General features: G+C 41.2%; 1 protein-coding gene and 3 long non-coding RNA genes across 6 annotated transcripts in view; 2 read left to right on the forward strand and 2 right to left on the reverse strand.

Annotated features, from left to right (window-relative positions):
• Positions 1–7,770: 7,770 nt before the first annotated feature.
• On the forward strand, positions 7,771–194,842 carry grin2aa (glutamate receptor, ionotropic, N-methyl D-aspartate 2A, a). 2 transcript variants are annotated; one of them, XM_074655240.1, is made up of 16 exons: positions 7,771–7,854; positions 9,535–9,669; positions 21,780–22,274; positions 125,625–125,791; positions 131,405–131,833; positions 145,518–145,632; positions 153,863–154,065; positions 159,278–159,449; positions 161,728–161,881; positions 162,862–162,987; positions 163,095–163,324; positions 172,048–172,208; positions 176,994–177,083; positions 179,126–179,223; positions 184,441–184,679; positions 186,585–194,842. In XM_074655240.1, exons 3-16 carry the CDS (start codon positions 21,783–21,785, stop codon positions 188,547–188,549), a joined length of 4,641 nt encoding a protein of 1,546 aa, XP_074511341.1. In that variant the 5' UTR covers positions 7,771–7,854; positions 9,535–9,669; positions 21,780–21,782; the 3' UTR covers positions 188,550–194,842. The 2 variants fall into 2 exon arrangements, with proteins under 2 accessions (XP_074511341.1, XP_074511340.1); XM_074655239.1 differs by lacking the exon at positions 7,771–7,854 and having other exon boundaries at positions 9,024–9,669.
• Positions 194,843–228,337: 33,495 nt separating this feature from the next.
• On the reverse strand, positions 228,338–253,829 carry LOC141780143 (uncharacterized). Of its 2 annotated transcripts, none has more exons than XR_012596565.1 (3): positions 253,645–253,829; positions 229,784–230,029; positions 228,338–228,497 (listed from the first exon to the last, which is right to left on the reverse strand). It is a non-coding gene; the product is annotated as an uncharacterized LOC141780143 (long non-coding RNA). The 2 variants fall into 2 exon arrangements; XR_012596566.1 differs by having other exon boundaries at positions 229,797–230,029; positions 253,645–253,828.
• Positions 244,748–246,223, forward strand: LOC141780144 (uncharacterized). The gene is made up of 3 exons (XR_012596568.1): positions 244,748–245,065; positions 245,360–245,476; positions 246,175–246,223. It is a non-coding gene; the product is annotated as an uncharacterized LOC141780144 (long non-coding RNA).
• Positions 253,830–285,770: 31,941 nt separating the features above from the next.
• Positions 285,771–288,358, reverse strand: part of LOC141781613 (uncharacterized) — a 5,737-nt gene continuing 3,149 nt past the window's right edge. Inside the window, exon 3 of the long non-coding RNA XR_012596902.1 lies at positions 285,771–286,312. This is a non-coding gene — a long non-coding RNA (uncharacterized LOC141781613). The remainder of the gene's footprint in view (positions 286,313–288,358) is intronic.

The following is a 288,358-nucleotide window of genomic DNA, read 5'->3' on the forward strand; positions in this document are numbered from 1 at the left end:
CTAATTTAGCTAGTTTTGCTCGGAGACCTCGCCGTGCCTTCTCGGCTTTCGCTTCAAAATACTGGCACTCCAAATCAGCACCCGGCCACACCTTCCTCACCTTGACGGTGAATTTACTATTGCTTTTCTCCTCTCTTCTAATGTAGATGCTTGGATACTGAACAGTGCCAACGCAGGAGAAGTAGCCACAGATACCTACGATACCAGTGATGTGAGGGGCCTCTACTGGTGGAGGATGAAGTCCCTGCTTTACCACTACTGCTGCGATGGGACCGAGGTGGAGAGGTGGGTGGGTCATCCTTGTGGTGGACATATCCAACTGAGTAAGGTAAGACAAAAATAAATGTTTTCTGTTGGTACAAATCCAGGCCCACATGGCCATTACCACATGAACAAACATTAACTGATTCAGGAAAGACAATACAGAAGGCTGCAGGCTTTCTCACATAATCCTTAAACCACCAGAAAACACCTTATCTAACAAGTAAAACTATTTTGATTTCTAAAAAAATCCTTGGGCTTGGTGGCACAGAGAGGCTTCAGAGTTTAACAAATAAACTATGCCGTGATGCAGGAAAAGGTCAAGATTGGTGGTATTTGGTGATGCAACCAGTGGCGCAGTAACAGTGGAGGATGAAGTCATGCTGCTTAGGGAAGTGGAATAATTTCTGATCTCATCATATTATTCCATCGGTAGCTAATAAGGCTTATAGGTGCTCGGTCTGGAAAATGCTCAGAGAGAAGTGTGGGTGGATGCTGAATAAAAGACATCTTGTACCACTGAATTCAACAACAAATAAGAATAAGAACAGTTGTCTCACTTCGGTGATCACGTTGCAATGAGATTCTGTAAACTGATTGTCTTCAGAGTTCATTTCAGGAGTTAATTTCCAAAGAACTGGATATCAATTTAGGGGGACATTAAGTTCATTTAACATTTTTGAAATGTGGATTTTGTCAACTAAGAGCATCATTTAGCCTTTTTCTCATATTTGTTTTATCAACCATTTACTGTATATAGATGGAAAATGTACAACTTTAAGGGAATTAAAATGCTGCTGCAGGAGACAGAAGGCTACTTTCAGGTCTTATTAGAACAAGAAAAGCTACACTACATGTAATGTTAAGTTTTTCTATCCTTCACTCTGTTTCAGCACTGACAATGCAAACACACATTTACACATATGTGTGTTTTCCCTAACTTCCCAACTCCATTTATCTGCCTCCCTGCAGTATGAACTATGTCCATTTCTGTCACTCCCCCGTCTCTTTCTTTTCCCTCTCGACCCTTCAAAGTAAGAGTGAGTGTCCCCTTAGGATGTGCACTAAGTGTGTATTTTCTCAGTGAAAGCTCTTGATCATGTGTTCTGCACTTGTATAGATTTGTGTGTGTGTGTGTGTGAGGGAGAAATAAATTATGAATTGATTTCTATTATCAGATTACTGTATGTGAAAAAACCACAGGAAGTAGTGAATTACACTCTCAATAAAAAGATCAGGGAACATAAGGGAAATTAATTGATCTCAGTGTGTTAGGTTGCAGTGGTGTGTGTGTGTGTGGATACTGTAGCATCTGTTTCCCTGTCTGTCTGTTTCATATTTGTGGTTGAGTTAGCCTCTCTCCCTCCCTGTGTGTGTGTGTGTTGCACACCCCTTGCGGCCATTCTGTCTCCCAGACAGCTGTTTGGTGACCTGGTAACACCCCTGTCTCCCTCCCCCAGCATGTCACACACACACACACAAACACACTCCCACACACATGGCAGCCCAGCATGTCTGCCACCACTGGTACCCCCAAGCCATCACACACACACATACACACACACACTGACACAATCACATGCAGACACCTTCAGTCCCACCCACGTCCAGCTTTGTCCATTCATAGCATCAGAACAGGGAGGTTTTCTTACACAAACCTTCTTAATTTTTGATTTTTTTGATGATCAACAAAAGGAATAGAACAGATTTTTGGTCCGTGAATGAGCCTTGAATGACGACGCCAGGGCCAACTGCTGTCCTGAGGTCAATCCCATGCAATAACTCAGCCGGGTACAGACCGAATAAAACATACTGAAATGCAGACAGCTCTGGGAGTTTATATGTGCTTTAGGCAAAGGGCAGGGCTTGTGTTTGACACGTCAGCAACATCCAGAACGGCAAACTGCACCCTAAAGGCCGGGTTATACTAGAAAATAACTGGTTCGTACGACAGCATGTTGTCCAGCCAGGGCGGAAAGCAAAAGTGTTTATAGCTGTCAGCTGCCACGGTCGAAGGGAGAGAGAGAGGCAAGATACACAATGTCCCTCAGAGGTAGAGCAGGTTGTCCACCAATCGGAAGGTCGGCGGTTCAATCCCCGCCTCCTCCAGTCACATGTCGAAGTGTCCTTGAGCAAGATACTGAACCCCAAATTGCTCCCGAAGGCTGTGCCATTGGTGTATGAATGCGTATTTAGATTAGAACCTGATGGGCAGGTTGGCACCTTACATGGCAGCCTCTGCCAGCAGTGTATGAATGTGTGTGTGAATGGATGAATGCTGACATGTAATGTAAAGCGCTTTGAGTGGTCGGAGACTAGAAAAACGCTATATAAAATGCAGTCCATTTACCATTTATCATTTAAATAATGGGGATAACGGCAAACATTTTCTCTCCTGGAAGGCCTTCATAGATTTGCACTCTGTTGGTCACTGGCAAAGTGACAGAAATAGTTGTGTAAAGAATGAAAACAAACAAACCTTCTACATAGCTGGCAAATCACAGCATGAAATGGGCGTGATTGACAGTAAAGTTACAGAAATTGTCGGACGCCCCAATTAAGACATCGGAAAAGGTGTAGGGGAAGGGGGTTTGTAAAGTTATTCCAACATCCGACAAGCAGCTCTGATGGTGCAAACTGTCGCTGTTAACACTTCCTGGGAAGTGCTACCCAGGTGGTAACCTCCGGTTCTAAAAAAGTAAAGCCAATGCTGAAGTGTCTTAAGCCTGCATTCTTTCGAACCGCCAGCAGGGGGCGACTCCTCTAGTTGCAAAAAGAAGTCTGATTGTATAGAAGTCTTTAAGAAAATGAGCCTACCTCTCATTTGATTTATTACCTCAGTAAACATTGTAAACATGAGTTTATGGTCTCAATCGCTAGTTTCAAGTCTTCTTCAATACAGCATGATGTTCATTTAGTAAATTATGGTCCCATTTAGAGTCAAATAGACCGTAAAGCAGGGTATGCTTTAAGGCGTGGCTACCTTGTGATTGACAGGTTGTTACCACGGCGTCGTTCGGTCTGGGAGTTGTCCGTGTTTTTCGTTCTAGAACTTTAACCCTTTCACAGTGTGTTTTCAGTTCATAAAATGTATAACTTTTTGGTTACCTAAAAATGTCTTATTTAGCATTTGATTGTACTTAGCTCCACCCACTCATGTCACTTCTGGTTACAAAAAAACAAGATGGTGACGGCCAAAATGCTGAACTCAAGGCTTCAAAGCTGTAGTCCACAAACCAATGGGTGATGTCATGGTGACCACGTCCTCATATACAGTCTACAGCTATGCTGCCGTAGGATCACAGACTTTTTGAGGAACCACAGGAGCTAGACTGAGCTAGACTCCTGTGTTCCTAAAATAGTTAATAATTCAGATAAATAGTTTATCCTTTCGCAGATAATTAGGGTTTCATGGGATTTTGCCAATCCTGTATGTTGGTTTTGTGGATTTGGGCAAAGCCTGTGACAATGTTACCTCTGTAATCCTGAGGGACTCGCTGCAGGAATTAAGTGAGCTGAATGAGCCTCATTAGCATTTAGTCAAATGCTTTCACGGTAAGGATGTGCCATGCTCTTTTTTTCCTGTCTGTGATATTCATGCACAAGAAGTTGTGTCCAATATGAAGACATCGGGATGGCGTCTGACATTGTCCTCCTGGCTTCAGTGGACCGTGATCGCTGATTTGCACAGGAGCAGTTTGCAGCAGAGTCTGACGCAGAGGAAGCACCCTCACATCAGGTACAAACATGCTGATGTTTGTTACCGTCTCCAGTTCCAACTTACAGCGGTTTTATGGGTTGTTCTTTTTGACCTGTTGTCTCTGCAACCATCTGGATAAGCAACTTCAAAACGGATGTATAAATGAAGACGTCGCGGTACACTGATTGTATCAAACCATCTGTGGTTTGGATATTCTATTTCTGACACTTAAACTCACCTTTTGTTCTCTGTAAAACTGTTGCATCTGCTTCTGTCTTTACAGATGAAAATCTGACTCATGACTTTGCCACTGTCACTTTACCTGTTATCTATGAAACAGAAAGGTCATTAACAACATCTTTAAAGAAGATAAAGCTCACTGAATGTGTTTAAACAGCAAAGAAAAAATTGCCTTTAAAGAAATTAATTTTCAAGGCACTGCAAATAACAAAACAACACAAATAAACCACTAAAATGGCAGCACCATGGTTCACTCAAGTCACAAAAAGACATCGCAAAGTGTAAAGTTTGCATGTGCCCCCAGAGGTCACGGTAGACTGGCGATCTATCCATCGAGTTTCCTTATACGTTCCAGCCTCACTGTGACTCTTAAAGGGACTAACGGAGTCTGCATTCAGTGTATACCCTCCAGCTTACTGACTAATAACTGAAAATGACAAACAGGTCACTGGTCAAATGTAGGCTATTGCATCTCCATATATGTGTCAAATCAATACTGAAAGATTTTCTGAGCAGGCAGAGGCAATGCACTGTGGGAAGGTTGCACAAAAGGCTACAAAGACGACGTAGGGTAGAAAATGTCAAGCCATGAGAATATTATTATATTATGGAATATATCTGTGATGCCCAATAGTTTCAGAGTTATAGTGACTTCATGGTACTTCACTGCATTCTTATTTCCCATGGTAGGCTATTTCTCTGTTCGTATTTGAATAGTATTCCAATTTGAATAACTAATGTGGCTTCACTAATAATATAATAATAATGGTAGGGTTTGGAATAGTTTATTAAGTATTGAGATGGAGGGGAGAAACCATGATGTAGGAGGAATGGTTTAGGAAGGAAGATGAGGGATGATGGGATGGGGGTCGAGGGATGAAGGCATGAGGGGATAGGGATGAAGAGTTGCAGGTGGGGGATGAGTGGAAGAGGCGATGTAGAAGGATGGATTGAGGAGTGCGATGATGGATTGAGGAGTGCGATGATGGACCGGTGTCGGCTGGAGGCGCCCAGTGGTTTCTGTAATCAAACGAAAGAAAAAGAAGGGTGAGAGAAAAGAAAAAAATTGGTTTGGGGGGGGGGGGATGTAAAGGCTGAGTCAAGAGGAGGTGAACGGATTGGGTGTGCTTAAATACTTTAGCTGCGGAAATGGGATGTGTATAAATCTTTGTTTCCCAAACTTAGTTATTAAACTTCTTTTGTTGTACTTGACAGAACATTTTAAATCATTGCAGTATTTCTAATCCACCAAGTCTTCCTATATATGCTCTCTAGACTGCTTAGGTAATATTCAGATTATGTGACCTTATGGCACTTCACTGGTATCACAGTAACATCCCCGTAGGGACATGCTATAATGTGTTTGTGATATCCAATAATGAGTTTGCTGTAACCTGACTGAGCCTTACGGCATTTCTAATGTCACAATGGCATTCGGTGACATTTGTAACACGTCCACGCTACTTACAGGTTTTGATGTGGTCTTTGTTGCCCTATGTATAGCCTGTCCTTGTACGATCACTACAGTTCTTTCTTGTACAGTAACGAGGTTGCTGGCACATTGAAACCTGTTTGTTTACTCTCCTCAAATGCAATCGTGGTTGCATGGTGCATCGAAGCATCCATGATGAATTCTAAAAAAGCAATTTAAAAAAAAAAGCTGCAGATGCATGAATAGCGTGGATTTATAGTACATCCACACACTGAAAGAGAGCCAGTGACCAAACATGCACACTCACATGCACCCACACGCTGCCGTCTTTGAGCCTCTCCAATCGTTTGATGGTCGTTTGCTCAGTCAGGTGTGAATTGTGACTACATACCCATTTGTGAAGCCAGTATTACTGCATGTACTGTAACACCCCCTCCCTCCATCTCTCCCTCCCTCTCTCATCTCCTATCACCGCCTCTCAGTGAGGCTCTCCTCTCTCCTCTGAGAGAGAGAGAGATTGTAGGGAGGAGAAATGTGGAAATTCACTTGACAGTTTCCAAGCCATGGAGAGGTAGAGATCCATTGCTGAGCCTGCTAAGATGCTTAATGCAGTAGAGATAGATAGATAGATAGATAGATAGATAGATAGATAGACAGACAGACAGACAGACAGATAGATAGATGTTGGCCGCTCCTCATTTGCATAAAGTTTAGGTCTCGGCTACTTTATCCAAATCCCGGGCATCCGACGCGACTCACAGCCTCTGGAATCTCCCGAGGAACTTTTAAACTAAGCCTTGTCGACCCAAAATAAAGACCGATTCAGCAAACTGCATGGCTTAATTCTCGCATTAAATGTTTTCAGAAACCCATTTTGGTGAACTATTTTCGTGATATACCTGTAAGAGAAGAAAGTTTCCAAACAGGCCGCCATGTTGGTTCCAGTTTGAAAGCTGGGAGCAGCAGCCTACGAGGTCCCTCCAATCAGGTGCCTAGTAGGGATGCACCGATACTGTTACTGGATCGGATATCGGGCTGATACTGACTCAAATAGCTGGATCGGATATCGGTGACAGTGGAGCCGATCTATTCAATTAAATTCTATGTTTCTATACAATATACATTATATACTGGAATTTTAATACCCGTTTAAGTTTTGACCAATTTGTTGCTGCATTAAAAAAGTTTACACTTGAATTGTAATTAATGTTAATAATTCCTGTTAATTTTGAAGATTTGTTTACCAAGTTGCTGGTGTGCGATTTATTATTTTAATAAATAACAATTCAATGAATTTATATCTATGTATTTATTTATTAAATTTTGTCTTACAAAGTTAAGAAAACAATGTTTACTTAGTCAAGCCGGATATTGCCTTATACATAAATGAATGATCCCAGTCACTTCCACAAAGCGAGGCATACAGCTTATTGATTAAACACTGGTATCGGATCGGTATTCGATATCTGCCGATACCCAAAACCCAGGTATCGCTATCGGTATCGCGACTGAAAAAGTGGGATATGTGCACCCCTAGTGCTTAGTGCCTTGTGTCTAGTTGCAGCCCATCAAGCGTCCAATGCTGGGAAGCGAGTCGATCCCTCGTAATAAAAAACGCCCCCGTGGACATGTTCCATTAATGATGTCCCTGTCCATTTATTCCCACTTACTGGGCCTTAAGAGGAACTGGTCAGTTTACTCTTATGGGGGTACAAAGCACATGAAGATAGTTGTATATCTGAATTTGTAAAGTCTGACAACATAAGTAGGTTGGGAGTTTGACATAATGTAGTTTCTCACAGTAGGCTATACGTCTACAGGCTCCAACTAAAACCTGCCTATTGGTTGCATGGGAGGGATCCAGCATTTTTGTAGGGAAGTCAGGTTTTCTTGCTGACTGTTGCATCAGTTTTGACCATTCTTTTTTAAGTCTGTCAAGTCCACCAACTTTCGCTTATACTAAATCACAGTAGTACCCCATAAAGCAGCAGGTTTATCCAGAGCAGATTTATATTAACAGTTCTGTAGCAGTATATGGCGGATTTTTAGGAGTATCCACGGAACATTTCGGCGTAGCAGGAACTAAAGGTTTGTGTCCGCTGTTTCCAGGTCGGAAGCAGTTAACCCGTGACGCAGCCCAATCAACAGTTCATGCTAAACACTTCTTGACTAATGACCGGAAACTTCTAGCTACGTTGGAAACTTCGGTGCAAATTCGCCGGTAAGTTAACACACGTCTTCTACTCTTCCATTTCAACATGTCACGACACAGTGAAACAAAATGAAACCCGTTTGTTTCCAGCAGTTTATTTATTTTTATTTTCAATTAGCTGAATTAGCCTTTGAACTGGTTTTATTGTGCAGGCTGCCTACAGACTTTAGCGTCAGCCTTTCAGCCTCCAGCATTCACACACACACACACCGCATTTTATTCAGAAATTGCTTTTGGTCTGCGGTGCATTCACATTCACAAGTTGTTTCTGTGTTTTCCCACATTTGAACTCAACCTGGGTGAAGGTGGAACAACAACTGACTTTCATCAGCCAGAATGTATTTGCTTTGCACCACTGCTTGGTGGTATGACCAGGAGGACTCCCTTATTACAGAGGAGATATTGCATCTTAAATGGGACATTTCTGGTTAAGTAAAAAATAAATAAAACATACTTTTACTTTGATATACATTAGAAGAAGAAGAAAGGCACTTTATTAATGGAGAGATGTCAGACAGGCGCACTGAGCAGTTGGGGGTTTGGTGCCTTTGCCCAAGAGGCAAACTGGCATCTCTCCAGCTACCAGTTCACACTCAGTACTTGGTCCATGCGGGGACTTGAACCGGCGAGCCTCCGTTTCACAAGTCAAGTCCCTATGGACTGAGCTACTGCCGTCCTCGTTGCATCTTAATGGAACATTTCTAGTTAAATAAAGGATAAATAAAACATACTTTTTATTTATATCCTCATATTATAGCTGCTCTGCTGTGCTGCAAGTTGTCCACATTTTGAAATCCCCCAAAGGCGTACATAATTAGAGGGGAGAGACGGTTGTCGCCAAAAGAGAGTCGGTTTATTCTTGACTAAAATCACAATGGAGATGTATGAAAGAGGAGGGTGAAAATGTGCTGTCTGAATCATTTGCGTTGTAGCCCAACTCTGCCTGTATGTATGTATGTATGTATGTATGTACGGGTCTGTGTTTGACAGAGCTGAGCTGCTCCCTGAAGGAGCTTTAGCGCAGAGAGAGAGAAAGAGAGAGAGAGGAGAGAGAGAGAGAGAGACAGACCGACAGTCCGTCTATCTATCCAGCTGCCTCTGCAGAAGCGCGCAGCACACACACACACACACACACACACACAGACCAAAATCACATGCACGCGTGCACACACACGTGCACGACGAGAGAGAGAGAGAGAGAGAGAGAGACGTTGTGTGAAGCGGGTCCCATGCTCTCTTCTGCAGGCTGCCGGACGGAGAGCCTCTCTACTGTAGTAGTCAATGTGCGTCTCTGTGTGCGTCCGGCGGCTGCTCACCTGCCTCCTCTTCTTCTCGCCTCTCCTCTTCCTCCTCCTCCTCCTCCTCGCCCCGGGATGGGAATAACGGGATAGCTTTACCGGGAGCTGCGATCACACCGGAGGCAGGTTGAGCCCCCCCACAACAATGCGCGGTGTGGACATCATCATCAGCAGCAGCACCAGTAGAGATTGCAGTGGAGAATCAGCGCGCACACACACACGATGATGAAGATTGGATTACAACAGCAACAGTGATTTTTGCTCGCAGCTGCGCGCCCGTGAAGTGAGGGGGGATTTCATTCATTTTTTTTTTTTTTTGTGGGACACGGTGGAAATAATTAATCGCCAGTGATATTTTTTTCTCCTTCTTCTTCTTCTCCTCTTGTGCCAGTGGTGTTTTTTGAGAGTGTGATCATCATCATCAGAGAGGCTGCTGCATGGTTTCTCATCAGAGGAGGAGAGAGAAGGGGACTGTTGCAATGTCATCTCACACCACTGTTTTGGAGCTCTGTGGAAGGGAGATGCTGTAAGTACTTTTTTAGTCTGTGTCTGTGCTATTTCTCATCTGAATTTGGGTTGTGATGATCATGTCTCTCTTCACCCCCCACCCCCTCCTCCCTCTCTGGTGTCTCTGGCGTCCCCCTTATCCAAAGTGCGGCACCCACACTACACCGTGGAGATCACAGCTGTCCCTAAAGATTTAAAACGATGCGAGGCGCGCATTATTCTATGAGATGCAAAACAAAATGATCTTCTCTCAGCTCTTACGTCAAGTGTTCTAATTTCCTCATAATTCATCATAACGCATGGCGCAGTGAGCGGAGCGCATGCAGGGTGCATGCTTCAAAGCGCATAATGCATACAGTATATATCTCAACCCAACGCCAAAATAAGATAAATATACCTTTACACCCATAAACCCGACTGTTAAATTCAAAGAAACGTGCATCATTTTGGTAGTTTGGGCACATGCACCCAACACCCTCTCCAATTCTAGCCAACAGACGCTGTGGTTTTACCATAAAGAAGATGAGTTTAACGCAGAGCGCGCGTCACACCAAATAAAGACTGTGGCTGTGTGCGTTCTGGTGATTGTATCCAGTGGTTGGATATATAGCCTATTGCGGGGTTTTGGGTACAACTTTCAGCTCTTCACCGTCATCATCATCATCATCATCATCCCATACCAGGACGACTGGTCAGCGTTATATTATAGGGGACATCTCTAAGAACGCATTTTATTTGAAGTTACAACGACATTTTAGGGCATAAATCTTTGCGCATGTGCCCTCCCAAAAACGTGACAGAAAGTGGCTTTGCCCTAAAAAAAAAATATATAAAAAAAAAATCATTCACTATGTAAAGGAACGTCTTGGCCCAGAGTGGAAGAAGGCAGGCCGACGTTGCACCAGTAGGGGTCGCACTTGTATTGTGTTGGTCCCATTGAGCATAATGTGGGGGGATCCAAATGAATTTCCATCTCCTCTCTCTTCTACCCCTCTCTCCTCTCTCTCTCTCTCCTGTTCTCTGGATTCGGTCACGTTGTTGAAGCGCAGTTCTCCTATCACAGAGAGGCTCTCTCTCTCTCTCTCTCTCTCTCTCTCTCTATGTAAAGGCGCCAGCTGCAGCCCAATGGAAGGGCAATCCATATTTTTATGACAGCAAAAGGAAATAATGTGTTAACCCAGTACCTCCCCACATGTAGATTGAGGGACCCATACTGTAGACTATAACCATGCTGCCTTAAGGGTTGACTGCTTTTACTATTCAGCAAGAGGGTGCACTGTATGCTCGTGTGCATTCAAGAAGTATTGTTGCGTCAATTGTTGCCCGTTATACAATAGCACAGGGAGAAGGGTGGAGAAAGAAAGATTTTAACATATTTACATATAGAAGAAGACACTATTAACTCTGAAGTTACAGTAGTCAGTCACAGGAAAATGTAAAGGGTTAAAATCAAGTCGCCCATCAAGCACCGAGCAGATTGCTCCTGCAAAGGCAGCGGCCGCTGTGTTTCAAATTCATCAGCGTTGTTCATGGCTGAGTAAAGTCCGAAATCACCCTCTGACTCCGGCCTTCAGAGAAAAGAGTCCTCTCCTTGTTGGCCAAAGACAGAAACGCTGCAGGACTAGAAGCCACAAAGCGACACAGACGGATAACAAAATAACCTTTCAAACTACATCTAACCACCCTGAATGACAATACATCCATGATTTAGGGCTGTCGGAGTTAACGTGACGTTTTAACGGCGCTAATTTCTTTAACGCATTAACGCAACTTGCGATTTAGCCCGGGCCGCTGTTCGATCTTTCAGAGGCCGTAGCGGGCTCAATTTTAAAGCTAGAGTGAAGATACTGGCATCATATGGAACTAGAAAACCTCAGGGATGTCATACTAGCTTATTGTGAAGGAGGCTAAATAACGCTCCAAAGTAGTGCTAAATTTTGACGAGGATAAACTGGCACGGTTAATTTCAAAGGGGTCTTTAGACCACTGACCTCAAGATATGTAAATGAAAATGGGTTCTATGGGTACCCACGAGTCTCCCCTTTACAGACATGCCCACTTTATGATAATCACATGCACTTTGGGGCAAGTCATAGTCAAGTCAGCACACTGACACACTGACAGCTGTTGTTGCCTGTTGGGCTGCAGTTTGCCATGTAATGATTTGAGCATATTTTTTATGCTAAATGCAGTACCTGTGAGGGTTTCTGGACAAAATGTATCTTTGTTTGTGTTGTTAATGGATTTCCAATAATAAATATATGCCTACATTTGCATAAAGCAAGCATATTTGCCCAGTCCCATGTTGATAAGACTATTAAGTACTTGACATATCTCCCTTTAAGGTACATTTCGAACAGATAAAAAAAATGTGTGATTAATTTGCGATTAACTATGGACAATCATGCGATTTATCGCAATTCTATATTTTTATTGTCGATTGACAGCCCTAACATGATTCGTTTGTATTATAATAATCCTTACTTTTTCTTTATCAACTATTTTCTTTTAAATAACATACATGTCATGCTAATAAAGCAAATTGAAATTCACAAAGAGAGACAATGTCCTGATACGGGCCTCCTGCATGCTAATGGAGCAGAAACTGACTGATGCAATTATCACTAACAGAACTGCAAATAAAGGAGCGAGTAGCATAGAGTGTAATAATCCAATGGAGAAGGGAGGCATAGGTGTGTATCGGGCATCAGGTGCAGAGAGAGAGAGAGAGAGAGAGAGAAACACTGTTCACACACATTATATAAGAGAACACTAGCGGTGTCACTTCTTTCTTTGTTGGTCTCCCTCTTTCTCTCTCTCTCTCTCTCCCTCACACACACCAACAGTGGGTTTGCAGGGAGCTAAAGAGGTATGTGCAGTGGGCAGACAACATGTTGGAGCCTGAGTGGTAGCAGACGATTACTTCCACTGGGTTTCTCATGGGTGCTCATGCACACGCCAGGGCACACGGAGCAGATGGCTGGGCCGTGGGAGAGAGAGAGGGAGAAAGAGACGATGAGGGAATGGCTGGTAGAAAATGGGTAGAGGAATGATGAGCTGACGAAGGAGACGAACGTCAGAAGAGATGGGGGCATAGTTTGGGTTACTTCAAGGGGACACTCCAGCAAAGTTTGGAGAAGTCACGATTGAAAGGAAGCCGCAGAGGTTGAGATTATCCTGACTTTTAGTTCCTAGCATTGTGATCCGTTACTTCCCATAATGAGTCTGGAGTCTCTCCGCCCGAGCCGAATAATCCTCATGACATCACTTGGTTTACTTTTGCAGACTAGAAATCTCCTCCAGAGCTGCCAAAGACATTATACAACTGTTTTCTCAGGCTGCGCCGAATCAGTGGAGTCACCCTTTAATTTTGGCAAAAATAATTGGAGCTTCATCCTCTTTGCTTTAGAACTGCACATCTCATAGGCCAACTGTCGGTCCAGTCAGTGTCGGTGGCACTGTGATGTCATGGTTTATGATGCAGGTTTTCTGTGGTGTCCCTTAGTTTTGGTCACTCATCCGTTCAGCCAAGGCGTCCATAACTGCTCGTGCTAAATATCAAGTTCTGTGTTTATTTTGAAAATCAAATAACATAATACTGGGAATTTAAAAAATGCATCACTTTCTGTGCAGCAGAGGATTGTCCCTGAAAAGAAAGATGTGACACAGGTGTTGAGAACAGGGCATGCAGAAGCGTTCAATTGAGTAGTAAAAAAAGAGAAAGGGAACAAACAATATATTATTTAATCAAAGTATTTCTTAAAATGTATCCACTTAAAAGACAATAACAACTCAAAACATATATAATCCCTCTAAACGTTGTTGTCACTTTGTATGCAAAGGCCTGTAACTTCAGCAGCACATTTGCATTCATACAATCTCCTTTCCTTGGTGTCTGCTTTCTTCATATGGCAGAATCTCATTTTAGAATGAAACTCTTGAAATAGAAAGGGATGGAAGGACACAGAACCTGGGGAATGAGAGAAATAGGAATAATTGCGGGAGAAACAAAGTAGAGTTATTTTAGAATTAGTCTTTGTGTATCTTTGCAGACATGCATTGCAGCAATGAGACAGTAGAGTAGGGGAAGAGGAAGAGACTGATGAACCGAAACCAGAGGGAGAACATCCCTGCTTCCCTGATCCCAGACACAGCTGGTTCAAATTTATAAAGGTCAAAAGTCAATAAACAGGCTCACAATAAGCAATAGTCAAATAAAGCAAACCTTAAATTAAGGGAAGACCCCACATAATTATCAAAGTGGTCGGCACAATAGTTCCTCCTCTGAATAGGAACCGAGGAGCAGCCATTAGAGAGCTAGGGAGGTCTTGCCACTGATGACGCAGCTTGGCCCCTAAAGGCTCCCATACTAAAACATAAATAAAAACAATTTCTTTATGGCCGGCAACATGACAATGCACAGGAACATTGCACTCTGTTGTTTAATATAATTGTACTCCGGAGCATTAAGATTTACCTTCTCTGGAACCAAGGAGCCAAGCCCATATACTTTTGGCCATGTAGCGTAGCTGCTTATGGTTGCTGCCAGATTCTATTGATCCCTTTTCCTCATTACACAACTTAACCCCATTTTGCCCCCTTTTTTTAGAGGGGTAGGGGTGGGGGATGAAGAATTTCATTTTTCGGCAATTGTATGGCTCTTCTGTTCTGGAAACTGCTCGGAAACCCCCTTATTGTCAATCTACCTAGGAAAGCCATCCATCCTGTGAATGCTGTAGGTCTCTAGTTTGTGGTTGTAAAGTTTCATGAGGCTGAGCATTCAAAAAATGGTCTCACTATATGAAATGGCTACTATGGGGACTTACATCATCACACATGAATACAGGTGGGCTCATTGGATCCAGAGGAGTCTCAGCTTTCAAAGTGAAATCCAATTTATGTAATTCAAAACTGTTTAGGGACCCCAGTATGCAGAAATATTCAAATACCCCATTTTAGAATGGGCGAAAAATAACACATTTATACTGCATTCAGAAAACTGCATGGTTTTTGTCCCAGACTGCGTGAGCTTATCATAAAGTGGGCATGTCTGTAAAGGGGAGACTCGTGGGTCCCCATAGAACCCATTTTCAATCACATATCTTGAGGTCAGAGGTTAAAGGACCCCTGTGAAAATGGCCATGCCAATTTTTCCTTGCCAAAATTGAGCATAAATTCTGAGTGTTATTTAGCCTCCTTCATGATAAGCTAGCATGACGTTTTTAAGAGGTTAAGACAGCAAAGATAGCCTAAAAAGCCACGTCAAACAAGCTTACAAAATACAGAATAAATTATTATATTTTCCATTATGAGCTCTAACTTATTTGTAGTTGATGATTAGATGATGATTAGATGTAGTTGATGATGATGATGATGATTTTACTGCCTGCGCAGGTCTGCCTTTATTGGTGACTTTCCATCCACTCTTTTGATGATGTATTCTCAGTATATTCACAGAGAAGTAGTGGATTCAAATGTATTTTGCTACATTTTTTAAAATGCAGTTCTTGCTTAAGCCAATACAGTGATGGAGAAAGTGGTTGAAGGTGGAGGAACTATAGAAGGATGAAAGCAGTATGACAAATGAAGGGAAGGATGGACGATAAGTGAATAGATGAATGGGCGATGACTGATTGTAGAGTAATGGAGGAGCCAATGTGGGATGGAAAACAAACATACAATATTAAGTGTAGTCTTCTTCTACAAACCAGAAAGTATGTACACACACATGCGTCCTCTGGGCCGCTGCATCGTAAAACACACACTTATCATCCTCTGCATCAACCAGCCCAGCCCCGACTCTGTAAATAAATCATATCAATGGAGTGTGTGTACAGTATGTTAATCTAATTTTAATGCCATTTAGGAAGATAGAAGGGAGAACGAATGTGACCGCCGCAGTAAATGCAATCGTATTAATCATCATGTAAAGATAATGCGGCTGAATTATTGATGCGCGTGAAACCTAGTTGTGTGTGCGCACCAGAAACGTGCAGCTTTGTGGCGGCGAAGCCATGTGGGAATTGTGGTAAGAGAGATTTCAGCGCTAGTGTGTGTGTGTGTGTGCGTGTGTGTGCGTGTGTAGTGTGTTTCTGATTATCTGAAAGGGAATAGGATAGAGAAGAAAAAACACCTTTATCGTATTTCATTTTCTTATTCACTGATCACTGAGAAAGTGAAAGATTTGGTATGAATACGTAGATACACTTTTGTAAGATAGGAAATGTATATGAGTCTCTGTGTGTGTGTGTGTGTGTGTGTGTGTGCATGATAGCCAGTAGTATGGATGTGCCTGCCAAACATCATTTACTGTTGTGGTGCCAAGAAAGCCTTTGTGTGACGACAAACTGCCCCAATCCGATTTGGCTGGCGATGCTCTCCCTCTCTGTTTCTTCCTCTTTCCTTTTGTACGTGACGTCTGTGTCTCTTTCTCAATATAAATTTTCTCTGCAATGCCTTTACTCCCTCTGCCTGTTTGTCTCCTCTTCTGCCCATCTTTCCCGCTATCCTTCTCGCCCTAAAATCCCCCCTGTGGTGCTGCAGAGTTGAGACACGGAACGATAAACACTCTTCTCTTTTGTTAGTCAGATTTCTACACCACCCGTCGGTACTGGAAGATAATCTTGTCAACAATGAACTCGCCTGTTACTATAAATATCATAATGTGCCAAATTGGTGCCAGTTTGACCTTTTTTTTTTATAATTCTGGTTTTGCCATGCACCATAGCTGTTGAGGAGGATACATATCCTGAAATGGCCTAGTAGCTTTTTCATCATCCTCCGTCCTTACATAGTATTCATGAAAACAGAGGCAACATGTTCCCCAAATCCTTATACTGTATATGTGCAGTACATATGAAAGCATTTATGTATATTGATGCAGTGTGGAGCATGTCAGATTGTCCAGACCTGTGTGTGCTCCATAATGCTCCTGTAGCCTCCAGAAACTGCTGATGAAAAGCATTTTTAACAGTTCGATGGTCCGACTGATACTGTGATATTAATAGTGAAATGTAATATTTAAAATGATAATAGCAGCAACAGCTGCAGCAGCAAGATGGTCTAGTTATCATGAAGACAATCCTTCAACCGAAAGGCTTAAGTTTAATGCCTGTTGACCATAGACAGTATATAAGAAGTGAGCGTAGTCACCGTGATGTCACCATTGGTTTGTGGACTGTCGTTTTGAAGCCTCGAGTTTGGCATTTTGGCCGTCGCCATCTTGGTTTCTTGGAACCAGAAGTGACACAAAAGGGTGGCGCTAAGCACAGCCGAACGCTGAATAAGACATTTTTAGGCGACCAAATGTTAGAAATTAACTTTCATGAACTGAAAACACACTGTGAAAGGGGTTAAAGTTGTAAGATGATGATAACACGGACCTGTCAATCACAAGGTAGCCACGCCCTAAAGCATCCCCAGCTTTATGGTCTAATTGACTCTAAATTGGACCATAATCTATTAATTGAACATCATGCTGTATTGAAGAAGACTTGAAACTAGCGATTGAGACCATAAACTTGTGTTAACAATGTTTACTGAGGTAATAAATCAAGTGAGAAGTAGGATCATTTTCTCATAGACTTCTATACAATCAGACTTCTTTTTGCAACCAGAGGAGTCGACCCCTGCTGGCTATTAGAAAGAATGCAAGTTTAAGGCACTTGAGTTTCACTTTTCAGACCCGGAGTTTCCCGCCTGCTCTTGACAGAAAGAGACCCCCATGCTCAAGTGCTCTTGAGCAAGATCTGAAAGGGGAGCCGCCAACATGGCTACTCTTCTGTAGCTTGGAAAATGTAAAAGATAGGAAAAGTGTGAAGTGAATGTGTGTGAATATAGGAAAGTGAAGCAGGCTTTAAAGAAAGTGTTCCATTGTTCCACTGAGAAATAAATACCAGTCCTACAGCGTTAAGTGATTTCGAAAACTGTAAGGGCAAGCCTTCACGTAATCCTACAGCTTTTAGATGACGGAAGATGACAACCCTTTGAAAGAGACCTATTAGGCATCGGTGCTCTCTGCGATCTCTGAATGGACCTAGATTTGGATGATTCATCCTCAGGTCTGCTCAAACAGTGTTTATGCTCAGTTGGGCAGGGAGGGACAAGCAGTCCTCGTCTTATTTTAAAAACACACAGGATGACACAGTGAGCCCACATGCATTATTCAACTCACAACGGAGCCTTTCCGCTGGAGTCTCGATTTCATTACAGAATCAAAAAGTATGACAAATCCTAGCTCACAGAAAATGATATAAAACCATCATCATACTTACAAATAGACAATGCAGCTGCAGTTTTCTCTCTTTCTTGGGGGCAAGCAGGGTTGGACAGTAATGGGAAACTTTACAAAATAAAGAAATGTGTTTTTACTAGAAAGGTTTTTCTGATAAGGATGGAAAAGGAGGAAAGGAGGCCAGTTAAACAGGAGCAGGCAGGCACCGTGACTACAGTATCTGTATACTTTAAAAATGGGTAATAGGTGAATACAGAGTGCATATTCTCATTGAAATGTATTATTATAGTAGTGCAAAAGACTCTCAAAAGTTTGCATCAGTAGATCCAGATCTGCATACACATATAATAGTAATATACAATCATTGGATACTTATGTCATGATATTGTCATTCAAGTAAGTGCAAAATTTCATGGGGAAAAAAGCGAAAAAAAAAGTCTTATCGTGCATTTAAAAAAAAGCATTTAATATCTTTTTTGTAGTGATCTGCCCCCAAAACCAACTAATGCTTGCTCTATTGCCCTTGGCATAACTTTCCACTTTTTTTTTTTCCTGTTTTCTATCCTGTTAACTACGAGACAAATAGACAAAGAAGCTGCATTGAAAACATCATGTCCTTGGTAGCTATTAAATCTGCATGAGTCACTCCATTTTACTGGTTGCTTATGAGAAGACATTGGTAACATGTTTTTTTTCACAGTGCTGTTAGTGGGAAGGAAGGCTTTTGTAAATGAGACTAGTTTCTCATGATCTCGGTGCTTAAACCTGCACTGTTTTTTGATACACTGCTGGCTCCTGTGAATCAATCATGCGCCAACAGGCTCTGCACTGACGCAACGCCACGCGGTCCTGTCAGTGAATCCATAAATCGTCAGCAGTGCACATGGACACATTATGTGGCCATATGTTTCATGCCCTTCTGATTTTGCTCACGCTCTACTGTTCAGCACACCTGCTCATATGTCTTACACATCATGATAAACCAACACACACACACACGCTCAATGTTTTATGCTCTCTGAGCATCGGAGGTCCAAGGAGGTCCAGTGAGTGTTATCACTGTAGGGAGAGGGGTTTGTGATCTGTGTGTGATGATGATACACTGTTCGAAGCTATACCTACAAAAAGTAATGCATTGGAATTTTAATATATCGCACAAAATCAATTCGTATTTAATCCATGTAATCGTGAATTAGAAAGTATAAAGAGCGACAAAGTCCGCGTAGGGAGGAGGTTGGGGTGGATGGGTGGGTCTAAAATCTCCGGACTCTCATCCAGGAGACACGTTGCTCGTGAAACCAGCAGTCAGCGTCGATTTAGATTTAATTTCAGTTGTTATTGTAATCCAAACCATGATCTTTTCCTAAACCTAACTAAGTTGTTTTCTGTGAAGACGGAAGTTTATTTTGGAAAGACTGTATGCATGTAACGAGCGGAAACTGACACGTGGTGCTGGATGTTCATAAAAAATGAGGAATAACCTTTCATAATATCATACAAACCGTTGCATGAGGATGCGTTTCACTGCACTCTCGCACTCTGGTTGGTGCAGAGTGACACATCCACACTCATCAACATTTGTCTCAACTGAGGGAACCCCCCTCCAACCCTCTGTCCCCCTGTCCAAGGCCCGCAGTGGCATCCCAAGCTATTTATAGTCGGTCTGTTCTTTCCCTCTCAGCCTTTATGTAATTTGTCTCTTACTTAACGCTCCGATACAAAAATGATCTCTATGTACGTGTGTCTGACAGCTGTGACACAACGCTGTATGTTGAATCATTTATATAAGAAAGTAATAAATACAAGTGGAGAAATGCTCAAACCAGCATCAGCACCATGGGGCAGATGTAACTGATTTTATTTATTTTTTTTATTTTTTTTTCATTCTCTATTCACATCAGAGTTTCTTGTTGGCTGAGAAGAGATGTATTTGTACTTACCATACCGTACAACTCCAATACTGTTGTGCTTGCACTGTGATGTCCCTTTTATAAGGCACTTAATTAAAAATATCAGTATGACAACTGCATACACCAATTTTATGGTTTTACATAAGCTTTTTACAGGTTTATTTCCTGTCAACCCACTACTAAGTTCATGACAGTGGGGTTAATGCAGTGAGAACATAACGTTTGACTTTTTTGACTCTTTTTGAGCCCTGATAGGAAGCTGTGAATGGTTTGACCAAATTTGAAATATTAGTTGTATATGAACAAGAGTCTATTGCCATGTTAACAGCATTGTGAGGCACAGCAGTGCTTTGAGCTAAATACTAACTTCAGCATGCCAATATGCTGATGATAAACAGATATAATGCTCACCATGTTCACCATCTTCGTTTAGTGTGTTAGCAAGCTAACATTTGCTTAGTAGCACTAAACACAAAGTACAGCTGAGGTTGATGGGAATAGTTTTGCAGGTATTTGGTTATTGGACAAATTGGAAATTTGACCTCTTGGTGGTGCTAGAGGAAAAATCAGGGGATTACCAAAATCATTAGGATTCATCCTCTGGGCACCATGAATGTCATCACAAAACGTCATGGCAATCCTTCCAATAGTTGTTGACAGTGATGGAAGAAGTACTCAATACTTTTGCTTAAGTAAAAGTAGTAATACCACAGTGTAGAAATACTCAGTTACAAGTCGTGCATTCAAAATCTTACTTAAGTAAAATTAAAAGATATTAGCATCAGTATATACTTAAAGTACCAAAAGTGAAATATTGTTCAGAATGGCCCATTTTAGAATAATATGCAGTATATCACTGGATTATAATTATTGATTCATGTGTTCATCACTTTAATGTGGCAGCTGGTGTTATTATTATTATTAGTAGTAGTAGTATTATTATTATTAATGATACAAATAAGAATAATACTAAGAATATTATATAATCTAAATCTGCAAAGTAACTAAAGCTATCCAGTAATTGTAGTGTAGTGCAGTAAAAAGTACAATATTTGCCTCTGAGATGTAGTGGAGTAGAAGTATAAAGTAGCATCAATTGGATTTACTCAAAGTACAAGTACTTCAAGATTGTACTTAAGTACAATACTTGAGTAAATGTACTTAGTTACATTCCACCACTGGTTGTTAAGGATATTTCAGTCTGGACCAAAGTGATGGACCGACCAACAGACTGAAAGATCAACATTTCTATCCCTAAAGCCATGCTGCTAGCATGACTAAAAATGATAACATAGTACTTTGACTTATAATGTATTGCTAGAACCCTATGCCTCATGCTGTATATGATATAGACTTGAACTCTATAGTATGAAAACCAAATTATCCACCATTATATCACTCTCTTACACAATCATAAATATACATAATATCATTGTCCTGCACAACATTGCAAATAATGGAATAACTAAATCAACCAACTGGCAGGAAGTGTAATAGAACCAATCGTATATGAATGTTCAGAACAGTTTGTCTGTTACTGTCACTCATAGCGTCCTCCTCATAAGTTGTTCATTCATCTATGCTGAAGGTTGACTTTTAAGATATAACACTTGTGAACTGTATAACTGTCGGCCTGCCTCTTCCGACCGGCACAGCTTGCTCCTGAATCATCTGATCCCAGCGTCGTGACCATAAAGAATAGGCTATACTTGTTAGTCCTCTTCTCTTTCTCTCACCCCTCCGCAACTTCCTCTCAAGGCCACCTCCCTCCCCACAAGGTTTATGTGTTTAATAACGTTACTGAGAAGAAGTGGAATAAAGGAGAAAGATGCAACCTGAATGTGTGGGCTAAAAAGAGCGGTGCATTAACAATTTATCTCCCCTGTCTTTTTCTCTCTGCCATCATCTTTCCTCACTTCTCTCCGCCACCTCCTTCTCTCTTTTTGATCCGTCTTCATCTGTTCCCTCACCCGTTTACCCATGCAGGGGATGAAGTGGTTCGGCAGTATGTCCCTCAGCAGCAAAAGGAGTAAGAGGAGGAGTAGAAGGAGCAGCAGTAACAGTGGTAGTAATAGTGTGCTGCTGTCCTTGGCTCTCCTGGTGGTGGTGACCATGATTGCGGACCCAGTGGCGTCCCAAAAGCAGCGAACCGGCAGCGCCTCAGATAAAGTGCCGGTCCTGAACATTGCGGTGATCCTGGGCAACACGCGCTTCATCTCCGAACGGGACATCCGAGCGCTGTGGAGCAAGGAGGACCCTATCGACGTCAACGTGGTCACACTGCTGGTCAACGAGACCGACCCGAAGAGCATCATCACCCACATGTGCGACTTGATGTCCGGGACAAAGATCCACGGCGTGGTGTACGGGGATGGCACCGACCAGGAGGCCATCGCCCAGATTTTGGATTTTATTTCCTCGCAGACGCTCATACCCATCCTGGGCATCCACGGAGGGTCGTCCATGATCATGGCTGATAAGGTATGGAGGATTATGGTTGGGGCGGATGATTGCTGGATGACTGTATGGATGTTGTTGATGAATGGATGAAGTTGTGCAAAGTCAGATGGTGTATGGAGTAGACTGAATGGGTGAATTGATTTTGGTTTGGAGTGATTTGCCAAAAAGTTCTGGCTTTGAGTCTTTGCTGAACCGAGAAAATCAAGCACACACTCACCTGTCACCTTTTACATATTTGGCTGTCGGGGCTGTTGAGAGCCTGTGAAATGATAATTATATGTTCTCATGTTAACAGACCAGAGTGAAGCCTTGCCACATTATACATACACCAAATATTCCAGTTTTTGCCCTTATTCCAAAAAAGACAATATTCTTACTAAGCTGTTTACATAGCTAATGAACATTGTTTACAACAATGAATATTCCACTAATATTCCCGTTTATGTAAAACATCCCCATGATGTACATCATGCTGATCTACAAACAACCCATTTAGCTAAAGAAGTCAGCTGGCTGCCTTGTCTTTTTCCCTATTCCTACCAGCATCATCTGGTCCATTTGAGGAGCTCAGGGCATCCTCATCACCGAAGCCGGTGAATCCCACGCTGACGCCATTCTCGGCTGTGTGTGACAGGGGTCAATGCCCTAACATGTCGTTTATCACATGTCAAAATATAGAAAAGTGTAACGGCAGGAGTCGCTTGTGCCATTGTGCTTCTTTAGGTCAAAGTTGTCCACTGGTGGCGGACTTGTTGGACCGTGCGAACACAGCCTCCCTCTTTCATACCTGTCTTTCATAATGTTTAAATGTAGGTGTGTTTCTCCTTCTGATTGATTTTCTTTTGGGCATGCATCTCTGCAAACTGTCGGCTAGTTGGTTTGTGTTCAACGCACAGAGCTGGCAGTAAACAAGCAAGAGGCCGTGTGTCGCAAATTGCCGCAAAAACCCCAATTGAGACACATATTCCGAATGTGCTGTATACATGCCCAAAGAATGCTCCTAAAACCCGATTAATATCAGCATATCCCACGTCTTAGTCGGAAAATGCTCCATTCGGAACAAGGCCTAATTCAGAATATCCAAACGAAATATGCTGTTTACATGACCCGTATTTAATTCACATTATTTTCATATTCAGAATAATAGTGGAATATTAGTGTGCATGTAAACGCAGTCAGTGTAGCTGGTGACTAAAGAAAGAAAACACAGATAGGAACCAGGTTAGCAGTGGTGGAAAGAGATGATGTGGAGGAAATAACGGGGGGTAGGAGGATGAGGTAAGTGTTGGATGAATGGGTAGAAGAAGAGAGTATTTGAAAAAGCAAGTAGAGAACAGAAGGAAAGGAAGAAGAATGGATGGCTGAAGAGGACAGGGTGAGGAAATATGGAAGGAGTGGGCGTTTTTTGTAAGTTTGGCTAACGGCAACTGCGTGCGTGGTGCAGTGAGCTGTAATCTTGGAAGTCTCCATTCATGGTGAAGGATTCCTTCAGACAAAGTGCTCGAGTCCTGATTGGTTCTCGCATTTGAATAGGTGAGGCCCCTCGCCTGCCAATCACCCTGAACCGTGAATAGGAATGGATGAACAGCACATGATACTGGCAGTGCTTAGCTCCTGGGATTCATCAGATTCACAATGAGGATATTCTTATCTGTGTTCTTTGCCCAGAAGATCAAAGAAGGCTTATCAGACGGTGTGTTAGCCAGACTTAAAGATGCTATATATAGCATTTTTGAAACATCAGTGTGACCAATGTCAAATTATTGACATATACCTTGGTGTAATTATTGTAAACAAATGAAACCGGAGTCTTAATTGTTATTTTTTTCAAAACCACACCTTTGATAAATCCTCGCTTCTTTCCCACAACCTCGTGTGTCTTCTTTCACTTCCCCTAAAGAGGATGAATTGTTTTTCTATAAACCTTCTCTTTTTCTTTAAGGTCCGCCAGTGCGAGAAAATCTTAAGATCCTGAAAGAAAAAACACTGTTCTTCCTATTTCACGCCATAGAGCAATCCCTCTCTTCCGGAAGATTTCCCACCAAATGCGACCCCGTGGCCCACAATCAAACATGCAGCACAGAGGTCGGGAGACCGTAGAACCTCTCAGCGACTATCTCGTTTGTTTACAGTAAATATACAAATGTCTTAAAGTTACTGCGGTAATGGTTTATTGATCCCGTAATGCTACACGCGTGGCACTTTTAAGCGGATGGAAGGAGAGAAGGGGCTCAGTGGAGGATAGGAGGGAAGGGGGAGGGTTGAAACAGAGGATGTGGAGAGGGGAAATGAAGGGGTGAGGGATAATCTCTCAGTTTGACCAGAGGCGAGGCTGAGTGGAGGGGAATTACAGAATGTCCTGATTGGCACCTGCCACACACCACCTACTCCAGCAGCGCGCGCACACACACACACACACACACACACACACACACCTTGTGTCGCCTGTCAGCGAGTGTCATTGAAACAGCAGCAATTCAGCTCCTTGACAGCAGGAGTATTTCCTCTGCAGGAGCAGCTGAGGAGAAAATAATCCACTTTAAAGTGCTCGACCCACCACTTTGTCTTCCCTTTGTTTTCTTTCTCACATTTCCCGTCTTTCCTCCCAACTCATCTGTCTCCCTGTGCTAGCTTCAAATGCACTTCACAATGTGTGAAGTTCATTGTCATTGTCAATACTTTGTTTCTTCTGGACGTTTTGGGGATACAGCGTTTTTCACCCCGAGAACAGTTTGTACCGTGTATCTGAGGACACATTAGAGGATTATGATGATTGGTTTCCACCAGATTTCCTAAGTATATATTGAACGGAATCTAATGCATTTAATAGGAAATCCAAGCTAGGGGTTTGTTTAAAGGCCAAAGATGTAAAAGTGTGAATGTAAAGGTCAGCACCATAGACTGTGTATATATAGATGGACGACACGTTTCCACTTTCTCCCACTGTACAAAAGTGAAGCCAAAATATCTGTCATTTTGAGATTTTTACGTTATTTGGAGCCAGAGTCTGCGCAGTATTGATCGGTTGGTGAATCTGCAGTATGGAGGTCCCGCCCACACACTAACCGCCGAGCCGAGCACGGCCTCAGCTTGTTAGCGTGAGAACCACCTAGCTGCTACGTCAGCACCATGGTAGCTGTTTGGCTTGAAAATTCAACCATAATATCTCCACAACTACATTCATGATCAAATTGACACATGTTCTGTTACATAGACTCGTAACGTTTTGTGAATGAACCTGAGGTGAATGCATCGGTCGGCCTTAAATGCATCGCCCCTGTCTCACATGTTAGACTGAACGATGCATAATATGATTAGCAGGTGAATAATGGCCGTGATACAGCAGTTAAATCTGATGTGGATGTTTAGCGAGCGCTGCAGTGTGTTTCCCATCCCAAACACGGATTCTTCTCTGCCGTATCCTCTCCTTGTAAGGTTTACACAGTCTTTTACCCTCCTTTTAAAGTTTATATAACTCCTCACCCTCTGTAGGTTAAGGGTTTATACGGTTACCCTCTGAAGTGTAAGTAGCGGAGTCTTTCTGCTGCCTTGTTCCGTGCAGATTTTCGCTAATCCTTATGTGAAATATGAGGAGAAGCTCGCCTCCGATGATTACGCCTTGTAAGACCCTCAGTGTGTTTGTCTATTCGCGATTACGCCTTCGTACTTGTGTGTGCATAGACGTGCGTGAAATTTCTCTGCGTATATATGCTTTAATGCCTCACCGTGCACTGAACATACTGTGTGTGTGTTTGCTTCCTTTGCCCGTCATTTGGAGGCTAAATCTCTTGGTGCTGAGGACTTCCAGTCAAAGCCGTTTCCACGTCAACCTCTAGAGAATACTATCTGAGAGCTTCCCTATTTTTCAAAAAAAAGGGCACTATTTACGCCTCATCTCCTCTCCGCCTTTTCCTTTCCTTTCTTTTTCTCCTTGTGTTGTCCCCTCAGCCCTTCTCTCTATCCTCCTCTCCGTCTTTCATTCTTGCTTGTTAATTAGATAAATGTTGCAGTATCTCCCTGCGTTGGTCCCTTCCATACATCTCTCAGCCTTTTGTTGAATAATGCATCCCTCGCCTGTATTGAAAAGAATCAATTATTGATTAAGGAAAAGAAATGTCTTCCCTTGCTGCGTTCTCAGCAATCCCCCGTGAAGGCGCCACCCTGGCAGCTCCTTTTAAAAAACTGGGCGGGTAGAAAAAAATAAGAACAAAATCATAGTTTGTATTATTTTGCTCGTTGCTGACATTCCTTACCTTCACACTTTCCTTCTTGTGTGATTTTGTCGCTCTCTCCTTCCTCTCTTGCATCAGCTTTTGAAGTCTTTCTTATTCTCTCACCCGGTGTAATTGTGTGGGTGGATGTCTGGCCCGGCTTGTAGATTGGCTTCATGTAATTCTCACACTAAATGATTATCGACTTGCCTCGAGGTCAATAATGGCAACCGGATCATGTTGGTCACGAACACTCAATATTTTCTCCTATCGACACTTGCAGTTTGATTCGTCTGATGTCTTCTGCCGCAGCTGTTTTCTTTTTCTCTCCGTTGTTCTTTGAGCGTGCCTTGTGAATTTAATCACGGTCCGCATGCACCAGATGTGTTAACAGCAGCGATGGGAGATGTCCCTCTTCTGTTTGGCTTCTTGAAGAAAAACAAACACAATGCTTCTGAATAAAACAGAGTGTGTTCAAAGAGTTGGAAAATATTGAGATGCTCTTTAATGTTTCTCACACTGCAGGTATGAATGTGTGTGTGTGTTCTGTATTTTGCTACATCAGTCCTGCATTTGCTCCTGCACAGCGATGTCACCTTAACTAACACATGGAGACACATGCACACACACACATGTATTTCTATACTTGTTAGGCCATTCATTGACCCCAAACAGCCCTTTGAAGGTTTGTCCCAAAGTAGGGATTCAAATTTAGATTTTTAGCCGACCCTCGTTAACCGATCATTAACTGATAACCGACAAGATTAGTGCCTTGCATGCAGGGGTGCTGTACGGTTGAAATGCCTAACAAGGTGCCCAGCTGCAAAGATAAGCCGATGCACAAACAGGTTAAATCCATCATTTATCGCAGGCTGCAGTGTATGTGCAAAGCAGACAACCCCAGAGTCCCCAGTTCACCCGACCAGGAGAGTTTACTGTAGCAGCCACGATGTTGCGTGCAACACATGCAGCCACTTTCCCAGTAAGTCTCCTGGTGTTGTCAGCTGTGTGTCTCCCTCTGTCAGGGTTTCCACCTCTGTATTGCAAGCCCGGCAGCCCCGCCATGTGTGCGACAGTGAGTATGAAGTTAGCAGTAATGTTATAGCGGTGAACGTAGCAGTGCAGTGTGCGTACAGTTTAGGCTATTTGTCGGTGAATAAATGCTACAACTCCTCAAGACCCAAGCCAAGTTCCTGTGTCTTGCTTGCCACCTGCTGATTAAAGTGAAGGGGGTTAACCCCAAAGTTAGCAACAACTTTGGCTCAGGCTCACTTAAGGTGTGCTAACCTTTAAGGTGGACCAGCTATTTTCATTTTAGTGACAAGCCGCCCCTCTGAGTTTTACTCAGTTTATTTCTTTTTATTTTTTGATATCTTTTTGACAAATAGCGTTAATCGATAAAATTTCTTATTGGCGGTTAACGGTTAAATGGTTAATTATTAAAGTCGAGACAAAAGGAACAATGTTTTTTTAACCCTTTTAGATCAAATCCCCGGTCATATTGTGCACCCATTTAATAATATCTGCAAAAAGAAATTAGAAAAAATCTATTTCTTCATATTTTTATATCAAAATCCAATCATGTGTCCTTCCTGTAAAACAAAATATGATGTTTGCTTATGTAAGTGAGTACCAACCAAATTCCACCAGTAATATCCTGACATCCATCCTTCAGTCAATTTACAACTTCTCACAAGGGAGGTGTGTGTGTGGAGCCACAGTCTTCTGTAGCTCTATATCGTACATTCTAAACCCGCACACTTTTGTGTATATTTTGTGTGAATATTGTGTGGAGCGCATCAGGCTTCTCACATGCTTTGGTATTAAAAGCAAAGCCAGAGACTCGCAGATTAGTCCACTGAAACCTCCACTAAAATACAAAAACATTTTTAGTTTGTCACTTGTCATTTGTTATCCAACAAAAAAGATTGTTTCCTTGAAAACAGACATTGGTCCCTTACTGGGAATAAGTCACTTTAAGTGTACACCCAGGAAAATAATCTTGCTTGTGCTGACTAGTGGTGACTACATTTTATTAATAAACTTCTATTTTAGATACCAAACATATGCTTTACATGACAAATAAAGTAAGTAAAGATGAAAAAAATATATATACATTTTCTGACACCCTAATAAATGAAGGGTGGCGTTTGTGATGTATAGCGTTTCACTAGTGCGGTGCTACATCACAGCTCGGTGCAGTCACAAATACAACAGACCTCACCCGACCACACCGGTGTTGGGAGGTTCGACAGATTTATGCCTTTCAACCCAGAAAGGTCGTGCAGTAATGCTTTGCATGCACCATTCAGTCTGCAGTAACTCTCTAAATATTGACTTTTCTTTTCACCGGTTTAAACTTTGTCGATAGATCCCAGGATGAACCGGGTTTCTCTGATCATATTGATAAACTCTAGTGCTCTGGTACTCCTTGTGTTTGTGCCTATATGTGTGCACGTGTTTCATGGCAGCTGTCATGGCGGCTGGAGGCATGTGGCTGCAAAAAAAAAGTTTATTATACCAACTAACCACACACACCCGATGTAACTGCCAGCATTAATGTAGTAGATGCAAACGTGTGTGTTTGTTTGTGTGTGTGGTGTTATTGTGATCAAAGGACATTATTCATCCATCCCTGTTGTTGTCTCCCCTCGGGCGGTAGAATTACACACACACACACACACACACACACACACACATACAAGCACTCTGATGTTTGTTGCTTCCTGCTCGTGTCAAATAGCAAATCAGAGCGGAAGGGAGAGAAGGAGAGAGAGACAGAGAGAGAGTGGATAGAAACAACATTTTCTGTTATCACTCATGAGTTTGTCCAATTACCGTGCAGGGACGTTTGTTTTTGTTTGACTTAAATCACACTGTCATTTAACTGGAGCATCTTCAGCCTGATAAACCACAGGGCGCGCCGCACTGTCACGCACCTCTGTGCAGAAAATATTGGGCTAGTGTGTACACTCTGTACTGTATATGTGTGTGTGTGTGTGTGTGTGTGTGTCTGTGTGCATGCACTTTATCAATATCTTGCCAACAAAGGCAATTTGTATATGTGTGTCCATAATTGGCTGTGTGTGTGTGTGTGTGTGTGTGTCCAGACTGCGATAATGACATCACTGGGCGGTAAGACTGTCCTAAGTGACATTCCCATGGCAACACTTTACTTGTTAGCTCTCCTTATTCTGTATTCCTGGTGTGTGTGAGTGTCTGTATGTTACTGTAAATATGAAAACACTTATGTGTGTGCATGTGTGCGTGCGTGTGTGTAGCTACTGTGTGCATTATTCCAATAGCTAGATGCAGCTGTCGCGCAGATGAGAAATGGCCTCTCACTTCTCAAAGGGAATCGATTTGAATGAATATGTGGGACTAGAGGAAATGGAGCTGTTAGCTCTTTCTATGAGTATATTCCCCTCTTTTTTTTCTCCTTCTTTTTCATCTCTTTTTTTTCTTTCCCTGATGGCATCGGTTCCAAAGTATAGAAAGTTTGTATTTGTGCTGCATAGTTTGAGATTTACTGGGCCCCCTCGTCCCTCTAACTCTTCATCTTCTTCCTCTTCAACTCTCATTTCCTTTCTTTCCATTCCTCCTCCTGTCTCTGTGTCCTCGTCTCTCTCTCTTCCTTCTCTTTCTCGCAACGTCTGTCGATCCTTCCTTAAAACTTCAGTGGGCAGAAGGTTTTTGGCATCATTGGGCAAAAAATCCACAATAACCTTTTAACATATTGTAATTCTAGTGCTCTGAGAGAAAGACTCTGTTTTCAGGCTTTAAAATATCTAGCCCGTGACGGGAGACTTTGGCCAATCACAGGTCATTTCAGAGAGTGTTCCTATTGGCTGTGCTCCGGCTGGTGGGCGGTGCTTGGTATTTCTTCAACAAACGTTCTCATTTTACAGCTAAACAGTACACTACAAGATGTTTCTGAAAACATTTGAGGAGAGAAATAGGCATTACAGTAACAGAATATTGATTCATATTTGATCAGCGCTGCCTAGTTTGATCGTTTAATTGGAGTTTCGCGAGTGATTGACAGCTGCTCAGAGACGGCAAGGCTCCAGCTCGGCTCTGATTGGTTGTTTTCTTCTGGTCTGTTAAATCTTGCAGATGCCATTAGGAGCACCGGAGGACACAGAGGCACACGATTTTTTTCAGGTTACCTGCCTCGTACACTACTGTCAGGATATAGTGACCGTTTTATAAAAATAACTTTTTTTTTTTTCACATTTGCTCCATTTCTACCCACTGCATCTGTAAGTCTCTCAGGAGGGCTTCGGCTTCACACTCTGGGACAGCTGCAGCAGAGATTGCAGCAACATGAACGCTCACAGACCAACACACACACACACACACACACACACACACACACACACAAAGTTCCATATCACACAAGCAGCACACAGATGCTTGCAAAAGAAGAGTCCATTTTAACAGTGACAGCTTGTAGCCAGGTAGACAAGTCAGGTCATGAGCTGTAAATGCCCTTATCTGTAATAAAATCAACTGAATGGGTAGCCGTGGCACTGTTAAAATAAAAGTTACGACCCATACTACCCAATGCACCTTTTCCACTCTTAAATTAATTGTCAAAGGCTGGGGATGGAAGGCCTAACTGCGTTACGTGATAAACGGGAATAGGAATTGATTTTGATGTTGTACTGGTGTAGGCATTTACTTTAGTCTTTAATCTCCTTACGGACTCCGTCTTCGCCGTTTTAACCTTTCGCTGCTACTTAGCGCCGTTATCTTCTTCCACTGAACCAACCACACTCCTTTTTGCAGAAGCGGGCGGCGACATTGATCAGCTGCTACATTAACATCTATTCAAACTATTTGTTTGCCATTATTACTGTACAAGTGTTTTCGTGTGTACCAGATAGGGCGTATTGTCAGTCCGCGGAGTCGTTACAAGGATAAACAAACAGCAGACTAATCCTCTTGTCTGTTTGTCTTGTGTGCATTTGTGGTGACTGTCAGACTAATGTGTGTGTGTGTGTGTGTGTTTTTTGGTGGGTCCGTCTATCCATCTTTTTTTGTGTGTTTCGTGTTGATTAACCCAAGTGTCTCAGCAGTAAATTGAATTCCTGATCTGCTTGACTCGACTCTTGTCAGCCGCCATAAGCCGACAGAAATACCCTACAATAAATATAACATAAGCTCGGCGACCGAGAGACTGAAGAGGCGCGCGGAGAATAACGCAGCTATCACGGCTTTGGAGGAGAGAATTTTGTCATCTCAGCTTAAGCCTGACTAATATACAGATAACACATGCACGCAGTTTGCCGGCTGTGAAAGTCTTTTCATGCCTCATCGTTGTGTCACGAGGCAATTGCATCAATGCGAGTATGATATTTAAAAAAAAGCTCCCGTCCCTGAAGCCCTTCAAAGAAACGTTTCCTCATTTTGTGAATGTTGAAATTGTCTGATTAAATTGTCTACACTGCGTCTTTAAGCCGCACAACCTCAGTGGATCTTAATTCTTGGTACAGTACATACTGCAAACTGCTTCATTATGAGCGACAGCTACTTATTAACTAGAAGCATCTTTCAGGAGGACGTGTCAATCACAGTTATAGTGGAGGGAGAGAGAGACAGAGATGTGAGTGAGAGGTTGGTTTTTCAGACTTTATTATTACCACCTAACTGTCACTCATGCTCCGGAGATACACACAGATAAACATCCACTAACTGTGCCCTTAGGGATGTTGACCTGATGGCTTATTTATGTTGACATGAATATGTATGTGCAACACTAAACAGATTGTCTAGATTGACAGCTTGTTCAAGATGGATAGGGGTTATAAAGTTAGCGCCCTCATAGACCTGCAGCTGCAGGCACCTTGATATACTGTATATGACTCCATGTACGGGCTGATCCCCAACAATGACAGAAGGCAATAAAGAAACCAAGGACTATGGAAAAAACAAGTTTGACTATAAAAGAGTAAGGCTACCTACTGTATCAGGAATCTAGTTTATCAAGTACATGTTATAGGTGAATATATAAACATTAAAGGGGAACTATGCCCATTTTCAAAATTCATACATGTTATTTCGATGGTCTAAGACAGTCCAAAAATATTAGCAGATATGCAGTATCTCCTCCCAAAGCCAGAGACTAGAGCATTAAAACTCAAATTTGATGTCATAGGGTATAAAGTGTGAAACTGCTCCACAGACAATGAATAGGAGAGATGTTCCAGATGACACCAAGAGCACCCAGGGGACTGTTCTGAGTATATGAGAATTTTTTCTGACAACACTACAATAGAATAAAGCTCATTTGGGTATAAAAAAGAAAACAAACATTCTGTGGGTCCAAAAATCGTCCATATATTGTCTATGGATCAGCTCCAGACGTTATACCCTATGACATCACAAGTTTGAGACTTACTTCTCTGGTTTCTGGCTTTGAGAGAGAGCAGCTCATGTCCACAAATATTAATTAATCACATACTGTATTTCTTAATTTAGCTGGTGTTCCCCTTTAAATGTGAGCATATTCACAGCTGTTACAGAAAATAATCTTTGCAGTTCATCAGTAAGGGTGTGATTAAGTAGTTTTTCTACAGTCAATCCTAAATGTTATTCACAAGTAGAATAATGGACCCTCTTGTCCAACCCAATGCTAAATGTAATTACTTAATTTCGATTTTTAAATTAGTTTGGAATATCATTAAAATCTACACATTAAATGAAAATTATATTGTGAAAAACATTAAATAAGAAATTGGATGTGAGGCGCAACAAACCTAGCACGGATGGCAGAGAGAACATCTCAAAATGTCTGTTTAGCTCTATTTTGCAGCTGCCATTCAACTGTTCTAACTTATATACGGTGGGGTCCACATGTATTCGAGTAGGCACGTCCTGATTGGCCGTTTATGTTTCTGCAAAATTCAGCGGGCAAATGTGTGCTTGTGATTGAAGGAGAGTATTACCCATAGAGGAAAGGAGTCCAGTAGAGGGCTCCGCCTGTGCTTATAGAATTAAGGTTACAATATCGTAACATGCGTTACACACAAACAATGAAAAGTGTTAAATTGATGTTAACTTTATCAAAAGGGACTAATGACGAGTCAGTCAGAGTTTAAAGGGGACATATCATGATAAACTCACTTTTTCAGGGCTTGTCCACATACATTTCGGGATCCCACAAACTGTGAAATAACACAAGCCAGTCAGTTTTTTGTGGGCTGTCTAGATCAGAAAACACGTGATCTATATATAGAATATACCGCCCACAACTTGAGAACTACCTTTGCAAAGGTGCACCATATTTTTCTTGCAAGCCAATCAGAGCAGAGAGGGGGTCTTAAAGAGACAGACACTAAAACAGAGCGTTTCAGACAGAGGGTGAATACAGGTATATTCAGACAGAGAGAATCAGAAAAATATGTTTTTTGAACATTAAAGCATGTAAACATGTTCTAGTAGAACAATAAAAAATACAAGTATGACCCTGGAAATCAGCAAGATATGTCCCCTTTAAAGTTTAAAGACAGAAATAATACATTGTCTTGTCGACTCTACCTCTTCTCAGCTTTGATCTTTTACTCTTCCTCAATTGTCTCTTGTTCCTCACCTTATTTGCCACTTTCAAATTCGTACTCAAATTCAGAGAACGGTTAAGAAAATACATTTATTAGAATATATTTGCCCCATTGCAACTAAAGGTATTTAGGTAGTTTGTGCAGCCTATGTAAGGGATAATGTACAGCGAGCGGGTCATTGTTGAGAAATAAACCCCAACATGGTGATGCGGTTTTTCATCGCCCTGAAGGGGTTTATTTCATAACAATGACCCGCTAGCTGTACATTATCCTGCTTATTACACCGCTACTTATTTAAGAAATCAATAATTTTAAACAAAAACGGTACACCAGAGTCCGACATCAGAACAGCGCCCGTAGCAACGGTCTGTTATACATAGCAACGGTCTGCTATAAAGAAATAACAGACTGCAGAACGCCGTGACTGCCCAATCGGAATCAAATATTCAACAAAGTAAGCTAGCTGATTAATTTCCTATGTTAGTATGAGACTGTTTAAAAGTTATATAATCTCTTTGATAGTTTCCCAAGCTGAGAGCAATGCAAATTTAAAATGGTGGCCGTGGAAACGAGGTCAGCTCGCCTGTTTAGGGGTTTAGACGTCAACATCAGTAATAAGGAGGGGAACCTGGGAGCCTTTAATAAAGGTGCTTAGTTATTAGAAACCTGTTATGAGGCTTGATTATGCTGAGTGGTGCAACACACAAACACACACACACACACACACACACACACAAACAGGTATCTTCATCTCATTCAGTATGTGCACTCACATTTCAGTGCGTGTCTCTTTCTCTGGTGCAGTGTAGCGCCTTTGTTCTGTGATTTTCGGTGCAGTCCGTTCTCTAGGCTTGTTTCTGCAGTTATTAAAAAAAACATACTACGACGTCTTCCCTTTGAGCTGCGTTGGGATTTGAATAAAAATCCACCGTGCTGGGAGGTCAGACAACAGTCACTTGCTTTAAGTTTGATCTAATTAGATGAGGCGCGGAAAAATGGACCTCCCACTCCTCAAACTTCATCTCGTAAAAAGAGGGTCGGTGGATGGGGGGGAGAGACTAATGATAGATAGTAGATAGGACGGGAGACGTTTTGTTGAGGTTTTTTTAGAGAACATTTTTAAATAGGTCATTGAAAAATAATACAAAAAATAAAGTGACAAAGGCAGTGTTTCTGTGTTTCATCCTACCAAACCAGGTCTTCATGCATTCCTGTATAGCTCTCTTTCTGTATCATCATCTCCTCCTCTCATCTGCATTTCTCATCTAATCTTGAAAGTCCATCGGTCCCCCCCTTCTCTCTTTCTTTTTCCCTATCGCGGTCTCGTTAAGTGTTTGAAGATCGTAGTGAGAGATTTCTCCGCATATCTATCGAAGCCATGTCGAAAGGAGTTGGCAACAGCTGCACCCCACACTCCCTCTTCCTTCTATGTACGCATCCACACACACACACACATTAACACACACACACTGCACTTAACAAAGCTACGTCCTTTGCCTTTCTTTAAGTTTCAGGAACAAAGTGTTTTTTGATTCAGCTCTCTTCTTTAATGGCCCCACTTTTTCCATCTTTTTCCTCCATTTCTTTCCCTTCGACTGCGTCTATTTCTGACTTAAAAGAGCACACACAAGTATGCATGCAACACACACACACACAGTCATGCAGAAATGCCGTTGCCACATTACTCCGCAGTGTCTGCAGTGAAGGAGCACAATCACGTTAGAATAGGGCTGGCTCGCTTCTCTCGCCCGATCACTGCGTCCTGTGTAGAGCTTTTCTAGCGTAGCAGCACAATTCCATTAAAACGGACCACGGTCTCTCCTGTTAGTGTTAGCGTAGCCTAGCCCAGCACTGCACCATGTTGGGGGCAGTGAGCTGTGCTAAAAGACAGGGAACGGAGAGATGCGGGCAGTGAGAGTGACATGAATTAAATATCCCTCCGACGAGCCTCTTCCTTGTTTCACTCGTCTCTCCATTATGATGGAAAGCCCCGTGGAGCATGAAGTCAACCTTAATTGTTCTGAAGTAGCGTGAGCTAGATGGGGGCAAGGATGGATGGATGGATGGGTGGAGGAAAAAAAAGGGGATGACTCGTAAGAACGTCTCCGTGTGACAAGCAAGTGAACAAGCTGTGAGCACCGTGGGGGGGCTCTCAGGAAAATGGCATTATTCATGTTTTATTGGCACACTCGGTTTATTTGTCTCTCCCTGCCACTCTCCTTCACTTCCCCAGTCTGCGTAATGTACAGGCAGCACTTTGCTCTTAAAACTTCAGCTTAAAAAAAAAGAAAAGAAAGGATGCTGCATCACATCCATTAGCATGAAAGACAACTTAAGAGGTCTTGTCGAGCCTGACAAGAAACTGGAGTGCCCTTGTGTGTGACTGACTCCTGGAAGCCGTACACGTGCTTCACATCCGCAAACTTTTAGCCCCCTTAAGAGCTAAAAAACAGAATATTAAAGGGATAGTTTTTTTTTTTTTTAAGTGGGGTTGTATGAGGTACTTATTCATAGTCGGTGTATTACCTACAGTAGATGATGGTCGGCACGCCCTCAGTTTGGAGAACCAGACAGGAGTTACCGCGCGGAACCAAAGTAATGTACTGCTGTGGACGGGGCAGCAAAACATACTTCAGCCACCTAAAAGAAAGACCCTTAAAAATCGATATCAGTTTAAGTGTACGCTATATTTAGAATATTTTCACCACTTTAGCTTGCCATCGGTCAGCCCTTTGTGATGGGGAACTGAAGCCGTTGTATCCATCCATGCTCTCGCTAAAGCAACCAGACTCCATTGAAAAAAACTGTAACTTTACCTCACAGAAAACGGGGATTTCTGGTCTACGCTGCCTTGACCGGTTAGTTAGTTTGTGCTATTGGGTGACTTTGGTGAATCCGAACTAACCAAAGTCACACAACAACACAAACAAACTAACCGATCGAGGCAGCAGTAGATCAGCAACTCCTGTGTTCTGCGAGGTAAAACTACTGTTTTTTTCAATGGAGTCTGGTTGCTTTGGCGAGAGCATAGATAACGGCTTCAGTTCCCCGTCGGAAACAAAGACTGTATAGCTGTCTGACGGCAAGGTAAACCAACGGAAAGGGGCGCCCTGTCATCTACTGTCACCTCCTACAACCCCACTTCAAAAAACACCCGAACTATCCCTTTAATAGCCTCAGCTCCTGCTTGTATCCATCCTTCGGTTAGTTGTGTGTTGTTGCACCTAATGTGTGAGAGATTTACTTTGGCATTTTATGTGCTAAGTTAAGGTACGAAGCACGTACTTGAAAATGTGGCGGAAGTAGCTCGCAATAAGTCAGTGTGACAGCTACACGCAAGTTTTCTCCAAGACACTGTTATGCAGTAGCACATAATGGAGTAATGGAGGCTTCATTGAATACGAACGTGTCCCTCTACATTTTTGTCTTCCCGGTTTAAATGCTGCATTGAACGACTTTTCGGAGGGAACTATTTTTAGTTTTCAGGTCATTTGCAACTTGTCTCAGCACTCTCGGTTCTTTTAACTCCAGAGTCCTTAATATGTAGTCCTTAAAGTGTCGTGTCACATCATGTAACTGACGTGGTGCAGTGAGAGCTCTTCGCTTTCTTAGTTTGTAGTGTTTTGGAATTCGGCTGACTTCAAAAGATAGAGGGAAGAGAATGGGGACAACGAAAGAGTGACTCAACAGCTTTCTCCTTTTGGAAAAAAAAAGCAACAGAGAGAGAGAAAGAAAGATGGAATGAGCACAAATGAGAGAGTTAAAGATAGAATAAGAAGTGCAGAGAAAAGCGGAGAGAGGCTGAGGGGCTTTTAAAGAGGCCGTCTTTAATTAAGTTGATAGTGTGTGGTTATTAGCGATAAGGTTTTTACTGAGAAAAGTCAGTGCGCATCCTATTAACCCCCCCTCCCCCTGCATACTGTAATTACTGTATGCAACCTCTGCTAATGCCAACACTGTGTGACCCTCTAATCCGTCCTCCTGGAACTCAAGGTGACAACAGGGCTATACAGCTTAAGAAAAATGTAAATACATAATAAGATTCATACATTGAAAATGTTTTAGCCTGCATGTTTTCCCTGATGAGTTGTCTCTTTGACTTCAATTAATAACAGAAATCAATCTGTTTTCTGCTTGATGTTGGGTCAACACCTTATTTAGTAATGTGATGAACCCTCTTCATCACATATTTTTGTGAATGCCAAGTTATTGAATATTATGCACTTCCCAACACATGCATTTTATGATTTTAGATTTTTTTTTTCTCAAAAGGTTTTTTAGTTTTAAGTATATTTTAAGTTCATCTCTACATTGCAACTGAATGCCTCTTTGAGATCTAGTCTTCTGCAGGGTAACTGTGGAGAAGCTAAGGTTAAAATGGAGAGAAAAAAAACTAGCAGACATATACAAATGTATTCACTCGCTGAGGACGATTTAACCCTCATCCTACCAACATATTCAACATATAAGGACTACCGACTGGCCCCAAGAATAAACTACTGTGAGAAACAGCCATCGTAGCAAAATGTTAAATTATTTCTTCTCAAAACATCATTAGTTATGAAATTAATGTAATCTGAAGAAAAAAAGACAGATTAATATTATTTTAGGAACGTTACAGCTAATTTGCATATTATGTGAAATGAACATAGACAGATCACATGAGGAAATCTGTGTATACTGCATCTGTCTCCTTCAAAATGACTGAGAGAGTGCTACCCTACCCCTCTGATAGTGGGGGACACTTTAAATTAGGACCCATGGCAAACATGATCTCAATAAATAGTTCCATCTGTTAAAACTAGGCTGACCCGAAAGCTTTGACCGTTGCCATGGTAATCAACCTCCAAATCAGTATTTGAATGCTTATTTTTTTGTTTATTTTATTTTATATATAAGTATGTAATAATAATGTATAAATGACCCATGAAATAAAGAATAATCCCACGACCAATTCAACATAAATTATGATTAGTTATTCGCAGACAGATATTGCTGTTTGTTATGTGTAGCGATGTGTGTGTGTACAATGTTCAGAAGAACATGTCAGCCTGCTACGCCACTCCGCGAAGCTTCAAATACCTTTGAATATTTCTCAACTATAAGCTTCGAAGCCCAAAAAATGGTATTCGAGACGGCCCTAATTAAAGCTGCAATAATTAAATAAACAGAAAACATTGATATGAAGTCATTAGGAACAAATAGACAAAGCCATGAAAAATTGGAATGATATAATAAAGCACAACATCAGATATAACAAAATGTCTACCTCTGGGGTCTGCGGGGACCCCGGTTGGTAGGATTAAGGTTAAAGCAGTATTTATTGATAGTTTGGCCACTTGGTCGCAGCAGAACAATCTGTTAATACAACTTTCACATATTATCACCTTGTTATGGCTAAGGTGTTGGCAAACAGTTGCCTATACACATCCTGAAGCCACGGAGCAACATAAGCATTCATTTGGAGTTGTGTTTCTGGCCACCTGATTAATGTAAGTCCAATATTTTTTTTTCTCTTTTAGCTCTGTTTTTGGCCTCCACCAACTCCTGAGGGAAATATCTGGCCTTTTTAGCAGCTAAATGCTCCATTAGTCAGTTGGTTCATTAGAGCTTTTTAGTTGAATACATCTGACGTTGATGATAATGGTGAGACTAAACGGAAACAAGTTGTGGGCCGTAAAACCGAAATAATGAACCGAAATAATCCAAAATGCTTTGTAGAGCTGAGGGGAACTGCAGGGTCAGGAGATAATTCTCTGTGGATTCTTTACTACGAGCAATGCCTTTCACATTACATGTCATTGTTCATATAAAATATTAGTTAGTGCAGCTTTAAGATTTTCTAATAACACAATATACAGTGCACAATATGGCCATGTGTGGGCTTGTGGACCCTTCCAAACATTTTGGAATATGCAGTTCATTATTTTTGCACCTATTCCTATATGTTCTAGTTTGGTGTTCCACTTCCCTCCAGCTTCAGCATCACCCTTCTTCGTCTATCTCTTCCTCCCCCTCTTTCTCCCTTTCTGTCCTTATCCTCCTCCTTTCTGTCCATCTTATCCAGCCCTTGGTGCTTTTATAGTCTGTTTGGGAGGACGGCTGTACAGCGAGACATATGGGGAGGATTTAAAAATAGCAGAAGTACCAGAGGAAGAGAGAATAGGAAGGGAGGGAAGACGAATGGAGGGGGTGGGGGGAGAGAGAGTGGAAAGGGGGAGTGTTTCAGGGTCAACATTGACAAATGGGTCTGCGGTGTTAGCCGGGGCTCCGGGGAGCACCGACAGTTAGGTCAGCGCTCCCCAAGGGGAACAGGGAAATGGGGTTTTTACCTGCAGAAACACCTGAAAGAGAAAGAGAGGGAGAGAAACGGAGAGAGGGATTAGAGATAGATAGAGAGTGAGTCCGTAGTGTTTGTGCCGAGAGAGAGAGGTATTTTTGCACAGCAGCTAGCAGCAGTATAACCTTTACACGGGGCTGTATAGTAGTGGGATTTATGCAAGTATCCTGCATGTTTGTAAGGGAAACTTGCACCCATTTTCCCAAGAAGGACATCCATATTTGACCATGGTGTAGTACACAATTTTTGTCCAGTGCCAACGTTTACTGCCATGCAGGAAGTAGTGTGAAGTACCATTACCAAAAAAATAATGCCCACGGTGTCTTGACATCATTTGGTGGTGGTTGGAGACCTATGGTTTGGCGTCTTGCCTCATATCAGCATTCAGTAATGGCCTTCTATTAATAATTATGCTAATATTTCTCTAACTGTAATCTTCTTGAGTAGTTGTATTTGCATAAACTTAACCAGATATTACGCTGTGTTCACACCAAATGCAAAGCACATTTTTCACGCGGCGCAATTACATACAAAGTCAATGCAAATATGCAAATTACGCAATGCGAATGACGCCAGTATGAGAAATTTGCGTGATGCTGTGTTGCGAAAGCCCATCAGAGTAGAGATTCTCCTGACGTTGTTGAATCAGAAAAGGAGGAAAATATTTATTGTAGCCATCTCTGGGTACCCAGAGCTCTACGATAATAACCTCATATTTTATTTATATAATTTAAAAATGTCACAGTATGCAGATATTTATGTGTATAAACAATAACGTCACTGCCGTATTTATAACTAATTTAGGTGACGGTTTTTTTTGTGTTGAACGAGCAGCTAAAGTGTTAACATACAGCATTGATTGACTCAAACTCCATTCAGAAAACAAGCATTTTAAAAGTTGTTTGCTTGTCGTCTTGCGGACAGACCTGACAAAGCATGAATTCAAACTTTTTACAAATCGGTATCATGATGTAGTTATTTCGGCATCTTTTTGATATGTTTATTGCAATTAATTCACAGAAAAAATTGTTTATTTTAGGGTTAATACTGCTGTAGTAAACCAGATAAATTCAGCCGATGTGTGAATATTTCATGATTTTTACACACCAGTTATGAAACTGACACTCACTGGAGACAAATGGACAGGTGCTCCGCAACTGAGGCTGATATATATATATATATATATATATATATATTGGTGATTGGTTGCATTATACCTCTTTCATGAAGATCTTTATAAAATCTTGATTATCATAATTAACTTTACAGAGTTCTTGTTTTTTGCATAGATTTTTCATAGATTAGATTCTTTATATGATATTGGAAATCATCGAAACAACAGTTGTTTATAAATAATTTGGGTAATGAAATAAGACGACTGACATGGATTTGTTTGATCATTAATTGGTCGAAGTTAAAAATTTGCTTATTTCAGAACTTTTGCACATAAGCACAAATGATACTCAACTGATCTGTGAAAAGTGTACCACTAGTGCCAATTCTTTAATTCTGAGATAGCGTACATCCCTTTACATAGCTAGATATGACACATGTATGCCCTTAAAATACACTTTTTTACACAACTTCCGAACAAACAACTCCTTGTCCTTACCGTGAACTTCGTCCCAACACCGTCTCCAGGTAAACCACCACTTTGTGATGGCTTAGGTAAGCTGTCCTTGAGAGAAGTGATCCTTTATTCTCTTCACTGCAGCAAACCCACGCTCTGCCTGGCCGACCCTGGCTTTCTGAGCTCGAAATTCTGAAGCTCCTGAATGAATAGAGACTGTGGTTTGTTATTAAGGGGTTTGAATTAATCGGAATTGCTGAATTTCAAAAGCTCATTTAGAATGGTTCATGAGGAGTCATGATGAGCTGGTTTTTTTTCGTGTGTGTTTGCATTGGCTTGAGCGTGTGGGTGCAACGTGATCAAGCTTTTTTGTACGTCCGAGTGTGTTTGAGATGTTAGTTTAGTCCAAGGAGGAGGACAAGGCATTGTTAGTGCAATTCCACGGAGAAATATGCCTTGACAGAGAAAGAAAGAGAGAGTGGGAGAGAAAGAGAGAGAGAGGGAGGAAGAGAGCGCACACAAACATAAAGAACATAAACTCCTAAACTACGTCAAAGTGAAATTATTTTACCGGCCACAGTCTACCTCTTAACACACATGCAAACACACAAAATGAGTGCAGACTTGACAGACATCATTTACATCTATATACTACTTAAACAGTGAAGGTTACAGTGTGTGTGTGTTTGGTAGATCTATGCCTGTGTATGTCAAGAAAGCAAAGCACAGGTATTGAGGCCACACAACACAAGCACACACACACACACACACACACACACACACACACACACACACACACACACACACACACACACACACACACACACACACAAAATGTTAAGCACAGTTAGGTATTGATGAAGACTAAAAGCTCCCTCATTTAACAGTCTCCCTGCAGTACACACACACACATAAATGATGGCTTTGCAGTGCTGTCGCTGCATACCAAGGCCAACTGAAGCTATTCATTTAGCATTCTACTCAATGCATGTGTGTGTGTTTAGCAGCATCTTACAGCCCAACAGTAATAACAGCCACTTTATTTGATACAGTAGTCCATTTGTGTGCTTGACTATCCTCCCTCCATTTCTCCAACAGCAAGATTTACCTCCAATAATCAATCCTCCTTTACTGGTGGAGAAAACTAAGGTTACTAAAGTAGATAAGGGAGAACACTGACACTTTTTAAATGTTGTATTTTAAACTAATAGATATTTAAAATGAAAGTGACAGTATTACAGTCTGAAAAAAGTCTTAACATATCAAATACATCACTTACGTTGAATAACAAAAATGACTCTTATGATTGTTTTTTGCTCTTCTACTGTAATGATTATGGTCTGGTTCAGCCCGTTGTTCTCATTCCCGGGGCATCAAAAACACATTTTCAGGCCCCTTAGCGTCTGTATGAGTGGGGCTTTTAAGTAACTATAACGTAAACCCATCTGTGTCAATATTAAACGCTCCGAGAAAGTGGTCTCGGAGTGTGGTGACGTAGGTTTATGAGTGAAAAAACACACATAGGGCGGACGTAAGGGGTGGAGGATGGGTCCAACAAACACAGGGCTTTCATCCAGGAGGAAGCTGGTCGTGTCCCGTGAGAAATCAACAGCATCTTGTCTGTCTTTGTGTTCACAACAACAAATTTCACTTTTAAGAACATTTTTGTTTTAAGCCAATTATTTTGTTGCCTAAACCTAAGCAAGTGTTTTTGTTTGAATTCACAACCTCAACCAAGTGTTTACTGCGACCATAGTGGAGCGTCATAGTTTGACGCGCTGGACTACCCAGCACGTTTGAAAGTGACACTAAGGGGTCCTGACAAAGCGTCAGTATGTGATGAGTTGGGACGAGAACGTGTTGTCTGGTAAAGTTTAGGCAATTAAAACTAATTGAGTAAGGTTAGGGAAACCACCATCGTGGTACATGAGGATGCAAAATGTAGTCTCCCATGTCATATGCTTTTTGGACCCGTACCATCCAAATCGTCCATATAGGTCGTCTGTGCAAGCAGCTTATTATTATCCATATTTGCATTTATTGTTAGGTGGAGACCTCTAGTGGCCGTAGTAATTATGACGGGAGCAAAGGAGGAAGTCAGGTGACGTAGTATAAAGAGCGACAAAGTCCGTGTAGGGAGAACGTCGGGGTGGATGAATGGGTCAAACAAACACAGGACCGGAGGCCGCTGTTCATGTCCTGTGTGAAACCAAAAGTCAACTTTGACGTATTTTAACCTACGTAACGCAACCCAAGTTGCGTAACAGACATACTTATTTTAACCTGATACATAACATGATGTGTTAAGTACATATCATGTTATGTAATCTGATCTTTTCCGAAACCTAACCAAGTTTTTTTTTTTCAGTTTCAATTCACAAAACTGCAGCCGTTTCACAACGTGCGCCTGTCGCTGGAACTCTCCAATGGTCATATACTGTATGTCGTTTTCGGAGTCATTGGCAAAAAAGCTATTCTGTCGTTTAGATATAAGGACGTGTTGCACCATCCGCATCAATCACCCCAAAGATGTTTTGCGCCTTTGCTACTGAAAAATGAATATACTGTAAGTATTTGCATAAATGCAAGAGGTGAGGACAGTTTCGATCGTGCACGTGTGTTCATGTGTGAGTTAGTGAGTGCCTGGGTATTCTGTTTGATATTGTGACAGCCAAAAGAAAGCAATATCTGCCAAATTATTCAAATATTCTTTTATACTTTATTCTATTCTCCCTTGAAGTGCTCAGTATATGTGCTATATCTTTTTTTAGAGCTGAACTGAGTTATGTTTCCAGTCTTGACTGTCATTTATGTTTTTCTGGAGCCTTTTACAGTCTGTGTTTTACGCAGGAAATGAAGACAAAGGAGATAGGAGCCCAAGGTTGAGACAACACAGTCATCACACTGAAGAAATTGGTCATTTTTTACACAAAATAATTCCAGGCATGACTTTACAAAATGCAAACACACACCCATTCCAGCTGGAGACTTTCTCAGCATTTAATTAGCAAATTTGTACCTGTCACTAACACTGACAAATAATCAGAGAGAGCTCTCCGGCGCGATCACAACAGATGCAGAAATTGTTTTCTCTGTTACCACTTTATCTCATAAACAAGGAAATGTTGCAAATGAGAATTTAATGATTTAACAGTTAGCGTGAGAGTTCTCCTCCCACGATACTGGTGATGATAGGTATCTTCCGAATGCAGTTAAAAGAGTCGGGGTAACTTTTTCAGCACCCAAAGCAAACTACCCTACTTTACACAAAAGTAGAGAAGACGATGACTAAGGGATATCGGATGATGGTATCAAAGGGCTGAGAGATAACATTTTGTTACCTGTCACAATGTCTGAACATTGCTAATGTAGCTGCGGTTTGTCCAAACATGATTTATTAGCTTGAATATTTCCATACCGATATCAGTGTGCGCCCCAAAGGGACAGATTTTAGGCGAACCGACAAGAAAGAAATGAGAGAATTCAGAAGACATATACATCATAATAACATGTGTTAATTAATTAAAATATTTAATTGTGATTAATCACATCCATTGTTAATCATGATTATTCTCAAATTAATTAATTGAGTTTTTTATCTTTTCAAAATGTACCTTAAAGGGAGATTTGTTAAGTATTTAATACTCATATCAACATGGGAGTGGGCAAATATGCCTGTTTTATGCAAATGTATGTATATATTTATTATTGGAAATCAATTAACACAAAACAATGACAAATATTGCCCAGAAACCCTCCCAGGTACTGCATTTAGCATAAAAAAAATATGCTGAAATCATAACATGCCAAACTCAAGCCCAACATAGCAACAGCTGCCAGTGTTTCAGTGTGCTGACTTGAGTATGACTTGTCCCAAACTGTATGTGATTATCATAAAGTGGGCATGTCCGTAACAGAACCCACTTTCATTCACACATTTTGAGGTCAGAGGTCAAGGTACCCCTTTAAAAATGGCCATGCCAGTTTTTCCTTGCGTAAATTTTGCGTAAGTTTGGAGCGTTATTTAGCGATGAGCTAGTATGACATGGTTGGAATCAATGTATTCTTTAGTTTTTCTTGTTTCATATGATGCCAGTATCTTCACTCTAGCTTTAAAATTGAGCCCGCTACAACCTAAAAATCACAAGTTGCGTCAATGCGTTAAAGAAATTAGTGGCGTTAAAGCTAGTTTGCGCTAAAGCGTTATTATCGCGTTAACTTTGGCAGCCCTACTATTTTCCGAACTCATATGCACAATGTAAACATGTATATGCAGACAGACACACACAGAGTGCAGGATTATTCAGCCAGTTTTGTGATGGCAAAATGACTGCAGGGGGTGTGGTGATAAACCGGCCTAATGGGATCAGTCTCTCCTCTCTATACCTTCCCTTGTCTCTCCTCTCCTCTCCACTCCTCCTACTCTCTTCTCCCCAACGAGCCCATAATACTTGAATAAATTCAAAAAAGGGCAGCGCATTCACCATGGGATGACATCTCTCTCCTCATTCGCCCCCCTGCTTTGTGCTTTCTTTCCCTATTTCTGCCTGCCACAGCACTTTACAGTCACTTTCTCTGCATGTGTCACACACAGAGAAAGGGTTTGTGTGTGTGTAAATAGTTTTCAAGGTTCCCACTCAGCTTGCAGTCACATAGTCTTTTAGATGCATTGTATGTGTGTGTGTGTGTGCGTGCTGTCAAGTGTTCCTGTCCCTGTGGCGAATCATCTGTCTGCTCCTTAGGGGTCGTGGGCAGGAGCTTTCTAAACAGGCCTCCCCCCGGACACCTCTGTCCTTGTCTCCGTCTCAAAGTACCCATATCTTTCCCTTTTAACTCTCTCTCACACCTATTCTACTTTGTGTGTGTGTGTGTGTGTGTGCGTGTGCATACATGAGTGTTTTTTTTTTTAAAGCGTGCCATCTCCAAATTTCCAATTGGAAAGCCAGGCTGCAGTTGGCAGCCTGCGTGTACTGCCTGCAACAATGAACCACTTCTCTACTGTTGTTCCACCACACAAAGGGATTGTTTGCAACATGAAACCTCAGCAGTGTGAATTCATTTGGATTAGATAGATATTTGTGTCAGTTGAAAGTATCTTATTTAAAAATATGCTGCACTATTTTATTGGACTATAAATGTAGTAAAAGGTTGTAAAGATGGCGTGTAAAAATAAATATTAAGTTACATCTTGTTCCTTTACCACCCAACAGTTGATAAAATACTTTAATTTAAAACTCAATATATTTTACTCTTTTATTTATGCCCTGTTCAGACCTGGCATTAACATGCGCCCTGAGTGATCCGATGACAAGTGGACAGCTTTAGATACGTCTGTTCACACCTGGCATTAGAATGCGTCTCCAATGACCACTTGTGATCGGATGTCACTTCCCCGCTCTATATGCAAATAAACACGTTGTAAAGATAAGATAAGATGAACTTTTATTAATCCCCGGAGGGAAATTCAGGTGTCAAAGCAGCAACATCAGCAAACAGAGTGAAACACAGGAGAGGTAAAGGTAAACAAAAAAAAACACACGGCTAATACAGCACAGACGTTATGACGCAATATCACATGAATGTTAGTAGTAATATCCTACATATTTGTGAATTCGGGTACATTTTATTAACATCAAACTAAAAGGTTATTGTACCGGCGGTCCCCGGGGACCTCTGCACACCACCGGCACCGACGCCTTTGCCAGACAACAGCGGGTACATAGCTTCAGAGAGCCAGGGAGGAGAGAGCGAGCGGGCGGGCGGACGGGCGGGTGTCAGCTCCGTGCAAAGAAGTGGAACAAATATATAATATGATAATAATGCACTTTGCATGCCTAGCCTGATAGTCTGTAGATATGTAGCCTATAGATAAGATATATTTTAATAAAATACAGTTGTACCGACAGAATACCGGAAAGCACATAAGCTGTTTCCGTGCTGCGAGAGAGAAAAATGCTTGCGTCTGTCTATTCACATGAGGAGCGCAGAGCCCCGCGGATCCCAGCAGGACGTCAGTTGAGTAGGCGGTCCTTAATGTGGCCCAGGACACATTCGCGTACACACTGCTAAAAGAATGTGGCCATATGTGTCCCAGACAACCTCTGAATGTGGTCTGAAAGATCCGATCTCAATGTTTTCGTTAGCTTAGAATGAGCCTTTCATATCTACATAGGGAGCGGGTCCTCTCCACGGAGTCCGCCGAGTCCGCCATGTTTCTACAGTAGCCCAGAACGGACAAACCGAACACTAGCTCTTTAGAGAGCCTTTTGAGTGTTTATGTTACCTGAAGGCCACGAAAGTTCTCCGACAGGCTTGTGAAACTGCGGTAACGTGCCCCGCTGGCAGGATGGCCTCTGAGCAAGGCGAACGCTGTTACCACAGTTTTGCACTCGGCATCTCACGTTACCACAGTCTTGGAAGGGAGGATAGAGAGGAGGGGGTTCAGTTGGTTGCAATCTGCAGCCACACCACTAGATGACCACCACATCCTACACACTGTACCTTTAATTACTCACTTGATATTATTAATTGATGTATTCAGGTATATTTTTGATTGGTCTGTCAACCTTTTCATACATTTTGTCAGTTTTCCGGGATCCGTACCTTGTGGCATGTATTTCTTTTTTTCCTTTACAAAAATAACATACCCTAAACCCCAAATACCAAACCAAATAGTTACAGCAACTCTACCGATAAAATAAATAATATGTAGGTGTAATTTTTCAACTACTTATAGTACAATTCTGTATGTCTTATAATAAAGGAAAGATGTAACACTCATGTATTCAAAGGACAAACGTATGATGTTTGACACCATCTGTCAACCAGGAGGGAATTGGCTGTTACAAAGAAACTGGTGTATTGTACAAAGAAAATCTCACCTGTTGATGCTTCAAAAAGCAGACCCGTTAAGTGGATGGTCCGCAGTATGACATTTCATGTGCAATTACGTCTCTTTCTCTACAAAGACCTTGACTGGCTTGTACGGTACATGCCATCTCATCAGCCTGCGTTTGATATCCTGTATCCGCTAACACCGGTCCTTCTGACCAAAGCTTTTAGATTCTGCATTGTACCACGGGGACAGAGATCAATTCCACAGCATTGCAGGCAGTGGGGATAATGAGGCTTTTCCATTGATTAGAATTTAATTGAGAGGCAGCGATGGGCCGAGGGGAGGGAAGAGAGGCCATTGAAGTCACTCGGCGCTGTGAGGCTCCCCCTCCGTTCTTCATCAGAGAGCTCCTTTCATTCCTCCACTCTTTCCCACTGCGTCTCTTGCTCCCTTGCTCCCTCGACCACTTCTCTCTCACCCCGCTCCTCCTCTGTCTTTCTCTCTCTCTCTCTCTAGTATTGACGGCATAAAGTCACAATAGAATTAGACCCTTCATTGTTCCTCGCCGTATCTCTGCCCGAGCTGCGAGGCTGCTGGAGATGATGCAGCTGAATGATAACCGAATCTCACAGGCAGCGCTGGACGCAATCACACCCTTCCAATTTACAACTTAATTCAGCTCAGTTCGCTCTCAGACTCTCAAAATCTCCCGTGTGACACGCACACACACACACGCAGCCAGACAGACAAAGCAAAAGACTCCTCTTACACACTGAGGCAAATTGGTAAACTACCCTCAAACTTCATCCGTCTCTTACTTCTCCCATCTTTCTCTCTCTGTTTCCGCTCCCTCTCTACATTCATCTTTCTTTCTCTCGGTTTTTTATCTCCTTCCCTCTCTCTCTCTTTCTGCTCTCTGTCTGTATTGCAGTACTTCGGGCAACGCTTTATCATTCTGATATGAAAACATCTCTCCGGTCTTGTACACCGAGTAATTGATCCTCTTCTCTGAGGTTTTTATTTTCTTCAATTACATTCTGTCAGACTGCTGACAATAAGAGGGATGCACAGACACTGTTTAACTTCAGTGTGTGTGTGTTGCATTTACTGCTGAATCTCCATCAGACTCTAATACTTTGTTCTTATTTTACATCTAAGACTTTGCAAGGTAGCTGCAAAACACGTTTTTGCATATGTGGTTGTTTTCGTGTCTTTGAGACTTTCAAGTGAGTTCTGCATTGTGTGTAGTGTTTTGTGTGTGTGTGTGTAGATGCCATTCTCATTAGTAACTTCTATGTCCTACACCTTTTGTCTACGTTATAATGTTTAGATTAAATTGTTGTTGCAGTTCTGCTCATCTTTCGTAGCATATGTGTGATACTGCTGAATAGGTAATTTGCTTAAAGCGGACATGGAGCGATTGAAATGTTCCCAAGGACAGATGTAATTACATTTCATGTCCTGTAGTGGTGAACATACACACACACACACACACACACACACATACACACACACACATACACATACACATACACATACACACACACACACACACACACACACACACACACACACACACACACGCATTCTATCTCCCATCTTGTGTCTGTGTGTGTGTATGTATATATACTGTTAAATGTGTGACAACACTTCTGGGCACAAAAAGGTCACTTTCATTTTAAATTAGGAGGAGGTAAAGTGAGGAGATGGAGGTGTGGAGTAAGGGGAGGAGGAGCAGTGAGTGGTAGAAGAGGTGATTTGGGGAAAGTAAGAGGAGTAATTGTGTCAGGGTAAAAGAGAGGAGAAAAGATTGAGAGTAGAATAGATGACACAGGCAGAGCAACAAGAAGAGATCCGAGTGAATTAACTGCATTTAAATTTTTGCGTAAAGGTCTTTACACAGCAGGGGGTGTCTTTTGGAACAAGGTTGATTTTTCTGAGCTTTCACACCACGAATAAAAGCATCGACAAATCACGTTTTGCGGAACGGACATATTCAATATCTACACTATAGTGTACAACAACATGGCGGCTCCGTAGTTCAAACGGAGACGGCAAGGACCAGACCAGATCCACTCCTTCCGTCCTTACCCTTCACAATAAAAGCCCTAGACATACAGTATACACTGTGTAACTGTGTAGCAGAGGGAAATTCACTCAGATCATTTCACTAAAAGGAAACTAAAATAGCTTACAGTAGTTTAGGTTATACAACAATTTACCTCAGACAGACTGCCAGACGCTGCCTGGGGTCAATAGGTTTTGGCCTCTGCCTGCGCGAATCTATTTGAAACGTTTATTAAAAAAAACAAATATGCATCGTAGTTTTGATGTGAAATATTCGCATCGAGTGTTGAGCATTTTCCTGTTGTTTATTCGTCACACCCCTGGTATGTAAAGGCTTTGATACTGAAAAAAATCGTGATAAAACAATGAGTGAGATCGGCTCAAAGAGAGAAGGTGAGAGAAAGGTGGAAGGGGGAGACATGGAGGGAGGAGATGTGAGAAAGAGGGAGAGAGAGAAAGTGGCAGATTACATCAGCGAGTAAAAACTCTGGTAATAAAATAGAGATTACACAGTGTCGTCGCCTGTCCTTCAGCTCTTGGCAGTGCTCCTCATACCATAATCTAGATTGTCCTCTGCGTGAATGTGTGCGTGTGCACTTGTGTGAGATTGACCCTCAGGGGTCACCCACCCTTAGGTAATGGCTCCATTAGGAAGACGAATAGCTGCCCTCCTGGCGCAAACATGATCACTCTCTCTCTATTTCTATGTCCCTCTCTCCCATCTTTTCTTCTTCCTCTCACCTGCATCTCCTTTCTTTCCTCTTTCTGTCGCTTCATCTCTCGCTCTCTCTCTCTCTCACACACAGAAGGTGTATGACATAGAGAGGCAAAGCAGGATGACAAGATGTGTAGCGTCAGTTGGCTCGTCAATTTATCATGTGCAATTTCATCAGGCTGACTTGTGTGTGTGTGCGTGCGTGTGTGTGTGTGTGTGTTAGTGTGTTTGCACATGCATAAACAAGAGCAATCTTGCTGGCCTTGTGTTGGAGACAGTCATTAACCCTCTTACCCTCTTCTCGTTATCTCTCCCACCCCTCATCTCTTCTCTGACTCATTGTTTGCGTGAGTTGGTGTGTGTGTGTGTCTGTCTGTGTGTGTGTGTGTGTGTGTGTGTGTGTGTGTCCATTTGTGGCTGGCATTCATCTTAATAAATCAACAGTCTGTCTCAATTTTAAAGAGATTGGTTTGGGATTTGAACCCACATCAAGTGGTGATTAGTCCAGACCTTTAACCAGCTCCAGTGGCATACATCTCTTTGCACTGTGCTGTTCAAACAGATACGGGTTGTTGGAAGATTTAAAAAGAAAAAAGTTATCTACCTGGTCGGAGCCATTGGTTGCTTTGCCCACTCTCTTTTCTATTAGACTGTGGTTCAGGATAAGGAGTGGTTCTTGACTCATTAAACAGAAGGACATTTATTGAATACAAATTAGAGATTTCTCTTTTTTAAACTGGAAGTTGTGGCAGGTTATAAATAGTTTGTTGATGCGGTGGTCTTTTTTACTTCAAACTTTGAACCACATCAACAATGTTGTGATGTTTACCTGCTGGTCATGTGACAGATGGGCTTTGACAATACTGCCACAAAGGAGCGTGTTTGTAGTCCAGTATCATCAGCAGAATGGGACAGATGGAGTATCTGCACATGCAGACATAGAGGAAGCAAAGCTGCAGGCCTAATTTACACATTCAGCACCAGTTGCGCGATTGGGTAGTGGTTTTCTGCTGCATATTCATTTTCCATAGGAATCAACAAAAGCAGTATTGTTTTATCAGCCCAGTCGCCAGGAAAACATGTTGGCATCGTACGTTTCTACACACCACGGATACGCTGAATGTCGTCATTTTTGCATTTGGTCAGATCAAGTGACGTAGTATATCGAGTGACCGTTATTGAAAGTTAGGTAGGGTAATGGGATAGTTTGGGTGTTTTGAAGTGGTGCTGGCTGTATGAGGTACTTATCCATAGTCAGTGTATTACCTACAATAGATGACAGTTTGGAGAAACGGACAGGAGTTACCACATGGAAAGCAATGTGCAGCTGTGGACGGGGCCGGCAGCAAAATGTATTTTAGCCACTTAAAGAAAGGCTCAACTAAAAAAATCAATATTAGTTTAAAGTGTACGCTATATTTAGAGTATTTTCAGTGCTTTATCTTGCTGTCAGACAGCCCTTTCCGACGTGGAACTGAAGCCATTGTATCCATCTAGGGTCTCGCCAAAGCCACCAGACTCCATTGGAAAAAAAACTGTAATTTAACCTCGCAGAACACGGGGGTTGCTGGTCTACTGCTGCGTCAATCAGTTCGTTTGTTTGCACTTCTGATTGTAGTGCCTCCTCGTGAAGCAAATTTCCATTCAGATTAAGTACCATCCATTTGCTTCTAGTCCTTTTGTGACTGTATGTCTGAGTACTTAGTAAAAAGCAGAGCAGTTGAATCAAATGTATCCTACTTACTGTAGTTTAGTTAGCCATGTTTTATTTGCATGTTGTGTAATGCAATAAAACAGCAACATCAGTCACCAAATCACCTCTGTGCAGAGATTTCACACTGTTGCAGATATATAGCTAAAGGAAAACCAAGTTTTAATTGCAACCGGGTTAACTGGTCCGATTGTTTTCCATGTGCCATGTGGCTTCCTTTTGTTGTTGTTAAGGTTGGCCCAGTTCTGCTGCAAATTCAGTGCCGGCAGACTGAGATCGTGCTTTCAAGAAGGCACACTGTAATACAAGCTACAGTCTCCACCCAGCTTGTACAATCCCACCCATGAACAAGTGGAACTGTTTTGTGCTGGAAAAATACCTCTTCTAGGGTGGGAAGGAGGGATGAATGGGACGGGGAAAGATGGCATGAAAGGTAGGGGAGGAAGAGCACGTCGTCAATTACAGCATTTAAACAGGCAAATATGATAAACAGCTACAAAGATAAAACGACTCCCTTTTCTTTCTTCACTTTGATTAGAACTGGGTCACCCTCCCTCCCTCCCTCCCTCCCTCCCTCCCTCCACCACCATCATCTCTCTCTTTTAAAAGGAACTGTGGTCCCGCCTTACAATTAGACGGCTCTTTGTTCTTTCCTCAAGGTACAAGTGAGAGAGGACGGAGGGATGACCGCACCTCTCTCTCTCTCTCTCTCTCTTTCTCTCTGTCTGCCTGCGCTCAGTGTGAGAGGGCATACAGTTAGAGTTAGTCAGAGAAAGTGAGTAAGATGGCAGAAGAAGCCGCAGTGCTGGCCTGTGAGTGCGTATGTGCGTCAGCCTCCACATAACCCCGCATGCCAGCTTAGACTATTCTGCTGACTCGTCGTTCTGAATACAATTACTTGAAGGAGTGCAAAGTGTGTGTGTGTGTGTGTCAGTGAGTGTGTGAATGAAAGAAAAAATACCCCTCTTTTGAATACGTCTCCACTGTGTGTATGTTTGGGAAGATTTAGGTTGTTGCTTTCTCTGACTAAGCCTGTGTGAGGGCGTGCGTGACGTCACGCAGCGTTTCCCCTGGTTACTGGGCGGCCCTTTTTGTCACTGCAGGGAGAGAGAGAGAGAGAGAGGGACAGAGATGAATCTAGTTAGAGAAGTTGGGAGGAAAAAAAAACGAGAGTAGCCATAAAAGGTAGCACACAGAAGGGGGGAGACTTGAAAGCACAACAGAGGGAGGAATGGTATTCAGTTTTTCGTTGGAGGAAGATTAAAGTAGCCTCCTGCATAGCAAGCAGCTACGTTTGTCAGCTTCTGCCACAATACCAGAAAAACTAAGCGCATACATGTATTTTAAGTTGTGTATTTTCAATGCTGCACTATGGGACTGAATTTTACTGAAAGAAAAAAAAAACGCCTACTGCAGCCTGAATCAGAGATTTTTTTTTGCTGCAGCAGGAAGGAGTATCACATCCGCTACCGGCTGTCGAGGATGTATCCCCGTTCGCCCTACTGGGATTCTGGCTGTAGTCATATCATAGTCACAGAATTATTGAAATTGAAGTGCAAAATGTGTGAAAGACGGCAAGTAAACACTCACTTAATTTGATTACTTACACTTTGATTTGACTTACATCACGCTCACTTAATGTTACATTTGGATTTAATTGATAGGAACGGTGTGTAACATTTAAGGGGATCTATTGGCAGAAACGGAATGTCATATTAATAATTATGTTTTCTTTAGTATATAATCACCTGAAAATTAAAATTGTTGTGTTATCGTTACCTTAGAATGAAACGTTTATATCTACATACGGAGCGGGTCCTCTTCACGGAACAGGCAGCCAGGTTTCTACAGTAGCCCAGAATGGACAAACCAAACTCTGGCTCTAGATAGGGCCATTGTATATGGTCCATGGTCAGCTCCATTTGGTCCATGGTCAGCTCCATTTGGTCCATGGTCAGCTCCATTTGGTCCATGGTCAGCTCCATTTAACTGTATTTACCATAAATGTCAGTATATGGGTGCTCTACAGTTGTAGCGATTTGCCCACGGAAATGCGAATGACGGCCGGCTTGACTGCAAGTTACCGCAATTTGACAACGTTTCCTGTCCATGACAGAGTTATCATGCAGCTTAAGCCGTAATGTCTAGCTCTGATATTCCTGACAATGTGTGAAACCCAAAGTGTTTCCATACTTTACTGTATGTGTAGTGTTTACCACTTTGGATTTAACATATGAGGGTGCAGGTTGTATCCACGCAGACCCTCCACTGTTTTGTACTTCCTCGTTGCGGCCAGTTGACGGATACGGAACGGATACGGAACGGATACGGAACGGATACGACGTCACGTTACTCAGACTACAACAATAAAAGCAGTAACTTCCTTCTACCTCCGCACAGACTCAAATGAAGCAAACATATCGATTCTAGCATTAAAAAAACTATTTCAAAATCGTAAACATTTTTTTTTAATTTTTTTCCACCAGCCCTACTACTCAGCTTGTGAAAACAGTTGTATAATCTCTTATGTGGCTCTGGAAGGAGCTTTCCAAAGTTTCAATGTTCTGCCGACTTGATTTGGACCATTTTGTCACAAGTCCCCCTAACGTTTGTAAAAGAGCTCAAGATGAATTTAAAGCAAGAAAGTAAACCCCAAAGCAATTCAACAAAGCCATGATGAACTATATCAGCTGAGTTTTATGGCCAATGTGGTAGAGAATCCCTTCCTAACATTACTTAAACATCGACCACAAACAGAACAGCACAAGCCTCTGATTGGAATTATCTTTATCAACACCTGGCAAATGTAAAACAATATTTTATCCCTGGTTTGTTCCACCAAACCCTGAGAGAAATATCTGACAGTTATTGCTTTTGTGTGGGTAAAGGGGAGGGCCTCCTCTATACCACACCAACAGACTAAAACACAAAGCTGCAGATATTGGCATTGATCCTTAGCAGTATATACCAATATAAATATTAAAAGAATATAATCCTGAGACACGGTTATTTAGTCAGCTAACACAACAGGTCAGTGGCAGCCTGTGGACTCACCTCAGGACACACACACACACACTTATACACACACACACGTACAGTACATCCGTTTGAGTCATCGCGATGACACATCGAATAGTATCTCTTGGAGGCTGTAAAACAGACACGTACACACCAATATAGACACACATAGGAAGGAAATGTAGGTTGTATTACATCATCACACACACACACACACACACACGCGCACACGGAGGCACACAGTGGTGCGCAGAGACAGAGGGAGTTTTTTTACCATCAATCAGACAGCAGAGGAGAAATCGGTTTTGTCATCACATGCAAACACATACATGCACACGGTCTTCGACTTCTTCTTGAGTCATTTTCAGACATCACACACACATGCATTAACAATGACTGCGTGATAATTAGGTTGTTTTTTTTCACGGTAGCAAATCAAATGGTTTGTTTCTCCGTGACAAACACACATGTACACAGGGTGTGTTTGTGTCTGTACCCAGATGTGTAATTCATGCAAACAGCACAGCATGAAGTCAGAGCAGCAGCTCACACTGTCACTGTCTGACACAGATGAGGCAGAGAAAAGATGAGCAGGGGAGGAAGGGGATAAAGACATCTTGTGGGAGACTGACTGAGAATGATAATGTGTGTGTTGCACTTAACGTAGAAATATGCATGGTTCATCCTACAAGGTTTATCTTGAATCTCCTTTGTCTGGAGCCAGGTACTCAGTTCACACCATCTCCTCTTTGTCTTTTTATGTCTCTTTTTTTCTTTTCCACTCGCCCCGACGGCTACTGTGAAACTCAGACAGTTTTCGGTGCCATTTTGGAGGTGGTGTATATTTATAGGGCCGTATTTAGGCTCATTGTGTTGTGATGAAAAGTGAGCTAAACGCTCCGAATGGGGTGATTCACACGACTGCAATCTCCGCCGTTGCAAAACACAGCAATCGCACCAGGGAGAGGCGGCACTGTCCATTTTAGGTGCTGGGCCACTGCGTTTTCGGGCCAACAAACAAACCACTCTGTCAGAAAAGTCCCAGGGGAGCGGAGGTGACAGATGACATTTTCAAAGGTGTTATCTTCCAAAGCTTCCCCTTTCACATTCAGGTCAGAGGTCGAAGCTTTAAACATCTGCCAGACAGTTCTGCAGAGCATTTTCAAGAGCTGCCGAGGTGAGTTCAACGGCTGTGTTCACATGAAATCCTGACTCCATTTCAAAGGTCCTCCTCCTGTTCGCACCCGTTTTGATGTGCCAGTCATTTATCATATTGAAAACCTAATATTTCTCCCTGGGGCCAAGAAAAGGAATGCATCGGAAGCTTTGTGAATGTGGCCGCTAAAGTAAAATTAACACAACACCCTCCAACCTTAGAGCCTCAAATAAGAACGAGGAAAAAAAACTGAAACACGTTAAGTCATCACTCAACGAGCCTTCAACCTGTGTGTAAATAGCTCATGTATATTATTTCAAACTGTGTCATGTCAGGACTGCATGCTGCGGAGCTCTCCGTGGTCCTGATCCTGTGGATGGCAGCAGGCATTGTGGACAGCTCCCCTGCCTCTGATAGCCTCAGCAGGAGGGGAGCTGTCCGTGGTGCTCACTGTCCACACAGGCTGCTGCTGTGGAAGTTCCAGCCAACGACTATACCCGGTCCAACCACTGATTTCGCTTGTTGTTTTTTTATATATTTGATGAAGACTAATGAAAAAAAGACAAGAATAATGCTTTGGATAATTACTTAAAGGCCAATTACTGTATTAAAGGGGCACACCTCCGATTTTACACATCAAGATCAGTTTACTTGCCATTTTGAGTACTTCTCTATAGAGATGTTCCGACACCATTTTTTCCTCCCCGTTATCGATTCTGATACCTGAACTTGCTGTATCGGCCTATACTGAATACCGATCCGATACCAGCGTGATAAAAGAAATATATAGTTATTATTATTATTATCTTTTAATAAACAGAGGTTTACTACTGACCATGTATGGATGTGATATCATTACTATCTTTGTTGTATGACCTGGCTCTGGTTAAACCCTTTGTAAAACATTAACCGATTTTTCACTCTGAAATTTTGCCAAATGGCTAACATTTTCCTCGCTCTGACTACCATTACCATTACTCGCTCTTCACTAGCGACGCAATGTTGTTTGCTATCGTCACGTGACAAAATACCTTCAATCAGTTCTTCTCCGCTGCTCTAAAACAGTAGTTGCCAGTGACAGCCATGATACGTCCAGAGAGACAGCACAGTGAAGGCTACTGTTTTGGAGCGGTGAAGAAGAATTGATATCCGGTTAAACAAGTTGATTTTTTTTTTTTAATCTGTGCATAGATTGGTGTACTCGACAATACCTGATCACGAATTTTGACCAGTATCGGACGCATTGCCGATACTGGTTTTGGTATTGGAACAACTCTACTTCTCAGCCTGTGGAATCAGTTGTATATTGTCTTCTGTGGCTCTGGAGGGAGCTTGTTCAAGTTTCAAAAAGAAAATAACCCTGGTAATGTAAAATGTAATGTAAACCCTGGATTTTCTCAAGTTGGCCTTGAAAACTACATATTTATAACAGAAAGCCTGCAGTACAAACTGAGCCCGTGGAGTTTGAAAGACATGCTGATTTACCAAACAGGGAGGAGGTCTAACTAAATATGCTATTGAGTTGCATTATGGGAGGTGTAGGATCCAGCAGTTTTGGAGCTTGGGAAGAAAATATGTTGGCATCTACTCCATCAATTTTGAACATTTCACCTTTGATTTGATTTCACCTTTTGTTTTTGCCACAGCTATCGCCGACGCGGAGGCATTATGTTTTCGGGTTGTCCGTCCGTCCATCCGTTCGTCCGACGAATGACCCATTCTCATGATATCTCTTCAAATTTGGCACAAACATGCACTTGGACTCAAGTATGAACTGATGAGAATTTGGTGGTCAAAGGTCACTGTGACCTTACAAAACATGTTGTTGGCCATGAGTCAAGAAGTCATATTATGCTAATCATGACTATTTCACACAAATGTCTAACAGGATAAATCAATGAAGTGATGGCTATTTGGACGGACATGGATGTAAACTGTAGCTTGACTGTTTTGCGGAGGCATACAATTGCGAGGTGTTAATTCAAGGTTAAATCTGTTTGTTGAGAGTCCCCCAACATCATAATGCAATACTAAAAAGCTGGAATACTCCTTTCAATGATTCCTCTGTTGTCAATACTTGGCCTGTATAGCATATTGGCTAACAAGTCAAATTTGGAGATATTTCCATAATGCAAATGTTGCACATTTACCATTTTTTAAAGCATGTGCAGGCATTAATCAGAAGTTGGCTGGAAAAAAGGATAGATGTTTGTGTGTAGGTGTGTGTATGCATATGTCCTCTCGTGTCCAAGGCTAATTGCCTTAAAGATGCTATCACAGCTGCCATGCCTCTATTGAGCCCTTCTAACCTGACAATCGATGTATGGAAAAAGTGGCCTGGACAGAGAGGACGCCCCTGCAAGCGCACTTCCACGTACAATAGACACACACACACACGCACCTGAAGAACTCAGCATTCCCAATAGAAACACATCCAACCCCCCACATTTACAGTCAGCTCCTGCTCGCGCTTCACTGCCCTCCACTACACACATCGGCGCGCACACACACTGCAGGTTCATTTAGATCGATGTAGAGATGAGGGCTGCTTAATTTATTCGTCGGAGCGTCCCAGCTAGAGGTCCAGGTGTCATCCTACCTATTGGCATGTGGTGGATTTAAAGTGTATTGGAGTCAGCACTCCTCCCCTCCTGGCCTCCCGCATTAACACACATAATGCTAAATCAACAGCTCTCTGAAAGCCCGCTAAGTCCTCTAACCCCGTAGAGACAGGGAGGGAGAGGAAGAAAGAGAGAAAGGGAACGAAACCGGCATGGGCTATGTATACACACACACACGCACACACACACACACACACACACACACACACACACACACACACACACACACTTGAACATTTTGAAGTGTGAGATATTAAGGAAGGGCACACGGGAGGATAAAATGCTTTATGTTTGGACAAGTGTTAGTCGGGGACCTGAGAGAGAGGGGGAGGGAAAGTGCTCCCTCTCCTCGCTAATCCCTCTTCTTTTCTTCCTCTTCTTCACATCTCTCTCTCTCTCCCTTTTCATCCCTCGTTTGAATTAGAGCAGGGCGAGCCGGGCCTCGACGGCATGTCAGAGCGCAGGAGCCTAATGGCTAATCATCACAGGCTGGAACAATGATGGCCAAAGACCGTCTCGGGACCTGAGTCAGCTCTGGGCTTCGAAAGGCCATGAAGCCATGGGAATCTTTTCAGGCAATGAGGACAGGCAGTTCTGAATAAGGAACAGAGACGACAAAAGCTATTTTTATAATTTAGTCTTGTCAAAGTTTCGATTTTCATTTATGTAAGCCAGTCTGGGTGAGTGTATATGAACCTACAGAGTAATACTAGGTTATCTACATTTCTTCTTTTATAGTTGCCAGGCTGTCCTCATACACCATTTGTAGCTATACCTACGAAAAAGTAATGCACCGTAATTCGTATATATATCCCTCGAACTTGACTGAGTTTCCACACAATATCAGATGTAAACAAAAAATAATTGATCTCATACATTTGAATAATTGATCTCTAGAGAAGAAATAGGTTTTTAACTACAACGCTGCAACTGGCAGACATCTATTGTGGTATGGAAAGACACCATGTTGCCTAAAATTCAGCCTTCAACCGGAATTCTGGTCTACATTAATGGGAAAATATAAAATAGATAAACATGTGTCGGCCTATGGTCCGCATTGTGCTAGCTCAGTGCCGCTTGCTTCACTAGCACCGTGTTGCTGTCGCTATGCTAAATTAGTTTTAGCTTGTTCGTTTACATGCGAGACTGAAAGGTCAGCACTAGCCGCGGGCGAGTGTTAGAAGGCGCTGTTTGGACTCTGGCTGTGAAATGTTGTTGCCTTCTGTGCTCGAGTTTTTGTGTGTGTGTGTTTAAATGTCTGGCTGTGTGGTCTGCGTTTATTGTGTATGTGTGTGTGTGTGTGCATGTGTGTGCGATTGGTGGTGCTGCTGTTGGTGCTAATGGATTCACTGAGAGAAACACTGCTGGCCATGATGTCAGCAGGGGTGTGAAGGCAACGGTAGGACGACGTGTATGTGTGTGTGTGTGTTAGGGTGTGAATGTAGTCGAGTCCAGGGAATAACAATGTGAACACTTTCATCAATTTGGACCAGCAGAAGTGAGATGGAGACAAGGGAGCGATTAAAAGGAGAGGAGAAGGGATGGGGTGGAGGGGGGGCGCACGATAGCCAGATAACTAAAAAGCAAAGAGAGAGGAGAAGGAGAAATAAAATAGATAGCGGGCGAGACAATGGAGGACGCAGACTTCTCTGTCAGAGTGATAGAGACAGAGATGCAGGGTGATTAGATGTAAAAAAAAGAAGTGCGAGACAGAATGAAATGAGAGCAGCAGACAGAAAAAAGAGAAACAGGTTAACAATATAAAGAGAGGAGGGAGGCACATGGGTGGAAAAGTAATGTGAGAACGACAGATATGGAGATATAGAGGGCTGTTACTGCATGCAAACAGGCGGCGGGGATGGAAGAACAAAGGAAGAGAAGGTTTTTATGAGGAAGATTGAAGAATGAGATAAAAGGAGGCAGTAAAATGAAGGTGGAGAATGATGATCAAATGATACTGCAGGGGTTTTGATTTTTGTGTTGCTTAAATGTGCTCTATACGACATTCAGAGCATTAAAGTAATAAACAACTATTTGTAATGTAAAGATACAGAGGAGTAATGTCTACCTGAGCAGAGAATGGAGTCACTCTCCCTCTGTGTGTGTTGTAATCCCAGTTTCTCCTTGCTTTGTTGACATCGCTGGGCCGGCGCCGCGTGCCTTTTTAAGCCGTGTTTTCACTGCATGGCTTGGCTCGACTCGACTCGACTCATTTTTGGTACGAAGTCCTTTTCTCTAGCCGTGTTTCCACTGCGGATAGTACCCGATAGTACCCAATCAGTGTAGACGGGACTCTCAGCTGATCGCTGTAGCGTTGGTGCATGAAACTGCCGTGACATCATCGTCAACGGGTTGCTGTATCATTTCAAAGGCAACCAAACAGGGAAACGTCTGCACTGCAACGTCAATTGTACGGCGTAGGGTACAGTGTAGTTTTGCGAGCTGCAATTTTCTAAATTCCTGGTCGAGTGAATAAAAACGACGGCAGCTTGGCTATTTTAAAATCACGGGTTTGTGCAGGATGTCCCATGTCGCGTTAGTGACGATTCTCTCTGACCAATCAGTGGTCTGCAGTGTATTACCTCGGCTCAGCTCACTTGGAACCTCGACCAAATAAGTACCAAAATGGATTGGTTGTATTGGTACCATCCACAACCGTCCCGACTGACAGCGTTGTCTGTTAGCACCGTTAGCTGCTAGCCGCCGGTTCAGCCGTCGCCACGTTGAGAGCCGCGTGGAGGCAATAGAAATGCTCTGAATTTCGAATTTAGCACCTTTAACCTGTTCAACAGCACCTTTAGGTGAAAAGGAAGCGGAGACGTGATGTCAGGTCACAGTGGGAGGAAGAAGTCAAGCAGGGAAAGGTGCAATAAGTGCTTAGATTAGATAACATTAGATAAGAGGTTTATTAATTTCTAAATTAAAATCCAGGAGGTAACTTGACGTTGAAGTCTTTATAAACTATAGTTGGTGACGTGCTGGACTTAATATGTATTAATTTGTGTATTTAGCAGACACTTTATTTGCAGTGGTTGAGTTAGAGGCACTTCAGATATTACCTTTTCTGATTTTGGCAGCCTGTCCAGTGTTGATTGATAATGAACTACATAGGCCAGACAAATATCTGCTTTTAGCGTAATGAAAGCTAGAAAATACAAAATAGATTCCAGTCCTAAGGCTATCAGTATAGAAGCTTTGCCAAAACATACAATAGACAAGAAAAACAACACATTTTGCTCGATTTTTATCATGTACATACAGAAATCTCAGATAGTGAGAAAAAGACAGAGCTGTAGGAGAGATATTGTTGCTGTGAGCCTGAAACAATCTCACCGGAGAATTTAGCAGTCTCTCCAACACCACAACAAGTGTTTATGCAACTTTAACTGAGAGACTATTGTCTTTTCTCTCTTTCTTTGTGCTTCCTTGCATTGCATGTCAGTGTTTACCACGCATTTGCCATTTCGACGTGCGTTCGTGTACGTGTGTGACACATAATATACCTTGTGTAATAATTAAATTATAGACATAGATATTTAATTAGTTCTTCTTTGATATCACACTGAATAAATAATATGAGTGAGATATACTGTATCCTGTGCATATGGAGCGAAAAAAAGAGACCAGCCTAGCAGCTTATGATACATGACCAGCTGGTGATGTATTACATTACAACACTGGGGTAATTCACTGTAAGCTATTTATTAAAACATTGTAGTCACAGTAAGAGTTTTTACAATAAAAGCTTTCACTTTGTCTTGTTCACACAGAGTGGCCAAAAAAAACCCAGAATTTAGATGTTCTTATGATTAGCTTTTTCTCACAAAATCCGCTTGCCCTCAGTATTTCTTGTTATTGGGTTATGAGAGCATTTGGCTGTCATGCTGAGCTGACTAAGTACAGTGTACAGCTCTTTTCCCTCCGAATGTAATCAGTCTGATCGACAATCCCCGTGAAGGGATTTACATGAGCGCTGAATCAAATGATGGGGATACCAGTCCAGTGTAAATGCTCCAACAGTCTGAAAGAACTGGTCTAACAAGTGCAATTCACTGAAACTGACCCTCTATGACACACAGGCAAAGTAAAAAATACAGGCCTGCATCGTCAGCTTGGCCGTATTACAGGCTTTCTGCTGTGCTTTTACTGAAGGAGCAGTTTTATTTAAAGTTACCTCTGTAGACTAAAGCGGTAGAGTTTCACCAGAGTCCTTTTAGAAAACTTACCATTTTACTGCAGCAGGTTTCCGACAGTTTCCGCTCAGTCACTGGTTCGGTTTCTCCCGTGCCTTCCTTCCCTCCAGCGGGCCCAGCAATACGGCCTGGGCCTCCAGCAGCGTAGTGTCGGTGTTGGCTCCCAGCGGGGACCAGTCGAGGGGCTGGTCGCTGTTGGAGGCCCTTCTGGAGTACTGAGCTAAAGGAGTTTCTGGTGAACCTGCAAGAGTTTGTCTGATTTTTGCTGGAATTGGACCCAGTGACACTGTATGACAAACATTAAGAATAAATATAGAAATAGCCAATATTTTCGCTGATGATCTCTTTGCTAGGTCATGTAGAGTCATCAGCATTAAATTGAGTGTTTCATAACCAGTTAAAAGTAAATTTGAATACACCATAACCAAAATTATTGAACAGAAAGCAAACCTTCTGTTTACCTTCCATAGTAGTACTAGTATGCCAGTGCTGTTAGTTGATGGGTTGACAGCAGTCCAGTACTGCTATAGTGACCTAGGAATGAGCCATATGGTCTTAAAGAGCCTGGAGGGGCTGTTTAAAAGTCAGGATGATATCAAAAAATTGGATCAAAATGTGAAACTAAGTTTGTAGTGATTTATCAAGCAAAGGTCAAACCTCCTCCCCCCACCACCCCGTCTCTTCTTCCCCCTCTGTCTCCCTTCTCTATTCATCATGTTTACAGCGTTGACATGTCCGCCCTCACCGCTATCAATTAAATATACTGTCAACCAGCAGATCCCCTCTTTCTGCCTCCCTTTCTTCCTGTTACTCTCCATTTCTCTCCTGCTCCTATAGTCGTTCATATTTCCAACAAGTTTTGGGCCAAATTATTCTACTTATTCTACTTAGTACAAATTATTATACTTTTTTTCCAGCTGTGTTCTTTTTCAGAGTGTGCTTTTTATAATGACAGTAGTGCGTCTGAACGCATTCAATAAGTAGTGTACCTCTCCGCTGCTCGCTCTGTGACGCACAGGCCTGGATCTCGAAAAGACGGATATAACCGGTCGTCATCATGTCGCACAAAAATGGGACCAACCTGAGCTGAACCGGACAAAACTGGGACATTTACAGCTGGGATGCACAGCTGTTTAGAGAGGTAGAATATGGGTCTACTGCAATGAGAAGTGCCAAACCAGGACACGGCGGGCTGTGCTTTGCTGAAATGATAAAGAAAGCACGCCACAGTGGTAATATACCCAAAGGGACGCCTATGATGATGGTGATACGCATAAAAGAAACATCTGCAAAACATCTTTGTTTTTGCTTTTATGCACTAATTGAGTAGTTTCAAAAATGATTTGCATACATAAAAATGACAATCAAGAGAAAACAAAACAAAAGGTTGCAAACTAGCTGCACTTACCAGGAGAGTTGTCATAGCAACCAGTGAAAGGAAATACATCTAGTATTATGGGAGTAGTCATTCAGCGCACTTGGAATGTCTCTTTGACCAATGGGATTGCGCGGCTGAAACTACCTGCTGTATAATTTACTATCATATCTTTTACTCCATACAGCTGCGCCGGTGTCTGGTTTACTTGGCGGAGTTGGGCTGAGATGGTGTGCTACATTACAACTGCAGCCAATTGGAAGGAGAGGAGTGGGGGGTGGGGGGGATGAGCCCTCCTCTTTTATTTATTCAGCTTTTAATGTTGAAGCAGGAGTTGGCTGCACCCATTTTGTCTGCATGAGAGAGTTTGCCTGCCAGCCAATCGGCGGAAAAAATGCCATCTTTTTGCTGTGAAGGAAGATTGTAGTTAGAGAAGCTCTGCAGCACACTGCAGGAAGGTAGATTTTTTCATGTACTTCTAAAAGAGAATGAAAAGAAAATGGAAATCTGTTCAGGCAGGTTTCTTCTCGGCATGTTGCACCACCTCTCAGCACAGTTCGAGCCACAGGGAAATGCTTTAACCGGTTGCAGTCGTTGCAAAAGCACCCCCCCCCCCCTCCACCGCGTATCGCAATGCATCAAGGATGGAGCTAACATACAACCTGCACTTTAGTGCGGCTGGAATCATTTCTTGCATAGAATTTATAGCGATAACACCGTACAGGGTGTAATCCAGGATAGTTACCTTTTTATCATTTGACACATGCTGTGCCACACTGCGTCGTGTTGTTGTTGATCTATCCAGTGCAACGGCGCGCCGGCCTTTTCCCTAACATGTGCCGCGCTTTGCTCCGCCGCTCCGGTGTGTGTGATGTGTGTGCAGCGTGAGGCTGCGAGTCTATAATTCATAAACATATGCACTCTTCCCTTTGAAATCTATCCATAATTGATTCTGCCAGTCCCACTGTAGAGATGGTTACGGGGCTATCCATCTCTGTGACTCGCTACTGAGTGTGTGTGTGTGTGAGTGCGAGCATCTGGGTGTGTGTGTGTATGCATCATGTGAAAAAGAGACTTGAAAGAGGTTGGAGAAGGACTCCTAATGTGAGAGAGGAGCATGGCGCAGTGCAGTGTAAAGTGCAGTCTCTCTCTCCGTCTCCGTCTCTCTTTTTCAAATACCTCCCCTCATGGGTTTCTGAGGGAAACAAAGGAGCTTTACTCACCTCGCTCACTTGCTCCCCTCCCTCCCTCCTTCCCTCCTCCTTCATTTCTCTGGCTGTATTTCTGTCATTTTCCATTCTTTTACTCTGCCTCCCTCTTTTCCCTCAACCCCCCTGGCTGTTTTGCTCTATAGCTAAAATGGGTCCTCAGTCAGTGGCTTTGGAGCCATTAAACGGCTCTAAATGGCCTCGCCAATATGCTCATTTGATTTATCTTTTTTTTGTTTTTTTTTCATACAGTGTACCAGGCAATGAACAAAGCAGTATGTGCTACTGTAATGCTGTGGTGCATTTGGTGACTATACCACTACCGCAGGCCCATCTCACTAATGCCACCCAGGCTATGATGCAACTTGTGGAGGTTGGTCATGCGATGAGTGTAGTGCGGTAATGCTAGTGAGTAATAGGAGTTTGGGGAATATGATTTTCAGACTTTGGGTCACTGACCTGCTTCTTGGTGGATTCCCACAAGAGCATTCACATATTTAGGGAAGGAAACATTGACATAGAGCTAAAGTAGAGGGATTGAAATGGCTGTTAGGATGGTGTTTGTTGCTGCCTGAGCTGATGATTAGTATGGTGAAAGATCGCTTAATTTGAAATTGTTTAGGATATACAGTAGTCATATAAGTTAATGCATTATATTACATATATATATGTATATATATATAGTTCATTATTGTTTAATGGCAGTAGTGGAGTGTAACTACGTACATCTACTTAACACAGTCTTTATAGTTGCAAAAATTCGAAATTTAGAGCATATCTATTGCCTCCACATGGCTCTCAACATGGCGCAACTGAACTAATGGTGCTAACTGCGATAATAGCTCAAACAATGGCAACAGTGCTGACAGAGCTAATAGTGTTAAACTGGGGGGGGGGGGGGGGGGGGGGGGGGGGGGGGGAAACGGAGGGTCGGTGTTACGCTTCAGACGGCGTTATCAGCTGTAATCACCATATGAGATCAGTGCAGAGCCAGTGGGGCACGCTCAAATGCACTAATATGCACATGTGGCCGGCTCAGATGTGTCTTACTTATCTGTCTGTCTATGGTAACAGTATGTCTATTGTATATGTACTTTTTCTCAAACTGAGCTGCCTATGGATGCAAAATGAATTTCAGTGCAAACTGACAATAACGTTGTATCGTATCATATCGTATCAACAAAACATAGAGAAGCTCGGATAACAACACACACACAGAGGGAGAGTGACTTCATTCTCTGCTCAGGTAGACATTACTCCTCTATATCTTTGCATAGCAAATAGATGTTTGCTGCTATATTAATGCTCTGGATATCATATAGAGCACCTTTTAAGTACAATTTTGAGGTACTTGTACTTACTTCAGTTGTTCCACTTTATGCTAATTAGTACTTTTACTACACTACATTTCATGGCTCCAAATCGTCCGCCAGTGGACGTGCCTCACAGTGTGATTTTGGAACAGATTGATGACCAAAGATTTCCCACGGTTTTCTCAACTTTCGTCTAAGACAGCTGCAAATCGCACAGTGTACAGTAAAGGGGCCTTTCGAGGAGGAGAAATACAATTGCTCCACAATGGTTAGTTTCAATAGTCCATATTATAAAAGAAGGTACAAGTTATGCTATGAATAATAACTATCTAATTTTTCATTCTAACACATCTCTTATGTTGTTTTATCCTCAGTTTGGAGTGTACCTAAATGTAGTTGGCCTACAGTAATTTACCAAGGAAAAAGACAGTACCTCTTGTGACTTCTATACATCATTGGCGGCTAACAGCTCAACAGAAACATGTATACAGACAGAGAGGGAAGGTGTGGTGGGCCACCCATCACATCACACCCAATTCTCGGACAAACTTTCTCTGAGTGCATTTTTCCTATAAGCAATAAAGTCTACCAACCATAAGGTCTGATGACGTCCTGTCTGCGTAGAGATGCAGTATGCATGTTTTGTTACAAAGAAGAAAGGTAAGATTTTGGCAACGTGGATTATGGTCACATCAGCAAACAGACATTACAGTAAGCTAAGTAACGCTGAGTTGTATGTTTCGGCGAAGTTAACGTAGGTGAGTTTGGGTGTGCGTCAGCTATGATGTATGGCTGAGAGAGAGAGACTGGGCTGATGGCCCAGGGAGATAACGACTCCATCTGCTCCGCTCACACACACCATTAAAACCACAGCTGGAGACACACCTCTGCCTGTCTGTGGGTCCCTGTCGCTCTTGTATTCCTGGGTTCCATTTTCAAAGTAAAAGTGCTTTATTAGCACGAATCACAAAAGAAAAAAAATCAGCACACAACAAACACCCAGTAGTAGAGGAAAAAAAAGTTCAATAATGATATTTAATTTAACCAAATTACACAGTACCTGTTATGCATCTATTGGTTTTAATTGTTAATGTCCCTTCTGTCTGGTGTTGGAACAGCTTGATGGATATTTTCAGCTTCATTTGTATCCAGTATCTATTTTCTCTATCAGCCCTGTTCTCCTCCTCTTTGTCTGTATGTTTACTGTCTCTGTTTACCTTCTATTTTTTTAGACTTTTCTTTTTATATCTCCTTCCTCTCTCTCTCTCTCTCTGCCCTAATTTCTCAGTTTTCCTTTGTGCACTTCCATCTACACTCACAAACACACACACACGGCTGTTGCACAATTATCATATTGCCCTACCTGCTTGCAGAGCAGCTGCTGCAGTGTTTCTGCACCCATTTTTGCAATAACTGCAAAGACAGGAATGCTCAGGTTGATGTTTGGAAGATTATCGTATTGTCGGTATGTTTTACTTTACTACATTTTATGTAACAATATGTATTATATGATATATCTATTCAGCAGGTGTCTCCAAGAAAAAAAACGATGAAAGGAATTTGATGTGGGTTTTAATGTTATACATCCCAAGTGACTTCACATATCGAATGCAACTTGTCTTGCAAATGTATTGCGTTACAGCTGCTTCTTACACATATTCCTGCAAGTTGGCGAACTACTGAACAGCACCAAAATTCAATTCAAGATAAAAAAATTCAATAAAGATATGCACATATATATGAGGTTCCAGGTGTTTTTCTCCACGTTAAGCCTAAATATTTTGGAAACTATTGCTTGCCTGAGCTGTAACACAACTTTAAGTAACACAAAAATATTGAATTCGAGGAACATTGAGGTTATGGAAGCACTGTTTTTGTTATGGAAGGTCAAAGAAGTTAGCTGCCCTATCTAACCTTACCTGTGGCCTCTGCATCCCACTCTACCTGTTTCTCATTTTTCATACCTCTTCCCCTCCCCCATTACTTCTTCCTCCAGGCCTGTTGGTACCCCCATCTCCCTGTATCCCTCTCCACACACACACACACACATGAAAAACTAACAGCTCCTGGCAGACAGAGGCCCTTGCGGTTTTTCTGCTGACTCTGCCATTATTGCAATATCTCTACTGTTGAATAATTCACTGCAGACGTTGCTATCTGAACACACACACACACACATACACAGTAGATTTCCATTCATTGGCACATGCGTTACACATGCCCGCACTCGGTCTCTCTGTCAGACACCACGCACACGTACGGACGGGCGTGCAGACGCCCACACACACCCAGAGAGAAGACACGCGTGCTTTAATATATGTACACACATGAATGGAAGTGCGCCGCTTACCATTTCCCTTAGTAAAATGGGACAATGGGGAGATTTCATTACCCGTGTGTAAAACGCATGACAGTTTAACAGTCTCTCAGTACATCAATCCTTCCATCCCCTCTCTCTCTCTCTCTCTCTCTCGCCCCCCCCCAATACCTCCTGCATCCCTCGTTTATCTTCATTGTAAGTTAATTACCCCACGGGACCGCCCGTTTCTGTGCGTGGAGCTCTATGTGTTTGCTGTGGGCTTCTGTGGGTTTGGGTGTGTGTGTATGTGTGTATGGTGTGTGAATTCCAAGTCTGAGACACAGTTTTTAGATTAATTTGGTTCCATGCATATTCTGATTTGTTTGGTATATTGACTTGGGTATCATACTGCACTCTGCTAACTCCCTGTAAATGTTTCCTGCAAGAACGTCAGAATCATTTCACAGATGTTAGAATAACATCATATTTCTACATGGGGTGAAGAAATGTTTTGACACTTTGGGAAATATGCTTATTGGCTTTCTTGCCGAGGGTTAGATGAGAAGATTGATACTCTGAGGGCTGCTCAATCATGGCAAAAATAATAATATTGAGATCACAATTTTTAACATGATTACTCATTGACTTTAGAAACATGCATTTAGAAAGAACATTTTCTATCATATATCTTAAAGTTAAATACATCAATCTGGTGAACTTTGAGAGTCAAATTGAGGCTAGATCTATAAAGAACTTTGTGGTCTCGTAAACATTATTTAGTTGTAGAGATGTTAATTGTGATAAAACGGTAAAAAAAAGTCACACCCATAAAGAATGGTTAACGAGAAGTTTTTCGGGTTGCCGACATCACCGCACTGAGGACAGTCTATCCCGGTTGACAGTCACGTTGGGAGCAGGGAACCCTATCCCTCCTCGCAGGGAGAGAGGGCACAGTGAGCACTAAGCGGTGAAGTCGAAAGTTGCTGTAATAAGCCACCCTCATCTCGGGCCTTTCCAACCCGACCTAGAGCCCGTCGCGGCGCACCACTACAGAGGAAATTCACCCAACGAGGGCCAGCCAGCGCCAGACAGAGTTCCCACATAGGGATCCTCCCACTCCGAGCGGCCGTCCCTGACCCGCCGAGCGGTTCGGAAGCGCTTACAACACTTACAAGACAAAATGAGAGCGTCATTGCGAAACGGAATGCCGAACAATAATCGGTTAGTGTCGATTATCTTGTTTCCATAATCGTTGGAAGCCAAAATCGTCATTGAAGTTGAAATTCGATGAATTTCACATCCCTAGATACTCTCATGTCTGTATATGGTAAATATGAATCTTAGCTTAGCATAAAGACTGGAAACAGTGGGAATCAGCTAGCCTGTCTCTGTCCTGTGGTAACAAACATCCTTAAAGCTCACTAATTAAAGCAGCAGTAGGCGAGATTGGAGAAAATATGATTAAAAACAGTTATTGCTATAAAACGTCACTATATCCTGACAGTCGTGCATGAGATAGGTAATCTTAAAAAATCTTGTTCCTCTCTGTCCTCCAGTGCTCCTAATGGCATCTGCAAGATTTCACAGAATTTTCTAAAGCTTGAAAACAGAGCCATGAGGAGGTGCAGAAGTCTAGTTATCTCTCAGAGCACTTGGATTACAATATGCTGAAAGGTTATGGAGGAATTTTTGCCCAATGATGCCAAGACTCTTCTGCCGACTGCAGGTTTAACACGTTATAACTTTTGTTTGTTTAAATGTAAAATCATCAACATGTGGCTTTCCGGCGGGGGAATAGATGTCGGAGTACTTCTTGGCCGGACGCAACGACTTCCTGGAGTCTTGTCCTCACGGAGGCTCAAGGAAGTGTAGCAGCTGATTGCTAATTAATGAATAGTTAACAAGTACAGCAGTTTGCGAATGACTCAGGATAATAGATTGTGGAGATAATTTGAGATCAGAATGCTAGATAGTACGTTATGGAGCCAATACCTCATGATTAGTCATTGACTTTTACAGATCCTGCATATCGACTATTTTCTTAATGAATTCTTAACTCAATCAGCCGTTAAATGGCGAGAACTAATCGTTGCTTCCATCCAAACATATTAGTCACCATTTTCATGCCAGGAAAGGGGTTTGTTATATTTGGCAGTTGCAAGGAATGTTTTAACTTCATTATTACCTTATCACACATTGTTAACATGTTTGTCTTCTCAGATAAAGTAGAGCATCAAACATTGATCCATCAATGACATCCATATGTCATATTATTAACTAACAAAGCCACCAGTTTTGCCTTGTTCTTGTGTCTGTCTGACCACCTTTCGTTTTACCCATCAGTAGCTGCCTGTCACTCTTTCTTTCTTCTTCACTCTCTCTCGCTTACACCCCCACCCGCTGTAACTGTTGTTAAAGCCTCTGCAAGCCTCTGAATGTGTTCCAAATGAAATTGCCGAAGCCGCAGCATAAGATATCTATCAAGGTTCACCGGCATCGCAGGAGCAAAGAGAGCTTCTTATTAAATCACATTAGCTCCATCGATTTCCGCGTTGGCTCGCTCGACTTTTTGTCTCTTTCATCAAATGAGCTTTTAACTCCTGGCTGGCCGCAGCATTACTTAATGTATTACTGTAGACGGACAGTAATGGCACTGTGCTGTAAAGCAGGAAGAGGCAGGAAAAGCTTAGCACAGTACAGCCTGGGTGCTTCATCTTTGTGTTTTTGAATTGATTTGTGTTTTTCAAAAAGATTAGATTTTCTTCTTTTACTCTGTTTGGAGTTGCAGGTACTGTATGTGTGTGTAACTGCAGGGATTCTTATTGTTTTACTCAAATTAAAGTTTGAGTGTTTGATTAAGTTTAGGGACTCTTCAAGAGGACCCGTCACATAACAGCCTGTTTATAGCCACAGCCTACAACACACAGACACACACAGAGGCTGCCTCTAGGGGTCAGGGCTTTACTCACTGTTTGATGGTTGAGTGGATTATAGATGGTGTAATGTTGATATTTGGGTGAAAAATGAGGCTTTGAGGATTTGGTACAATTTGTGTGCTGAGTAGGGTGGTTACACATTGGCTGTCTTTATCCATTTTTTGTCTCTTACCTCGCATCATCTCCCTGCGTGAGTCATTTTCTATGCATACTAATACATGCATTTGTCTTCACGCGTGGCTCCATGAATTTGCATGTATCCATCCAGTGTAGGGAGATTCTGGCAGTTCAGGCGGGAGGGGGTTGAGTTACAGATTAGAGAATGACAGATGTTCACGTAGTGCTGTATTGTCAGGCACATCGCTGAACAACCCTTCTCCGCTATTCCCAATGATGGAGAAATCGATGGGAGTGTAAGCGATAGGTGTTCTCTATTGACGAACCAGGCAGGCCGGCAGTCCCCAGCTGACGCTGTGAACCAATACGAGCGGGGCGAAGCAACGCTGTTGACACATGGAGGAAATATGTCACTTAAGAATTGATACTTTTTTTTTTTTTCAGCTCAAACATCACAAAAGTGGAAAATAAAAGTTCAGGATGTCTTTGTTCATGTGCTCCAGCTCTGGAAGCACATTGTTCTTTAGGCACACATCAGCTTTTGGATCAAGACCACGGACATGGACACTTCGAACAATGGCCGTTATCGGCGGTTATCAGCCTCCTAAATATGGGTTAGAAGGGGCCTACTACACCTACTAGTAGGTTCAGAAGGCCGTTATCATTTATTCATCTTGTTGCTCACCAATACAAATTCAAGAAGACAACACCAACCTCTAGCGGTCGTATTAATTATGACGGGAGCAAAGGAGGAAGTCAGGTGACGTAGTATAAAGAGCGACAAAGTCTGCGTAGGGAGGAGGTCATGGTGGATGACTGGGTGAAGCCAACACAGGACGTTCACCTTCGAGGCCACTGTTCGTGTCCTGAGTGAAACCAAAAGTCAAAGTTGACTTATTTTACCCTACTTTTGCTACGTAACTTACATACTTACCTAACGCCACGTGTCCTACGTAAGTTATCTAACAAAGAAAGGCTACCTATTTTAAACCCAAACAACAATCTTTTCCTAACCAAGTAGTTTCGTTGGCTAAAGTCGTTTGGTTTCAATTCACAACGGTAAGTTTCACTTTCATAAACATGGTAGGTGCAGTTTGGTCCGTCTGTAGCATTAGAATGGTAGCAATAATAACCACTGATAACGCCCATTCAATTGGCTGATTACGTTCGAAATGGGTGCAGTGGATCAAAATGTATTAATATGAAATATAATGTATTTCAAAAATATATTTAATTAGCCATCATAAATACAGGTGTTGATTTGTTCAAACATCACCCTGAACAGAGAAAGAGAGACCTGGTAATTCATGATAAGCATCATGTTCTTCCATTGTTCATCTGTGTCAGTCTAGTGAGTTTCTGACACTCTCAGAGCTCGTGTAAGCCTTGGTGTAATCAGACGGAAGTGACTGCCATCTTATTAGGAGATTAATACCGTAGGAAACAGTTGGAAAGGACCTGTGCTTCATCGTGTCTTTAGAATTAGTATGTGATTTTTACATTTTTATAAATGTAGCTTCTCTGAATTCTATTTTTTACTTGAAATTCTTAAGTGTGAGCAACTTAAATACAGTTTAAAGAACAAAATGGAGGAAAGCATTTTTTGGCTGGCAAGCAAAACAATAACATTGTATTAAACACAAGAAATAACAATGATATTAAGTAGCATTTTCTGCAACGCGAAAACTTTCTGATTCAACAGGACATAGATGATCCAAAAACCTCATGAAAACTTGATAAATCAAGATAAAAAAACAAACTAAAAGTAAGCTTAGTAAAGATTACCGTTACAGAGGAAAGACATAAAATACAGACATAAAGTGGAAATAACTTGCAGTACGCTGCACATGTGCATGTAGGTGCATTCAGGCCATACATTGTCATATTAAGTCTCGTCTGAAAATCATTTGCGTTGATAAGTGTTGAGAGTGTGTGTGTGTGTGTGTGTGTGGGGACATGTGTTTGAGCATTTGCACGAGAAGGCATGGCGTTCACATGTCGGTGAATGCGTAAGTAGGCTGACGGTCATGTGCACATGCATGAGTAGGTTCAGCCTGTGTCTTTACCGTATTATGTGTCCATGTGTGTGTGCAGATAGATGGGGAAAGATGGAGAGGTGTGTGTTCACATGCACTGGGATGTATGTGTCTCACACAGAGCATAATGCATGTAATTCCCATAATGCAACATATCAAACAGTTGCTCTGCACGCCCCAGTTCTTACTTCACATCGCCATACGTATAGCTCCTCTCTTGCACTGACCTCCCCTCCCCCTTTCCTGCTGCTCCTCCTTCCAGCTCCCTGCCATCACCCCCCCCCCCCAATCATTTGATCGTCTTCTGTCCCGCTCAAGCTCCCCTTTCTCCTCCATCGTCCCTTCTCCATCAATCATCCCCCCCCCAACATTTGTGACCCCCTTTCCTCACCTGGTCCCCTATCCTCACACCCCTCCCCTCGTCTTCACCGCCTCACCTTATTTTACCTGACTCGCCATCTGCCTCCCCATCTCGAGGGGCTGGAGGATGGCGGATGATAGCAGGAAAAAATGAACTGTGGAGGGGGGGCAGTTGGGATGGGTGAGAATCACTAAGGAGGAAGATGTAGGTCTCAGCGTATGTCTTCATTAATTATGCTCTCGTTGTACAACATGCCAGGGGAGTGAACCACAATCCTTCTGCTGATGTTTTTGTCTATGTAGGTTTTTTACTCACCCAACAAAATGCTTTGCTTTTTGAGTCAAGTCAATACAATACAATACACACATTCATTCATATTGGTTGTAGTGAAATACACAGGAATAATGAATCAAGTGTCTGGCAGAATGGGGTCAAATAGTCTTGCAAAAAATGTCAGGCAAGAATGGGGTTTGAAGCTTCAGCACAATGCAGATGTCCAGTTAGACTATAGGCAAAACCTTAACCATCTGGCACTCATGTAAATGCAGAAATAAAATGAACATAAAAATGCTCTACTGCACCGACAAAGAAGGAAGAAAAGAAAACCAAATAAGAAATGAAATTCACACAAGAAAAGAAGCACAAAATAATGAAAACATGATAAAATACCGAGCCACAGATCATGCCATAATATTTTTTATTCATCTCTCAGGTGTAAAAACAACATGAAGAAACATGTCACGTTCTCTAATCAAAACGGATGTGACTAGTAGAAATATTCTGGGTTGTATTGCAGTCATCGAACGTGCTCGCCTGTCATCGAGCTGATACTGCTGACTTAGTTTTCAAGTCGAGTGATCAAGCTTGTGCAACGTTTCACATCATCTCCTGTCAGGGAGGTAGGGTGAGAGCCCCACGTCGTGTAGTAATTCTGCAACAGCTTGTGTCGACAAAAGTCATACAGTCAAAAAAAATGTTTGCTGATTCAGAATATCAAACTTTCTGAGCGATTACTCCTAATACTTATTGATAATTAAAGTGGGAGGATGTATTTTTCTGTCTCTGTGCCGGCAACAGCTGTGGCTGGAGGCATTATGTTTTCTGTTTGTCCGTCTGTCCGTCCGACCCGTTCTCGTGAACGTGATATCTCAGGCGCTCCTGGAGGGAAATTCTTCAAATTAAGCACAAATGTCTACTTGAACTCAAGGATGAACTGATTAGATTTTGGTGGTCAAAGGTCAAGGTCAGAGAAACGTGATGTCTTATAGGATAAAATGATGACATTTTGGACAGACATGGATGTAAACTGCAAACTTAACTTGTTGGCGGATGCCATACAACCGCGAGGCGGTAATTGTCTCTCCGTCTTAGTGATTGGAAGCTAGTTAAAGACGTAGGTGACGAGGTCAGGGTGGTAGCCAGTTGTCCTGTTGATGAAGCCCATGCCCAGCTCAGAAACCACACACTTAGATATGCAGTAGATGCCGTGTTTTATTACTTGAAGGCCAAGTCAGTTTCACACATTCTTGTAACTAACGTGGTGCCGGCGTGTGTCATAGCAACCGGATGAAGCTTTCCACCTTGATCTGGGCTCACGTTTGGTCATTCACAATTCTCGTGGCAGTCCGTTTGACAAGTCGGTCTCATAGCTGTCTTGCCTCTTTGAAGTCTCAGGTGTTTTACCAGAAGACTGCGCCATGTGAATGCTATGCAATGCATTTGCATAGATACATAGTCCCAGAGTTAATACTTTTTCATATCTCTACTGTATTTTCAGGTGTCAAGTAATTATGTGCTGTTGTGTTTGTGAGTGTGAGAGAGACAGAAAGAGAGAGAGAGAGAAGGAGAGAGAGAATGTGTTATTGTTAATAAAGTCTAAATTGAGGCAGAAGTGCTGTGGGTGTTACAGTTCTAAGGAGAACACAACTAACTAGGTCATCTTCTTTCTCTCTCTCTCTATACACACACACACACACACACACACACACACACTCACAGTGCACCTTTAATACTGCAGGATAAAGTAGATTTAGACTCCCTCAGCCTTCTCCTTTATGCAGCCCTCTCTGGGCGCTCCTCTTCCCCTCTTTTTTGTGGATGGAAGAGCAACTAGAATGAAGCCTCTGCATCTCCTCCAAGCTCATTGAAAGAACCCTCCTCCCGTGGGTGGCAGTGGCACCAAAGTCGGCAAAATGGCCCAGTGCCGGGAAGGTCGCCAGTTGGCGACCACCGCGGACTGACTGGGAGAATCGTCACAGTGAACACTAACGTCTGTCACTGTCCAATTACCTCTGCAGTGACTGTTTAAGTTTCTGCTGAGAGACTGGCTGGGAAGCTGCCCACCCCCCCCCTGTGAATGTGTGAAACTACGTGAAATGAGAAATCACGCATGCTCACCAAAAAAGCTTTCCCTGAAAATTTGGTAATGACATTTTGGAGAAAATGCCAGGTTTTGCAGTGCCAGATAGAAAACCGAAACACTGAGTTAGAGGATTCCAGCCTCGTACGTGCATGGACAAACGCCCGAGCCCTCGTACGTCGCTCCTCAGTGACCGAGGCCAGAACGGAGAGCGCTAAATGTTACTAATGCTGCCCTTACAAGCTTCTCCTTTCTAGGTCATAGTCATAGATGTATTTCTTTGTCCAACAACCACTCTGAACACGAACACGACTCGATCTGGAGCAGTTCCAAACCTGCCCTGATGTATATGAATGAAGCTATTTTTAGGGGACGTTTTTTTTTTTGCCTCTTCATTTGGTTTATAGGGGAAAGTTTGGTCCTTTTCACGAGCTATTCTATTGAACTATGACGTAAAACATTACCGGGCACGTAAGTGCCCAATTTACCCTGTTGAGATAATGTGTTATTTTTAAACAGACTAACAATGAGCGCCTACCGCTTCAGACTGCTATTGTTTTCTGATCAAAGGTTGCTCCATTTTCCTCGACCTAATTACAATTGTAAGACTCCCTCCGTTTTATGTGGTAGAAACCCTGTTTATATCATCAAAAAAACACATAAATAGGGTGAAATGGAAGAGGTACTCTTACTTATCAGGGAGCATTTTACTGCCATTTATTTAGATCTGCATTTTTGCTCACAAACGGAATCATTTCTAATCATTATTTCTCTAAAACCTGAAGATTCACGTTTCATCTTTACTTTAATTGTCCCCTCGTCAGAGAGGTCGGAGGTCAGAGGGTCATGCACAGGGCAGTGCAGTGGTCCTGCAGGTGGTAGGGATTAACTGCAGGACACTTCAACAGGAGCGATGCTTCACACGCACGCACGCGCGCACGCACGCACGCACGCACGCACGCACGCACGCACGCACGCACGCACGCACGCACGCACACACACACACACACACACCTGCCTGTCTGATTTAATGTTAGTATTGAATCTACAGGGGAGAATAGTGCTATCCTGTAGCTCTCTGTGCGTGCAGTGTGTACATATATACTTGCTTACATGAGTGTGTGTGCACATATTTGCAGGATGAAAAATGGTTCATGGTAAAAGGGAGATTTGCATTGAAGGATATAACTGTTTTTAGCAGGTTAGAGCCATCTAACATTAAAAAAATCAGATGTATATGGGTCTATGATGAGGGTGTAGTTACCAATGTTGACCACTAGAGGCTCTCTATCACTCACATATACAGTACAGTGCTGTTCAGCCCACTCCTCTGTGGAACACTGCTGATGCAGAGTTTAAACATAGTTCATTATCATATTTAAAGTGCAGGCCTCTCAAATAGTGCAAATGGAACACACACATCTACATGTATGTGTATGAAGTATGATATTTCATATGGAATCTGAATGGTGCACAGAAATCTGATCTGATCTTTAGCAGCTGAGGAAAAGAGATAGCTCATATTTTTATGAAAAGCAGGGCCAGGCAAATATCCCCAAAATACAAAGACACATTTTTATAAAGATTAAAACACCTTTTCAAATCTAATCTTTCACACCTCACAAATCTGCGCCCTTTTCCTTGATCATTCATAAGCTTTGTGCCAAAAGATAGAACAGCCCCTTTGAACCTCTCTGGAGTAAAATGTCCTTACTTCTTCAGTACTGCAGTTTCACACGTTATTGTGCTATAGCTACCGAGGCAGGGACGAAATTACTTTCAGTTAAATCATATTGAAATGGAAATGAAGAATGACACTCATTCGCTAATGATAGAACGCTCATTCCCAATTATTTAGTCATAGGTCTATGAAAACCCTCTCTCATGCCAAGCGTTGGTAGTCAATATGTGAGGTTTACATTCACTCCCTTAAGTGACTGAAAGTGAATTACAGGCAGACTCCGCCGTCTGCCAAACAGTTTTCACTTAAGTACTAAAGTGCAGTACGGACACTAGCTCCCACTGATCCGTCAGTATTTGGAGTCAAAACATGGGCAGGCCCTTCTTTGATTCACCACATCGTTTAACTTAATCCGCGTCTTTGAAACTTGGCTCTTTTCTTATAGGCGGTTTGAGGTTTTTGTCAGTAAATGGAGCTGTGAAGTGAATGTGTATTGACCTCTACTCCGCCCGTCTGGCTCTCAGATGTGGTTACTACCTGCACTGACCCAGTCATCTGAATTACAAGTTTCAGTTTTTGCTTGTTGAACCATTATACCTCTGGCCCCTTCATGGACATTGTTAAGATTTCCTCCAGTTGTGCATTCGTTTCAAGGTTCGGTCTGGATATCTGTAAAAGAAGCCTGCATTTGTTGAATCGTATGCGTCGATAAGATCTTTCAGGCTTATGTGTCGCTTTCACCATATTTATCTCGGTGTCCCTGGGTCGGATCCATGAAGGTGATGGGTGTATTGACGTGCATTGCTTTCTGCCGCGGTGTCTTTTTGATATTGGGACTCGATAAAAAAATCCTACACAAAGAGGCTTTAAGCACAGTGTCTACTGAAAGCAGCGAAATCACTGCAGTATAACCGCTATCGATTCCTATCTCTCTTCAACATAGTCAGAATATTGTTTAATATTTTATAAATAGTCACAGTAAACAGTCACAGGTGGCATGTTCATTGCACATATATCTTATTCTGTCATCCTTTGAGCTCCAATGAGTTTTTTGGCAGCTGGAGGGGTTAAAACAAATCCGATTCCAGTCGTTGTAAATTTAGCTAAGCATGATGGACGTCTGTGCTTTTTGCTATAATATACCGTCTCTGGAGTTCATACCAGCTTTCTTCCCAGTGGTTTAAAGGGCCAGTGTGTAGTATTTTGGGGGATCTATTAGCAGAAATGGAATATAATATTCATAACTATGTTATATGTATAATCATCTGAAACTAAGAATCGTTGCGTTTTCGTTAGCTTAGAATGAGCCCTTCATATCTACATATAGGGAGCGGGTCCTCTTCACGGAGTCCGTGGTACCGTTAGCCGCCGTCTGACTTCTGTTACACCTAAAGTAGTGTTTTTATGGTAAGGGATGGCATCTGAGCGTGGCGAAAGGCGTTACCACAGTTTTGCACTCGGCGGCTCACGTTACCGCAGTCTTGAAAAGGAATTTGATTGATTTTTTGAGTAAAAGGCTAAAAAGTAAGCAGCTAGTGATGTCATAAGTTTTCTCCACGATGAGCTCAATAAAAAAAAAACACACCTGCTGTTTTACCTGTTAATTTACTCAGCAGAAGCACCTTGGCATTTTGTTATGACATATGGTCTTTAGACAGTTTCTGTAGATTGTTTGGATTTCACTGTCACTCCTAATAAATACCATGCTTTTTTGATTGTATAATTGTCACTGAAACATCACATTCAATCCAAGACGCATTACAAAATACAAACACGGCATACAGGGGGAAAAAAAAGTCATCTGACAATGGGTTCCCACCACAGTCTATGCAGATGTGATTTCTTATTTTTTCATCTAAGCAAAGAAAATAAAATGCTTTATACAGTATGAGCATTTTGATTCCAATCAATCGACCTTTGATTCAGCCAGCCAGCCAATCAATGTCAATCAAGTGTGCAGATAATGAATCCTGAACGGCACATTTTTCAGAGTGGAATAAGCTTCCCGGTGCAACAAGAGGGGGGCTGCTTTAGTCACGTCAGCATCCCCTCGGTGTAGTCGGAGATGCTGCTAGATTTCAGGGAACACCCAGGATCTGTAGCGCTGCAGTGCTCCCTGCTAAGGCACATCCAAAATGGGTATCAGTTGTCATCTATGTATTGTCTATGTTCAGAGCCGCGTTTTAGTCTGTCTGCGCGTGTGTTCGAGCGAGATTCTGCGACCCAGCGATTTGTACTTTTTTATTTTTTTTTATCGGGAACGCTCGGAGCTTGGTGTGTGTTTTGTGAGATAACGTGTTTGATGATGCACACTCTCCCTGGCTGTGCTGTGCATGTTTGAAGCGTGTGTGTGTGTTTTATGCATGTCTGTGTCTTGTGTGAAAAAGAGAAAGACAGAGAGAGAGAGATTGTGGGTGCAACTGCGTTCGTTGCGCTGCTCTCTGCCGCTGTGCTTAGAATGCTGATGTGTCACGCTGCAGCACTGCCCCACTTATCCAGCTAACCTCCCTCCTTCCCCCCCTGCTCTCTCCTTTATTCCCTTCCTTTTCCCATCATCCCGTCTTTCCTCCCCTGCGTCCCTCGCCATCCTCTCCCTCCTTATCCTCCCGTCTTTCTCCTCTTTATTCTTCTGTTCTCCCTCTTGAGCCGTGCAGTCACACCACCTCCTTTTTATTTCTACTTCCAACCGCCTCTCAACATCCTTCTTTTCTCTCATTTTTCATCGCCGCTTTGAGTCTATGCTTGTGTGTTCGCATGTTCTTATGAGTGAGACAGGGAATGTGTGTGTGTTTGAAGCCACCGTTTGTTTCCAGATGTGGACGATGCAGCAAATAAAAAAAGCACACCGGCCCTCGACCAAACCGCTCTTCCTCTCTCTCTCTCTCTCTCTCTCCCTCACACACACACGCACGAAACAGCTCTGTTCTTATCAGCCAATCACATCGACCCCATCCGCTCGCATCAGCTAGCTCCGAGAAGAGCTACAGCCTGTGACAGCCGCAGCCCCCGGCAACCCACATTATGTCCATGCCAGAAAGCGGAGGCTAGCGCTGCAAAGCTGTCTCTGCGTTGGCAGCATCTGTCCCTCCGTCGAGCAGAGCCGGGTCCCCGATTAATGAAATCCGACCACTGTATCTCTCATGATGTAAATAACAGAAAATAAGGCGCTAATGAAGATTTTTTTGTGATTTGTGCTGAAATGTTGTCAGTGAGCATCTGCATCTGGTCACACGGAGTCATGGCTATGTGATAATGAATTTATTAGATAGGATAATGAGCCCTGATCGATGAGAAGATATTCTTTGTGATATCCTCAGCATTGCGCAGAGAGCGCGCAAAGTGTGACTGGTTGGTGGGGATATAAAAGGATCAACCAAGAGATGAATAAGACTGTTACAAGATTAAGATCTGACACTACTTTAGCAGGCATTATACACACGGTTACTGGAATTTGGATTTTCCCATGGATTTCCATTTATCAGTGCTGTACCAGAGAGTTTTCAAGTATTAGTTTATATTTCCAGATAGGTGGATTAAATGGATCCAAATCCCAACTACAATCTGTAGCAAATAGAAGAACGACTATACTATAAACAATAAAATCAGTGGAATCTGTGGTTTTGATTAAATAAGAGCCTCCCCCCTCGAGACACATTCATCTCCCAACGCATTTGCATTTCTTAATGAGCACATTGCTGCCGTGGCCTTGCAGCAGTTTTGGTTCAGTGTCTTGCTCAAGGGCTCCTCAGCTGACAGATCCAGCACCGGTCACTCTCCAGTGGATAGCCAAAGTAACAGAGGGATCAGACTAGCAACTGGCCAGCAAGATAAGACCAATTCATCTGTATGGAGCTTCTATCTTGGAGGAAAAATCATAAAGAATAGCACATGATAGTCTGTTAGAAGTATCCATCCATTCAGTGTTTTCTGCTAATTATCCAACTCTTGGTTGAGATGGCGGTGAAAGAAGCAAAGTAGCCCAAACGTCCTTCTTCCCAGCCATGTCCTCCAGCTCCTCCTGAGGGATCTTAAAGAGGACATATGAAAAACACACTTTCCCCTTCTTATGTCACATGCAGGCTCATTAGAATATACCGCCCACAGCTTGAGAACTACCTTTGCAAAGGTGCACCATATTTTTCTCTCAAGCTAATCAGTGCAGACTGGGCTTTTTCAGGAAGGGGTCTTAAAGAGACAGGCGTTAAAACGGAGTGTTTCAGACAGAGGGTGAATACAGGTATATTCAGACAGTATGAGAAAACATTTGAACATTAAAGTATATAAACATGATCTAATAGAAACCCAAAAGCATGAACCTGGAAATGAGCATGATATGTCCCCTTTAAGGTGTTTCCCGGCCAGATGGGTTAGTAATCCCTCCAGTGTGTTCTGGGTATACCGTGGGGTCTCCTCTCAGTAGGATGTGCCCTTAAAGGGGAACCTCGACCATTTTCACAATCCATACATGTTATTCTTATGGTCTAAGACACTCCAAAAAATATTAGTAAACATGAACAACTCTCCCAAATCCAAAAACTAGAGTGCTAAAACTCAAACTTGTGATGTCATCAGGTATAACTGTGGAAATGCTCCATAGGCAATGAATGGGAAGAGATGTTCTAGGTGACACTGAGAGCACCAAGAGGGATGTTCTGAGTATATGGGAACATTTCCTGTTTCACAACTGACAACACTACAATAGAATAAAGTGAAAACTAAATCAGTCTCCCATTCATTGTCTATGGAGCAGCTTCAGACTTTATACCTTGTGACATCACAAGTTTGAGACTTACTTCTCTGGTTTCTGGCTTTGAGAGAGAGTCGCTCAAGTTCACTTTCCTCAGCCATGGAAAAAAACTATTTGAATTCTTAATTTAGGTGGTGTTCCCCTTTAACACCTCCACGGGGGAGGCATCTTGAGCGGATGCTGCTCCTGTTCTTTTTGAAACTCACACACAAATTCACTGTCCTCGTAGCAGCAGAGTTCCCTTTTTGTCATCTTCATCCACTCAGATTCAAGAGACCTCAGTCATGGTGTCAGGTTGGAAGGATTCATGTGGTCCAGACTAACATTTACCAATGATTTCTCTCAGTTCAGTTCAGTACATCTGACTGGTTTCTGTCTTTCTGAGCTAGTTGGACTCTTTCACTTGAGGCAGGAAGTAGCAACCAACTTGAAGAGAGAGGAAACTGTTGATGTCCAGGCAATTTAATTATCCTTTCAAACACACAAACATGCTAGAGCTGCAACGATTAGTCTATCAACAAAAAAATATATTTGCCAACTATTTTGAGAATAGATTAATCGCTAAAAGTAATTTTTCATGCAAAAATGACGGAAAATGCTGTATTCAGCCTCTCAAATATGGAGATTTCCTGCTTTTTCTCTGTTTTGTATCACATTAAACTCAATGTCTTTGGGTTTTGGACTGAGAATACAACACATTTAAAGACATAAAGTTGGACTTTAAGAAAATGGGATGGGCATTTTTCACTATTTTTTTGACATTTTACAGTCCAAACGATTAATCTAATAATAATCGTCAGATTAATCGAAAATGAAAATAGTTGTTAGTTGCAGTCCTACTGCACACCCATGAGACTTACCCGATCACGCAGAAACCGATTGCTTTTTCTGTCTACCTGACAAAATGGCCAAACATGTGTGCACAAGATGCTTATCGCAAAACAAAAGGAAATTGTGTTTTATTTTGGGCAGCATCGCGCCGAACATTCCACCATGGAGACGGAGTCGCCTGCACGCCGCAAGGCTGAATTACTGGGGATCACAGTCTGCTAGATAAGTGTGTTAGATACGCCTGTGAGTGTGTGTGCTGCGTGTGTGTCAGAGCTGTACTTGAACATGGGGTGAATGTAGGAACATCACAAGTTGAAAGCATGAGGATAAAACACACACACACACACACACACACACACACACACACAGACGGAGATCCTTGCTTCTCCATCGTGTTGCTTCCTGGTGGCAAAAGCAGCATGACAGTGTTTGGTATCGACCCGGGAGAGATGTGTAATCCACTCTACGGGTGTGTGTTCAAGAGTGTGTTGTGGTTGCTTCCCGAGCGAGTGTGGCATGTAAAGTAATTATTCAGACAATAAAGCCTGCCTCTTTTGTCTTCCGCACTCAGCAGAAGATGTTGTGTGTGTGTGTGTGTGTGTGTGTGCGTGCGCCTGTGTTTGTGTGACTTTGTTTGCACACGCACAAGTGTTTTCCATTTTGAGGCTGAAACTCGAGCGCTACTGATGGGCGCCTTGAAAAAATATAAGTATTGATACTGCGATACCGCTGCCTTTTTATGCAAAGTATTGATTTTCAGACGAGAAGGATCAATATTAAATATAAACAATGTATTCTCCCTCTTCGGTGTTTTGCACAAACAATCCAACATTTTCTCCTTCCATTTACTGCTACCACACCATGGCATTATTGCCACTTACTGTCATGAAAGGGATTAGCTGTCTCAGTGCATTTTATGCCTTCCCCTTCCCCGCTTAACCTACACGGCGCTCACTCAATAACTTCTGCAAGAATATGGACTTTTGAGGATGAATGCGACAAACAGCGAGTAGAAGTGTTAACGGTGCCCCTTATTGCCAATGTGAGATGCACTGCAATTAAATGTATTACTCAACTACGCTGTCATAGCAGGAAATGCACAGGTGTTACTAAGAACATAAATTACCTATATGTCATGTAGATGGGCCCTGATGTTGAACATCACTGGTGTATCTTACAGAGACACATGAATGCACACATGAGTCATCATTAATGTCCTTATTAAAAAGGCCTATTTGTTCTGCCACATGGCAACCCGTTCTCACTTCCAACACGTCAAATAATAGGGCTGTGTATTGACAAGAATCTGCCGATACGATACGTATCGTGATACAGGAGTTACAATTCAATACATTGCAACATATTGCGATACTGTAAGCAAAGAGATATTGTGCATTTTTAAATCTAATTTTGGGAAAACTGTCATAATATAAACAACACACCACCATATGCATAAAGTTTACTTTTTTATGCAATTTGACTGTCAGAGCAACGGACAGTAGTAGTATAAAGAGCAAGAGAATCCACGTAGGTTCAAACAAACAGGATTTTCACACAGGTGACATGTCCCGTGTGAAATCAAGTCAACATTTGTTAGGCCTACGTAACTTACTTAGCCTACTTTATTATTAGGGATGTCAGTAAATTTTCCCACCAGTTAATAAAAATGTGACAAAACTGGTGTTACCGATTACAGCGGACATTTTACAAGAAAAGATGGCGCTCGATATCTGTAGAGCGCTTACTTTGATCTTTAACGTTGCTGTGTGTCTGGCCTCTTCGGTCGAGCTTTCACTGCGGGGCAGCAGGTTTCCACCCGGCGCTGTGCACACCGGCTGTGACCGCTCCGTCCTCCGTACGGTGATTGCCTAATGTTAATGTTATGATTCCCTTAAAGTATTGGGTTTAAATCCGAAGTATTGCCATATAGGCACTTTTGCTTTTCACTTTAAACACCAAATCCTCTGCCATCGCGTCGTCTGTCAACTCTCTCTCGTCCCGCGTGTGTGAAATATGACACCTGCTACTCTGTGCTGAGACTCGATGCGGAGCAGACACTTTCACTTTCAGTTTGTAGTTACCGTTGTCCGACTCTGTATTGATAACACGCAGCTGACACGCGAAATTAACTAAACAGGTTTTATTTTTTAATCAAGAAGCAAAACGGCAAGTAATGTAATCGGTGTGTCCCCGACCACCGACTACCGCGGCAAGCCTATACTGTTTATAATAAGTATTGGAATCATTGTTTGCGATACCTTCCTTGGTATTACTTGGTGTTGAATCAAAACCAAAAGTTGTGGTATGAGCTATGTACACATCTTTGCACATGTGAAAGAAGCTTTTAAAGAATGAGGAATACAAAGTCTTGTCATTTATTTTATTTCATTGTTTCCCATTGAGACAGTAATATTTAGCCACGACCACAAGGGAATTGATTGTTCATAATGTGTGCTTTTATTCTTTCTCTTATTTCCATGGTGTTATTTAAAACTGAAGTCTGGTTTGATGTTACCTTATTGCAATGTGATAAGGACTGTAAATCTAAGTTTCAGACTGTGTTAAGCCTCTACATACAGTTATATATGATTTATTTGCAGGCCATGCTATAGACTACTTCACTCTGCAATTATTTAAACACAGAAACTCTAATGGATGTAATGCAATTAATGTATTACTTAACCTTGATTGCATTAGGTTAAAGTTACAAAAGTCAACACTATTTATTTGGGTTTGTTATGGTTGTTAAGCTCTTAAATGGAAAAGATCGTTTGAAGTAAAAGTTCCAGGTTGTTCCACTTTAATGCTTCCAGTGGATGCAGCACAAAGCTTAGTGAATCTGAAGTATTTGTGAGGAAGCAGTGTCTGATAATGGAGCGTCTCTCTGCCTTCGACCTGGTTATTGAGGTGAGAGAGTGGAGTTATGGAGACGGATGGAGAAACAGGGAGACAGAGTGTGGAACCTGAAGTAGAAAGCTCTTGATGAGATAGGAGGGGAGAGAGAAATGCATCTTTTTGTCACAAACACAGATTTATTGCTATTCAGAGATTACTGCTTTCATAGTTTTTTTTTTTCCCACAGTGGAAAGAGAAGAGAGAGTGAGAAGGGGACAAAGATAAAGAAAATGGGATTTAAATCTGAGACGGGAGAAAAAGGGAAGGAAACAAAAGGGCAGAAGGAGAAGAGCAGTGGAGGGAGGAGAGAAAGGAGAGTTCCTGTGCTACTGTCTTTAGTTAGGCCAACTGGGATGAACTGCCTCCAGGCAACCTGACCTTGGTTATGAGACACTGACACACACACATTTAACCCATGGCACACTCACATACGCACAAATATATTACACCCTTATTGTCTGGCATCATCTCTCCTCCTCTCTCTCAGTGCTTTCTGTCTTTTTGCTCCTCTCCATCTGTCTTTCCTTCCTCCCTCTCTCCATCTCTGTATCAGTACAATCTCTGTGTCTTTCACCGGGCAGGGCAGGAGGATGTAGCAGGGCATCAGGAGTCGATAACACTAACCTTTATCTCCTCCGTCCACAGTGTTCATAATGACAGCCTCTTCTTCCTCCTCACCTCCTCACCCTCTCCCTTCTCTCCCTCTCCTGCCCCAGGCTTCCCTCTGCCTAAGCCCAATTAGCCTGTTGCAACTAATGGAAAGATGACTCTGGGTGTGTGTGTGTGTGTGTGTGTGTGCCTGTGTGTGTAACAAGCATGAAATAAGATTTGGCCATCCAGCCGATCAGCTCCAGTCGAGTCTTTGCCTCCCTCAAACAGGAAAAACGGGACAGAGATACACAAAAGGAGAAATGGTTAGAAAGCCTTAGATGATCATCTGTGTATCGTGATTGTTTGGGCCAGTAGGATGATGAGTAACTATTGATATTAAGAGTCAAAAGTAAACAATACTAGGTCTCTAAGATATTAGAGTAATTCTCAGTGTCTTGTCTTTAGGTTCATATATGGCTCCATTTTCAGTACGATATTCACAATTCTTAAAATGTTAAATGCTCCGTAGTAAGTTTGCTTATCATGGAGCAAAGTCTGCGAGCCGGTTCAGGCAGAACACAACATACATACAGTATATCCAGTCAATGTGTAATGTGCACCCTGTGCAAGATGGTAAAAGGGTGGTGAAATTGCAAAGTGTGCAGTAAGGCAAACATTTTTACTGTATATTGATATTATAATCGTGGTTGATAGCAATGGATTTCTGAACTTCATATATTCCCCCAAACTGCTCATTCCTGTCATTTTTCATGTTAAATAAGACTTAATTCCTGTTATTTTATCATATTAAATAAGACTAAATTCCTGATATTTTTCATATTAAATTCCTGTTATTTTTTATATTAAATAAGATTAATGGTGTCTTCAAATGAAACTTGTGAGCTTGTGTTTACAACATGGGAAGTCGTGTACACAATATGCTTGGCATTCCAGTGGTTAAGTTGTGAGAACACCGATGCTAAGCAACGGCAATATTAATGTCAGTGTCGGCGTCTTGAAGCCACAGAGGCTAACAATTCAGCATACTAGCAATCGGGTAACATAATGCAGTAAATGCAAAGGCATAATGAATATCATAATTTTCCTCAGACATATTATAAAATTACAAAGAGTAACAATTTGCGACTAAAATTACAATATATTCACTTATTATGCACCAAAAAAATCAACTTCCATGGTCTCCTCCATTTCTGACAACATCAACAAACACGTCACAAGTCGTAAACTCTGAGCTTTCAGAAACTTTCCTCTTACGAGGTCGTGAATACCACAAGAGGGGGGAATTTGTATGGACTCTGCTTGTGAACACGATAAACACGACCCCATTTGACGGCACAATAAATGTCTGTTATTTTTCATATTAATTAAGACTAAATTCCTGTTATTTTTCATATTAAATAGGACTAAATTCCTATTATTTTAATTACAAAATTAAACAGTAAAAGGCTGATTGGAATATAAATGCAGATGGATTTTTTGCCACAGAATATTTGGCTTGTGGAGAATCTCAAGGCAAGCCTGAGTACAAATCACTGTACAGCCGACATGTACAGTTACTGTTACACAATTCCCCAATCCTGCATATTGTATATTATCCTAGATTGACATTTCTGCAGCTGCCTCGCAGATTCTTTCTGAGTATTGGAGCAAAGTAGGTGTTTTATGACAGCTTTGTGACAACTGACAGATATAGTTATTTCTCAGTAGTATACTGTACAATGCAGTAAGTAAGGCTTGAGTACGGGCGGGTTAGAGAAAGGGAAGGCACAGCAGTACAATAAAATGTATCACATCTCCCATTACTGGTCTGCAGCCATTGCAACCTCCATGTACTTTGCGTGGCACTGCTATGAGCATGCTCTCTGCTGGCCAACTGTCAGAGAGGGAGTTTGTTGTATAGCCATTAGCCTTGCCACACACATACACAGATACACAAACAGAAACACACACAGACTGCTGCAGGGTCACCAGCCTCCTCTCAGCTGCAGCGGCCGAGTGACGGAGAGAGAAATGGAGAGAAGGATGTAGAAAAAGAGAGCGGAGAGGAATGGAAGGAAGCGATGTGCTCCACTGGATTCAATATGACTCCAACACTAACCTGCTCCTTTCTGGTCTCCGCTCTGTTCAAGTGGATGTAAAACTCTTATCGCACCTCCCCTCAAATCCTTCCTTTGCTAAGTCAACACCGTTTTCGACTATCTATTCACAATAAAAGAATCTATGACATGGTTTTGTAGACTTTCATGACTCCATGTGGATGTGTCAGTTTGCCAGAGGATCTCTGGAACTCAGGACGGAAACCACGGGATTTTCTATTCTTGACATTTTGGTCAGGAAGGTTTCTTTTTCAAATAAAGGCAGCTCACTTTTGGGGTTTATCTTTGACCTGTTGACAGACACAGCACTTCTCTGTAGTTTCCTTTGCATTCCACATCGCCCTGGCAGTCAGGTTTTCATCCCACAGCAAGGAGCATCAATTTAAGCTGTGAAAGCTGGAAAAACACAGATATTTCAGATAGATGCTCATACCACAAAATTCCATAACTTTAGATCACCATGGGACCCTAAACTCATTTTAAATCTCAGGGTAATTAGATGCATTAGAATGATTTCAAATAGAGGATTTAAAGAGTAAATACAATATGTAAAGAAGCTTGACGACACTCACTATTTTGTAATAAAATCACCGTTAGTCCCCATGGATCCGCAACTCAGACCTCATTACACTCCCACACACAATAACTGAGTACATACAAGCTCGTCATGTGTGCACTGAGCATATTTACACACACATTTCCACTCCCACACAAACACAGATAGATCCACACAAGCAAAGATCCATATCAGTCCCTGAGTCATCAATATAACCAGTCAAATTAGTCTTTCTCTGATTACCAACACCTATCTAACAGAGTGTTTCAGTGTGAGTACATATTTGTGTGTGTTTTTGTATATTTGGTTAATAACTGGCTCCTGGTTTCAGTCAACATCACTGGTGACTGGTCCAAGTATTTGACAAACTGTCATTTTTGCATCTGCATGTGTCTGTATTTGGGTCTTTTAGTTAAATTTGTTTTCTGTTATTGCTAGTAGGTAGTAAGCTACCGCCACAACCGCTATGTTCACGCCGCAGTAGTCTGGCGACCTGTACAGGGTGTACCCCGCCTTCGCCTAATGTCAGCTGGGAACGGCTCCAGCCCCCCTGCGACTCTGAATAGGATAGTGGTTACAGATAATGGATGGATGGATGGGAGTGCTGCATTTTTACACTTTGCTACAAACGGCAGCAGCTTGAAAGAGTCGCTGAGCGTCTATTCTGCGCTGAGCGCTGCATGTATGATGTTTTTTTCTGGCCAGTAAGAGTTGACAAATGTTCAATTTTGGGTAAAACTCCACACAGACCAACTGTCACATCCTACATGTAGGCTACAAGTGCTCGACAACAACAACAATGGAGGAGAAATGAATACACATATACCAGCGGGTTCCCTTCATCCAGAGCAAGTTCTCTATCTTGTGCCGATATTTTGATTTTCCGTATCATAGCAACCAACGCAACCAAAGCGCAGCTGGAAAAAAAATGATGCTCCTCATTCTTTGTTCTGCATTTAACAATAAAGAAGTATTTAATTTCTTTTAAAAGTGTTTGTCATTTGAAAAAGCAACAATATACCTAATCACAGCCTAACAGTAAAGCTTATTTATGTAGCACTAAAATCAGGATAAATTAAAGTAATTTGCAAAAAATAAAGTTGCAACAATACCGCATATCGCACTGTTGAGCCAATCGTTATCACCACAGGGGGAATTCCTTCACCGCGACTGCCCTACCGTTAATTCTGTTTGTGTTCCTATATGTGTGTTTGAGTGTGTATCACACTGTATTTCGAAAGATCCCACCTAATTAGTATCTGTTATTCCAAAGGGAAAGGAGCCTTTCCTGCTTTCCTGCTTTCCTGCTCCGCGCTCTGCTGACCTTTCCCCAGAAAGTCAAACATTCAGTCATGGGACTGCAGTCGGCAAGCGCTCCCTTTTCCACCTCCGTGATGTTTACATTGTCTTTACAGGAGAAGACAGAAAAGGCGAAGATGGTGAGGGGAGGGGGGGGGAGGAGGAAGAAGGGGCGAGGAGGAGGAGGAGGAGGAACTCATTAGTGAAAGAGTTTAAGTGGAATGATGAGAAGAAGCTGGAGGGAAGGACAGGATGAGATAAGACAGGATTTAGAGTGGGAGAGAGACCGAGAGAGAGAAGGGAAGGAGGGGAGAGAAGTGTCACTTTAAACATTCTTCACTGGGGAGAGATAGGGAATATCATCCAAACCTTAATCCTGGTTTATATTTAGTAGTGAGATTCATGCAGATGAAAACTGTGTCCGTCGCAGCTGTAAAATATGACTCTTTTAATCATTTACACAGTTAGGTTATCAGATTAAAAAAACTAATGCAAGTGAACTCATTTTGTAGTAGCAACTGGAATACAGACACACTTCTATTTTACCAGTAAAAAATAAATGTATTTATGAATTGCATTGACATTTAAAAAGAGCTAATACTCTTTTCCTGTGACTTCTGAGATGCCCTATAGCCACTCAGTGATTTTGATTTAATACAGTGTGCAAAAACAATTCAACCCAATTTTGCTCATTATCTCTGTTTGGTGTCTTTTCACGCAGAATGTATTTCCACTATCCTCCATATCCTGTTAATTGTCTCCCAGTCATTAGGTCTGTTATCGCCCTTCTTTTACAGCATTTATACCTGACACTTTAAAGGAGTTCAAACATGACTGTTATTGCTTGGGATTATTATATTTTCTTTAAAACGACATCTTGGTTGTCAACCAAACAACCATGCATATTTTAATAAGAAGCCCCGATGTAGCAGCTTTGTGCCGGCGCGAGGAAAGTTCACCCGAGCTTATTTAAGCGGTGAAAAAGTCGGCCATTTTGTTATCTTCCCAGGCCACTTGACTTTCCAGTAAACTTTTGAATGTCGTGCTCTGGGTGCAAATACAGCCGGGAAAGTGACTGAGTCCAAAGATGTCCTGAGCCTGTGTACCTGCTTTTCAGATAACTCCCTCTCTCCCTCTTACCCATACACACACATAGGCTACACATATACACACACACCTGAGTCCCTAGCGAGTCTGCTTCTCAAAGACTTCCTGAAATACGCTGTGATTGTCGTCCCACGGGGCTTTGCAAGCAGAGTGATGTGATTTTCTCAGCTTCCTCCTTGTGCCACTTTAACACGCACGCACGCACATTCTCACACACACAAGCAAACACACGGATGGACGAATAGGATGAAAGCAGCTTCATCATCCTTCTTGCTGTCGAGCGTGTGTGTGTGTGTGTGTGTGTGTACTGCGCCCTGAGACTCAGAGCTGCAGGCCGTCTCAGTACTGTGGGAATCAATCATGATTCTCATATGTAATTTTGTTTCTGGCATGTTAACTGTGCGCGTGTGTGCGTCTGTGTGTGCGCGTACGTACATATATCTCTATCTCTATTCGTCCCACTTGCCTCTCCGCTTAGAGTAATATGCATGTAAACACTTTGCCAGTCTACCTATACAAAGACCCTCTTTACCCGTCAGCCATAAGCCAGACACTTGACTTTAATGTTCCATCTGAAACACTCCCACGACCTCAGAAAACATCATCACGTCTGTGATTTACAGCGATCATATCGCTGCTGCTCTACGCCTGGCAGGCTTGTTTGTCAAATGCAGATGTTACTGTCATCAAAATCCCACTTTCTTACACGCACGCTGCCCTGCTGCTGCTGCAGCTGCAGCTGCCGCTGTGTGTGTCAGATTTATGCAGGGCGGTGAGCTTTAATGCAGTGATTACTACTCTGTGGGTATACTACCTTATTTTCTCTCTCTCTGTGTGATTGAAAGGTTCGCACCTATTACCGTAATTATGACAACTCAGAATTAATACTTGCGTGTCTATAGTCTTTTAAGTGCAGTGGCTGGTGGGGTTGATTTTAAAAATTAAAAAATACATATTTTTCCTCTTACCTGTAGTGCTATTTATCCATCTGGATGGTTTTGTTGTGAATTACAGAATGTTGGAGATCTCGGCCATAGAGATGAAAAAAAAATACATTTGGAAAACAGCAATGTCTCATCACACACAATCATGACCTGGTTATTCAAAAATAATCCATAGACCTTGTTGTGAGATGTTTCACGTTGGAACTATTTTCTTCTACCAAACTACACCCGCCAACTATATCGCCGCGCAGAAGGAAGCATCCATTTACTCATGGACGAGAGGCTGGTGCTCTTGACAACGCAAGATGTAAACATTAACAGCATCCTCCTCGGCCGGCCTGTAACGATAGCTAGCTCAGTGGTGCTAGGTGGTGGGTGAAGTTCGGTAGAAAGTAAATAGTTCCTATATTAAACTGCTCACAAAAAAAGTTGGAAATATTTTTTTTTTCTACCGAGTGGTGCTAGGTGACCTAGTAGTATCGATTAGTTATAAAATATATACACATGAGCCTCTTGTCCACGAGTAGATGCCCGCTTCCTTCTGCGTGGTGATACGGATGGCGGGTGTAGTTCGATGGAAAGAAAATAGTTCCCACTTAAAACTGCTCACAACAAGGTCTGTGAGTAATGATGTCATGAGTTTTCTAAATTTACTTTTTGGCGCTTTGAGCTTGAGTAGTTCCATTATATTGGAGAGAAGGCGGGCATCTCTACGACCGATATCTACAATACTCGCAACTTGCACCAAACAATCTAGCTTGATATATAGTGCTACAGGTAAGAGGAAAAATACACATTTTTTATTTTGGGATGAGCTGTCGCTTTAAGCATTTTATTGCAGTATAAGGTTTGTCACAACCAGCTTTCTCAGGCCATCATCAGTGATTACTTTGTCTTTATTATTTTTTTATTTAAGCACATTTGTAAAGTCTTTAAAAAGGGAATAGGAGGAGAAATATAAGGACACTCATGCAGCATGGTTGAAATGAAAATAAACACTTCCTGTATGAGGCTCCAGTCCCATGGTGATGTGTTGTATCAGAAACATAAGGGTTTAGACCTGCAGACAGGGAATTGTGGCCACAAGCAGGACTGCTACTTATCCGTAGTAATTTATTATCAACCAACACTGCAATGGAGAGAGAGAGAGAAGTTTGGAGGGCTGGTGGCTGCAGGGGAAAGAGAGCCAGAGAGAGTGACCATTGGCAGGTAGTAGCTACTCACACACACACACATATAGACACACACAGTGTCCAGCCAGGGTGATTCTCAGTATCCCTCCATAATTATGTTGAGCCGCTGCCCAAATACTTATCGATTGCCACTGAGCCTCTAGTGAACCTGACAACACACACACACACACACACACACACACACACACACACACACACACACATACACACACACACACACACTCCTGTGCGCAGACTTCACTGCAGTAGAGAAGGGTTGGAAAGACCGGGGTATGGTGGGAGATGGTGATGAAGGAGACAAAAAGAGAGCAATGGAGAGAAAGGGATATAAGAGTGGAGGGGGGGAAGAGAGGAAAAGGGAGGGATGCAGAAGTGAAAGAGACGAAAGGAGAGAAAGAGGAGAGGAGGGAGAGATCGATGAGGTTTTAAGAGAAGAGAAATTAAGAGATGTTGTGACACCGACAAGCGGAGTTATCTGAAGACACTTCACAGAGATTCATGTGACTTTTAGTTTCAAATGGATGATTGTTGACAAATTAGCAACAGTATTTACATTAAATATTCGTGTCTAGAAATATGTGAGCGCCAATAAAAAACACCAACGATCTTGTACTCATTTTAAGACCGACAGCTGTAAGAAAGTTGTAACTGGTCGGTTGTGTTCTAAAAAGCAGGAGAACTAATGGTATAATAAAAGCAGCCCTGCATGTGACTCCACACAATAAACCGAGGCTGAAATGCCCATTTTTCATTCTGAAAATAAATAGCATTTGGCAGTGTAAATGCTTTATTGTGCAATTGCCTAGAAAGGGGCTCATTGTTCTGTTGTATTCACCTTATTGTTTTATTGTTATTAAAAGTTCAGGGCTGGGTCGCCCTGAACAGATTACGGCGACGAAAAACAGAGGGAGGGGTTACGGGGAGGTGAATGGAGGGGTAACGTACTGCAGATATTGGAGAGAGATGAGGGCATTTTTTGTGGCGATATGACTCCCTTACTCCCACCTGCCTCCTGTCTCTTGCACACGCAAACACACATACTGAAATGCACATTCCCACAGTCATATGTACTGATGCAAAGCTGCTTAATAGCAGAATAATGAGGGTGAATTGGCTTATATTGAGTGGAGGGCAGGGGAGTAGACATAATGGTGTCAATCTGGCCGCTATACAAACACACACACACACACACACACACACACACACACACACACACACACTGATAGATAGATTGATACAGACCAACACCTCCTCTTCCTCTTTCTAACTTCCCCTACTATAAAACACAGATATACAAAGTTGAATGAATGAACAAGACGGCTACAAGGTTCCTGGTATACATCAGTAAAACCGCAGTGGACCTGCAAACAACCCGTGTGTCTTATCTGCTATACTTAATAGAATACAAAGATCCATGACTGCCTCTGCAAGTTTGGCTCCCGTATGGGTGGTTTGCTCTATATGTCTGTGTGTGTGTGTGTGTGTGTGTGTGTGTGTGTGTGTGTGCGTGTGGTTTGCAGCTGGTTGTACCAGCGGGGTTGTTCTACAGTCATCGGTCTATCCCTTATCGATTCTTGGCTGGCAGCTCTGTGCATCGGCAACTCTTCTGTCACGCTCTCCCCTCTCACTCTCTCTCTCTCTCTCTCTCTCTCTCTCTCTCTCTCTCTCTCTGCCGCTGTGTTTTGGGTATCAGTTGTTTGTTGAGGTCTGCGTGGTGCTTCAGAAATTGGACCCAGTGCTGCCTCAGCAGTTCTCTGGCCAGCAGCTGCTACTTTTGGGGGAAAAAAAGAAAAAGAAATGAGGGAGTGACAGAGTGTGGAGCAGCGAGAGTGACAGAAGAGACCTTTTGTGGCCATGTGAATTATTTCAGGTGTCCCTCAGGAGCTAAGAAGTATCGTAGTGTTAACACGGCAAAAGCTCCTGGGGAGAAGGTCAAGGTGGCGTGTAACGTGGACACTAAGGACTGCTGTTTGCTTCCTCTTTCCTACTGGCAGTCAATGTTGTTGTTGGCTGGACCGCAGAGTGCCAGCCGTACAAACGCAAAAGTCTGACTGACTGACTGACTCACTGAGTGAGTGACTGAGTGATGAAATTACACGATTGGTCTGCCGTGTGTTGGCGTTTCCTCATTGGCTGTTGCTCTTTCAAAATGAAAAGGCTGAAACCGCGCGCGTCCGGCTCACGAAACTCGGACCAAGCTGTCAAACTAGGCGATCTAGTTCTAAAAGGAAACAAGATTCAGCAGAAGCATAGCCTATTTCTCGCTTCAAATATTTTCAGAAGTACATTTTGATGAATTGTTTAGACGGAATAACAAAGTTTACGAGCAGGCCGCCATGTTGTTTCTTGTTTGAAACGGCGAGCAGAAAACCAGGGACCAATCAGGTGCATTCTATGATAGGGTACATCACCACTTGAACAGTGCGTCCCCTAGCGTCCTTGCTGAACCTGGTGGACATGTACCTCTGGATTTACCATTATAGACATGACCACTGACTATTTGTATAACAAATTGGCCACAAATTCACAGACTGACACGGTCCAGCCATATACTCGGTTTTGACCGAGTCTTGTTTTTTTAGCCATGACGGTGATCTTTCTCTAATCTTAACCTAAGTATGCCTAAATATTACATTATTTTTGAATGCTTTTTTTGTGTAACAGGGCACTAGAGAAGAACAGGCAATGACCGACAACCTATTTTGTCATTAAGAGGACATGTTGGGCATGCGAAAACGAGAGAAAAGAGTGAAAATGTGTGGTAATGATTGAGGGGTTGAGGAGAGAAGAGAGATGGGAGGGAGGGAGGGAGGAGGAGAGAGGCAGTTAGCAAAGGTAAAGAGAGGGCGTGAGGGAGAGTGCAGCTTAGCAAAAGCTGCTCTCATCCTTTGAATGAAGGGTGTGATGGAAGGTGATACTCTAATAGGATACAGGACGGACAGATAAAGAGATCAGCTCTCTCTCCCTGGGAGCATTCCAGTCGGCCATCAGGTCCCCATGCAGGGCTCGTCAAATAAAACCTCTGCTTTATTCAGAGCCCTTTCCGTCAGCAGGGACTGCTCTGGTTCCCTGCCAAGCTACCTGGCGCACCTAGACGGAGGGATAGAGAGAATATGACCAGGTAACACAGAGGCTGTGTGCATTAATCTGCAGCTCTAGTGTGCATGTCTATCTAACCTATATAAGAGGGTATCATCAGCAAAAAGAAACATATGACCCATCTTTATTTCTACTGATAAAACCATGACTAGACTAATGCATTTTTGAAGCAGAAGAAACAAATACTTGTAGAACTCCCAAAAGCAGATCCCTTTGGCTGATAGTCATTACTGTGTCAAAACTGACCTTTTGAATGTTTTAAATGACCGAAACACACCCGAGTCTGGTTTACCAACTAAACATGCCAATTGAACAATTAGATGGATGAAGAAAATAAAATATAAGTAAAATCAATTTAATTGCAGGTCATACAGACAATGCAGTTGATAAATTGTGATATTGTGATTGATAAATGTGACATAAATTGATATTTCTCTTTTAATGTGCTTCTTTATTTATTTACCATTGTATTAATTCCCTTATTTATCTACTCTTTTATTAAATTTCCCCATTTATTTATTTTGTAGTAACATTTAAATGTATTTATTTATGTATTTTTGCATTCAAAATGTATTTAAATGCATTTTTAAATGTATTTATACAGTATTAAATGTATTTATTTATGTAACTATTTCCGCATTATTTTCCTTTTTTACATTTCCCCCCTATTTATTTCCCCAAACTTATTTATTTCTCCAAACGAAGCAAATTAAAACAGAAATATGGATTTTTGCCAGATTTTATCAATTAATTTATTCCTACATTTATTTTTCAATACTATTTTTAGTACACTTAATGGCATATTGATTTATTTATTGAGCCATTTGTTTATTTATTTTGGCATGTTCTGTCCTCCATACTAAACACATTAATCCTTTTAAGCTTGTATATCTTCTTAATGGAAGATTTGTTCTCAAAATCTTCACAAAAAGCCGACTTTAGCTATAAAGAAGTTCTTTTTGACTTTTTGAAAATTTGACTTTGATTTAAGCGCTTCAGTGCACTCAGTTTTCTTGGAGTCTGCATCTAGCAGACATTACAAGAACGCTAATCCAGCGAATACTCTGCTCAGTGGTTGCTGATTGCTACCAATACAATGCATACAGCCTGTGACCCTATTCAAGTCACTCAAATGTTAAGCGCTTAAGAGGTGACCTCTGGCCACTTTTATTCATTCAGAAGGGATTCACTGTGCACACATCAATATCTTCGCCTACTCCGGCTTGAAAGAGTGCAAAACATTTCTAATGTTTCTAATGGGAGCTCCTCAGAACAACCACAATATCTGACTATTCACTAATGAACATGGTGCTTTCCATGCCCAAATAATTTCCCTTACCCAACATGAATCCCTTCTGCAAAAATACAAGTAGGTAATAAGCGTTTCTCTGGATGTCTGTGAGGAAGGTAGAATGATGAAAACACACTGTTGAGATTGTTCTTAAGCATTAGCTTTGGCAACAACAACATCATAAAAGCAGTACAGAGTGGATGAGATCAGCAGACAGCTAGGTCAAGAGACAGATAAATAGTTAGGATTAATCAGTCACTGGCAGACAGGTGCACGCTGCAGAACAAAAAGGAAGTGAAAACTAACCAAGTAAGGAAAAACTGGAGCAAGACAAAGCGAGAGAAACTCAAAGGAGTGACAAAAACATAGTATGATGAAAAAATGCATTCATTGTTGAAAGTGAGAGTGAAGAAAGGGGGAGGTAGGGAGGGCGAAGCAGAGAGGGTGGGAGGAGTGCGGTGCTAAGTAATGTATCCTGCCACTTTTCATTGTGTCTACAACTGAAACTGCTCCACAGAAGCAAGGAAGCCGTAATAGGATAAAGACTGTACTGCAGAGGGAGAGCGAGAAGGAGGGGAGAGGGAGGGGGCAATGTAGGAATGGGAAAAAGAGAAGGAGAAGGAGAAAAAGAAAAGGGACAAAGAGAGGGACACATGAACACAAACAGTCAGGAATCAATTATTGGTTGTGTAACCAGGTTTTAACACTCCATTGAGCCTCGATGTCTGGTTTGCCACTTCAGTAGCTCGTTGTGACTTCAGAAAGGTTAGGGTGTTGCTCTCTCCACTCCTTATTATGGCCTGTTTTCATGGTGCACTTTCCAGTTTCATTTACATCGGAGGGGACTTTCCAGGTATTTTGTTTGTGGAGAGGATGTCAGTGTTAATTTTGGCAGCTAATTTAGATTAGTCCAAAATGAAACCAAAATGCTTATTAGTTTTTAGTCACATTTGAGTCTTTTTTATCCTTCATAGTTTTAGTCGACGACAACTCAAAACATTTTAGTAGCATTATAGTAGCACAATTGTCAGGACTGAGGTGTGAGACAAGAAGGAAAGAGACACAAAGTGAGCGCCACCATCGCAGCACTTTGTGTGTGTTTGAGACGGAGAGAGAGACAGAGAGACAGAGAAGGTAGAAGATGACAAAAATAAAGAGAGATTTTGGTAAAGTTTTATGTTTTTAAACTAGGGATGCACCGATACCGGATCGGATATCAGGCCCATACTGACTCAAATAGCTGGATCGGGTATCGGTGACAATGGGGCCGATCTATTGAGTTCAATTCTATGTTTATATTCTATATACAGTTTTGACCAATTTGTTGCTACATTAAAAAGGTTTACACTTGAATTGTAAGTCCTGTTAAGTTATGTTACGTTTTTAAGTTGCGGGTGTACGGTTTATTATTTTAATAATAGCTAAATAACATTTCGGTAAATATATATCTATGTATTTATTTGTTACATTTTGTTTTACAAAGTTAGGAAAGCCTGTTGTCTTACATATAAATGAATGATCCCAGTCACTTCCACACAGTGAGGCATACAGCTTATTAGTTTTTTTTGAAGGGGAGTGGACATACGTAGTATTGTTTGAAATTGGAGGTGGACAGTGTTCTGCGTTTTGAAAATGGAGACCACTGTTTGGAAAATGGAGGAGAGGGTATTTTTAAGTGTTTTCAAAAGGGAACAGGGAGGTCACAGTTGGTGGCCACCCTGCTGTCAGCGCCCGGCTTGGTGACGTCCACAAACATGATGTGGTTTATACTCGCGGTGACACATCTAATCAGACATGCTGTAAACAACAAACCACTGGGCTGCATGCTACAGAAGCTACAAAAAAAGCTTTGCACAAACCTCAATGTGCTGCAACCTCAATTTCCAGCACACGGCTGGTCTCATTTTGCAGTTTCTACTAATTCCCAGTGTTACCTGCCTAACCCAAGTGTATCAGCGTCTGAAGCTCCACCAGAATACATATATAGCTTGCAGTATGTGTCCATCTAAGCAGCTAGATTATGTATACACCGAGGCTAACTGCTCTCCCTCTGGGGCACTTTAGAGCTTTCTAGAGCTGTCAGTCTGTCACTGCAGGATGAAATACCAACCTTTCATCCTGCCAACCTAATGTCCCTTCAACAGCTCTATTTTTAGGATAGCTGGCTGGGACTGAGGAGACAATCATATTCTGAATTGCAGTTTTACACACATGTATACAGCTCAAAGTGTGTAGGTGTCTGACAGAGACGCTGTCTGCCACATTCATCAGACATTTTTTAGACCCTATCATTTTATGGACTGCAGCATAGCCAAAGACAGGTGTGATATCATTACATATCCTGCAGCCAGACTCTCTTAAAGTAATGAATGACCTCCTTGTAAAAACGGATGACAATGCTCAATCATAATCCTGTCACGTATGCTGTTAACAGAGTTGATCGTGCAGTTTTAATTGAATGCCCGAAGCACTGGGTGGGTACCTCTGACTCAGAACGGAGCTTCTAGTTTATCTTTATAGGGAATCCATCTTCATCACAGTGGGGCTCCACGTCTGGGGCTCGTCTTTTTCTGGCTCTGTGTGAGCACATATGGAGTGATTGCTGACGGCAAATAAAATAGGAAGAACAAGAAAAATAGCTGTTTCAAACTGAGAGAGACACAAAACAACAACAGAAATAGTTTGCTAGGGCTGGGACAATTCACCCATCTCCCGATTTTATACTATCACGGTACTTCGGTGCCGATTCAATATATATTGCTATTGGGAAAATGTTGGGAAAAAGACTTTTACTTTGGAAAATATCGAAACTAATACAGTAAAAATTTTTGATTTTTTAGTATGTATGTAGTCAGAGATGTCCTGAAGTCAAATATATCAGTCATTATCAGGTATTGTTTATTACATTTTTTCCAGCAACCCAAAAATCAAAGAATAAAGACATTTCCCTCACAAATTAGTGATATTTTCTTTTTAATTTATAAGGGACATGTGATGTTTTATACTTCTGTTGAATATAATCCAATCAATCTTATTTCCATGTATGTATTTTGTACATACAGTATAGTTCCCTTCGTTCACACCATATTTTGAAAACCGGACGTAGTCACACATGTAAACTTCCACTAACTAACTAATATGTTATGTTTCCATACTTTACTGTATGTGAAGTGTTTACTGCTTTGGATTTAAAATGTGAGGGTGCAGGTCGTATCCACGCAGACCCTTTGTCGTTTTGTACTTTATCGTTTCGGCTCGCTGCGCCCAGCTGCTGCTTGTTTTGGTTGTCGGATACGGAACGGATATGACGTCACGTTACTCAGACTACAACAAGGAAAGCTGTAACTTTCTTTACCTCTGCATAGACTCAAATTAGGTGAATATCGATTCTGGTATTTCAAAATCAATCTCAAAATCTCAAAAAAATTGCGATACATAAGTGAATCAATTTTTTCCCACCCCTATTGTTTGCACAGTGTCCTGTGAAAAGTGCATTATTCTATTATTGTGCAGCCTTCCCTAGCATGTGAGCCTTCTTCCTCATTGCATGCTGAGACATGATTGCATGTGTAGCGCGTTCAGCCTCCAGACATTGGAGGGGGAGAATAGATGCTGTGCACACATGCACACACATCCACACAAACACGAGTGCAGTTATGCTAAAAATGAAGAATTAGCCTTTAGTTTTATAATTGGCTCGAAATGTGCACAATATAATGAATGTGTGTGTCTGTGCGTCACTGTTTGTGCCCTATAATGGCAATACCCCAGAAGGAAAATGCAAGCAGTCTGTTTCTGTTTTTTTCCATTTCACCTGCCTTTTACCCCGTTTTTTTTTCCTCTCTCACACACTCAAACCTACACACACACACACACACACACACACACACACACACACCTGCACACACTCTCATACACACAGTTTGAGGGTTTCAGGTAAAGACTTCACATTACTGCTGCTGATAATGATGACAATAACCTTCTAAGTCTCCCTCCACAACAATATGGCAATTATAATATTGGAAATAATTACCCCATACAGTGTATGAGGTAGAGCCCTGGCTGGATGCAGGGCACAATATAACCAGTATCCTTCCAAATGTAGCATATAATAGTGTACTCTCGTAGGAGCCCGTTACTTATAGCAGTGGTTCTGAACCTTTTTTCATTTCAAGGACCCCTAAATTGATACACATTAGGTCACTTACCCCCATTTATTCAGATTTTGCTTCAGGGACCTCCATCTGAAAAGATTTTGGTTGTTAGATATGATTAAGACCAGAATTCTAACTGCCGTTGAGGGGATGAAACCTATGATCAGAATAGTCACTGTTATAACTCTTACTCACATCGGGCTCAATTCTATAGTGAATTAAATAGTGAAAATAAACTATTCCCTATTTGGGGACCCCCTGGAACTCCCTCATGGTTGGCTTATAGTAGAAACGAAACCAGAAATTTAGCATCACATCTTGCTATTTTTTTTTTTTTAGCAAGAAGCCTGTTTATCACTACAGATTAAGTTTTTTCCTTTTTACATTACCAGTGAATATGTAAAGCGTGTTTTCTTATATAGTATATAACATTCATATACAAGAAATAGGGCTGTCAAAGTTAACGCGGTAATAGCTGTAATTTAACTTTAACTGTAATTTGTTTTAACACCACTAATTTCTTTAACGCATTAACGCAACCTGCGATTCTAAGGTTTTAGCGGGCACAGTATTAAAGCTAGAGTGAAGATACTGGCATCATATGAAACTATCAAACCTAAGGAATCCATTGGTACCGGCCATGTCATACTAGCTTGTCGGGAGGCTAATAACGCTCCAAACTTGCGTTAATTTTGGCAAGGAAAAACTGGTATGGCCATTTTCAAAAAGGTCCCTTGACCTCTGACCTCAAGATATGTGAATGAAAATGGGTTCTATGGGTACCCACGAGTCTCCCCTTTACAGACATGCCCACTTTATGATAATCACATGCAGTTTGGGGCAAGTCATAGTCAAGTCAGCACACTGACACACTGACAGCTGTTGTTGCCTGTTGGGCTGCAGTTTGCCATGTTTTGATTTGAGCATATTTTTTATGCTGAATGCAGTACCTGTGAGGGTTTCTGGACAATATTTGTCATTATTCTGTCTTTTAAGTTGATTCCCAATAATAAATATATACATACATTTGAATAAAGCAAGCCTATAAGCCCACTCCCATGTTGAGAAGAGTATTAAATACTTGACAAATCTCCCTTTAAGGTACATTTTGAACAGATACAAAATGTGTGATTAATTTGCGATCACGATTAACTATGGACAGTTAATCACAATTAAATATTTTAATCCATTGACAGCCCTAATAAGAAATACAGACAGAAGAAGATTCACATGTGTTGACATATTCATGATTAAAGTGCACTTTTGCAACCTCATTATAGGTTTTCATACAAGAATGGAGTCATAGGATGAAATTAATGGATGTTAAAGGGTAGCAACTACACTTCATTTTAAGAACAACATTATACAGACGAGCACGAGGCAGGCATGAAATGGGGGAAATGAAAGTGAAGTGAAAAGGAGAGAGGGAATGAGAGAGAAACATTTCCCCTTTGGCTGATTTAGCAGTAAATATGTGAGTCATAACGTCTTTGATTTGCAAATTAGGCCGACTGTTTTTCTCACCACTGTACCCCATGTAGCTCTCTTTTCTTCTGTCTTTCTCCCTTCTCTTATGCTCTGCTTTTCAATCTCCCTTCCTGTTTTTCCCCGATGCAGAGTGCATGTGCATGTGTATGCATGTTCATTAACATCACTGCAGTCCGCAGGGATGTGATGAGAAGAGAAAAGCTCCATAAACAAATCACAGTCTTATCTCTTATCTGGCCCAGCCAATCACATGCTGCTCTTACCGCCGACATCAACAAAATGCTCAGAGAGAGAGGGAGATAGAGTAGAATGAGTGAGAGATGGAGAGAGAAAGAGATATACCAACAGAGGTATGAGAGGAGAGAGAGAGAGGAGAGGCAGACAAAATGAAGAAAAAGAAAAGCAAAGATAAAAGAGAGAGACAAAGGAAGGAGGATCAGAGAGAAGAGGAATGAGAAAGAGGGTTTTGCAGGACTAAAATAGACCAAGTCAAATGAGAAAACTAACAAACCGTATCGAGCACCACCAGAAGTGTGTGTGTGTGCGAGTGTGTGTTAGTGTGGTTCAGTGCTGCCATTATTAGGTGATGTAAAGAGCTAATGCGGTGTTAAATAAAAGCACCACTTGCTTCATTATTCATAGTGTCTGGGGTCACAGGCCCAGTGATTGTGTATGTGTCTGCACACGTTTGTGTGTGCATGCATGTACTGTATGTTTGAGTGTGTGTGTTGCCAAATTCGTGTCTACAACTCCGTCTCCCTTTAAAGAGGATTTGAAACTTTAAGAGCTACAAAGTAGGTCAGCAACTTTGTCTCCTCTCTTAATTCACCCAAGCACAATTTCCTCACTTTGACTTTCAGTGGGAATCCTAGAAGCACCTGTGATGGTCAACATGCTGTTTAAAGACCACACAGTTAAGAATACATGTGTGGGAGGAACGCCAAATCCTTGTAATTGAGCTTCATTCCCAAAAAATTTTAGCGTCTCCCTTCAAAAAGCCGTGTGGCTCAAACCGTGCCGTACGAATGTGTTTGTGACCCAGTTGAGTCTCTCCCCCTCTGTTGTGTGAGCAGTGATCCACAGATGCTCCTCTCCACTCACGACTCAAGTCAGATGGTATTACCGTCCTTTCGTCCTCGTACGAGAGACCTCAGCAGGGCCGCGCCAGGACGACCCCGATCCTCCACGATGTTCGTCAGCCTCTAACCAGCGTCACGGATGACTCGTTTTTTGTTTTCCGTCACACTCGGCTGTTAACGACGAGTCGGCTTTGCACTTTCAGTATGTTCCCTATAATTAAGTGAGTGCTTGTTGTGGTTGATGTTTTCTTTTTATTCTTTATTTATCCAGAAAAGATTGTGATATGTGCTGGTTTTCAACACTTCTCTTCTTCACAGTCATACCTTAGCACACACCGTCTCTTATGAATTGCTCAAAGAAACTACATTTTCGGATTATGGCGACTATGTCCAATGACAGATTTATATCATACATTTGTCTCTTGAAAGCATGGAACCGTCTAGCACAAACCAAGACCAAACAAAAGCCTCAAATTGCCCTGACTCACCAAGCCGACCATATAAGGCTGATCAATTAAGCGCTTTGCGTCACCACATGTCCTCTGTTGAATTACACCAGAATATGTTGTCAAGGCTACAGCTGACTGCGAGCTGACCACCAGTATGCGTGTATGCTCTGCCCTGGCATTGGACAACTAACAATTATTTTCATGAGTAATCATGGTGTGTTTTGTTTGTCAGATGTCACAAATTAGAGATTAAATGCCTTTACAATTTCCCAGAGCCAAAAGGGACCTATTCAGATTGCTTTTTTAACAGTTCAGACCCCCAAAATATAATTTTTGCTGTCACATAACACAACTAAAAGCTGTGATTCTTCTCATTTCAGAAGCTCCAACTTGCAAATGTGGTATTTTTGCTCAACTCATATGTTAAAGCTAGGGTTGGTAATCTTCTTCAAAAACATTTCTTTTGTTATATTAGTTGAAATTCTCATTACATCCCAACAGCAATCAATAAATCAAATGCTCTGACAAAAAAAAGAAAAAAATCCGGTATCCTTTGCTGTGGCAGGACTGTAATAAACATGTCCTGGGCTACGTACCTGTTTACCTATACCTGCCTGCCTGCGTGCACTCATTACTTGTCTTCCACAAGCTGCCAGCTTCACAGCTGTGAGTATTAACAATAGCCATGTTTGTTGTTTACATTTATAAAGATAATTTTGGGGCAGTGGCTTTGGAGGAAGGCCTGAACGGACTGTCAGTGTTGCCGATTTGGTCACTTTCTCGCTAGATTTAGGGACCTTTGGTGCTAGATTTAGAGCTAATTTGGAGCTAATAGCTACTTTCATTGGAAAAGAGTTGTCAACACTGGGCTGGGTTTTTCGGTTGGATAATTTTTTTAAATCTAGCGTGCTAGTTTCTTAACCAACCCTAGCTTTAATTGACTAATTATTGCAACTCTAACCTCTAAGAGGTAAAGAAAGATAAACTGAACAAATTACTGTGAGTCTCATCCTGCTCTTTTCTTGTAATTCAAATTGAGATTTGATGGAATACTGCGACTGGCTGGCACTGTGACGTTTTCCTCTTTTGCTTGTGGAAGAAAAAAAGAAAAGGTGGAGGCAAAAAACAAGGATTTAATAAATGTGTGAAATTACTGTTTCAATAGGTTGATCACACAGCTCACCCTCACCTACTTCCACTTATGCTTACTCAACATGCTGAATCAGAATAAGAGGCGCTGATAAGGGCCGACTGAAGCCGCAAAAACAAGGAGCTCAACGGTAGCCCAGTGGCGATGATCGAGACATGTATTTGTGTTCACAAAATCCTCCTTCCTCTCCTCCCCTCCTGCACCCTTCCCTTGTTTCATCCAATCCTCTGCACCTTTCCTTCCGTCCCCTCTCCTCCAATCTTTTCCACTCCACTGTTTTTTCCTCCATCTCTATCACTTCATCACTCTTTTGCCCAGAAATGTAAGTGACCCATCTGTGATAGCAAAAGGTACATTAGGCATTAGGGAGTTCCCCTCCAGCCCTGTGAGTGTGTGTGTGTGTGTGTGTGTGTGTGTGTGTGTGTGAAACTCTGTGCGTCTGTGCGCGTTGTTAACAGATATCGCCTGATGGATTCCTCCCAGGGGTGCTGTCCGTCTGCTTGGCCAATGAAATGCAGCCAATTACTCTGCAGGCCTCGCTGGCAGCCAATCAAATGGAAATGGGAAAGCTTAAGAGATGACGATGGGGTTTTGGGGCAGAGCACTTATATTGCACTTTGTTAATGTCCAGGAAAGTCCGAGCGTGTGCATGAGCGCACGTATTCATACACTCACTGTAGTGAGAGTAGCGCTCTATTTCAATCCTCCTCTCTCCTGCTTGCTTGTTATTGTAATATTAATGATGAATGTGCGAGTGTGGATGTGAGCAGATTTGAGTAGAGCAGAGTGCTGCAGTGAGTTGCAGCAGCAGGGAGAAAGATCCCCCATTTGTGTAACTTGCTGGGCAATGCAGGTTTAAAGGAATAGTTCAACATTTTGAGAAATTTGCGTATGTTTTTTTTTTTTTTTCCCCTGAGAGTTAGATTAGAAGATGAATATCAATGCAATGTCTGTACGTGAAAATATGGAGCTGACAGAACATGGTTAGCCTAGCTTAGCATTAAGACTGGTGGCAGGAGGAAAACTAGCCTGGCTCGGTCTGAAGTGAAATGAACACACACAAAACCTGTTCATCAACCAATAGTTCCAGTATGTAGCCAAAGAACGTATGTCGCTAAGAAGTGAAAGTCAATTGATCGTTCCATAACAAAACGTCTGCCTAAAAAGTGCCGGCCGCTTCCCAGAGGAGCATAAAGTGAGCGATGGACATAAATGGATGTTAGAAAAATCCAGCACACAGATTTTGAGAGCAATCTCAAACTTTTTCATGTCAATGACCTCCAAAATTGATGTCCAACAGACCACAGACCATGGATGAATAAGAGGTTGTGTCCTGTGCTTTTGTCCTGCCTGTTAGTCAATAGCCTACAACTCCATTAAATTCTGTTTATGTCATGCTACTAGCACTACTAGCTACTGGCCGATAGCCGGTTGTTTGGGAACAGAAACGTTAATACATCCACCACGGTACAGGCTTACTGCATACAGCCCATGGGTGTCTTATAAGAAAATAAAAATGATGAATTACAGCCAATATATCCATTATTACAGCTAGCAGGAAGCTGGCAGAACCGGATATGTCATATGAGCATGCAGGGCGGCGCAGTCCCGTGGGTCTGATGCACGTTCATTATGCCGAAGAAAATAACTTTCAGCTGATAGTGAATTTTACAACTTTTAGGACACAATGATTTAAATGAGGGCTATTTAAGTGTTCGTACTGGGAAGCTGATTTGCATCGTATAAAATTATCCTCTGATTTACAGACGTCTCTTTATACATTAATGGCTATGGTCCGAAATGGCGGCAGCGCTTCCACAGCGCCATCTAGCGGCTGTTATCAAAAAACACACAGGCATGAAATTGGATCTTCTCATCTCACTTGGAAAAAAAGCAAATAAGCACATTTAAGCACAGCATTTCCCAACATGTTGAATTCTTCCTTTCCATTCCATGTCCGTAATGTCTCTCTGTTTTCAGTCCGCCCTCACCTCTTTATCTTCCTCCCTTCGGTTCTCTTTCCCCCCCACTTTGCCCCCTGACACCACTCCTCTCCTCTTCCTCATCTATCTCCCTGCCACTCGTTCCATCCGTCCCTCCTGCCCCCCCACCCCGCTCCGTTTCGTCCTCGTCAAAGTAGGTCTCTCGGTGTCAGTGTCTCTGTGATGATGAATCACTGCCTGCTGTATTTAGTGATGACCATAACAGCTGACTGATGCATCTCCGTGGAGGAAACTATCGGCACATTATGCAGTATTGATTTGCCCCCACATAGATGTATGTCAGGGTAGAAGCAGGGGCTAATGCGATGGGAGATGGCATGTACTCTAATGTGTCTTACCTTTGCTACATTTAGTGAATAACATGAGGGAGAAAGCTTTTTACCTTGCCATAAAAATGTATAAAAATTATATAAGACGAGAGTATTTTTTTTAATTTATACGTTCTGAATATTTAATGTGAATGTTAACCTTAGTCAATATAGCATTTATTAATTCTGCTAGATCAATTATGAGCCATTGATGAGAACAACTTGAAGTGGAGCCAGACACATTTTTTTCCAACTTGGCAAATATTCTTAATGATTTACTTCTAAAGTATCACTAAATGATTTATTAACATTAATAAAGTCATTAGATTGAACATACTGTGTGGGCCTTTTAAGAATACCTTAAATGAATAGTGACAAAGCGTAATCACTTTTTTCCACCCAGAGTTAGGTGAGAATATTTAATACCACCCTCATATAAGACTACAGCAAACAGGTGCTTAGCTTAGCATACAGACTGGACTTCCTGTCCCTGTAACATCAAAACCTGTCCTTTTTACTAGGGCTGTCAATCAATTAAAATATTTAATCTCGATTAATCGCGTGATTGGCCATGATTAATCACATTAAATCTCAAATTAATTGCACATTTTTTATCTGTTCAAAATGTACCTTAAAGGGACTGTTTGTAAGAATCAGAAATGCTTGTTAACAGCGACACCTGTGGCCGTTAAGTCAACGAAAGTCAGCGTCGGGCTCGTGCTTGTGCTCGCTCTAAGTAGACACGAACGAGCATCGCTCAAAACAGTGAGGCGACACACGTCAGCTAAAACCACAATATCACTCTATATTTCACCTGCTTGGCAGTAATGTTAGCTGACCGGACAGAGGTCTCTCCATGAATCAATGCTGATCCTAGTATTGGAGAGAGACACCGGCACCCGGTTGGTTTCTCGCTGCGGAGCCCCGTCACTTCACAAGACGCGGAAAACCTCTGTTGGTCTGGAGGAGCTGCAGCATTTATTTCTGCACAAACGTCCACTGTACATTCACTAGATATCCTCAGAGCTAAACTAAGTCTTCTGCAGTGTGTAGTGTGTAGTGTGCGCACATGCACGTGTGGTGGAGCGAGCTGAGTGAAGCCAAGTAGGCAGAGGAGCAGAGTACAGCAGAGACTAAGTCCCTGGAGACCAAAGCTACGGTCTCCCCTGCATCCTACGACTGTGGCCAACACTGTTTTGCAAGACGGTCTTCACTAGATAGAACTTGACGGTTTTGGTGCTTCCGTGTAGTTTGTGTTGGAGTCTTGTCTGAAGAGCGTAGCCACACGCGAGTGCGCATATGCGAGCGCGCATGGGACACCGACCCGGGTGATTTATACGTGTAAGAAGTTACAAACAGTCCCTTTTAACATAGAAATATGCTCAAATCATAACGTGGTAAACTCAAGCCCAACAGGTAACAACAGCTGTCAGTGTGCTGATTTGACTATGACTTGCCCCAAACTGCATAAAGTCACTGTCATAAAGTTAAAGAAATTAGTGCTGTTAAAACAAATTTGCATTAATGCGATATTATCACGTTAACTTTGACAGCCGTAGTGCTCCAGTGCTGGTAGGCAGACTTTCTTTGGACAGAGCCAGGCTAGTTTTCCTTCTCTTTCCAGTCTTTATGCTAAGCTAAGCTTATCGTCTCCTGACTGCAGGCTCATATTGAATGGACAGATCTGAGAAGGTATCGATATAGAGTAAATAATATACTCATAATATAATATAATAATATATGTTTTCTCAAATATTGAACTATTCTTTTAACAGAACATGGTTTTGAGTTTTCTTAATTATAGTTTGGGTTGTCGTTGAAAACCAGAGCGCTCGGGGCCTTTCTGACTGGACAACCCTGTCAACCTGCTTTCTAAGCAGCGGAAACTGCTGGATGATTTCAAATTATTAACCACCCAGTTAGCAATCCCCTCTCACCCCTCTGAGGAAGGAGGGCTGGTTGAGCAAAACTCAGCGAAGTGAGTCACACTATGCACAATTTGTTCAGTTTCTGCAAACATCTGACAGAGCCATCTAGTGACGTGCCAAAGGTTCTCCCAAATTAGCACAAAACGTTCACAATATGCCACGATGACACAGTAATAGCTCACATTAAAGCCGAGTTAAGAGCTTAAGTGTCATCGGAAAGATAATGAGATTCAGCCTCCCGTGAACTCCGGGTGAACAAAATTGTCATCTCAAGTTGAAGTTGGGAACATCTGGTCCGGGCAATCTGCTCAACATCAAAATATTTGTTGACCTGGCAAAGCTAATTTGCACTGAACTGAAGTCACATCTTCCCTCATTTAAATTTCTTTTTACTCCTCTTATTGGCACTGCTCCCTTTTCCTCTTTTTTCCCACATGTACGCCAGCTGAAAGATCAAACTCAGTCCCTCATTGCTGTGCTGTGCAGGTGCTTCAGCTAAGCTACTCTGATGTTGTTCCCGAAAACGTGACATTAACATGAAAATGATTTCACACCAGTACTCGAGCTCCCTCGCGTCACCTCAGAATTTTCTTTTTTTTCCTGGGCTGCATTACGACTCCATAAATGCAGGTCTAGGTGTTTTGTTCCTGTGCAAATCTGCCCTTTGAGCCCTTTGATTTTCTTGTTTTTCCTGGGCAGTGGGTGTTCTTCAATTCTGTTTGAGCTGAGCTTTATATTATGTTGTTTGTGTCTTTGGAATGAACTCAGCATGATACACAGCCCTCTGGCACAGACACACACACACACATACAAGACTTCAGCATCACAGCGTGACCACAAATACAAGCATTTATTTGTGCGTGTGGGTTATTTCTGACTTTATGTTTGAGTTAATGCACGTGAACCGTATACGTGTCTTTCGTGTGCATTATCTCTCCTAATAAACAAGCTCCTGAGATTAGGTTCACGATTTCATCTCTCTACATCCCGTCACCGTGCGCTGAACTCTCATCTTAAACGCTTCAATTCTTTAAAACCCCTTTAAGGCGGCTGCACACTGAGTGCCTCCATACAGGATTACTATATTCAATACTTTAAAAAAGAAAACATGTTTCAACAAGTAATCCCGACAAAGAGGTTTCTTGTCGAAATATTATGTATTCAATAAAGCACCGCCGCGGTGAGGATTGGGCTGTGCTGCGACTCTTAATTCAAAGCCCTATTTTATTGTGATTAGCACCCTCTGCTCATCCAGTTGGATTTTTATTTTTTCTCTCTCTTTTGTGTTCATGCAAAAGCCTGCCAACGTGTGAGGTGGGACAGATGGAGAGAGATGCACTAAGGAAGTAGGAAAAGATAATTGAAGGGTACGAAAAAAGGAAGGAGGGTAGGAAAGGAAAGCCAAATAAGGAGGAAAAAATGGAAGAAGAGCTGCAGGGAGGAATGAAATTAGGATAGTTAGGACAGCTAAAATGAAGAGAATAATTATGATGGTTATGGCTGTTGATGGTGGCAATATTGACAGTGATGACAATTTTCCCTAATGATGACTCTGTTATGACTGTGGAAGCTGTAATGATAATACCAACAAGTTGTGCGCATGTGACAGGCGTGAAATGTACAGTATGTCAAAGTCTGGCGAAGGCAGGCATAATAATGCACAGATGGATAACAAGCGGGGATGTGGAGGAAGAGAGTACAGTAATCAGATTACCAAGAATGGAGAAAGTACAGCAGTATCCCTCACCTTTGTATGACCCCTATGTGTGTAAGCACTTATCAACAGTTCCATAAAGAATTGGATGTAGTCACTGTGATGTCACCCATTGGTTTGTGGACTGCCGTCTTGAAGCCTCGAGTTTAGCATTTTGGCCGTCGCCATCTTGGTTTTTTGCAACCAGAAGTGACACCAGAGGGTGGAGCTAAGTACAATACAACGCTGGAGACGTTTTTAGGCGACCAAAAAGGTTCTAATTAACTTTCATGACCTGAAAATACACTATGAAAGGATTAAAGTTCTAAGACAAAGCCCAGACCCGGAAACGGCGTGGTAGCGAACTGTCAATCACAAAGTAGCCACGTCTATTTTACTCGAAATGGGACCATAATTTACTAACTGAACATCTTGTATTGAAGAAGACTTGAAACTAGCGATTGAGATCATAAACTCATGTTTACAATGTTTACTGAGGTAATAAATCAAGTGAGAAGTAAGCAAATTTTCTCATAGAATTCTATACAATCAGACTTCTTTTTGCAACCAGAGGAGTCGCCCCCTGCAGGCTATTAGAAAGAATGCAAGCTTAAGGCACTTCCGAATTGGATATCCTTTTTGAGTTGCAAAAAAAGATATTATAATCTAGCACTCCTCAAGAAAAAAACAAAGTAAAGATAAGCAAAATAAGCATGATATGTGTAGCAGAAATATATGTATGTTTCTGCTTTCCTTTCCTGTTAATCATCTGTCGACCCCTCATAATTATCTTGTGACCCCTTGTGGGGGTCCCGACCCTTAGGTTGGGAGCTGCTGTGTTACATCTAAATACAATCCGACAGCCCACATCTCTAGATAATAATCAGTCATACTTGGTTGTTTGTTTTTCATTAACATGATCTTTGGGTAAATTGTGCAGTTACATGTACACTCCCAGCTCTGATAACAGCTATTGCGGCTTATAGTTGTAAGGTTAGGTCCCAGAGGAGTGTAGCAGAATATCGGCCTTATTAGTAGAGATAGGGAGTGGGTGGGAGAGGGCAAGATGGAAGGAGAAAGGCGAGAAAAGACAGAGCCCCTGGACAGAGAGTTAACGGAAAGGAAGAAAGACACAGAGAGGGAAGGATATTGGACTTATTAGAGAAGAGAGTGAGTGGGAGAAGAGGGCAAACACAGAGAGACAAAGATAGAGACAGAGAGAGAGGGATGATGTTATTTTGTCAGTGTTTCCCCCCGTGGGGGCTCGACTGCTTGTTAAAAAGTCCTGACAGAGGAACCACAGCAACAACACACGCACACGCACACGCACACGCACACACATGCACGAACAGACACTGCTCCTTTGTGATAAACTTTGAATAGGTCTCTTTCTCCCTCTATGTGTGCTATCTTCTAAAATGGACTGCATTCATGCCAAAAATATTCTTCTGACGTCAAATGCAGCCTCGTTTGATAATCTGTGTGTGCGTGTGTGTGTGTGTGTGTGTGTGTATAGCTTCTATTGCAGTTGAAGGCTGCTGTTTCCCCGTAATTATTCTCTAAAACAAACACAGGATATCTGCTCCCCCTCTGTTCGCACCAAGTAGTTTATTAACACCCCTCCGCTACACACAAACACACTTAAAGAGAACACACTCATATTCACAGTGCCTTCATGAGATCTGCTTATTGTTCTAAAAACACTGTAATCTAGTAAAGACTGAATAAACCTCCACAGTGTCATAAGAGTATGTCAGAACCATTTACAGAGGAATGCAGTAAACTCGCATAATGAGTAAGTAAAAGACACTATCAAAGCAATGTTGTTAGCGCAATGATATTTCTCTCTAGTCGTAATGAGATGGAAAGAAAAACAAGGAGACTTTTTTTTTTTGTGCAGTTCTACATAGTGCAGTGCCTGTTTGGGGCGTGCCCGTTTGGAGTGCGATGGCAATTTCGGAGCGGGTCGATTGCTCGGCCCCGGAAGTGCTGCTCGTTGACGCCAGTAAAGTGAAGAAGAGTTTGGTTGTAACGTTAGTGTGTCCAAGATCCAGCAACAAAAGTGAACGTAAAGGCCTGTAAAGGGCCGCTGTGTGTGAACGACATGCTCGACTCAGTCCGCAGAGCCCTGAAGCTGTTTGGTAGCGTATCTATGTTCCCATGGTTCTATGTTTCCAAGGTCCAATGTTACCAGGGTCCTATCTTCCCGAGCTCAATATTCTGTTAACACACATTTTAGTATATTTTTCAAAAGGTTTTATGTATTCAGGGACTCATTTTCACTGGTCCCTATGTTCATCTCCATGCTATGTTCCCTTTGACGAGTTAGCCCAGGTCACATTAAGCACAGAGAGCTTGGGAACATCATTTTCAGGTTCCCATTATGTGCTATATAGAGCTGGGGAACCAGCCCATTCTCATTCCCAGGTTGTCAAAAACATACTTATTTTAACCCAAACTATGATCTTTTCCTAAACCTAACCAAGTAGTTTTGTTGTCTAAAGTGACGCCAAGGGGTTCTGACCAAGCATCCATATGTGATGAGTTGGGAATGAGAATGGGTTGGAGGAATATACTGTGTAGGACCTTGGGAACATAGGACCCTGGGAGAGCATATAGAACTGGGGAAGATAGGACCCTTTGTTCCCATTATGTGCCACATAAATCTGGGGAACATAGGAATAACCCCAGCTGTAAGGCTATTAATATCGAACGTGTCCAAATTGCGCCAACTTCGACACTGCACGTCATTGGGTGCCCTGCAATACACCCGTCAAGTGTGAAGTAGATTGGATGAACGGTTCTCGAGATATGTGAAGGACGTACACACACAAGAGAATCCTTGCTTTAGAGTTGGATTTGGTGTTCTAAATACATGCCGAACATGTCTGGTACGCACGTTTCTTGTTCACTTTTTGCACTTTTGCAAATACTATACTGCTACAAAAATGGGCAATATGTGTGTACATCCATCACATTACTGTGGCTTGGATTCCACATGTGACAGCTGTTTGTCTCTATCAAGCCAGTTTGTCTGAATTTAGCAAGTCCTCGTCCATGTGATGCTTAGGCCCTAATTATATTGTTTTGGCTTCATGTTTACATAATGAAATTGATTTTAAAGAATGATCATAGACCAATGAGTTCAGAAGGTTTTCTCAACCCACATAGAAGTATGAACATGCTTACATTTTGTGTTTTGATTGTTTTTGTATGCACTGCTCTCTAAACTGTGTATTTCTACAATCAGATATTAGCCAGTATGTACATTTCTGAATTTATACCGTCTTCTACACATACGTATGTTGCCCATATCGTTGCATGGTCTATGGTATTTGACAGAGGATATTAAAAAAAGGTTCATTACTTGTTGGATATTACGTGGCCTCGGCACCATTGGTTGGCCGTTTTCGCTTTCTCTTAATAAAGGTGATGATATCACTTCCTCGTGCCGAAAATTGTCAGTTTAATGATGTCTTGCTCATTTGGCAAACATACAGAATATACCTTGGAAAACAAATAAATATGGCTTGAATCCTGATTCCTTTAATTTGGGATTCATCCAACCCACCAAGCAGCACTTGTTTCAGCAAAGTTTCAACTTTCCTAATTGGCCTGCATGTAATTGGTCTATTTTTTTCCCATCTAAAATATGCTGTGGGAGGCAGAAGTGAGTGGTGCCAGCCTATAAATTGTCACTTTTTGTAGATTACAGTATACATTTTCTACACTCTGTGGATCAGTTTGGCATCAGTGTATCCGATATTGTATAAGCGCCAATCCAGCCCCGCAGATACAGAGATACTGTAGACCTGTCTTTTGGCCAAACTGCAAAATTAAAAGTACCATATATTGGATAGTTTTAAACATCGCAGCTTGGCCAAGCTGCAAAGCCGGTTTCAATATATGTATGACTCTAATGTAATATCAGAGACTCTAATGTGTAGATGTTTTTTCATTTTCATATCAGATCAACGCCTGCCATATTTTTTAGCACTAAAGACCCGACGATACAGTGGGCAACTTTACACTTTGGTGACCACAAATGGCAGAAAATAGCTTTTAGAATTTCATATTATGGAGGACGGAACCTGCCAAAAGTCATTTAATCGATGAATAAATTAATATGCCATTAATTTTACCAAATATAAATGTAGCCATTAGTTAATTGATAAAATGTGACATAAATTGATATTTCTGTTTTAATTTGCTTGTCGGCCTGGAGAGATAAGGGGAAATAAATAGGGGGGAGAACAATGCAAAAATAATAAGATAAATAAATACATACATACATACATACATAAATACATCAATTTGATAATGTATAAATAAATGTGAAAATAAATTAAAAATTAAAAATGCAAAAATATACACAAAATAGAAAAATAAATGCAAACATTAATAAATTAATAAAACAATAAATGCAAAAATAAATAAATAATAAATGTAAAAGTTAATAAATAGAAGAGTAGTTAAATTAATACACATACAAATGAATAAAGATTGTAATGGAAATTCAATTAAAACAAATTAAAAACAAATATTAATTAATGTCACATTTAATCAATTAATTGATGCCTACCTTTATTTTAACAGTACTTTTGGTAAATTTAATGGCATATTAATTTATGTGTCGAGTAATTTATTTATTTAGTTATAATGTTGGCAGGTTCTTTCCTCCATATTATAAGCCCTTTCTGTCTACAGCCATAGAATGAGTGCTGCTACTTGCAATATTTTTTACTTTTCTTCTATTTCCTGTCAGAACATAATAATGGCAAACCTCCGTCTGCTAAAAGCAGTACATTTACTGTGTGCAGTAATCACTTATTTTATCGTTCTGTTTCTGAGAGAATTATGTGATTGTTTGTGGTTTTGGCTCTAGTGATTCTGTCTGTCTCGGTGGTTTATATGGTGAGTGCTGTCTGCATGGCATTTCAGTTTGTTTCCGCAGACATTTCGAGCTCTTTTGTTTTGCTGCAGCTATTTTTTATGCCTGTCTGTTTATATTTAGTAACTGTGGCCACCGAGGAATTTTTGTCATATCAGTGTGTTTCTCCTCCAGTGGACGCTGCAGAGCACTGCACAGACAGCAGGGCATCTGTGGCAGATATAAGTGAAACGTGGAAATGTATGCCATCCCTTATGTGGCAAATATATGCAGGTTTTGCCGTGCGGTCCGTGTGTACTATCAGGCCTTTATCTTGGTGAGTGTGTACTTAAACTCACAATTCACTACACACTCATGTGTTTGTATGTGTGTGTGTGTGACTTTTTTTTTTTTTTTTTGTACATGTGTGCGTGTCATCAGACCAGACAGTGCATGATGCTATCAGCAGCAGAGGATATGAGGACTACTATTTATAACTCCCCTCTATCTCAACTTAGACACACTGTCCTGCCCCGCGGGGCAGGTGCTTGTTTGTGTGTGCGTGTTTGTGCGTCATTGTGGTCGTGTGTGTGTGTGTGTGCGCCTGTTTGTGTGTATGCAACAGAGTGGGAAATTTGAGAGCGGGAGACTGAACGTGATAGACGGAGCACGGGGGAAAGAGCTGCGAATGACAGACTACTGTGTGTTTGTGTGTGTTTGTTTGCGTGGGCGCCGCTAGCTGAAGGTGTGAGTTTGGAAAGAAGAGACATGTCACACTTGACAAGGGTGAAATGAGAGGATATGATTGGCTGTTTTCTGATGTCACGGATTGTGAGCTGTCCCAATTAGAAACAATCATACGCTGCTTAGTCACTCCATCAGTCTCTCCTCCACCGCTCTATACCCGTCTCTCTTTTGTCTCTTTCTACCCTGCATTGAAATTTCCTCCCTCTTTGTTTCTATAATTTTATGTGTTTATGGAACCTTTTCAGCCTGCCACTCTCCGGCTCATTCGCTTTCTTTCAGTGTTTTTTGTTGCTAATTCTTTATCATGGCCTTCCTTTTCACTCTGCATTTCTTTTAGGTTCCAATCTCTTGTTTTATTTACCATATCTGTTCTTCCTTTGTGTCACATTAGCCCTGTTTCCCTTTCACATATTTATGCACATCTTGAAGTATCGCATTAGAAAAGCGGTATAGAAATGGCAAAAAATTTATAAAACTTCTTATATATTTACGCTTATTTGAGGTGTTTTTTGTCTGTTAAAAAAGAGTTGATGCGCTAAATGGATTATGGAAACGCCTTTGCCGAATACGTTTTCACGTAGTGAACATTTAACTCTCAACTTATCAGGTGTTTCCACTGTCGGCGTCAATAGCCGTGGACACATGTCTTCCTCTATCTCTCTCTCTCACTCAACCACATTCCAAAAAACCTCTAAGAAAAAAATAAATGTAATGCGTAATAACAAAACAGACAATATAAGAAGAAGCACATGCATGTATCATAATACATGCTACATGAAATCTAGTGATTCCACTTCTTCTTTGTTTTTGTTTCTCCTGGAAAGAGACGTTTAAACAGAGAGACATCAGACGACAGAAACAGGATTGAAGTCGCGGTTGTCTTCTCTCTCTCAGCAGGAGAGTGAGAATAAAGACAGGGAGGTGTGGATTTATTCAGCTCTTTGTTGTCAGTGTCCTTAAGAGTCTGCTTCACTCAAGTGTTCAATAGAGGTGCCTCTGGTCTCAGAATTATAGGGTGGGCCAACCTTAACTGTCCATTTTTGAGACAGAGAATTGAAGCCTGGCTCACCATTTTCTCATTTGCGAGCTGATGTTTCTGATCACGCATCGTGTAAAACGAGAATATTCAGCTAAAACCAAATCTCCGCAGTCCAGTCGGGCTCTGTTGGGCTCGAACGTGATGAGATCCTGTGGAAATAAAGAGACATTATTTGGCCTGAACAAATGAGCGCAGGCACGAGCCCAGTCTCGTTTGAGACCAGAAAGGAGCAATTATTTTGGTAAAAGGAAGATCTCCGTTTAGTGGTAGAATTTGGCTTGCTCTTCTGGGGTTCCTGGAGCTTAAATCCTTTCAAACAGGCACAAGCAGGCACACACACACAGATATACGAAACATTGCCAAAATAATATTGAAACAAAATTCTTCAGAGATTATTCACAACCAGTGTTAGCTTTTGCTGAATTAATTTTGCATAAATGTTGCCTTTGGCATCAATATTTTGTCTCCGTCTAATGAAAACAGTGTATCTTGAAATTTGGTGATTTTTCAGGTAAACTGAAGAATGAAATGCTCTTTTATGGGTTGTAAGAATTCCCCTATGTCTTATTAATATAATTAAAATCATTCCTATAAACCTATTGGATTATGTGAATATACAAAGTCTGGAGTAAACAGAGGAAAAGCTGCATATTTAGCATGAACTAAACAGAAAAAAAACTTTATTAATAAAATCAAAGGAGACTTTGACGGCTTTGTCGACAGGTGGAAGGTGTAGGTGGTAAATATCTGAAGACTAAAAGGAAAAAAAAAACATTATTGCATAATAATTCCATATAAAGCCACATATAAATCTGCCACCTTATTCAATGTATAATACGATTGGCCCTTTGCTGCTCACAGTCCTCTGTATATTGCAGCAAAGAGTGGGAGTATCGGCCACTGCCGTGATGAAGACAGGAAGTGACACGTCTTATAGCATGACCTCCCTCCTGTCCCACCATGCTCAAGCATTGCTTCAGATTCTACCCCATTAGAAGACACACACACATCCACATACTCACACAGGGCTACACTGAGAGCCTCTGAAGAGCACTTGAGTATCGAGTGAGCCGACCTCACACACAGATACAATACCATTACAGAGCACTCAAGAGTCTTGATATAGGGGGAAAGAGACGCACGCCCACGCTCACACAAATAATGCAAACAGTGAATATATTCGGAGGCTATCAACACAGTGGAAAATGAAAAGCTAGGTCATGCATATAGCGATTAAATTACATACAGCGCACTGATATGGTTGCAAATACAATCCACAACACGCAGTCCCTGCTTTCTGCTTGTGTATATTCTCATCCCCTCAATGCCCTCTTCACTCTTCACTTGTGCACTTGTGTTAGACTTACTCTGTGTCTTACAAGGGCAACTCTGTCTACGGGAAAAGAGCTGGTACTGGTATGTAACTGACTGAAGAAGAGAAAGTATTGACATATTATAATTTAATAGGAATAATTTAGTTTGAAAGTGTCATATACTCATAAAACACTTTTTTTTTTGTTTTGTTCAAATTGTATTAAGAGATTAGACACACCTGTGGAAATGGAGATGAGCAGGATTTTCCCCAAAACATGCCTTTCCTTTCCTCGATAATGGTCTTTGCAAAACGATGATGGTGTTTAATGTTTTTGAATATAGAAACAACACCTGGATCTGGTGCAGCATACGTTGACATTTCCTTTTCTTCTATTTCCTTATAGACTCATTATGTGTCAGCACTCAGTGATGCAGTTTTCTCTCTGGATCAATGTACTGTAGGATGTGTGTCTCATTAGCATAACAGCGGAAACATATCGTTGACATTTCCACAGATTCCTCAATGAAGTCAACTTCAGTTCAGTTCAGTATGCTGTAAGTTGTCCACTTGAAGTGGCTTGCATACTTTTTAAAGGAACAGGGTGTGACATTTAGAGGGATCTATTGGCAGAAATGGAATATAATAGTATGTTTTCTCTAGTTTATAATCACATGCAAATAAGAATTGTTGTGTTTTTGCAATCTTAGAGTGATCCATTTATATCTACATACGGAGCCGGCCGCCATGTTTCTACAGTAGCCCAGAACGGACAAACCAAACACTGGCTCTGGATAGGGCCATGCACGTTTTTGTATCGGTCACCGTAGTTCTCCTACACACAGGAGAAGTTTCAGTTGGTTGCAATCTGCAACCTCACCGCTAGATGTCGCTAAATTCACTGCCGCACCTTTTAACGTATCGACTGATATAACCCAGTATAGTAGTATTGAAACATCTCCAGTCAAACAACACCTGCATTCGATCCTTTTTGTACCCAGATCTAGAAAAAAAATACTTTTTTGGTATGCTTTTGCTCGCAGCCAATCACCACAGGCATTTTTTTTAAGCGATTTAATGCAACATGTGATTAGCTACAGCTACAACCCAAACCCTCTGTGGTGTGGTGAAGTCGAGCGCGGTGTATTTGACAGAGTTGGCAGTTCAGCGAGCCGAGATGCCACCAAAACAGTCGAAAATATGGCTATACGACATGCCTGTGGCGTCTGATAAAAATAAATGCGGTGGTGATGGCATTTTACGCAACTGGGTATCGAATGGAGTACTCCATTGGTATCGGCATCACTTTGAGGGTACTGGTGATGTCATTTTTTTAACGATACCCAGCTCTATTTGCTCTTTATATCTTGCTTTGGAGAAGCACACAGTACACATTAAGCATTTGAAGTCGTTGTGTCTCCGGAGATGCAGATAACCATCACTCAATATACAATGCACAACTTGGGAATGTGTGCTTTTTGAGAAATATGTTCCACAAACAAAGCCACAATTACAGCTGGAGATTAATGAAACTATCTCATATAGTAACTGATCAATTTCATCTCTTCTTCTACAGTGATTTATTTGAGTCATTAGGCCTCTTCAAGATGTGTTTTAAGCGTTGCAGCATATAGGATTGAGGATAATGCCAGGTGGTGTTACACTACCCAGTACTGTAGCTCCTAGCATTACAGTAGCTGCTTCCTCACACACACCAACTCTCTTTTTTTGTTGCAAGTTTAGTCACACTGGATGAAGTCCTGTAGGCTGCAGGCAGTGTGTACATGTAGTGCGCTCCTTTTATGTGTGTCAGTGTGTGTAAGCGCATTTGTTCATTTTAAGAGCAGGTGTGATCTTACAAAGTGACACCGGGCAGAATCTCTTTTTCTTCATTTGTCTCATGTCTCTCGCTCAACCTTTTGTTCCGTGTCTCTCAGCCATCGTTCTTTTTTTCTCTCTAGCAACACACACGTACACACACGTACACACACACACACACACACACACACACACACACACACACATACACACACGGAAGACCTGCACACACACTGACCTGCAAGTCCATCATAATTAGAGTGCCAAAGACAAGTGGTGTCAAGATAAGCCATGTGTGAACTCTCTGACATTTCAAGGTAACAGAAATTCACACACACGACAAATCATGCAACAAATAACCAAAGACGCGGTAACGCTCCGCCAATCGGCACATTTGTTATGCTTCACTCTTTTTTTCTCCCTCACTGTTCATCACTATTTATTGTGCGTTTCCCCTCATTTAATAGCCTGCACTATAATGAGTCATTTAATACCAAACCTTCAATATAAATGAATGGAGTTAATTTGTCCACCTGTAATAGTGCTTGTCTGCTCTGCCCAAGCCTGTGTCTCAGTTTGGCTAAATTAAGTGGCAAATGATTCTGAGTCGGGTTTAATGGAGTGGATACGAGTGACTCAGAGTGAATGTAACCCTCGTTCCCCAGAACCAGGCCCACAGAGTTCTGCAGCCCGCCTGTACCGCACCAATCCAATTTAGGCTTAATTGAATTGTTCTGAGCCCCTCATCCATATATTTCCTCCTCGAGAAGCTTATTACTCTCGATCTGTGTGTGTGTGTATGTGTGTGAAAGAGTGTCTGTGCACTGCCAAATTTAAATGTTCTGTTGTTGATTGATATTTCTGAGGTGCTGTTTGAATTATACTGTAGCTATAAGAGAAGTGAGACAAAAATCCAGATATGTCTTCAACTAAATGTCTTCTTCCCTCTCTCCTTATCCCCGGATCCATCTTTTCTCAGGATGTGAAGTCAACATTCTTCCAGTTCGGTGCCTCCATCCAGCAGGAGGCTCTGCTGATGCTGAACATCATGGAGGAGTACGACTGGCACATCTTCTCCATTGTCACGTCAAAGTTCCCCGGCTACCAGGAGTTCATCAACATCCTAAAAACTACCGTGGACAACAGGTAGGATCAACTACACACCAGCCTTGCACGGTTCCCCAGTTTTATTTGCATCTTTATTTATCTTCTTAGATTGTATATCTGATTATTATTACATTGGATAACTGTAGCCAACAAGATGATGCAGCGAAATGAAGAATTAATGAAATCCCATTGGTGCTGTACTTAACTGGTCCTGATGTGGATGCATTTGCTGTTAAAGTTGGTCTGCTAGCAGTGACAACCAAGTGGCAAACTTCCCTTTTATCTGGAGTAGCGTTTCAACTAATGATTATTTTCATTGTTGATTAATCTGTTGATTATTTCCTTGATTAATTGATTAGTTGTTTGGTCTATAAAATGTCAGAAAATGGTGATAAATGTCAATCGGTGTTTCTCAAAGCCCAAGATGACGTACTCAAATGTCTTATTTTGTCCACAACTCAAAGATATTCAGTTTACTGTCATACAGGAGTAAAGAAACCAGAAAATATTCACATTTAAGAAGCTGGAATCAGACAGTTTAACAAATTACTCTAACCGATTAATTGATTATCAAAATAGTTGCAGATTAATTTAATGTTGACAACTAATCGATTAATCGTTGCAGCTCTAATTTGGAGAACTTCTGGATAAAGAGCACAAACAGAGTTGGTCAGGTAAACTTAAATAAAAGTCAGAAGGAGAGACAACTGTAACAAGACAAACAGTCTACAGCCATGCTAGCGGCTCTGTGAGGCTACGTTTACGCACAGCAGCGCTTTGAACTAAATGCTAATTACGTCATGCTAACATGCTCACAGTGACGATGCTAACATGTTGATGCTAAGCAAATATAACGTTTACCATGTTCACCATTTTAATTTAGTTTATTACACGGCTTTATTGAATACTCGATTCTGATTGGTCCATCACAGCGTTATTTCTTTATAGCAGACCGTTGCTATGTATAACAGACCGTTACTATGGGCGCAGCTCTGATGTCAGACTCTGGAGGACCGTTTTTGTGTCAAAATATTGATTTCTTAAGTAAGTAGTCGTGTAATAAGTCGGCGTGCCGCATCGCCCTGTCAGGGTTTATTTCACAACAATGACCGGCTCGCTGTACATTATCCCTTACTTGTTAGTATGCTAATTAAGACTAAACACAAAGTACAGCAAAAGCGGATAGGAATGCTATTAGTTTTGCAAGTTATTTTGTAATAACCAAAGTATTGGTCGAGACATTTCAGTCAAAACCACGAACATCAACCTCATGGTGGCAGTAGAGGAAATATCAGTCAGTAGGAGACATCTCCTGGGAATCTGGAATGTCTTGTGCCAATCCATAAAGTAGATGTTGAGATATTTCACTGGATAAGTAAAGACTTTGACCTGCTGGTGGTGTAAGAAAAAAAAGTCAGGGCATCACCAGAGTCATTAGAATTCATCCTCTGGGCAACATTGATCTCTGTACCAAATTTCATGGCAATCCATCTAAGTGTTCTGGACATATTCCAGTCTGGACCAAATTGGTGGTCCAACCGACCAACTGTCACACCACTAGCTAAAAGGACTAAGGCTGTTGACTTTGACTTTATGTTGCAGGATTATTACGCTTACTGAACCTTGCAGGAAAAACACATTAACTTACAGTGCAGATAAACAACTTCAACATGATACTATATGGAACATAACCTTAATAGAGGATCTATGAAGTACATGAGCAATGGGCCGTTTTTCTCCACCTCATCTACCCTTTTGTGTCATCGTTCCCAAAATCACCTCTCAATGCCAACAGCTTGCACTAAGAAAAACTGAAGATAACAAGCTGCTGTAGTTATGTTTCCTAAAGAGTTGATACACTCCTAGCACAGGCATTTCTCCAAACCCATTTCCCCATTTTGTGTGTAATCTTCTCCATTATCACTGCACATTTCCCCAGAGAATGAGAAAGATTACTTTCTAGAAGAGTCACCGCACACAATGCGTTGGCCTTGTATTTTTTCATCTCCTCCACTCACACTGTACGGTATGTACCTCAAAGAAAGTCAGCTCTTAAAGGATTTCATCAGCATTCTTAAAATGAATGTAGACGACTGGTAGGTTTACTACACATGCCGTTTGGCTGTTTGCCGCACCTTTAGGTCATTTTGACTGATGCTGTAGCTCTCTGCAGGGAGAGAGAAAAAAACTGCTGAAGAGAACGGCAAGCCATCATTTTTTTGGGGGTAGAAAAAAGTCAAATTAATGATCCATGTTCAGCAGTGTTGAGATGTTGGCAAGGGCGGGCGCCTGAGCCCGTGATATATTAAAACCCAGCTGAGGAGACTCTTTTTCATTAGCAGTTACTCTTTATGTCAAACCAAACAGCGATTCAAAAAACTCTCTGCCTGTGTCTGTATTTGGTAACACTGGTGGATACAATTGTTTTAATTACAAGTAGAGTGGCGACAGATGGTTAAGTGGCTGATTGACTGAGATTATGAATTTGTCCCTCAAACAGGTGTTGCTATCAGGAAACTGGGAAGCCTTCGCTACTGAAAATGTGTCACTATAATCTGCCCAAATAGGAATCAGATCCTGTACACGTTTTCCCTTCCAGCAAGTCCAAGCGCCTTATTTATGCTTCTACTGCCAATCAATATCCACTCCATATAAATGTATTTACAATACATTAGTGAAAGATAGCTCCGCAGTGTTACAGATTTGTAATAAAGAAAAGTAACTTAACATCCCCAATGTCAATATCCGTACCACCTCCAGAAGTGATGTTGACCTCAGTGTTGAAATAATGGCCATCAGTTATGAAACAGGAAATCGACAACGGGGTAATTGCAGGTAATTGGGCTTATTATTTCTTGTGTCAGCATTCAGCTGGTTCGCAGTGACTTAGTCATGGGCAGACAGTTTTAATACCAATGAACTTCCATCATGCACAACAGAAAATTGGACTAGTCAACTCAGTGAGTCAAGGCCGACCTTATCATGGAAACAGTAGCTTAGATGAAATACATGCCCAGATATATAACGTGAGAGTGAGGGAATATATTTTGTGGATAGCTAAGTAAATTATATAGGCTGTCTGGTGCAGGAATGCAGAAAGGTACTGTAGGTCGGTGGTGTGCCCGTCAGTATAATCTGCAGATTAAAAGGGACAGAGCTGTTTTTATGGACAGGAATGGTTGTTCAGGCATTGGACACATTTTCACTTACCTTCATGATCTGGATCGAATGATTTTACATAGTTAATCATGACTAATCGCCAATTAATCACACTTTTTTTTTCAATTTTTCAAGTCTTTAAAACTGTTATCAACATGGGAGTGGGCAAATATGCTTGCTTTATGCAAATGTATGTATATATTTATTATTGGAAATCAATTAACTACACAAAACAATGACAAATATTGTCCAGAAACCCTCACAGGTACTGCATTTAGCATAAAACAATATGCTCAAATCATAACTCAAGCCTAACAGCTGTCAGTTTGTCATTCTGCTGACTTGACTTTGACTGCCCAAAACTGCATGTGATTATCATAGAGTCGGCATGTCTGTAAAGGGGAGACTCGTGGGTACCCATAGAACCCATTTGCATTCACATATCTTGAGGTCAGAAGGTCAAGGGCCCCCTTTAAAAATTGGTCATGACAGTTTTTCCTCACCAAAATTTTGTGTAAGTTTGGAGCGTTATTTAACCTCCTTTCACGATAAGCTAGTATGACATGATTGTACCAATAGATTCCTTAGGTGTTCTAGTTTCATATGTTGCCAGTATCTTCACATTAATACGTTGAAGAAATTAGACATCCGACTTTGACAGCCCTAGTTTCAACCAAGGTGATTAATCTGCAAGTAAAGAGTTTGCTGAGGGGTAAAAATTATTATAAATCCACAACTATATAATGATTTATTTAATGAAGAGGATGAGTGTTCACTCGGTAGGTGGTCGGCTTGGTTCAAAGCAAACATTTGTAACTAGGTGTTCTCAGATTTCTGCGCAGAATACATGAAACGTATTTCCTGAACCCTTTTTTATTTATTTTTTTTACATTGAGGTATTACATTCTCCCATACTTGTTTTTACCCCTGAATGTGTCTCTTTGTATCATTGTCTCTCTTTACTAGTTTTGTCATCAGGGACCAGTAGACCATTATCAGTCTGGACAGCAAGAAGTGGACAGCAAGTCCCAAACCACTCTCATGTTACACTACCTGTCTGTTGTTGGATTCTTGCACGCTTGTTAACTGCTTCCCTCTTTTCCCTATCGTGTGTCACACTTTTTAACACTCCAGTGTGTGTGCATACTGTACATCCGTCTTTGTCCCTCCCTATGCCAGCTCTGCCATCAAGGGCCTGTACTTCCGATACCACTGCATGCTACCAGTTTATGATATATTATTTTCTACAAACATAACCACCATTTCCTCTGTTTCTGCTGCTCTTTAGCCTTGCGCACTGGGACCTGCTGAATGTTATCGCTCTGGACGTTGTGAAAAAGAGCAGCCTGCCCCCCTGGATGAAAAAAGATACTCTACAAATACATCATCATTTTATTAAGCGCTTGTAACCCTGGCTACAGAACTAGATACAAAACATTTGCTTTGGAAATATACAGATCTGTTTTCCTTCACAGTTGCTTTAAGCATTTAAGTTTCAGCTCTCCATAGAGGAAAATCTCTACGTAAAAGCATACTCAGCCACATGGTTGTGCAGGAGTAAATAAATATTAAAGAGGACCTACAGTATTATGCTTAATTTCAGGTGCATACTTGTATTTTGGGTTTCTTCTAGAACATGTTTACATGCTTTAATGTTCAAAAACTGCTTTATTTTTCCCATACCGGCTGTGCTGCAGCACCTCTTTTCACCCTCTGTCTGAAACGCTCTGTTTGAGCTCCGCCTCCCAGCCCAGTCTGCTCTGATTGGTCAGTTGGCCCACTCTGTTGTGATTGGTCAACCGAACTAAACTCTTCAGACTCTGCTTCAGCTCCACTCTAACTAGCTCTGTTTGGGGGAGTGCCAAACTAGCCGCTAGGCAGGTATTACGCAAATATGTTCCTCAGTGACATCACCACGTTACAGAAGAATAGGTAGGACTTCAGGCAGTTCAGGAGCAGTGTTTCTGTGTGGGAGAGTAACTCCCTTTTCTGTGGACTTTGGGCTTTGTAACTTTGCAGACCTTTTACAGTCACAAAAAAACGATATAACACACTAAAGGAAAGAGGAAAAAGAACAAAAGCATAAAGGGTCCTCTTTAATATTTTTTTTGTCCAAGAGGCATGACAGAAGTTGCACTCCACGTTGATAACAGCATTATTTTCTGGTAACTGTTGTTGCCAATTAGCACATTGACCACAGGCCCTTTCACATCAGAGGCCAGTGTTTGTTCTCCTTGTCCTTTAGCTGTGTGGGCTGGAACCTGCTGAGCATCATTATACGGGACCAGCTTTAGCATTTGCATTCTCCATTTAGCCTTAATGTGTTCCCCCTGACAACAAGCACTTTACACCTATTAGCATTCAGATCGCACTTAACAATGATATTAATTATAATGGATAATTATAACTGCCCTTGCCGGCACCTGAGCAAAGTTAATAGGCTATTAGTTAAATATTAACATTTCACTCCTGTCCTCGTTATCCCCGCTTTAGTTTCGTGGGCTGGGACCTGCAGAACATCATCATCCTGGACGCGGTGGAGGAGGACAGCCGCTCCCAGATCATGCTCAAGAAGGTCCAGTCCCCCGTGGTCCTGCTCTACTGCTCCAAGGACGAGGCGGTCTACATCCTGGAGGAGGCTCGCTCCCTGGGCCTCACCGGATTTGGATACATCTGGATTGTGCCGTCGCTCACCACTGGGAACCCGGAGTTAACGCCCGAAGCGTTCCCACCGGGGATGATTTCGGTGTCGTACGACGACTGGGACTACCCGTTGGAGGCGCGTGTTCGGGATGGTCTGGGGATCATAACGTCGGCAGCGGCGGCCATGTTGGAGGAGTATGGCGACATCCCCGAGGCCAAGACGTCCTGTTATGGCCAGTTGGAGAAGACGTCCAAACTGCCACCCAGTGCGTTACACAAGTAAGTAAAGAAGGAGTGTGTGGATGTGTTTGTTTTGGCATTCATGCCTATTATATGATGATTAGAAACACAGTGTAGTCTTTTTTAAGGGGGCAGAAAAATAGAAACAGCAGAATTCTAAAAGATTTCATGAGGTATTTTTATAGCTTAAAGAGAGTGGCTTTGTAAATACACATGAAATGTGTGTGTGTGGATGTTTATTTGAATGCATGGCTTCCTGCCACAGAGTTTGTTTTCACCCCTAGTGATTAGAGACTTCCACCAAGTTTCCACCAAAGATTGAGATTGAGGAAAGATGCAATTACTGGATAAAAAAAACAACAAGGGATCGAGAGTTAGAGCTAAGAGGAAGTGTAGGAGTGAGAGAATGAAAGAGGTGAATGGGAGTTGAGAGGAGGGAGTTTGTTATTTAGGCAGTGAGGAAAGAGGGTAGGGAAGAAATTGAGACTGGGGTACAACAGCGGGAAGCCGCTACAAATGAGTGCTCTCCAAAATTGAAGAGCTCCTTGATGAGTCCTTCTGCTCCTCTTCTCATTTAGTCCTCCGTCTCCCATTCACTCTCTTCTGCTCTCCTTCTCATCATGCGCTTGCTCCCCAGCAGCCAGTGGGAGATGTTGCAGGTCTTGCCAGCTTTGTCTGGCTTTCCATCTGGCAGAGGAGGGAGAGACGCACACACAACCTGTGTTTACATCCCAATGTTGTTGTTTTTTTTAATAATAATGAAGTGTGAAATTAGGAATCTCAAGTCTAAATGACAAAATTGAATTTCAAAATGTATTACCAAAAACAACAATCAGAAAAGCTGTCTGTCTCTACTGTGCAACAACAAGGTGCGGAAATGAGGAAATGATTGAGAAGAAGAACAAATTTAGCTGAACTTAAGGGGAGACACTACAGGTGAATAGGGTTTAGCTAATAGATATCACCATGAAACTTCCCCAGTTGATTATTTACATTGAGACAATTATTTTTGTATCACAAGTTTTCTGAAATTTTATGTTTAAATATACTAATAAGGCATTAACTTATGCTAACTTTTGGTGAATTTACGAGAAATCTACAGACGCAAATAGACAACGTAGTAAAATAAACACCTAAATGTGTATTTTGGATGTTTTCTTTCCACTAGTCTGAAAGCAGACATGTTATGGAAGCAAAATAGCCCAAAATCTCAAAATTGACCAGTGCCTGAAAAACAATGTTTTTTCCTGTAGTGTCTCACCTTAAAGATTAATAGTCATCATTTTGTCAAACACTGTGCATCAATATAATAATGGATATTGATCCAGTGTGTAAGTCTTAATCATGTCACCATTCATGAGTTTGCTTTTGTCTCAGATGAAGGCTAGAAATACGGCTGAAATAACTTTATTTACATGCACTTTTAATGAACATCAGTATAAAAGTACAAGATGTAAACACGCCGGAGTTAGCAAGAATGCTAATTTACATCTGTAGTCCCTAAGCAGGTAACAAAAACAGAAGTATTACAAGGGACAATATACGGATACAAATATACAATACACAATTAGAAAAGATAAAATGCATTTTGCTACATGTCAAGTTAAAAGTGATCACAGTTCTGGTTTGCCTTAGTGGAATCTAGTGGTGAGGTTGCAGATTGCAACAAACTGAATGCCCCTTCGCTCACTCCTCCCTCTTCAAGAGTGTCGGAGAACTACGGTGGCCTTCAGGTAACAAATAAAACGTGAAAGTCTCTCTCTAGAGTCAGTGTTTGGTTTGTCCGTTCTGTAGAAACATGGCGGAGCAACATGCTGGACTCAGGGAAGAGGACCCGCTCCCTATGTAGATATGAAGGACTCATTCTAAGCCAACGAAAACTCAACGATTCTTAGTTTGAGTTGATTATACATTAATGAAAATATAGTTATGAATATTATGTTCCATTTCTGCCAATAGATCCCCTGAAATCCCACACACTGGACCTTTAAGCCATCGTTTGAGATGGATTTTAAAAGTGGAATATATAGGGCCCTCCCTTATTGCAGGTAGTGAGCCATTTCAATATTTACTTCCCTTTACTGACAGCCCTGTTTGACCAAATGTTGCGCACGTATGTGGCGCCTCGCAATCCCCTCTAGTGGTGGCCCTGCTGCCAATGCCACTGTGAAATAATTTAGAGGAGATGGTGCAAGCCCATGCAAAGCCTTATACATAAAACAAGCATATTTGATTTTTTTTTTTTCAGCAACGTGTCCTATATGAATCAGAAAGATACATTTAATGATATGTTTTTCTGATGCCTATCATTACCCATCATCATCTCAAAAGTTTGCATGATATTCCTTTCAGAGTTAGATAACAGTTTTTCAGAAAAGGATGAGAGGCTGAGAGCAAAACAAAGAGGAAAAAAGAGAGGGAGAGAAAAGAGATGAACAAGGAAACAGGTACATTTCCTCTGCTAAACTTATAAATCAAGATTGAAGTCGAACATTTTCCTCTGACGTCAGCGTACAGCGACTGTCTGTGCATTTTTACCAGCCTGAAGCATTTTCATGTAATTGGTCAATAAATCAACCGGGAACTCTTTTGGCTTTTGTGGCTAACGTTACATCACTGGTTGCTTATTTGTCCAACTGATGTCCTGCCAAATTCGCATCAGTATTTTGGATCAATTCTCATTTGAGTTCTGCGAACCAAGTGGATTGTGCACCGTGGGTAGTTAAAGGGAGCTGGGAGATTAGAACACTCACTGTAAAAATAGGGCTGGGCTAACTCTGCCTGTTTAAAGAGCTTGAAACTCAAGTTGTCACTGAGGTAACAGAGGAGTGACTGCCATTGCTCGGCAAAATTTATGAGCCCCCACTCATAAATTATGGTCATTTTGTGCAAAGAGACCGTAAAGTATGACTGATTAACCTCGATAGGGCTTTAAACACCAATTCCGCACCAATATCGCTCCCCTTTTGTCAGGAAACACAGAAAGAGAATTTCCAAATATCCAGAGCCAGCTGATTTTGTTCCCAGCATGCTCTGCTGCCTCAGGTTGTTACCCAGGTGATGAGTGGCCGCAGATGGCTCTGTTGTGGGTGAGAGAGCTCAGCCAATAGGGCTTCAGGGCCAGGACACGGGAAACATGATTGGTCAAGGCTAGGTCGGGGCGACGGGCCAGTGTGGGTTGTTAGACCATCAGCGGCTGTCAGGGGATATAAGAGGACACGGCCGGCACACACACACACAGAGGCAGGCAGATGGGCTGTATGTAGAAATGTACAGCACCAGTGTGACATATTGCAGTACTTAGAGCGGGGCACAGTATAAGGGCTGCACAATTAATTGAATATTAATCGCAATCACGATTTTGGCTTCCCACAATAAAATTAATCAAACTGCGATACTGACGTTCAAAATGCTCCGCCATAGAAAACTCTGCTGCATGAATCAAGCACTTCCTAAACTAACTGCTAGAGATGCACCGTCAATCAGCAGCCGATTGAAGCCGGCCGGTTTTCAGCAGTTTCATATATCAGATTCTTTTGCCGGACACACACACACACACACACACACACACACACACACGTGCAGCTGCCACATGATGGTTTTACGTCGGCACACAGCGGCACAGTCAGTAACGTCATACACACACACACACACACACACACATAACATGTCGGTGGTTTGGAAGTTCTTCTGCTGAGTGAAAAAGACATAAAGCTGCAATTTGTCACAACTGCAAGTTCAAAATAAGCCGTGGAGGAACAACCTTAAAACATTTGGAACAACTAACTTAATCGGACACTTTTTTCACAATTATATTGTAATTCATTCCCATAATGCTGCTCTGAGTAACTGTGACCGGCTCGTCTGCCGTTAACAGAGGTTCCATTGAATTACATTATGATGCGTTAAGCTCTGCTCAGTAAATATGAGTGTTGGGCGATGGTAATTTATAACGCTATCATGATGTGCTCAAATGTAATCTTGTAAAATGTGTTTTTTTGGTGAGAAACTTGAATAAATCCCATTTGTTTTGCAGGAGTAATAGATGGAGAGAGAATTATGACCCTTTTAACTTCCTAACACTAGCTCTAAGAAGCTTCTAATATATATGCGATGATTTACTTCCTAATCATTTGAATTGTGTGTTTTTATGCAATTAATCATTATTAGATGACAATAACAAAGTATAACATATAACATTTTCTGATGGTTGGATTGTAGCACAACATGGAAGTGAAAGTGGAAGTGAGCGCTCTGTCTATTTAAATGTGAAATTGCAATAAAGATAATATGTCCCTAATCTATGAATAATCAGGATAAATAATCGTGATATCAATATTGATCAAAATAATTATTTTTTTATCATTTTGGCCATAATCGTTCAGCCCTACACAGTATGATATCCTCCCCTTTAGTTCTTCAGTGCCTTGTTGTAAGCAAGATGTCAATGACAGCATTATCTTAGAAGCATTCAGTTTGAGACGCCTCTCGTTTCTAAGCTGTGATTTGTGACAACAATTTGATTTACAGTGGATGTGAGCCAGGACGTGTCGCAAGAGAACAAAACGTGTTTTGAAGAGGATGAAATGAATAGGTGGTCCTGAAAATCACAGAAAAGCCTGTATAGTTCTGGCGACTCGGGCTTCTAGTGAAGTTTTACCTCACTCACTTCGCCTCTGATGGCCGTGATGATAAATCCACTGTGACGCATCCAAGATGAATATGTTTTGCGGAGTAATCGAAAAATAAAATAAAATAAAAAACAGGAGACAAATGACCTACTAAGAGCAGTGGCCAGTGCAGCAATCAAACCAAAGTGACAACCTGCGCTGCATTTCAAATACGCCGTGTGCATGTGTGGCTTTATGTGTGTGTGTGTGTGTGTGTGTGTGTGTGTGTGTGAGTGTGCTCGGGTGTGTGCGTGTTCTCGGGTGTGTGCGTGTTAGAGAACAAGAGAAATATCCCCCCCTTAAGAGAATGTCCTGTCATGGCAGATTTACGGTGCACCGCTCACCTTGCTGTGGTGAACAGTGTGCCTTAAAAGACTTTAGCACTTATATATCAGTGTGTGTCTGTGTGTGTGTGTGTGTGTGTGTGTGTGTGTGTGTGTGTGTGTGTGTGTGTGTGAGAGTGTGTGTGTGTGGGCAAGGCGTGGTGGTAGTAGTAGAGTCCTGACAGGTAATTTCAGTCTCCAGCTCTGATATATGAGGGTCAGAGCTCAGGGAAACACACATGTACGCACATACGCCTTACACACACATACTGAGGCCTGGGGCGGTCGTCATGTGAGCTGTGCAGAGATTCGTACTCATACGCTCAACGCACTGCAACCGAGAATTTAAAAGACGCATGCCATATGCTGACACATTTTAGATCCGTTAATAAGATGCAATTTTGCTTGTAGAGTAGTATGTTAAAGCCAAACACTTAAACAAGTTGTGTGTATATATTGTACAAAACAGCTTTGTGCATTTGTCATTTTTCACCGAGAGTCAGAGACATAACCGGTGAATATCGGTTTTACAGAGAGGGAACAATGATTCAACATGCCAGTCACTCCGCTGCTCATGAATATTACATAACTGCATGATCATTACTGCATTTTATTCTTTTCATATTAATACAGTAGGCTATATGTATTATTCTATGTTCCTATTTGCAATTCTCCTGCGACTTGTGACAATTGTGATCTCACAAAGAGTATATTTGAGTAGATGGGGAAATGTTCTTTATACTGTCCCCTATGGAGGGGCGTTCACATGAAATGAGCCGCTGTGTGTGAAGTAGTTTGCATGTTAAAGCTGCAGTGGATAGAAATGAAGCAAATCTGATTAAAGAAAAGTTATTTTTATAAAACGGTCACTATATCCTGACAGTATTGCATGAGACAGGTAAACTGCAAGATTTCCCAGACCGGAGGGAAACAACCAATCAGAGCCGAGCTGGAGCCTGCCGTCTCTGAGCAGCTGTCAATCACTCGCAAACTCCGATCAAAAGGTCAAACTAGGCAGCGCTGATCAAATATGAATCAATATTCTGTTACTGTAATGCCTATTTCTCGCCTCAAATGTTTTCAGAAACATCTTGTAGTGTACTGTTTATCTGTAAAATGAGAAAGTTTGTGACCCGGCAGCCATGTTGAGAACAGTCGAGCCAAAACCAAGCACCGCCCACCAGCCGGAGCACAGCCAATAGGAATGCTCTCTCTGAAATGACCTGTGATTGGCCAAAGATTTTTTAAAGTCTGAAAACAGAGCCATGAGGAGGTGCAGAAGTCTAGTTTCCACTCAGAACACTTGAATCACAGTATGCTGAAAGGTTATTATGGGATTTTGGATGATGCCAATGATGCCAAAAACATTCTGCCTACTGCAGTATGTAGTTGTCACTGTGTTGAAACTGCTGTTGTGTTGGAACCTAATTAGCAAGCGAGCAAAAATATATTATAATCCAATAAGAAACAGGTTTTCCTTAGCTGCTCGAAAGCTGAAATTCGGAGACACAATGTTATCATTCCAAATAAAGACCGAAAGTGAGAGGAAGAAAAAGATCCATACATACAGAGTGAGTTGGATAGACAGAGTTGCTAATACATACTGTAACACTGTGGGTAAGAATATCTACAATCATGAAATAATCAGTCATTTTATCCCTCAAATCTCTCTTGTCAGCTTAAGTATTGCCTTGCGGGTAACCGTCTGCATGAGAGAGGGGCTGAATCCTTTAATAAATCATGAGCAGATGTGTCTCTGTGTGAGTATGCAAAAGCTTTCATTTTAATATTGTTGACATGAGAAAGTGATTGCAAAGCAAAAGCAGATGCCTCCGTTTTCAATCTAAAACAATGAGCTAATTGTAGTTCAAGTTCCCGATGCTTAGCCCGAGGTGTCCTTTGGGCAGCGGTGGGTGTGCATTTTATACAAGACTGCAGGAGCAGTGTTGTCCGGTGGGTTGAAGGTGGAGCTCCCCCAACTTATGCTGATTACATCCAAGGCTGCCTGGTTATTTGCAACATCTTTTTTGGAGAATTATAAGTGTGTATTGAGAATTCCGACGGCAGACAGCGGTAAGCACAGAAACGCTAAAAAAAAAAGGGGGTTGACAAAAAAAAGAAAAAACAAAGTAGCCTACTTTTTCACAATCTATTTTTGGCAGGGGGGTGACCACCTCTCTTGGTGCCCCCATGTTTGAAAAACAAACAACAAAAAGTGCTCTCTTGGATGCCCCTAAAGTAGATATAACATGATAAAGTGCCCTCTAGGGTGCCCTTCCACTAGGTTGCCCTCCCAGTGTAGAAAATGTGATAATGTGCCCTCTAGGGTGCCCTTCCAGTGGAGAAAATGTGATAAAGTGCCCTCTAGGGTGCCCTTTGAGTGGAGAAAATGTGATAATGTGCCCTCTAGGGTGCCCTTCCAGTGGAGAAAATGTGATAAAGTGCCCTCTAGGGTGCCCTTTGAGTGGAGAAAATGTGATAAAGTGCCCTCTTGGGTGACCTTGCAGTGGAGAAAATGTGATAAAGTGTCCTCTAGGGTGCCCTGCCATTAGAGAAAAATGTGATAAAGGGCCATCTATAGTGAGCATATTGAGATACTGTAAACAAAGCGATATATTGCAATTTTTTAAATCTAATTTTAGAAAATCTGTAATAGTATAAAGAACACACTGCCATATGCATAAAATCTGAGTAAAACAAGTTTACTTTTTTTATGCAATCAGAACAGTGAGATCTGCATTTACGTTATCACAGTCCCTGCAACATCCAACATCATAGCACTATAAGAGGGTGCATACACAAGTATTGACGGTGTTAATCTTTGCATGTTAACAATATCGCAATATTTTTACACCCCTAATTTTTATATGGTAAATCAGATGTGAAAAAGATTCTGGTCCTAACTCCATTTTGACCAGTTATCGACAGATGCAGCCTCCTAGAATTCCCCCTCCCAGCCGAAGGCCTTCAGGCTCCCAGCCGGCTTCTTTACTGGCTTTGTCAGGCAGAACAGTTCACTATATTGTGTTCATTACCCAGGACTAGCATATGACTGACAGCTAGTGTGTTACATCTCCGAGATAAATGAACCATCAAGTTGCTTTTGGTTTGGCTGCTCAGAGAGTGGAGAGACGGGGAGATGTGGGACTGCAGAGCCGAGGATATGAAGGGAGTTTAGTCAGTCGCAGCTGCCAATCCCACTGCACGGGAAGTTTATTAATTTTTCATCAGAGGTATCTAAGAAAGGTGCTCCAGTGTTGTGCAGGGATCCCTGAACTAAAACTTTATTAGCATATTGGAGAAAACCCCCATGATATTCAAACTCAGCTACACTATACAGAATCCCCAAGCCAGTACACACACACACACACACACACACACACACACACATAAATCCTATTTTGTGCAACAAAAGGAAATCCTGCTGAAGTAGCCGTGTGGACATGTGTTGCATTTTATTGTGCAACTGCAAGCTCGGGGAAAAAAAGAAAATGTAATTGTTAGCATTAATCTTGTGCTGCCCGAACTCGCGCTGAAAAATAACTGCACAAACATAATGCACACACACGGACACCGGGGACAACAGGAGGGGCAGAGACTCTGCTAAGCTAGCATCTACTTCACCGTGTACGGTCATCATTCATGCCACACTTAACACGTGCCACCTGAGGCATGAGTGTGTTTACAAGTGACCATTGGGTCATCTTAAAAGACCTAAATCAGCACTGGTAGCACGTCCCATCTTTTTTTCCAGACTTCCCAGTCTTTGTCTCTCACTAGCACAGTGTGTGTGCTGTTCATAGATCATATGCTGACAGTATACATCATTGGTTTTGACTGGTCCTTGTCTTTATGAAGGATAAATAGCTCTATCTTTAACGCACACGCGGTATTAAACGGTTTATCTTAACATCTTTGCGGATACTCCCTGCAGTAAAGCCTCTTTAGAAACCAGAAAAGATGTCACTGTTTCTTATATTAACATTATTAATCTTCATTGCTCAGTGAGTGCAGGATTAAGAGAACAGCATGAATGAAGAGTGTTTTGGGTTTGGCCCTTTCTGCTGTAATGCAGTGTATATGTGTGCTCTTATTTGCCTGCTGCAGTGTACATTTAGTGCTGGGTGCAGCGCCCCCCTCCCATCCCATCCCATCCCCTTTTACTCCAAAATAAGAGTTGAAAAAAATAACACTTAAGATATTTTTATCCTAACGCTGTCGAGGCTTAGTCCTCTTCCTCTCCCGTCACACTTCTCCTCTTTCCATCTCAATCTCTCTTATCTTTATACTTTTTTTTTTGGGTGCTCCTTCTCCGCCATCTCCCCACCTCTGCTACACCCTCTCCTCGCCGCCCCCCCCTAATGAATAGAGAGATTACTGATATAATGGAGGCTGGAAAGTGAGAGAAATTGGATCGCTTTACTAGGATCTCAGTGCTACAGGGGAGAGGAAACATTAGGTGGAGAAATGTTGAGGTGGGCAATGTAATTGTGTTTCTGTGTGTGTGCAGGGATGTTCATTGGGGGTTGTTTGGGGTCATTTTACAGCATACACACTCCAGCCTGTATCCGTATCCTAGCAACGCCGTATCAGGTCCACCTGTCTGATGGGCGTCGGCCCAAACTTGCAGACACACACAATCTGCCCATCCTTTCTGTTATTTTTGTTGTGTAATATCAGGATGCTCCACTTTGATTTCCACATGAACAGCTAGTGACACAAAGATTTACAGCAGTCATGACAAATATAATAATTTTCTCAGTGATGCCTATTTTTTTTTCATTGAGCCTGTTTGGAAAAGCTGAGGCTTCAACTGAATCTCAGATTATTTTTTTTAAAGCTGCAATACACAGGATTTTTATGAAAAACCTCACTGCTGTTAATCACAAAGAATAGTTTCAACTGAGATATTAATCCAAACTGCAGATTCACGTTGTTTGCATGAATTAAACCTGCAGTAGGCAGAATGTTTTTGGCATCATTGGGCAAAAATTCCATAATAACCTTTCAGCATATTGTAATTCAAGTGTTCTGAGAGAAAACTAGACTTCTGCACCTCCTCTTGGCTCTGTTTTCAGGCTTTAAAAAATCTAGAGATTTTGGCCAATCACAGGTCATTTCAGAGAGAGTGTTCCTATTGGCTGTGCTCCGTGCTTGGTTTTGGCTCGACTGTTCTTAACGTGGCTACCGGGTCACAAAATTTCTCATTTTACAGCTAAACAGTACACTGCAAGATGTTTCTGAAAACATTTGAGGAGAGAAATAGTCATTACAGTAACAGAATAATGTTTCATATTTGATCAGCGCTGCCTAGTTTGACCGTTTCATCGGAGTTTGCGAGTGATAGAGGCGCATGATTGTTTTTCAGATCACCTGTCTCATGCACTACTGTCAAGATATAGTGACCGTTTTCTAAAAATAACTTCTCCCTAATTCTACCCACTGCCGCTTTATAGTTTATCCTGCACAATGGTCATTGCCTAGGAATTTTTCCACAGGAAATGAATCCGGTTGTCTGAACATCTCCCTACCAGCTCTGCCAGGGAATCATTTTGTTTACTGATTCACCTTACACGATGTGCTACTCAAATAGTCATATGTTTCTAACACCCAGCACAAGTTTTGACATTGTTACATCAGCGTTACATCAGATGCCTCTGCAATAATGCTGTCAAGAATTTTTTGTTTCTTGCTGGTTTGTGTCAAAAGAAATAAGAGCATGATAGAGAGTTAAAATAATCCAAATAAGCAACAAAGGAGAGCAAAATGTACAATAAACAAATGGAAAGAAGAGTAAAATCTCCCACTATGTATGTGTGTAAGGTGTGTGTGTGTGTGTGTGTGTGTGTGTGTGTGTGTGTGTGTGTGTGTGTGCGTGTGCGTGTGCGTGTGCGTGCATCTCTTCCAGATAGATGGTTGCAGAGCGCAGAATGGTCTGTTGTCTAAAAGAGCAGCCTGGGCTCTGGTATCGATTCCAGCACCTCTTCCTCTGCTGTAGTCGCACATAATTGGGTTCAGCGCTGCGTCCAGCGTCCAATCAAACGGCTTAATGCTACGCACCTGGTTGCTTGCAGGCCAATCAGATTATTTTAATCACAAAAACCCACTCAATCCCCTTATCGCTGGCTGATTTCATCTGAGCATTGAGCGGCTGTGTGTGTGTGTGTGTGTGTGTGCATGTGTGTTACCAGCAGCAATTTAATGGGACATGTAGGTATTGCAAAATGTCACACGCACAGACACACACACACACACACACACACACACACACACACACATACAAAAACACAATCAGTCTTTTTCTCTATTATCTCTGTCACCAACCTTTTGGCTTGGTCTTGTAATTGTCTAGACTTCTGGTCTGTGTAACACGCAAGTGTGGGAGTCTGTACATAATATCTTAAATATATAAAATTAATAATTAACTTACTGTAAATTGAAAATCCACTTTCTTCCGAAAGATCATGTGTTGGTTAATATTATGCATGGCATTAATGCTGCAGTCGGTAACTTTAAGCAAAAATGATAAAAAAAAAAGTCACTATATCCTGACAGCATGAGAAAGATAATCTGTGAAAAAAATCATGTTCCTTTGTGTCCTCCTAGTGCTCCTTATTTGCATGCATTTGCAAGATTTTTCTCCATCTGGTCTGCCGTGCTTGGTTTTGGCTCAACTGTTTCCAATGTGGTGGCCGGCTCACAAACTTTCTCATTTTACAGCTAAACCGTACACTACAAGATGTTTCTGAAAACATTTGAGGCGAGAAATGGGCATTACAGTAACAGAATATTGATTCATATTTGATCAGCGCTGCCTAGTTTGACCGTTTGATTGGACTTTGTGAGTTTTGCAAGCAGTGATGGTTGGCTGCTGTGGAGACTTCTCGGCTCTGATTGGTTGTCTTCGCCTGGGCGCGTTGAAATCTTGTGAATGACATTAGGAGGACACAGAAGAACATGATTTTGTTTTTACAGATTATCTGGCTCATGCATTACTGTCAGGAGTAGTGACAGTTTTATAAAAATAACTCATCATATTTGCTCAAAGTTACCAACTGCAGCATTAAAGCAATTCATCTAAATTGAAGGCCAATTGCTTACCAATCAAAGATTTTATATTAGATACTGTTTTGCAGTGATAAACATGCAGAGAATCAGAGAGGTAAAGAGATATTCTTTACTGAAACTGAATTGCTGCACCCAATTTGACTGTTATCAGGCCATAATATAGGCTTTATCACTCGCTATAAGCACCGTAGATGTGGGTCAATAGGGGCCTACTACACCTACTATAACAAAAAACGACACGTTGTAATACGAGAAACTGAATGAAACGTTATATTTTAACACAAACAAAATTGCTTCTTTAGGTTTACGCAACAAAACCACTTAGGTTTAGGGAAAAATATCATGTTTTGGCATAAAATAACTACCTTTCAAACTGAAACTTGTGAAAACAAAAACAACTACACGTTGTTCACACAGGATGCGAACCCCGATGTCCTGGGTGAAAACCCTGTTTGTGTCCCATCCATCACCCCCAACCTCCACTCTATATGAAGTTTCACGCAGTCCATACTACAGTGCCTGACATCCACTTCTGCTCCTGTCATAATCACTACAGTCGCTAGAGGTCACTGTCGTCTTCTTTTATACCTTCTTTCGGTGATCAACCATGTAAATAGATGATAAAACATACTAGTGGGTGTAGCAGGCCCCTATTGACCCACATCTATGGGGCTTATAGCGACCGATAATGCCTATTTAATGACCTGATAACAGTCTAATCGGCTGGAATTAAGAGGATTTGGGCAGTGTTGTCACCAAAATGAATTTCTTTATTATACATAAGCACTCAGTGTGTCAAATCTAAAATCACAATGTGTGCCCCATCAATAGTACCGCCTTCATACACAGCAGCGTGTGCATTCACAATCTCGTTCACTGCATGAACCGCCTCACCTGCAGCGCTCCGCTGTGGCTTTTCAAAGACACGTCAGGTGGTTCCGTGTTCCATTTAGAAGTCGCCCCGGCCCCAGAATGGAGCCAAAGAGGAAGAAAAGAGGAGCTGTCTCTCTGCCCCCCTTGTTGTACATGACCGCTGACAGAAGGAGCGAGGGAGACAGAGTGGGGAAGGACAGCCATGATTAATGTGGAGGCTATGTGGACCCAAGAATATCTTCCCACTGCCCTCCATCTTAGCTAATGTGACCTGCCATATGGGTCACTCATTACAGTGTGTGGGTGGTGAGTGTTAGTATGGACAGACTATGGCTCTAGTACTATCCATTGTCACTTTTTTTATTTCTCTTTCTGGGATTCTTTTTCTGTCTGGAGCCGACTGATCCTTTCTAATTTCTAATATGCACACCGTGCACTACCACACTGACTGAACTGTAATTCTGTAGTAACACTTACAGGTTATACCAGGCACACATACACACATTTTTGTAGGATTTGAATAGATTTTTCTTTTTTATCCCTCAGCATTACGCTTTGACTCTCAATACAAAAGAGCCTGTGTGAATATTTTCAGGATAGTAATATACTAGTAGGTTGTAAATTGACTTTTTCTCATGCTAATTTAATCCAATTTCCCTTTTCCTCTATTTCTCCTTGCCTTCATTCATTTCTTTCCTTTTCTTATTCTCTGATTCTTCTCTTTCTTTGTCCTCATCCCTCTTACTTCTTCACCCACTTCTCCTCCTCCTCTACTCCTCGCACTCTCAGGTACATGATGAATGTGACATGGGATGGCAGAGACTTGTCATTCACAGAAGACGGATACCAGGAATACCCAAAGCTGGTGGTCATTGTTCTCAACAAGCTCAGAGAGTGGGAGAAGGTAGGACCTACATCTGTGTATCTGTGCATATGTGCGTGCAACGATGTGCACATATTCTTTCCGACCGTGTAGCCATTGTACCACTAAGCACGCCTAGGGTCATGTCTGCCATAATATTTGTGGGAATTTGGGGTTTTACTCTCCAATTACACACATATGACACATGTTGGGTTTTTTTGTAACCTTATCCTTACCCCGTACTTTATTATACTGTTCTATATTATGTTTATATGTTACACATTATATACTATATTCTATTTCCATATTAATACAGATATAACTTTAGATATTATTCTGGTGTATATTGCTTACATATAATATACCTTGCTGATTTTGCTGCTACTAATCACACCACAATGTCACTCTTGCGTTGCCTTGTGATTTTGACTTTGGTATAGTTTCTATTTTTATTTCTATTCTTATTTTTTATTTTATATACTTTTGAATATTTTTTTCCTGTAGTTATTTCTGTCCTTGTGCTGCTGAAACACCTGAATTTCCCCTCCGTGGATCAATACAGGCTCATCTTATCTTATCTTAAATAGATAAAACACAATTTCTTTAAATGCTCAGAAAATCGCATAGAGTTTGGTTGGTGCCTCATCAAAAAATTCCGCGGGGAATTTGGCCTCAGTATTTCTAAAATCCTGGCTACAGCCCTGGTGTTCCTGTTTGGGTTTATGCTGCTTTTGCTTATTGTATGTTTCTCTGAAAAATATACTATCATATTACTATTATTGTATATTATCCTGCAATTTTTTTTTTTTCTGGCAAACATATGTGCCAATACCAAAATATCTTTGATAACCGCATATTGCCTGATGATATCGACCTACTCAATGTATTCCTCGAGCTCTATTACAAATATATTTCCTTTTATCTTTTTCGATTACTGACCGACGCATCTGATACAACCAAACTGTGGTTTGATAAGGATCTGGGTAGTCAGCAGTAAACTGCAAAAAACAAAACCAGCAATAAGCGCTGAACACCGGCGTTGAAAATGCTATCTCCAAGTTGATCAATGAGCTCATTTACCAACAAGCCCATGGATTTCTTTTCTTAATGTGAGGAAGCTTCTACAAAGAAAATGGCTGAGCATTCTCGCCATTGTAATGGACTTTAAATGGCAGCCATGTATCTTTATGCCCACATCTGGCTGCTTTGTGCAGGCTTAGAGTGGGTGAGGCTGAGAGGAAAAGTTTTTAATAGAGAGAAGAATGGGAAAAAGAGGGAGGTGTGGCTAGAGGAAGGATTTGGAAAGGGAGATAGATGGTTATGTATTTTTGTCTTTTTCATTCCTGTCCCTCTCTCCTGCCATCGCCCCCACTTTTTGCCTCCTTCTTCCCACTGCCTCCTTTTCTTATAACATCTTGTATCTTTCCTCACATTTTTCCTCTTCCCCCACCTTCTTTCCCTTCCTTTTTTACTTCTGCTTCCATCTTTCCATCATTCCCCTTCATCCCGTCCCCTTCCCGTCTTCTTCCCCAGCCCCCAGATAATCTGTGTGCTCTGTCTGTCTTTAGCTGTGATTGCTTGTTGTGGTCTCTGATAGCACCTCAAACCACAGTTAATCAAAACCTGAGACCTCCGTTATTGGGGTGGCAAGGGGTCACTGCTCTTGCATGTGTGTGCGTGTGTGTGTGCGTGTGCGTGTGTAGCCTGTGTTTACCCTTCCGCACTGGTTATCGACAGAAACACTTTTCAAGAGACTTGTGCTTCGACCAATATGTTTTTTTTATTCAGGTCACATCCGTGCGTGTGTGTGTGTACGTGTTACAGTATTCGGTTTAGTTTGCCGCAATCCGCACAGTCTCCACCCAATCTTTGAGACTGTCTTTTTTCATATTTCATACTGACACACACACACACACACACACACACACACACGCACACAAAATACCCTTTGTCGGTGTGCTGAGGGGAGGTAGAGTGTGTTGTTGTAAACAGAGAGCCTGTGAAATTGATCAGTACCACTTGACTGTGGTGCAGAGAAAGAGACTGAAAGCAAGAGAGACACGGAGACCCAAAGTGGAAACATAATTGGGAGCTGCTCTCCCTTTCCCTCCCTCCCTCCCTCTGGTGCAGCTGTCCCACCCATGCGCCAGAAATCAGCAGCACACACACACATAGAGAGAGAGAGAGAGAGAGAGAGACTTCCATGATGATCAAGAGATAGAAATTCAGTAACTGCACTAAAATATGGATATGCACTAAAAATATAAAATGTGTCCCCTTGAGGCACGGGAGGAAGAGACAGGGAGAGGGGAGAAATATGGTGAGATACCGAGACGAGCGAGCGATGGAGACAGATGGGCCGAGATAGCGAGAGCAAAATGAGCATGAGAAAAAGAGACACAAAGAGATAGAGAGAGAGAGAGAGAGAGAGAGAGAGAGAGGAAGGGCGAGGTGGAACTGAGCCACCAGCAATTGTGTGTGTGTGTTTCCTCTTTTTTTCCCACCCACTACAGGTGTGTAGGACTCACAAAGCATCCACACCTGCTGTTCTCTGCAACACACCGAGTTGGTTAGATGAGTTTTTATGAAGAGCCGCTTTTAAAATTGTTATGGTTGGATGTGCATGGTGTTTGGAATTTATTTATTTTTTTGAGGATTATATAATCGGCAGTGAATTACTGTTTTATTCTAAAGAGGCGCAGACTGCAGTAAATCATGCGGGTGTATTTGACTGCATCAGTAGGCTGGATCCAGTGTGGCATTATGGGGGCTTTATGCAAAATTAGGCTTTTATCTGGGGAAAAAAAAATGTGACGTAACAACTGAACAGATGTAGCAGCAAGAAGGAATGACAATTCAGATGGATGCGGTCCTGCGGGAGTGGCATACTTAAGCACTCACCATGCATGAATGTGTAGAAACAATGAATTCATTTTAAAGGACAGCTTAAAGGAGCTTACTTCACTTCCAGGATAAAGGCTACTCACACACATATACGTTCACAAACATAACATATTTTCATATCCACCTTATTAAGATGTAAATTGAACTTTATGCTTTGCTAAATATTATAGCTCCATCACCATGAAACTCATTAAAAACGGTTTGAATTATGTTTTTGGAAGACTTAAGAGTTTACAGCCACACTATAGCAAAGCTACTTCGGCATGGCGGTGCTTTGAGCTAGATGCTACCGTCGGCATGTTCATAAACCAAAAAGAAAATGTACTGATGATGGTACTAGAGGGAAAAAAAAGCGACCGCCAAAGTCATTAGAATTCCTCCTTGTGGGGACATGAATGTCTGTACCAGATTTCGTCAATCCATCCAGCAGTTGTGCAGGCATTTCTCGCAAAATCACAAATTTGAACTTCATGGTGGCGCTATAGGAAAAGTCAAATGGTCACCAAAGTCATTAGGATTTATTGTCTGGTAACCATGAATGTCTGCACCTAATTTGGTGCCAATCTATTTCATGGTAATCCATCTAATAGTTGTTGATAGGGATGTCAAGATACCAGAAATTTAGTAGTCGATACCAATACCAGTGAAATTTCCCGATTCTTGATACCAATTCGATACCACGGTAAAAAACAAAAGTAAAACTATAAATCCCATGTACTTCAGCATCCACTCCTTTATTACCGTTTGCATACTAGTTTTTGTTATGAAGGTCATAATTCCCTCTCTATTATCTATTTTATATTGCTGTGAAAACATCTCCTTCAAACGACTGGATTAATTTAAGTATCTCACCAAAAACTGCATTTTACACATCATAGCGTTACAATTTACCTTTGCCCAATACTTTTTATATACATTTTTACTGAGTAGAGCCTGAGCGCATAATGTAAATCAATGACACCTCCTGTGTTAAAATCAAAAGGATGAGAGGTAGGTAACGTCAGCCGGTAGCAGCCAGTAAGCAGCACGGTCCTGCATGGAGGTAACGGCTGACGTAAATTAGCTCTCGTCCTGCCAGTTTCAGAGTTTCAACACAGATTTGGGTGTTTTTAATGTAGCATTATCAGGGGGAAAATAGGTAGGGTCCCACGGACATGTTGATAGTGAGTTTACTGCATCCCAAACACATTTTCTATCGTCTCTGAGATGACGGATATCCGCCCTTGAGGCCTAATGGTATCTACAATACTGTAGAAAAACAAGTACCGTCACGTTTTCCGAATTTTGGCATCGACTTGGTACTAAAATATTGGTTCTTGTGACATCCCTTCTTGTTGAGATATTTGATATTTGTTTCAAGTAAAAAAAAAAGCAGCATCATGTCGGTTGGTGCAGCTTTGAGGAAATACACGGCGGATAGAATCAATGATGCGGCAGAACTGATGACGTATCTTCTCATTGCGATCAGAGTTGCAGCATCACCTCGCCGACTGAATGAGTGGAGTGTATTTACCGATCAGAACCAGGATGTTATGTTTTATTCCTGCTGAGTAGATGGAGTGTGTAAATTGCTTCAGGAACTGCTGCAGTGTTAGCAGCCAGTTCACAAAATAATTATTACAGACAGCATGGGATTTGTGCTTGGAGAATCACAATATGGAGAGCAGACGCACACACAAACACCCATGTGCATGTGCATCCACACACACTTCCAAATCTACACACACAATGCATATTATCCAGGCCTCGCTATTCACTTTATAGAAGCACTCCACTTTGAGGAAAGATGTCTAAATCCATGGATGCGTTTTTTTTCTCGCTCTTCCACTCCGTTATCCACATTCTCTCTCTGCCCTTGTTTTTCTCACACACACACACACACACACACTCACACAAACACACACACACACACACACACAAACAGAGCGGGCGTAGGAGAGGGAGAGCAGAATCCATTTTCCCGACATAATTTTGTCTGACAGCAGTGACAGATACTGTTTTATGACTGAATGGGTTTCTCCACGCTATTAGGAACTCATTCTCCCATAATGCAACTTGCCACAGCGATAACTCTCCCGGTGAGACTGGCACGGAGAAGGTGCTCAGTAGTAAGAGCGCTGACCCTTGTTTTTCTTTATTCCTTTATCATTCTCTCCCACTTGTTCGGCCGGGTTCTGGTTGATTGTAGCCCTCGAGAGTGTGTGAGTCTGTCTGTGAGTGTGTCTGTGTGTGTGTGTGTGCGTGTGTATAGGTCATACACACAGAATGAGAGAAAGGGAAAAAGAGCAGTGTGAAATAGATGAAATAGAGAGCAGGACATGCAGGTACAAAGAGCAAAAGGCCTTTCAAAATACAGATAAATAAGCTGAAGAGGAAAATAGAGAGGACATAAAAAAGGAGGGCAGGTTTGAAGTGATAAAAGAATGAGTAGTATAAAAAGAACAAGGGATTTCCAGAGAGAAAAAAGAGAAAAGATCATGAGATGAAACACAGTTGTCATCTCGTTGCCAAGTGGCTCTGAATTCGCAAAGGGTTGATGGCGCGATAGGATTGCTGCCATGGGATGTTATAATGCGGTAATCCCACAGGCCCTATCATCGCAACCTCCCACTGGCCTCGCTGTCACATTACACACATACACACTCTTTCCTATGTGTGTGTGTGTGTGTGATATCTGCTATTTCATACAGGGAGATTCAGCATTCTGCTGCCTGGCCGGTCGATAAAGAGAATCCTCTCTCCTCTCTGGGCATTAATTTATAACCCCTCTTTCTTTAATTAGAGAGAAGGAGAGACAGAAGAAGAAGAAGAAGAGGAGAGCAGGAGGACAGGATATCAGGATAGCTGCTGGAGTCAGCTTATTTTCCTCCTACTCCTCCTCCTTCTCTTTTCCCCTCTTTTCTCCAACCATCTTCTGAGTGGAACTTCTATCTCTCCTTCGAGTTTATTGATTCATCCAACCAAATCAGGGGCCAATCCTCAAAAGCTTGTATTAATGATTGGATGCGTCAATCAGACTGGAGTTTGATGTCTGTTTTCAAGTTTTTTCTGATACTTAAGGGTGCAACAAGAAGAAAAACCAAACATATTAGATCATTATAGGATCAGCAGTCAGTATGGAATGTGCATTTTGCATCATATTAAATCATTAAGTTCATAAAAAGAAAGCTTTCATAGCCTTTCTTTTAGGTGGCTAAAATATGTTTTGCTGCTGGCCCCGTCCACAGCAGTACATTGCACTACATTATACTGTAGGTAATACACTGACTATGGATAAGTACCTCATATAACTCCACTTCAAAACAACCAAACCATCCCTTTAAAACACCCCTGGAGTATGTACAGTATATCAGCATAGCACACGGCTGGGACTGCTGCTGTAGGGTCTTACTAAGACAGGAAAATGACTCCAAACTGCATATACAAGCTTTTGAACCCACACTCTTTCTATTCTTTTTCTCTCTGACTCTTATTTGTTTTTGTTTATTTTTTCCCCCCAGAATCCTCATTTCTGTGACACAAGTCCTATCTCACTGATTATGCACAAATTCCCCCTTACTTATACATTACCAATCCCATTTCCTACTATACCTCCCCACCCCTTTAATACACACAAACACACACACACACACACACACACATTTACGTGTGTGTAGCTACAGGCACACACTCATTCGCTTGTGAAATGCAAAACAGCTGGGGTAAGACAGATAGACAAATGTGGCCGTTCCCTGGAGAGTGAAGGTGACACACAAGAAAAGCCGCGCATGCCACCTCAGCACAACGTCCTGCCCCACACAAACACCCATACACACAGACACACTCCTAGAGATGTAGCCGACAGCAGAGTGAGCTGTTGACAGTGGTGCCGACTAAGAGCGGAGGAAAGACTCTAATCCCTGTCAGAGGATAGAAAACCACTCAAAGCAAAACAATTAAAATGCTAATTTCACTTCCTCCTCTCTGCTCGCCTGTTAATGACTTAGCCAGGCATGCAGGCTGAGCAACAACACATGTGTGCATATGTGTGTGTGTGACTCGAGGGTTAAAGGGTTGACAGATTAGCATGGCTATATTATGAGTATTACGTGTGTGTGCAAAGTGTTTTTTTCTATTTTGTCCACACACACACACACACACACACACACACACAAAACAAACATTTTCAGCATCTTAGCCCGTCTCCATTTGTTACCGCCTCACACATCCACGCATTTACGCCCTTGTGTGTGTTAATGAGAATGCGATACACAGAAAACTTTGGGCTGTAAAGTCAGATATTCCACTCCACACCTCAGCGGTTGTTGCTGCACGAGCCTGGGAGAGAGAGGCAAGAAGAAAGAAAGACTTTTGAAATGGAGGGAAAGAGCGAGAGCGAGGTTTTTGCCATTTTCTGGCTCCTGTAACATTAATAATTGAGAGTGGAGCAAAGCCTCGCTGCCTGCTGCTGTCTCTTTCCCTCTGCCTCCCCTGGTCTGACACAAACATACGTAAACGCCGCACATACACACACACGCACGCACGCACACACACACACACACACACACACACACACACACACACACACACACACACACACACACACACACACACACACACACACACACACACACACACACAGGTGTAGGTGGGCAAAGAGCATCCATAGGGGAATCTGTGACATCACAGCTCGGACAACTTTCTGAATTATTTACAGCGCTGTCATACTGCCACTACTCTCTTTCACATACAGTATATGTTTACATTCAAAGCCATACTGTACTGTATATCCCCCTGTGTGCATTTTGTCATGCCTCCCTGCACACCATGCTTTTAATCTGTGATGTTGTACCCACTGTCATACCAGTAGTCACACATTTATTATGGTCTGTGAACATGTGTACTGATTTTGAATGTTTTTGTGCCAAAAAAAAAAAGCAACATTTAAAGGAAATGTTAACATGTGTCTACATTTGTAATCCTCTCCACTTCCTGTCTGCTTTGAGTTATTGGGCAACAGATTACAGCAGTTAGGAAACTACCAGGTAAAGAAAGGTAACACACTGCATTCTTCCTGCCATGTTATGATCACTGACCGGTGGACATCATTTTCCCACCACTTCCACTTCCTGTCTGCTTGTAACCATTAGATCTGAGGGCAACAGACTTTGCCGAGTAGTTAAGCGACACTGTCATGGGTCTAAACCCAACAGGTGCTGATTCCCAACTTGCTCACTAATTATAAAGTATTCTAAGAGATCCTCACCCTCTGTAAATGCCTAAAATGTAAGTTCAACTATTCTATTTTCTCAAGTGACTTTAACAATCTCGTTGAGCTCAACTCATTTTGTTGTTTCGTCTGTGTTATCCTCCTCTCCTTCCCCTCCAGATGGGGAAACTGGACAACCGCAGCCTGACACTGAAGTACCCGGTGTGGCCGCGCTTCAACTCCTTCGGTGACGCCGAGATGGACGACAACCACTTGTCCATCGTCACGTTGGAGGAGAAACCTTTTGTTATCGTGGAGGACGTGGAGAGGCTCACTGGTACCTGCATGAGGAACTCCGTGCCCTGCAGGAAGCACATTAAAGAGTAAGTCTATGATCCATCTATCTATCTAGCACTGTTGCTCTCATTGTAAATCACCTGATATTTCCAGGTCCAGTACAAATTCTAATAAAAAAACTGTCTAAATTTCACTGGTTTAAATGTGACTCCGTGCACAGAATCAGATCAGAGAGGATTCTCACGTCAATGGACGGTTTTAAAGAGTGAAAATATGAATTAACAGGCAAAGTCAAAGGGATGTTTCATCACTTTTGAAATGATAACCTACTGCATATATCATTATCCAGTGTATAATCAGTTCCATTATGGCTCACTGCCCTTAAGCATAAAGCTTAACCTTAGCTAAACATAGTCAACAATTATCCATTTAAATTGCTTAGCACGCATGAGCAAGACATTTAAATGCAATGTGGTGAAATAAGTCAATTACCGTTTCTCTTCCACAAATATTAAAAAGCGGTAGTATTAAGGGGTCAAGACTCTAACAGTTAAAGTGGAACACCACCTAAATTAAGAATTCCAGTATGTTATTATTACCATGGCCTAGTTTAATTCAATCAATATTTGTGAACAGGAACTACGCTCTCTCAAAGCCAGAAACCAGAAAGGTAAGTCTCAAACTTGCAGTGGTGGAAGAAGACCTTTTCCTAGTAGCAAAACTACAGTGTAAAAATACGTTGTTACAAGTAAAAGTCCTACGTTCAAAGTCGTACATTAGTAAAAGTACAAAAGTGTTATCATCAAAATATATTTAAAGTATCATAAAGTAAAAGTACTCATTATGCAGAATGGCAAATTTCACAATAATATATATTATATTATTGAATTATAATTAGTGATTCATGTGTACATCACTTTAATGTTGCAGCTGATAAAGGTGGAGCCGATTTTAAGTACTTTTTGTAATGCTGGGTAACTTAACCCGTGATAATATGTCATAATGTATTGGTTGATTTATTATTTTGATTTTATATTAATAATCTGAATATGCAAAGTAACTAGTAACAAAGCTGTTAAATAAATGTAGTAAAGTAAAAAGTAATTGCTTTCAAAATGGAGCGGTGTAGAAGTATGAAGTAACAAATAAATAAAGTAAATAAAAAAATGAAGTAACATAAAATAGCAAAGTACAAGTTCCTCATAATTGTACTAAAGTACAGTACTTGAGTAAATGTACTTAGTTACATTCCACCATTGCAAACTTGTGATGTCATAGGGTATAAAGTATGGAGCTGCTCCATAGACAATGAATGGGAGACTGGTTTTGCTTTCTTTTTTATACCAAAATGAGCTTGCACCATTGCAGTGTTGTCAGTTGTGAAGCAGAAAATGTTCCCATATACTCAGAAGATTCCCCTGGGTGCTCTCAGTGTCATTTTTTTGCATTGTCCTAAACCATAGAAATGACATGTATGGATTTTTGAAAATGGGCGTAGTTTCCCTTTAATGTACAACACAATGACACTGACTTAAATAGACTGTAGTCTCCATGTGATGCAGTCTACCACTAACTCATACTTTTATAGGCCTGTGTATGAAAAATGGGACTAAGCATTACAGAAAATTAAGTTCCATTTTTGGGTAATCAAAAGGTGGCAAAAATTACATTATCCATTTTCCATTTCCTCCAGCACAGTCGCTGTGTTGCTTCTCTCTCTTCTCCCGTGAGCATGGGAAGAGGTGCAGTGTGTGTGCGATCTATGCAGCAGCTTCTTTTCCTCCCCCTGAAAATGGAGGCGACTGCTGAACTCAGCAAATTCACTTTCCTCCCTTACCAATTTTCTCTCTAACGCCCAAATACTGCTAGCCCCTTGCTATATTATGTTCCTGAAGTATCCGCACACAGTGAGAGAGGCTTAGGGCGAGTGTGTGTGTGTGTGTGTGTGTGTGTGTGTGTGTGTGTGTGTGTGTGTGTGTGTGTGTGTGTGTGTCACTGAGTGGCTTGAGTGCTGCTGAATCAAAGCATGTAATTGGTTTGGAGATAATTTAATATTATTTCTCTCCACTGGAACACACACACACACACTCGCAGACACACTTACAGTAAGACTGGCATGTATAGTATACACTTTGGGTCAGTCACATGCATGCATACAAAGTTACTGGCTAACTACGCAAGCACAGACACACACGGCTGCACACAAACACACACAAACAGAGCTGTAATAGGGTCCCAGGGAAGAGGCCAACAGAGATTTTCATCTAGAATGACTGTGAAGTAGGGCGGAGGATAAAGCATCTCCAAGGAGGAACACAAACACACACACACACACACACACACACACACACAAGTTCATATACACTTTCTGCTGCCACATGTCCACTCACTCACAGGCCAATGCATCCGGAGCGCTTTCCTCCCTCCCACAGCGCAATTCCCTCTCAAGCATTCGCGGCGTCCATTTGGAGAAAGAGGGAGAGAGATGGAGGGAAGGAAGGAAAAGAGGCAGAGTGAGAGGAGTTGTGGCGGGGTTGGATCGGGGGATGGAGGACTATCCATGCATGCAGAACCACAAATTCACTCATCCAGGCTAGGCCTAAGAACAAGCCATACTCGCACTGAACACACATACCCGAACCGGCCCTCTCTAGAGACCCCTCGGGCCCTGTAGTGTTTCTATATCAAGTTGGCCCGGGCAACTTCGCAAACAGCCTCCATAACATCACATGCTCTCGCTGCCTGGACTGTACTATGGCCAACCTAAATGGGTACGCTGTGTTCATGGATGCAGCTATTACAGTTCTGGCCTATATGCTATGCTCAGTCACGGCCCCCACCAGCTGAACCTGCCACACAACTTGACTCAGTTGTCCTTGTTTCTGTTATTATTATCACAGATCCCGAGTCACCCCGTCCTACTTTATCATGTAGTTCCATTACAGTAGCATGACTATACATTCCTATTTCAACATCATAAAAAGTATATACAATATATGACACAGCCAAACATTTTCAAACATTTTTCTCCCCTGATTTACTGTCTTTGCCGACTTTGAACTTGCCTCATGCATATTACAAATTAGGGATGTTTCCTTTTTCTGTGATTTAATTAGGCTTAATAATTGCTTTTAAAGTCATTCATGTCAAGTCTATCCTATTTGTAGAGCCCAATATCACAAATTTGCCCCCCTGAGGCAATTTACAATATGTACAGGACACGACAACCTCTGTCCTTTTGAGCATAACCTTCTCATCGGATAAGGAAAAACTTAACCCCAAAAAACTTTTAGCAAGGAAAGAAAATGGAACAAACTTCAGGAAGAGCAACAGAGGAGGGATCCCTCTTCCAGAACGGACAGATATACAATAGATGTTGTGTGTAACAACATAATGAAAATACAACATAGACAATCCATAGGACAAAATAAAAATGATACATATACACGCATATGGCATGCAGGCAGAACCACAAGCCACTATCTCTTTTACTCTCTCAACGACTACCTTTACATGCACAAAATGTTCAGTTTTTTGACCTTATTCCGAAAAAGACAATATTCCTACTAAGCTGTTTACATGGCTAATGATAATGAATATTCCACTAATATCTCCGTTTACATGCAGCCGCGCATATTCCAATTAACGTAACCGTTGATGAACACAGCCTACCTCTTTCATTCCTTCAACCACTTTCTTGAAAAGGCCGGCGTTTTGATATTTTCACATATCCAAAAACCTGTTGATATCCACGTCTTTCATAATGTTTAAAAGAAGGTGTGGTTCTCCTTCCAAACAGACGTGGGCGTTTCTTTTTGGGCATGCATCTCTGCAAACTGTTAGGAAGTTGGTTTGTACAACGCACAGAGCTGGCTGTAAACAGGCAAGAGGCCGGTTGTCGCAAACTGCCGTAAAAAACCCAATTGAGACACATATTTTGAATGGGCTGTATACATGTCCAAAGAATTCTCTTAAAACCTGAATAATATCGGCATATCCCACATGTCTTAATCAGAAAATGCTCCATTTGGAATAAGGCCTAACTCAGAATATCCAAATGGAATATGCTGTTAACATTACCCGTATCAAATTCGGAATATTGTCATAATCGGAATAATAGTGGAATATTAGTGAGCATGTAAATGTAGTTGTTGTCCCTCTCTGCAAGTCTCTTTGTCCATCCACCCAGCTAGAAGGGTTAGACTAATAGATGTTGCGTTACAGAAGGAGCGTCTTTCAAAAGTCTTTATTTGAGATTGATGAGGGAAACAAAACCCATATTGCTTTTCTGGCAGTGAGTTTAGTTGACACATGGTATGTTCGAAAGGGCTTAGATGTAAATTAGCCTCTTAATTTCGTTTTAGCCCTAACAGCTGCTATAGATAATATGCAGTTATATCAGAAAATCACCCTGGGTGATTGCGCAACATTTCACAAAAAGTCATTCAAAACTGCTGACGGATCAGCGCCTGGCTTTTTCAAATGAACATTTTCTCTCTTGTGTGAAACTGTTAGACCATAACAAGTGGAATCCTTTCCAGTCTGAAAACAGGGAAGGATTCCACTTGGGGTGACATTCGTTTGACAGATCGATGGCGACTAGCGAGGGTAACACCGGAGTTTGCACTTGGGGCAAGAATCGGCTAATGTTTTTCCGACGCTACAGAATTCCTCCAAAGTGACAGAGTTTCAGCTCTGAAGGGGAACTGCAGAGTCACGACCGGATGCATTTTTTTTCTCTCTCTCTTTCCGTCAAGTTTGTGTCCAGGTTGTTGTTAAACTAAAGGACGAGGTTATCTGCTAATTAGCACACATCTAAAAGTTAAATGAGAGTCCCATGTGGCTGAAAGTTGATGTCTTGAGACTCCTGTGTGTGTGCGTGCGTGAACAGTGTCTGAACTCTCCTGCTCTCAAATTCATACACACAGATGGTACAAGGCTTGCAGATGCAGTGCCGTCATAAACCTCCTTCTCTAGAGAGGCAGAGAGGTAGAAGGAGAGAGGGAGCATATTTTTCGTGTCTTCTGATGTCATTCCTGAATAGGACGACCTGAACTTAAAGGTGAAAAAGTCCCAGGGTGACGTATTTGTTCACTGGTGCATTCACATAAATTCAAGTAGAGTGGAAAGAGAAGCAAACCATGTTTTGTCCTCAGTCATACATGGTTTATAAAGGTGGAAATCAATAAGAAAAAAACATCCACCTGGATCCTGTGCCATTTCTCTCTTTTTAAACCCCAGTTCAAACCCAGTTCAAAATCGCTGGCTAACAATGTGTGCCTTTTTTTTTGTCTTTAGCAACACAACAGAGGCTGGCGGGACATACATAAAGAAGTGCTGCAAAGGCTTCTGCATCGATATTCTGAAAAAGATTGCCACGTATGTAAAGTTCACCTATGACCTGTACCTGGTAACCAATGGCAAGCATGGCAAGAAAATCAACAATGTCTGGAATGGGATGGTGGGAGAGGTAAGAGAAACACTTTTGACTACTGCCGCACCCGATTACACTGTTATCAGGCCATTAAATAGGCATTGTTAGTCGCTATAAGCACCATAGATGTGGGTCAGTAGGGGCCTACTGTGTCTACTATGTTGTGAAAGTGAAAGTTAAAAGCAACACATTTTAACACGCTGCAAAACTGAATGAACTGTTACATTTTGAACACAAACAAAATGGCTTCTTTAGGTTTAGGCAACAACTTAAATCTCACGATTTGAACGCATATGACTTCATGTTGTAAACACAAGCTCACAAGTTTCATTTGAAGGCACCATTAGGCAACAAAACACTTAGTTAAGTTGAGGAAAAACATTGTTTTTTGGCTAAAAATAACTGTGTTTCAAAAGTGAACACAAAGACAGCTACACGTTGTTGGTTTCACATGGGATGCGAACCCCAGTCCCCTGGCTGAAAATGTGCTCATGTGTTTTATGTCCCATCCATCGTCCCTGACATCCAACCCTTATGGGATTTCACACTGTCTATACTACAGCACCTGACTTCCTCTTCTGCTCCTGTCATAGTTACTAGAGGTTGCTGTCGTGTTTTTTTATACCTTCTCTCGGTGATCTACAATGTGAATAGATGATAAAACCTACTAGTGGGTGGACTATGCCCCCTTTGACCCACATCTATGCTGCTTGCTACCTATTTAATGGCCTGATGTTTTTCCCGCTAGTCTTGAAGGTGGCACTATAAGAACTTGTACTGTAGGTGCATGTCATGAATGATGTATAAGAGTATTGATCAGTCTTCACTTTTAGTTTGTAGCCTATAGGCTGAGAGATGTCTGTACGACAGAATATTCCCGTTCCTTATGTCCCAAAAAAGCTTTAGTTGTTGACTTTGCAAAACTCTCACAGGGTGGAAAAAACAACATTTTCAGGCAGCTATGAGGCTTTGGCACCAACTGCAAATTCTCAGACAGTAAACAAATCTTAGCTACTCCTGCAGAAAAGTCTTTTGCATATCTTTAATTACCAGCTTCAACTTGAAGGTAAAGTCCCAGAGTTTATTTTAAGACTGTAAACTGTATTGCTGCCTGTATTTTTTGTCATGGCAGACTTTATTCACTGATTTGAAGTTCCTCCGGCATGCATCTTATTTAGCAGTGACCCAGGTTTACTTATTGATTATTCTGATTAAGATTCAGCCTGAGATTAAAAACTGTATTGATGTGCAGTCAATAAGATTCATACTCTGGTGTAGATTTGGCAGATCTATTGGTTTATAGCTTTTTGAGTATTATCATGAAAGATAATGTTAAAGAGGACCTATTAGGCTTATACAATGTGCATACTTGTATTTGAGGTTTCTACTAGAACATATTTACATCCTTTAATGTAAAAAAAAAAATTCGTCCTCTGTCCGAAACACTCCGTTTGAGCTCCTGCGCCCCTTCCTAAAAACCCAGTCTGCTCTGATTGGTCAGCTTGCTCTCTGTTGTGATTGGTCAACCGAGCCAAACTTTTCAGACTCTACTCCACTCCAGCTCCACTTCAACTAGCTTTGTTTGAGGGCGTGCCAAACTAGCCGCTAGGCAGGTATTATGCAAATGTGTTGCTTGGTGACATCACCACGTTACAGAAGAAAAGGTGGGACTTAAATCAAGGCGTTTCAGGCAGTTCAGCATCAGTGTTTCTGTGGGAGAGATTAACTCTCTTTTTGCGATAACTTTGCAGACCTTTTACATGCACAAAAAACTACATAGCACACTAAAGGAAGAGGAAAAAGCACAAAAGCATACTGTAATAGGTCCTCTTTAATACATGTAGTTAGTAGATTACTGAAGAAATGAACAAAACATGGGAGTTTTTTATTTGTATTTTTATCGTCATTATCATCACAGTTTCTTCTGTAGTTTTTAGGATGTAAAGCAAATCTGTAAGGATCAGTGCCAGTCAATGTCAAGACTGAACTGGGATATGAACATGAGTGTACTGTAGTTTCAGGAGCCTGTTTTGAATGCCACAATGATTAAACATTTTTCTTTTTCTGTTTCCCTCTCTTGACCATTTTCCCTCTTACCTGTGATTTACCCATAATCCTCCCTACTTCCTGCCATTTCACCCACTCACCCACTTACCTTCCCCTCCATATCTTTTTCCTCTACCTTAACATCCATCTCTCCCTGTCCTGACACATCTCTCTTCCTTCATCCCTCATCACTCACCCTCCTCACCCATCCGTGCATTCCTCCCTCCCTCTAAACCCTGCGTCCCTCCCTCTCCCCCGCCCTCCAAAGGTGGTCTATAAGAAAGCCGTCATGGCCGTCGGATCTCTGACGATCAATGAGGAGCGTTCTGAGGTCATCGATTTCTCCGTCCCGTTCGTGGAAACCGGGATCAGCGTCATGGTCTCCCGTAGTAACGGAACGGTGTCCCCGTCAGCCTTTCTCGGTAACTGTCACCGAAACCACTGTTGCTTTGTTGTTGGACTCAGGAGAGAAAGAGAGAGAGAGGGAGAGGAAGATCTGTCTTGTTTGCTTTTTCGGTGTGTGCGAGTGTATTTGTTTTGGGCGTGTGTGTGTGTTCCCCGAGATACAGAGCTGACAACACAATTCAGCTCCGTTACACAGCTGTCAATACTTGCTCTTTCATCAGAGGGATTTAGCGCCAACCCCTGCTTCCTGCTACAATGACTCTCACTTTACCTGAGAGGGACTTAAGCGCAGGATTTTAACTTGAGTGACCACGGATATCCCTGTTATGGCTGCTCAGTCACGTTCATCTGATGCGTCGGCGTCGACGTCCAAGTTCCTGCACACGCATACACGAAGCCACTCATACAAAGTGCACACGCAAACACAGAGAGCCAGCAAGTATGAATAAAGTGAAGACAAAAACACACAGGTACACACACTTAACCTGTATGCAGCATACAGTTACTGCTGTGAAAGTGGCAATTATAAGAGCTTAGCAGGAATACCCTGTAATGGCTGCTTGCCAGCACACACACACACACACACACACACACACACACACACACAGTGCACGGCCTTGTGCCAGCAGTGCTCTCCCATACATTAGAGCAGGGTTTAATCTCTGCAGTAGTGTTGTGAGCTCAGAGGGAGGACAGGAGTGCTGACACCAGGGCTTCCTATACTGCACGCCTCCTCACACTGTCAAATAGGAGGTGCGCCTGTGTATATGCAAGTGTGTGTGTAGGGGCTCTGCGAACATGCAGGAGTCAGCTTGTTAGCCATGCGCTTTTTTCATCAATGTGTGTGTGTGCGATTGATTTATTCATTCAGTTCATGGACAGCAAGGGAGTGAGTGAGCACGAATCAGAAAAAGTGATGTGTGAGACGTAAAAATGTCCTCCAACACGTGTTAATACTTAATCTCTGTCCTCTTATTTCTTTCGTCCTCTCTCACAGAGCCATTCAGTGCATCAGTGTGGGTTATGATGTTTGTGATGCTCCTACTGGTCACTGCAATGGCTGTCTTCATGTTTGAGTACATCAGTCCTCTTGGTTTTAACCGAAACCTGGCGCAGGGAAGAGGTAAGCAAGCACACACATATGGAAATATTCTTATCTATACATTATGTATGTGCTCATCGTCCTCTAAACCACCTGTCTCTCTCTCTCTCCTCTGTCCTCTCTTTCAGACCCCCATGGCCCTTCCTTCACCATGGGCAAGGCCGTGTGGCTGCTGTGGGGTCTGGTCTTCAACAACTCTGTGCCAGTGCAGAACCCGAAGGGTACCACCAGTAAGTTCATAGTGTCCGTGTGGGCCTTCTTCGCTGTCATCTTCCTGGCTTCCTACACTGCCAACCTGGCCGCCTTCATGATCCAGGAGGAGTTTGTCGACCAAGTCACCGGGCTTTCCGACAACAAGGTAAAGAACAACATGTGGTAGAGGCAGTTTGTGGATTTGACCGGTTGGATTGGGGTTTGACTGTCAGTAAAGAAGTTAGTTTTGTAAGTTGTGGTGGAATAGAATATAAAACATAAATTGGCATCTTTCATTCAGAGTTTTATTGCAATAAATAAGGTTCACATTTGCAAATGCGGATCTCCCACCTCGCTGGGGCTTGGGAAGAGCGAGAGACAGAGAAAAGTAGTTCAGAAACCAATACTTGTACAGGCAGGCGTGTGTCACAAACATCCTGTTCCTGCCCTGAGCAGGTGTCTTTGAATACACACAGTATTTCGTCCTCCCATTCATTCCTTTGTCTAGGCTGTGTATGTTTACTGGGAACCATGAGTAGAAGGTTGAAACCCCACAACTCTGTTTTACTAACATTTTGCTGTGACACGGCTTTACCCTTTCACACAGACACAGAGACATGCAGCTTCCTGAGTGGGTAAGGCCAAAGGTTTCGAATCTGCCAATACATAAGTAATAGCCCACCCACACTTTTACGCTGGAAATGTTATAAATTTATGTTGGCATAATATTTTTTAGTGCTGGTGTTTTCAAAATCCAGAGGGTGGAAAAGGTTCATGAGATAAACTTATGCTGCTTAATACACATTTATGTCACAAAATTTAGTCCACCTTTATGCACTCCTTAAAGGCTCAAACATGCGTGTTTTGTAGTAATAGATGCAACTTGTTGTGCATACTTTTTCAGAAGTAACAAAGTGGACACTAAAATGAGACTAGCTTTTCGAAACCAAGCAGTACAGAGATGCATTTGCTGCAACACTAGTGAGAACTAAATGTGTCGTGTATAGAATAAATGATGCAGTATATGCATGACATTTCATATAGTTATTCAAATTGACCACCAACTACAATCTTGCTGGTAACAGCCATTGTACAGGCAGTGCAAGTGCAGACAATCCATTGAAAGCCATTAAAAATAAGGAATTCATCTCATCTCATCTCAGAATTTGGATCCTCAATGCAAGTATTTGGAATAGTGCTTGGATTTAAATGCTCAAACTATTCACAGTGGGCATGTTTACTGTGGATAACAAGACATTTTTCACTTGAGGTGAAATATTACACACTCATCCACACGGACATTTTTACATAACTGGTGTTAAATGCTCGCAAAATGTGGTTGTCCTACTAAAATGAACCTTATTTCATAGCATGTCTAGAAATAGTGTTCTGCTACTTATGCATGGATTCTTGTTAATAAAAGATTTTGATTAAAAATTCCATAAATATAGGCTTGTCATGCCACTGTTGTGCCACTATATAATTCTAAATGACTACACAGGCACAACTATGATAATATGCGCTGAAATGATGGCCATTCGGGAGCAGGAAGACAGGCTGAAAGAGGGAAAAGGTCAATTCAAATGTAGAGAAATGGAACAGAAGAGCAAAGACAAAAGGGTAGAGTTCCTGAGGAGAGAGCATTTGAGACTGATGTAGAGGGTTTTGACAACATACAGAAGGAGAGAGGGGGGGAGGGATGGAACAAGGGGTACAGCAACTGGCAGGAGGGTGACTGAGGAATAGCGAGAGCCCGAGAGGCCAATACACACAAGATGGTACAAGACAACAGGCGGACAGATATGGGCCAAGTTGACGACTGAGGGAGGGAGAAAGGAATGGCGTGAGAAAGTAAAAGAGATATGGGAAGACAGAGAGGGACAGGGAAGAAAAGGAACCAGACAAAAAGGGTAAATGGCCATTCAGACAGATATGCTGAGCGAGGCTGGACATTGAGCCATCTGTGACCGGCAAAATGATGAAGGACATCCCCCATCGAGATGCCTGTCGGTGAATTATACTTGAAACTGCCTTATTTTGGACCACTAGGGGGCAGTGAAACTAACAAAGCAAAGAAGCCCTTGGACTATATCACCTTATCGATGTCTTAAGGCTGACATGTTAGGAAACAGTACCCTACTTCCACATCCAGCAGGCACAGAGCAACATGGCCATCCCACTGCGGCATGTTTCTTATCACCTGAATGTAAGTCCCGTACTTTCAGTGTGACTTTAGTCTCACCAAAAAGGCTTTGATTGGCACGGTCGTTCCTCCAACATTACATTCCACAGATAATTTTGTCCAAAGCAACTTACATTTTTCACATGTGCAGGCATTGAAGCAAAGTGGGGTTCAGCATCTTGCTTAAAGGGATAGTTTGGGTGTTTTGAAGTGTGATGTTTGTATGTATGTATGAGGTACTCATCCATAGTCAGTGTATAATCTACAGTAGATGATGGTCGGCATGCCCCCAATGTGGAGAAATAGACAGGAGTTACTGCATGGATCCAAAGCAATGTACTTCTGTGGACGGGGCCGGCAGCAAAACGTATTTTAGCCACCTAAAAGAAAGGCTAACCTAACAAAATCAATGTCCTATTAAGTGTATGCTATATTCAGAATATTTTCACTGATTTACCTTGCCGTGAGACAGCTATACAGTTTATGTTTCCCATGGGGAACTCAAGCCGTTATCTACCGTATGCTCTCGCCAAAGCCACCAGACTCCATTGAGAAAAACAGTAATTTTACCTTGCAGAACACGGGAGTTGCTGGTTTACCGCTTCCTCAATCGGTTAGTTGCTGTTATTGTGTGACTTTGGTTAGTTTGGAATCATCAAAGTCACACAATAGCACAAACAAAACAAACTGACCAGCAACCCCCATGTTCTGTGAGGTAAAGTTAGTTATTTTGAATGGAGTCTGGTGGGGCGAGAGCAAAGATGGATATATAGTTAATGGATATATATATATATATATATAACGACTTTAGTTCCTCATTGGAAAGGGTTTTCTGACGGCAAGGTAAAGCGCAGAACATTATCTAAATATAGTGTTCACTTAAACTGATATTGATTTTCTTACGTGAGTCTTTCTTTTAGGTGGCTAAAATATGTGTTGCTGCCGGCCCCGTCCACAGCAGTACATTACTTTGCTTCCGTGCGGTAACCGCTGTCTGTTTCTCCAGGCTGGGATTGTGCTGACCATCATCTACGTTAGGTAATACTCTGACTATGGAAAAGTACCTCATACAACCCCACTTCAAAACACCCAAACTCTCCTTTTAAGGACACTTCCATATGTGGGTTAGAGGAACTTGAAGGAACCACCAACTTTGCGATTAATGGCCGTCCAGATCTACAAGCTGAGCTACAGACACGGCAACATCACATATTTTGAACTGCCGAAAAAATCTGTGATGTGGGTGGAGATTCAGAAGTGTGAATCAGGCAACCTTTTCATATCGCATAAAGTCATTGTATTCAGCGACATACAAAGTTTGCTTAATGTAGGCCAAATGTTGTGGAAACTAGGAATTGGGATCCCAACAATTTGTAAAATGAAAATAGATTGTATCAATCAATGACTTACGAGTGAAATACTGTATAACAGCTTTGTGTGCCACATGTGGAGCTGCACGATGAAACAAAATGCCGGTTCTCTTAAAATGATACACCAACTGCATGGGCCAATTGGAGACAAATGCTCTATGTTACAGAAGTTTTAGCTGTGAGTCTTGAGTCTGTAAATAGAAGAACACATTCACCCTTCTTAGGCACTGTCGTCTGAAATCACAAGAGGTTTGATAACCTTTGTGTTACTTCACCGATAAAATAATCTATTTAAGCCAGTGACGGCAGGAAGAGCTGTTGTTAATTTTGTATCTTTTATGAAGAGGGAGTAATGAATGCGTACTGAGCTGTTGGCAACTGTCTCCCGAGGGCAGTCAGTTAGCAAGTCTGGGACGTTTTAGGCTGTACAACCACCAGGGGTTTGTCTTTACAGCGCTGGCTTATTTGTCTCTGCTTGCTGATGAGGACATGATGTTCTGGTTTCTCAACGGCTGATAGTAGAGCAGGTTTTTAGCGCACAGACTTTAACAATTCAAGTTTCAGCAAACAAGTTCTGTGCTGTGGTTGTAGCAGTTTGTCATAGAGACATACTGTAGTAACAGCAGTAACCAGGTTTTGGAACTTGTCACATGCATCAGTTTAGAAGAGATCTGAAAACCTTTTTGAGGGCTGATTTAGACAGTACATCAATAAAACTTGTAATTTTTTTTCACAACAATGTGCAAAGATTCCTCCTCTGAAAAAAAAGCCAATAGACCATATGTTATAACCACTAATGAAATGCTTTAAACCACTTGCTTATAGGTGCCACTATCACCTTGTTATACTAGTTGAGCCATCTATCTGCAGGACGGTTTCTTTTATTTCTCTCTGTTAAAGTGACATGATGGAGGTGAGCCTAAAGTGGTAAATGCATCTTCTATCTGCAGTGTGATTGATGCGCCAAAATGACACAATATCAATGACGCTTTTGGATACAGCTGCCCTTGAGAGAAGACGCGCCTGTCGGGACACAATACAAACATGTTGCCACAACACTTGGACTGATATTAGGACTGATTTTAAAGGGCCGCTCTTGAATCCGAACTGCTTTCGGATTCAGAGAGCCAGCTTCAATGTTTGAGAAGAAAAGTATAACTTAAGCAACAGAAAGTAGTGGGGGGGAAAAGTCTACAGGCTGATTGGCAACTCAACACTTTGCAGTGACACCACAACAATACTGCTTTGCACCAAAAGAATAACACATACACAAGGACCTTGAGAAGCCCTGTGAGATACAGCAGACATGTAACAGAGAAACAGGAGCATTGAATCTAAAACACAGGCATATACACGTACACATAACATAGACAAAGGCACAGTTAGACACATACAAAGGGAGTCCTTTGCTTATATAACAGCAGAACTTGCATAATAACGGGAGAGAGAGAGAGAGGGTAGTGCAGAACAAAGGAGGAAGAGGAACAACAAAAGACGAGAGGAGAGATGCATAGACAGTCTGAATGAGCTGGATGCATGTCTCTAATATAGAAATTTAACCTTTAAGTACGAAACAGTCTCATAAAAAAGGTAGAAAATGCCGGGAGCTGATTTCAATCACTTGTTAACAAAATCTCAATATCTAGAGTGCATTGCTGTCGGTTCATGGTAATGATGTAGCAGGGCAGCTAGTGCTCTTATCTCCACCTGTCTGAAACACAGATCCTCTGCCCTTTCATTTTCTCATCATCTCTGCATCAAGCTTTCATTAGCAGCAGCTGGTGCAATTCTCAAAAGCACTTTTTAATTGCAGACATTTTGGCATGGGATAGAAGGAAATGTACAGGGGTATTTAACCCTCATCCTACCGACTGGGGTCCCGCGGACCCCGCAGAGGTATACTTTTTGTCATATCTCACTGGTACAATGGCATATTACGGCCATTGTAGGTAAAAAAAAAAAAAAAAAAATGATTGAGCCAGGGGAGGGGGGTAGTATTCAGAGAAAAAACTTCTGATTTCCCAAGATTAAAGTCGTAAATTTACAAGAAAAAAAACTCAGATATTCTTTGAGATTAAAGTGTCAAATTTCCAATAAAAACTCACAAATTTGCAAGATTATATAGATACATTTATGAGAAAAATAACTCAGAAAAATGGTGGAGTGCAAAACCGTGGTAAGGAAAAATAGTGGGGAATCACATCACTTCCTTTCGCAAGGTTGGATTAACCTCATCACACGCAAAATATATTAGATTGTATTAGACTCAAAGGACATCCATGCCCTCTCATCCACTTATCAAATTTTTTATGACTTTATCAATCAATTTGTTCCTAATGATTTCATATCATTATTTTCTGTTTGTTTTAATTAGTGCTTTTTAAAAGGCCAATATATTGGGGTCCATGGGGACCCCAGTCAAAAGCACCCAAATGCAGCCTATACAGTTGAAACAGATAAAATAGAATAGATGGATAACATGTTTGCCATGGGTCCTAATTTAAAGTATCACACACTATTAGGGCTGTAGGGGCACTCTGTCAGTCATTTTGAAGGAGATTTCCTCATGTTCTCTGTCTTTTTTCCTTTAACAGAATATGCAAATTAACTGTTATGATGTTTTTTTCTTACAGTAGATTATTCTTGTGGTCGTGGTGGACTCCAGTCCATAGTCCTTGTTTGTTAAATCTGCCCGTTCTCATTCCCAGGGCGTCAAATACCAAAGCTTTGTCCCGGGCGACAGCGCGTGATACCACCGCACAAGGCACCCTTCAGCACCTGTATGAGACAAACCAGGCGTTCCATTTACAACAATGTAAACCACGGCAATAGTAAACGCCCAGTGAAAGTGAGCCAGAAGTGTGGTGGTGTAGCTTTAAGAGCAACAACAGACACAAACATAAGGCTTTCATCCAGGACGCTGCTGTTTTATTTCACTTTCACGTTGCAATCAGCTGTTTGTTTGTGTCCCGTGTTCACAATGTTCAGTTTCATTTTCACTGTACAAACACTGTACTTTTAAGCCCAGCCTTGTAGTTTTTTCTTAAACCTAACTGGTTTTGTTGCCTAAACCTAAAGTGACACCAAGTGGCGTGACAAAGTGGCACTCAGTAATGAGCTGGGATGACAACATGTTAGTTAAATAGATTAGTAGGATGGGGGGGAGGTCCTGGTATAGTGCATGCTGGCTAACTGGAATGATTTACTGGGACACTTTAATGGAACTAAGCCACCGTTAATGTTACCAATTTCACCTGTGCCTTTTACAAGTCAAAATGTCCACCGTAAAAAAGGTCTTTTATCCAGCAATATTTTTCATATGTGCCCTCTACTGACCTTAAAGCTTCTGCTCCACCTTAAAAGAGCAGTAGGAAGAACAATAGGAAGGGCTGCGTGAGGAGGGAGAATCTCCTGAGGGCTATCGCTTGTGATGCTGAGACACACACACTGTGACATCACCACTAACGCACACATACATGCACAGCGGACTTATGAACACGCCCTCACCCTGACCTGATTATACAATGGAGATGTGTGCAGGCAGATACAGTATACATAAATATTTACATATCTATAATGTAGATACATTCATAATGTAACTAGTTCAACTCAACAATAGAACACACTTTTTTTCTTTTTTCTTTTTTTACAGATGTTGACCAATTCTACATGCTAATAACATGCAAATAAAATCCCTCATGCACTGCCTATGGGTTGAGTCACTACTGTGTTGTATGACTATGTGAAAGTGACACAAAACAGACATTTAGATGTATGAGAATGTCATAGAATATTATTTTTTATAATATGTAGTGAAACCAGTCCTCAGTACTATACGTGAACACACTCTCACACACACACTATGTGGTTAAAGTGGAGCTCGTAATACACACTTCTAATTGATAGGGTTTGTCTGTTTCTGGCAATGAGGGCAGATCGTTACCGCAGTGCTGGAGGGTAGGTTGTTACCGGAGCGACAAGCACACTACTACGAAACCCTTGACCTGTACACGGACTAGATTATACCTAAGAGAGACACAGAGGGAGACAGAGAGAAATGATGGGAGAGTTTTAAAAAAGGAAAAGAAATTCAGTTAGAGGAAGGGAGAAAAGAAAGGAAGTGGCCTCTCAGCTGAGGATCTAGTAAAGCCAATGTTTATGCTTGATATTGTACATGGTCTCTTACAAATAAATCAGATAAATTAAATAAATAGATTGTATAACTGGGCAAAGAGGGTCCTACACAGGAAGGGAAGTTAGAAAGACCTGTGAAGAGCAGAGGAAATATGACAATAGTGGACTATATGTATGATTAATCCACATTAAAAAGGACAAATTGCAGAGGGGAGGGATGAAAGGAAGAGATTAAGTGTGAAGGTTCCAATAAAGGTAACAAGAAAAAGCTGTGATACTTCTCAGTGCCCTACAACACGGCATTTACAAGTATTCTATGTAAGTGAAATCTGATAAAATATAATGAAAGTGCAGTGGAATCAGTTGTGTTTATAGGATATATCAGACAGAGACAAACTACTGTACAGGCACTGACATTTTAGGTGCTCATAGACGCTAATAGATAACATAATGGAGGATCAGATCACACGGATATGGAGCACAAACATCACCACGCTTATTATGACATTAAAATTGATAAAAATATATTTCCTACAGTGATCTCAGTAGACGATATGTTAATTATTAACTGGGGGGACGGTTTGTTTTGTTCACCTGCGACTAAGAAACTGCCCCATAAACGAGTCTTTTGGTTTTGTATTTTTTAATACCACCCCCCTAAGCTATATAGAACCTGACAGAAGAGCAATATTCAGAGAAAAAGTTGCAATTACAAATCTGTCTCCTACTTCAGCAGCACAGACAGTGCCATGGATTTATCAATACACAGCACAGTTAGGCTACTGATATTTCAGAGCCATGGTCAGGGCCATAGATTCTAAATTGCTCAAACCTCAGTCAGATAACAGATCAATGAGTCAGGCAGACTAGACTAACATATTCAACTAAACAACCCCCTCTGTCCCTGAACTCTCTGCTGCTAGGGGATGGAGAGGGCGGATGGCAGGTTAACAAGGGGCATGCCTTTGGGTCATTTTGCAAACAAAGGGGGATGGTAGTTGGGGAAAAGTTAGTCCATCGCTTCACTGTGACTAGTATCTCCTCAACTGGCATAACCTGCCCATCTCGTGCTTGCACCCATGGGTGGGTACCCATGATATACACAGTTTGAAACACAGAAGCACACAGACTCTCACTGCTTCTCTCTGTGTTTATGTTTTGTTTCCCCCTCTATTTTTCCTCTCCACCTTCCCTCCACCACAGTTTCAGAACCCGTACGCGTACTCGCCTCCGTTCCGCTTCGGGACGGTTCCAAACGGATCCACAGAGAGGAACATCAGGAAGAACTACCCCGCTATGCACCAGTACATGATAAAATATCATCAAACTGGAGTCGTGGACGCACTTGTCACCCTCAAAACGGGGTAAGGGAACACTGTGTGTGCATGATTGCGAGTAAGCGCATTCCATCACTGATCCGTGATCAAATACTATTTCACTGATGCAAAATATTCACCTGTCAACCTCATAAAATGCTCTAGAGAGTGTGTGTGTGTGTAATTGCATGTCTGTGAGCGTGCTTGCCATCACGTGTGTATGTGTGTGCGCGCATTTGTGTCCGTGTGTGACAGCTCCTCTGAGACTCGGGATGAATGGGTTTCCTCATTGGGAACAGCAAGAGCTATTTTTAGCACTGGTCTGGTCTCTACGATGGGACTGGTGGTGGTGGTGTGCTGTGTTATGGAAGCATACTGACGACAAAAAAATTTGAGAGAGCACAAAACAAAATTGAGCGCTACTCATTCTGCAAGTCAACCTTTGCGAGTGCACAGGGACGGATTTGTAAGAGCAGAATTAGATTTATGTATGCATTATCTTAAGAATCAAAATGCACACTAAATGATTAAAATTGCATTCAATTTGTTGGCATGTGACCTAGTTTCCATTATGGCAGCTACTTTAAAGGTCAAATCAATTCAAAAGTAGCTAGCTAGCTACTACTAGCTGGCATCATGTTAACTTCTATTTATAGCATTATTCTCTCTGAACCAGACGAAGGGTTTTCTTATATCTTCTTTTTCCGCTTTTCTTAATAATTGATTTCAGCCATTATGAGAAAAACATTTAAGAATGAGGGACTTTGTCACCTCTGAGTGAAATGCCCATCATTTCATAATAGGGGCGGTGTAAATCTGACGTATCGGTACGAATAAACTAGGCAGCGATAAAGGGTTTGCCAGAATCTGGTCCCATTTAGAGTCAAATAGACCATAAAGCAGTGTATGCTTTAGGGCGTGGCTACCTTGTGATTGACAGTTCGTTACCACGGCGTTGTCCGATTTTTAACCCTTTCACAGTGTGTTTTCAGACAATGAAAGTGAATTGCCTAAAAATGTCTTATTCAGCATTCGGTTGTACTTAGCTCCACCCTCTCGTGTGACTTTTGGTTGCAAAAAAACAAGATGGTGACGGTCAAAACGCTGAACTTGATGGTTCAAAAAGACCACAAAACCAATGGGTGACCTCACGGTGACTATGTTCACTTCTTATATACAGTCTATGATCCACATGCCCTCAATAATTGGAATTGTATGCTAAACGATAAGGCGTATTAGCATAAAATGTGTAACTCAGATCTTGTCCCTGAGTAATCATATAGTCGCCAATCAGTCTTTATAGAGGAGCAATATATTCAAAAGCATTTTTATTTTTTTTTATTCGCAGGCTTTTTTTCTTTGTGCAGACTTTAACCTTGAAAAAGACATGACCCTGACATCCGGATGTCCTTGCCAGTCAAAATTGGTTGATAAGCGACCTCTTGTGATCTAAAGTGCTCATAAAGCAGCCAAAACAGCTGGAGAAAATTGAGACTGTGCATGATGAGGATTGCTCTCCCAGATCTGATTCTGTTCTTCTAAATCTGTGTCAGTGCTCTCTCAAATGTCGACTTGCAGACTGAGTAGCGCAAAGAATTTGTTGTGTGCTCTCTTAGGTCTTTTGTCGTCAACATACTTCCATATTATGTGTGTGTGTGTGTGTGTGTGAGAGAGAGGGAGGGGCAGCTTATCGCCAAGGACAGACTGAAAGAGTGGAATCATTTGGGGTTGGATGGATAGAAAAGTGGAGGGAAAGGCAGTGAAAGGGAAAGGGAGGAGAAGAGGCAGAGGGGTGACTCTCATCACAGCACCACATGGGAATAAGAGGGAAAAGGGGCGGGGTAGGAGGCCAAGGACAAAATGCCTGATTGGAGGAAATGAAGCAAGTGTGGAGGACGGGAGGAAAGGGCCAAGAGACGAGAGAAGAAGAAAGCGGTAATGGAATGAAAAAGGAAGGGCAACGGAAAAGGAAAGAAGGGGAAATTGAGGGAAAGAGTAGAGGAGGGAAGGGGAAGGGAGACGAAGGTATAGGGGACGGGAAAGGAGGGGGAGGAAGAGACATTAAGGAATGGAGAGATGGCAGGGAAGGATGGTGGAAAGTGCCTGATAAAGGACAAAAGGTTGATGAGGTGATACCACAAGAAGTTTTTTTCTGATTGGTTAATAACTATGGGGTGGGATCCAATCAGAGTTCTCAGCTTTGAAGGACGGTCTGCCTCGCAGAGAGAGAGAGAGGAGAGAGGGGAAAAAACTGAAGAATACAAATGCAACAAATATGAGGATGTAATTCATGATCCATGATTTTTATGCAGATATGTCTTTCTCATCCATAAGTCATAAGTAAACTGAATGTAAACACGTAAAGACAGGTTAAACAACTCCTGCATCTGTAATACTCTCTGTCGCACTCGCCTGTGTTGTTGTATTAACATACAGCACAGAGGTAAACACACACACACACACAAATATGCATACCTGGGTGAACTAATATGACTTTCACACAAGAAAAATGCTTAGAATTAAAAACACAACTGCTCATGTGCATCTGTACACACACACAGTGAGCTGCAGGTGTGTGCAGCCTGTAATACCCTCATTGATAATTCTATTCTGTGGTATTAGCAGATGAGCAACACTGCTGCGTTCAGCTGTTGGAGGCTCGATGGCTGGATTAGCTGTGATCACACATAATGCTGACAGGCTTTACACGCCAAATCTGTTACAGCCACAAGAACCAAAACTATACGCACCGGGGGAGTTGAATTGATTTGATTTGAATACATTTCGGGGGACCTAAATTACTCACAGCACCAGCAAAGTTTAGAATATTTTATAAAAGTAAATTAATGACAAATATGTATTAATATTGATGCATTCATACCTGTTCCAAAAACATTGCATAATGCCAACAGGGTGTATAGTGCCCAAACTGACACGCCAGCTGCAAGGGAAACACAGCATCTTCATTCATTTTCAATGAGACCACTGTGTCGGCACAGCGGGGAACACAATACAAAGGCCACTGGCAGAAAAGTGCAGGGTTGTCTGGCAAAAAAAAAAAGCAACACCCTCCATTGACAAGTCACACACATGCCAAAGCGCACTGCATGATAGAATACCTTGTACCTTGTGTCGCATGCTGTACAGATTCAAATTTTTGAATATGCAAATACAGAAGGGCAGAGAAGTTATTGTTGGTACCTTTCCAGTGTTTCCATTATATTCAATGTGAAGAGTCTTGGCATCTCATTCAACCTGAACTGTTTGTATTTCATTATCTCTCTCACCAACCCAGCCCCTTGACTTTCTGTGACGCAGCGCTGTTTGTCATTCTGAAAACAGGCTTGCATGTTTTAAAGGGATGGCAAGCTAAAACGGTGAAAATATTATAAATATAGTGTACACTTAAATATTGATTGTTTTAGTTGGGCCTTTCTTTTAGGTGGCTAAAATATGTTTTGCTGCCGTCCCCGTCCACAGCAGCACATTGCTTTGGTTCTGCGCGGTAACTCCTGTCTGCTTCTCCAAACTGGGAGCGTGCTGACCGTCATCTATTGATGTACCTAATGACCTCATACAACCCCACTTCAAAACACCTGAACCATCCCTTTAAGTGAAACCGAATTTTAGACATAAAATAGTCTTTCCCTTTTTGTATGTGGGCAAAATGTCACGCCATGAAAACATTTCACAATTTTTGAAGTAATTTCTGATTTAGGTTTTCTAACACAGCTCTGTAAAAATGTTTTCTTTGGGGTCCAGATGCTATTTGTGTAGGAGTTCAACTCACAGGTTGTTGGATGTACTGCGCCGCAGAGTTTCCCCCTGGAAAATAAGATTCAGAGTCACACTCAATGGTCATTTTGCCATGTTAAAGATGACACTCAAAGGTATAGATGGAAAAGTGGCGAGAAAATCTGTGCTGCAACATTTTTATTCACCCAAATAACGGTGTGACAGATTGTGATGGCTGAATCCCTCTCCAAGCCATTAGAGCCACAGTATGTCTGGCTCGCGTCTACAAACATACGCGCACAAATCCAAGCTCACCAGTGCGCAGCCACGTGTGCACAATCACACTCATACTGAAGTGTACTCACACACACACACATACACGCCTGGTTTCCCGACATGTTTGGACACACAGCCTGCGTGTGGATGGAGCCAGTGCTGGGTTAAGCTAATTACACAGCTGAACTATCGGCTGTGAGCCTCCGTTAGAGGGCTGGATCTGACATTCAGTAAATGCCAGCCAGTCACTGCACTATTAGCAGGGCTCTCTGTGTGTATATGTAATGTGTGTATGTGTGTGTGTGAGCGGGCACAGAGAGAGCGAGAGTGCAGCGGTTAGTGATGGCATCAGTTACATTGAAAATGTCAGTCCGAGTCTGGGATCTTTTAGTTTGTACGTTCCGCTTCGCAACCTGCTTATTTATGTTTGTGTGTGGACGAAGGCAGAGAGAGAGAGAGACAGTGTAAATGTTTGTGTCTGTCTAAAGTTTGTTTAGGTCGTCCATGTGCCTCCAAGGTCCTATCATCAGTGAAGCGTGCTGTATTGAACCGCAGCCACTCCCCGCTGTGTCCTCTGTGTGTTTGGTTACGCTTGGATTGCCGCCCTATTGGAGATGATTTAACACTTTAGAATTGATCCACAAACAACACATTCTGAAAAATAAGCCCCTCTTCTGCTCTCTGTCTCCTCCTGTGCACTTCTCACTCACTCTCTTTAAAAAAAAAAAAAAAAAATTTAAACCCCCTCATGCATCTTCATCCCCTCCTTCTGTCTGTTTTCTTCTGTCTCTTTCCTCTGTTCTTTTTTCTCCTCCTTTGCAGGAAACTGGACGCATTCATATACGATGCTGCAGTGTTGAACTACATGGCCGGCAGAGATGAGGGATGTAAGCTGGTGACCATTGGCAGCGGGTAACCAAAGCTTTAATTCTTTTAAAAAAGACACTTTTTAAGTGTGGATTGTCTTCACGTCATGGTCTGCTCCTGCCATTCTTTGGTCCAACCCATTGTGTAAAGTTGCCTAAAGGGTTTGTTTATGCTTGTAATGCACATATATATATGTAAATACAAGCCGCATGGATTCTGAAATTGCTTATTTATTAAGTTCTGTGCTCTCACACATAAAAAAAGTGAAAAGTAAAAGTTGGAGATTTTGGGGAATACGCTTAATCGCTTTCTTGCTGAGAGTCAGATGAGAAGATCAACCACCTTCATGTCTGTACAGTAAGTATGAAGCTACCACCGGCAGCTGGCTAACTTAGCTTAGCACAAAGACTGAAAACAAGGGGAAACGGCTAGCCTGCCTCTGTCAGAAGGTAACAAAATAATCAAAAATCACTAATTCACAAGTTGTATCTCGTTTGTTTAAAGGAACAGCTGTAACATTTAGGTGCATCTACTGGGAAAAAAATAGAATATCACTGCATGAAAAAACAGATTTTCAGCCCCGTGAACGCCCACAAACTTCAATAATTCCCGAAAGTTAACGGCAGTTTACAGGCTGTGAACTCCGCATTTGCCTGTGCCATAAATTGGGAGGGGTTGCGGAGGCCAGATCTTCCCTGACTGTAATTAGCATCTGAAAAGCAGTGAAATTACCTGGCTAGAACCTCCCTCGCTCCGGCATTGGATGAAACAACAATCAAGAAAAATCACCTGTGATTGGTTGGTAGATCTGTTGCTGTTGGTCCCCTGGGCCATTATAATATAGGCTTGGGTCAACCCCTCTCTTACAATAATAATAAGAAGTATTTTCATTTTAACTCATTTGTATTAATAAGTATGATTTCTTTAGTGTATAATCATCTGAAAATAAGAATTGTTTTGTAACCTTAAAATGAGCCATTTATATCTACATAGGGAGCGGGTCCTCTTCACGGAGACGACCGCCATGTTTCTACAGTAGCCCAGAACGGACAAACCACTGTGTTAACTTGTCCTGCTTGGACCGGAGTCGATAACGTTACTCCCTCCGGAGTTAACACCCTTCACTCAGCCGGCGGGAAACAAAACGCGTAAAACCTCTGTTGGTCTTGAGGAGCTGCAGCATTAATTTATGTACAAACGAGGTTTCAATCTACAACCTCACCGCTAGATGCCGCCAGATGTTACACACTGCACCTTTAAAAACGAAGAGTAAAAACAACAAACCAGCGTTTTTTACGGAGGGTAATGTGCCAAACTATTCCTTGGTCTGGACCTGTTGCCCAGAAACCAGCGGAGACTCCAGGTCCGCTGGTCTCAAGACCACTGTTTTCAGGTGCCAGAGAGCATTTATGTGACCACATCAGTTTGATTGACATTCAAATTAACTAAATACTGTATGTTTTAATGAGTATAACATTTGTTTTAGAAAGAATAGGCAGCATTCATGCAACAGTAAAAGTGGATAAATATGAGACACATGGATTGTTATTGCATGAAAAAAAGAAACATTATTCAATGGATGGGTAGGTATTTATTTTTTTAAGTCGGTCTTAAAACAACACCCACGTGCCCATATGCACATTGTAAGTATAATTGGTCATTGTCAATTGTTCCTCTTCTCCACACTGGCTGCCAAGAGATCCATTTATAAAGCAACTGAACACTAAAGTGCTTTAAGAAGGGACCTCTTCAAGGCCAGTATGAAGCGGAGGGATGATTAAGCGGCCAACAGTGTTTCAATGTACATATGGGGCAGTATTGTTATAGTACAGACTTAAGAAAATGCAAACCTACCCTTTGGGGGCACACTTTGGGCCCCAACCAAACATTTTTTGTTTTAGTGATATTAATTGTGACCTAAATTTCCCCTTCATGACATTTATATGAATCACTATGCATGAGGTATCTCCCTAAAGATATTTTTTAATCACAGTGACACCATCTGGAGGAATAAAGGTGAGAATGTTTGTTTAAAGGTTAAAATATGTGTTTTCTGTGTGCGTGTGTGTGCGTTTGGATGCGTTCAGGTACATCTTCGCTACCACGGGCTACGGCATCGCTCTACAGAAGGGCTCCTACTGGAAACGACAGGTGGATCTGGCTATCCTGGCCATCATCGGAGATGGTGAGAAACACACTCGCGCGGCGTTCTCATACACAAATTCAAAGTGCATGACACCATACATGCTGGCAAAAGGTTACATTGTTCCTTCGCCAGAATTGTAATTCATGCACACACATATACACATACACACTCATCTCTACTGGCTTGTCTGCTGACAGCACAAAGGGAAACCAGTGAAGTATAAATAGTCCTTTGATGTTATTCTGGACACAAAAGGCTGCTCTAAACAGAGGGCAGAGTGTGTAAGTTATTCTAATATATTCCTCTCTGCAGCACCAGATCTCTGTGTTGTGTGTGTGTGTATGTGTGTATGTAAGCATTACTCTATCTGAATCACCACATTCCTTTATTACAGTAGCTTCAGAAGTTCTTACATAAACAATTTCCAACTGCAAAACAGAGCGAAAGTGAGACGGCTCGAGCTTTTAGTGACAGATTCATTTACATTTTACATCGAAAGCATTTTGCTGATGCAAGTGTTCACAGCCACTCACATTAAGTGCACTGAAGTTGATTAAATGAACATTGGTGTCACAATAATCCTCTCTAACCAAATCTTATCAGGGCCGCAGAGCACACAGGCCACACTCCATCATATTTCACGGCTGGATGATTTTTGAAAAACATCTGGTTCAGTGTTTTTTAGTTTTGCTTAGTTTTCTTCTCCCCATTAATAATCCCATCCAATTTTTTTTTTACGCTTTTCAGCAGAGTCATTCGATGCAAGTATGCACCGAAGGTGTTTGAAATCTGTATCGTCTTTGCACCATGCTCATACCTTCAGCATTGTTGTAAAAAAAAAGAGAGAGATAAAGTCATAAAGGGAAAAAAGAGGTAAGTGACTGGGCGATAAGGAGAAAAAAGAACTGCAAAGAAATTGTGTGACAGAGGAAGAGAGGGAGGAAACGGATGGATGGACAAACTACGTGATGAGAGAGACAGACAAACGGAGACAGTGCACTTGTGTGATGGCCAGAGAGAGGTCAAAGAGAGGACGGGGCAGGGAGCACGGGACGAGAGGAAGACAAGGAAAGACTGGAGGTAGGGAGCACGGGACGAGAGGAAGACGAGGAAAGACTGGAGGCAGGGAGCACGGGACGAGAGGAAGACAAGGAAAGACTGGAGGCAGGGAGCACTGGACAAGAGGAAGATAAGGAAAGACTGGAGGCAGGGAGCACTGGACAAGAGGAAGATAAGGAAAGACTGGAGGCAGGGAGCACTGGACAAGAGGAAGATAAGGAAAGACTGGAGGCAGAGTCACGGGACGAGAGGAAGACAAGGAAAGACTGTGTGTCAGGTAGAGAGAGAGAGAGAGATGGGGAGTGAGAGGAGGGCAGTTCCTTGATAGATGACAGTGAGTCTGTGTCTTGGCATATGCCACTTGATCAGATAGACACAATGTGGGTGGAGAGCATATGGCTTTTCACAGACAGAGAGAAGATGTGTTCAGGGTAGAGTGGAAGAAGGTGAAGAACAAACAGACAGACAAAGACAAAACAGTCTGTCTGGAAACAAACAGTCTGGCACAGTCTAAGGCACAGTCTAAGGCAACTGCAGGTCATACCTCTTCTTTAAAGAGGACATATAATGCTCATTTCCAGGTTCATACTTGTATTTTGTCTTTCTACTAGAACATCTTTACATACTTTAATGTTCAAAAAACATATGCATTTTCTCAAACTGTCTGTCTGAGTATAACTGTATTCACCTTCTGTCTGAAACGCTCCATTTTAAGGCCCTGATGCACTAAGCCAACGGTGAGCATCTGTCGGCCTAGTTTTTGCGGCTCTAGTTTGCCCGTTTTGGAGTTTTTTTTGACGATTCAGAATGTTGATCAACGGTTGAGCTCATCGGTGAGAGAAATCCCTCTGATTGGCTGATCAGCTTAAGAGAATCAGTGCACGAGGAGAGATACAGAAGTGAGGAAAGCAGGCCAATGAGTAAAGTCAAGAGGGCACACACAGAAGGCTCCTCTAATTTTTCATCTTCATCTCATCTGATCACTCCAATACACGGATATTTTCACAGCGACATGGCCATCTGGAATGAAGCTAAGTTGTGAGTGAGAGGGGTGTGAAAATGGTCGTCCTCGGTCTTCCGGTTTCCCTTCTTGAATGACGAATACAGACTACCGCGACCTGCTGGTATTGAGAGTTATTACATCTCGCACAGGTGCAAAACGTACGGTACGTGCTAACTGGCCATCGGCTGTAGTCTTTGCACTGTGTTGAAGTGCAACTTGTTGGCCAAGACATAGGCAACGTGAAGCGGCACAGCAGTCGGCCTTCATCGCCGCTAGTTCGTTAATGTCGGTTTGGTGTGTCTTGGCCTTTAGAGCCTGTCTCTTTAAGCCTCCCTCCCGAAAAAGCCCAGTCTGCTCTGATTTGCCTGTGAGACAAATATGGCTCACCTTTGCAAAGGCAGTTCCCAAGCTGTGGGGGGTATACTGTATTCAAATGAGCCGGCATGTGACATAGGATGGGAGCCAAATCTGAATGTGTTGTTGCATCACATGTTTTCTGAGCTAGATGTAACTGGGTTGTCTTATTTCACAGCTTGTGGGTTGGTAGCTACTCCAGATACCCAAATGTTTGCACAAGCACTGAAAAAGTGAGTTTTTCATGATATGTGCCCTTTAAGGGTTAAAAGAAATTACAAAATATTACAAAATAAACATATAATTAGAATACAGTTGTCTTACAGAATACCTGTCTGACAATAGTGTGGGAATGTACCATATTTATGCTTTTACTACTAGTTTAATATTATTTTCAGACAGCACAATCCTGATCAAATGTTCCCATCTTGGAGCGGCAGCAATAGTCCAAATTCATACGCTTTGACAGTGTAGAAAGATTGTCATCTGTTAGACCTAAATATCATCCAGTCAGGGTCTGGAACTATTTGTGCTCGACCATTCATGAGGTAGAGTTATTTCAAACTGCAGATAAGCACTCTGAAGGAACTTTCACATTAAGCGAATGTCCTGAACTGGAATGGATTTCGTGTTTGTGGTTCATAATAATGTAATGGAGAAGACAGAATTGCAAAAAGTTGTGTTACTGCACTTGAACTAAATGCTTTTTTTCCCTTCCTAGTCCTAGATACTTCAAGTTCAAACATTTGTAAAAGCCCTGAAAGTGTACATGAAACGTGTAGAGACTTGTGTTCCTGTGTTCCAACCGACTGGTCACCAGACTATTTCTTGAGCCGTCTGACTGCTGGAAAGAGAACAAATTTGAATTTCAGCAATACTTAGCCCCGGAGTCAGAGCAACAGTGCAGACACTCCCCAAAGCTTTCCCCTTGAATGCAGTCGATTTTAAAAAAAAAAAAAAAAATTAACCTGTTGATACCTAAATACCTCATTTATCTTCATTCTCTTTGGCTGCTAATTCCAAACATGTCATACTGTCATATTAAAAAATATGCACCGTGGCTACATCTATTATTGTATTTACGAATCTAACAGGAGACAAATTCTCTTCAATTGTCCAAAAGGTTTAATGATGTCTTAGTGAGTCTGCACCCTCAAGACATCTAGCTGAACACCACCATGATATTTGTCTTTCCCCACTAGCAGCCTTAGTTATCCAGCCCTGAATGACACAGATTGGATTAGCCACGCGCCAAATGTCACAGAGGAAGCCAGAGAGGGAGGGAAGAGGTGGGGGGGATGCTGAGGGAAGGGAACACAGAGTGAGGGATGAGAAAAGATAAGGTCTTTGTTGCTTTCTGCCTTTCTTTCATTAACACTAAAGAAACAATCTCTTTGCCCTATCAGGCAACATTGTCCAGTGGCTGGTGATGCCCAAAGATATTTATTTTAAACAACAACCTGAAAAACCAAACAATTCAAGAAATATATTAGCATTCAACCTTTATAGCCTGACACAGATATTTCAAAACTGAATTCACCCAAAAGTAGACAAAATATTTGCCACAGTCAAGTATCTTTAGATCTCACTATTATGAGATTTTAGTGCAAATAAATGAAAAATCTCAACAGACATTATTCTTTTTTGGGGTTCAAAAACTACACTGAAATACAATTTAGAATACCATATAGTACCTTGCATCTGCTTTTAAAATAATACTAATTATGACTCTCTTTGCAGATGATATCACCATTTACCATTAATTTATTTAAAATTACTAGAAGGTACTTTTAACTGGTTATGAAACAGTCTAAATTGAATACTGATGCCTATGACTTACATAAGTAAACAAGACCATCAGTGAGAAGATTGGCTATTTCTTTCTATAAAGGATCTCTGGTGCTTGGAAACACTACCGCTTCTGTCCACAGGGACCGCCAAAATCAACACAAAAGGAAAGTTCCTCATAGTAACTTTAAAACAAATACAAATTTAAAATGCAAGTACACATCCGCTTTTACAGGATGTTTTTTATGTACAAACACAGTAACTAAGTTATTCTAAATGTAAATCTATGTCTCATATAATGTAGTATCAGAGTATGGACATACTGTATGTCTACCATTAAAATTTAATTGGCTCTTTAATAGACTGTATATAAGAAGTGGATTTAGTCACTGTGATGTCACCCATTAGTTTGTGGACTGCCATTTTGAAGCCCTTCTAGTTTGGCATTTTGGCCGTCACCATCTTGGTATTTTAGAATTAGAAGTGACATGAGAGGGTGGAGCTACGTACAACCAAACTCTGAATAAGACATTTTCAGGCGACCAAAAAGGTTATAATTAACTTTCATGTACTGAAATCCCGATCTGAAAGAGCCACAGTTGTAAGAAGAAAACACGGACAACTCCCAGACCGGACAACGCCGTGGTAGCGACCTGTCAATCACAAGGTAGCCACGCCCTAAGGCATCCCCAGCTTTATGGTCTATTTTACTCTAAATGGGACCATAATTTACTAAATGAACATCAGGCTGTATTGAAGAAGACTTGAAACTAGCGATTGAGACCATAAACTCATGTTTACAATGTTTACTGAGGTAATAAATCAATTTAGAAATAGGCTCATTTTCTCATAGACTTCTTTACAATCAGACTTCTTTTTGCAACCAGAGGAGTCGCCCCCTGCTGGCTATTAGAAAGAATGCAAGTTTAAGGCACTTCCGCATTGGCTTCACTTCTCAGACCCAAAGGTTGCCCACCAGTTGAGGCTTTCTCGAACCCCAATGAGCTGTTCAGTAAAGGATTTGAGCCTCTCTCTGTTCTTTTGCTTTTCAGGTGAGATGGAGGAACTGGAAGCCCAGTGGCTGACAGGAATTTGCCACAATGAGAAGAACGAGGTGATGTCCAGTCAGCTAGATGTGGACAACATGGCTGGGGTCTTCTACATGCTGGCCACGGCCATGGGGCTCTCCCTCATCACCTTTGTCTCTGAGCATCTCTTCTACTGGAGGCTTCGGTACTGCTTCACTGGGGTCTGCACCGGCACACCCGGACTTCTTTTCTCCATCAGTCGGGTAAGGACCGGCTTGTTTATAGAAGGTGTATGTTTGCATGTACAGGCACATTCTACAAGCATTCTTTAGCCTTTGTAGGGCTTGGGAGAACAAGAAACCTGCTACAGCTTTACACAGAATTTAGTTTTTAATCAAAACAACGGTCTTAAATTTGGCCCAATAGTCAACTCACAGAAACAGGCCATTGAGTGTGTACTTATGCGAGTTTGTGGCTGTGTGAATATCTGGGCCTGAGGTGGTCTGACTGGGTTAACAGTGGTCGTGTTCAACGCTATAAGGTGGAACGAAGCTCTGCAACTATACTGGGGGTTAATGCTGCATTATTGGGGTCAGGCAGGCCTATCGTGGTCCTATTTTCTATCAGCGTTACAAGAGAGCAGAGCAAGTATGAACACGAGCACACAGAAATTCAGAGGAAGAGAGCTACTATTAAACTAAGAAACTGAGCGAAGCAAGGGGGGGAGGGCTGCACAAAGGAGGACAGGGATGTAGACGGGAGGGGGGATCACGAGGCAGCCCTGCATATCGACAAAAATAGATCCTAATTGCAGCATGTTTTTGGGTGAAATCACGGCAGCCCACGCTAAATCAATCTATTCTCTCTCATTCTGTTCTGAAAGGTCAGCATTCTCCCTTGTTGTGTGTGAGAACAGAAGACATGGACGTGCATCCCTAAAAGCACTGCAGTGTCTCTGCACTATTTTCGAGGCTGACTCTGTTTTCAAAGTTAACAGAGGGGGGTAGTGAGGAGACAAAAACTTTTAGAGAAGATAAAGTGAAGTACTTGATTTCAGAGCCATTCTCAAGAGTGATTTAGGGCTAAAGACATCCTTAATGGCCTACATTGTGTTGATAAGCTTCACAAAATGTGTGCTGAACCAAAAAGCACTTTGAATTTGTTACCGTGATGAACGCTTTTTAAGGATGTATTTGTGAGCTGGGGAAATGGTTAGGGGAAAAAATTGCCTTTGTTCTTTGAACCGTCAAATGAGAGCTCTGTGTTATTACTGTTAGGTGTTACTTATGTTGGCAGCTCTTGTTTGGCTGTTAGTCCAAATAAAAAGACTGTCTTTATTAGCCTCCCTCACAGTTGTAGTAATGCTAATTTATCTTGTTTCCTCTCAAAAAATGTCACGCCTGGAGTGCGTCTGAGGGAGGCTCGGGGCATAGAGCTGAGAGATACTGTATTGCAATCAGTTTGTCATGTTTTCAGGTCATTGTTGATTCAGGTTATTTTGTTTGGATGAGTTCTACTAACTGTAAGAAACTGGTACACCTTTGCAAACAGTTTTACTGCTAAATCGATGGAGCATTGCATCCTATTTGGTCTATGTGTCCCTTTTAGAATACTGGTGGGGCTAGAGACTGCATATAGCCTGGTTGGGTTCATTTTTGAGCAACATTCTGTGGGTGTTTTTTGTCGTCCTGGTGTTTATGATTAATTTTGAATCCTTTTTACTTAAGAATGAATTATGTGTTTTTTACTGCACCATCCTCTTATATCAATCATACATGGTTGTTCAGAAGATTCATATCTTAAACACAGCAAATTCACATCTTTACTGAGTTGCGCAGTTTGATTTTCTTTATAAACTGAACAATGTTTCAGAGGAAATGAAAGGAAGCCTAATTTAATAATGTTTCAAGTTTGTGTTCATGGTGATAAAAGACCAATTTCATAAATTCAATAAAACATACAGACCACAAATATGTTTGGCCAGAGTAGATAAGTAATAATTATTTTGTTTGTCTCTCTCCATTTCTCTCTCAATCCCTCTTTACATTCGATTCTCCCTCTCCTCCATTTTATGCCTTTCCATCATTTTTTGTCCGGCTACCCTTCCTCATTTTGTATATGACTTCCCCTCCTCCATTCCACTTGGCCATCCATATGTCACCATGCAGGGAATCTGGAGTTGCATCCATGGAGTCCACATTGACATGAAGAAAAAGTCAGATCTGGACTTTAGCCCCCAGGACAAAATGCTTAAGCTCATTAAATCAGCCAAACATATGACCAACATGTCTAACCTGGGTGGCTCCCACATGAACTCGCCCAAACGGGAGTTCATGCACTCAGCTGGTCCCATGATCATGGACATGATGGCAGAGAAGGGCAACTTCATCTATGCTGACAACCGAAGCTACGCTCCCAAAGATATGATCTATGGGGACACTGGTGACCTGCAGTCTTATCTTGCTAACCGCCACAAAGACCACCTGAACAACTACATCTTCCAGGGAGGCCAGCATCCTCTGACCCTGAACGATGCCAATCCCAACACCGTTGAGGTTGCAGTGACTGCCGACTCAGTCCAGTCCAACGCCAAGCCGCCCCGGACCCTGTGGAAGAAGTCAGTGGACACGCTTCGTTCGGTGCCTCCCGGACCCCCTCCGATGCCTGACATGCTGATGCCAGACCCACGAATGTCGATGAAGACGCAGCGCTACCTCCCCGAGGACGCAGCCCACTCTGACATCTCCGACTGTTCCAGCAGGGCAGCCTCCTACAAGGACCCAGAAAACAACAAGCACCTGAAGCCCAAGGACAACTTAAAAAAAAGATCTGTTCCGTCGAAATACCCAAGGGACTGCAGTGAGGTGGAGCTGTCCTACTTAAAAACTAAGCAGGTCACCGGTGTACCCAACCAAACCGGGAGAGGAGTAGGAGGAGAGAAAATTTACACTATCGACTCAGACCGAGAGCTAAGCTTGCACTCAGACCCCATTCACTACCGTGAGAGTCGCGGCCTCGCTGCAGACGATTTGGATTATCCCGAGATTTACTCCGACCACAGTGACAACTATCGGAAGTGTGAGCAGCCCATCATTCATCTGAACTCCTCGCCTTTGCATCACACCGACTCCGATCTTCTACCAGACCCAGCTTACTCTAAACACTACAGCATGAAAGAGAAAAACATTGTCATGTCCCCACATGAAACCATTGATCGCTACAAACAGACACACTGCCGTTCCTGCTTGTCCAAAGTGCCCACTGGCTACCCACCAGTAGGGCCGTACACACCTGCTGTACCTGTTGCAGCTTCTGCCACACGCTCACCCTATAATCGGTGTGAAGCATGCCTCCACACAGCCAACCTGTATGACATTAGTGAGGACCAGCTCCTTGCAGACCCCTTGGTCAGTCCCACCTTGCACCACCAACAGCAGCAGGAGCCAGACGAAATGTTTGGTCTGTATTGGCCACAGACAGATGGGCCGCATGTTCAAAAGAGAAACCGCTTGAGGCTGAGTCGGCAGCACTCCTTTGACAACATCATGCTAGAAAAGCCCAAGGATGTAGACCTGGGTCGACCGGCGCGCAGCGTCAGCCTCAAGGAGAAGGATCGCTTCTTGGACTCCGCATCTGACTCGCACTACGCGAACCTCTTCGGCATGCGTCCCTACTCCGGCAGACTGTTTGGCACTGGATCCAAATCGATGATGTTTAACCACAACCTGGAGGAGAGCAAGAGGAGCAAGTCCCTGTACCCGGCCCATGGCTCGGATAACCCTTTCCTCAGCCACTCGCTGAGGGATGACACCAGCAGCAGACTGGTCCATGGGCGTAGCTCCTCTGATATTTACAAACAGCTGGCGGTGGCCTCGCCTGCAGCGGTCGTCGGAGCGCCCCCCATCAAAACACGCAACGATGCGAACAATCTCCGCTCTTCCGTTAAGTCCACCACTTCATACTGCTCACGGGACGGGCGGATAGCCAATGACATGTACAATAAAGAGCATGTGATGCCTTACTCAGCCAATAAGACTAGTGCATACCCGGCCCCACGTGGCGTCCTAAACTCAGCCCAGTTCAGCAATAGACGGGTGTATAAAAAAATCCCCAGTCTGGAGTCAGATGTTTAGTTGACATAAGAAATAATGTGTTCTCTCCTCCTTACTGCTCTCTGGGTTTGTATTATAATTTATCAACTATGTTATCCACCAAGGGATGCCATAGCCACATTTTTCTTCTTCTCTTCGACATTGTAATCCAAAAGAACTCGTGCCCACTTGGGTATGACGGTACTACTACTACTACTACTCTCTTTGCAGATGATATCACCATTTTTGTCCATCCTCTGCCATGTACCAATGAGTTGGCTGCATGGCCAGCACGCTGCCATAAGGTATCCTGGTGTAAAGGAGAGGGGAATCATTTACCCCGTAGGTTTTAAAAAGGTTTAGGAAATGGCATAGTCCCATTAGTGGGACGGAGAAGGCCTTAGTTACAGTAAAGGAGGACTCCTACAGGCGTTGTTGGGAAGGAGGCAGTTGATTTGTGATGGAAATGTGTGAGGAAGTGGAGAGGTGGATGGGAGAAATTATATGAGAGGGGAATTAGAGGGAGAGAGAGAGAGAGGAGAAAACCCCTCCTCCTTCCCCCCCTTTTCCTTTCCACCTCCACTGTCAAGCTTGCGGCTCGCTAGTTGAGGAGAACAGGCCTGACAGAGAGACCAGATGGGCACGTTTGATGTCGCGGCCAGACATGGAGGCGTCCCAGGAGGGCAGAGGCGTCACAGTGAGCTAGTCCAACGGTCTGCTGCTTGTTACTCTGACAAATATGGCCACCGAGACACCTGGCAGTGCAAGAGGAGAGAGAGGGAGAAAGGAGATGGGCGGCTTAATGGCACAGAGAGGAGCCTCCAGTAGTTTTTGGCAGTAAGCTATCGGTGTGCTTGGTCAGAATTTGGTTTTGTATGTTAAGCCCATGCTAAGGGACATGATAGTGACGAGAAGCTGAGAGTAATGTAGGTGCTATCAATGAATAATGTTTACAGACTGACAGATAAAAAAGACAAACTGACGAAATGACTGATAGAAGGACACACGAGCAGGGAAACCTGAGGCAATTGATGGGCATTTCATTTATGGCTCTGCACATAGAAAAATAATTGCAAAGTATTGCTTTTTTATTCTATTAAACTATAAGATTTATTAGGGATTCTGGCATCCGGATCCCCCTATGTAGGATTTTAGTGTTTGCTTATTTGGTAGCACAATAGCCATTAGTTTTAAAACCTCTCTCCCACATTTGCTTTTGAAAAAAGCATAGCTTTCTGAAAAATGCCATCAAGAGTAGTAGATTATTTTGCATGTGTTGATTTGTTTCTGTGTCGGAGAAGACAAAATACACACAAAATACACTCTCAGACACGTATTTTACATGTTTTTTGAAAAAGGGACTGTGTCTCGCGAGATATGGTGGATGGATACTTGTACAATCGAAACCTTTATCCTTGAACTTTGTGCTTAGTAAGTCAGTGTAAATCAGCGTCATCCTGCTGCAAAAGAGCGAGAAAATGGCGGAAGGGAAGAGAGCAAAGAGGATATAAACAAGGGTGAGAAAAAGATGAAATGACAACTGTGTCCACCACCACCACCTTGTCTGAGTCGGGGATGGGGTGGGCGCTGATGTGTTTTTGTCTTTTGACCTCCCTGCCACTGAGAAACAGGGTATTAGCTATAAAAAAAACACTGACGATTCCTTCCTTCTTTCTTCCTTCCTACTTCCCTTCCTCGATCAACATGACACATCACTTGAGTGTTGGATGACTATAGAAATACTTCACTTTATTTCTTTTGTTTTTTTGTAAAATGGAACCTTGGTTGGTTGATAGGTACAGCAGTAGCAGTGCTATCTAATCACTGGGGATTGTGTTAACAACTATTGATCATCAATTACTGTTGATCCACTGTCAACCAGGGCTCTTGAGGATCTGAAGACTACTTGAGATGGATCCCTTGTTTACCTACATAGTGTTGTTTGGGTGGGGTGTGGGATGGGGTGGGCGAAGCAAGATGGAGAGGGATGGAGCCGGCGAGGCTCCACTGTTATGTGCTCATCAATCATGTATCCATCTTAGTGTGGAGTAAGTTGTGTAAGGTGTGTGCATGGCAGAACTCGGGGTAAGCTTGAAGTCTTAACCAGAACTTTTGGTTCCTAAACTGATTGTTTATGCATTTCTTTGTTCTTTTTTGATAACACTTTGCAGAAAAAGACTTGCACATGCACATTCTTCCATGTCCACGCGTGCCCACGAAAACACTTTTTTTTTGTAGCATTATGTTGTACAAGTTGTACAGTTAAAAGAAAAAAAAAAAAAAATCATGTAACCATCTTAACTGATTTGCTTGATTGATTGGATTCACAAAGCCAAATTGTATCAAATAAAATACCTCAGGATGATTCTGTGCGTTTTGGGGGAGCTTCAACAGTAGCAACAGAACAGGATGCGGCGCAGATTTTTTTTTTTTTTGTAGAAAAAAACCTTTATAAAGAAAAAAAAAAGAAAGAAAAACAACAAGATTTATAGCGGCCGCAAAGCAGAATCAAACTTTTCTCCTTTTGATGTTTACCAGTCCTAGGTCTTCCAGTTCGGCACTTTGCCCGAACTCATGCAACCCAAGTAAAGAGAGAAGAAGAGGAAGAGAAGGAGGGATGACGGTTAGAGGGCTTAGATCGCTCAGTGAGGGGTGTGTTGCGTGCACCCTTGACACAATGAAGGATGTTACTTGAACGTCCAAATTTTTAAAAGCTACCCTCAAACAGGAATCTCTCTCTTTTCTCTCCATGCTTTTTAATGGCAGCCGACTGCATTAGCCAGTGTTTCGAATTGAAGCTCCATCTCTAACAACCACGGTCATATCGCCCTTTTCTACTCTTGGAATACTGCAGTGAACCTCTCCTTGCTTCCCAAATCAGCTTACCCAATGTTGACTGACGAGCAACATTTGTCTTTTTTTGCATCTTATCTGCATATTTATTATTATTATCATATTTATCTCCACATGCTGCTTGCGTGAGCTGACAAGTGAACAATATGCACATGTAAAAAAAATATCAAACGGCACCCTCGCGTTTTATGAACTCATGACGATTTGTTCTATTTGTTCTACTTTTACAGAACTGTCATGTAAACTGATGCTGTTTTATGTTCAAACACACACACACACACCACACAAACACACACACACACACACACACACACACACACACACTCAGACACACCCTTGTGATGACAACCCTGCTCTTTTTAATGACAAAAATGTATTTTAATTACATTTAATGATAAATAATGAGGTGATGGCATGCAACCCCAGATGTAACAATTTTAATGTTTTATGTTTCTTTATTTTTTTTGTTTGTTATTTTTGTTATGATGTTATGATCACTAATGCGTTGTAACCAGGTGTGAGTATATACATATTTGAGAGAAAAAAAATTATCTATGTTTAAAACAATGAAGATGCTGCTGCTGTTTTGGGGGAGAAGGCGAGGACCTGACTCTAGTGCAACTTCCTCATTGGCCGACGGGTCATTATCAGGCCACGTTCTGCCCAATGGGGTCGTGGGTCAGGGGTCAGGGCTTGGTTCGGTATGGCGGGACATCCTTGCTCTTCCTCCAATGGCAGGTGAGAATTACTGTATCACCAGCTCTGCTTCTCTCTTCCCTCTCCTTCATGTGTAGTCAGGACTTCAACTGTAAAGAAGATAAAAGAAAAAAAGCAACCCTCTACTTTGAGTCTGCTATCCCTCCAAAGATACGAGACCTCTTTCTTTATGGTTTGCTGTAAGAATAGAGCTTTTTTTTAAACTAATACTTCCTCAAAGACTTTTAAGGAACTATTTTGAATATATTTAGAAATGACACCTGTATACATCGCTTGTAAATTCATACTGGAATACATCATCATGGAGAATTATAAATGATAAAGAGTAAAAACAATATTTTTTGTGTGAATTTCACAGGAGCTCTTCTGTACAGTGGCACTGTTTCTCTATCTCTCTCTCTTTCTATCTCTCTCTTTCTCTCCCTCTCTCTGTAGAGCGACTAGAATAAAACTTCACCATTCACAAGGTTTGCTGTCCTGTCAAAATTCACAATATACACACCAGGCTCCGTGTCTGCCTCGCCTTATAAGACAGTAATCGCTTTTGTCAGTTGATGCTGACGGATTATTTCACAGGTAATGAGAAAAAAGTGCTGGCTGACTTTCCATTGACTCCATTTATTTTTTGCAGCTGAAGATATTGCTTTTACCCTCAGTACACCAGTACACATTCAGTAGGAAATACAATTATTTATTTTTTTTTTATCATGAAGATCATAAGCTCTGAAGAAGCCCTGCTGCCTAAATCTCATGAAATCCTACCTCTATACACCGATCTAAAAGTGCACCTATTCCGACTATTTTTTAATGCATTTTAATAATGGAATTTTTGATCCCTTTTTGTTAAGTGGATTGTACCTAATCTGCCTTTCAGGTAAGATATACATGTCCACAATTACCGCAAAGCAGGAGAAGCCAGAACATAGATGAATAAAGCTATTTTTTATATTATATACAGCTTTTAATTTCCAACTATACAAATTAATATACGTTAAAATATTAATTTACTTCAAACCTATTATCAGATATAAAGTTGCTATTGGTCAATTCTGCAAAACCCTGAATTACATCCGGTGACAACATTTTTGAATGCTCAATGCCAGTGTTTTTATGCCTCAATGCCAGCGTTAGCCATGGGTGGAGGAATTATGATTTTAGGTTGTCTGTTCGTCTGTCAGTCCGTAAGTATGTACGAACCATTTTCATGAACGTGATATCTCATGAACACCCGGAGGGAATTCCTCGAATTTGGCACAAACGTCCACTTGAACTCAAGTATGACCTGAATTTTGGTGTTCAATGGTCGTTTGTGCCAAATTTAACGTTTGATGGCGGTCAAAGGTCTTTGTGACTTCACAAAACACATTTTTGGCCATAACTGAAGAATTCATATGCTAATTATGGCAATTTCACACAAATGTCTAATAGGTTAAAATGATCAAGTGATGACATACAAACGCAAGACAGTAATTCTGTTTTTTATTATTATTCAGTTCTATGACATCCATGCATGGGAACTATGATTTGGTTATGTTACGGTTAGGGAAAGATTATGGTTATGTTTTGTTTTTAAAAACCATGTAACAAAATGTGACGGGATTCAGTTGGACACATTGCATGCCCACCGGCTACCTGCACCTCCACAGGACATACTACTTGCTGGTACTGAAAAATGGCATTAGATGTAATTAGTGTGTGCAGAATAATCCAATAAGAACACTGTATATTTCCTTGTAATACTGAACTGTTAATGGACACTTCACCATGATGGAGGATGGTACTTGCTCAGTCAGTAATGTCAATCTACCAGCCGCAGGTTAAAAGTGCATTTGAGTGTTTGATCTTTCAGTCACTTCTATTCCTTTTGTCTCATCAGAACTACACTTTCTTTACAAGACCTAAACCAAACCAAAGCTTCTTTAACTCCTCAGTTTTATCAACCATAGCTGAGACATTAGATTTTTAAACATGCAGCTCTGGCATCTATATAACTCAAAAGACTTTTGTTTCTTTCCTTTATAATTCAAAGTGGACTGATGATGTTACCATAGATAAATGTGATGGGTTTTGTATATCTTGTTGGCTCTGCTGAATTGCTCCGCCTGCATGAAGCAGGCTACTGCAAATATTTTCTCTGATACCAAAGAAACAATTGTTATGGGAATGACCAATAACAGTGGGAACATTAACTTATAGTGTATTTCAATGTTTCTGTGGAAATGCAAAATGTACAAAAAGTTTCATTCTCCTGTTTGTACTGTATGTTGTTAGTTTCATGTGCACAGGAGATGGTACAGGTGTAAGTGATGCCAGAGAAACCTTTTGGCTGTGACCGAATACTGACCTGCCACACTTTGTGAGCGTGTGTGCGCGCGTGTTCCTGTGTGTGTGTGTGTGTGTGTGTGTGTGTGTGTGTGTGTGTGTGTGTGTGTGTGTGTGTGTGTGTGTGTGTGTGTGTGTGTGTGTGTGTGTGTGTGTGTGTGTGTGTGTGTGTGTGTGTGTGTGTGTAACGGAGCATCAAGAGGCCATTTGGGCTACAGCTACATTTACCATCTGCCACATTCCTTCTTTCCTTTCCTCATGCCTTGCACCTCTATCTCTACAGTATCTCTCCTTCTACATATCCATTATATTCCATCTGTTTTCCTCCTTGCATGCACCATTTTGCTTTCTTATGAACACCTTTCGCTTCCTCCGTAATCATCCTAAGTGCCACTCTGTTTTTCTTATTACTTCTATTTCCCATCTCCGCCGCTCTTTTTACCCATTTCTCTTCAACTTTCTCTTCCAGTAAATAAATATGAAGAAAAAAAAAACACTAGTGGTTTGATCACTTCTCTTCTTCTCTGTGGGGCAGCTAAGCTGAAATATTCATAACAATTGTGCATTTTGCGCTTAAAGCAACATATTTGGCAGAGATATAGGTTTATATGTCATGAAAAGATAAAGATATCGGGGCGCTGTAAATTTGGCCCCTTTAAAATCGCTGCCAAATAGGCGCTAAATGTTTCAGAAAACTGATTTTATGAGTCTTAATGATTTCCAAGATGTGTTCAAGATGATTAGATTAGATGTCAGAAGATTACAGACATGTTTTTTTTCCTCTTTATTTTTTAAGGGTGCTTTTTAAAAACTTTTAACCTGAGAAAAATGTGAAAACCAAATAAAAGGAGCATGGTCAATTCAGGGTCAAAGTTCACCCCATTACCTTTATGATAAAATGACAACCAATACACCTATAGAACAGCAGGATCTTCAGCTTTCCATGACTATATTTCTCTTTTCGCACAACTACACATAGCTTAAATAAAAACACATAACAACACATAGCTTCGTAACAACATATGCGGCAGTAACGACAACGTTCATAACTGACGTTGAAGGACAGCTCTGTTACATCAATAATGCTTCAATTTAACTGTAAGTATAATATTTCACTTTGCTGGACGTAATTTATATTTTTAATTAATTCAGACTTTGATTCTCACAAACCGTTGTTTTGGTTACATGAGGTTGGCACGGGTTACCATGGTTACACATGTCCAACCGGCAAGGAGGCTCTCAGGAAGTGATGACGTAAATTACTACTCAGTGTGTCTGAAAAGATACATACTACTGTTTATTCACACAAAATGATAGTACACCTATTGAGTATGTAGTGCAAAGTATGCAATTTCGGACAAAGCCATAGCTTCATAAAAACACATAACACATAGCTCCATATCAACACATAGCTTAAATAAAAACACATAAAACATAGCTTCATATTAACACATAGCTTAAATAGAAGCATAACATATAGCTTCATAGCAACACATAGCTTAAATAAAAACACACAATAACACATAGCTTCATAGCAACACATAGGTTCATAACAACACATAGCTTAACCCCTTGCCATTCCGAACTCTTTTTTTAGGGGGAAATGGATGGGGAACAGGGGACTTGTAGAAGTGTAGATAAAAAGTTAACAATTTACTATATGTCACATCGAAGTGGTGTACATCATCTGAAATCTGGGAAGATTAATGTAGAGTGTGTGTCAAGTTGTTCTAGTCACTAGTAAGAAAATAAAAATAAATAAACTAATTAATTCAATTAAATTGTGAAAGTGTATCAGGGCTTAAAACATGATGATACTGTATGGGTTTGTGATGGCAATTCCCATGCTCTATTATGTCAGTTTTTATTTCTGTTTAAAAGCTTTTAAAAAGCACCCTTACAAAATAAAGAGGGAACAAAAATATGTCTGTGATCTTCTGACATCTGATATCTGATCTAATCAGCCTGAACACACCTTGAAAATCACCAAGAGTCATAAAATCAGTTTTCTGCAACACTTTGGAATATTAAGCGTTTATTTGGGCTTATATTTTGAAAAATGTCTGCCAAGGCCCTCAGGCCCTGAATTAGTAGTGCCCCGCTATCGATATCTTTTCACAACATATAAACCTACATCTGTGCCAAATGTGTTGCTTTTATCGCAAAATGCGCAGTTGTTGTGCTTAACTGCCACGCTATTACTGGTAGTTGCTGAAAGGTAATTTCAGAACAGCACTCACATTATATATTGCTGCAAATTTTCAGAGTGTATTCACTTGCTGATGTTGACTTCTAGTGGTGTGAAACATGCAGGTAGCACACTATTTGTGGACTGCTTGATGTCTCTTGAAATTCTTCAGGAGATGCATTCATGTGGCTGCAAAATGATTTTCCTTTTTATATTTCATTATTTTGAAGATCACCATACTCATGACCAAAAAGATTACACAAATAGAGTATAGATCAGACCTAAAAGAGGACTCTCTTTGGTCAGTCAGTAGAACTATGGTGAAAGTCTCCAGACTGAAAGCTTGGCTTTTATAGTAATATTAAATGATTGCATTCGTGAAGTGTGAAGAGCCTTTGTTTTCTCCAGTATTTATGTTTCATAAAATGTATTGATTTTAGGGAAGGTCCGCAAGATATGAGGTTGTTTTTTTCAGTTGAGATAAAGTGTGCTCAAGTAAAGTCAGAGCAGAAGAGCTCCCAGCAAACTATCTCAGAAAATGACTAAATGACATGACACATGATGCTCTCGTGGACTACCTCCCTTCAGCTATAGCTCTTTGTGTTAAGAAGAAAACGTATTAAACCAGTAGTAGTATGCGATTCTGAATGTGTTATCTGATTGGTAAAAAGCCAAAATGGCCACATTTCAGAGATCTTAAAGCTTGGTCTTCATCCCATTTAATCACTTCTACCCCAGTCAATCGTTGGCCTTCATTTCGGAGAGGGATAACGGGGCTTACTCATCATCATTTTTCGCTGATGTTCCAGTTCAGATGCGGAGCCACCCCGTGACGAGTGTGGACACCTCGCTTAGATGGTGGTTGGAAGGTGTGTCTATGTGTGAGAGACAGCCCGAGAGATAGCCAGAGGCACAGAGGAGGGGCAATAATTGAAATGGGGGGGTGTCATTCATCAGATCACACAGAGGCAACAACAGTGTGGTTTAAGTGGAGTGGTGCAGAGGATTCTGTGTGTGTGTGTGTGTGTGTGTGAGAGCGTGTTTGCGTGAGCGGTTGTGTCAGCCAGCTCGACAGAAAGACTGTGGCAGATCATTCTTCTTCTGCGGAGGGGCAGATGAAAGAAAGAGAAGAGGGAGAAAAGAGCACTCGTTTATTTTGTCATTTTCCATTCTCCTCTTTGGTCGTCAGAAAATCACCTCCCATTTGATACCCACTTGGTTGGACTAAATCAGACAGATGAAGCCTCAGATAAACTTTGGAATGCATTTCTGAAAAGAGTGAAGACTTGTGGATTTTGTCTTGGAACCGCATCAGGAAGAGATCTCTTAGGGCAGCAATACGCCATTGCAGCGTCGGGTCTGCCAAATCCAGAGAAGAAGAAAGATGAGATCTCTTCACAGCCAGTACGGACAGAAGAAACATTTCACAATCACCAATTACTCTTTCAATGCACTGTACATATAGAGAAGTTATTATTGTATTGAGATATTGTATTGAGAACCTTTTTTTTTTTTAAAAAACACTCAACCTTAGACCATCAGACTTCTAGGATGGTGTTGGAATATTCAAGGTGGTAGTTTCTGAGTGTTTGTCATTGCAATTTTTTGGCCAGAATTTACAACTCCCTGCAAAAATGTTTTATAGTAATGTTTATTGTAAATACTACATAGGTGCATGGTATTCAGTTGAGAAAAACAAAACCTAATGTAAGCTTTAATTCTTATCTCATGATTAGGACTTAACCTATGGAAAATAACTATTATTACAGGTATTGAACAAAACACAAACAAATTTAATTAAATGATAAATTGCATAATTATAAGAAATGTATACTATATATTGCACATACCACTGTATCTGATAATTATGACAATGATCTTATGATTATCAACGTAAGTGAATAATGCAACAACAAATACATTTTGATTATAACCCCCTAAATAATGTTTATATACGGTATGTAATTGTGACTTTTAGAGCAACCTAAAAACTAAAAACACCTAACTGTGTTTTGTGTGCCATCTAAATTACACATTAACATCAACGGCTCCCAGACGCTCAAACCAAGAACCAAATAAAGGCAATTAAATCAGTCGTGTTTTCTCAGCTGGCAGCGATTCTTAACCATGGTTTTAATGAGAAGTTTGGGAGAAATAATCCCAAACCAGTATACCAGTAGATATAACTACTGTTGTAATAAATGGAGTAAGCTCCTGCAGTTCCTAAAACACTGTTTAAATGTTTGGTCTCTGTGCAGCAAGGTTAAAATGTTTTCCAGAGGGCATCTCATCCTGCTAATCTGATCTAAAATGTACAATAGGGGTATTTTGCTTTCTTTTTCTGAGGCCGTTTTAATTAATTATTTAACTATAAAACACAGAATTATGTTGACACTGCATATTGTATATGTATAATTTGTCAATTTAAAACTTTTATATAATATTCCACATGCCACACATTTTATTCTGCAGACCTCTCCCTCTAAAAGCTAAAGAAGTGTGTTTGTGCGTGGTTTAAGCTTTAACACACCGGCTGTTTTATGTAGGGGTTGACATTTTCTTTTACTTGGTACTTATAATTTCTGTATCTTAAAGCTACACTAACGACTACAAATTATGACGACATACAAGCAATATTCACACAGACTTTATAAAATGTAATTGAAAAGGGGATTTAAACGCTCTCCCCTAAAGTGTCAGAGTTATTTCTTGACTGGTCATTTTAATTTCACAGGAATTGAATGAGCCTGTAGGGGTCTTGGCCCTTGTTAATATTGACCCGCGCTCACAGCCACTCTACTGAGGCTTTTTATTGCCACACTGATAGCAGTTTGTATTATCACCATAGTTAATTCCGGCTCAACTGTCTAAGTCAATTTATTGCAAGGTTGTGAACGGCTTGCAGAATTATTTTGCTTTGTATGTATTACAGCTAAGTTTAAGAATGACCATCGCCTAGGCGAAACCCATAAAAGAGTAATCATTTGACTTTGAAATACTTTGCTGGCACTGTGTGTGTCTTGGATGGCTCGCCAAACATTGGCTGCCCATTAAAAAATCACTCCGAGGCACTCTCTCTTAAACAATTAAAATGCCTTTATTGTAATGGCATAGTCATGTTAGACCTAAAAACAAACTCCACTTGGCTGCCCATTGTTTGGGTATAAGGACGACAATGGATTCTGATGTGTGACTCAGTAAAGAGTGCTGATGACGGGAGATGAAAGACAGATGGAGGAGAGAAATGGATGAATGAATGGATGCAGGGATCAAATGTTTTTGCCTTGTTAATGGATTTGGGATGCCACTCAGTGAGGATTGATGGCAGCTTGTTGATATCTGCTAACGGACGATGGAAGGCAGAAAGGAGGGACATACAGGGGTCGAAGACAGGTGGGAGGGGAGTGGAGGATGGAAAGAGGTAAAACATGGGATGTAAAGAAGACAATTTAAAGGACCAGTATCAATTAGAGGGAAGAAGAAACAAAACTCTACAGTTCTACCAATGAGCACTAGATGCTGACACCAAAAAACACCCAAAAACAACCAACGAAGGCAATCATTTTATCCAAACATATGAGGCTTCTTTTTGTGGTGAAAAAAAACATTGATTAAAAACACCAAACATATTGAAAATATGTCAAACAAATATCAATTTACCAGTGTTACAAGTTTCACACTGCCAAGTGTAGGGTTCAGACCTAAAGTTTATAGATTCTCTATATGATATCCAGAGCACTAATATAGCAGCACACAACTATTTGCAATGTAAAGATAAAGTGGAGTATAATGTCTACTTGAATGAAGTCACTCTCCCTCTGTGTGTGTTGTAATCCGAGCTTCTCTGTGCTTTGTTGATATCGGCGGGCTGGCCACGCGTGATTTCGGTGCATGTGAGTGTGTCCCACTGACTAGCTCACAGCTGCCGCTCTGCACTGCTCTCATATGGTGGTTACAGCTGATAACGTCGTCCCGACTAACGTTATCATCGCGGAAGCATAGCACCCGCCCTCCGGTTCCCTGTTAGCTCTGTCAGCGCTGTTGCCGTTGTTGATTAAATGCAAGCTGCCGGCTCAGCTGTCGCCATGTTGAGAACCGTAAGGAGAAAATGGATATGCTCCCAATTTTGCATTTAGCACCTTTAAGAAGTTAGGTTAGGGGGCATGTATATCAGGGTCTAATATCAGGGCTAATGGAGGTCATGAACTGAGACAGTTTGCATCCCAGATCTCGCATCTATGTTCGACTATAAACCAAAGTCAACACGTTAACTTCACATTTTAGAAAGCAACACTTTAAATGTTTCACGTTGCGTGTTTCTGTGTGTGGTGGGTTTACTGTAGCTGTCAGTTAATATTAATGAACTCTTAATCTCTGTGTTCTTTTGTGTGAACCCATGCATTATATATGTTTCATATTTGTAATAATGGGTGTGTGCGTGCGTGTGTGGAGCAGGTGGGCCATAAAATGTAAAATGCTGTTGCAATGCTATCTAACTCCATGATAACTTTTGTGTGATGACTGTGTGTGTGTGTGTGTGTGGGGCGGGTGTGCATGCGTGCGTGCGTGTGTGTGTGTGTGTGTGTGTGTGTGTGTGTGTGTATGTACGCGTGCATGTGTTATGTAATCTGTCTTCCCACTGTCTCCAGCTGTAATGTCAGTAATAAAGTTAATTGGGTCTTTGGTCCCCATGGCAAAACATTTCGATGGTGTGGGTGCGCGCGTTTGTGTGTGTGTGTATGTGTAGGTATGTGTGTTGTGTGTGGTGTTGGCTGGTTTGTCTGGTTTCAAATAATGCTGAGACTCTAATTCACCACAGGGGAAATCTTGATCGAGAAAGAAACAAAAAGCTTAGCTTGTGATTTGTGTCTTTATGAGGAAGGTGTGTGTGTGTGTGTGTGTGTGTGTGTGCGGATTCAGGAAACCTCCCTCTCTCAGTGTTAAGTCTTTATGACGTCTTTCAACATGTTGGATTTGCAAAAGTATTGAGTAACGCTAAATACTCTAAATCGTGTGTGTAATGAAACCATTCTCATTTTCTCTCACATAAATGAAGAACACATAGGTTACACACTCTTATGCTGTACAGGATGCAGTCGACTGAATTATTGGGGTTTATTTTACCAGTAACAGTTTATGACAGAAATGATGGAAGCTGCTGGCCTGCTGCAACAAGCAGGCTAAAGGCACTCCAAAGTAATAAAACTATTTGATGGAAAACTGCAAATCTACTATCTATTATTACCATCTACTGAAGCTATGGTAATAATGGAACTCCTTACCAGGCATACTAGTGCAGTACCTGTTCAAAACATGCCTGTTCAGAATGGCCCGAACGCTTGGCCTGTGGCACTGTATTGCTGCTTGCATCTTTCTCGAGAACCGCTCACAGAAACAACTTCACACTCGACACTGCGCTTCCGTGGGTTCGGAGCAATACACCCGCCACGACATAGTTGCATCACACACCAAAGTCATGGCAACTCAGAAACACCAGTGGAATACACTCTGGTTCATGGGTAGAAACACACCCAAATCACTGCTACTTATGGTCAGAAAAAAACAGTGAAATACACTGTGGTTCACGGGAAAAAACACCAGGGACAAACTTTGCTGTTAGTCAAGGTAGGCAACTTCCCCGAACTAACAGGGCCCCAAACAGCTATAGATTTATTATGATGTATAGATATGAGAAAATATTGAATCATGTTACTATTCTAACTTATTGTACCCCAAAATGTCTTACAAAAGCACTTAAATAATATGTAACTCAACTGTATAGCCTACTACTTACCTACTGTGTACTTCTGCTGTGCAGTATTAATTGTTTTGCTATTAATGGTTAGTAGTTTTCCTTCAGAAAAAGTTTTGAGTACTTCTACCACTGGCAATAACTACATTCCCAGTTAGAGAAAGGGTGAAAAGTAAAGCAAGAAGATGCTTGCCTGGGACCCCCAAATCACTAAATCCACCCTTGAAAAACACACCCAGGTTGTGGCTAATCATGGTCAGAAACATTGGGGGGAATACACTTAGTGGAGGTAATTTCCAAATCGGCATGTTAGTTTTAACATTACCACCGCGGTTTCAAAGAAGAGCATGGATTTAAGGCCCACTGCAGACAACATGCTTGACTTAGTCTACATAGCCCTGAAGCCCCGGCCCCCACACTACTGCACAGAGCGCTATCGCTTGTTTATTCAACATTTATTGTTATTGAATGTGTCACGTGTCCAAATTTGCACCAATTCAATTCAACACTGCATGTCCTTGAATCCCCAGCAATATTCCGGGCGAGTGTGAAGTAGATCGGATGAACGGTTTTCGAGATATGTGAAGGACACACACACATACATACATACATACATACATACATACATACATACATACAGCGTTTCCTTGCTTTAGAGTTAGATGAATACTGAGACAGCAGCACTTTAATGTACAGCTCCATATTAAACACAGCATTAAATGACACATTATGAGAATCAATAGTGTTAGTTAATAGTGTTAGTAGTGTAGTGATACACAGAATGAAACCAATAATTGGACTGTGTTTTACAATAAGATGGTAACACTTACACAGGCCGTATCTGGAGAATTTACTTATACTTAATGATATATGCCAGCCGAGGATATTGAGCTTCTATTATCCTCACACTGCGATTCAAAAGTGGAGGCTCATTGTGTTCCTTCAGTAATTAATAAAAGTAATTACCACTGAATGAGGCCATGTGCCTTCAGTCTATGAATCTCTAGTGCCACTGTTGTTTGAAGTATGACTGCGCTTCAGTTCTCATGCAATGATTAAGTAATTACAGAGAAATGAAATATAGGAAGCTAATTGCCACGAGCCAGGGATTGTCTTTCGGCTCGGTATGAGTCTGCAGTTTGTGAAACGCTGTAGCTTTGTGAGCGTGTCTTTGACCTGGAAACACCACGATTCCACTGCTTCACAACAATCCAAATTGCATCCCTGGGAAATGAAAAAAACAAAAAACAGATTACAAACTTTAATTTTATTGTCCTTTTATGATAAATCTCAACCATTTGATGAGATAAGAGAGGATGAGATTCAACTTTATGGAGGTGAAATGTGTTACAGTACATGTTTCAGCAGCACAGAGACAGCCTGAGAGGCTAGAAAACTAATAAGAACTATTTGAATGCATTTAAAATCAATTAAAATTAAATAGAAAATGAAAGAAATTGGAGAGGTGACATTACAACGCTATATACAACATTATAATAACTTAGACTATACAAGTGAATTGTGCAATTACTACAAAAGAAGTCCAGTAGTGCAACTTCGGCAGCCATGATTCGCAAACTATATACGTATATAGCTGTACATATATAGGAATACACCTATACTTATATATAGTTACAGTATATGTATGAAACAATACATATAGTAATATAATAAAGTATATAATGTCATATATGTAATATACACACACTATACAGTAATAATGCATTCTATGAAATATGTAAATCATAGAGAATTCCATGATGTAGGATAAAATATAATAATATAAAAGAACAATAATAACAATATAGTTGTAATGTATTATCATACGTATATTGATATAATGATTTAATACAATGTAAAATAAAGTAGTGTTAGATATGTAACTACTTCTTATACTACTACTCCTATAATTATAATAATAATACTGAAATCAGTTTGTTATAATTTGCAACATTAAGCAAATTGAATGAGATGGGGTGTGTTTATGTGTGTTTGTGTGGGACGGTGGGAGGGGATTATGTTGTTACTGCTGGTTTGGGCTGTTTCCACAGTTCCTGTTGTCTGCGTGAAGCCCTGTCTCGCACTTAGTCTGAGACTGAATGAGCTGCACATCTGCCACAGAAAGTTTGTCTAAAGACGATTAAAACATAACATTAAATACTGGCTTTCAGTTACGTTTTCAAAGAATGAGAAGAATATTCATACTTTTCATTTTTAACCTTAAATCGTGGAACCATGTGTTTACGATATGATGTTACAATTTGCATTCACTGTTCAGGACAAGGGCTGCACGGTGGTGCGGTGGTTAGCACTGCCGCCTCACAGAGGGTCGCAGGTTCAAACCTGGGTCTCTGTGTGGAGTTTGTATGTTCTCCCCATGTTAGCGTGGGTTTACTCCGGTTCTCCGGCTTCCTCCCACAGTCCAAAGACATGCAGATTAGGTTAATTGTTGACTGTAAATTGCCCGTATAGGTGTGAATGTGAGCGTGAATGGTTGTCTGTCTCTATGTGTCAGCCCTGTGATAGTCTGTGTCTGTCTATAGTCTTCACCCAATGTCACCTTGGATTGGCTCCCCACCCCCCCAACACATCCTACACCTCCAGGCTCGCGACCCTGAATAGGATAAGCGGTTATAGATAATGGATGGATGGATGGATGTTCAGGACCAGAGGGTGTCAGGGTGTCAGGGGTCAGAGACAATGTTGTTGGCCAGACTTAACATGTTATTATAATAGGCTGATTCATAGAGTTTCTCAAGTGGATGACCTACAATCTGTGAGAAGATTTTCATTTGTTGTTTGTACGGTTTATTCAAAACTGATCATTTTCAAAGCAACTGGTGTGATAAAAAGCTTTATTAAACCAGTGTTCCCATCCATCCATCCATCCATCCATTTTCTTCCTCTTATCCGGAAATGGGTCGCGGTAGCAGCAGGCTTAGCAGGGATTTCCAGATGTCCCTCTCCCCAGCAACGCTTTCCTGCTCTTCCTGGGGGACCCTGAGGCGATCCCAGGCCAGACGAGAGATAATCTCTCAAGCGTATTCCGGGTCTACCCCAGGGCCTCTTACCAGTTGCTTCCAGGAGGCCTCCCCCATCCATTTCATTTCATATAAAGATTGAGATTGTATTCAACAGCATTTTTATAGTCAAGTAATAGTTATGAAGAATGGAGCCATAATAGATCTACATGTCCTCGTTGTCTGAGAACAAAGACTTTGGTTGAAATATTCCCAACAAAAAATATATAACCTTGCTCCTTGTGTGTAAAACAAGTGTCATTAAGTGCCGCCTTGTGCACTTTCTGGACGTGATGTGGTGTGATTGTCTAAATCTGTTCTGGTTGTGTGATTACAACCCTTTGGGTGTAATATCACTAAGAGCTTTAAAGCCATACAGATTAACATTAACCTTCTCAGCGTCACCTCCAACACAGTCACAGACCTTTTCATTTGTCATACTATGCTACAGTCACACATCTGGGATTTCATTAGCCTGTAATAGACCAATCTAAAATATGACTTTTTTTCCCCTCTTCATTCATTTAACCTTTAATCAAACAGTTTAACCTTGTTGAAATGTAAAATCAATTTTTTTTCCACCCCCTCCATGGATAATGAGCTAAGAATGTAGCATCTATGTTTCTGTTTTATTCACTTGGGATTTCAAGTTTCTGTCCTTCATTATCCTCCTTATAAGGAATGAAATGGAATATAAAACATTGAATTCAAGATTGTCTGGTTATATAAGTCTATCACTTACATAAGCCTAGAACAGATAGCCCATGGCTGAGAATCCAACTGTTTGTTTAACAAAGTGATATCCGACTCAGAAAGTTGCCTTGGAGAAGATATTCCCTGACTCGAACTGCAATATGGACCACACACATCTTTCCTTTCCCCCACCCCCCCATGTAGTCCATTAAAAACTCCCTCGAACATCATCCTTCTGGCAGGGTGATATTAGCCTGGGGAAGCATGTCCTGGCTGACAGGAACAGGCTTGTTCCCCACAGCAGCCACTGTTTCCACCAACAGCTGTGTGTCCTGCTTTATGTGTCCTTGAGCAACACAGAAGCAGAGCTACCTGCTCCAGTTTCTGTGGGTGAGACAGCCTCAGCTAAATCACTAAACTTGTAAAAGCTAAGGCGAGGATGTGTTCCTTTTTTTTCTTTTTGCATTTTGCATTTTTCTTCATGTATTGTCTAGCAGACAAAATCTCTCACGCAGGCATAATGGATACAGTGAAGTTCTGCTCAACATAAAAAATAATGAAGAGGAGTTTTTTTTCTTTCCCGTTGTCTCTGTTGGGGATGAAGAGAACAGAGGGAGAAAAGAGCCCATGGGCACGAGTAACAAAACACGCGACAACAGCCCTATATAGGCGAGCATCTGTGTTTGTGTGTGTGTGTGTGCAGATTTTGAGCGAGGCGGACTACAGCTGTGCCTAATGCACATTAAGTGAAATGAAAGTTTTCTTGGGTATTGGGGGATTTCGTTCTTTAAATTCATCTGTCTTTTGTGTTGGAGCACGATTTAGCTTCCATTTCTTTCGCATCCCCAACTTGACCTATCAGTGTTGTGCATCTCAATAAAGGGCCCCATAAATCATCGCAGGTGTCCGTAATGTGCCTGCAGGTAATTAATTGCTGTGGTCTTTGAGCCAAGCTGAGCTGAGTGCACGGGGATGAGACTGGAGTAAAATACACTGGCTTTTTGTTCTTTGTCTTTCTGTGCCACCATTCCTTTTCCATCCTCTATTTTCTGTCCATTTTACTGTTTCTTTTATTGCTCTTATTTCATTTTGTAAATTTCTTTCTTCTTATTGTATAGACGCAATCAAAATGATAGAATTTCTTTCGGGCTAGCTAGTTGTTACACAAAGCGTTAATTTTTTTTCTGAGCAGGAAGAGAGGCAGCGTCTTGCTCGATGACATTTCAGCAGGGTGAATGGCTGCTTTCACCGACACAGTCTGGCAGCTCACTATACACTCTGACCATTTCCCACTTAGAGGCTTGATTTAGGGTATCTAAAAGAAACATTTGCTGCAGGTTAGCAGCCATTAGCAGAACAGACGGATGTGTGGGTTGAGTTTTCTGGCATCTCCAGCATGTTTAGACTGGAAGCTGATATTATTGGAAGCTTCCATTTAAATGCAACTTGTTCCAGAGTTCAAGCTTGAAACAGAAAGAGATCTGAGGTGAACCTGGAACGTCTGTTGCAGAAGTAAGAAAACCTCATTCAAAATCTCTTTCACATTTGTTATAACGCCAATAACTGGCTAGATTACCTACCGCCTTGCATTTGTACGCCTCCACCAACCAGTCAAGTTGCAGTTTACATCCATGTCTGTCCAAAATGTCATCCCTTCATCATTTCTTCCTATTAGACATTTGTTTAAAATTGTCATTATTGGCATATGAATTTTTAAATTAAGGCCAAAAAACGTGTTTTGTGAGGTCACAGTGACCTTAACCTTGTCAACCAAAATCAAATCAGTTCATCCTTGGGTCCAATTGGATGTTTCTGCCAAATTTGAAGAACTTCACTCAAAGTGTTCCTGAGATATCACAAGAATCACATCTTGATCTGGCTTGCGTTTGCTTTTGTTCTGGAAGCGAGTGACAGAAAGATACAAATTATTTTTTGAATACTGTTTTCAATTTCAACAGCTGTTTGTTCACTTCAGTGGCCTAGCCTCTTACTGTTGATTGCCTGGTGCACGTTCGTCATCATGCTCATAATCACAGAAAGCTGTGCGGTGCTTGCTTTGCTTTCGTTGCATGACAAATGCAGTGTCAGCTACATTCAACTAACCTATTTCAGATGTAAAGTAGACATATTACATACCAATTTCAAAGGAAGATGGCCAATTCAGGATCGGTTTTGAATCCTTTCAAATCCCGCAATTCTCTCCGTCTGTTGAATGACCAACCGAGATTGATCGTTTTCGCTTGCTGCTCTATTACTGTCCCTTTTAGCTTTTTTTTCTTTTTTTCGGTCAATTCTTTTCTTTTTTCTTTGCTGATCCTGCCCCAGTATCAGCCATAACCACAAAATATAACGTACAAAATAGAAATCTAAAAAGAAAATCTTGTGATTCACTTTACCTGCTAATGTGCTCACTGCAAAACTTTACATCTTTGCAATCGTTTTTGTCTGATTTCACTGGGAATTGGACCCGGTGACAGGCATTAAGAATATCTATATAGAAATGCTTATGTAGGTCATATAGAGGCATCAGTATTAAATTAAGACTGTAAAAACTCCTTGTAGTACCTTTTACATCATGAAGGTTTCATTTTCGAATAGCAAGTGCTGTAGTGGATTGCCTATTTGTCTCAGAATATGGAAAGTAAACCACAGGAATGCAGTTTAATTCTTTCAGAAAGACCAATGACAGAAATGTTGGATTGGATTTGAGAATTGGATTGAGGTACAGAAGCTATAGTGGAACAGCACCTATAGCCAGGACGTGACGTCAGGACTTTGGCTCTCTGTTGACGTTGAAATTCACATGGTGTTACTGGTGTATTTGAGAGCTAAGCACATCTTTCAGCTTCTTATTTGACTGACTCAGCGGGGAGCTACAACAAAAAGCAGGTGGCATCATGTGGATCGCCTCATAATAACTGTGCTTACAGAACCTTAGTGTTCCCATCCCAACACATTGCCCTTGCAAATGGTGATAAACGAGCATGCTAGGGCTAGAGGCTAATCGTGCATCAGGCTAATCACTAACACAGCCTAATTACTTGTTGCTAAACTTGTAGCTCATATGATTTCACTGAATGTGTGTGTGTGTGTGTGTGGTGGATGAGAATGGGTGCAGTGCAGGTGTGCGGCTATGTGAGCACTCATGTTTGATTAAAAATATCTAGCTTGATTGCGGCATACCACAGGGAGACTGAGGTGTTAATTGGCTGCGTTTGTGTCTGTGTGTGTGTGTGTGTGTGTGTGTAAAATGCACACGGAGAATCACAGCGCTTAAATAACACAATCAAAGGTCGCCCGCTGTGGATCAGTCTGCCTCGACAGGATGCCACATGCACACACACACACATGCACACGCAAACAGCACAAATATAGTGCAATAGCAGACAATGTAAATCATAAGTGTTCTGGGAGCCATATGGTAGAGGCCTATCATGATCTTTCACTTCATAACGTGTAGATGGGTTGAGATAGATTTTAGTATCTGTGTGTGTGTGTGTGTGTTGGTTTGACCGTGGAATTCAGTCTCACCTAACCACGTTATAGCGCAGTGATACAGAGGCAGATGAGCCAGGCAAGATGAGAGTGGCAGATAATGAAGCCGAGGTGATCATGTGCACAAGGCTGTGTGTGTGTGTGTGTGTGTGTCTGTCTCATCCCTGCTGACTTAAGCAATTGCGATGTAGAATTATGTGAGCAGACTTATTTGGGTATCTGGGACAGCCATTCAGATCTTTTGCCTGCTGGCTAACACACACACACATGCACACACACACTTCCACCACAAGATAACTCAACTTTCCTTTCATCTCCCCTCCCTTCTCTTCCTTTAGTCCTTATCTCTCTGTGTCTCTTGCTGTCCTCTCTTACCTCTGTGATGTTATAGATAAGCATGGGCCATCTGGGTACAGCTAACTCTCCAGTGATGCCACCAGTCTCTCTTTCTGCCTGTTATAGCATTAAAAATTCATTTAGTCTCACAATTTCAGCGGAGACAGTCAAATTGACATGACTAATATTCTGACAAGCTAACAAAAACGCAAATATGTTCCAAAAATATGTGCATTGGATGGGAATTTGTTAGTATGAGCCGGTGGGCAGGTGCTATCCTGTTTCTAAGATTTTATTTTCTGTTTCCTCGGACACTTCGACACGTTTGTATTTGGATGTTTCGAAGATGCGTTATAGCCGACAGACTCGGAGGACAAACTTTTTTGTCAATCGCTCTCAAACGACACATCGCAAATCTAGAATAATTTCCTTTAATAATGAAAAACATATAAACCGATATGCATACACAAATAAATACACACCTGCAAACAAAAGAACGCACATTGAATAAGGTTCAAAAAAAGGCTCACAATAAAAAAAAAATTCAAAGGAAAATAAAAAAAGAGGAAAATAGACTTAAAAGAGATGATAAAGAAGCATTTTGATGTAAAAAATGTGTTTCCCGAAGGGGTTTTATATTGATTTTGCAAGTGTGAGTTAATTGGGAAGGCCGTTTCAGAGTTGAGGTGCCCTATAGCAAAACCTCGGCTCCCTTCAATCTTACACCTCAACATGGCAACCAAATATGTTTTTAGACTTTCCAGGTAGTCACTGCTTTCCAACTTTGATTCACGTCGGTAAACAAAGTAACATCATCTTTGTGTGGCAATACAGTTGTGAGCAGAGACTCTTTTGAAATGTCTTGCTGCTAGAGTTCAAAGAGGCTACAACATGAGCTTTCAGTGATGGCGGCAAAACATCAAGAACTTTAAAGTTCAGATGATATTTTCACATCAGGGTTTGCACACTCCGAGTTTGGTATGCAGACATCTGTTGCAAATGTTGCAATACTTTTGTCAGTCTATATTGTCTACTATCTTAGACGCTGTGGTGTCCCTGAATGCACCATCAAAAACGTCACCGCTACTGCCATAACCTTATAGAGTGGTGCAGGGATGACATATTTTTTTAGGCCAACGAGGAAGTTAGCATCGCCCTGGGTTCCTTCGACAAAAAGCCAATGGGATTCTTTCCATTGGATTCTGGATTATTGCTGAAAATAAGCTCTGTGGCAAACACACGTTTATGATACTTACACATTTTGTTCCACAAGATAATCTTCACAAATGAACACCACCTGTGTGAATGCAAATGGCAGAAGTAAAAAGCTAACGTTAGGCTATAAACAAACTACACCACGGCTGCATGAGCGTGAGTGTACACAACGAGGCTGTAACGGAGGACGAGTCGCCGTGAAGACATTTAGTCGTTTCATTTAGCCACTTGTTAGCAACCGCCTTTTTTAGTGTTAGTGGGATATTTACAGATGTATTTTATATTGTGGAACAACACTTTAAAATCTCTTAAGCTTGTGTTAACCACAGACCTTATTTCAGGTATCTAACTAAAAACCCATTGACTTCAGACGAGGGAACTGGAAGTGCTAAAATGCTAAATCATTTCAGGGTTTTAGGACTCATTCCTGCACCACTCTATGACGGTAATGATCATTTGGAACAGTCGGTGTACCTCCATTCATTTCTAGTTAGCTAGTTCCTGTTTCTTAATTTATTTAGTTGATTTAATGAGATGTTTTCTTTTAATTTTTTTGTGAAATATTGGAAATATTGATCCACTCTTCAGAAAAAATAAAGTAGGCAAAATACGTTAATTTAATTATTTGTTGACATTTTTAGGCACCATTCACAGATCAAGACAGACAGGTGTTTAGGTACAGATGAATCTGCATCATCAGCATATCCACAAGTGAGCTGCTTATCAAGCAATGAACAAATCCACATCATTCAGACGGATGCAACTATAGGTGACCTCTAGTTTCCAAAGTTGTGTACTAGTGATTAATATCTGCTAGCCTTGTGCTGAGAAATTGGCAGACACATGGTCCCATCTCCAATTTCGTTTCAAGTCACACGGGACTTGAATTACTGACCTGAAACTTGTCCTAGACTTGCCCTGAAACAGCTCGACAAGCAGTTTGCTTGCACTTAACTAAATCTTTTAATTCTGTGTCACTGTCAGTCTGTTTTTATACCTATTACTCTGCCTGCCTCATTTTCTTCGCCGCGCTCTTATGTTACGCACACATTTTGTCTTATTCCCTTGTAGCTGATTTCATAACTCCCTCCTTCCTCTGTCTCCACACACACACACGTCTGTGTGCTCCATGTAGAGTTGTTGTTAGCCCAGATAAAAATGCTTAGCCGTGCTTGGCCAGCCCCGTTATATAACACCATCACACTGCCCTAACTCCAGCTTGCCTCACCGTGATGGCACCCCTGGATGTGGATTTGTGTTTGTCTGTGTGTATGTACAAGCAAGCCTCTGGGTGTGCGTGTGTGCAGCCACGCAGTGATACCACCATTGTGTTGCTTTTCTCTCCATGTTTTCTGCAAGTGTGTCATTGCCAGTTTCTGTGTGACCATTATTGTGGCAGTTGTGTCTGTGCTTTGGCATCATCCTTGGTGTGTGTGTCTATGTATATGTCAGTGAAAATTGCACGCTGATATGTGTGCTTGTACGAAGATATTAACATATTTGCAAACCTTAGGATGCACTGAATTTATCCTCTAACATTTAAAGTGGAGTTGGGCTACATATTCAAAGCCCAAGAATCTAATCAAATGTAATATTAATTAGAAAATACCACCCTAGAAACCAGCATCCACCCCGTTGAAGTGGCCTTGATCAAAACACTGAATCTCTTATCACATCCAGAGGCAATGTTCTGTAACTGATGCTAACCTTTCTGACCTCCTTGTGGAAAGAGGGAAATAAATATACAAATTCTTTCCGAGCAGCAACAGAACGTCCCCCGATCATCAAGCCGAGCAAATGTTATGTCGCCAAAATTCATAAAAGCCACGCCGAAGCCGCTACAACGTATCAAAAATGTATGATGTTATGATGTTTCACAATATGAAAACAAGGCGTTTTTTTTTACTTAATTCCAAAAATGCTTTTCTTTTCTTTTTTTTCTGGATTAGAGAATGTAGAATGAGGAGGATGAACCAGTTATGCCACACACAATATCAACAAAAGTCTTGAAAAATGTGCAAGTGCACAAACTTCCATGTGTATGTGTGTATGGGGGTGCTTGCCAGCTACATGTGTGTGTGTATCTGTTTTTTTTTTTTAAATAGGGTCCCCGCCTGCAGGATGTGTCTCAGTGCCTTAGTCTCCACCGTTGCCCACTCTCCTAAATAGATCAGGTACATGAATTCCATCTGACACAGGGAGAGAGAGAGAGAAAGGGATACAGAGGGAGAGAGAGAGAGAGAGAGAGAGAGAGAGAGAGAGCAAAACAAGTCGTGAAAGTGAAATGAGTATCATGCAGCATCTCTGTGTCTTCTTTTTGTCTCTTCTTCCTTTCTGTGCAGCTTTAGAAAATGATTAAAGAGCGCCAGAAGAGTGATGGAAGGACATCAGCAGCTTTTATGAGTGTATGGAGAGCTAATGCAGAATAAATGGGGATCCTCCGTAATGACTACCGATGTAGGCAGGGATGAATCTTCGCTACCTGTTAAAAATCTAATTTGCTGCCTCGTCGTCCTTACAGGGGGATTAAAATGGAACAGAATCAGATTTTTCACTGTTTAGATAGCAATGAAGAGACAAGGTCTGTGTCACACGAGTGTAGGAAATCTGATGTGAGAAGACACTGCAAATCCTGCCAGTGTAGAGATGAGTTTCATTACAGATTCCCTCTGGGGTTTTTACCATTGAACGAGTCCAAAACACTCCCCTCCATGGGAGATGTAAAAAACAAATTGTGGGGGAGACAGAACATGGATAAATAAATGACCTGAATGTCACATGTTATGTGCCAGGGAAAGTGTCAGGACGTGTTTGTGTATGAGAGTTCCTTTTTGTTTGTGTGCCCAAGAAAGTCGTGTCGGCGTGTGAGTGATTGATAAAAATGTCACCATTGCAGACGTTTTCTCTACGGACTGGTGTTAACCGAGCCATCACCCCCATTATATAACACACACTTCATTCTTCCCCTCTGTGTCTTTTCGGACCTCAGTATGTGTCCACTAGGAAGCAGTGTCATCATGTTTGGCCGACCACAATTTCAAGAAAACCTAGAATAAATCAGGAAACGGACGTTAATTTCTCTGTGATGACGGCGTAAACAAACTACGACATCTGTGAAACAAATGATTTCGATTTATCATCCTACACGGACGGAACAATGACAAGATGGGCAACAGTATGTTGTCTTGAGTGTCATTGAAGAGGAATTTAGTTTCGGACGTTGGATCAACCAGTCAGCTTTTTTTATGTGAAGGTAAACATTATGTGTTGCTGAGATTTGAGAGATTTTTATCTGAAAAGTTTTTAGGCCCGGTGGCAAGTATCCTTTGACGGGGGCAGGAATGTTTTTAAACATTTTAAAAAGCTATAGCACAGGGCTGTGTCCAAAATTGCATACTATGCACTACATACCCAGTATGTGTTCTACTGTTCGACATACTTTTTTGAGAATAAACAGTAGCATCTTTGTATCTTTTTAGATGCACTGACAAGTACCACTTCCTGAGAGCGTCCTTGCCGGTTGGAGACGTGTAACCGTGGTTACCCATACCAACCTCATGTGATCAAACAGTGATTTGTGAGACTCAAAGTTTGAACTCATTTAAAAAATATATTACTATTACTATATATTATCATTGAAGCATTATTGATGTTACAGAGCTTTCCGTCAACATCTGTTATGAACGTTTTTGTCACGCATGTCATGCATTGCATTGTGGGATATTTATGCCGCAGTTGTGTCCAGTGTTTGCATACTGTAATATTTCACCGGAAATGGTATGCAGTTCGCATACTATTGGTTTCATACTAAGATTTTGGACATACTAAAAAATCTCACATACTATTTTAGCGTACTAGATAACATGTTAGTGTTGCATTTCGGACGCAACCATGCTGTTTTCCTATAGTATGATGCTTTTGAGGAATTTATCCTTAGCTTACAGACATTAATGTCTTCCTGTGACTGACAGGTGATTAAGAAAAACTTCAGTTTAATATAAAATACTGAGTTGAAACCACTTAACTGAAGCACAATGGAAATAAAATGAAACCGTACAAATCTGGCTGCCCCTTAGAAGTTGTTTTTCATAATGTACAGGAATGAATGAGAGTAAATTGCTTCTTCTGAGGGGAGGAAAAATGAATCCTTTAATCTGCAGCTACTATTACTTTTTATCATCTTTTACTGTATCTCCAAATTGTCTATTAGTAGGAACAGCCTAAAGGACTGTTGGCGCAAACTCATAAAACCACTTGTATTATTATCCCTTTAAACCTTTAAATTAAATGCAAGTTGTGAAAAACTATTCTCGCATTAAAAAAACAGGAGTCTCACCGCAGAAGTGGAGATCAGGGGAAAATGTTCTTCTGGGGGGGGGGGGGGGGGGGGGAGCTCTTATAATGAAAATAGACGTGCCCAAAGAGAAAAGACACAGGCAAAGAAGAAGTGATGAACTACTTCAGCTCTTAGACCCAAGTGTCCTCACCTGCCTTTCCCACCTCTCTCCTAATATTGAGGGGAAGTGAGCTTCGCCGTCTCCGCACAAACCTAACCCTACGGACATGTTAGTGATATTGGAAGGAAGATAAAAGGTAGAAAGCAAGAACAGTGGCATGTATGAGAGACTCCTGTGAAAGGGGGAAGTACTAAAATATTGAAAAATTGAAATATATATAAGATGTTTCCCCCTAACCTGATTTAGCACTCCAACTTTATATTTAGCAGTTCCCTCTTTCTGCTCGCTGTTTCCTTTTTCTTTTTCATTTTCACACTCTGATAAGAAATTGAGGTTTCATCATAGTCAGATGACGACCTGCGCTACCATATTTCAGACTATTTAACACTCCTACGTTAAGCTTGTGAGCAGGAACTAGTGTAAGAGAAAGGTCTAAAACATCTCCCTCATTACAGCTTTATGACCCAGGACCTCTGTCCCATCTGCCAGTTACTAAATCAATGTGAAAATTCAGCATCTATTATTCATTTAGATCTGGGAGGCTGTGATTAGGCCGAGGTCAAACGTCCATACTTCAGCTGCTTATAGATTGGAGCAGCAGAAAGAAATTAGACCGCAAAATTCACGGAGTTGTGCCAGGAGCTACTGTGCTAAATCATTATAAAACATTTTGTCTTTCCTTTGACCGAGCCATGGCTCACTCTTTAGGCTAAATTTAAGAGGGTGAGCCTCTTTGAATGTGCTTTTTTAGGCTGTTCTCGTACATCGTTCGTAGCTATACCTATGAAAAAGTAATGCACTGTAATTCGTATATATCCCACAAAATATATTCCTATGTAATCAACGTAATTGTAAACCAGGAAGTATAAAGAGCGACAAACGCTGCATGGGGAGGATGTCGGGGTGGATGGGTTGGTCAAAAACACACTGGACTTTTGCCCAGGAGACCGCTGTTCGTTCCTCGTGTGAAGTCATCGTTGATTTATTTGTCATGTAACTTCCGTACGTAAGTTATGCCACTTCTGGAGTTATTTTAACCCAAACCACGATCTTTTCCTAAACCCAACTAAGTAGTTTCTGTAACGTAACTTTTGTACTTAAGTTATGCCACTTCCAGTGTTATTTTAACCCAAACCGCAATATTTTCCTAAACCTAAATTTTGTTGCCCTAACCTAACCAGGTCGATCTTTTCGTAAACCTAACAAAGTACTTTTGTTGCCTAAACCTAAGTAGTTTTATTTTGAAAACACTGGAGCGGAAATTGACGTGTGTCATGTGTTGCTGGACATTCGAAGGAAAACACACAAAAAATGAGGAATAACTTTTTGTAAGAAATCATAGGAACTGTTGTACGAGGATACGTTGCTTTTATAAATTGAAACACTGTCGTATTGTAAACCAGTGTGTACTGTATGTCTGACTACAATAAGGTGTTTGGAATGTGCATTACCCAATCCAACCATGCATGAAAATGAAATGAAATTCTCACCGGGTATATCTTTAATATCGCTATAAAAAGTCCATGTCGAAAAATGGAAGATGGGATGAAGGCCTTGGTTTTGGTGCAGCTTGTCTCATTTTAGTTATAAAAAGTATGATTTTCAGGGTCTGCCGAGAGATTTTTCGACTGACTGAACAAGCCGAACCACATGGGACTACCTTTCATGAAGTCGCAGCTTTCTCAGCTGGATTCTGTTCCACTTTAGCACATCCTTCCTTCCGTTCCTCTCTCACCATAAGTGAGCTCTCTGGTGAAGACTCTCAGACGTACAGAAAAAAGGGCCCCTCTGCTCCTCTGTGTGAGAGCAATTCGTTGAAGGAAGGGAACAAGGTAATTAGAAGAGGATTGGCTCCCTCAGCTGGGACAGTCCTGCCAACTTCTTCTCCTCTTGTCATTACAACCGAGTAGCAAAAGTTTTGAGCAGCGTAAGCAGCATGGAGACCATCAATACTAACTCTTATATTACTTTTAACATTTTGTAAGACTATGATGCTCTGTTATTGTTTCCATTCACTTAGATGCAGCCTGTAATATTGTGCAAAGACAAAAGCCCAGGTGAAAAGAATAACTTTTTCTGTTAAATGCAGAACAATAGGTAGTGTTGACATGGAGTACAGAGTTGCAGTACGTGCACCTCATGGCTCTGTTTTCAGGCTTTAGAAAATCTAGCTCGTTCCTTCAACAGATTTTACAATGGCTGCCGTGTCACAAACCGTCTCATTTTACAGCTTAACCGTGCACTACAAGATGATTCTGAAAACATTTGAGGCGAGAAATAGGCATTAACGTAACATAATATTGATTCATATTTGATCAGCGCTGCCTAGTTTGACCGTTTGATCGGAGTTTGCGAGTGATTGACAGCCGGCTCTCATATACAGCAGATGGACAGCAGACCTCAGGTCAGCTCTGACTGCTTGTTTTCCTCCAATCTTGCAGCTGCTGTTAGGAGCACCGGAGGACACAGAGGCACATGAATGTTTTTCACGTTACCCATTTCATGTACTACTGTCACGATATAGTGACCGTATATTTTTTAATCATATTTGCTCCAATCTCGCCTACTTCAGCTTTAAAGGTGTGCAACCTTTTGCATTTTAAAATAATTTTTAAAAAGTCTGTGGCTTTTTATGTTACTTTGCATTGCAGAAAAGTAGTGTCATTTCAACGAGGCAAATCTCAATGAATTCTGAATTTATAATTGCAGACTATGATGAAAAAAACTTACCTTGCACGGCAGCTGGATTCTTGTGATAGCACGAGATCATGCGAAAATCTATCATGTCAGGGGTCGTGCCTATAAGGTGAGCCACAAGTTGCGAAACTCTCACGAGATAGTTAAGATTATTCATTGACCTCAAATGGTTAATGTTAGGCATTGACCTTAAATCGTCAAGGTTAGGATAGGTCATCAGACGACGAGTCTCACAAGAGGTTTTGCAAGTTTTTGCAATTTGTGGGTTACCTTAGACACCACCATTGTCAGGCTTCAAGTAATGCGTTTGTGTTCAGACCAATCAGCGTCCTGTGAGGAGCTACTGGCAGCTACGGGCATGATTTATGTGTGTGTGACGTGGAGATGCGACTGTTTGTTCTGACCAACAATGGTGGCTCTAAAGAGGTTAGCGTGGATGCTGCAGTAGCATCAGTTAGTTCAGAACTACTTATTCATTGAACAAGGACAAAGAACGACACTGAAGGCTTTTCACAATGGAAAAGATATTTTTGCTCTTCTCCCGACTGGCTTTGGCAAGAGTTTGATTGACAGATGGTTCATCCAATCGCCTGCTAAATATTTTTTTTGAAAGTGCCTGCCCTTTTCCAAACACTTTCCAATGACGGCTTCTTTGATGGTTCTGTGTAACAAACCACCCGGCAGGTCAGGTTAGGTTCAAGCACCAAAAAATAATAATGGACACAACACTCAGAGTAGAAGTTTTACTGCTTGGAATGTCATTGAAATGAATTAATAGATCTATGAAAAGAGTATACAAGGCTCCATGAAGGCACCGCCGCAGCTGAACAAAGAGGCTTTCCTATATGGGCTCAGCACCCAAAGCCTACGCAGGTGCCTGCCAATCTGCCATGGATGGGAAATACAAAATAAACAAAATAAAAACAGGACATAATATATTGCAAACCAGTAAAGTTGCACAGTTGTTTCTTGGCCCCATTTTTATGAGCTACTGACTTGATGCACTCCGTCTTGATTGTATTACTCCAGACATTGAATTGGCTGCAAGAAAATGGCTGCATGTGTTCGCTATGACAGAGAGTCAAAGCCAGATATGTGTATAATTGACGACACAGAGATGTGACATAAATCTCATCATTTGGTATATCCTACTAAGAAATTAAACTTCAGTCATATCAATTTGAAAGAAAATAAAGTGAGATTTTCTTTCATGTCTTTAAGTTGTCAGAGGCAAACAGAGTAGCCCTAAGATATTTTCTTTATTTACATATTTACACAGCTCAAAATAGCCACTTAGACTCATGCAAACAGAGTATCTAACATACTGTTTATTGTATGGAACAGGCAATCTGCACACACACAAACACACTCATGTGCTCGACAGCCAAAGGCTAAACTAAAGCAGGCAGGCTGCTGTACATATTCACAGTAAACACCATTAGGATGTGAACAAATCCTCTATCCGATGACATTTTGCCTGTAACCTCGCTCTCGGGACAGATATGTTTAATGTTGGTTATATATGCGTGTGTTTGTTAGCGGTGTCTGTGATCTGCCTCAACTTAAGAGCTGGAAAGAGGACAGGGTAAGCACACAGCCCGTAGCTACAGTATGTCAGCATTGATAACACCACAAAAGAAGAGAGAGAGCGTAACATACATACACAGACGCACACTCTGCAGGGCCCTGTGTGTGTGTGTGTGTGTGTGTGTGTGTGTGTGTGTGTGTGTGTGTGTGTGTGTGTGTGTGTGTGTGTGTGTGTGTGTGTGTGTGTGTTAGGGCTGGAGATAATCAACCCTCATAAGGTTCAGTGGAAGATGAGTGCTGACCCTATTTCACCTGGCCTTCTCTCTTCAGCCTCCTCTCCTCCTCTCTGTCTCAGAAGAGCTTACGCAGGTCTTTTGTAACACTTGAGGGATACTTGCTCCTACTGGATCTCGGTCCCCCTGTCACTTAGCCAACACTTTGCTCCTGTGCTGAATTTTTTATCAGCAACAAATTTTCTCTGGAAACAGAAAACGCTGGCTCACACTTTTCGCTAACGTTTGGCACGCTGGATATTCACACTTAACCTCAGCCTAAGCCATCCTTGCTTGTGTGTGTGTGATTGTATTTTTTATCAATGACGTCTTTTGGGAATTTTTCTCTCTCCTCCTCCTTCACTTCCTCCTGTCTTGTCCTCTATTCATTTTCAGAGTAAGAGCACACACGTGCAGCGGCTACAAGTAGGAGTGACATGAGCCGTTTTGCCACATGACATCCTTTCATGTTTAATTAGATGAATAATGTTATTGTGGGAGACACATTGTTTTCCACCCTCAGATTCTTTAACTCTTGACGTTCTATGTCTCTGTGGGGGCAAAAAACAACTCTTTATTGTTGCTTTTTAATAAAAACTTCAGTAGCACTTGTAACTTAAACAATGCTGAACAAAAATTGGCGGATTATGGGATGTTCTTCTTTTTTGAAAACATTGCACCGATTGGTCTAATGGAAATGCTCAAATTAAATGTCATTTCAGACTTTGAAAGCTAACTCCAACACCATTTTCACACTTATGTGCATGAGCAGGTGAGGCATTACTTTTCAACATCTAATCAGATCTGAGGTGACCCAAATGTTGTTATTGTTCATTCAAACCTACAATTTAATACATTTTGCCACAATCATAGGGAAAAAGTTGCATTAAAATTACAAGTGTGACCTGTAACCTTTCTGTCATTCTCGGTTTTGTGTAAGATGGAGCGGATGGAGCTGCCATCTCTTCTTCTCTTCGCTTAAAGTTATAATCCTTAAGATTTCTGAGAAATTGAGTTCTGTTTTTGATATTATTCATGGTTGGCATTTTGTCAGCAATAGCAACCACATTCTGTAAATATCTCTCTATATTGTAGCTGTCAATCCTAGTGGCGGAGTCCACCATTCTGTGCTGGATTCCAATTGTCTTTACAAACATTAGGGATTCAAAGGAAGCAATGCAGTGTGCAATCCAGTATGACTGTTTTTAATTTATCTTATTGACATTAGCCTCGATGAAGTGAAGCCTGTAAACAGAAGTTAAAACAAAAAGTAGTACAGTAGCACATGTTTATCCCTGGCTAAAATACATGTAGATATCAGAAAGCAAATAGTTTTAAAAAATAAACCAGGCTAAATGTTTTTAAAAAGCTGGTTGAAATGTATAAATATGGTTTAAAAAACAAAAAGAGTCCAAAATTAATATGTCACGCAAATGAGCATAGTTTGTTTGTTTTGCACATAATCCAACAGGTGTAATCAACCTTACAGTCTAACTTGGTTAGCAGCATAAAGGTCAATCATTGTTTTTCTTTTGTTTTCATTGGTTTGTCTTAAAGCAAACAGCCAATCAAAGTCCAGTTTCAGGTAGAGGGGCGGGGCTTAGCGTTACCTGCAGGTCAGGTGTTTGGGAGTGAAGCAGAAGCTAGTTGTCACATTGAGATTGTTCGGTCCGAGAGGCATAACGTTCAGAACTTCGTGGTTGACGACCAGTTATCCTCTGGTTTGGACTTGTGTGACCTTCAGGAGGTAAATATGAGCTTGTGTGTTGTTTCTGTACTGTGACTGAAGTGTTATGGTGTAAAAACGAGTTGTATTGCTTACGGCGATTAGCCGTAAGCATATAGCAAAATTAGCTTTGCATCTGAAGCATTTGGTTAAAACAAGCTAGTGCTACATCGACATGAAGCAGTGGAAGGACTTGTTGCTTAGCCTATTTATTTGATTCAGGAGACATTTGGACTGTGAGAGAGAGGAAAACTCTTTTGGACCACTGTTAGAGAGCTGCTTCTCCCTGCTGCTGCTGCTGCTGGTGTACCACATGGACTGTTGATGATGCAGCTGTTGGCTTTGGACGTCTGTGCTCTGCTCCCTCTTCCACTCACCTACCCTCCTGCATGCTCCATGGAGTCCTGAGTACTGAAATTGTAAGTGCCTTTTATTTTATTGCTTGTGTTTACAAGTGTTAGGAGAGTGTGTGTGAGTGTGGGCCCACAGCGAATTGATGATGTTAATGCTGATAAAAAATGGTGATGTTAGAGCCTTATAATAAGTATTACAGAGAGATTTAAAGATACTTGAAGTAACAAGGTGACCTAATATTTATTGTTGTTTATTAATATTGGATGGTAATTTTATTTTCATAAGTGAATTAAATTCATTGCACTTTTTTTGCACCTTTGTTAAAGGGACTGTTTGTAACTTCTTACACGTATAAATCACCCGGGTCGGTGGCATATGCGTGCTCGCGTGCGGCTACGCTGTTCAGACAAGACTCCAAAACAAACTACATGGAAGCACCAAAACCGCAGAGTTCTATCTGGTGAAGCCCGTCTTGCAAAACAGTGTTGGCCGCGGGGAAGACCGTAGCTTTGGTCTCCAGGGCCGGAGTCTCTGCTGTACTCTGCTCCTCTGCCTGCCTGCTTGGCTTCACTCGGCTCGCTCCACCTCACGTGCATGTGCGCACACTCAACACTGCAGAAGACTTCCTAGCTCTGAGAATATAGTGGACGTTTGTGCAGAAATAAATGCTGCAGCTCTTCCAGACCAACAGAGGTTTTCCGTGTCTTGTGAAGTGACGGAGCTCTGCAGCGAGAAACGTTATCGTCTCCGACCGGTGTGCCGGTGTCTCCCTCCGACCGTGGTCGGGAGGCTGAAGCAGGAAAAGCCAACACTAGGATCAGCAGTGATTCATGGAGAGACCTCCGTCTGGTCAGCTAACATTACTGCCAAGCAGGTGAAATATAGAGTGATATTGTGGTTTTAGCTGACGTGTGTCGCCTCACTGTTTTGAGCGATGCTCGTTCATGTCTGTAGAGCGAGCACAAGCTCGAGCCCGACACTGCCACAGGTGTCGCTATTAACAAACAGTCCCTTTAATTAATACCCAAAGCTTGGGAGTTTTGTATTTAAAGCACACTCGTGGTGTAGTTCATCTTACACATTTCATGTTTTGTTAAACTATTTACAAAAGGTCAATTGAATCAATATACCAGACTAAAAACTTAATTGGATACATACTTTTATTGTATTTCTTTAATCTTATTGGAGGCACCGCCATTCATTTTTGAGTTTCAGAATAAGAGAACAGAAGTTGTGAAATTCAGAGTAGTTTACAAGTACAAGTAATAGCGCCACTTAATTTGAAACAGAACCCAGGCCCCGCCCATAGTACTACTACCTTTAACAGACTCACCTAATATTATATTGATATATGGGACGGGTGCTACACATGAAACAGGTAACCTGAAAAAAAACATGTGCCTTGGCATCTGCAAGATTTCACATACCGGAGGAAAACAAGCAGTAAGAGCTGATCCATGGTCCGCTGTCCAGCTGTCAATGAGAGCCGGCTGTCAATCACTCGCGAACTCTGACAAAACGTTCAAACTAAGCAGCCCTGATCAAATATGAATCAATATTATGTTCCGTTAATGCCTATTTCTCGCCTCAAATGTTTTCAGAAACATCTTGTAGTGCACGGTTGAGTTGTAAATTGAGAAAGTTTGTGACGCCGCCGCCATTGTGAAATCTGGTGAAGAAACGCCAAGTTCCGGTCACATGACCGCAGCACAGCCAATAGGAACGCTCTCTCAATGAATTGGCCTGTGATTGGTCAAAGTCTCCCGTCAAGGGCTAGATTTTCTAAAGCCTGAAAACAGAGCCATGATGGGGTGCAGAAGTCTAGTTATCTCTCAGAACACTTGAATTACAATATGCTGAAAGGTTATTATGGAATTTTTGCCTAATGATGCCAAAAGTATACTGCCTACTGCCACTTTAAACCTTCTTTATAATAAAAGCAAGTTAAACTTTTTACAATATGGAACCTATAAACTGCACTAGCTAATGCCACCAGTAACCACAAGTGTCTGTAAATCAACCAGGACAGGAATCTTGAAGGAATATAACTCTTGTAACTCTTTTTCTCTTTTCGTCCTTAGTCATATCAGTTCACATCAAACCGTCTGTGCGACTATCAAAACACATTCCTCCCCCTCTTGCTTCAACCCCTCCTCCTTCTCTCCTCAGTTTTACTAATGTAACATTCTCCTCCCTCTACTTCTCCCTGTAACCTTGCTTTCCTTTTCCATTCATCCATCTGCCATTCTCTCTCTCTCTCTCTGCCCTTTACACCTCTAGCTCCCAATATATGACTACAGCCATGTCCTCCTCTCTTCCATCCCCTTCTGACACTCCTACTGTCATCACATTTATATCCACTTCATTCCTTTGCCTTCCCTTATCTTTCTCTTCCTCAGATGTATGATTCATGGTTCCAGTGCTATGACTGAGACATGAATATTTTACTAGAACCAAATATAATTTTTCTGGAGAAAAGAAAGTGGGGGATGGGAATATAGGAGGCTGAGGAAAGGAATGCTGTGAGTGAAGTGGGATAAAGCTAAAGGACTTGTTTTCTTTAATTTTTCATGAAATGCGTAATGGCCATTGGGCAGATGTTGTGTGCGATTTGTCAGATTCATGTATAAATGAATGACTGACAGGTCAGGAAGTATATTTTTTCCCATCTGTCCATCCAAACCACAGTGGAAGACAACGATCCAAAATAGATGTACTGTAAATCAGCTGGAAAAATCTGCAAAACTCTGCAGTTCCTATAAGTTTTCACCAAACAGTAAAGTAGAGATGGGAGAACAGTTTGTTACGGCTGTGAGGAAAGGCTGCTGCAACCGAGTTTTTAGACTGACTGACATTCCTCTGATGTGCATACCTTTGCAGTCATTTAAAATGATCAAGGTTCAATACGTCTCCTCGTTCCCCATACATCTGTATGCGCCACGTTGTGCCGTGAAGCTTCCAAAACAGCGGAGAGATCTGCATGTGCATGGGGGTCTCACTCTTACTGACAATCTCCTCCACCATCTTGCTTTGAGTTTTTTGTAAAACTGAGATTGCACATACAGAATATATGAATGTTTAATAAGTCTGAAAACATTTCTTATTAGTTATTGATTATATTCATAGATTTCTGTCACATTCTGACACAGTCTTTCTGCCACAAGAGAAGTGAAATAATCCATTAAACACTAGGTAAGCAAAGCACACAGCATAGTTTAGACAGGGGTATGGCGTGAAGATGAATTTGACCCTTTAACTGACATACATATGTACCTGTTGTACTAACTTTTAACGACATAATACGTTTTTTCCTTATGAGTTAACGGTAACCTTTGGAGTTTTGGATCCTTAGGTAGCAGGTAGGTGTTATGTTGTATTTTGGTTTTTCACTTTTCACGAGGATGCAAACAGAGCCACACGTGCATGACTCAGTCCAGCCATTGGTTTCAAGCTATTTCAATGATTTCAACAGGTGGCAGAAACAGCAAAAGCTCTGGCAAAGAAGAAGAAGAAGAAGAAGCAGCAGCAAATAAACATGGACGTAAATGAAAGCAAACACTGGCGTCCGTGGGCAGGTGATGTATTTAGCACTTTTACAGCCACATTTAATGTACTGAAGTGTCTAAATGAGGGCTGAAAACTGTCCACAACTGTACATACAAAGAGGTACAGTATGCACATGATTGGATGGCTGAAGAAACCCGACATTATTTCTTGTTATGTATCTTTCTTCTGTAACCGGTGTGGTGTTGTAGCTCTGTAGCACAGATAGTGAGAGACGAGATGTCAACAGGGAACAGAGTGACTGACAGTTAATGGGGAGATAAATGATCATTGGCCTATAGAGAACAGATGGTGGCAGGGGATAACTACCCACCCACCCACACCCACACACACACACACACACGCACGAATGATTACTGTATCAAGGGCACCTTGTGTTACTGGAAAATATGGGAATGTGTACGCACACTCACAAGCACACACACACACACACTACTTGGAGAGTGGTTTGTGTGTCCCACAACTCCTCCTGTCCTATTCCACCAATCCCCTCCAAACTTGCCCGCCAAAAAGTTCAGGGGGCCGGCCTTTTTCATAGATTAGCAGTATTTTTTCTTTTTGTCAGTTCATTTCATATTTCATTTTTCATTTAATGTTAAATAAATACTCGCAGGGGAAATACTGTCACCCTGAACTACGTTTTCCACTGTACCACACAGAGCGGCTACTCCACTGGAATCTACCAGAAATAAACAGAAGATGAAGAAGCGCACATCACTGTCGCGTTGCCGCCGAGGGGGTTGGCGTGCAGAAGCAAATCTCCACAGAAGTCAGGTAAGAATTCTGACTGCACACAATCTCCAGGTATTGATGTCATATCCAAGATATAGAAATTAATACTTTTCAACATACGATTGTGTTTTCATAGCAACTGCCTCATAATTCACAATGTGATTATTCATATAAAGTCTGCTCGCATGCATGGTTCCACTGTAGGCATATATTACAATTTAGTCTTTAACCTATATTATATTAACATTTTCTAAAATGTATGGTTGTCTCATTTCACACAACTGGCTGACTTTTCAGCTTAGGGCCATGAGGACAATCGGCAAAACATGAGGCTGACCAGGTCATTGGAGCTGCCCGAAGCTACAGGTAAATACTCCTGATTTTCTATAAACTCTTCCCACCGGCACATTTATTGTTTTTACTGTTTATTTTTCTCTGTTCGACCTTTCTTTTGTAAGTAAAAGCAGGGTTTCCTCCAGTGTATTGCAAAGTTGACTCCCCGCTGGGTCCAAGCATGTTTTTACATTTACATTACATTTTTTAAGACATACTACACTAAATTTTTTATGATATACTATATTGACAATTTTTTTAATGATTTTTATGACATACTATAGTATGACTCTTTTATGATATTTTTTATGACATACTAAACTATGACTTTTGGACTTTCTGACAACCTACCAGTAACGTTTCTAATGAATTAAGGATGTGAACTGTGTTATAACGTAATTGTTACGTTATTAGATTACATTGTATTTACGTTATTCTATAACTGCAACGTTGAAGAACAGTCTCCATGAGGACTGGTTATTTTGCGACCATAGAGCGACACTGTCACAACATCACCAGTTGGTAATGTTGTGATTTACCAAAATATGTGATGTAAAGTACCACGTTGGCATTACGTACGGTGATGTGTTTGCAGGGACTACTTGGCTGGGACACACTGGGCATTCCGTCAGAAATCAATCACTTACTGACCTCACTCCTTCCGATCTGAAAAAAATGTTTCCTACATGTTAACCTACAGTATATGAGAGAGTATTAGAAGGTGGTTTGATTAACCAGAATGACCAACTATTCAGGAGACAGGGGCCCTCAAAGTTGAACTGTATTGGATGACCAACCCTCCTAAAGATATAGATATCTTCTTCAAAAATCACATCAGTACGGTTCTCTGATTATCGGAAAAGCTAACAAACAAGGTTTTCCACAATTGAAATCCTTTTGGTCCACAATAAATGAATTCTCGACAAACTATACTATAACTTTTTTCAACATACTATACTACAGCTTTTTTTTATAATTTTTTCGACATCCTGACTTTTATTCAACATACTGTACTATAACTTTTTTTAATTTTCGACATTCGATGACTTCATTCGACAAACTATACTATGAATTTTTTTTTATTTTTTCGACATACTGAAATATGAGTTTTTTCAATATACTATAATATGCCATTTTTTATATACTGACTTTTTTATATTTTTGACATCCTATAGTATAACTTATTTTTTCGACATACTATACTTTTATTTGACCTTTATTTAACCAGGTAAAATCAATTGAGAACCAATTCTCATTTACAATGATGACCTGAAATACTATGCCATTTTACATTTTTTTTCAGCATACTTTACTATGACTTTTTTTTGACAAACTACACCATAACTTTTTATCTTTTTTCAACATAATATACTGAGACTTTTTTGGAAAAACTATACTTTGACTTTATCTTTTTTTGACATACTATACTATGACTTTTTAGTTTTCAAAATAATATACTATGACTTATTTCGACACACTATTCTATAACTTTATTTTTTCAACAAACTATACTGTAGCAAGATTGCTACCACTCGTGGGTTCTCCCAGCACACACAGACACAGCAGGAAACCTTCCAAACGTTTAACAGTCTTTATTTTACAACTGAACTCAAAAACTCTTTTCAAACATAAAATATCTTCTGTTTAACAGAATGTCCTCCTTTTCTGCTGAAGGGCCAGCAGCTCTCCTCTCCGTCCGTCGCAGTGTGTGTGATCTCCCTCAGCTCCAGCGAGCTACTGCATTTAAAGGGAGAGACTGATTCACCAGCTTTGTTAATCAGCTCTCCCTGGCTCTATTCACCTGAGTGTCCCAACACACCTGTCTCCCTCCTACAGGTGAGTACTGGCCACGCCCACCTCCACATATACTACAACTTTTTTGCGACATAGTATACCATGATTTTTTTTAAATGTTTCGACATAATATACTATGACTTTTATTTTTCAACATACTATGACTATTTTTTCAACATACTTAACTGACGTTTTTTTAAACATAATTATATGGCTTTTTAAAACATTTTCAACATACTACACTGTCTTTGTTTCAACATACTACTATGGCTTTTTTATTTTTTTTTAATTCAACATACTATACTGTTACTTTTTTAGTTTTAACATAATATTCTTTGATTTTTTTCGACAAACTATACAATGACTTTTTTTTAGTATTCGACATACTTAACTATGTTTTTTTAATTTTTTCGACATACTATACTGTAGCAAGATTGCTACCACTCGTGGGTTCTCCCAGCACAAATAGACACAGCAAGTTAACAGTCTTTATTTTACAACTAAACTCAAAAACTCTTTTCAAACATAAAATATCTTCTGTTGAACAGAATGTCCTCCTTTTCTGCTGCAGGGCCAGCAGCTCTCCTCTCTGTACGTCACAGTGTGTGTGATCTCCCTCAGCAAGCTACTGCATTTAAAGGAATAGACTGATTTAACAAACGCTCACCAGCTGTGTTAATCAGCTCTCCCTGGCTCTATTTATATGAGTGTTCCCACACACCTGTCTCCCTCCTACAGGTGAGTACTGGCCACACCCACCTCCACATAGTCAATGACTTTTTTCGACATAGTATACCACGATTTTTTTTTTTTCAACAGCTTATACTATGACTTTTTTTCAATATACTATAAAAAACAGTTTTTATTTTGACAGACTATAGTATGAATCAGCTTCATACTATGACTTATTTTTTTTTCAACATAATATACTATGCCATTTTTTTATATTTTTTTCGACATAATATGACTTTTTTTTTTTGTCAGGTTATAGTATGAATCTTTTTCAGCTTACTATACTTTGACTTTTTTTACTCTTATTGTATCGACATACAACACTATACCATGATTTTATTTTGATTTTTGCAACATACTAGTATGCCAGTTTTTATTTTTTCTACATACTTTTATATTTTTATGACATTTTTCATGACATTCTTTTGCATACTATATCATGACATTTTTATGGCATAAAATACTATGACTATTTTATGACATTTTTTATGACCTACTATAACAACTGACATCAGCAGGAGAATGTCTTTTCTTCCTCCAAAGTCTGAACAGGCTTAACATGGACTCCAGGAGGCTCTGCAACTTCTGCACGTGCACCATCGAGAGTATCCTGATGTCTACATCACCGTCTGGTCTGGCAGTTGCACCCTCCTTAACCGTAAGGCCCTTCAGAGGGTGGTGAAAACAGCTCAGCACATCGCCAGGAGGGAGCTGCTATCCATGGAGGACCTTAATACCCAGCTCTGTAGGAAGAAGTCCAACAGGATAATCAGGGACCCCAATCCATATACATTTACTACATCGCTGTTTACATTACAGTTTATTCATTTTGCAATTATGATCCACCACAAATACATTTTAGTTTGTATTTTATGTCTTAGATTCCCATTTTTACTTGTGTGTTTTCTTTTCACATATATTCAATGAGCTTTGCTGGAGGGAGCCTGAATTGTAATTGTTCAGATGACAATAAAGAACTTTGAACTTAAAACTATGACATCTTTTATGGGATACTTTACTCTGATTTTTTTTAATGACATTTTCAATGGCATGCTATGATATGACTTTGACGATCAGATGCATCTTTCTATCCAATCCACACAAACGTCAGCTGCTGAAAGTAGTTTTCAAGCAGTTTTCTCTATTTATTTAAAAAAAAAATGTTGTCGTATAGAACTTGTTATGTGCAGATAATAAATATTTAAAGACAGTTTATTTCATTCTGCCATATTGTTTAGTGCTCTGCTAGACAGCTGGCCCCATACAGGTATAGGAGTTATAAATTCATCACATGCCATGAGTCTGTCTTTCCCCTCTCACCAACATTATGCACTCATCTCAGCTGCATATAGGAGAGCATAACACCTCCACCAACCCACAACTCCAACTGAGAATTGAAGGACTGAAAGTAACAAACTAACCAACATTTTCTAATGTTTCCTTAAACAAAAATGTTATTAAAATAATTTTAAAGACGCTACAATGACATAAAAGTAAGCGATACCACAATTACAAGAGTGAATGCATAAAACATATAGGCATGAAACATGCAGACAGGTTTTGTCATAATCCCCAAGTTCTCAAGACGTATGTACTAAGTTTCACCTTTGTTATAAATCTAAAAATAGGCTATATCTCTGCCTCCATATGTTTGTTCATATTGTGAGAAGCAGGTTAGTGGATATATATTAAGCCATTTTTTCTGAATCCTGTTGCTTTCTTTTTCTCAATATCTCCTACTGCCAGGCTTCTTTGGGTGTTAGTAGCAAGTCATTACTATGACCAGATTATATTGGTCTAGAGAGAAACCGTCTGCATTTAGTCTAACCGATTCCAACAGGACCAGATGGCAATCTGCCTGCCTCTGTATTTATCTCTTCCTATTATACGCTCTGCCTCACTCATGCACATGCACACACACACACACACACACACACACACACACACACACACACACACACACACACACACACACACACACACACACACACACACACACACACAAATATATGACCAAACATGAATTAAAACTCCCCATCAAGTGTTCATCTGCACCACCCTATATTTCCCCCAACTCCACAGTTTTACCTTTTCTGCAGCTACTCCATACCTTCCAACACATGTACAAACTTTCTAACATTGATGCTGTACAATTTAATTCAAGGGGAGACACTACAGGTGAATAGGATAAAAAAAAATGTCTAATAGATATCCCCATGAAAGACAATTATTTTTTATATTACATGTTTTCTGAAAATGTATGTATAAATGTAGATGTGAGGCATTGTCATATTAAATTTTTGCTAATTTTCATACATTTCTAGAAGAGAAATCTGAACATTGGATAAGGCCAGGTTCAAAAGTATTGTTTCATTTTGTTGACATACTGTATTAGAGTCAAAGGTTTTTACAGAGGGGATTTTGATATATCTTTGTATCACTCCATAAATCAGAAAATACTCTCAGCAGCCATATAAAAAAAAAAATAGATTTTTTTTCCAGGAATAAAATATTATGTTATGAATCAGGCTATGAATGATATATGAACAACCCCCCCTGTAAAAAAAACTTCAAAATATAGATAGGAATGAAACTGGAAAATGTATGGACGGTCTTTAAATATACGTATTGTAAAATTCCATACATTTTGCAAGACTAGGGTAACAAATAGGGTAAAAAAATTAAATAATAGATATCATGAAACTTCCCCAGTTGATTGCTTTGTATTACAAGTTTTCTGAAAAGTTATGTTTAAATATGCAAATGAGGCATTATCTAATGCTATCTTTTGGTGAATTTAAGAGAAATCTACAGACGTAAATAGACAAAGAGTTGTAAAATAAACATCTAAATCTCAAAACTGACCAGGCCATGAAAAACAATGTTTTTGCCTGGGGTGTCTCCCCTTAATACATTATAAAGTAATATAAAATAACTACCCGTCTATGTTATTGTGTCCCAGTTTAACACTAGTGAGTAGAAATCAAGCAGACCTGGACTCTTTTACTGTGAAGGTCAGCGATGATCAAAGAGTAGAGAGAACCCGAGGGAGAAAGGCCAGTGTGATGGAGGAATGACAGGAGATTAACAGGTCCAGGGATAAAAGAAAGGTAAATAAGGGGAAGAGAGGGATATATTAAAATAAAATAGGAGAGGATAAAGGGATAAAACATAAGAGAGGATGGGAATGATGGGAGCACTGAGGTGAGCCAAAGAGGAGAGAGGGAGATACAACAGGAGAAGGTAAAAGAGGGAGTACAAGGGTGAGTCGGATAAAAAAAGTGATAAAAATGAAGAAAAAAGATGGAGGACAAGAAAAGATACGCGAAACAAGAAGGGCAAACAGGGAGAGGAAGAGAGACGCAGAGAGAAAATCAAGGAGAAAATGTTTAACACTAAATCGGGTTTTGGCGAGAGGAGCGATAATCCGTCTTTTTGTCAGCTGAATTATGCCAGAATCACAGGATTCTATTTCACTACCGCTAATCTGTCTCCAACCAAATAATAAACTGTCTGACAGTACAAGTTTGCATTCGCAGCGTCGCGTACTGTCTCGTTTCAGATAAGGCGGCACCATAAGGTTGACAAATAGGACTTGTTTTTTTTTTACATACACTCGGGCAGAGAGAAACACCTCTGGATTCTACTTAGTTCAGATCATGTCCCAGCAGCCTGGTATCTCTCCAACAGGAAAAAAAAAACTAGAATTACTGCCTCGCGGTTTGTATGCCTCCACCAACCAGTCATGTTGCAGTTTTACATCCATGGCTATCCAAAATGTCATGACTTCATCATTTTATCCTGTCAGACATTTGTGTTAAATTGTCATAATTAGCATTAGTTTAGTTTATTTATTGACTACACTGAGGGCGTTTTATATTTTAATAATTTATTTATTTATTGTGTTGAGTTGAATGTGCTACTTATTTTGTACTGTAATTTCTACCTTTTTTCTTTTCTTAAAGCTCGGTGTAAACTGCTCAGAATTCCAATGTACTTAGGTGCAAATGAAAAATAAAACTCTTGAATCTTGAATATGAATTTTTGAGTTATGGCCAAAATAGTGTTTTGTGAGGTCACAGTGACCTTTGACCACTAAAATCTAATCAGTTTATCCAAGTGGACGTTTGTTCCCAATTTGACAAAATTCTCTCAAGGCGTTCCTGAGATATCACCAGAATGGGATGGACATAAGGTCACAGTGACCTTTGACCTTTGACCACCAAAAGGAGCCCAAGTGGACGTTTGTGCCAAATTTGAAGAAATTCTCTCCAGACACTGATATTTTTCCACGCAAGACGTTCAGGAGAATGGACCAGACGGACGTACAACCCGAAAACATAATGCCTCCGGCCACGGCTGCCGTCAGCGTGGAGGCATAAAAACAGGAAGTGGAAAGACAGATCAAGTTTAGGGGAGATAGATGAAGGCAGAGATGAAGGGATGACGTGTGCATGTGACCGGCTAGGTTGCAAGGGTGCTGTTGATCTGCATATATACATATCACACAGAGACTTAGCCTGCTTGGCCACTGTGACCCTGCTAAGCCATGCTAATTCTAATAGCCAATAACCATGATACGCCAGCTGCCCGTCTGCTTCCAAACTGTGCATGGCTGGCTTTTATGTGTGTCAACTTTCCTCCTCCTTTTATCTCACTCCCTCGAATGCACTTTTTGCAACCTCAAAGCATCCAACCACATGCTCTCTCTCTCTCGCTTAAATTCATCTCTGCTTACCCTCTGCTTGCCTTCCAATCCTGTTTCCCATAATCACTCCATCTCATTCCATCTTTCCCTTTACCCCTTATTCACCTCTCTCTCTGTGTGCTTTCCTTCCCTGCGTCATGCCTTCTCTGGCATGTGTGCCGAAGCCCAGATGTCTGCGTCGGCTGCTGCTGGAAACTAGGTCACGTCGAGAGAGGCGGGCGGGGGGGATGAGAAGATGGGACGAAAGTGAAGGAAAGTAAAAAGGGAGTGGAGTGAACTCCTCCTATACTGAGGAGGAAAATGGGGATGTTGAGAGTGACCAGGATAAAGATGAGTATGCTAAGATGGGAGAGGTATAAAAGTTACAGATAATAGTTATTGAATCTCATTAAAATGTTTTGTCTCTTCTCGCAAAAAGCAACCAGCTCATGCTGTTTAAGTGCAGATTGATTTGGAAAGTCTACACAGCATTGCCCTGCAGCGATAATGTAACTTTGACAAACATGAAGCAAACCTGATATCACTGTAACTGTGAGGGATTACACATCTTAAAGATGAAGTAGGCGAGATTGGAGCAAATATGATAAAAAAAAAAGTTATATTTACAAAACACTCGCTGTATCCTGACAGTAGTACATGAAACAGGTAACCTGAAAAAAATCATGTGTCCTCCGGTGCTCCTAACGGCATCTGCAAGATTTCACAGACCGGAGGAAAACAAGCAGTAAGAGCTGATCTGGGATCTGCTGTCCATCTGCTCTCTACGAGAGCCGGCTGTCAATCACTCGCGAACTCCGACCAACCGGTCAAACTAGGCAGCGCTGATCAAATATTAATCAATATTTTGTTACTGTAATGCCTATTTCACGCCTCAAATGTTTTCAGAAACATCTTCATCATCTGTAAAATGAGAAAGTTAGTGACCCGGCATCCATGTTGAGATCAGGTTGAGATGGCTTGAAGGAACGCCAAGTTCTGGTCACATGACCGGAGCACAGCCAATAGGAACGCTCTCTCTCTCTGAAATGACCTGTGATGATTGGTCAAAGTCTCCAATCACGGGCTAGATTTTCTAAAGCCTGAAAACAGAGGGAGTTGCAGAAGTCTCGTTGTGATCTCCAATGATGCCAAAAATATACTGCCTACTGCCACTTAAGCAAGTTTCAAGTTGGCTAGTTGTTTCACATGGTGTGTATTAATAGTGTATGAATAGTGAATAATATAGAATAGAAACCAATGGCTGCCTGGAACTATAAAAAAACCCATAAATATATAAAAAGCAAGTAAAGCATGTATTTTTAAATGGCCGTATATGTGATTTATGGCTAAAACTTCTAATCTAATTGAGGCCAATAGTGGCTTTTTGGAAACATAACACACTTCTCTTTGTCCATGATGAAGAGCAGTCAGGTTTGGAGAGCAATTGACATAAAACAAAACAAAGGGGACAATATGTCACTGCCTGCTGTGGAGAGTGAGCAGCGCATGTGTGCCCAACTTTGTGTGCCAGTGTCTGTCAAAATTTGAATATGAATCAATCATTCACCAAATACAATGGATCTGACAGGGAGTTAACTTGGTTAATGCTGAAAGATTGCAAAACAATAGGGAAGGACAGGATTTAATAAAGTAGGTGCATAATAAATGGAAATGACAAATTAACAAGTACTTCATGTAATTAAATGGCAAGTGTTTTTTAGGCTGATGTTTAACAACCATGCCCCTCTGCACTTACTGTATTTACATCAAATACAGTATTTGCTATGTAATTGTCAAGGATAAGAACAACACGTTCTCATCCCACTTTGTCAAATACTGACGCTTTGTCTGCATCACTTTTTTCCGTTGCACTAACCACATGCTTAATGTTGTGAATTAAACAAAAACGCTTGTTTAGGATTAGGCAACAGAGCCACTTAGTTATGTTTAGGAAAAAAATAACATGGTTGGGCTTAAAATTATTACAATTTAACGGTGAAATTGTGACTTGACGTGAACACAGAACATGATCGATCAGCTGGTTGTAACGTGAAAGTGAAATGTAACGCATGGGACACGAACAGCGGCCTCCTGGATAAAAGCCTTGTTTCTGTTGGACCCATCCACCTCCACCTCCCTCCCGCCGTGTGTCTCTTTCACTCTTTATAATACGTCACCACAGCACTTTGCGTTTACTGTTGCCGCGGATGGGTTTACATTATAGTTAATGGAAATCCTGGTGAGTCTCCTACCAAAAAGGAACCCTTTCGCGGCGGTATCGAGCGAGTATCAGTATTCGACGCCCTGGGAATGACAACGCGCTGATAAGAACTGTAAAACCAATGTTTAATTTCCCTGCATGATAAACTGAGCACAGAGTCAGAATCTGGATTTACCCTGAACTATATATGTATACACTTGGGGTTGATCCCCTGTTCCATTCTCAGCCAGAGCAATAAAACTGCCTCCAAAACTGACACAAAATCTAAGGTTTACCATATTAAGAGCTTTTCCAACAGCATTGTTTATCAGGAAAAGGAGAGGTAGCACAAAGCACCGGGCTCCAGACACATTCCACAGGAGGTTTTTGCAGAAATCCCAGATGTTCTACTGTATATAGCCCAACAATTCAGATTGTATTATTGTTCCATAAAGACACTACGTGTTAAGTTGGAATACGAAGAACAGATATGGAGAGGAGATACCCAAGACTCATCTTTCCCAATTAAAGTTGACATCATGCCCCTAACAAGTGTTTGATCATTATATTTGATGTCTTTACTTACGCTCTAATTTCCAGTAACACATCCTGTGACATCCCAATCCTTGTAAGCAACATCTGTGGAGTTGGTGAATGTCTGCACTGGAGGGTAGATGCTCCAGTATGCTAGTAAAACAAGTATCCTATCAGCGGAACACACTTCTGTCTGCTCTGTTTTACAACATTAGAGGCAACGAATGGTCCAATAACTTATTGGTTGTCTTCATATTAAACTGATTTCACAATAAATATTTCACAATATCAATAATGGGAGATTAAGAGGGTTAACTAAATGAGTTATTGAATTCATTTTTGTCAAATTTGACCCCTAAATCTTTATAACAACTGTTTGATGTTTCAGGATTGATGACTGCATCATTTTAGGAGGACATGTTCTTAAAATCTGTAAAATTACAACCAGACATAATTCTGCAGCCACAGACTGACACTCACACACACTCAAACACTCACTCCAAGACACACACCTCCACTACACACACGCAGACTCACGCTCACATTTAAACAGTCCATTACATTGATAGATTGCTGTGGCACTGAGGATGTCTAAATGCATCCTCAGGCATTATTCTGAGTAGCACTGACTCTGAAGATCCACACACTTCATCATCACAACCATTTATATAGGCTACTTAAAAGACTCCATTAACACACACAAACACACACACTTGTGCATGGCCTCAGTCATATACACATGTGAATGACAGACTTACACTTAAAGGCAAAATGCAATCTTTAACATAAACACTGACATACAGTATGCACATATGTACACAAACAGTCACACAGTCAGACACATAGATGCATACCAACGTGAACATGGTGTCCATACTAAAGTGCAGTGACTATACTTTACTGGCTGCTTATTAATCTGAATTGTTTAGACTTGTACTCGGAAAAACAGTATTCAGTCTTTACCAATATACTTTGTCATAATGCGTTTATTTTCTCACCAGTGTCCATGTTTTCATCACAAAGTTAAAGCAAATACAGCCATCCGATGTTGTGCGAGCACAGCCAAAAGCTGTTTGCCTCTTTCCAATCAGCAACACCTGTGATTACTGGCACAAACTTAATTTTCCTGTTGCCAGCCTTGGCCCGTACAATACAACACCTAGTGCTCGGAGGCATAGAACACTTAAACACAAATCAAAACACATGGTTCCTACGCTAAAGTCACACCAGAGTTTGAAACGGCAACATTTCGGACCAAAACCTCGACTTCAAGATGTCAACTCTGCTGAATTTCGACACATCAATTTGTGACATTGACATATTTCAGTTTATAGTGTAGCTATAACCCTGTTCTGCTTCATAGAAGCTATGTTAATAAAGCTTTCCTCTTGTGTTAATGTAGCCGCAAAAAAATATTAGCCACAGCCACTAGTAGCAAGTGCATGACCCAAAAGTAGTCATGATGACAAGAGGCTTCACAGACATGAATAATTATGTTCCTATAAAACTAAACTGCATTCCCAATTACGTTTCCGTATTTTTTTGCGGATTACGTTTTGTCTTTGACAAATCATGAATACGTTTGTAAGTCTGCGGACGTGCAGGTGACGTAGTATATTGAGTGACCATGAATGAAAGTCACCTGGAATAATAACGTTATTGAAAGTTACGTGGTATAATAACGAGAATAACAAGCAAGAAAGTCCACTACGGGCGGGCGGAAGGTGTGGTGGCTGGGTCAAACTAACACATTCTCCCTGTTCGTGTCCCGTGTGACACATGAGTCATTTTAAGCCAAACTATGATGTTTTTTTAACAAACCTAACCCAGTAGTTTTGTTACCTAAACCTAACTAAGTAGTTTCATTGTGTTTTTTTTTTGTTTGTTTTGTTTTGTTTCAATGTTGTTGTAGTTTTAAGCCAAAACATGATTTTTCTTTTTACTAAACCTAATCAAGTAGTTTTGTTGCCTAAACTTAACTAAATAGTGTTGTTGCATTACTTTGTTTTGTTTTGTTTTGATTTACAACGTTAACCACGTGTTTAAAACCGATTAAAACTGCGACCGTAATCAGGGAGAAAATAAGTTTCCCTCGAAATGGAATTGAGAATGCAGTTTAGTTGTATGGGAACATAATTTTGTGGGAGAAAGGGATGGTTTGAGATGCAATAATAATAATAATAACTAATACACTGATGACTTTGACATCTGATGCTTATCTTGTCTCTTCGGAAACTTATTAAGTGTACATTTCTATTTCAATTGTGTGACTTGTAAGAGCATTTGTCAATTTCACTGGTTATCCACATTGGGCTTTATGAACTACTATATAGCATGGACTAATTACACACTACACTGCAATACATAAAACATAAAATACTAAATCACGTTTTTCAAAAGTGTTCATAATTCCCCTAACCACTGCAGATTGTGTGCACAGAGCATATATAAATTGAATATAATACAAATGCATTCAATCATATCATTGCTATCTCTGGTAATTGGCTTCCTCTCTCTGATTAAAATGTGGTAATTCAGCATGCACAATAATAGGAATCAGCTACTTCACAGACAGATGTGCACAGAGGTGTAGTTAGAGACTTGAATTACAACGGTAATCATTTTCAGCTTGAGCCAATGACTGATCATGCCAAATGCTTCTAATGCATATTAACACTCAACTTCCTCCTCTTGCTCTCCATTCGCCTCACCTACATCCATCCATCCATCCATCCATCCATCCATCTGTCCATGTCCATTTTGAGCGTTTTATTCAAATGATGCCCCGCTCCTCCGTTTACGAGATGCTGCCGTCTTCCTATTTCTCGCCTCATAATTTACAGACACAGGCTTTTAGCTAATGTTCTTATTCAGAGAGACTTATAATCAATGCAGCAGCAGAGGAGTCACATTCGTCAGCAACAATCCAGTGATAACAGGTAGCCGACTGGGTAAGAAGAAGAAGAAAAAGTAGAGGGATAAATTAACCAATGCTGTGTTCTTACTGTCCCTCCACTGGCGACCACGGCGACCACGGCCCTTACCCCTCTTCCTTCCTTCCTTCATCCATCCATCAATCATTCATGCCATCAATCCATTCTTTATTACTCTTCTCAATCATTCTTACATCCTTTACCCATCTCATCCTCCCCTTTTTAGTCTCTCTCCTTGTCAATCACCCTTCCTCTCTTTTTCTTTTCACCTCTTTCTCTTCTTTTATCTCCCCTCTGTCATCTCATCCTCATCATTTCTCATCAGTTCTCACTTGTTATGCATGCGCTACAGTGTTTGTGTACAAACCATGCCGTCGCACAACCATCATCTCTGACACAAATTCATCAATCTGCTCTCTCTTCTGATAGAATACACTTCCACTCACTGTGAAAGAACAAGACAACAGAGAGAGAGAGACAGGGTGGGATAGAGAGGGGAATTAGGGGTAAAAAGTTTGAGTTTGAAGGAGGAGGAAGGAAGACAGGAATGAAGAAAGAATGAATGTTGCAACGAGGATACCTGAGGTGAAAAGAGGGGGTTAACAGCAACGGAAATTGTGAATAAGAGATAGTGGAAAAGAGAGACAGACGGTAGTGCAACATGCATACAAGGGAACGGCCCTGTGTGATAAAGACAGGAAGAGGAGGGTAGAGGGATTGGGATGGTAAATAATGATCCAGTCTCAGAGATAGAAGGAGAAGAGAATCAGTGTAATTAATGTAGGAAGGGGAGAGAGAGAGAGAAAGAGAGAGAGGAGACGGAGGGAAAACAAAGAGTAGATAAATCACTCTAAACAGAGAAAACAAGGAGGGAGGGGAGCGCAGGAGAGCAGCATCAACAGAGAATAACTTCCAGTGTGCGCGCGATCATTGACTCTCGACAAACAATATGTTCGCCCATCTGGATGTGAATAATATGGATGAACTCGGTACATTACTGTCAAAGTCATTGTTTCCTTTCAAATCCAGTGTTGCCGGAGTACAGAGGCCAAACAATGAGAATGTGTCACCGTCGTAATATTTAACGGGCTTAACTGGTTGACCTTTACAGAGCAGCTCCCTTTAATAAAGCGCTAATTAATGAGGTGGCTTTAAAGGGTCAGTTCACCCAAATTGCAACATATTTTCTCATTTAGAGGCAAATGACAGAACACAATGACAACAAGGGACAATTTCTCTAATAGAGAGTAAAATAAAAACGGTTGACAGTGAGGTTGTTTTAAGTATTCTAGATATTTTTTTGTGAAAATACCAGATGTTGTTGATTATTTTAAATATAATTGTTTACAAAATCCCATTCGCTTATGTTCTTTTGGGGGTAGAGGCAGAAAACCCAAACTACTACTGTGTTGTGGTCTATTCTGTCCCGCTCTTTTCACTCTCTTCTCTCCCCTAGCTGATTTATAGTGTGCCACTTTGAGCGCGGCATCTTTAAGCCTTTAGGAATATGGGTAGTATAATTTTTATTCCTGGGCTGTTAAATATGAGTGAGAGAGGTTGTCGAGCTATAACAACTGGCTCAAAGACAGAGAAGGAAATGAGCGTATTGCGGACCAGTGGCCTTTTGGAGTATTTATGGGCATGAAAGGACGGTATGATTACACGGCTTCTGGCTTTACAAATAAGAAGAAGGATATTAACATGCTACAGTCTGGTGGCCTTGTGGAACGTTAAGAAGCTTGAAAAGAAAAAAAGCTAAAGAAAAATGTCAATAGCAGAGCAAACAATATGGTTTGTGATGCATTCAGGGATATCAAATACATGAATGTTTTTTGGCTCTCGTGTTGAGCGCTTCACAATGGACCACTCTTGGAAGACCTTAAAGTCAATGTTCACGGTGCCTGGTCTAGACTCACAGATATCAAAACTACTCCTGACAACAAAGTGGAGCTACCATTCATAAACAAGGACAAGTATCATGATACTCAAGGTTCATTACAAATAAAAGACCACTGGCAACTACTCCAAATCCAGATAGAACTATAGTTGCACTGTAGAATTCATGTGCTTTATATTTACAAGTGACTGAGGGCTATCTGAACACAAACCTGACAATGTTGTGGTCCAGTGATATTTGGTGATTCTATAAATTAATCCATGTCACATCAAACAAGCATTTGCTGTGCAATCCTACACCTGTTATTTCTTCCAAATAAAAAAATCCGAATTTTTGTTTCCCCATTTGGAGGAGCCTTCGTCTGCAATGGAACAGCTTCGACAATCAAATACGATGGAGCTGGTAGTTAAAGGTGCAGTTTGTCGGATCTGGCGGTGACTAGCGGTGAGGTTGCAAATTGGAACCAACTGAAACTTTTCTCGTGTGCAAACGTGTCGGAGAACTACGGTGGCCGACGTGAAAACGTCATCTAGAGCCAGTGTTCGGTTTGTCCATTCTGGGCTAATGTAGAAACATGGTGGACTCCGTAAATGATATGGCTCATTCTAAGGTAATGAAAACACAACAATTCGTATACATTAAACAAAACATAATAGTATAGGCCTATTCCATTTCTACCAATAGATCCCCCTAAATGTTACACTGTTCCTTTAAATACGAGCTCACATCCCAAGTTAGTACAGTAGATACTGTTCAGCAATATCCCTAAACACTCATATGTAAATATATGTCAACATTTGTGAAAATAACAGAAGGAAACAGTAGTCACAAGCCCTTCCTGTTAGACCAGACTTATTAGAAATAAATATATATAAATATAAAACCCCAAAACTCAGAACTAACATGGAAAAAATGGAAATAAGTGAATAAAAAGGACTGAGCCTATTTAAGAACCTGGAGCTCAAAACTCAGAGCTCGTAACAGCAACTTATTAATGAAGTCTGCTGCAGCATATGTAGACTGATTATTCCAGGAAGGTGTATATGTACCCTGGAGCTGGGTAGTCAAACAACGACATCATCATCAACACATCTGTTCACTTGCATGCGAGTGTGATATTCCACATGTACCTCGCCTGCAGTGCTGCCCCTCAGTATCAAGCCACACATAATCACCTTCTCACTTTCGTTCCTAAATGCTTCCCGCACACGTACAACACAACATGCCTCTAGGGGAGTGTTACAGAGAGGAGAGAGAGAGAGAGAGATGCAGGGGGAAAACGGAGAACAAAAAAGAGAGGATTTTTCTTTTTTTTTCGTGGGCAGTGATGGTCCAGGAGGGAGCGCCAGGCTGACTATGGCATGAAGCGCCAGAACCACTGTGGGTTACTCACACAGAAATAAGACATTATAGATGAAAATCTTGGCACCGAATTGATTAAAATGAGGGCAATTTAAAATCTATTTTGGGTCTGCTTTTAGTGGTACCTTACAGGCTCATATAACTTCATTTAAAGACAATTATTGATGGTTTAATAATAGACCTTGCTATTAAAGGGTCGCTATTCCTATTATAGAATTATAATAGCCCTGTTTTTTACAGTCAGGGCTAATGTTTTTCAATATACAAAAAGCCCTTCAGGCATGTAGGGCGAGTGTTCACAACAATACACATGAATATTCTCAAGCGCTTTTCTCAGATGATGGAAATTTCCGAGATTTGAAAGTGTGTTGTAAATGTGTGATCTGTAAGCGCGTGTTTCAAGAATCATATCAGCAAAAGCTCTATATTTAGGTCTGGAGTGGATATATGAATGTGTGTTGACATGTTTGTGTTTGTTCGGGAATTTGCAGCAAATGTTCCTCTCGCTGTTCTCTAAGAAAAAAAAGAAAGGGGGAGTTGGATTTGAGTGGTGTGTGTGTGTCTGTGCACATGTGTGTGTTAGCCTGTCTTTGGCCAGCTATAAAGACAATGGCACCGTTGAGGGCTTTTCTTGGCAGACTGACAGAAACACTGATGGCAAGTGATTGGATAAACCATGCCTGCAGGAGATACACACACACACACACACACACACACACACACACACACACACACACACACACACACACACACACACACACACACACACACACACACACACACACACACACACACACACACACACACACACACACACACAAACATACACACACACACACGCAAGCATTCACAGACACACACACACACACACACACACACTTTCATGATCCATGCTCGCCCGATGCAGCGCCGTTTTTCACTGACCCTGATTTTATGCTTTCGCTCTGATTGGACGCCGTCACTCATCACTCTGCTGATGCTAGTTTTCGATTGGCTCACTAGAAAAGGTCGTCGGTTTTATGGTAAGGGGTCAGGGTTTGCGATTGAGATTGATGCGCGCTAAGGCCCGTATACAGGGTGTGAGGCTGGTTTATAACTTTCCATGACTGGCGTGATGTATGGGGCCACGGCTGACCGTACACGCAACACACACACACTAAGTGACTAATGTGCTTTTCAGAGGAATTGACTTACTGCAGCTTTCCCGCCTCCTTCCACATAATAGATGTATTGACAGATAGAGATTGTGAGCATATATGCTTGTGTGTTTTATGAACGAAAATGCATATGCATATAGATATCTGTCAACACATGGATTTAGGTGCTTTTGTCAATATGTGCGCATGATTTTATATGTGTGTTCATGATGGGAGTTCAGGCCAAATGTCAGAGGCGGAGGTGGAAATAAATGAGGTCTTAGCCTTGATCCATATCAGTCACCAGCGGGTCTATTCTTCATCACTCGCATACGCACACACATGCGCATACACACAAAACCGAACAGTACTTTTATCCTCATTAATCACAAATACATACACACAAACGTCAAGAACACACAAATAAATACATGCAAACACTATGACATGTACTGTACAGCACACTAATTCAAGAACATACTTGTACAAACATGTATGCCAGCTCACGCAGCACGCCATAAAAAAAAACAGTCATTAGCAAATCATTAAAGCGTGTGCATGGACACATACAGTACACAAACAACATGACTCATACCCACAACATTGCCAGTGATGTAAATAATCATTGACACAACCGCACACACACATCATTTATCGAGCTTAGTGCGCCTGATGACAGACTGCTGTAGGCAATGACAGCGCGCGCTATGAGAACATTTAACAAGCATCATTTCTTTTTTCTTTTTTTTAAAGCTTTTTTTTGGGGGCATTTTTTAAGCATTTTATTGACAGGACAGTGGATAGAGTCTTGGAAAGGGGGGAGAGCGTGAGAGATGACATGCGGAAAGGTCCACAGGCCGGATTCGACTGAGCCTTTGCCATATATGGGCGCCCGCTCTACCAACCGAGCTAACCAGGCGCCCACAAGCATCATTTCTGAGAACTGAGGAAGCGCCAACTCTGGTCAAGAGAGCTTTTCCACAGAGGTGAAAACCACAACACATGAAGAACGGAAGTGCAGCATGAGAAGGTCTCTAACATCAATATCAATTCAGAGAGAAAGGAGAGAGACACTGAAGAGGGGGAGGATGCAAAGTTGTACGTCAGTTCATTTAAAAGGTCCGTTATAACTCAATATTTGAGATGAGTTCATATTTGTTTTACCTTGAAATAATAATTGGTTCACAGAAGTGTTGAAATGTGTCTGACAGATGTCACCCAACCACAGTTAAATGTTATCCTAACAGAGGGAAATGTTAGAAACTATGACATCCATGTTGGTTGCCTTTAATGGACTCGCTCTCTGTGTGTTTTGTCACTTCAGGACCGCTCACTGAGAAACATCCTCCAGCCGTCCAAACGAGGCCTTTCAGGACTGCTGCTCTCTGTCTAGGAGTGCTGTGCTTTCTGATAATAGGAATCATCTTCTTATCCGTACAGTGTAAGATAAAATACAACACCCAACAACTACTGAGCACAAAGTACAGAACCAATAGTGTACTGAAATGGTCTCATCTTCACGCTTCAAAGGCCCCCGATTCAACTGTTAATTGTTGACTATTGAATAGGCGTTATTGCTCGCTATAAGCATCATAGATGTGGGTCAGTAGGGGCCTACTAGGGCTACTACGTTGTAAAAGTTAAAGTGAAATTTAAAAGCAACATGTTCTAACTAGGGCTTTCAACGTTAACACGATAAGAACGTGTTAACTTTGTTTTAACGCCACTAATTTCTTTAACGTATTAACGCAATCAATCTTTTGGATGTTGTAGCAGGCTAGAGTGAAGATACTGGTATCATATGAAACTAGAAAACCTAAAGAATCCATTGGTACCAACCATGTCATACTAGCTTGTAGTGAAGGAGGTTAAATAATGTTCCAAACTCAACACTGTCATGGCCATTTTCAGAGGGGTCCCCTTGACCTCTGACCTCAAGATATGTGAATGAAAATGGGTTTCATGAGTACCAAAGAGTCAACATACACAGGAAGTTAAAGGACAGGTACACCAAATAACTGAATCCCAATTTAATAGCGATATTTCATTATGCACAGGATGTAACTTAATTCTGTCTTCAGTTTAAAGCACAATTATTTGCTGGTGTTGGTCTGTTTCTTACTTTGTTGTTCTCACCAGATATTTCTGTCACTTTGGAAAAAGACAAGCTCCAGGAGAAAATTTCAGGTAAGAAAGGTTTCAAAATACCATAATACACAGGATCTAACCTCACACTGCATTTAGGCAACAGAACTACAACTTCTTTAGGTTTAGGCCACAAAACTACAACTTCTTTAGGTTTAGGCAATAAAACTACAACTCCTTTAGGTTTAGGCAACAGAACTATGACTTCTTTAGGTTTAGGCAATAAAACTACAACTTCTTTAGGTTTAGGCCACAAAACTACAACTTCTTTAGGTTTAGGCAATAAAACTACAACTTCTTTAGGTTTAGCCAATAAAACTACAACTTCTTTAGGTTTAGGCCACAAAACTACAACTTCTTTAGGTTTAGGCCACAAAACTACAACTTCTTTAGGTTTAGGCAACAGAACTACAACTTCTTTAGGCTTAGGCAATAAAACTACAACTTCTTTAGGTTTAGAGAATAAAATTACAACTTCTTTAGGTTTAGGCAATAAAACTACAACTTCTTTAGGTTTAGGCAACAAAACTACAACTTCTTTAGGTTTAGGCAATAAAACCACAACTTCTTTAGGTTTAGGCAACAAAACTACAACTTCTTCAGCTATAGGCAATAAAACTACAACTTCTTTAGGTTTAGGCAATACAACCACAACTTCTTTAGGTTTAGGCAACAAAACTACAACTTCTTTAGGTTTAGGCAATAAAACTACAACTTCTTCAGCTTTAGGCAATAAAACTACAACTTCTTTAGGTTTAGGCAATAAAACTACAACTTCTTCAGCTTTAGGCAATAAAACTACAACTTCTTTAGGTTTAGGCAACAAAACTACAACTTAAGCATAATCGTGTTCACTGCAGCAACTTTATACACAAAAATGATGAACTAAAACTGAAGCCTACTTGTTGATATATGCACAGTATGAGAAGGTATTATTGAAAACTATTGACGCTCTGTTCTGCAGTTTAACTGCAATACAACTTTAATGCTATGTGATGTTATCTTGAATTATATTTCACAAATTATTTCCCTTTTAAGAGACGGGTAAGAAAATGGTTAATAAGGTCCTTCAAGCAACGCATAAGGGCATACTTAAGTAGCTAAGTGCAAATACTTAGAGATCAAAGAGTTTTCCCTTACGACATCCTAAGGAAATCCTAATGGTGATTTTATGCAACTATTTTTTTTTAAGGCATCCTTAGATGAAAATTTAAGGGCAACCTTAGTCTAAGTGGTTTAATGCAGCCGGGCACAGTATTAAACCAATTGAAATTATATAAATTGACTCTGTCTTTACTTTTGAGTATAATTGTTTCATGCCGTTGAAATGTTTTGGTATGTGGAGATCTTTAACTAAACAGTGAAACTACTTATCAATTTGACACTGAATGACATGACATCTATCTTTAAAACATGTTTGACATTTAGTGAAGAGTTGTCCGGAAGGATGGAAGAGATTTGGATGCAGTTGTTACTTTAAATCTAATGAGAGGGAAAATTGGGGTAGCAGCAGAGAGTACTGTCAGCAGAGAGGAGCAGATCTGGTGGTCATAAACAACAAAGAGGAACAGGTGAGTGTGTTTATTACTGAGTGACTGATCTTAAATGTAACTGCCAGTGATCTTTTACTTTGGACCCATTTCCTGTCTTGACCCTGTCAGATTTATTAGCCCGTTTGTTCTGCCTTCAGGTCCCGACTTGTAAGCCGGCTCATTGACTACTGATTCTAGTAAAGTGCCTGTACTTCAACCTGCTTTGACTCTGTGTACTGTATGCCAACAGGGAAGTGGATCCACCACTTCTCAAGCAATTTATAATTAGCAATGATAAGCGGGATAAGCGGTTGCAGATGGATGGATGGCAATGATAATGCAGAAGGAACTGCATGTTTAGTGTTCACACGGAAGTTAACATTTCAATTTATCAGAGTCTATTTTAAAAGAGAAATAAACTCAAATATGTTTTGAGAGTTTTTCCAAACATTTGAAATTGTCTTGTTCATTTAACGTTTATTCAAGTCTTCAATTTTCATCAAAAGAATAAAAACAGTCCTAGTCCTAGTAAAAATATCTAATCTGGGTATACCACCACTTCCCTGCTGCTTTTGTACATGAGCCATGACACAGGGTTCTTTTAAAGTCCGTCTTGGTTTGTGGTTGATTAATAGGGAAGAGTAAAGGTTAGCATGAGGAGAACAAAATTATATTTACTGAATGCTAACAGAGACAGATTAGATACGATTAGATATTTCTAAATATTCTTATTTGAGAGAAAAGCTGAAGGACTGTTTTTATTCTTTTGATGAAAATTGACGAATTGAATGAAAATTCAATGAACAAGACCATTTTAAATGTTTGGAAAAACCTGTAAACATTTATCTTTACTTCTCTTTTTAAAATGTATTCTGATAAAATTAGATGTTTACTTTCTTTTATTACACGGCTTTGTTGAATATTCAATTCTGATAGGTCAATCACGGCGTTCTACGGTCTGTTATTTTTTTATAGCAGACCGTTGCTATGTATAACAGACCGTTGCTATGGACGCAGTTCTGATGTCAGACTCTGGAGGACAGTTTTGTGTCAAATCATTGATTTCTTCAGTAAGTAGCCCTGTCGGGGTTTATTTCACAACAACGATTGGTTCGCTGTACATTATCCCTTACATGAACACTAATCATGCAGTCTCTTCTGCATTATCCTTTTCTCTGCTGATTTAAATTCCATTAGAAATATGTTTTTATTATCATGCTGCTGTGTCCAATCTTCAGTGTGTGGTGAACAAGTGGATCCCCTTCCTTTTGTTCTGGCTGATTATTGTCTCTTGTCAACTACTAGGAGTTTGTCATTCAGCTAAATGGAGAGTCCTGGATTGGTCTACGGGAAATAAAGGAAAATTGGATGCAAGCAAGATGGGAATGGGTGGACAGATCACCGCCGACAGAAACGTGAGACGATTTAAAGTTGTTTTGCTTCAAACATCATTAAAATAACTATGAAAAAGTAGAATAAAAACGAAATAACCTTTTTTATTGTATTTTATCGATGTCTGTTGTTTTAATGGACTTCAGAAATTGAATCAGATGAAAGAACCTTGATGTTTGAAGTTGGTTGATGAACCAGCACTATATTACCATACTACTGTATTCACTATACTGTAATACTCCAGGCTCCAGATCAACATGTGCTTGCAACCACGTGGCCAATGAAGTGCTGCAACAAAAAGTCTCAAAATAACTATTTTAAATGTATATTAAAGTCATAAACTATAATATTTAATATTTGTAAAACTTTAAAAGCTACTGTCTGATGATGATAAATAATGTGTGACTTAATCAAAATGTAAAGTCTATGGGACAGGCTGCTGGGCTCATGAAAAGAGACACTACAGTACTAGTAAGAGGAGGCACCACCAGAAAACAATTAATGGACGTCATCTTGGTGTTAGATAACAGAAAAAAAGCACATAACACCTTGTTTTCTGGGGATGATTCCTTTAAGTGTAAATCCCTTAAATGACTGAAAACAGAGATATGGGAGTACTGAAGAAGGTTTCATTCTTTCGTTACAATTTACAAAGCTTAATTAAGACTATTGTATTAATTACAGATAATATACATATTTGAACAGTTTTCTTCAAACTGAAAATAATCAGCTCTGTTTAACATTTTATTTGTTTTACAGGTTCTGGGCATCGAGAAGCTATCACAGCGACCAGCGCGCTGCAACATGCTGCAATCAACAAGGACAATGTACACAAAGCAGATCTGATAATCTAAAGAACTGGATCTGTGAGAAATAGATTTCTTGAATTCTTTGATGACGGAGGGATGTGTAGTGTTGGGGTCATTTGTTTAGTTGTTTATTCTTTGTTGCATGTTAAATAACCTGGATTACATAGATATTGTTCCTCTGCCATATAGTGCACAATCTGCTTTGTTGTCGTCCACACAACAGTACATGAACACCTATGGGATTATAACAATGAAACTAGGGATTCAAACCAAAACAAAGTTAACGTGATAATAACGCGTTAACGCAAATTCATTTTAACGCCACTAATTTCTTTAACGCATTAACTGGATATTCTTAGGTTGTAGCGTGTATTTTAGGGGCAAGTCATAGTCAAGTCAGCACACTGACAGCTGTTGTTGCCTGTTGGACTGCAGTTTGCCATGTTATGATTTGAGCATATTGTTTTATGCTAAATGCAGTACCTGTGAGGGTTTCTGGACAATATCTGTCATTGTTTTGTGTTGTTAATTGATTTACAATAATAAATATATACATACATTTGCATAAAGCAGCATATTTATAACTTCCTTCTTCAAATAACAGTTTTCTTCATCTCTTTGTATTTTGATATCTGCAATATTTTTTTGTACTTTGTACTACTAACTTTTTCACTGCCTTTTTACTAACATGTTTTGCACTATGGAACTGTGATGCTGTGATCTTTATTGATGGAGGGATGTGTAGTGTTGGGGTCACTGGTTTGGTTGTTTATTCTTTGTTGCATGTTAAATAACCTGGATTACATAGATATTGTTCCTCTGCCATAAAGTGCACAATCTGCTTTGTTGTCATCCACACAACAGTACATGTGCACCTACTCTGTATTCCTACAGGATTATAACACTAAAACCAGGGCTGTTAACGTTATAATAACGTGTTAACGCAAATTCATTTTAACGCCACTAATTTCTTTAACGCATTAACTTGCAATTCTTAGGTTTGTTGGGACCCACCAATGTGACTGGTGGCAAGTGACCACATGAACTCAGTAATATGATGCTTGACCCATGGACTCAGCTCAGTAGCCATTGGCTACTGTAGCATTCACACGTACTTGTGAAATTCACCCAGGACAAAACCAGAGTAATCTCTTTGTTCCTCCTCTTTCTTCACCTTCTCCTCCCCCCTGCTGACCTGCGGGAGGCGAACTGCTGCTCTTCTCTACAGACCAGAAGCTGTAGAAGCAGCTCTGCTCTGATCTATGGTCTGTTAGGAAACAGACATAGGACTTCTAAGGCAGATGACACGAGAGCCTGCCTTTTTACCAACTAACTTCAAGCAACAACCGCAAGGAAGTTAGCACAAAGCTATCAAGCGGCTGGGAAGAAAGTATTGGAGCGAACAGTTTCCACCAATCTGCACAACTTGATTTGAGCACATTAAAGACAACATCTTTGACTTGGAACCACAACCTCAGCACATGGAATTACCAACCTTTTTGTTCATGGATTGGTAACGTACTTGGCTTATTTTAGCATTAGTAATTACGCACGGCTGAGCAAGACTGTTGATGTGTTTAGTTTATGCTTCACATAGACAAGTTCTTTGCATGCAAACTAACCATCTTTTCTAACCCACTGCATTATCTGACACACATTAAGATCACATACATAAACTGTGAATTAGTGTTAAACATAAACATTCAGATAATCTCCATCCCCACATCACCCCCCCTCTCTGTCCTTCCTGAGCACATGTGCTCCAAAGAACAAAGAGGCCATGTGTGGTGACATGTTGGCGGCCATCATTGATCCAGTCATCTTTGTAGTTTTACAGTGCTCGCCATTTTGTCTGTAGGCACATGCAGACATCTTGAGACAAGTAGCCAGCCATATTGACACACACACACGCACGCACGCACGCACGCACGCACGCACGCACTTTTGGACGCCGTAATCTTTCAAGTCAAATCCCTTTTATTGACCACGGAAATCATTACAGAGTAAGGCCCAAGGGTGCATGTGTGTGAGTAGGTCTGTGCACGTGCCCACTGTATTAATACATTCTGTAATACATTCTACACCTGTTTACTCACCAGATCTCCTGAACTATATGCATGTTTTTTTTTTGTTTTTTTATGTATGGTGTGTGAGCATTGCCGTCATATTACACTTTGACATGTTCAGCACGTTCACATGACGCAAACACGCTTCACCCACATCACAGTGACCTTTCAGCTGAAAATTAAACATGAAGGAGTGTCAGTCTTGCTTAGTGTATTATGGGTGTACTTCAGTTGATTGTTGTTAGACACAAACCAAAAGAGGCTGCAGTAGCTGGGTTGTGATAGATTAAGGAGTGTAAAGGCTGATCAGATGCCAAAACACTACACAATGTTTTTTACAACTCTGCAAGGTTTTCACAATGGCAACAGGTAAACAATAGAAATACAGCTTTAACATATTCACATAATCTACCAGGAATGTGCACTTGCAAGTATGTAAAGTATATTATTTAATTAAATGTATTCATATTTGTATTTTATTTTTTTTATATTTTAAGATATTCATATATTATTTATTTAATTTAGATTTATATAATTTCATTTATCTATTTATTTATTTTAAAATCCCAGTCTTACATTGTTATTATTTTCAAGTTTGACAGGCACGGGTGGGGTTAATGTTCTATTGGTTCATTGTGTTTTTTTTGTTTTTTTTCTTTCTTTGTCATCCTTAAATTCCTTTGGTTTTTTTCTGTACATTTTTCAATATCATTTGTGGTGCCCTTTTTTTATTTTACATTATACACGTGTCAATAAAAATGTTGAAACTAGGAATGTGCACTTGCATGTATTTGATTGGCCTTTCCAGATGACATCAAATCGTAGCAAAAGTTGGGGCAGCTAGTTTCACTGGATGACCCTACAATGTTTTGCCATAGCCCTCTGCATTGCCAACCCTGCTGTGCCGGCTGACGGGCCCCATTCAAATGAATGAGAGTGATGCATTGTTTGGGGAAAACCTGGAAAACACTGTTACTGCTAAAACACAGTATACAGATATTTTTATACCGTGGTTTCGTGTTCATGGTTTGATATGTTTTTCTTGTAGCAGGGAATTTCTTTTTAATTATTTTGAAAACCATTTATTCTAAAAGGTAGATCAAATACCACAAACCTGTAAAAATCAAGGCACTCAGAGATTTGCATTATAAGTATAACATAATGCAAGGGAATATGTGAGTATTGCTCCAAAACTATACACAACACATAGCAACAAAAAAAACGTGAAAGTGAAATAGCCCAAAGATTTCTTAATGGAGAGCTGTCACGGTTGGTAGACAAATATAGTAAACAGAAACTGGACCTAAATGCCAGCCCTGTCTCTTAAAATGATGTTCCCATTAAGGCTGTCAAAGTTAACACAAATTCATTTTAACGCCACTAATTTCTTTAACGATGATGATCACATGCAGTTTGGGGCAAGTCATAGTCAAGTCAGCACACTGACACACTGACAGCTGTTGTTGCCTGTTGGGCTGCAGTTTGCCATGTTATGATTTGAGCATATTTTTTTAATGCTAAATGCTATGCATTTCCCTTAAAAACATGATTGAGAATACAGTTTAATTGTATGGGAAAATAATTATCTAGGACACAGGGATGCAAATACAAACAGTAGAGGAGGCAGCAGAATGATTTCAGTGATTTAGTAACAAAAAGGCTTACCGAGTCCTTAATGAAGCAGTAGGTCCAGCAGGCAGGTAACAGGAAAAATCCAAAAACCGGAACATGAAAGGAAAAACAAACAGCAAAAACAACTCACTGGTAAAACTTGACACTAGGAACAATTGGCAAAACAGAACACTGGGAAACTGGTCTGGTATATGTATTAGACTGATTGGGGAAGTGAAAACAGCTGAGCAGGAGGTGAGGTGACTGCAGGACTGATAATGGACAGGTGAGACTAATCAAGGCAGGGCAGACAATCAAAACTGGCGGGAAAACACACAAAGGCAGGAAGTGAAGTGATCTGAAACGAGATGAGTAACAAAATAAAACAGGAAACACTAAACATAAATGATATGAATAAATGAAACAAAGGAAAATATAAGATAAGACATAAGAGCTTGAATTCAAGTATTACATTAATAATAATTATAGTACATTTTCAATATTATTTGCACAGCCCAGAATTTCAAATTTGAATCAAAAGGCCCTTTATTTGGATGGGGAAAAACCCAACAAAAACATCTGGCTGTTATAGTGCACCACACAGTTTGGGTCAAATTCAGCCCCCATTTTACTCAGTAATCAAGTATTGGTTAAGCGTGGCTAAATATTGCACTGTAAGCTTCCTGTATGACATCATATCCTGCTACATCTCTATTTGTTGCACCAGGTAACTGCAGCTTTAGTGAGTGTGAATGTCAGATGTGTTTTTTCTCCATGTGTGTGTTTATGTTCCTCTTGTTAAGCTCTCCATGTGCCTGTAAATTGCAAGCAGTGGTTTGGTAATCCTGTTCCCCTCTCTATCCCCTTTACCTCTTATCTCTACATTCCCCTCTGCTCTCTAACCTTCATCCCTTCCTCTCCTTAACCCTCCACCCTTTCTTCTCTTTCTTTTCCCACAAGCCCTCCATCCTTTCATCCAGATTCACCTCTGGTCTCCCTGCAGCCGTCATGTCTCCCCGTCGTCCCTCCCTCTTTCTCTCATCCAATCTCCTGCAGTCGCTCAACCTTCTCTTTCTTGCAGCTGAATTTTACACTCGCCCCATTTTTCACTCCCAAACCTATTTTTCTTTACAGCAAGCAACCCTTCCTGCCACGGGGCATCGCATACTATCATCAAACTGAGAAGGGAGCTTGCTTTTAAATCAATTATGGCACTTTTATTTCACAGCATTTGGTGTTCATATTGCACTGCCATGAATGGAAGCTTCAAGCTGAAATGTAGAGTTATTATTTAGTTTGGGTTAGTGTATATAAAAACTACATATTAACTGATAGTTTGTATAATAACTTTTATCAGGTACTCAAAGACTAAGTTTAAAAAAGCACAAAAAAATCCTCACATTCCTTTCTCAGCAAATTCCAGGAGTCTAAATTAACAACCCATCTGAGGAAGGAGATTGGGTCTTCAAATGATGTATCCCTTTTTGGGAACTGTGTCAGAGGACAATGGGAGAGCATTTTACAACCGTTCAACTTATGCCGTACTATTGAATTTCTTTTTAATGAAATCATTACAAACATTTTTTTTTGCTGAGCTGGCAGTAGCCAGCATTTTTTAACTGCCATTTCCTCCTGTGTGCATGGACTTGTGTTGTTGGGAAAGAATTTTTGGCTGCAGTTCTGAAATATGTATATCAGTTTTATTCAACCAGTATTTTAAGTTTAGTACCAGAGAAATTACATATTCTTTGCCTTCTGGCTTTCACTCCAGAAATAAAGAAGACACATTTCAAAAGGTCAAGCATGCAGGTCAATGGGTTGCAATTGATTCCTCTTACAAAGCACGCCTGTCTCCTACAAAATGATATTCTCATAAGCCTAAACTGCATTCTCAATTACATTTCGAGGGAAATATATTTCCTGCCGGATTATGGTCGCCGTTTAAACAGTTTTAAACATGTGGTTAATGTTGTAATGGTTTAGGTTTAGACAACACAACTATTGGGTTAGGTTTAATAAAAAAACATAATGATTTGGCATATAATGACTACGTTTGTTATGTTATCAAGCTATGGACCTAAATTAAAATAAGTGAATGTTGACTTCAGGGTGAAAGTCCAGTGTTTGTTTTTTTTCACCCATCCACCACCTCCCCCCTAAGTGGACTACCGCAAACTATCATTACAAATGTATTTATGATACGTCAAAAAAACAAAACATAATCCGTGCCAAAACTGAGGTCTGGCTCAAGCCCTTTTGGTGCCCAAGGCTAAATTCAGATTTGGAACGTATTTTTTAGGAGACAGGGGTCACGATTTCTCTGTTTCAAGTTTTTTTTTTTGTTTATTTGCAATCCTTTCTGAGCTTTTAACAATATTATGTTTTGATATTATTTCGGTGCAGTTGTTTATGTGTTAGTTACATTTTCTTACGCTGCTACTGCTAACATTGAAGTGGCACATATTTCCTGATCCTTCAGTCTGAGTAGGCTACTTAGTTTGCTCTGTAATAAAAACATCCTCCCATACCATGCTCGCAGTGGCCAAAAGGCAGCGTTATATTCAAATCAGTAAAAAAGAATGAAAAAAGTCACTCTGCATCTGAATTATAGTATTTTTTTTTCATTTAATTTAAAATGTCCATGCATGATATGGGCATTCCAGGGGAAATAAAGTTCTTTATTTGTGCTTCACTTTCAAATTTTTAAAATGATGTTACATCACCAGTTTAGTGCCATATTAAACTACATTTGTCAACCATTATTTCCCTCACATACTTTTCAACAACAGTTTTTTCTGGTCCCACAGCATTGGTGAGCGGTACAGACCCAGACACAGGCCAGTTCACCCAGTGAGCAACCCCAGCATTGAGTCAACTCACCTGGGTAGAAGCAATGCCTCTTCAGCCTCTCTCTCTCTCAGCTGCTGGTTCTTATCAGCGTCCTCCAGCTGCTTCAGCTGAACATGCTCTTAGCTCCACTCAGCTCACCTGCATGGCTGTTGTCTATATGGAAGAGCAGCAGAGACACAGACATGGCTGGCGTTGGTGTCCTTACATAATACGTTTAAGTGTGTTTGTATGTGCATATTCATGTAATTGTTTGAGTCTCATTTGAGCTACACAAGGGAAGGTTGAAACGGCGTGACTGCCAGAATTACACATGACATTTTCTCATTTTGCCCACTCCTACGTTCCTCTAATCCTACAGCGGTGGTCTGTGGCTGCGTTCAGTAGAAAACACAGTTTTTTAACAGGCAGGGAGGATTACTCACCTGCATTTCACTCTCTTTTCCTCCTCTCACGATAATTGAATTTATCCCAAATGTCTTTTAAATGTGAACAGAGACCGATGAATATTCTATGAGTCAGAAGACATGGATTACGTGATTATTTTAGGGTGTAACTCACAGTGGAATGAACACAACATAGAGACCTAAATGGATTGTCCATGTTTTTAGGATTTCTAAAATATCTGATTTACCTTTAAAACGCAGCTCTTTGTAGAAAAAAAAAAGAAGAAAAACAGTTTTTGTTGTTGGGATAATGGAAGCAATGTCCCAAACAGTACAATTACTGCCAATGATGTAAGAATTTATAGTTATTGTTATGACAGATATCTTGTATTCCATTTACATAATGTTTTGTAAGTTTGTGGAAGTAAGTTTTTTGACGATTCTCAAAGACAGTGATGGAAGATATTGAACATTAAAGAGAAACACATTTTAGTTTCCCCCAAGCATTATGGCGCCAATTTACTGGTTTTGTTCATAGTAAAATAGAACAAAGGCAAAATGGAAAGATGGAAAGCAGTAAAGGTTACAATTTAGAAATGACAGTGAAGATAAAAGACATAATTTGAGTGGGGAAGAGAATGAAAGTACTATGACTATGGCAGGTTCACAAAATGGAGAGGCAGATACAGATATTATTGTAAAAAGTGATAAAATGGAGGGAAAGATTGATATTGAAGGGTGCAAAACAGAGTGTTTGTGAATATTCAATTATCTGGGTGACATCAATAATGAGCTGTTTAATGATCATCTGGTCAATATTGCGATCAATACTGTCTGAGATCTGACCTCTGAGTGTAGATAAACACACAGGAACAGACACACACATAATATGCATGAACAAGACCTCTCCTGTATATACATACATTTAATGCACTAATGTGTGAACATGCCCAAAGACACATTGACATATACGCTAGATGTACATGCAAACAGTGTGCATACAATGCCTCTTTGAAGGCCGACACCAGGGAAATTAAGGGTATTCATTTTAATGCATTTACAGAAGGTCCATAATATCCCAATCATCAATCCCACTGAGAATCAACACCAGGCTTTGCACCTTGGAGCAGCTTTTAGCTCATTGTTCTGTCAGACAGACCAAAACAATGCTAGTTCATTTCAAATTACGGACAGCTGCTCCCAGCTCATGAGCTCGTTCAAGTCCGCTGTGCACTACCGACTCAGCGCAGAGTGGCAGAAAGCCAAAGTGACAAGTGGCTGGTGAGGAGAGTCGGACATCTTGCCAGCCAAAGATATCTTTTTCTCAGGAGTTGGCAGACTGAGACATGTGGGGCTAAGCATTAGTGGATATCGGACTTTCATTTACCAGTTGGTGAGGAAGATGATTCCAACTGGATGCCCATGCTGCTCTGTGTCTCCTGAATGTTAACGATTCAAGATCAAGATTCAAGGACTGATTTGTCACATTCTCACACTTCTCAATATGTGCAGTGAAATGCAGGGGTGGTTTGACTTGCTGAATGGTGGGAGAGAGTTAGCCCTTTAACACTCCTTGAGTGTAGAATAACAATGGTCCAGAGTCCTACCCCTCTGGTGGGACATGTGGTGTGTTGATAGAAGTTACAAGAAGGGCAGCGTCCGGGTACCTGGTCTGGTGCCGGCAGAGAGCAACCCGCACTTCCGTCAATGCTGCAAGCTGTGGAATGCGCACAGCAGAGATAATGACAAACGTAAAATCCCAAGAAAGGCAGAATGACATCATTACACACTCAAACCCAGGTGATTAGGGGCTGGGGAAAGTCTCTGGGATTGCACCAATTCTTGCTTGTTTACAGTGCAATTGTTGGTGTTGGGGAATAGGCAGCCCGGTTGCAGAAAAAGGTGTATGAATTACACGATGATGTGCAAGGCAAAAACGTGCGATAAGAATGCCGTTCTTGCTTTTGGCAAGTCATTTGTACGCCATGTAGTCAATACTGACTGCAATGCAAATGCAGCCGTGTAAATATGATACGCTCAGAGCTAGTGATGTAGAATAAAAAGTGAGATGGTGGGCGGGAGGGGAGCTAGATGGGTCCAACAAACACAGGACTTTCAACCTGGAGACAAGTGTTTGAGACCAGTGTTTTGTTTTGTAAGCTACGTTAGTGACTTTAGTGACTCGTTTTTTAGTGACGTTTGAGATGTGTTTTCCGTACTTATGTTACGTTGTCTCCGTATGTATTGTACTTAGTTTATAAAATTATTTTAAGCCCAACCATGATGTTTTTCCTAAACCTAACTAAGTGGTTTTGTTTCCTAAAGCTAACTGTGGACGTTACCGTAGTTTTGTTGCGTGGCATACAAATACACGCAAAAAGCCTAAAATGCGTCCTCATGAGATCGGGATGGAAATAAGACAGTGGCTAGATGCAGAAGATGCTGAACAAATTTTTTGATTCTCATCACTACTGGAAGGGGGGCGCTCGTTTTGCCGCAGTTATAAAGTGAGTTGTGCAATAATGAAAAATGAAGAAAAATGCCAAAAAAACTTAATATTGTGAGAGCATTTTAGTTTTCCTCTCCTTTTACTGTGTATCCCTTCAACCCTCACTTCTCTCTCTCTTCCTCTCTAATGGAGGTACTTAGCATGTGTGGCGTGTAAGCAGTGCGGAAAAGTGTTGATTCTGTATTCAATTAGCCGTGTCTGCCTGGGAACAAGTGAACCGCCCTAGCCTCTATCTGTCTATCCACAGAGAGAGAAAGTGAGAGATGCCTGAGAAAAGGTTGGGGGTTAATTACCAGAGCTTCAGTACTGTATAGATTTGTATGTCATCATTTTAACACTGTCTCTCATTATTTCTTCATCAGCCACACCTGTTTGTTTCCATATATAGTCCATTCAGGGTTGGAGTCTCTGGGGGTATATTGGCTGCATTAGTGTATGTGTATGTGTGTGTGTGTGTGGACACGTTGCCAAGAAGAGGAACAGATAACTTCTCTAAATCACTATTCTCTGTGATTAATTACACTGCAGCCCTGCTCATTCCTTATAGCAAACACAATCCCACCTCTGTTTACCTATCCCTCTCTCTTTCGATCTCCCTTTTCCCTTCTCTCCTTTCCATCCTCTCCATCTGATCCTCTCCCTTTGCTTTTACTCCTCTTTGCTCTTCCTTCTTTCAGCCCTCTCTTCCTCCTGCCTCCCTCTCACTTTCTTGCTCTTTCTATCTGCATCTTGCTGCCAATCTCTCTCTCTCTCAGTTTTTTTGTATCCGAAGTACACTGATGATTCATTATGGATCTCTGTGCACTTAGTGTTTCGTACATTTCACACTTCATCACGTTGGATGTTGAATCACATTTTCCCTTGCAGAGTGAGAAAGCAAAATTTGGAGACAAATATTGGTCCAATATCAGAGCACAAAGCGCTCTCCGCTGAAAGGCAACACAGTCACTCCGAGTGTGTGTGTGTGTTGAGAGTTGAAATCAGCAGGGAGTGCACGGGGAACTCCACCAGCTTTACACATAAAGGTCAGTTTACTCATCATGGGGAGCACTGCGCTCATCCTATGAAAACAGTTGTATAATGTCCTCTGTGGCTCTGGAGGAACATTGTCAGGTCTGAGAAAATAGCCCTGATGATGTCAGCTTTTTAACAGAAAGCCTGTGTTACAAACTGGAGGCATGGACATGAGTGGTGTTCACCATCAGGGAAGGTATAACTGCAGGGATTACGTATTTTTGTAGGCCATCCCCGGAAGTTCGCATCGCCCTGGGTTCCCTCAACAAAAAGCGAATTTTTATCGATTGGATTTTGGATTATTGCAGAAAAAAAAGCTCTGTGGCAAACACAAGTGTATGATAATTACACGTTTTGTTCAGCAAGATAATCTTGACAAATGGACACCACATTTATGATTTTTGAAGCAGTAAAAAGCTAAAGTTAGGCTATAAACGAGCTGCAGTACATCACGGTGGCATGAACGCGAGTATACACAGCGAGGCTGTAAAGGTGGACAAGTCGGCGTGAACCGGAAGTGCAAAAATGCTAACTCATTTCTGAGTTTTAGGACTCATTCTTGCAGCACTCTATAAAAACTGCTATCAAGTTGCATTGTGGGAAGTGTAGGATGCCTTTTTTTTGGAGCTTGACCCATAGTCAGCCAATGCTCTGCTTCAGTTTCGACCATTTCCTGTGTCCCGGTGAGTCCCCCAACTTTATGGAACTGCAAAAACTAAATCACTGGAGTAGCTGTTTAATATTTTAACAGTAGTATATCATCATGAATTTCTGATGTCCTCTTCATTCCAATAGTTATTTTGCAATGATGGGTTGTCTCCACAGCAGTTGACAACTCATCAAGTCACTTATCCGAACATATTGTTTATGGATTATGCTTCATTATGTTTACTTTCTGTCCTTCATGAAGGAGTTCTCCCTGTATGACAAATACAGACAGAAACTGAACAATCGGTGGGTTTTTGAGGGTGGATTTCTATATTCAGAACGCCAGCCATGCCTCACTTCATCTCTCATTTCCACCTCTAGTGGAACACATAACTTGTCTTTACAGTATTGGTAAATTGTGAAACAATGAGATACTTTAAGTAATCTATAAGAGGGCACAGCTTTGGCACACACCAGGGGATCCCTCTGTCACTTGGCCGGCAAAAGGTTTCAAAACAAAGGAACAGCATCAGGTCCAGACCAACTATAAGATATTGGTCGATCAAACAATATAAAGCATCGACGAGTGTTTCCTTTTTTAGCTGAAAGACAGTTCTTCAATAGAAAACTCTATAACCAGTTGCAAAACGTGGTTGCCAGATATTTCATTGGAAACAAGATGTTCATATGAAACTCAAAATAATGATTGTGTGGTGATTTTACAAATAACAGAAATAATTTATCATATTTGCTCTGAACCTTTTAGTTTTCTCAGGGTGAAAACAATCTGCATACAAACACACCTCTACACACACATCCCCCCCAATATTCCTCCCCTTTTAGCCTCTACTAGAAGTCTCTATAAGAAGTCCAATATACGCTATATTCTGTGCTGTCAGCTTTACATTATTTATGCCTCTTTACCAGGTGTTTTAGGAGATAACCGGACCTTGTGTTGTCACATACCTACCTAACCTTCTCTCTTCCATCCCTCCATACTGTACTCTTCTGTTAATCTCTTTGGCTACAGATACAGCCACTTCTGCCTGCTTCGGTTGCTCGCTCCTTCTTTTTCATTATTCTTTATCTTTCCATATTTTCCACCTGGAAATTTGCATGGTCACAGCGTGCTTCACTTTCATGAACAAGGTGAAAGGTTCCCTCTAACTGGTTGAATCAACATTACTGCTACACAGCACTTTATCATTTTGCAGCTTCACCTTGTGGAGTTTCAAGATAAACAGAGTTCATCATTTCATTGCAAGATTCATTTGAAGTTAGTGTTTCAGCCAGGATTTGTCACAAAATCGTTTTACAATACATCAACTCTGAAAAACAGAGATGTAATGTGTCAACGTATTAAAGGACCAGTGTGTGGAATATATTAATAAGTATGATTTCTTTAGTGTATAATCACCTGAAAATAAGAGTCGTTGTGTTTTTGTTAGCTTAGAATAAGCCGTTTATATCTACATAGGGAGCGGGTCCTCTTTCTGGAGTCCGCCATGTTGCACCAACATGTTTCAACGTTCCTCGCTCCCGTCGCCGCCATTCTCTCTCTCTTGCTTCACCACTCACTTCCCACATACACAGACTCACAATTACCTACGCTACTCTCACGACAAATTACCTTTTGCGTTTTTGCGTCGGCCACCGTAGCTTTAACTGTAACTGCTCAGTGGGCAGAGTGGGTCGTCCTTTAACCACAAGGTTGGTGGTTCGATCCCCGGCTCCTACAGACTGCATGTCGAAGTGTTCTTGAGCGAGACACTAAACCCCAGGATGCTCCCCGGGCGCTTGCAGCAGCCCACTGCTCCTAAAATACTTAGGATGGGTTAAATGCAGAGGTCACATTTCATGTATGTACCTGTATGTTCTATGACAAATAAAGGTTTCTTCTTCTTCTCTCCTTCTTCATTCCTACGCGCCTGGCACACGGGAGAGGCTTCAGTTGGTTGAAATCTCCTCACCTCACCGCTAGATACCGCCAGATCCTACACACTGGACCTTTAAATTGATCAACTTTTTAAAAACAACATTTTACATTCGTGATATCACTCATTTCTTAAAGAGCATCACTTCTTTCCACTGTTTATTATATTATGATGTGATGAAATTTTTGCACCATATACACATATACCACGGTATAATTTGGTTTATACGTTAACTCAATTTTTCAATTTTTTTTAGGGGCCGAGAGGTATTTAGAACTGTTCTCTTTTTATAAAATTCCTTTTGAAATATAATATTAATGTAAATTACTGTGAAATCAAAAAGAAAATGAATGAAATTCTCTATCTTGGCTTGTCTTAGCGACTCTCTTCTTTGCTATTCATGTAATAATTTAGCTCTATGTAAACTTCTGCCTTTGTAAATGTAAGTGAATGAATTAATGAAGGCTAGCTGCTTTCAAGCTCAAACTGTAGGCGCATGTATCTCTCTCTTCTCTCGCTCCATGCGCTTCACTCCTTACCAGGTGCTTTGGGAGATAACTAACCTTGTATGGTCTGCTTTTATGTCATGGCCAAACTCATTTTTACCTTCACCTTCTCCTCTCCCTTGCTTTAAGTTTTTCCACTCCTCTTTCCCTCTCAATCATTTCTTTCTTCCCCTCCCCACCTCCAGGCCTCTCGGCTCTTCTCCCCCCCCTCTCTCTCTTTCTCTCCATCACTCGCTCCCTCTCTTTGCATGTTGCATTTCCCCTCTCTCCCCCACTCCTTCCTGTTCTTCCCTGCTTGGCTCTCCCTTGTGTTTTAACAGTAATGCTGGTGTGTGTTTCATCTGACAAAGCTTGGCGTTTGTAGTGGTGGCCTGCTTACCATATCAAAGGCTCTGATAGCATGATAAAGTTGCTTAGATTAAGCAAGGGATCTCTCAGAGAAAAAGAGGAAGTATGCATGCTGCATGCATGAGTGCCAACAAAGCAGGTTTGAAAAACGTGAGCAGCTAGTAGAAATGAGTCCCCTAGTTTACATACAGTACATGTACTCTCTACGTGTGTCAAGTTTGAACAATAAAAGGTTTGAAACAGAGAATGTTCCATGTACCTCAGAGAAAAAGTGTTTTTCTTATTGCCATTGGCAATAGCCTGATGAGGCCCTGAGTGAAACACTTTGCTCATGCTAATGTTACATGTAGGTCCTTGATTATCTATCTTTATGCACTGAGTGTGTGGTCATTGCCACTTTTTATAGTGCACACAACACTTGTTAAATATAAAAAGTGCTTCACTGTGACCTTCACCAGTTACTGTTCCCAAATTCTGTGTGAGCAGCCTGTGTGTGTGTGTGTGTGTGTGTGTGTGTTTGTTCACCAGAAACTCCTTCAGCTCAGATTTCAGCAGGGCTGGGCAGTCTACGGTGGACAGACCCAGATCAGGCTTCGCTGCCCCCTTCGACCTGCAGTCGGAGCTCCAGCTGGAGGTGGAGAGCTCCGCGCCAGACAGCAGCAGCAGCTCCTCCTCCGGCCAGGAGCAGAGCTTCCCCTCGTTGCTCCGCCGCTCCCCGCTGAGAGCCAACCACATGCTGCTGTAGGCCCAGGCCGCATTACTGGTCCCGCTGGAGAGAAGGGAGGCACGGGAGAACCAGAACCAGGAATGCGTGGGGCAGCCTGTCAGACCCTGCGGCAGTAAAATGAGAGGTTTTCAAAAGAGTCTCTGCTGCTTGGAAACGCTACTACTTTTGTCCACATGGACTGCCAAAATCAACACAAAGTTTCTCATAGTAGCTTTAACATAAGCAGGTTCCTGTGTAATGATTAATATCATGTGACACCACAGAAATGCATGAACCATAGTGAAATTATGTTTTAAATGTGATAAACATGTAAAGTGGTGAGATGCTTTAAGCATGATTTGCAATACATTTTAGACAGAAATTAAATTCATTCTAACAAGTTGCAGCCTAGACTGTGTGTAGTGCATGTTTAGTACTAGCATGGCTAAAAAATGTAATATCTCAATGATTATTGGATGGGTTGCCATGCAACATGGTACATTCGTGGTTTAAAGTCAACATATCTTAATGACGTTGATGATCCCCTGACTTTTCCTCTAACTGCACCAGCAGGTTGACTTTTCCCTCAGAGAAAAATTTGTCAACAAATTTGGTACACCAAGGCTGTTCATGATCCCAGCAGGTCAAAATGTCAGCTTGCCCAGACCAAATACCAAATACCAAAATCCATGTCATCCCATCAGCCTCAGCTGAACTTTGATTTAGTGCTATTTTTTTTTTTTTTCCTCAAATCTTTGCTCATCCCCACAGTGCACATCCTAGAATCTCAAGAGTGGCTTAGCATATTGACCTTTCTGTTTTCATCCTTGCACATAAACTGTAAAATTAATACTAGACACACATCTTTTTTAATGCTCACAACATGATAAACCCTTTCGACTAAACACATTCTGGCCAATCTAACATTTATTTCCCTGGAACTGCTATGGATGAAAAACAAGCTTTGGACTTCACCTTTTATCCATTTTAAAATTGTGTTTTTCTCATAGCCTCACAGAGCTTAGTCTTGTTTTATTACAGTGTTTTAGGTCAGTACCTGTATTGAGCGCGAGACAGCAAAGTAATAACCTCTCATCACCTAAAGTGAAGCCAAGAAAAACAGCACTCGTGTGAATTATCGCCTCAAAGAGGTGAGAAAAATGTTCTCCCTTTGGAACATGCTCTGCATCTTTCTACCTTTGTGAGGGCATGTAGAAATATACAGACATAAAGAAAATATAATATAAAGTATGAACACTTAAAATGATTTACTAAGATCATGGTTTTGAATTGAAGTTAAATGATAACTCTACTTGTACATTCTGTAAATTACTTTGTTTTGCCATCCAAGGTTAGTCACTTTAATTGGAAATTAGGTAAAACTATGAGAGAAAAGAACATGTTTTTAGCACACATACACACACAGTGTAGGACACATTGGAACAATTCAGTAGCGACGCAGTTGCAAGGTAATATTATGTTGTTTGCTGTGTATATATGCATTATGTTATCCTGTCTGTGTGTTTTTACCACTGGTTCCTTCTCTGTCTCTCTGTTTATTATGGGAGGGGGGATACAGACATATACAAATACAAATCCCTTTAGCTCAGCTGAATGTTTGTCATGAGTCTGGGCACAGTCAGTGTGTGTGTGTGTGTGTGTGTGTGTGCAAGAGAGAAGTAAAGAGATAGAGAGATAAAGAATTTCATCTACTTGTCACTGCTCCTCAGAGACAGAATCGATCTTGCAAGACGGCATGCTGAAAATTGAAATGATAGCATATTCCTCTTTTCTCAGTCTGTTTATTGAACTACATCTCACGTACTCATCAGACAGATAAGAACTTGTCTTAAAAAACAACTTGGCATTTAATTAGACACATATATTCAACACATTTTTACGAATGACATCTTACTTACATGAAGTAAGATGGTGCAGAGAGGCCAATGCCTATGCACGATAGTGTGTGTTTCTCATTGGTTAGCTCTTACTTAAGACTTTCTCTCGCATCCAGACAACCTTGCATCCTAATTGGCCCGACCGGAGTGCCATGTGCAAATCGACAAGACATTTCACAAAGCTTTCAAACACTTTCACATTCCTCTTTCATTACATCCTCGCTTGTTTTCTTTCACTTGCTTGTTGTCTCGCTTGTTCCCTTTCAAGTGCCGTCTTAGCTCCCTTTCTATGCAAAGCCTGCTCAGACCTTGGCAAGGACGCGCACACACACTCTCACGATCTGAGTCATCCTCTGCTACCACAAAACCGAGCATATCATCCATATTTTATCCCTTTAAAACAAATCCAATGTACATGCAGTTTCAGCCGCTCAAAGGTCAGACCTGTTTAAAACAAAGAAAGATGACCTTTGTCTAAAATGTCTGTGAGGTGTGTGTGTGAGTGAATTTGGCTGTGTTTCCGGTGGTCTGTTTGTGCATGTGACTATGCGTGTATGCATTTTTGGTCTGGTTCGGCTATAACGCTAATAGCAAACACACACAGTAAATCCTCTGTGGGAAGGCAGAGGGGAACAGAGAGGAGACCTCACTAAATAATCCACAGACACTAAGATCCTTTACTTGTAACGGCAGCCATAATCAGTGCAATTACTGGACCTACACAAGGGACAGCTAGAGTGGAGATGGGTGAGCTGGAAGTGAGTTAGAGAGCAAAGGAAGTGGAGGGAGAGACAGAGAGCACTGACCATCAGTCAGCACAGGCCTGTCCTGTTGCTGTGATGTTCCCTCCACACCTGAAACAAACCTTATTGCTGGCTACTGTCAACAAGTCCCATTAAAACACCAAAACAAATAATGAACTGATCCTTCTATCCAAAACCTGATACATCTTAATCCTCCTGATAGATCCATTAGTGTCCTTCAAAAACACATGAATGTTCCATAGCGTTGCACTGAGAGACATGTTCCTTCATTACGTTGAACATGGGCCCTTTTGTTTATTTTTACTGTATATAAGAAGTGGACGTTGTCACCGTGAAGTCACCCATTGGTTTGTGGACTGCCGTTTTGAAGCCTAGAGTTCGATATTTTCACCGTCGCCATGTTGGTATTTTGCAACCAGAAGTGACACGAGAGGGTGGAGCTAAGTAGGACCGAATGCTGAGTAAGACATTTTTAAGCTACCATGGTTATAATTAAATTTCATGAACTGAAAACACACTGTGAAAGTGTTAAAGTTGTAAGACAAAAACACGGACAACTCCCAGACCGGAAAACGCCGTGCTAGCAACCTGTCAATCACAAGGTAGCCACGCCCTAAAGCATTCCCTGCTTTATGGTCTATCTGACTCTAAATGGGACCATAATTTACTAAATGAACATCATGCTGTATTGAAGAAGACTTGAAAATAGCGATTGAGACCATAAACTCATGTTTATTGAGGTAATAAATCAAGTGAGAAGTAGGGTTATGAAAGAAAGAATGCAAATTTAAGGTCACTAGTGCAGCAAATGTGTGTTAGTCAGCAGATGAAAATAGTCCTTAACAAATACAACATTTACTCTTGTGTGAATAACACTAAAACACTGAATCTTTATTTAAAAAATGTATTGGGTCCTCTCATGTGATTTGTTGATAATTAGACAATTATATAATAACTCAAACACTGAACTCAAACCAAAAGCGGTGTTTTGTGCACCCTGGGAAACACACAGATGGCTCATCATGTGCACGAGGAAGGCAGCATGGGAGAAGAACGACACAGATGAAATCGTTAACATCTGTACAGATATTATGTCTGAAAAGTAGCAACAGTCATTACCTTCTTATTTTATGAGACATTTGTTTTGACTATTTCATTTTATCCTATTTTTCTTTTATCATATTTTGTGCAGTCCCCCCTTGTTTTGTTTTTTGCCTCTCAGGGACTTGTTTATTTTTCAATTTTAATTTGATTGATTTGTCTGTATTGTATTTTCTTTTTTAATTTTTCTTTTTTTAAATAGCATTTTCAGGGAATTTGTTTGTTCTATCTCCAATGAATGACAATAAATTTAAACTTCAATAAAAAAAAATCTAAAAAGTGGAAGTCATGCATTACCAGTGTTTGAAACATGAAAAGAAAACATTTCATTGCTGTCAATCAAAAACTGACCATGTACATTTTTTTTTGCGACTTCCATTTTCTGCATAGGAAGTGGTGTGTTTGTCACTGTACCTGCCACGCTATTTGATTGACAAGTGATCTGTGGGAAACACAGCACAAAAACACTACAGAAGAACTGAAGGTGCTGCCAAAAATATGGAGCATTGCATACATTAGCATTTAAACTGAGCAGAAACGGTGAGAGAAGCAGTGATAAGACGGCAGGAGAAAAAGAGAGTGCGAAAAACACAAAACAGATTATGAGTAATTTATGTTCTGGTATTATAATTTCAGTTGCAACTTGAAATTGCAGCAGAATAATACAAGCTCCTTCTGATAGACTTTGTAGTAAAAAACGAATGTTAAACAAATGTGTGTGAGTTTCAGCGTGTTTGTGAGAGAGAGAGGGAAAGTGTGAACCTGACAGTTTGATTTCTAATGGCTTAATTATTGTTCGAGCTTTGTGATTGCCTTCTCTGAAACGCAGCAAACTGATAAGCTGCATAATCATTACCCCTATTGGTATGTGTGCCTTGTGAAGGCACGTGTGTGCATCATTATGTCTGTTATCGCTGTTTTATCTCGCAGCGATAAAAGACAACATTTTCCCACACCGACATCCCCAAACCGTGTTCGCCTCAGTGCCTTTTACTTTCTCCTCGATTGTTTCCAATTATCTTTCTTCTCCACTTGCACAGATTAAAAAGACTTTAACATCGTACCGCAGACTGATTGGAGCCTCGCTGGCGGACAAGCAAGCTCCGGTGTAAGCATTAAGGGAGAGTGGAGAGGAAGGCTTAGAGTAATAATGCAGAGTTATACAGCCTTGACAGTGGGGTAACACCACCCAAAAAAACAAGAAAAGAAAAAGAAAGTGGGAAGTGTTGGGATTAAGAAGCTGTTGGTTTTAGAGGAGAGCGGAGTCTCTTTGTGTTATTGTTCAAAGGGCTGAAACAGAGGATGTAGAATGATACATTTGTACAGATTAAAGTGCGGGTCCATTATTGTAGGGGTTTTTGAGGGTTTTATATCATTCTGTAGCTTCCCAGTGGTGTTCCTTATGTATGCAAATCCAAACATTCAAATTTTGATCAAAGTATGTATGTTTTAGTATCAAAATGCTATTTTCCCAAGCCCTTCTAAAAACGTATCCCCACATGACCTGACGCACGTTTCTGCATGATGACACTGCTACATAGTATATATACAGTCAGTGTATTAAGGTTACACATAGTATCTTAGATGGCAGTCGGCATGCTCCCAGTTTGGAGAAGCAGACAAGAGTACACAATAACACATAACACAAACTATCTGATCGATGCAGCGGTTGACCGGCAAGGTAAAATGACGGTATTTATGAGTGGAGTCTGGTGTGGTGGCTTTGAAATGAAGCCGTTTTATATCGCCCTCTTCAAAGCCACAAGACTACATTCACAAAAATAATATGTTTTCCTCGCAGAACACAGAGTTTTCATACAACCCCACTTCAAAAAATCCAAACTAACCCCTTTCAGTTTCAATTTAGCACAGCTGACTTTGACTCAGCTAGTGCTAGCGTTGACATTATTCATAACTTTATTAATTAGCTCTGATTTTTTAACGGCTGAGTGGGCGTTTCTATTTGAACAAAATGAAAAAGTACACAGATGGACCTGCCCGTATTAAGGTACATCCACATGAGGGTGTTCATATATGTTTATTTAGTATTATTATTTTTGAAAAGGGGCATTCAGCCGCATAATTGTAAAGTTCCACATATTTACAGCAGCATATAATGTTGTATTTTCTGTAGTCTATAAGAAAAAGAAAATCCACCTCAACCCCTAAAATAACCAAAAATACAAAAACAACAACATCTTGTGCTCTGAACCAACTACAATACATCTAATGTCTAATTTGTACCTTGAAAGGGTTAAGTACTGGCAGCTAAAATTGATTAATCTTACATGCAACTGCAAGCAACTTCACTGTGCTGCAGACACCGACGTGGCTCAGATTAGAGGAGAAATTACATCATCTTTCACGGAGCAGCAGGAAACATTCCATCATGGGTGCAAAACCCAGTTGCCTAATGCAATTTCACCCAGAGTAGCAGCCAACAGACATCATTATAACTCAGAAGCTTAGACAGTAAAAGACCATCATAATGTCATATTACATAGTGTAGCATGTATGCAGAGACAGTTTGGTTTAGATGGTATGAAGAGCTAATAACTGACACAGAAAGTCAAAGGAAGGCATACAGTGACACTATGATGGTTGTAATTTACTTAAATTAAGCAGCTCATTGATTTTGAGTAGATTCAAATTAAAATGAAGGCAAAATAATTATAAAAATATGCATTAGAGTGCAGATGTCCTCCAGGTGTGTAGGCTAATGTTTGATTGATTGAATACAAACCCCATTTGCCCCCGTCCAGACCGCAAGCGTACAGTACAGCAGTTTTCACTTGCACGTCTCACGCAACAAATAAACTTTCATTTGAATCTATGCAGCTCTCACCGACTCCGTGCAGCTAAACTGCAGTTTGCTGTGTAACGCTTCATGTTGACTGTTTAAGGCAGTCCTGCTGTGTGTTTAGTTCCCTTAACTGTAAGGTAATTTAGCCTAACAGCTAACTAGCTCTCCACCTAACGACATAAGAAGACACGCTCCGTTGTAGTTAGTGCTTGGTTCAGTTTGTCATTCGCCAAGCGATAGTTATACATAGCTTACATACATACATGCAATTGACTTACGTAGTCATGCAAATCAAGAGAAGAACAATTTGTAAGCTGTAGCGGAAACAAGTGTCCAAACTGAAGCAGTTGTTAATCACTTGCGGCCCGTACTGGCCGAATAAGAGTAGTGGAGTCCGCGATGACAGTATAAAACAATCAATAAAATATGTTGTAAATAAGTTGTTTTTTCAAAAAGTGGGAATAGGCTACTGCAACCGCAAGAGATTCTTGAGCATACAGTCATAAGAGAGCACAAAAAATATTAAGCTGATTGGTCCAGCAGTACGCGAGATTAGCCTTGGACAGACACCGAGATGCACACACATAAACACACATGACTGAATACATAATCTCCTGGTGGAGATAATAAATAACGAAGATGAAACGTCGCAACTTTGCCAAGGAACCAGCGGAGACTCAAGGAAGTCACCGCGCCATGCTATGTGGCTTTTATGATGTGTTGACTAAAGTAAGCTGTAAAGGTGGACTGGTACTGTAGGTGAAGGTATGGTTTCCAGTCTTTATGCTAAGCTAAGTTAACCGGCCGCTGGCTCCAGCTTCATATACTGTACAGACATGAGAGTGGTTTCAATCTTGGCAAGAAGAAGAAAGATGATATTTCTCCAAACATATCTATGTATAATTGTCTTACTGAATTTTTCTTAAAGTCACCCTATGGACTGTGTAGAAAATAAAATCGTGCAAAGTGTTCTTTGAGTCTAAAAGCCCAGGAAGGGAGTAGCCTATGGCTACCACTGTGTTATGCAACTTGGCATGTAAAGTTCAGTAGCATGCTAGAGTTGTTGGGATTTACCCAATTTATTCCACGTTTGTACACGACCAATTATATTCTCCATACTGGCGTTTGTGTAAAAGCATCAACAGGATCTAAATATAGAGCTTTACTCAGCGGCACATCAGTGCAGGAGGTGCACATCTAAGCAGGATATTTTGACAGTCCTGTGACACATTGTACTGTCTGTGCATCTGTACTGTATGTGTGTGTGTCATGTCTAAATGTGTGCGTGCGCGCCATGGTGTGCATGCACCGAGATCTGTCACATCACCTCCATACCATATGAGGTTGCACATCATGACTCTGCCGGTTCCCTACAGCTTAATGTGTCGCTGGCAATTACATCTCACACATACACACACACACACAAGCACACACACACGTACCCACACATTAATGTTGGATGACTCAGTTCTTTGGTGGTTTTCAGAGTGAGCGAATAAGAAACTTTAAATGTTAAAGGTCAGTATTCCACACTGGTGCTCTCACTCTGACTTAGCGCCGGAGTCACGCTAAAACATCCGTCACACTACACTTTTAAGAAGGTTGAGTCATTTTCAGCACCTCTTTTAACTGTGCAGAAACAGACACTGCCACTTCTCAGCACAGTGTGAGTAAACAGAATAAGGTGTTTCACAGATTTTTTACTTCAAGTGCATCACTAACACATGCTGTGTTGGAAAGGAGTACAAAAAGTGGCTTGCATCAAACTCAGGTGGGACGAAAATGTGTATAAAATGTGCTTTTTGTGCTCAGTGTTCTGGCTTGTCCTCTGCATGGTCAGGATTTAGTGTTTGGTAGATACATACATAGTGAAATGCTCTCACGTACTAAGTCCCATAGCCAGAGGAAACTCATTAAAAACGATAATGGGAATGATCGTCAATATTAACATTTCATTTCATCTTTCATCTTATATACATTGTTTTTACCGACGTAATATAGGGAGGAATTGATGAAGTTAATTTCATTTCTTGAATGGCTGTTGCACCCAGCAGGGTCATGTGCTGTGTAATGGTAAAACTATGGAGATTTATGCATGCTTAAAAACTCTCATACAATCATGCACAGTTAATGTTTTTGGCGAACAGACCAATAATTTTCAGCGTATTTCAGTCTGGCTCTGACAACAGTGATGGCTGTATAAAAGGTCAAATATGGGTTAGATAGATGGTATATGAACATTTCTGTAGTGCCCGAGTGCAACTGATGTCTCAGTCCCGGTGTGAAATTTGGGTTACACATACAGTATGCCATTTCCAGAGAGCAATCAATTTTAGTTCATAACAGATCAAGATTCAGATTTCTGCCATATTATTTAAGGACACTGTCCTCCCAGAAAGAACGGCAGCATCAGTCGTTTCAGCAAATAGCCCAAAACGTCCAAGTGACAAAGCCCTCTAGCGACTGTAATAAATGTGACCGGGGGTGTAGTGCTATTTGTTTAAGTACTGGAGCGCACCTATGACGCACACACTTGTTTCAAAGGTTATGTAAAAACTGCTCCTATCGTGGCAAATTTACATACATTAAACTCAACCTCGTTATTCTACCATAACTGACCACATGATCAAATGTTAGACGGACTTTATGAATAGCTTCATCATGTTGAGAATATTACGTGGCGGTCACCATGGAGTTAGTAGGTTGTAAGTGTTGTAACGTGGAACTAAGCAATATAGGTGAATGAACACAATGTGTTTTAAATTATTTAATTTATTTACTTGTGCCGAGCAAATGAAGCCACATTTGAAATATCTATTCTGAGGAAAAGTTGCAATGCAGACAGTTCGCTAACTATCGACTGAGACAAGAAAGATGTATTCACTGTGCTGCTCAAATGCTACCGGCAACTTTTAAGGTGGAATGTTTTCTTGCATGTTACTCAATGTATGAGTCGACGTGGTGAATCAATGAACATGCCTTAAATGTCAACATGACAACTTTGACCATTCGATATGTTTTTATTGGCCCCCTTGCATGACATATGCTTTAGTGATGATTGGATCTTCAAGCCCTGAAAAAAATAGATACAAATTTCAACCGGTTTATGCAAACTGCGGATATTCTATCTCATCACATGTAGAAAAAGTGTCAGAGCGTCATTCTGGGGCACTCCGGCAGCACTGCACCTATGAATATGACGAGTAAAGGAAGAAGTCATGGGATGTAATTATAGAGTGACAAAGTTTGTGAAGGTACGGTGGATAGAGGAGTCAATAAAACATGAGACTTTAACATGGTAAACCAAACCACTGTTTGCTTCCCATTTTCTGACAGTCAACCTTGTTTTCTTAAAACATGACGATTGTTCCCTAACCTTAACTAAGCGTTTGATATGGTCACCATGACGACAAAGGTGCCATAACCTTAACTAAGTGGTCATTTTAACCCAAATTACGATGTTTCTTAACTTCACCATTGTAAACACTGTAGGTCCAACCTTCCTTTTCAATATTGACAAATTGAATTGAAAATGGAATAAAAAAGCACACACATTTCTAGTCTATCCTTACTTTAACTTGAATTCATAAAGGCACATTTTTAAAGCTACAGTTGGCTATATTCCTCTGCTAGGATGACTTTTGTTCTCCCTTACTCTCTCTGCTCTCAGCTGTGTTGTAGCGTTGATGGCCAGGTCATTTGCCAGATTGCAGAGCAGCGCTGGCAGTTTTATTGCCCTCTAAATCCATCCGTGGTGCGCGGTGTGTGTGTGTCTGTGTGTGTGCAGGTACCTACATGGGCGGTACGTGTCGGCATGGTGCCCAGTCAGGCTACATCTTTGAGCAAGGATGAATAGTAGCAATTCATTCTCTTTACTAAGTCCTAAATCAGCAGCAATGGACTCTCTCTCTCTCTCGCTCTCTCTATCTCACTCACCTTTAGACTATGTTTATGTCTCTGAAATGTACTCTAAATAGCAGCTCAACAATACAAATAAAGTAACACAGACACACTGCAGTAAAAGAATGGATCACACTAAAAAGAAGAAAGGGGAGACGAGAAAAGAGAGGGTGAAAAGAGATTAAAAAGAGTGGGAGAGAAGGTTAGAGAGATGGATGTAGATAGAGCTAAATGAAGGGAAATGATGAAAAAAAAAAGTCAAAAGGTGAAAGAGTGTTACGACCTAGCTCTCTAGGAGAAGGGGAAACAATATAAAACCAGCTGGAATTGGTCAAATAAAGTTATTCGTTAACAACAAACTTAGATTTTCACAGAAACACAAACCAAAACAGGACTATCTAAAGGTGCTAAACGCAAAATATCATATCAGCATATCTATTGCCTCCACATGGCTCTTAACATGGCAACGACTGAAAATCTTGGATTATAACACACAGAGGGAGAGTAACTTCATTCTCTGCTCATTTTGGGGGAATCAAAGAATAAACAAACATATATAGATATATAGATATATATCTATATATAGATATATATCTATATATAGATATAGATATATAGATATATAGAGTAGGGCTGTCAAAGTTAACGCAATAATAATACGTTCAAGCAAATTCGTTTCAATGCCACTAATTTCTTTAACGCATTGTTTTTTTGGAGGTTGTAGCTAGAGTGAAGATACTGGCATCATATGAAACTAGATAACGTAAGGAATCCATTGGTACCAACCATGTCATTCTGTCGTACTTTCGCGAAGGAGGTGACATAACGCAAAATTTTGGCGAGGAAAACTGTCATGGCCATTTTCAAAGGGGTCCCTTGACCTTCGACCTCAAGATGTGTGAATGAAAATGGGTTCTCTGGGTACCCACGAGTCTCCCCTTTACAGACCTGCCCACTTTATGATAATCACATGCAGTTTGGGGAAAGTCATAGTCAAGTCAGCACACTGACACACTGACAGCTGTTGTTGCCTGTTGGGCGGCAGTTTGCCATGTTATGATTTGAGCATATTTTCTATGCTAAATGCAGTACCTGTGAGGGTTTCTGGACAATATTTGTCATTGTTTTGTGTTGTTAATTGATTTCCAATAATAAATATATACATATATTTGCATAAATTAAGCATATTTGCCCCCCCCCCATGTTGATAAGAGTATTAAATACTTGAGAAATCTCTCTTTAAGGTACATTTTGAACAGATAAAATGTGATTAATTTGCGGTTAATCACGATTCACTATGGACAATCATGCGATTAATCACGATTAAATATGTTAATTGATTGCCAGCCCTGATTACAGAGAAGTTTGTAAGTTTTTCAGCTCGCCAGTGATAAACACACAGTCACACACTCTCATTTCTGTTCAATTCATGTCTAAAGTAGAGGAAAAGGCAGGTAACATATCACAACCTCTTTGGTAATAAAAGGATCTTCTCGGTCATATTAGGGCAGCAGTCTCCTCTGTCTCAGTCAGGTATTAGTTCCATAAAAAGACAATTTAGAAAGGAGACGCAGCGCATAATGTTCTTCGTCTACATTCCGAGCAGCAATTTAGAGCGGGTTCATGACTGTCTCTTGCTGTTTCTCAGGCAATTTCAGAATCGTTAAAGGTGTGTGTGTGTGTGTGTGTGTGTGTGTGTGTGTGTGTGTGTTCGCGTATGCGTGTGTGCAGGGCGAGATGTAGAATGGGTCTTTGGAAAGCTCTGTATCCTATGTGGGGAGAGAATGAGAGATGGATGATCCATGTTAACGCATTAGCAGAATGATTGTAGGTAACAAGCGTCATGTCACAAGCAAGGAACTAAAAACTTGTAGCAGCTCTAAAGCTCAGAGATAGGTGATGTGCTGCTGAGGCTGGCAGCTTTGGGAAGGGTACTGCTGATGTAATTGGATGCAAAACTTGAATGCTGTTGTACAGCGTTTCACTGAACACAGTCTGTGATGGAAGCCTGTACGGCAGATTAATGTTAGATTTTCCAGTAGAATTAGTTTGATTTGGACGGCTATTGCGCCAATACAAATTTATATTACATAAAATCTCCTTGTCCACAGCAGTTTTGTGATGAAAGCAGCACATCAGCAGCAGCTGAGGTCCTCCATCACTGAATGCATTCAGCCCCGGTACTGCTGTGCAGTCAATCAATGTAGCAGAGGACTGAAAACTTGCAAAAAACATCTGGTGTAGACAGAGTGTAACAGTCAGCAGCAATCGCTCACCAGATGAAAACAAGAATAATTCATGCATGTAATAATGTTCACATCACAGAAAGAGTAAAATAAGAATTTATCAAGAACGTGGTGTCCTCTGGAAGTGCAAAAGTGGTTGACCGCCAGAGTTGCCAGTCACAAAAACACTCCTGGACTTTAAATCTCTAAAGAAAGAGTTAGTGTCTCTTTGTTTTGTGAATGAACGCGCTCATTGTTGTCTCCGTTGTACACAGTACAAGGACATTACCTCTCTCTGTCACTGGCACATACCCACCCACTTTGCCTTGTCCTTACCTTCCTTCTTCATTCCCCCTTTCCTTGACTCAATTTGCTCCCCCCCTTTTCACCCCCCTCCCTCCAGTATTTAATTAAGCTATCAATTCTGCTATTCGGCCTGAATTTAAATGCGTGTTTAGCGAAATTAGTTTGTAATAGCCCTCTTAAATTTTGAATCAAAGTATGTTAATCTGTGTTAATGTTATTACTTCTTTCCACTGGTTTTCTCTCGCTTCACCCCCGTTCTCCTGCTCCCCGCCTTCATCTGGCCGTCTGTAACTTGTGGCATTTTGAGAAAGTGAATGCAGCACCTTGTTGTTCTGAGGAGCTGTTTGCTGGCATTTCCAAAAGGCCTCTGGCAAAGGCTTGATAAGCTTGTGTGTGTGTGTGTAAATGCGGGTGCATGTGTATATGTTACACCACTCACACACACGGTTTGGTGTAGAAGAGAGAGTTCAACTTTTATTAATTCACCGGCAGAACTGGCAAAACCAAACTAGCTGTCGATGCAGCACCGGGCACACGCACTTCACCGAACAAGGGCTACGTCTAACAACAGAAACTTCTTCTTCTTCGCTGGTAGTCATTTACGACAGAGAGTTTCACCCTGCCCCCTGCTGGCGGGTGTCATTATACATATTTAAACAAAAGACTGAATATCACAGCATATTACTGAATGACATATTAGATAAATGTAACTAGGAATAGATATAAAAAATTATATATCTCTCAGGTGCTACATATACATTTCAGTAGTAGACACATTTGGCTGATTGTGTATATATATAGAGAGCATGTGTACTTCTAGGTGTAGGTAAGTCTGAACATAATGTGTGCGTCTGAATGGCAGAGTGGAGAAATGTGTCCGTCTGTCAGTCTCTGTGTAGGTATGTGTCTGTCTAGACGTTGGTGGGTGTACGTGTGTGACATTTGGCTGCTTTGACGGCGCGGGTCTGATAAGTTCCCCTTCGTCTGTTTCCTGTCAGAATAACACGAGCAAGAAATACCACCGCGGTAACAAGGCCAAAGACCTTCACGCTTTGAAGACCAGTTAGGATACCATTATCGGAGCAAAGGAGCACCCGTGTCACAACATTGGTGGGTGATATCTGTATACATGCACGGCCTTGTGTATGTTTTTACATATTTATTCATATTAATAATTACAAATGAGATTAATTCTTGAACTTGGAGACATAAAGTGCGTTTCCATCAACTTGTTTTTATGCACATTTTCAATTTGTTTATTAAAAAAACCTGAGTGGAAGTGACAGAACTTCGGGGGGAGATGCATAAAATGCAATGGAAATAATGGACGTACATGAAGTAAAAATATTCACTCAAGCTTCCACGATAACATTCCTCATATTAATACATGAAAAAACTGTTAATCACATATTTTCATCAAAATTTCCTAATGGTTTTCAATTGTTTGAAGTTTGATTGACACTAATCTCTATAAACAGATTCTGTATTCACATGTAGAATTTGGAGACAATAGGACATGAAATGAAATATAGCCCCTTGCCCTCAGAGGATAATCCGTCGTTAGACCGATAGCTGATGGGTTCTAAAATCGGATTGACACTCTTTTAATCACCTCATCTGGTGTTGGTTGTGAACGGCCTCCTTGATATTCCTCCAGCTGTCCACTGACTCCTTGATGATGACCTTTGACACTTCCCCTGTCGACGCAGTGATCGCTTTTTGTCTGGTGTTCACAGACAGCTGCAGTTATCTGTTTCTGGTGCCTTTGTAGTTATTTGTCCAGTGTCTTTTGCTGTTGTTGCTGTTCACCATCCACAGCTGTCGCAAGTGATGTCATATATATACACCCCAGGTTTCCTCCCAGAGGAGATCCTGTCATTACGGTGTCCACGCAGAGATCCTAAGGTAGTTTGTGGCGGGTTTTGACTGTAAAACTTTAACCTTTAACACTCTTGCTGGATATTTTGACAGTCTAGCCACGCAAGGGAAGTCCCACTGGGATGTTCCTGGTGGTCCCCGTTGAGTTACCAGTGACAGCTCTGCTCTTGTATGGGGATGGACACGCTGCAGCTCCCTCGCTCTATCCTCCTCCTTTGATGTTCTATAAGAGTCCTGAAAACTGAACTTCTATTGTTGCAAGTGGTGATTAGACTTAAAGCTATTGCTCTGTTTGAGTGTGTTTTATTACACAGTGGTCTTTATGCTCACTATGTCATCTAGACACAAATGTTGAGAAATGGTAACATCCTCTTCCTCTTTACAGGTAAACTTTGATGAGTTAGATGCCGATACTGAAGCAGTGCAGTTTGGTGAATGCGTCATCCACATGTACCAGATGTCAGGTGAGGTGGGAGTCGTTGAGAGGCCATCTGTTTCAAATGTTCCATATACAGGTTAGCGACAAGGAGAGCTTGTAAAAATTCCGTTTGAACATGAAATAAGTGGGATCGAAGCACAACCCCGGAGGATCTGATCCAAGTTGTTCTAAATTTCCAGCTAAGATTCTGCGTGAGCCGCTGTCTGATTCCCTTCACTGTTTCCTCAGCGGGGGGGTGCAGCAACATCAAAAGATACCTGACTGTGTGAGGGGAGCGCTTTCAAGTCCTTGAGCTTCTGGACAAAATCCATACTGTTCATAATGTGGGGTCTCTAGACACTCCTGAGAAATAGAGCTGTCTGAAAGGTGATGCTGCCAACACTAAAGGTGATAGGTAGATTAGTGGACTCGGTTTTATGTACTGCATTTTAGGCAGTCCATAAAACTTAACAGTCTTAAACTGTCAACTCTTTCCATTAGAAGAATGTCTTCATAAGAAGTTTAGGATAATCCATAATAACTTTTTGACAGTCCTCACTTCTTTAAAAAGACTTGGTTTAAATATGAATGTTAGAACAAAGACTAAGTTTGGGTTAAGAGTAAAGCTTAAGGCTCCATAACCTGACCCACCAGATGGTTTGTTACACAGAACCATCTGAGAAGCCATCATTGGAAACTGTTTGAAAAAGGGCAGGCACTTTCAAAACATACTACGCGGGTGATTAGATGAACTGTCTGTCAATCAAACTGTTGCCGTAGCCAGTCGGGAGAAGAGCGAAAACATCTTTTCCATTGAGAAAAGCCTTCGGTGCCGTTCTTTGCTCTTCTTTCAATGAAGAAATACTCTCTAGTTCTGATATAACTGATGCTATCGCAACATCTACGCTAACCTCTTGTTGTTTAGAACAAACAGTCACTCCGTGTCGTCGTCTGCGTTGTCTCACACACATTAGCCACACCTGTAGGTGGCAGTAGCTCCTCAGCAAGAGGGTCGCAGGTTCGAATCCGGCTTGGGGCCCTTCTGTGTGGAGTTTGCATGTTCTCCCCAAGTTAGCGTGGCTTTTCATTGGGTTCTCCGGCTCTTCCTCTCACAGTCCAAAGACATGCAGGTTAGGTAAATTGTTGACTCTAAAGTGTGAATGTGAGCATGTATGGTTGACTGGCTCTATGTGTCAGCCCTGCGATAGTCTGGCGACCTGTCCAGGATGTACCCCGCCTTCGCCCGATGTCAGCTGGAATTGCCTCCAGTCCCCCCGCGACCCTGAGTAAGATAAGTCTTGTGACATCGCAAGAATCTAGCTGCCGTGCAAGGTTAGAGGTTCCAGTTAGTTTGGAACAACTGTGGAGACTAAAAGTATGTGAAAATGCTCTGCTGTTTCACCTGTGCTACGCTGATCGCTGACGTGTGCAGTGATACATTTGTGAAGTGAAGTGGGATCAAGGCCAGCCTGTATGCATGCCAACACGTAAACCCCTGTAACTCATAATGGCTTCTCAGGAACAGAGTGTGCTGCAGTAGGCATTACTGAAGCAAATCCTCTGTTTCTCTACCTCAAGGCCATGCTTTTTCTTCTTCTTCTCCTTTTTTTGCACAGCTCCACTTTCAAATCAGCTTTTTTGCTGCGTGGATTCATATTTCAAAGATGTTTTAATCAGTGTGCTTTGCACTTTGACTTTAAGAATTTCAATGATACATTAAAAATCAACCATCTGAAAAAAGACGTCCTGTAAATAATGCATTCTGGCATTAAGTAAGACTCTCTTATGACTTTATTACTGTACTTAATCTCACCTTTATCACCCCTATAATGTTCACTTTTTGATGACCTGTCACAATGGAGCTGATTCAACTCTATGGTCACTTTTTAAGCAGCCTTTGATGGCTGTCAGAGAGAACCTGTACATTTATACACCTGTGCATTCATAAAATCTGCTATAGGCTGGAAATATAGACTCATTGGATAGTAGAAAACCATCTTAGTGACTTACACCATGCTGCGCCACGTTACGGCTGCACCATGGTTTTGTTCCGTCCTCCGCACGGCAGGAGTTTTTCAAAAAGTGGAGTGTTTTCCATGCCCAACATGCAGATTTTGTTGATTTGGTCATTTTTCCTGGATATTTGTGCTTCTACCAGTGAGTAAGTAAGCTATGTAGTTACCAATGGTTTCTTTTTTGTCTGTTTGAATTGTGTTTATTGTTGTTATTTCTGTGACCAACAGACGAAGTGAATACCGTTAAAAGTCCATTTATGAATGTCATGCATCAGACATTTGTGGCTGTAGAGATGTGATGCGATCGGAAGTCTGCAAAGGGGTGTTTATTTGGAAAATTGACCGGATGCTTAAGCCGTTCCACTTCCTGCCCGGCTCAATCTGCTCTGTGTAACGGCCCTCGGCTCTGTCAAAAATAGACTAGGCGCCTATTTTTAGCGAAGCAGAGCGGAGAAGCTTCTGAAACGTATTAAATCGCATCTGGTGGAATCACAAGCATTGTCTAGAGTGGAAAGGGTGGAATCAAGGGGTAAGGCAGGTGTATTGCATCAAAAACATAGCGAGATAGATGAGATGAGAGATACCCAAATGACCTGTTTCTCATTAGTCTTTTTTTTGGCCAATGAAAGTGACCCAGCAGTGGCATGCTGAACGTACAATCACCCCGTAGTCAGAAAAAATCAATAGACACTTAACCTCTAATGACCTTTGACACAGCTACATCAGTACTTTACCACTTGTGAGACGCAGTTCCAATCATTTATGCACTGTGTTCGAGGCACGGAGCGTATTGCGACTGCTACTCCCCATCCTTTGTGGTGGAATCTTCCTCTCCTCGCCGTTCACTCTCCTCCCCTCCTTCTGTGAACAAGGAGAAAACACTTCACAAGGCTGCCGCTGCACCCGTCAGCTGAATGCATCTGTGTGTGTGTGTGTCTGTAAGCGCGTGTGTGCATGCGTTCGGGTGTTGCACATGTAGGTGTGTTGGCTCGGGCTTATACATGAATGTGTGTGTGCGCATGTGGGTGTGACACACAGAGGCCGCTGTCTGATGCATCTTTAGCCTGGCTGCAAATCAAAAACACTTGTACTGTATCCCCTCGGGGAGCTAGACAGACAGCGGCAGACTGGCAGCAGCAGAGAGAAAGAGAGAGAGGAGAGGAAGAGAGAGAGAGTGGAAAGGAGGAAGAAATAACAGATGCAAAGGTGAGAACATGCAAGGACAGGGAGATGCTTGTAAAGGAAGAGGAGGGACAGGAGGAGGATAAATGAAGGAGGTCAAAAGAAAAGATGGAAATATGTCAAGAGCATTGAAGGATGGAGAAGGCAAAAAAATAGATAATAAGAGACTCAAAGAAGGAGGAGAGGAAAGGTTACTCAAGAAAAAATAAATAGGAGGAGAGTGTCTTAAGGGGAAGAGAGGTAAGACTGAAACATGTTGGTGTTGATGTGCGACATCCCCACTGTGCTGGTTCCTCTCTTCCGCTCACATACAACACAGGTCAAATGGATTACGTATGCATGTGTGTGGCTTGAAAAAAAGTTGAAAATGCTAATTTTAAACATAAAAAGCATTTTAAAAATCAGTGAGCATAGCGTGGACATAGTCTCACATCATTCATCTGTGTTCATTTGGTGAGCGCTCTCCTCATTTACCCAACACACACAAACAAGCATGTCTAACATCTGGCCAATGGACAGATCGTCCACATGTTCAAATAAATCATTACATGCCCCAAAAATAACTTATTTGTGTCATTCTCTCTGCCCCCAACCTCCCTCCCTTCTCTTCCTCCATTCCTCCAGTCATCTAATTTTATATCTTTCTAATTAATTCTCTTGATTCATTAGGGATGGAGTTGTGGAGAGGGGAAAAAATGAGTAGGGAAGTGAGGGATGAGAGAGGAGTGGAGCATCTTGCCATCTGCATTTCTCCCCTGCGGGGCAAAATGATGAGTCTCCAAACTGCAGCGAAAGTACTCCGCACTGCACTGAAATAATAAAGAGCGGGAACTAAAACAAGACGAATCAAAGGAGGAAAATAACTAGAGTGAACTCTGCTCAAGGCAGCCTGACCCTCCCCATGCTTCTCCTCTAACCCCTAATGTTTTCTCCTACCTCTTTGTGTTTTGTTGCCCCCCTTTCTTCCCTTTCCTCCTTCCACAACAACATTTTGCATGTGTCATGTTTTATTCTGAGAGACAGCAAAGGAAACGCACAAGTTCAGACAAAGGATGAAACGCTAAGAGAAGTGCATGGAGACGTGGTGGGATGGACAGAGACGGAGAGCAGACGGGACACAGAGAGAGAGATATATAAAAAGAAGAAATGCATTAAAGATTCAAACTGTGAGTTGAAGAGACAAAAACTATGGTGACACGAAAAGAGGGAGCTCTATAACGCTTCTTGGCTCTTCCATTTCCAGAGAGTTTAAAGAGAAATGTCATGTAGTTATGCAAACATATACCCCAAGCTCTTTATACTGTATGCTCTTATTTGTGAAAAGTCTGACAAAAGGGCATATTGGCACCGCTTTATGATTTTATCATTGGAGACAGTGGGGCATTCTATTAGATTTCTCTTTTTCTGTGAGTTTCATTTCCATAGTCACGTCCAAAGCCCTCTATTTATTTGGATGTTCAGATGGTATTCATGAGCAAGACATGAAGATTATCCAAGATAAGCTTGTCCAAAATATGACCATTACTGGCATATCAGCTAATATTCAGAATACCGTGTCCATGAAAACACAATCGAGCTGGCGTATATTGATGAAATCACAGATTACAGTATTTATTTCACTTTCAGAGGGTTATGTTAAAACAAAATAATGATTCTGATCTTATTAAACTCTGGGAAAAAAAGTTTGGAAACTTGTGTTTGGTGGATTATTTCTCTGTTGTTACAATGTTAATTGGCATTGTATTTTACATCGTTGGAAAGCCTGTTTATTTACCTTCACAATGATGTCCAACTTGTAAAGATCATGCTTTTGTGGGATGAGCAGCACTGCTGATTATGTGGGTAGCGCCCAAGTAAAATTTGCCAAAATGCTCTGCCAATGCTAAACAGTGTATTCTCCTGTTGGTATTGACTCTTGTTGTGAGTTGTTTGGTGGATTGGATCATTGAACTCTCTAGATCTAGACCAGATCAGGTGTGTAATTAATGATCGACTGCACGACTTTTGTCTTTTGGACATGTTCCCTCATAGCCGGATTGTACAGGTCTGGATCGTCGGTTACATGACCCCGCAGCGTGACGTCAGTTTACGTTTCTCCACAAGTTGATTCTGTTTCTACTTTTTCACCACGGGTCCCTGCTTTTTTTTTTTTTTTGGCACCCCGTGCAGCCGCCACAGTCACAGCCCAAATGCATTACGACAAACAAAACCACTTAGTAAGATTTAGAAAAAACATCACGGTTGGACTTAAAATAACTATGTAAACTAAGTGAAATATGTAGGTAAACTAAATAATAGAAGTATGGAAAACACGTCACAAAATAACACGTCCCTAATATAACGTAACTCAACAACACTTTGGGACACGAACACCGGTCTCCTGGTTGAAAGTCCTGTGTTTGTTGGACCCATCCACTTCCTTTCCTGCCCACCATAAGCAGTCTTTCTCACTTTTCAGCATATTTACGTGGATACATTTCATACAGTCAATATAGACTACATGGAGAGAAAATGACACGCCAAAAGCAAGAACGGCGTTCTTATTGCATGGGAAACGACTTGCGAATACCGCGTCATTCATACGCCATTTAGTGCGACCGGGCTGCATCTGAAGGTACATGTATTATTTTGTTTTGTTTTGTTTTTCTTGTGTAGCAACTGCATTTTGCAACTACAACTGTATTTTTTTGTGCTACCCTGTGTTGTACAGTGGCAATAAATGAATGAAAAAAATATGTATATTTCCATTTATATTGAAATAATAAATCAAACTGCATAACATCACAATTGTGAGGTGACAATGGGGAAACCACCTGTGTTGTAAGAGTAGCCATTCTTATTCTGCATGGGAAACTGTCTGCTGAAGTTTTCATTTCACAGGCACCCTGTGGATACTGAAGGACCCCTAAAGGGTATCTAGAGTCTCTGTGTCATAGATAACACTGACAGACACGGTGGCTGTGCAGCTGCTACTAAAAGCCTGGTAACACAAGGACAGGGAAGGAGAAAGGTTGGCAGAACAGATTGGGAATGCACAGATTGGTATTCATTGTCCGATTGTGGTTCAATCAGCGCTGTCATACCCCTCTAACACTTGTGCGCGCACACACAAAGTGATGTTACCTAAAACAGAATGCCAAGTAGGGCTGGGTGGCATTTTATTTGTGTGTGCGTTTGTTGTGAAGCAGCTGTCAGGGACCTGAAGCTGCAGTCAGCTAACAGGACATCCAAAGAGCTGCTCTGTTGTTCGTCTCAGTGGTTACGGTTGGAGGCCTTGTTATAACACACACTTTGGCGGGGCACCAGGAGAAGTCCCGGAGTGACAGGGAAACAGCTGATGAGCAGATAAGAAATAAATGATCATATGTCAACTGGGGTCATCATCTATCAACAGTCATCAGTGTGATTTCTTTTAATGAATATGGCACTTGTAATATGTGTCATAAGTTCAGTACAGCTTTAAAACATTTTTGGAAAACAGGAGAGATTTGGTCAAATGGAGCGCATGGATTTAAGGCCACTTTATTGGAAAACTAACGTTTCGACGCCAAGTGCGTCTTCATCAAAGTCAAAAATGGGCTTTGAAATTGACTCTGATGAAGATTATCCATCCAAAAAAGAAAAAAAAAATTTGTTTCCAATGAAAGTATCTAGCAGCACTACCTCCAAAAGTCACTATATCTAGCGGGAAAGTCACCAAGTCTGGAACACAGACAGTCCCGTCCCTTCAGGCCTCCCTCTACAGCCACTCCGCCACAATTATCAATACAAACACAAACATATCATAATAAATGTGATAGGTGAACATGGCTACTGTTAGTTCTCACAGCTGTCAAGCTAGCAGCTTGTGGAAGACTCCGGTGACGAGCAATGAGTGCACGGGTAGAGTGTCCACATGTAGGTAGACAGGCAGGTAGCCTGTCCAATCATTACATTCGGGCTAAATGAAATGATTGGACGGGCTTATTACAATCCAGCAACAAACACAGATGCCAGATTTTCTTTTTCTTTTTTTGTCAGAGCATTTGATTTATTGATTGCTGTCGGGATGTAATGAGAATTTCAGTAAAATATAACAAAAAATATTTTTTGAAGAAAATTACCAACCCTAGCTTTAATGTACTTTAATGTTGCAGCTGGTATAGGGGCTAATTTTAACTACTTAATCCATGGTGATACATCATACTTTATTTTGCCTTAATTATTACAATCTGCAAGGTAACTAAATTTACATAAACATAGAGTAAAAATTACAATATATACATTATAAGTAAAGTACCTCAAAATTGTGCTTACAGTACGTACAGTACTTACTTAGTTAGAGTAAATGTTCCTTACTTTCCACTACTGTGGATCCTCAGATTTTTACTAAATAATGCCCACGCTGCTGACAGACAGTCACATGCCTGAGTTTAATTAATATCTAAAGCTGGGAAATGAAGCTAAAATTGGTTTAAGCACTTCTACATATTGCTGAGAAATGAATTAAAGGACTATATTTAAGGGCTGTGGGAGGCCCGCTGACCGCTGATTGACCTTTAGCGTCCTGGATGTTGTTGAGACATGGCATCGCTGATGGTATTACTCACAGTGTAGTCACAAAGGGGCAGCGAGGTGGCTGGAGAAGGCACAAAGGGACAGATAGAAATGTGTGGAGGACAATGAGTGACCGGTGGTCAGAGACAGAAACTTGGCGATGGTTTGAAAAGTTGTTAATGCGAGACATTGGGAAATGAAGTGCCCTGTACAACCAAATTCCCATGGTAACTATTCCCCCTCATTAATTCAGGACTTTAAAAAATGCTATTAGTTATACACATCGATTGTTGGACCTTTACTCTGTGTGTTTTCACGCAAGACTGCTCATGTTTCCGTTATGTGTTTACTATTCGCTGTGTGATTCTAATGTATAGCCTCGGTGAAAATGTTTTTCCTCATTGCCGATTTTAATTTGTGTGTATATGCGTGTGTGTGTGTGTGTGTGTGTGTATGTGCTTGTGATGAGTGGTGACAGCGGCGACAGTGGGTCCTAACATGATAATGGCCTGCTGTATAAGCAGAGAGGCAACCATCTGCAAGCTCCAACTTTTTCTCAGAAACACTCGCTGCTTAAGATGCAGAAAGCCTTTGTCTTTAGGAAGGTCAACGCTTTCTACCTCTCTCTCTCTCACTTCTCCGCAGAGCGGCAAACTAATGTGACAAACTGTTCTTGATGCTTGATGACACAAAAATGGCTGGGAGTGTGGGCGTATGGGACAGATGAGGGCGTAAAAGAAGTAGGAAGGTGAGAGCAAAAAGAGAAAAATGGGGATGTGAGGAGAGAGGGAGAATAGGGAGCTTGAAAGGACGAATCAAAAGACTACAAAATAGAAGGGAAAAC

Source organism: Sebastes fasciatus, chromosome 13 (genome assembly GCF_043250625.1).
Source record: "Sebastes fasciatus isolate fSebFas1 chromosome 13, fSebFas1.pri, whole genome shotgun sequence".
NCBI lineage: Eukaryota > Metazoa > Chordata > Actinopteri > Perciformes > Sebastidae > Sebastes > Sebastes fasciatus.

What these genes read in the sequence shown, in the direction of transcription:
- grin2aa (XM_074655240.1), top strand. Translation starts at nt 21,783, where the DNA reads ATGAAGTGGTTCGGCAGTATGTCCCTCAGCAGCAAAAGGAGTAAGAGG. An exon ending in GTCCCCGTCAGCCTTTCTCG is followed by an intron (nt 161,882 to 162,861) that starts GTAACTGTCACC and finishes CCTCTCTCACAG; the next exon opens with AGCCATTCAGTGCATCAGTG. An exon ending in CTTGTCACCCTCAAAACGGG is followed by an intron (nt 172,209 to 176,993) that starts GTAAGGGAACAC and finishes CCTCCTTTGCAG; the next exon opens with GAAACTGGACGCATTCATAT.